The 222,539-nt window shown below is 40.9% G+C and overlaps 3 protein-coding genes and 1 long non-coding RNA gene across 6 annotated transcripts; 2 read left to right on the plus strand and 2 right to left on the minus strand.

Annotated features, from left to right (window-relative positions):
- The first annotated feature begins 19,261 nt into the window (after positions 1-19,261).
- Positions 19,262-104,080, plus strand: TAB2 (TGF-beta activated kinase 1 (MAP3K7) binding protein 2). Of its 2 annotated transcripts, XM_090279956.1 has the most exons (8): positions 19,262-19,637; positions 45,351-45,499; positions 62,909-63,099; positions 69,873-71,373; positions 97,121-97,281; positions 97,477-97,570; positions 98,834-98,914; positions 102,110-104,080. In XM_090279956.1, exons 3-8 carry the CDS (start codon positions 62,998-63,000, stop codon positions 102,250-102,252), a joined length of 2,082 nt encoding a protein of 693 aa, XP_090136082.1. In that variant the 5' UTR covers positions 19,262-19,637; positions 45,351-45,499; positions 62,909-62,997; the 3' UTR covers positions 102,253-104,080. The 2 variants fall into 2 exon arrangements, with proteins under 2 accessions (XP_090136082.1, XP_090136083.1); XM_090279957.1 differs by lacking the exon at positions 45,351-45,499.
- Positions 104,081-109,033: 4,953 nt separating this feature from the next.
- On the plus strand, positions 109,034-113,087 carry LOC150007915 (uncharacterized). The gene is made up of 3 exons (XR_016511859.1): positions 109,034-109,313; positions 109,590-109,783; positions 112,866-113,087. It is a non-coding gene; the product is annotated as an uncharacterized LOC150007915 (long non-coding RNA).
- Positions 113,088-143,001: 29,914 nt separating this feature from the next.
- ZC3H12D (zinc finger CCCH-type containing 12D) lies at positions 143,002-169,897 on the minus strand. Of its 2 annotated transcripts, none has more exons than XM_090279958.1 (6): positions 169,746-169,897; positions 161,472-161,849; positions 152,593-152,732; positions 149,303-149,537; positions 146,268-146,374; positions 143,002-145,269 (listed from the first exon to the last, which is right to left on the minus strand). In XM_090279958.1, the coding sequence occupies exons 2-6, from the start codon at positions 161,777-161,779 to the stop codon at positions 144,470-144,472; spliced, it is 1,590 nt and encodes a 529-aa protein (XP_090136084.1). In that variant the 5' UTR covers positions 161,780-161,849; positions 169,746-169,897; the 3' UTR covers positions 143,002-144,469. The 2 variants fall into 2 exon arrangements, with proteins under 2 accessions (XP_090136084.1, XP_090136085.1); XM_090279959.1 differs by lacking the exon at positions 169,746-169,897 and adding an exon at positions 165,223-165,440.
- A 15,906-nt stretch (positions 169,898-185,803) lies between these two features.
- Positions 185,804-215,210, minus strand: PPIL4 (peptidylprolyl isomerase like 4). Its single transcript, XM_090279960.1, has 13 exons — positions 215,064-215,210; positions 211,819-211,886; positions 211,666-211,730; positions 210,761-210,878; positions 209,942-210,084; positions 209,369-209,465; positions 208,468-208,584; positions 204,587-204,711; positions 203,263-203,329; positions 200,839-200,950; positions 197,725-197,821; positions 193,251-193,395; positions 185,804-186,249 (listed from the first exon to the last, which is right to left on the minus strand). Exons 1-13 carry the CDS (start codon positions 215,131-215,133, stop codon positions 185,998-186,000), a joined length of 1,476 nt encoding a protein of 491 aa, XP_090136086.1. The 5' UTR covers positions 215,134-215,210; the 3' UTR covers positions 185,804-185,997.
- Between the last annotated feature and the right edge of the window lie 7,329 nt (positions 215,211-222,539).

Here is a 222,539-nt window from a genome sequence, read left to right on the forward strand (position 1 = left end):
AAAACAAAGGTGTTGCCCCTAAGGTCCCCACCCTAGGTTATGTTTTGGAGTCTATCTTTCCAGACTTTTTTTCTATACATTTCCACATGCAGACACACACCCATTGTTCTAAATGTGATTAGAGTGTTTTTTATCATCTGTCATGCAATCTACCTTCTTCATTTAATATAGTATTGTGGCATCTTTTCGTGTCAGTATATGACATTTATAATACATTATCCTTTTAAATCATTGCCTCACATTGTATTATATCAATGCATTGTAACTGAGCTCATTACTTATTATACTCAGGTTGTTTTCTATTTTTCTATTTTATTTCTATTATACAAAAAATTGAAGTAAATATCCTTGAACATACACCTTCAAATATATGTCCAATTATTTCTTCCTAGGAATGGACTTGCTAAGTCAGACAGTTTGCATATTTAAAATCACAAAACATGTTGTTAAATAGCCTTGTGGGATGCTGACACTTACTCTGCTCCCATCGCAGGACCTAAGAGGGCCTCTGTCTCCACAGTGCCAACATTGAGGCTTTCTTTGCTTTATTTTAATTTCTACCATTAATAAATTCAAAAATTAAATTTCATTGTATTTTGAGTGAAATTGACTATTGAGAATGAATTTTTTCCCTATGTTTATTGACTATTAACAATACTTTTTAAAACCTGTTTATGTCTTTTGTCCATGTCCTGTTAGCCTGTGGGATTTTTTTAAAGTATATTTTATTGATTATGCTATTAGAGTTGTCCTCGTTTTCTCCCGTTTTGTCCCCCTCCACCCAGCACCCCCCACTCCCTCAGGCAATCCCCCACCATTGTTCATGTCCATGGGTCATGCGTATAAGTTCATTGGCTACTCCATTTCCTATACTGCACTTTACACCCCATGGCTGTTCTTAACTACCTATTTGTACTTCTTAGTGACCTCACCTTGTCACCATTCCCCAACACCCCCCTCCAATCTGGCAACCATCAAAACACTCTCTGATTCCATGATTCTGTCTCTGTTCTTCTTGTTTGCTTACTTTGTTTTTTAGATTCAGTTGCTAATAGATACGTATTTTTTGCCATTTTATTGTTCATAATTTTTATCTTTTTCTAAATAAGCCCCTTTAACATTTCATATAAAAATGGTTGGGATGATGAACTCCTTTATTTTTTTCTTGTCTGGAAAGCTCTTTATCTTCCTCTTGATTCTAAGTGATAGCTTTGCTAGGTAGAGCAATCTTGGCTGTTAAGTCCCTGCTTTTCATGACTTTGAATATTTCTTATCAGTCCCTTCTAGCCTGCAAAGTTTCCTTTGAGAAATCAGCTGACAGTCTTATGGGAACTACCCTGTAGGTAACTAACTTCTTTTCTCTTGGTGCTTTTAAGATTCTCTCTTTAACCTTTGATATTTTATAATAATTATGATGTGTCTCGGAGTGGGTCTCTTTGCATCCATCTTGTTTGGGACTCTCTGTGCTTCCTGGACTTGCATGTATATTTCCTGCACAAAATTAGGGAAACTTTCTTTTATTATTTTTTCTAATAGAGTTCCAATTTCTTGTTCTTTCTCTTCTCCTTCTACCACTCCTATGACACAAATGTTGGATCTCTTGAAGTTGTACCAGAGGCTGCTTATACTAGCCTCATTTTTTTTTTATTATTATTATTCTTTTTGCTTCTTGTTGCTCTGATTGGTTGTCTTCTGGTTCCTTAATGTTTCAAATGATTTATTTGATTTTCAACTTCATTCACTCTTCTGTTGTTTCCATGTGAATTGTTCTTTATTTCAATTAGTATATGCTTTGTTTCTGACTGGATCTTTTTCATGCTGCTGAGGTCCTCACTAAGTTTCTTGAGCATCCTTATAACCAGTGTTTTGAACTCTATATCTGATAGATTGCTTATCTCCATTTTATTTAGCTTTTTTTCTGGAGTTTTGATCTGTTCTTTCATGTGGGCCATATTTCTTTGTCTCCTCATTTTGGCAGCCTCCTTGTGTTTGTTTCTATGTATTAGGTAGAGTTGTTTTGACTCTATGTCTAGGTAGCTTGGCCTAATATAGTAGGTGTCTTATAGGGTCCAGTGGCACAGCCTCCCCTACCACCCAAGCTGGGTACTCATGTGAGCTGAATACACCCTCTTGTAGTTGAGCCTTGGTTGCGGTTGGCAGATCAATGGGAGGGATTTACCTCAGTCAGTTAGCTGCAAGGACTGGCTGTGACCACTTAACACCAACCTCCGCCCTCCATGGAGGATCAGCTGTGCAGGGGGCTGGGTGGTGGTGCTCCGACATGGTCTGTAACTGTCCACTGGGTGCGCTGGCCCTGGGGTTTCCCAGATGATGCAGGCCAAGGTCAGCCCCTACCTGTGCTTTGCCCAGGGACACCGTGCCTGAGCTATAAAGCCATCTGAAATGGCTACCACTTGTGCTAGTCTAGGAGATTCCCAGGCAAACAAAGCTGTGAATCTAAGAAGGCTGCTGCTAGTGCCAGAGCTGGGACTCACTGAAGCCAACTATTGCTTTTTTGACAGGATTTAGGAAGTCGTGAAGCATGAGCCAAGACCAGCCATTCATATGTTAAAGCAGCTTGGGTGGGCCCATAAGTTGGGTGGGACGGAGTCTCTGGGGATCACCAGGTGGCTCAAACAGTGTTAGTCAGGCTGATGGAGTCTCAGACATGGTGCCAGCTTGCCGGCTCTGCGGGGGGAGGGTTTAGGAAGGAGACAATAGCCTCTGCTGGCCTTGATGCCAGACACTTCAGTTTCTCCCTGTGTGCCACTGGTGCCTTTCAAGCTGGTACCTTGGTGCTGGAGCTCAGAGGGATTGAGTCTGAGTAGGCGAGCCTGTGTGTGGGTTCTTTAAGGGGAACTGCTTGGGGCTCTAGCAGTTTCTTCCACCAACTCAATCCCTGCTGGTTCTTGCACCAGAAGTTATAGGGACTTAGCTTCCTGGCACTAGAACCCTGAGTTGGGGGGTCGGGTGTAGGGCTGGGACTCCTCACTCCGGAGATATCACTCCTGAATTTTTATCCACTACACGGGGGTGAGGAACCAGCACATTCCACGTACACACACCTCCTACCAGTCTGGATGGATGTGGTTTCTTTAATTCTATAGTTGTCAGATTTACATTCAACTCAATTTCTGACAGTTCTGAGTGACGGCTGTTCCATATTTTACTCATAATTTTGATGTCATTGAGCAAAGAGGCATGCCATGTTTACCTATACCACCATCTTGACCTTCTAGAAGTAGCCGGTGGGATTTTAATCTTATAATTTTTAATAACCCTTTGTATCTTAGGGATAATAATATTAGTCCACATGGACTACAAACTCCATAAAAGCCAAGACCATCTTCTTCAGCAATTTCTAAACTTTCTCATTTCATGGCACACAGAAACTATTATAATTACCAAAATTCTGCAGCACACACACAAAAAAATTTACTTTTGCCAATCTGACCAAAAAAAAAAAAAAAAGGTATAATTTTGATTCATTCACACTGGACAGCTATTGTGTTGACTTTCATCATTTTTCTATTTGAAGATCTAAGGAAAAAGAGGTCACTGCGCTTGACTAATTAGTCAAGTATTGCATGTTTTAAAAACTCTTGTGGCACACTGGCTGAAAATCGCTGCTTTAGTGTAATGTCTGATCCAGGGCAGATACTCAAAAAATATTTGTGGTATGACTGACGTTGCACATCATACATGTGGTAAGTATATTTTTCCAGTTTATATTTCTCTTAATATTTTTTATTTATTATCCACTATCCAAAAGTTCTTAAATGTCATGTAGTAATGATCTATCAATGTATTCCTTTATGATATTCTAATCATGCAGTTCCCATATCAAGAATATAAAAATAATAACAGCATTTACATATATATTGTATGTGCCATGAACCACTGCAAACACTTGACATATGTTCCTTCATTTAATCCTTGTAACAAGCCTTACATCTAATAGGGTATATTGCCCCCAAATGCCCCATCGCCCTTTTAAAAAACTATTCTAGCCATTCTTCTCAATTTCATTAATTTAAATATGTAATGCTTTCACATTTTCTAAATCAGAAGTAGGAGAATGAATAAAGTGAGATGTCTCACGTCTTCTCCTTATCTCAGCTGTCCCCTGTTTTTCTCCCATGTGTGTGTGATTCTCTCCCATTTGATACAAATTGTAGCATGCCTGCACACACTGTTCTGCAGGCTGCTTATATGATTCATTTAACAAAATATCCGGATGCTCTTTAACATCACTCTGTCAACTTTTGATTGTGACTGAGTTAAATGTATATATGTGTGGGCAATTTCATCTTTAAAATATTGTCTTTCCACTCAAAAAATATTATTTCTATTTTTTCTAGTTTTCTTTTGTGTCATTCAGTAGGCTTTTTAGATTTCTTCTTATAAATCCTATATATTTCTTAAATTTATTTCTGAATAGTTAGTCTTTTCAGTCTTTATTTTATAGGCTGGAAAAAATCTCCTTTTTTTAAAACTTCTATTTACATTATTACCAATGAGGTAATTCATTTTCATATACTTATTGACCATGCGTATTCTCTGCAAGTTCAGCTTCTCATCTTAAACGTTTGAATGACAGAGAAGGTTTGAGAAGGTTCCAGGACAACTAAAATCATTTTTCAACACTTTAAAAATCTAATTCATCATTCCCACCAAAAGCAGTTTCTTAACCTTACTCCTTAGTTTCTTTTAATCAGATAACGATTCTAGATCATTCAGGCTCAAAAATCACAGTGTCTTTGAAAACTGTTTTTTCCCTCACTCCCTACTTTAAATCACGACAGTGATTTTTTTTTTTTTTAAATCTTCCATCAAATTTTTCTCTTGCTCTGATTTTTTCTTTTTATTGCCACAACTTTGTTCAGGTTCTCTATACCTTTGCCTAGTGAGAGTCAGTTTTATGGTCTCCCCACCTCCTCTCTCTTCCTTCTCTCCCTAAACCAAGATTAAATGAAATACAAATGCAATTATATTCTATTGTTCATAAAACTTGAGTAGTACACCACTGCCTACCAAATTTAGTTCACCTTGCTTGCTTTTTCTGTCTATCACAACTATCCTACATTCTCCCTATAGCTCAGCAAAACCAAAATATGCTCTATGCTTTTCTTACTCGTTTTACGTCTTTGCTCCTGTATCACAGGCACCTGGAATGCTCTCTCTTTTTATTAACTTTATTTTATTTCTATTTTTTTGGCCTCTTGCAATCCCATCCCTTCTTCAAGGCTCATCTGAAATATCATCTCCAAGAAACTTTTCCTGTGATCTCCTCCTCCTCTGAACTCCCAGGGTATATGTCTTTCTCTTAAACTGCCTACCCTCTTATTATCACCATTGTAAATTGTTTAAGCAAAGAGAGTTAAGTCTTTCATGATGGTGAAAAGGACCTGGCATATGGGGTCAGAGAATCTGTTCAAAGGCCCATTGTTCACTTACTAAAGTTTTTAGATTGGGTAATTTAACCTCTTAAATGTTAGTATCTTTTGTTATGAACTGGTGGTAGTAATAATGTATATAACAAAAGAACTTGTACAGAACAAAGTAGACAATGTATGTGAAAAAACACCTCCTCTTGTACCCCCCAGAGGTAACCACTGTTCTGACTTGTGTCTCCATAAATTAGTTTTGCCTGTTCTTGAATATCACATATATGGAATCATACAATGTGTATTCTTTTGTGTCGGACTTTTTCTTTCTCCTTTCAGAATGTCCATGAGATTCATCTATTCTGTTAAGTGTATCTGTAACTCATTCTTTTAAAATATGTAACAGCTTTATTAAAATATAATTTATATACCATAAAATTCAAACTTCAACATGCAAAATTCAGTGGTTTTTAGTATATTCAAAGCTATGAAACCATCACCAATATACAACTTTAGAGCATTTTAATTATTGTAAAAAAAATCCCTGTACCAATTAAAAGTCACTCCATATTCCTCCTGCCCTTGGCAACCACTAATCTATTTTCTGTCTCTATGGATTTGTCTATCCAGGACAGTTCATATACATGGAATTACACAATATATGGTCTTTGTGACTTGCTTCTTTCAGTTAGTATAATATGTTCAAGGTTCATGCATGTTGTAGCATGTATCAGCACTTCATTCCTTTCTATTGCTGAATAGTATTTCATTTTATGGATATACCACTTTTGCTTACCAGTTATCAGTTGATGGATATTTGGGTTGTTTCTACTTTTTGGCTATTATGAATAATGTGGACATATGTTCTCATCTCCTTTAGTTGTTACTTAAGCTTTTAATTTAGATGAGGTCCAGTTTATCTATCTTTTCTTTTGTTGCTTATGCTTTTGATATATCTAAGAAACCACTACCCAATACAAGGTCATGAAGATTTATTCCTGTATGTTCTCCTAAGACTTTTAAAGTTTTAGCATTTAGATTTATGGTTCATTTCGAGTTAGTTTATATACATGGTGTGAGGTGTAGTTTCAACTTCACACTTTCGCATATGGATATACATTTGTCTTAGGACCATTTGTTGAAACAACTATTCTCTCTCCCTCTTGAATTGTCTTGGCATTCTCACTGAAAATTAATTGACCATAAATAAATGGGGTAGTTCATTATTTTTTATTAAGTAATACTCCATAGTATAAATATACTACAATTTATTCATCCTTCTCTTGATAGACATTTGGGTTGTTGCCAGTTCAGGCTATTAAGAATAAAGTTATTGTGAGCCCTGGCTAGTGTGGCTCAGTGGGTTGAGTATGGGCCTGGGAACCAAAGGGTCACTGGTTCAATTCCCAGTCAGGGCACATGCCTGGGTTGCTGGCCAGGTCCCCAGGTGAGGGTGCACAAGAACCAATCCCTTCCCCTATTTCTAAAAATAAATAAAATCTTTTAAAAAGAAAAAGAAAAAGAATAAAGCTATTGTGAATAAATGGGCTATTATGAATAAATATGATATATGATATGACTATTCATGTATATGCTTTTTGATTATCATACGCACTTATTTCTTCTGGGTATATACCCAGGAGTGAAATTGTTGCTGTATTAGTCAGAGTTCACTAGGGAAACAGAACCAATAGGGTAGGTAGATGATAGGTAGGTAATAGATAGATAGATAATAAGGACTTGGGTCATGTGATTATGGAGGCTGACGGGTTCAAAATTTACAGAATGAGTGCTGGCAGGCTGGAGAACCAGGGAGAGCCAATGTCATAATTTCAGCTCAGAAGCCATCAGACTGGAGAACCAGGAAGAACTGATATTCCAAGTCAAGTCAGAAAGTCATCTACTGGAGAAATTCTTTTACTTGGAGAAAGTTGCTCTTGGTCAAGTCAAACCTTTGACGATTGGATGAGGCCCACCCACATTATGAAGGGCAAACTGCTTTATTTAAAGTCTACCAATTTAAATATTAACATACAAAACACTCTCACAGAAATACCCCAAATATTGTTTGATCAATTGTCTGGGCACTATAACCCAGCCAAGATGACACATAAAATAAAACAACGGGTAAGCATATATTTAGTTTATTTGGATACTGACAAATTGATTTCCAATGTGGTCTAATCAATTTCCATTCCCATCTCCAGTGCATGAGAATTCAGGTTGCTCTAAATCTTTCTTTGTCAATACTTGGCACTGTCAGACTTTTAAATTTTAGTCATTTTGGTGGGTAGATAGAGATATGCCATTGTGTTTGCAATTTGCATTTCCATGATATAAAATTATGTTGAACACTTTTCCATGAACTTATTGGCTATTTGGAAATCAACTTTGTCGAGTACCTCTTCAAGAGTTTCCTCCATTCTGAGGACTTCTAGCCAAGATGGAGGCCTAGACAGACATGCTGAGTCTCTCTCCAGAACTAAGAAGGAATACAACTACCACAAAACTAGAGACAACCAGAAGTTCCAGAAAATCAAGCTGCATGAAAGTCCAACAAACAAAGATATAAAGAAGAAATACTCATCCAGACAAGTAGGAGGGGCGGAGCTGGGACAGAAAGGACGCAGTGTGGTGGCGGCAGCAGTGGTGGCAGTGGTGGCAGCAGCAGGCCGGCGGAAAGTGCAGTCACACGTTTTAAAAATTTGGGAGGGACACCTGGGAAGCGCTCCCAGCACGAGACCAGACCGCACAGGTCATGGTTCCAGTTCCAGGGAAAATAAAGCCTCATTGCTTCTGACTGTGCAAACTAGTGGGGGTTGGGGCAGAGGAAGGAACTGCCAGTCTCTCAGAAGAGTCCGCTTCTTTAAAGAGCTAGAACATCCGCAGAACTACCCACTCTGGGAACAACGGCCAAGGCAACAGCTAGGGAGGTGCCAATCCCATACAGAAGTGGGACAAGTGCCTAGAAAGGGGCGAGTGCTAAGCAAGTAGATTGTTCCCTCTCAGACCCCTCCCCCACATACAGCACCACAACATGGTGAAACGGGTCGCCCTGTACTGACAGTATCTAGGGCTCCCCCCCTGACAATGTAACAGGTGAGACAGCTCTACCTAAGACACAGAGGCAAACAAACACAGGAGCCTGTCAAGATAAGGAGACTGAGAAGTATGACCCAAAAGAGGGAATGGATCAAGGTTCCAGTGGGAGAACTAAGCAATGAGGAGATAGCCAACCTAACAAATAAAGAGATAGCCAACCTAACAGATAAAAGAGTTCAAAAACACTGATGATAAAGATGCTCACAGACTTGATAGATATACTTAAGTATGGCAAATACATAAGGGAAGAAGTGAAGGCTATGCTAAATGAAACGAAGGAAAATCCACACAAAACCAATGGTGAAGAGAAAGAGACCGGCATTCAAATCTATGGCTTGGAACATAAGGAAGAAAAAAACAGTCAACCAGAACAGAATGAGGAAACAAGAACTGAAGAAAACAAGGAGAGGCTTAGGAAATCTAGGACAACTTTAAACACGCCAACATCCGAATCATAGGGGTGCCAGAAGGAGAAGAGAAAGGGAAAGAAATTAAAAGCTTATGTGAAAAAATAATGAAGGAAAACTCCCCAAATTTGGCAAAGAAAATAGACATACAAATTCAGGAAGCACAGAGAGTCCCAAACAAGCTAGACCAAGAGGACCACGCTAAGGCACAGGATCTTAAAAGCAGCAAGAGAAAAGCAGACAGTTGCCTACAAAGGGGTGACTATAAGACACTAAGCTGAGTTCTCAAAAGAAACTTTATAGACAAGAAGGTACTGGCAAGAAGTATTCGATGTGATGAAAAGCAAGGACCTACAACCAAAATTACTCTCTCCAGCAAAGGTATCATTTAGTATGGAAGTGCTTCCCAGACAAGGTAAAGTTAAAAGAGTTCATCATCACCAAGCCATTATTATATGAAATGTTAAAGGGACTTATTTAAGAAAAAAAAAAGATCCAAACTATGAACATTAAAATAACAGCAAACTCACAGCTATCAACAACTGAATCTAAAAAATGAAAACAAAATCCAACTAAGCAAACCAGAATAGGAACAGAATCACAGGTATAGGGATCATTTGGAGGGTTATCAGCTGGGAGGGGGAAGGGGGAGAAATGAGGAAATGGTGCAGGGGTTAAGAAGCATAATTGGTAGGTACAAAATAGACAGGAGGAAGTTAAGAATGATATAGGAAAGGGTGAAGCCAAAGACCTTATCTGCATGATCCATGGACATGGCCTTAGAGGAGTGGGATTGCTGGAGGGAAGGGAGGTACTGGACGGAGGGGAGCAAGGGACAAAAAAAAAAAAAAAAAAATGGGACTACTGTAACAACATCATCAATAAAATACTCTTTAAAAAGAAAATGAAGTTTCTTCCATTCTAAAAATTGGGTTGTTTGGTTTTTCTTATTGATTTAGAGTTCATTGTCAGCTATATGTATTGAAGTACATTCTTTCTACCCTACCCATGCTCATGATAGTGTCTTTTGATTAATAGAAGTGTTGTTTTATTAACTTCTCATTTAGTTCTGTGATCCATCTTGAATTAATTTTTTTGTGTATGTTATGAAGCAGTCAAGTGTCTTTTTTCTGCACGAGTAGCCAACTGCTCCAGCACCATTTATTGAAAATATTATCCTTTCCTCACTGAATTGCAGCAATCCCTTTGTCATAAATCAAGTTCTATTTCTGGATTCTCTATTATGTTCCTCTGGGGTATTCATCCATCCTTGTGCCAGTACCACACTGTCTTAATTACTGAGGCTTTTAATAAGTCTTTCAATTTTATTCTTCTTCAAAATGGTCTGAATTATTCTATAAACTTATATTTCCACATAAACTTCAGAATCAACTTTCAATTTGTACACACACAAACACACAGGCATACACAAATATTTTGGGATTTTCCCTCGTTCTTGTTTATTTTTGTCTCAGAAAATGTGCTTTCCCCTAAAAAGTTAAATGCTTCTTTCACGTCCTCATTGGTATTCCCATATGCTTCTCTTGGATGCTCCAGAGCCATCACCTCATTCTGGCAGAGTTGATCTTTCACACTACTTTAAATTTTCACCTAAGCCTATAAACATGGCCAAATATCTCATTTCCTGACAAATCAAAACAAATAAAAGCAAATATTTTTCAACCTTATAGTGCTCTCATATTACCATCCCCTTGCCTTTGCCATTTAATATTTTAAATATGTGCATATACATTTTAATTATAAACTTTCTAAAACATTACAGATACTTTGGAAAAGAAAGAGAAAATACCCTATGGTGCAACAACTCCAAGGCAATTATAATGATTTTATATATTTTTCTACTATCTTTATATTCATATATATATACTTCTTGGTGCTGTAATCCATGTGTTTGATTTTTTTAAGTTTTTTTTTTCTATCGTCCTTCATTTAAAATTATAAAATTGTCTCCATACTGCATAATCTTAATCATTAGCTTAAATGACCACATCACATACAATTCAGTATACAAACCCAAATTTTTAAATATATATATATATATATATATTATTGATTATGCTGTTAGTTATCCCAATTTTCCCCCTTTGCCCTCCTCTGCCTGGTACCTCCATTTCCTCCAGCAATCCCCCCTCTCCTTAGTTCATGTCCATGGGTTGTGTTGTGCATATAAGTTCTTTGGCTTCTCCATTTCCTATTCTTGACATCTCCCTGTCTATCTTGCAGCTACCCATTATGCTTCTTAATCACTGTACCTTTTCCCCCATTCTCCCTCTTCCTTTTCGCAGCTGACAACCCTCCAACTGATCTCCATATCTATTATTCTGTTCCTTTTCTGGTTGTTTGCTTAGTTTGATTTTTTAGATTCAATTGTTGATAGTCGCCATTTTAATGTCCATACTTTTGATCCTCTTTTTTTTAAATAAGTCCTTTTAACATTTCATATAATAATAGGTTGGTGATGATGAACTCCTTTTGCTTTACCTTGTCTGAGAAGTACTTTATCTGCCCTTCCATTCTAAATGATACCTTTGCTGGAGAGAGTAATCTAGGTTGTAGGTCCTTGCTTTTCATCACCTTGACTACTTCTGGCCAGTCCGTTCTTGTTTGCAAAGTTTCTTTTGAGAAATCAGCTGACATTCTTATGGGAACTCTTTTGTAGGTAACTCTCTTCTTTTCTCTTGCTGCTTTTAAGATCCTCTCTTTCTCCTGAACCTTTGTCATTTTAATGATGATGTGTCTTGGTGTGGTCCTCTTTGCATCTAGCTTGTTTGGGACTCTCTGTGCTTCCTGGACTTGTATGTCTACTTCCGTCACCAAATTTGGGGAGTTTTCCTTCATTATTTTTTTACATAAGCTTTCAATTTCTTCCTCTTCCTCTTCCTCCTTCTGGCACCCCTATGGTTCATATGGTGGTATGTTTAAAGTTGTCCCAAAGGTTCCTAAGCTTATCTTTGTTTTTTTGAATTTTTTTTCCTGCTGTTCTGATTCAATGCTTTTTTCTTTCTATGTTCCAAACAGTGTTTTTGATTCTCAGCTTCATCCTCTCCACTGTTGGTGCTCTGTATATTTTTCTTTATTTCACTTAGTGCAAACTTCTTTTCTTTCCTTATGTTTTTGCCATATTCAGTGAGTTCTTTGAGCATCCTGATCACCAGTGTTTTGAACTCTGCATCTGGTAGGTTGGCTATCTCCATTTCATTTAGTTCTTTTTCTGGAGTTTTGTTCTGTTCTTTCATTTGGGACATATTTCTTTGCCTCCTCAATTAGGTAGCTTCCCTATGTTTGTTTCTGTGTATTAGGTAGAGCTGCTTTTACTCCCTGTCTCAGAAAAGGCACCTGTAAATTGTGTGGGGTGGAGCCCTAGGTACTTGCCAGGGTGGAGCAACTGGCTTCATTGCTTTGTGGCTCTTTGTGGGGGGAGGGCTCAATGTCGCTGCCTGGCTTCTGGAGGTTTGCGTGGCACTTGCCTCTTTTCCAGTCACTTCACCCATTTCCCATATGTGACTGGCACCCTTCCAGTTGTTGCCCTAGTTATGAATCTCAGAGTGGGTGGGTCTGCATGTGTTCTAAGTCCATGCAGGTTCTTTAAAAAGACTCTCCTCAAAATCCAGCAGTTTTTGGCCCTGGTTGCTGTGGTTCAGTGGATTGAGTGTTGGCCTGCGAGCCAAGTGTCACTGGTTCGATTCTCAGTCAGGGCACATGACTAGGTTGCACATCAGGTCCCCAGTTGGAGACGTGAGTGAGAGGCAACCACACAGTGATGTTTCTCTCCCTCTCTCTCTCCTTTCCCCTCTCTCTAAAAATAAATACATAAACAAATAAATAAATAAATAAATAATTTTTTAAAAAAAATCCAGCCGTTTCTTCTGCCACCCAAACCTCCACTGGTTTTTACAACCAGAAGTTATGGGGCTTTATTTTCCACGTGATGGAACCCTGGGCTATGTGGTCTGGTCTGGGGCTGAGGTCGCTCACTCCTAAGGTCGTCAGCGTCGGCAGCCGTCCGTCTCGAGAGACGATGGTGTAGCTTCTTAAGAGTCTATCTGCACCGCCGAGAATGGCTGTGCAGTCCAACTCGGGAGTGACACGGTATCTGTCTCCTCCCGTGTTGAATCAACATCTTGCGATGACGCTGGAGTGTCCTCTCCAGTGAAGCTGAAGCTACAGAGCCTGGGCAGGGTGATATGGAGGGTCTGCTGTTGCCCATGCAGCAGACCCCCCCTCTCTTCGCAGCTGAAGGGTCCAAGGGAAAGACGGAGTCAATACAGCTTGGCTTCAGGTGCGCCGCAGGAGTTGCCGGTGTTGACTACAACATCAAACCGCCTTAGGGACTCCGGCTCCGGATTTTCTGTCGGGGTTTACTCCCTTAGCCTTTCCCCTGAAGAGGTATGCCGCAAGGCAGCGGAGGTTTTTTGGAGTCAGAGTTTTCCTTCTCTGATGTGCCCTGACTGGAAGATCGAACCAGCGACACTTAGCTCGCAGGCCGACGCTCAATCCACTGAGCCAAACCAGCCAGGGTATCTCCTAAGGTATCCCTTCTGATTTTTATCCACTATACGTGGATATGAGACTGTCCATTCCACCGCCTCGGCCATCACCTTTCCATGCCACACCATGTTTCTGTGCCTTAGTGCCTGTCTCTCTTACTCTTCTGAATGAATGTGGCTTTTTAAATACTTGGTTGTCAGACTTTCATACAGCTCTATTTTCTGATGATTTTGGTTATTTGTTTTGAGATATAGTTGCAATTCTCTTGGTGATTCTGCAAGGAAGCAAAGTGTGTCTACCTACACCTCCATCTTGACCAGAAATCCCTGAAGCAACTCCCTTAAAGGTCACTGTGACCTTTCAGTTGACAACCCAATATCTCTAAATCAACATGATTTTGAATCTCTGCATAGCACTGTTGACCTTGAAACTCCACCCATTTTTCTTAATTTCTGTGCAATATATGGCCTAGGTTCACCTATTTCTCTGACCACATTTTCCCTGCTTCCACCTCATACTCCAGAGTTGTGTTGTAGACACCCTGCCTCTACTTTGGCTTTATTTATTTTCTCTCTGCAGATGACATCCAATGTACAGTCCCATCTTTGATACTTCATTCTAAACTCTAGTCCCATGTTTTTGCACATTGATTATCTCCACCTAGAGATCTCTTAGGCATCTCAAATTAGGACTATCACAACAATCATATTTTTTTTGAAAACTTCTGCTCTTCCTATGTACTGTAGTGATTTAGGCTTAACCCCCAGAGTCATCTTAAACTCTCACCTCTCTGTCTTTGACTGTTCAACATTTGTTCCATCGTATGAACCAGGGACTACTTTATGAATGGGGATGTGATTTAAGCATGGCCTAAGAGATGGGAGGGAAGTCAGCTAAGGAGTGAGACAAGTGATTCTTTGAAACATTTTCCCTCTCCTAAAAGGATCTCTCTTCTTCTCTGGACATTATGACTTTGAGACAAGATACCTATAACTGCCATTACCATCATTACCATCTTGTTGTTAGCCAGAAAATGATGCCAACACCCAAGACATCAGAGCAGAGATGGAAAGAACCTGGTCTTTGATGATAGTATTAAGCTTCTGTTCTAAATCTTTCAAACCTGAAGTCTACTATACCTTGTAAATTTGTGAAATATAAATTTCCTTATTGCTTAAGCCATTTTAAATTTGGATTTGTTATATGCAGTTGAAAACATCCTTAATGATAGACCACTTTATCAATTCCTCATTCTCTCTCACTCGGGCTCTTGTAATGCTATGTGGTCTTTACGACTTCAAACCCAATCTATTTCATACATATGCTGTTGAATTATCTTTCCCAAAGAAATATTTAATCATGTCTCTTATCTTGATCATTAGTAACTTCCTATGCCTAGAGAATAGTCCAGGCTCAGCAGCTTAGCATTTGTTTTTATACAAATCTACCCTTTTTTATGTACCCTGTATTATAGACATACAGAATTAAATTCTAGCTCTTGAATATGCCTCTCATTTTTTCTGCCTAGCTCATGTTTTCTCGACCTGGAATACTCTTGCTCCACTTCCTCCTTTCCATATGCAATCTTCTCCTTGAAACTGTCCCTGACATTTCCTCTACTTCCATATCCTGCAAAGTAACCTCTCCTTCCTTTAAGCTTCTATAGTATTTATTACAGTCTACTTGTACTGCTGTTATTTATATAGTATAATCTCTTCTACTACCTGTGATGTTCAATAGAACTTTCTGTGAAGATGGTTAATGAGCACTTGAAATGTGGCTGGTGCAACCAATGCCTGAATTTTTCATTTTGTTTAATTAATTTAAATATGTAAGTATTGGGTTAGCCAAAAAGTCCGTATGGTTTTTCCATACAATAAACGACACATTTTTTCATTTTCACGAATAACTTTATTGATTTGAATATTTTGAGTATTTTCTCAATTAATGTCTCAGCTATCAACTTCAACTCATCTACCTGACCACGGAGCATCATCCAACAAGAAATCTCCAGCACAGAGCTTCACAAATCACTTTTGACATGTTGGATCAGCCACAGCACCTTCTCCATACATTGCACAAATCTTTTTATGTGTTTCAGTTACGTTTTTACCTTCCTTGAAATGATAAAGCATAATATGCTGAAAATGTTGCATATTTTCTCTCGTTTTCAATATTAAAATGGCTACACATTCACCAATTTTGATTTTCTTAAAATTTTGTTTGAATAAAGTTAAAGATGACTAAGCACTACTATAGCCATCTTATGGAAAAAAACAAATGAGAATTTTGGCCAACCCAATAGTGACAGGACGCTAGTGGCCACTATCTTAGAGGACACAGTACAAGACTAAGAGGATCCCGAATGTAGTACAGGGGTTATATCTTACTTCTGTAATCACTGCAGAGAGTACCTAAAGGCACAGACTGCTTTTATTTCCACCTATTTTCTCCACGTAACCTTATTGATAATAGACACTGAATATTTATTGGATCATTAAATGTGGAAATCACATTTACCAAATATAGAAGGGTTCTTTTTTTTGTTCTAAATTCAACTAAATAGGGAAGAATGACCAAAATTCCCATCTGTTACTGAGAAACAGATGGCCAGTTCCACTGTAAAAGGATCTCTCTCTTTTTCTCTCTCTTTCTCTCTCTCTCTCTCCCCCTGCCCCCCTCACCTGCCTATCTCACATTCTTTCTTAGTCAAGTAGAGAAACTTCTTTGCAGTTCAAAGTTCTTTGTTTTTTAAAACTTTCAATTGTGCAATAATTTCAAACTTGGTGAAAAATTGCAGGAATAGTACAGAAATTTCTATATTAACTAAGGTTTTAAAATACATACTTAAACATTTCTTAGAATTTAAAAATACCATGTGGTTGCCATGGGCTGGGGAGAGGGAATTAGTATTTAATGGGTATAGAGTTTCTATGTCACAAGCTGACACAATAATTTGAATATAATTAACACTACTGAACTCTACATTTAAAATGATTAAGATGGTAAATTTAATGTTATGTTATTTCACCACAATAAAAAAAAGAACATACCATCATCTTTAAGCATGAGAACAGTTAATCCATCTTTGAAAAGTAAGCTATAATTTTATCATAGATTCCAGAAAAAGCAATTATCTTTTGTCCCATTAATTATTCTTCTAGGAACCAATCTATTCTTGTATTTTGGAAACCTCATTTTTTGGACATTTCTTCTAATAGCTGATGTTTAATTCCTTATTTTATAACTCCTTTGCATCATATTCCTCCCTCAATGGAAATAAAATTGATTCTTCAATAGAAACAATAATATATTCACCAATTTTTAGATTTTGTTAATTTTTCTCTTTCTGTATGGGGGACTAAGAGGTTTTTTTTTAATTTATTTATTTTTAGAGAGAAGGTAAGGGAGAAAGGGAGAGAAACATCGATCGGTTGATTCGCCTACACACCCTGACTGATCGAACCCACAACCCAAGCAGTACCCTGATGGGGAATCCAACAGGCGACCTTTCGTTTCGCAGTATGACACCCAATTAACTGAACCACAGAGGTCAGGGTGAGGGATTTTTTTTATGTGTGTGTAATTTCTCTGATCCACTTGAGAGAAAATTGTATGGATTTTCATATGAATATGATATTCTCGTACATAACATATTCTGGAAATTTAACACTTATACAGTACTTTATAGTCCATATTCCAACTGCATCAATTATCCCAATGATGTCCTTTATAGCATTTTTGTCCTCCACTAAAGGATCCAGTTCAGGGTCACATATTGCATTTCGTTTCCTTTAATCTGCAGTTTTGTTTGGTCTTTTATGACATTCACAGTGTTTTAAGGACACAGACTCATTGCTTTATAGTTTTCCTAGATTTGGGTTTGTCTGATGCTTCCTCATGATGAGACCCGGGTTAAAGCTATTCAGTGTAGGTGCAAGGATGTATTGTTACACATATTTTCTCTGCCACCCACTGGTTCTTAGACTTGACCTATTCACACTGATCATATTCCTAATTTTAGAAAGCATTGCATCTCTATTAAAATATGTACATATACATTTCATTAAATACATTTATTTTTGTATAAAATACAAAATTCTACCATTTCAAAAGCAATTGTTGGCTCTGTGCTTATAATAGGTTCAAAGACAAGTGAAATTTATTTAATAAGGCGTTCAGTTTCTCTAACTCTTTTCATCAATTATTTTAACATTGAATGTGGAAATAATTCCTCAAAGAGTACTACTGTAAAGTATTAAAGTTTAGTGATTTCTTACTAGTCCCAGTGAATAAATTAAAACCATAGTCTTTCCATTTTTAAAATCCTAATTTACTTTTACATCTCTTAGTGAAATCGACAACACAGAAAAGACAAATTCTGATTTACAAGTAATAAATACTTTGGGCTTTCGAAATAGTAAAGGTTTTGAATTGGTATTATATCTCAAGATTTCAGGTGTTTTTAAAGGTGAGGGGAAAAGAACTGGGAAAAGTCCCTTTAGAGAAGCTTGGACTTAAAAGGTGTTTAAAAAAAAAAAAAAGCTGTCACTGCAGCTATAGCGCTCACACTGGAAACAATAAAAATGGTTCTTGATGATTTTTCTGGAGAGTAAGAAAGAATTGTTTCAAACAAACTGGCAGAGATATGGAAATTTTGGACAGGGGTAGAAAAAAAATGCTGTAGTGTTTTGGACACCATGAAAGCGCTAGAACGTTTAAATAAGTATTTTACATTGTGAGAAATGTCTTGAGTATTTTTCTAGAGGAAATTAAATATTTCTTTAAGAGGATAGAAAGTTTCCCCTTGTCCCCCAAGTTAAAGTGTGTTTGGCTCTGCTTCTAGGACTTCTAGGAACGTGCAATTAAAATAAAATCGAAACAACAAAACGCTTGCAGCATTTAGTTGGTTGTGTTTTTTGTTTGTTTTTCCCAAGCGCTCAAAAACACTCAAACACTGGGACACTTTTTTCGAGTGTAGAAGCCGGGAGTTCCAGGACTTTTAGGACGCCTCCCGCACCCTCTCGGATGACTCTGGTCTCCAGCACCGGTCACCTCCGGTAGCCCGCGGCTTCCGCTCCCCGGGGCTCCAAGGGGGTGTGTCCCCGCCCCGCCGCGGCCGGACGCCAGCCTCCGCCGTGGGCCCACCTGCCGCGGCCGGCGGCCGGGGCCCAGAGGAGGCGCCAGGCAGCTGCGGAGCAGCGGTGCCGGGCCCGCCTCCCCTGCCCACCGCCCGGAGCGCGAGCCCCCGGCCCCGCACCGTGCCACCGACCGCTCCCCAAGGGCCCCAGCAGACGGGAGCTGGAGTGCCTTTCTCCTTTCGGTCCAAATTGCTGTCGGCCTCCGCGAGGGGGAAGCCCTGCATTTTCTCCCCACACATACCACCCCCCCAAAAAAGTATGTGCGGCCGGGACCGAAAAAAACAAAAAACAAACCAAAAAACCGAGAGAGAGAGAGAAAGGATCCCGGGCCCTTCCCGGGCCATTAGCGCCGGCGCCTTCTCTCGCACGGCCCCGGCCGCAACCCGCTGCATCCCGCGAGGCTGGGCAGCGACCTCCCTCCAGCCTCCGCAAGACGGGCGTGGAGTCTGCGAGCGTCGGGGGAGGGGTGCAGGGCGGAGAAAGAGCATCCCCGCGCCGCAGCCGCCAGCCGCTCCCCCGCCGCCCGGCTGGGGGAGGCCTCGTCACAGCCGCCGCCTCAGCAGCGGCCGCAGATCTCGCGGTGTTTGCCGGCGGCTTTGCCGCCATATTGTGTGACAGTATTTTGATTTGCACTGGGCTGGCAGAGCCGCGGCGAGAGCGAGCGAGAGCTGGGGGGGGTGGGGGGAGGGCAGCGAGCGCGAGGGGGGTGGGGGCAGCGGGAGGTAGGGAGGCCGAGCGAGCCCGAGCCGAGGAACGGGGAGCCCCGACGCCACCCAGCCACCGTTTTTGATCTGCAGCAGCCGCCGGCGGGGCGACCCAGCCCGACCCCCTCCCCTCCCCCTCAGCCACGAGCGGCGGCGGCGGCGGCGGCGGCGGCGGCCGGAGGGAGTTGGCGGCGGCGGCCGATCGGAGGGGCTGAGCGGGGAGGGAGGGAGGGCTGAGGTGTCCCCCCTGCCGGGTGGAATCGGAGGCGGCGGCGGCGCTGGCGGCGGCCGTGGTGGTGGAGGCGGCAGCGGCGACGGTGGAGACGGCTGCCCTAGTGGGAGAGGCGGCGGCGGCGGCCGAGGAGGAGGGGGAAGCGGCGGCGAAGGGTAAGCGGACAGCGCTGCCGGGCCTCGGCGGGATCCCCAGTCTCGGCTCTCCCCTCAGCTCCCCGCACCCCCCTCCATCTGGAAGGGGCTCTGCGGATTCGCAAGGCCCCCGCGGGGCGCCCGCTTCTTCCTCTCACTCTTCCTCCCTCCGCCTCCTTCCTTCCCCCAGTGGTGAGGCAGAGAGGGAGCCCCCCCCCAAGTCCTCCAGACTGGGTGGGGGTGGGGAGCCTCGGGCCGGGCCTGGGCTCCGGGGAGTCTGTGTGTAGGGGGAGGGGGAGATTCATCGGAGTCGGTCGCCGGGGAGAGCCCGGGTGGGGGAGGGTGCCGGGGTGGGGACGGCCCCTGCCCGCACCGGTGTCCCCGGCCCGCCCCTCAGGCGACAGTGAGGTGGGAGTGAGGGACGGAAAGCTGCTTTGGGGGGGAGCCTTGGTCCGGAGGAAGATGACCTGCGGGCGAGGTGTTGGGGGCGAGACCGAGAGAGCTTGGGGGTCTGGGGGAGAATGTGGTTCCCTCCGCAGCGTCGGTTCTCTGCAGCCTCCTTGCAGTGGGGAGCAAGCCCCGCCGTGATGATGTGGCCCCCTGGGTGTCCCAAGATAACTGTCGCGTCCTGCCCGCCCAGCTGCAGCCCCGAGTGCGCGGGGGCGGCGGGGCGGCCGAAGGGCCCGGGCGGTGCGGCGCAGGTGACAGGTGTACGTTTCGGTGCGGATGCCGTGGTGTGGCTCGGGCAGGGCTGCGCACCGAGTCTCAGGGGCCGTGTGAGTGTGTGTGTGTGTGTGTGGCCATGTTTCACTCCATATATAGTCCATTGGAGATGTCAGGTCCCCGTTTTTCAAGTCGGCTTCATCGTTGGGGAGAAATTCTTCACGTGTTTGCGACGAGAGGGGCTTCCAGGAGAGCGGAGGGAGCGTGCAGCTTCTCGGGGCTTTCTGCGGGGCATGAAATCGGGGTCCCCGGGGCCAGGCGGTCCGCGGTGCCTTCATCCGCCGAGGTTGCATGCGAGGCAGCGGGGAGGCGGGTTCCTTTTGCATCCATTTTGTCTGTTTTAGGCAAGTTGGGCAGGGGTCGGGTGTCCGGGTCAGGGCGGTTCGCACGTCGTGAAAGGCGTGAGTTGGAGCGGCCGCCGGCGCTCGTTCTGCAGTTTCAGGGCGGCCGGGAGCTTTGCGGGGCACGGAGCGGATTTTTGCTTTCAGTTTTCACGCTGCCGCTGCTGGCCACACGCTTCATACGGTAGCAGGGGATTGACACGCTTACCTTTAAAAACGCGCCTTTCAGCTTTTTGCAACAGTGAAGTCGGGACTGATTTTCCGTGCCGACAGCCCGAGACGTTAGGGCTCGAAACCCAGCACTCTCGACTGGAGGAAGCTAAGCGCTTCGTCTTACTGTGCGCCTTGGCGGAGCCCATAAAGGAGAAAACAATGGGAGGAATTGTCAGATCAATGAGCTGCGACTTAAACGAGGGCCAAGTTAGTGTTTCAAGGATCCTACAGCCTTTAAAACGCGTGAATGGGACCGAATGTACTGCAGGAATGTACTGTCACTGTGTTAACAGGAAATAGAACAAAAATTCCAGTGATTCAGAACTTCTGCTGGGGTTTTTACCCCCTTAAAATCTACTCAGGTTTTAATAGGGGGTGCTTAAGATTTAAATCTTTAAAGGATCAACTGAAAGCTGACTGTGTTGATTAGATGAGTAAGTCATCCCCTGAATATACTCCATTATTTCATTTTTCTCTTGGGCGCACAGAATACCTTTTCCTGGGTTTAAAACTTTTCTCAAAGGACACTGATGGAACGTAGCCTTTCAGCCCTCTTTAGTGAACTGTCACCTGTAGAAACTGTGCTTTTGTAGCTTATTAAGAAGTGCGAAATGACCGCAATCTCATATATTACAGATTCCCTGAAAAATAAATTTTAACTTGGATCCAGCCCATTTGATTGAGATAGTACCTGTACTTGGTCCTCTCATCAGTGGACAGAAGTACCTTCCTTCAGCTAAGGATATTGTTTATAACTTGCATACCAATTATTACACTCAATGAAATGAGGTTTTTAAACTCTCAGAATTGGGAAGGTGCTACCCAGAGGCCCAATTATGTCATTACTGGGATCGCTTCTGTAGTCTTAGTAACACATCACGCTTGGGAACTGTCTTAACGTGATTGGTCTTGTGTGCCTTAACAGAAAGAAACGTGTATCGTGCTCCTGTCGTTTTCCCCGTAAGGAAAATTCTTAAAATACTGTTGAGGATGAAACGTACGTGCGTATCTATGAACATACTGCATTTTCCAAAATAGGCGTAATGTAGACTATTTACATGAAACTCATATGAGTTTCATGCCAAAAAAATCTGTGAGGAATGTCTGAATTTTCTAAAACAGCATTTTTTTAAAGTTACATGAACTGATTGAGACTACAAGTTTGTTTTTTTTTTAAATGATCAACGTACTCCATTGGGGAATTTTTGCCTTGTTATAGACGTTTTGGAAAAAAGTCCCTGATAATCTTTATAACATGTAAAGTTCATAAATAAAACTGTGTTTCAGAAAGGCTTGAATTCCATTATTTCGCTGCTTGATGAGGCTCCGGGGACCCAGAGGAGAACAGTAGCAGCACTTTTCCCTTGTTTCGCTTATGTCACCTTTATTTGACCCACCAAAAATGGGGACTCTCTAAACAGAGGAATAATGAGGTAATAACAGGGACAAATGTGAAAATTAGGGCAGAACAGTAATGAGAAGAAGACCAGGGATAAGGCAGTCGAGAGGATTAGGTGAACAGTTTTAGGCAGCTGGCAATTTGGAGACTCAGGTTGTGGTGGCGGCCAAGCATAGGAAAGGGGGCGCGCTGCCCTCTCCTGTGGCAATTCCCTCTGGATCCTCTCATGGACTCGCACAGTCCACATGTGTCATCTTATGTTAAACCCTCTGCATTAAGATGGTAAGGACTTGGAGACACTGAAATTGTATGAAATTTGAATACATTTACCTCTGGCTCATATTTCCAAAATATTTACTGTATTTTAACATTTCATCTTATGATTCTGTTCCTTAAAAAATCAAAAACACTTGCTTAATCAGCTACTCTTAGGGGTAGCTCGTACTGTACTTTTTACATTTTCTTTAATTAACCGCTAAACTTGACTGTCTTGATAGAGTTAGATTAAGAATGACTTTTCTTTGTTTTCTAAGAATTCCAGCCCTCAAAACACTGTTTAGTTCTAAGTCATGCTTACTACTTTTAGCCAGCTATATTAAAGTTATGCATTTCACTTAGACTTTTCGTTTGGGTTTTTATTGACTCATATTTCAGGATATGCTTAGTTTATTAATACTCAGAAAAAGATTGCTAACAAGTTGCTATTGCAGAAGGAGATCAAGTCAGTATTTCCACAAAGTAAAATCGTGGGGATGTATGCCAATAAAATATCTCTATGAAAATTAACTCAAGTTTTGGCACTTAAAAGTACATTCATTTGAAATTTATTTATGTAGACCCTCTTATCTCTTGATGATGCTTGATAAATGAGGCTTTGCTGAATGTGTCTTTCTGATTTCCCTATTATTCTTAATGTAAAACTTGAATAAGAAATTCTATATTTCTGATTATTTCAATTCAACATTTGGTATCAAGTGAGTGGTAAATCTCTTTTGACCTTTCATATCTTAATGTTAGCCTTAAAAAGTGCTTCCTACATAGTAAAGGAAAGAAAAAGAAACTAATATTTACTGAATGCCTATTGGGTACCCAACTTTCATTTATTTCACAAATATTTATTGAGTACTTACTATGTGCCAGGGACCTTCGAGATGCTACAGATGCAGCAGTGAATAACATAGACAAAATTTAGTCAACATATAGTTTACATTTTAGTAGTGGAAGACATAAATAAGTAAAATATAGCATGTCTTGGAGAAAAAAGGACTGTAGAGAAAAATAAAACAGAAAAGGATTTTGGGGAATGAACATAGTCTGTTCTTTTAATAGCTGTAATGGATATTATCCTTGCTTTCAGAAATCAAAACTCTTATACATAATTTTTTTCCTTCTATTAAGAATACACATTATAACTCGGGAACACAATTATGTTTGTTCTTAAGAATTACAGGTTTCAGTTAATAGCAATTTTCTATTGTTAATACTTGGGAAAGCTGCTTTGTGGCTCAGTAGGAAATTGGGAGTTTACTGTCCTGGTGGCCACCTATTCCTTTGTAATTAGGGGCCAGTTACCGTGTTTTAGCTTCCCAGAGCTGTGTTCTTTTCTGTAAGATGAGTTGTAATATCTGTAAAGTTACTGTGATAATAAATTATACACTTTATGTAAATTATCTGATATGGAAGGGGCTCAGTAAATTACAACTTTTTGTTTACTGCCTATCTGGAGTTCTGTAAAACATAGTTGAAGTTGGTGATCCTTCCACGAAGTTTCATAGCCCCTGTGTGGGACGTAGTTTCATGTGCATTTGAACAACTAACACAGTCTTGTCTGGTAGCGTAAGGTTAATTAAAATGCAGTTGTAACGTACAGTCACTAGTACTTTCTGGGGAGTTTGTACATGTTATCTAGTCAACATGGTATCAGTAAACATGCTCTTTTCCTTTTTCTGGAACATTGTGATACATCTTGTCTTACAGGTTGATGAGCTGGGTCGCTGGCATTTTGACAAGTAGATACAAGTATTGTGTAAGATTCCAATTGATGAAAATACTTGTAAAACATATAGTACAGTGCCTGGCATACTGTAAATACTCAATGAGTGTTTGCTGTTGCCATTATTTATTGTTCCTTCACTGTGTGAAGAGAGGTTAATTCAGAGAATTTACTGTTAAGGAAAACTTTTACAAAGATAAAATAATGCAAATGTGAATGTGTTTTTTTGAGGAAAGAGTGGATTAGCCAATCAGATTGCAATTGGTTTCCATTTTTTGATCGGGAGATCACTAAATTGAGTCTCTCAAGGACAAATTATGCCTTATTGTCCCTTCAGTCTTACTTCACTGTATCTTCAGTGCCTGGCCTGTAGTTACAGGCTGAAGAAATACTGTGTGTTAAATGTTGAATGGTTCATATTGATAGTTTTTCTGTGTATCACAACTCTTTGGTAGTAAGCATTTTCTGAGTCTGAAAAGGGGCTGCACTACATATCTTTGAATCTCTAATTTTAAGCATAGACTAAGATGTCATGCAATGTATTCTGAATGCCATTTTTAAATCTAGCCAAAGATTTGAAAAATATCCCAGAAATTGAAAGGAAGAAAAACCAGTTATTTGCAGCTAGATTAGTATTCATTAACCCATTCTCTGTGAGTTGTTGAAATTCAGTGCATAGCAGTTTTAAAAAGCAGAGTAGAAAAAGTAATTCATGCATAATTATATGCTCTTAGTTGCTAAAAGACAACTTAATCTTATCTCTTCAAGGCAGTTTCAGTGAAACTGTAGGTTCATACTGGCTTTATGAATTTAGTAGCTCAAGCACTTTCTTAAATTCCTATGATATGGGGAAGATTGGTGTTTTCAGGGAAAAGGGAAAACATCCCAACCCACCTTACTTAGCCATTTTTTAGCTGTTTAAATCTTAGTACCAGTCAGCTTTTTCCTGTTCTGTGGCAGTTATACTCTGCCCAATGATAATATTTTAGCTTTTCTAAAACTTAGTACTTCTCAAGTTCTAAGACCTTTAGTCATTTACAAAAAATATTTCTTGGCTTTAAAAGAAATCCCCACAAACATGCATAGAACAAATTGTTTTATATTCAAATCTGATATGACACAATACTATTTTAGAAATGATAGAAATACATACAATTTAACATTTTGATGCTCTTGTGGCTTGTTTGCTTATATTGAACTGTAAAAGCTTCCCACTGGAAAAAGATGCTACTGCTGAGTACTAGTTTGAGTGGCTTCAGAAAGTCTGGTTTATCCACAACCAGGTACAACAGACAAGGGTATTTTAAGAATTTGTAGTATTTTAATTGTCTTGTTAAAGAAAATGGCATTCTTGTTTCACTTAAGAAGAAAAACGAAAACAGTCCTCATACAAATCACAGAAGCCAAATAATAAAATAGGAAAGTCCTGTAAAGAGAGATGGGAGAAGCAGGAGTAAGATATGTAGAATCTCTGGAGATTTTGGTGGAAATATATGAATGCTGATTGCTACTAGTAGAATTATTCAAAAGAACTAATCTGTTAAAAAAAGTGTGTGATCCCCACAACCAGTCCCCTACCCTCAACCTTGCCAAAGCAGTAAGTCAAAAGCAGTGCCACATTCCTGGACATTATTGCAGAGATTAATGCTGCCATCAAAGACTTGAAAGTTCTGGAGGGTAATTTTGGCCATTTAACTTGCCTGTTTGGCTGGTGCAAAAGGCAGGTTCTGGGAGAGTGAATTACTGCAAAAAGAAAAGAAAGAAAGAAAAGTGTGAAAGTCATTTTCATTTACTAAATTTTACTTATTCCCAGGTTTAATAACTATATTTTCATCTGGATTATTAAATAATACTGTTATTTTGAGTTTTAGCTTAAAGTTTGACATTTATATTAAAGAAAATTTCTCTTGACCTTTAATATCTTGCTAACCTTTTTAGTATTAGCATAATTAAGCACATCACAAGTTTCCTGTCAGTTTGCCAGCCAGCCAGGCCAAGGATATGCTTGTTTAATCAGTAGAGAGCCAATAGTAATTGAGTGGAAAGATTTTCCATTTCCTATCAATGAGAGAAAATACTTGGCGATATAAACAAAAACTTGAAATCAGCATCTCAACCTTGCAAAATGTAGTTCTCACACAGGCAAGTGTTGTTTAGTCAGAGAACTAAACACGAACAGTAATTATGATATGAACTGGAGAGAGAGGAGTAGAAGGGAGCTTACCTGGTTCTAATTGTCTCAGCAACTTAAGAAAATAGTACTTTTGAGTTGGTCTCTGTCAGTTTGTTGACCTCCACCCCTTTAAATATCTTAATTTTATCATGTTGGGAGTCAGTGAGGTGTAATAAGAAAAGACCTGGGCTTTAAGTCAGATGAACCCACGTTCACATATGAGTTCTATTGCTAACTATAGCTATGTGGTCTTAGGCTAATCACTCACACTCTTAGAGCCTAGGACTTTTCTATAGAAAAATACATATGTATAGTGACACCTACTCTGCCTGGTAGTTTTAACTACATTGTCTGTATCCCTTTTTTTTTTTTTTTTTTAAATGTGTATTATTTAAAAGATTTTGTATATTTTTAGAGAGAAGGGAAGGGAGGGAGACAGAGGGAGAGAAACATCAATGTGTGGTTGCCTGTCACATACCCCAGCTGGGACCTGGCCCACAACCCAGGCATGTGCCCTGACTGGGAATTGAAGTGGGAACCAAAGGACCGGCACTCAATCCACTGAGCCACACCAGCCAGGGCCATTACCTGTATTTCTTATGTTAGCTGTCTTAGTATCTTTCTGGAACCTAGTAGGCATCAGTAACTACTAGAGAAAATGTAAAATGTATCCTATGATACCCTGTGCTGCAGCTTTTCTTCCCTGTAACTTATATTAGCTTCATTTTGAGCACTTTCTATTTAGTAAATTAATTTTTAGAAGTATTAATCTTTCAAATAGAATAAGGTGAATTCTTGTTCTAGTTACATTAGAAATATGTAGCTTAAATAATGGGAAGTAATTTGATTGGAATTTTTCTTTGTTAGACAGGTTTTCCTTCAGGGTACTTGTTCAATTCATTTTTCCTCAACAGAATGAAAAAGAAATAATTTCTATACTGTTTAATTTGCTGTAACTCTTTAGACTAAGGATGAAATAAACAAAATATTACTTATTTTTTAAATAAAAAACACGCAAATTGTTAATAATTCCTTGTAATTTTCTTAAATATTCCTATGAAAAAGCCCACATTTTCAATTTGAAAGCAGTCTGCAACCCATAATTTAATTCTTTTATATGACAAGCACTAGAAAATTGGCATGGGGCAAGTTTTGAAAACACCTCAAATAGGACTTTAGTATACTTTCCAAATTGTACACTTTATCTGTATAAAATAATCTTTGTACTTTTCCTGTTTTAAGATGCTAGTTATATTTTTTTCTGTTATTTCAACAATATTCTTTTCTGTGTCCATGTTTATATTCAAAAGAGATACAGTGCTAAATTTTTCAATGTTTGTTACTGGATTAACTGATTTTTTTCTTCAAGTTTTTTTATTTTCCCTAAAATTTTTTATCTTAATACATTGAGTAACTGGTGTGATTGTTGTAGAATGTTTTTCTCTACTCATTAATAATAAATGCTATTTGTATACATATTTAACATGTTAATAACTAATATTACCATTTGTTTATTGATTATTCAATAAACTGCAGAACTCTTTCTGTTAGTATCATAATATAGATAGCTTATTACTGAAATGTAAATTAACTGCTACGCTTACTGTTGAAGCAGTTTTTCTTTTTTTTTTTTAATGCTTGCATTTTAATAAGTACGTTTAGAACATTTCATAGTGTATATGTGGAAGCTCTAATTCTATAGGTAATAAGTACTCTTTAATCTTCCACATGTTGCTGTTTTTGTGCAGTCTTTAGAATAAATCCAGAAGCACAAATAGTGATGAAGATCCAACCATTAATCATCAGATAAATGACTTAATGATTGCAGGAAAAAAGGTGAGATAGAAATTCGTCTTTCAGTCTTGTTTTCATTGCTAAATAGTTTTGCTGTTAGCAAAGTCAACATGTTGTATGAAGGATTATTTATATGTATATATACAAAAGTTTCATTTTTGTTTTCATCAAATGTCATTATTTTGAAACATTTTTAAATTCTTTCAAATGGGTCACTTCATACCAGTAATAATTAGATCAGCAAGTTAATTTTGCTTTTTTGCCATTTGCAACAGTTTGTCTTATATGTAGCAGATAAACCAATAATCAGTTGCATAAAAATTTAAATTGAAGAAACCTCCCTTTGAAAATTAATATTCGGCCTTGGCTGGGTGGCTCAGTTTGTTGGAGCATCATTCCATAACTGAAAGGTTGTGGGTTTGATTTCCAATCAGGGCACATGCCTAGGCTGCAGGTTCGATCCCTGTCTTGGGAGCTTGGGAGGCAACTAAACAATGTTTCTGATGTTTCTCTCTCTGCCTTCTCCTCCCCAACTTTCTTAAAGGAATGAAAAAATGTCCTTGGGTGAGGTTTTTTATTGTTTGTTTTTAATTTATATTCTCCCTCTTCCTCCGTACTGTCTAAAGAGGTGCAACCATCTCTTAGCACCATGGCTACCCTCAGACCCCTCATGAAACCCAAGATAGTCAAGGAGAGGACCAAGAAGTTCATCCGGCACCAGTCAGACTGATATGTCATAATTAAACAGAACTGGCAGAAACCCAGAGGTACTGACAATAGTGTGCACAGAAGATTCAAGGGCCAGATCTTGATGCCCAGCATTGGTTATGGGAGCAACAAGAAAAAGCACATGTTGCCCAGTGGCATTCAGAAGTTCCTGGTCCATAATGTCAAGGAGCTTGAAGTGCTCCTGATGTGCAACAAATCTTACTGTGCTGAGGTTGCTCAGAACGCCTCTTCAAAGAGCTGCAGAGCCATTGGGGAAAGAACAGTCCATTTAGCCATCAGAGTCACCAAATCCCAATGTCAGGCTGCGCAGCGGAGAAAATGAATAGACAGTTATGTGCACATTTATTTGTGTTGATAAAACCATAAAATTCTGCCAAAAAAAATTAATATTCACATTGACATTCAGTGGACTATTCTTTTATGCTTTCCTTTTTTTTCATACTAGCATTTCTGATCATAGGTTTTTATTGGTGCTAAGTCATCACTAGGAAATAGTTAATAGAAAACTTAAAAGTATAGGCAAGAAAACTTGCTTTTTTTAAAAAAGGAATTCAAGCCCTGGAGGTGTGGTTCAGTTTGTTGGAGCATCATCCCGTAGCCAAAAGGTTATGGTTGGACTCCCGGTTAGGGTGCATGCCTGGGTTGCAGGTCTGATCTCCATCTAGGCCATAGGATCCCCAGTCCAGTGGGAGGCAACCAATTGATGCTTCTCATTGGCATTAATGTTTCTCTCTCTCCCTTCCCCTCACTCTAAAAGCAACTAAAAAATGTCTTCCAGTGAGTATTAAAAAAATAAAAGGAATTCAAAACAGAACGTGTATTCCATTTTAATCCCATTGAGCACAAATTATGGTATAGTTGCTTAGTTAATTTTTAAAAAGCCGTTAGAGGCCTGATAAACATGGGTGTTTACTCTTAGGAACTTAAACATGAATGTGGGCATCACAGGTAAGTAGTTGCTAGAATTGAAAAGAAAAAGTACTCAAGGAGGTACCTAAGAGATTATTGTCAAAGATGGTGAAATACAGGTATTGCGTGTTGGCATTGAACGAAACTTGCAGTTTACCTTTTGACTAGCATGTCCCTGAACTGTACTGGGCTACGTACTGTTTGTCACTTTATGGTGATCTTCTAAAGAAAGAGAAAAATAAACTCATGAAAATGGAGGTTTAAAAAAATTCCCATTTCTGCATAGGTGATTCTCCTTTTTTACATATAAAAATGTATTGACATGTATTGGTTTAGCTTACTTTTTCTTTCAGGTTTTTTTCTCTTTTGAGATTTTTCTAGCAGAGGTGGTTGGTTGGCCTGAGTGAGACATCTCATTCTCTGCATGAGTTTCCCTTCATGAACAGTGGTATGGATTTGCAGGATGACTGGTCAGAGCAGTTGCTATAGCTCTGCAAGTGAAACAAGTACTTTGGGGGGAAGGTAACTGGTTCATGGGAAAATGGAACTGGTGACTTTAGCCAAACAAAGCCACAGGACTAGTACTTCAACTTTTATAGGGTATCATATGATTAAAAGAATAGCCAAAAAGTCCATGGAGTTTATTTCTGATATTTCTGTAATACACCTGTGCAAAATGGCTGACTAATCCAAGAAATCTTGCCTGACTCATTCTTCTACTACGTCTTATCTCTGCATTTTTTGTTAGTCTGTCTAATTGACTTATCCAGTAGTTTTGAGTTCCTACTATGTGTCAGGTACTTTGCTACATGACAGGGATGGAGAGATGAGCAGGGGAAAAGAGAGACTATCTCAGTCAGAACGACATGTGCAAAGGATGGAAGAGGTGGAACAGTTTACATGCATTCAGTAACTGTGAGTAGGTCCACAGCGCATTAGGCACCAGCGCTGGGTGAATAGGAAGTGATGTAGAAAATGAGAAGACAGAGTATGAAGATACTTACATGCTTTGTAAAGTAGATTTGACCTCATCCTATAAATGATGAAAGGCAAGTGCTTAAATTCACATTTTAGAAAGGTCTCTGCATTGTAGAGAATATTTTTAGGAAAGAGCCAGGCTTGGGGGAGAGAGGCAGGTGTGTGAAAGTTGATAAGGAACCAAAACAGGGCTGTGATATGCATAGTGTAGTGTCTGCCACTCACCAATACAAGAACATACCAGGGGGCAGTAACAGATGAGGAAGATATTTGAATTCTCTTTGCTAATTTTAAGGTTTCTATGGAGAGAAAAGGGGGAAGAAGACATCACGTTATATGGGGATGGGGAAAACAGGGAAAACTCTGATTAGATGACCTTTGAGCAGGTACTTGACTGAAGTGATCAAGAGAAAGCTTTCCAAATGAAGGCAATAACAAATGCAAAGGCCCTTTAGTTGGGAGCATGCTTGCACTGTCAAGAGTAAGAAGGCCAGTGTAAGTGGAGTTCAGACAGCGAGAGAAGGGGAGATGAGACCTGGGGATGTGCTTTTCATGTAGCATCTTAAGATTGCAATAGGGACTTTAGATTTTATTAGGGATGAGATAGGAAGCCATTGAAGGATTTTAAGACATAATCTATTTTTTCCCCTCACTTATAACACGATTTTTTTTTTTTTTTTTTTTTTGGTAATTGTATATGTATAGTTCTATATCACTCATCATGTATATAGGTTCATGTAACCATTGTTAAATTGAACAATGGTAAGTCAGGGACCATCTGTAGATAGTCTTACCTTTCCCTCACCTATAAGCCCTGGCAACCACTGATCTGTTCCTTGTCACTATAATTTTGGTACTTGGAGAGTGTTATATAAATGGAATTATACATTATATTATCGTTGGCTTTTTTCCCTCAGCATTATATCCTTGAAATCCATCCAATTTGTTGCGTGTATCAATAGTTCCTTCTATTTTAATGCTAAGAAATATATCATTGTATGGTTGTACTACAATTTGTTTAACCATTAACTGACTGACGGACTTTGGGGTTTCTGGTTTGAGATTATAAAAATAAAACTGCTGTGAAGAGTTTTGTATAGGTTTTTATGAGAAAATACATTTTTATTTTTCTACAATAAATCCCCCAGGGTACAATTGCTGCTACTTTTCCAGAGTGACTGCACCATTTTACATTCCGACCAGCAATATATGCAAGATTCAGTTTTCCCACATCCTTGCCAGCATTAGGTATCATCATTAATTTTTATTTTAGCAATTTTAATAGGTGTGTAGTGACATCTTATTGTAGCATTAATTTGCATTTCCCTAATGGCTAATGATGTTGAATGTATTTTTATGTGCTTCTTTGCAGTCTATATATCCTCTATGTTAAAGTATCTGTTCAAGTCTTTTGCTCATATTCTAATGGGATTATTTCTTCTTATTGAGTTTACTGAGTTCTTTACATATTCTGGATACAAGGCCTTTTGAGTATATGATTTGTAAATATTTTCTCGTGGTCTTCACTTATCTTTTCATCCTTAACAGGGACTTTTACAGAGCAGAAAAAAAATAAATTTTGATGAAGTCTAATTTACCTTTTTTTTTTTTTTTAAATAGGTTGTGCATTTGTTGTTCAGTCTAAGAATACTTGGCTTATCCTTAGGTCCCAAAGATTTATTCCTGTTTTCTAAAAGCTTTATACCTTACATGTATAAATCTAGAATCAATTTCACTTAATTTTTATATAAAAGTATGAAAAAATTATCCTTTCTCATTGAACTGCATTTGCTCCCTTGTCAAAATCAAATCGCTGTACTTGTGAGAATCTATTTCTGAATTCTCTCTTCTGTTCCATTGATCTTTGTGGCTATCCTTCCACCAGTAAGTACTGTCTTGATTACTGTAGCTGTATAGTAAGTCTTAAGATCAGGTAGTGAAATTCCTCTAACTTAATTTTCCTTTGTCAAAACTATTTTAGCTATTTAAGCTCCTTAACATGTAAGATTTGGAATCTACAAACCCTGCTTGGATTTTGGTAGGAACTACATTAAAACCATAGATCAATTGGGAAATAGACATTTTTATTTTGTTATGTTTTAATTCATGAATACAGTATATTTCTCCTTATATGTAGGTAGTCTTTCATTTCTTTCATCAGCATTTTGTAGTTTTCAACACAAACCCTAAACATGGTTTTTGGTGTCTGTTTGGTTTTTTTTTTTTTTTTTAGATTCATACTTAGATACATTTTTGGAGCAATCGTGAGTGCTACTGTGTTTTTTATTTTGATTTTCAATTATTCATTTCCAGTTTATAGCAATATGGTTAATTTCTATGAGCTGACCTTGCTAAGCTAAACAATTCTCAGAGCTTTTTTTGTAGATTCTGTGAGTTTTCTAATGTGTCTGTGAATAGAGACAGTTTTACTTTTTCCTTTTCCATCTAGGCATCTTTTATATCCTTTTCTTGCCTTACTGCTCCAGCTAGTGTTTTCAGTACTATGTGTAATAGGAGCAGGGAAATCAGACAAGCTTGTCTTTCTGATCTCTGGGGAATGCATTCATTCTTTTACCATTAAGTAAATGTTAGTCCCAGGGTTTGTTTGGTTTTTACAAATGCTGCTTATTAGGTTGACAAACTATTCCCAGTTTAAGAGTTTTTATCATGACTGGGCACTGAATTTTGTCAAATGATTTTTCTGCTTTAACTGATATGATCATATGGCTTTTCTTTTTTAAACTGTTAACTGATGGTAACTTTTCTTTTTAAAGATTCATCCTGGCTGCTCTGTATGGAGCAAACTGGGAGTGAGGCAAAGATGTAAGAAGGGAAACCATATTGGGAATTATTGCAATAATCCAAAAGAGATGATAGTGGCTTAGCCCAGGGTAGTAGCAAGAAAAGGTGAGAAGAGGTCAGATTTTGGATTTGTTTCCAGTCCTGTGTGGGCAGGAATTGCTGAGGCATAAAAGAGAAGTCAAGGATGACTCCAAGATTTTTGGCCAAGGCAATTGGAAATAGAGTGATACCTTGATGCTCGTTAACTCATTCTGGAACTTATGATGAGTGCCGAAACGGATGAGTACCAAGCAAGCAACGAGTAGTGAAACTCTGTCTTGTGGGGTGGCTTCGTGACTCATACAAGTTCACAGGAGTCCTCGTCAAAAGGCAATGAGTACTGAGGTGTAACTGCATGGAGTTGGTGTTGATTGAATTGGGAAAGACAGTAAAGTAGCAAGTTTGGGTTGGGTTTTCAAGAAAATTGGGACAACTGTAATAGAACAGCAATAAAAATTTTTGAAGAAGCCAAACAGACAAAAACCCATAGTCACAGACAACAGTATGGTGGTTACTAGAGAGAGGGGGGAGGGTAAGGAGAGGTAGTAAAGGGTAAAGGGGATCAAATACTCGTTCTCAGAAGGAGACTTGACTTTGAGTAGTAAACACAATGCAGTATACATATGATGTATTACAGAAATGAATACTTGAAAGCTGTATAATTTTATTAGCCAATGGAACCCCAATAAATTTAATGACAATTTTAAAAAGCAAAACAAGAATTTTTTTAGACATGTTAACTTTGAAAGGCTTGTTAGACATATAACTACAGATATCAAGTAGGCGGTAATGTACAAAATAGAATTGTGGCAAGTGATTCAGTGTAGAAGTAGAACTTTTTGAGAGTCATCAATTAAGTTGATGGATGAGAAATCATAGGATATTTATTAAAAACTACCTATTACTTTTTCCTTTTAATTGTACTGTGATTTAAGGTTTATTAGTAAAACTCCATATTCTCCTAGCATGTGAAAATTAGGATTGGTTTTGTTTATTATCAGACTGTTGTATATCTCACATTAAGTACACCAGAAGTTATGTTATTGAAAGACCATTTGGGGAGATATGTATTTGTTATAATTATATTTAACCATACTTGTTTGGTAGGTAGATGGCTATAATAATACTATAGATAGATACATGTCCCTTACTAATTTCAGAGCTTTGTTCTAAATCTTTATAAAATGAAGTAACTGTGTACATTGTGAAAAGCATGTGTTACTATTATGAGGTGCTTGGATGGCATTCTATAGTAGCATTTCTTTTGTATAGAGCAGCCAGATAGATCAAAACCAAAATTAAAAACAGGAATGCAAAATAGCTACAAGAAGAGACTTAGATTTCTTAGAGCCAGAAATAAGAAAAGAGAGAGGGTGAGCCTCAGTTTACAGAATTAGTAAAAATACAGATCTTCTGAGTTCCATTCATATATGTTTACCTTATTAAGGTATTCTGGAAAATATTTTTTAAATGCCATGAACTTTTCTGTTGTAACTGGTTAACTTGGTTGACTTCTAATGATATTTTTTTATTGATAATTTATATATCTCTACTTCCTTGTTTTATTTCATAGGATTCACCATATTGCAGTATAATAACTATTCTCTTTACTTTTTAGTTTCTCCCACTAAATGTAACTTTTTACAGCATTAGTACAATGCCTTGGTACTTAAGTCCTCTATAAAATATTTGTGAATGGATGAATGAACCCACATACAAGCTAAAGTTTAAAGCTAGTGAACATGCTTGCTTTTTAAAGTGAAGGAGTTTTTTGAGATTCCAAAGTATGGATTATGGTCAAATGTTTTTTCTGCATAGTACTTATGCTTTCAAACAGACATTTCTCTCATACGAAATGTACCCCTACATAGCAACATTACCAACCCAAGGTCAGTGAAGCACACATTCTGCCCGTTATTTGTTCTTTTTTTCCTCGTGGTAATGGCTTTATGCAAACCATCTAAACTTTGTCCCAGACTTCTTGTAAATAGTAGATTGAACTTAGAATTTAGTCCATAGTAATATGTCTCCTCGGATATTTCCTGTGCACATTTTAAAAGAAAGTAACATTCATCTGTCTGCCTTCTATCTAAATGCTTCACCCTGTTTCCAGGTAGAGAGTAACAGTTTTCTCTCCAGTGATAATTATACTTTAAAAGGTATTTTAATACACCTTTTATCCTTTAAGCTTTACTAGACAAAAATATCCTGAGCCTTTACTGTCCCAATGCAGATTTAAGCACCAGGAAGTTATTTTTTTTGAAAGCCACAGTACTTTATTTCCAGAGCCACAGTGTGTGTTGTATGTGCACATAACTATATGTATATTGCATTAGTCCATGACAAATTAATAAAATTTATAGGAATAATGACTTTTTGGTATTCTTGACACCAGCATAGTAAGAATATAAATTGTTGAGTGCTCTGTTTTAAGCATTATGAGGGAAATAAGGCCGTTGGTTGCGGGGGTGGGGGGGCTGTATAAAATAATCCTTACTCCTCTTTGGGAAAGAACAATGTATAGTAAACTGAGTCTGATCTAGAGGTAATACCTCACATGATTATTGGGAACATTATAAATCACTTGACCCAGTGCCTAGCACATAATAAATCCTCTTTTAAAAAAAAAAAATCCGCACCTAAGGACACACTTACTGATTTTAGAATGAGGGGAAGGGAGAGAGAGAGAAAGAGGAGAGAAATAGCCATTGGTTGCTTCTAGTACCCACCCCAACCAGGGACCGAACTTGCAATCTAGGCACGTGCCCTGAACAGGAATCGAACACAAGGCCTTTTGGTTTACAGGACGACATTCAAACCAACTGAGCCACACCAGCCAGGGCTAAATTCTTAATAAATATTAGATATTTATAGAAAACTTTTTGCCATTGAAAAGAACTTGAAAATTTATGATAATTATTGTTACGCCTTTTTTCATTTGGCTCTCTTGATCCCATTTTTTCTGCATTTTATCTAACTCCACTGACCCCGTTTTAATAAGTTCTTGGTCTTCAAGTCTTCTCTCTTCCTGCCTAGCCTCTTTTCCATTACTCCCAAGTCAGTATTGTCATTTTCTATTCTCTTAACTTCTCTGAGGGGAAAAGATCCAGCTACAGTTTTAGGAGCTATAAAGTTTGTTACCACTGTGAAATACAGCTTAGAAAGGCCTAGGAGTAGAGTAAGTCATCAGATAAGAGATTGTTGTGTTATTGTGATTGTCCATGTAACAGATATTTGAAGAACAAGGGTGTTGTGGGATTAGAGAAAGGGATGGATGGAAGAAATATTGGGGAGTAATCAGTGGAATTTTGCTGTTGATTGTATATGGAGGAAAAGAAGAATTGAAGACCCTGAGATTTCTAGCTTCAGAATTTTGCTCAATTATTAATAATTAACATAGAGATACATTATTGGGTGGCAGGAATTGAGTTTTGGACAAGATGACTTTAGGTTGCTATCATGACATTATAAGGCTATAAGTTTATTTGTTTGAGCCCTACCCCGACTCCTTAACTTATTAATTTTCCTTTAGGAAAAGTAATTTCTTTTTGATCTCATAATCAGCGGTAGAGAGTGAAATGTGTCGCCAGCAGTTTCTTCTTTCCTACCCACATTTGAATTCTCCTCCTCTTTTGTATCCTTTCCTCCAATGAAAAAGATTAGATTATTGCCCTGGCTGGTGTGGTTCAGTGGATTGAATGCTGGCCTGTGAACCAGGGGGTCACCGGTTCGATTCCCAGTCATGGCACATGCCTGGGCTGTGGGCCAGGTTCCCAGTTGGGGGCATGAGACAACCACATGTTCATGTTTCTTTCTTCGTCCCTTTCCCACTCTCTAAAAATAAATAAACAAATTTTTTTCAATAAAAGAAAAAGATTAGATTATTTAGAGTAATATTTACCACCATCACTACTGCCACCCACCTTACCTCTGGGATATTGGTAGATAGATTTTATATTTTTATATGAAATAAATGAAATAACTTGGCAGAACTCTTTATGAAGTGTTTGTGATTAAAATATTGATCAATAAATGCATAAGGAACACCTCATTCATCTACTATCATTTGGTCATAAATATTCTACATAAGATAATTGAAACATCCCCAAACGTGTATCTTTATAGATTTTATATAGCCTGATTTTTATGTTTTTATATATACTGTGTAGATTTATATATACATATTTTAATAGCTCTAAATTATTTCTTTTATAATTTATTACCTTCTGAAATGGAGAATGTTCTGCCTGCCCTGTACTTAACTTTTTGAAAGACAGAAATGGGTTTTTGTTTCAGAGCTTTAGAATGAAAGTCAGGAGCCCCAGGTTCTAGTCTAAGGTCTAACAGAAAATTCCTGTGTGAGATGTTTTGTTTTTTTTACTCCTGAATCTGTGGAATCTGGAATAGTGCCTGGCATGTAGTAGGTGCTTAGCAAATATTTTTGAAATAAATCATTGTTTTATGCCTAGTTTAGTACTCCTTTCCTGATTTATTATTTAAAATTTATTACTGCCTAATAAATAAGCTTCTGAGTGTTTAATATAGTAGGAATATTTAGGTTCTTATTGACGGTGACCTATAAAGCTTAATTTATAACATATATTTTAACTGCTTAGTGAAATTTTTGGCCTTTTCTATATGTATTTTCTGCTAGTTAAAGTTGCCAAACAAATCAAATGATATCTAATATTTGATTTATTGAGAATAGTTTATTGCATACATTCTGTATGCCTATATTATATATAGTCAGTGTTATATATACAATATGTAGCTCGTATCCCCGGGGATCTTCTGCCTTAGATGAAGAGACAGAAGGAGAGCAGTAAGAAAATAATTAAATGTTGGATCATGAAGCCTTGACCCAGAGGTATATTAAGAATTCTAGGAATAGCCCTGGCCATTGTGGTTCAGTAGGTTGGGCGTCATCCCATAAAGCAAAAGGTCACCTGTTTGATTCCTGGTCAGGGCACGTGCCTGCGTTGCAGGTTCCATCCTCAGTCAGGGCGCGGACAAGAGGCAACCGATTGATGTTTCTCTCTCACATCGATGTTTATCTCCTTCCCTTCCCCTCTCCCTTAGAACTAGAGAGGTTCATGGGGGCTGAAGCAGTAGAATAAGGATTCAAGAAGATGAAACTTGAATGTTTTGAAGGGGTAGTTAAGATTTTGATAAGCATCAAAGTGGAGAAATGACATTCTAAGCAGTCAGGAAAGAAAGCATAGACGAACACGCTCAGACAAGCCTGACTGGATTCCTATGGGTGCAAGAGGTAGTAGGAAATGGAAGTAGGTGGGTGTAATGTAAGGAGTTTACTCTAGTCTCTAGGACCCCCAAAGGGGGTCTGGGGATGGAATTTAGAGGAATCCAAGTGATTAGATGAGGAAAAAAATTGTTAATATTTTCACTAACACTAACCTCAACTGAATTTAGCACTCCTTCTATTCTCATTTTAATCAACAGCAACAGTAGTATTTGCAGAGCCTTTGACTTTATTACTAATAGAAAAAGCACCGATATTTTCATATGAATTTACAGTTGTGGATATCTCTGAATATAATTTATGCACGTTACTACTTCAAAATTATGGTTGTTGTTAAACCCTGTTAGATTTTAATGTGTTGAGTGTTAATAAAGAAGCATATATGTTAATATATCACAAATACAAATTTTAAAAACACTTGGTAAATTTCTATATATAACTGGTTTTCTTTGTAATAATTTTATGCATTTAAAACCCTTCGTATTTTTAAAATTAACTATATTTCACTAAAACTGACTTCCTTTGTAATCCTATGTAGTCTATATCATACATTTAAAACCACCCCGGGTGGGAGTCTATGGCTTTCTCCAGACTGCCTAAGGGGCCCGTGACACCAGGTCTGGTGGAACCAAACTGTGGAGGCATTGAAAACTACATCACCAAACTTCAGTTGAAGTGATATGCAGGCAAGGAGCCTAGTAAATTTTTTATTTGTTTGTTTAAATTACAGAATAAATGTAGGTTAATTTAGAAATTTTCAAAATTTTATTAAGTTTTTAAAAAGAGGGAAGACCTCTTTTTAGCTCACAGCTAGATAAACTAAGGTTTCACAGGTGTCTGTTCCAGTTAATTAATTTCTTGTTCACAGAAGTAAAATATTTAAAGTGGTTATGCAGGAACATTTCTTAATCTACTAGACTGTACTTGGTAGGTGAAGTGGGAAGACCTTGGTGGCAGGGAGGTAAGCTATAGGTCTGGTCATTCAGGTGTTGGACAATTGAGGGGTAGTGTGGTAACAGTGGGGGTGCAGTAGAATTGACAGTTCCAAGAGGTGTTTGGAAAGGGATTTACACTGTAAGGCCTCTTACAGGACTGAGTGGGAAATAGTGGGGCTGACATGCATGGAGTGGTGTAAGGGAAAGAATCAGAAAGAAAGGAGTAGGGTGCCTAAATTAGGGTTCTTGGGATAATATTATACATGTCCACAATACCTTATCTGATACCCAGAGGCCAGCTCTGTTTTGGAATTCAAAATTTTTTGAGCTTTTGAAAGGTAGCGTGTATATATAGTATATATTATGTAACAGCCCCAGCATGGTGTGAGGCATCACTCAGTAGTTGAACACTAATATTTCTGCAGTGAAGCATGGAAATACTCACAGTAAGTAAGCCAAATAAAGCCTATAAATAGCCTCATATCAGTTCAAAGCAGATTTTTGCCACTACCAGATGAGTTTTGACATGAAGGTTCATGAAAAAAATCTTTTCAGTACTTTTTAGATTTCAGTGCTGTAGAAGTGATTAGACTATGTATTGACAGTAACACCCAATGAGGAGAGGCTTAGGAACTGTATAAGGAGTGATAATAATTAAATGGGTCAGATTTAAAGGAGTCAAGAAAGGCAAAAGAAGAGCTTAGGTATTTTTAGTTTTCAGACTAAAAAAATAATTGCTACTTCTGATAAAAATGAGAAGTGGGGGATGGAAGCTAGTTTAGGGAACAGTTTAAATTTAAACTTGCTTCACATGAGATTCCCTTTTATTTTTCATGTATTTCATATCGTGGGTAAATTGAAACTTCCAATGTATTGTGAGTACAAAGTTTCCTTTTAAAATAAGCTCTTAATTTTCAGAGTCTCGGGCTTGCAGGTTGGGAGTGGTTGAAAAGGTGTTCCTGGGTAACTCCGAACTGGGGCCCTGCTTGCCTTGGACGCACGTAGACGGACAGGTGTGGAGTGACGTACTTGTCCCCTCACAGTGTTCTTTTCTGTACAGTTGGATCATTAATATGGCCATATTTGTACGATATGAATATATTCAGAAGGAGTCATTGTTGCAGCAGCAGTGGTAGCTGACATGTTTATTCAGTGAATGCTTACGTTGGGCCCCGCACGACCTAAGTCCTTTACAGTAAGCAGTCTAATGGTGCCTGTTCCTACCCTGAGACTGGGCCCTATCAGCCTACGTGGGAAGCATTACCGTAGGTAGTGGTGGGATTTTGATATCCCAGCTCACTTAAAAAATCTGAAATATAGATAATGCATGAATATATAGAATTGAGGAGCTTTTAACTGCATTGCCGTTCTGACATTTCTAAAAATCTACTTTGATAAATGAACTAAATATGTTAATACTGTCATAATAAATAAAATCTCTTAAAAATAGGGACTAGTGTTTCTTTAACAAAAATGAAGTAAGGTCCAGTAATTACACTTAAAATTAGTTTAATGACTTTCTATTTATTGTGTATAAAGGTATGCATTACTTTTGTGGTTCGTAAGTTTTAAAAGGCAAATTTTGTATTAAACTTTTATATGATTTGAACTTTCCTTTCTATTAAATAAGGATGTTGGGCTAGATAATCTATATGGCTTCTTTCAGTATCAAGTTCTGTGGTTCTGGGTATTTAAGTTCATCAAGTAGAATGGAAAACTTAACTGCAGTTCAAAGGAGACTCTCCTTCGATCGTGCTCTCCGTGTAAACGAGATGCCGGAGGAAGAAATAGAGAGTGAATGTCATCATTTTACACCAACATTCTTTTGACCAACGTTAAATACCAACATAGAAACAAGGACCCTGGGAAACTAGAAGAACATGCAGTTAAAGTATTTAAGAGAATGATCAGTAATCAAGTTAGTAATCAATCAAGTTAAAACAATATAGAAGGAACCCTGGACCTGGAATTAGAAAGCCACAAATACATTTCTGGCCCTAACTCTGCCGCCTGTTGGAGTTTTGATCATCAGTAAATTAATTTTGTGAACCTTGCAAAGGGAGAGTAATAACTACCTAACCTTCCTGAGTGGTTTTCATAAAACATTTTTATGACCTTAAAGTTATTGCAAAAAAGTGGATGAGGGTCCTTAAGAGGTTGGATTTAGTGATTATAATAAAGCTACTTTCAAGGGAGGAAACCTAAAGGCAGATTAAAACAAAGTTGAGGCCATAGTATAAGTATTCAATAGGTAAGGTTGGCAAGGCACGAAAGGTCAGAGATACGTGGACTGGCATAGCATGTTCATTCCTTACATTGCTATTGCAGTTTTCTGCTTGCATGTTTATATTTCTTACTGGATTAGGCGTCGGTAGAGGGCAGGAATTGCAGCTCGTTTTCTGTTTCCTCAGTGTCTTGAATAAAGTAGCAATTTTAATACATAGCTTTGTGAATTAATACTTGCTAAACAAGACATAAACATGTTCATAGGTGGAGGGGAGAGATTGAAAAGGGAAATGTGAAGAAAGAGGGTAAGATCTGGAGCCACAGGTGAAAAATGTTAGTCTTACTAGTAAGACTTTTCCCCTGAAAAAGCACCAGACGTAGAAGGTTTTATCATTGAATTCCTTAAAACATCAAGCACCATGTAACTATTTTAGAACATAGAGGAAAAAAATGGTAAGCTTCCCAGTTCTTTTTACAAAGACAGTGTAACGTGATAAAATATGAGTATGAAAGACTGCACACACAAATCTCACAAAAGTCAGTGTAAAAAAAAAAGCTTAATAAAGCTATAAAATGGAATCTATCATTACATTAACAGAATAATACTGTAATCTGCATTCACTCTAGGAATATAAGGATAAATCAAATTTATATTAGGTGAGAAGAGATTATGACTAAAGGATACCAAAAAGGGAAAAAAAACAATATTTCTGGTAAGAACCCTTAGTGAAACAAGAATAAATTAATATACCTAAAATTTTATATATCTCAGACCGTAAGTCAGCATTTTTTATGGTTGAATTCCTATTTTAGTATTTAATGAAATACGAAATTTCTTTTAAAAAGCCATGAATCAGAAAAGGTGTGGCCAGCCTTACTGTTATATAACATTGTCTTGAGAATGATGACCAATATAATTAGACAAAAAAATAGGAGGGGGAATTATTTGAAAGGAAGTAGGCAAATTCATTATTTATAGATGACTTTGTGGAAAAGCCAGAAGAATGAACTGAAATACTACTATGAATAAACAGATTTCAGTATGATAGGAAGTTAATCTAAAGTGAGTTTTTTGTTTGTCTGTGTTGTTTGTTTGTTTGTTTGGGTTTTTTTTATGTTCTTTAAACTGAAAACTTACTCATATGGGTTAATGAATGGGAATCCTCGTTCTTAAAATACTTTTTGTTGGTTTTTGGGTTGTTTTTTTTTTTTTATTTGTTTGTTTTTGTTTTTTTGCCTTTAGCGGAATGCAACAGATTATTTACATTGCTAAGTAAATTGCAGCCTATTTTGAATAAGACACTTTTTGTGTTAACTTTTAAAAACTACTTTGGAATAAAGTTGCAGCAGTAAATACATTTAGAATGACTTTAAGGGAAAAAAATTTTTTTTTAATTCCTGTAGTTGTGATACTTGCTCTATTACTTGGTAATGCCGGAGAAGGTGTAATCTGATCTTTGAGCCATATTTGGTAAATAATAATTTTCTGTGGAACCCACTGTTCTATCAGCAAGGAAAATTATTGCACAAATGTAAGGCTTTTCTTTGCCCTTAAAGCATTTCCTGACTTGAAGACTCAAGTTATATCCTGTGTTGATTCTTTTGGTTTTTAAAAAGCACTTTGTTCCAGATCTATAACCTTAACAAGAGGTGTGTTGACAAAAGTATTTTCTACTCTACTTGGAAAGGAATTACATGTGTTCTTATTTGCCACTAAATGTAAACTGTTATATTTGTATTCATCATTAGCTCTCAGAATTGAGTTCTCTCACAATTTACTTTGTAGTTGTTCTGCAATCAATGATGATAAATTGGTTATATCTCTTAGAATGTGATGCAAATGAGTTATTTAAAGTTAAAGCTTGTTGCACAGCTGTTGCTTTAGCTTGTATGAAAGTGAAAACTGAAGTACACCTATGTTTAGAACAAAAAAATATGTTTTATTCTTTAGTAATGCAGAAAATGTATTGAATACGTGCTATATGCCAGGTTGTTAGTGCTTTATGTACTTCAGCTAATCCTCATGACAATCCAGTGAGGTGGGCGGTGGTGTCCCATTTAACAGAAAGGAAACCTCTACAGAGTTTTAGTCCAAGGCCATACATACTGAAACCAGGATTGAACCGAGATCTGTCTCTCCCAGATTTTTTTCACTAACAATATGCCACCACAAAAGAAAATTTACATTTTCCTTAAAAACTACTTACTTCTATTTTCCTTTGTTGTATTTCTAGTTACTAAAAATGCAGGGAGTTGAGTTATTTGAATCCTTGTCTTCAATTTTTTTTTTTTTTTTTTTTTGTCCTGTTATAATTCTCACAATCACTCATCATTTGGCAGTAGCAGGAGAGTCAATTTATTTTGACTACTGTGGGGATTGGTTTCTTGGAGAAACTCCTTAGGGTGCCAGATCACCAAGCATAAGGACATTGTTTCCAGGCCCTGGTGATATCAGTAGGACAAGTCTACCTACCACTTGTCATATCCTGTCATTTCTGTAACTTTTGTAGTTGTAAGGTTTTTTTGTTGTTTTTTTCTTTGTTTGTTTGTTTTTCAATATGGACCTAACCAAAAAAAAATTTTTTTTAAATTATTGAATCTGTGTTGATGATGGAATAACAAATCTCCATTGTGGTTAAGAACTACATCTTATGAGCTGTTCTTTTGTCTCCCTCTTTAAGAATTACCAAGTTTTTTCTTTTTTTTTATTGGAACTTAAAATTTAATTCATTGTTTGGATGTATCTAAAGCACTTTGTAAAGAAACCTCAGAGAATTGGTTTAAGAAATTAGGGGAGCAGTTAGAAGACGATTATGAATAGGATAGCAAAAGAGAAAAGCAAAATGACCTGAAAATGAGGACTTTGGAAAGTTTTACCATTGAAAATAGGTTTATTGTTTTTCTCTTTCCTTTATACTCTGTGCTCTGATATTGGACAGTCTATTGCTAAAAGCCACTAGAGATCTTATAAAGACTACTGTTTAGATTTCTAGGTTTGGGAGTTTAGAATAGAGTTGGGTAGATTAAAATAATGACCTAACTAACGTAAGTAGCATCTCCTGGTAACTTACAATTTAAAAGAACCTCTTTCCACCTGGGAATATTTTATCTGAGAGACATTGGGGACTGCCTAACTGCTATTAGATCTCATAATGTTATCTGGTCACGTTTCTTGTTCTGCCTACCTCTAGTTTACTCTAGTTTCTCTTCTACTTTCAAGGCTCCAGACCCAGTTCCTGGACCTGCCCTGGAAAAGAAGTATCCAGTAGAGATGAGCTCACTGCAGTTACTTAATTAAAAATTTGTAAGCTACAGAAATGGCAATGGGCCAACCAAGAACAGCTACAATTTGAATTTTTCTATTTCCAGGTATGCTAAAGTGGATGGCACCAGTCAAGCTTAGCCTATGTGATTGCCTGATAATGAAATCTTAAATAACCAAAACTTTTAAAATTTGTGGTCCTCTTGCTTTAAAGTATAGTAGCATCCCTAACATCTAGGTAACTTGTGGCTAGTATTGACTTTAACATACCTTTTGCCTGAATATTTCTAATTTAACTTGTTTGCTAGTAGTAGCAAACTAATCCAGAAACAATTTAAGAAAAATAAATTTGAAATGCTATTGAGTTAAGCCCTGTAAATGTACAAAAAGTAATTGGTCTTCAATGAAAAGTAAACATTAACCACAATAGAACTGTCTTCCTTTAAGAGTTTCACATATAGAGCTAGTAATGTAGGGAATTAAATAAATGAAACTAGTTCTCCATCCTAAGTTCCTCAACCATTCTATACTACAAGTGCCTTCAAATAAAGAGTTAATATATTCTTCAGTAATTGGAAATCGTAAGTAAGATTTCTGGATACGAACAAATAATGTATTATATAGAACTGTTACCTGAAGAATTTAATTGTATTTTAATATAAGTATATAACTAATATTTACTATATTATTATTTGATTGCTCAAAATAAAACTACACTAGAAAGTTATAAGTATTTAGAATTATAAAAACAAAACTAAAAACTGAGGTTTCCTACTGCCTTAGACTTTAACCAAGAGAAAACTAACCTATGAATGGTTTGAGGATTAAAGTCAAGTTAGCTTTTAAGGACATTTATTGCTTTTGCCGATTTGTATAGATTTAGAAACACAAAATCCATAAAAAGTGATTTTTATTTACTATAAAACATAACCATACACATATCTTTTTGTTCTAAAGATTTTATTTATTTTAGAGAGAGGGGAAGGGAGGGAGAGAAACATTGATCTCTGTTTTGCCTCTCCTGCACCATCAACCTGGGACCTGGCCCACAACCCAGGCATGTGCCCTGACTGGGAATTGAACCAGCAACCTTTTAGTTCACAGACCAGCACTTAATCCACTTAGCTGCACCAGCCAGGACCATGTCTTTGGATTTTAAAGTTCAATTCAGATAGGTTAGAGATTACCTAATATCGAACAGAGGAACTTTACATTCCAGTTGTGATTTTAAGAGATGATTCTAATATTCTAGTTTGTGCTTTATATTCCTCCCTCCATTGTTAATGCATAACAAATTTAATATCAGCCAATCTAGTCAGCATTAGGTCACTGATTATGTGCCACATTATTTGTTTGGTATTGAAAAAATTTTATCTGAGTGTTGAATTAGGACTGGAAAGGGAGCTACTACTAGGATTATAGGAACATTGCTACAGTTAAGTGAATTAAAGGAGAGATTGAAGACAGAATTGCATTGATTTTCAAGTTTTATTAGTTATCACTGGGCTATTAGTAATGGTAAAAATATATCCTTAATATTAAATGCAAATAGTGTTCAAAGCACCGAGCTAGGCACAGTGAGAATGTCAGAAAAAATAAACCATACTTTCAGTGAGCTTACAGTCAAGTAATTTTTTAAAAAGTGTCATAATAAAGGTGCAAACAATATAGTTGAAGGTACCACAGAGAATCAATTTGGGGGGTGGTGGAGGTAATGTTTCTACTGAGCCTTGAAGGATAGAAGAATGTGTTAGGGAGCATAACAAGAGTATTTCTAAGTTATAGAAATGAAAGTATGTAATGTATTCTAGAACTTGTGAGCAGTCCAGTGTGCCTAGAAGATAGTAGGGTACAGGATGGTGGGAGATGGAGCTATGCCATATATACTTTTGAACGTCAAGGGAAGGAGTTTGACTTAATTGAGTAAATAATGGGGATACATTGAAGATTTCTTAGCCCTGGTACACTTACATCAGTGAGTCTTTTGAAAAGATGAATGTATGAATGCATCAGAGTGAGAATTGCTTGGTAAAGTTATAGGTTAGGCAGCAGTAATACCTAATAAAGGACAACATTTATTATTATATGTGAGGCATTATGTATAAAGAGTCTTACCTTCAATTTCTCATTTAATTTTTACTACAGAAATGTTGTGAGAAGTAACTGAAATAATACTTGTCAATCATTTAGCACGGGCCTTGGCCCATAGTAAGTGCTACACCGTAGTGATTATACTGTAAGTTCAGAAAAGTGTTCTTGTCCATCTTTATGTGTGATACATTTCTATAACAGTGTTGCATTTATTGCGAGACTCTTAAGCTTAAAATAGTAACAATAAACTTTTTTCTACTACCCCTTACTTTTTCTTTTAAACATTTAAACCATCTCATTAGTGGATGAATACTGCTTACTCAGTTTAAGAGCTGCATATTATTAGTTCATGTTGAGGTAAAGAGAGGCCCTTCTTTTTTTTTTTTTTTTTTTTTAAGTAGTGGATTATAAATTACGAGGCTAGGCATAGAGATAATCATGAATAAATTAAATTAAAACGTAACTGTAGATCTTATCTGTCAGGCATCCTGAAAATTGATAATTGCTGCAACTGTTATCTATATCAGTAACAATTTCAACATAGATGACATAGTCTTTAGGTATTAAAAGTACATATAGTTGGCTAAGTACAAGTACTTTCAAATAACTCATTCCATTCTACTATTACTCCTACCCACATATCAGAATACAGGTAATGTTATGTGGAAATATATAGGAAATGATTTTATAAGGAAAATATTCTGTTCTATTTATCTCCGTTGTTTATGACTAATTATATAGGTAATGCATGCATATATATTCTTATAGAAATGAATATATAATAGAGATGACTAAACCTCCTTGGACCATCTTCCATCAGGGTCCCTTTCCCCAGCCACCTCTTCAAAACAATTAGTGATCTCTTTATATCTTTATATATATTTCTATATATCTTTTTGGTATCCTTATTTTAAAAAAAACAAATCGGTTATACATGGGTTTTGCATCCATTTTCATTTGGCAATGTTTTATAGATCTTTCATATAATTATTTGGATATCTTATTCCAGTTTATAAAAAGAAAAAAAGGTTGCATGGTATTCCTTAGTATTGCTATACAATTATTTACTTACTCATTCCTCAGTGGACATATAGGTGGCTTTAGGAATACACACTGAGGTGATTATCCTTGTATGCTCCTCTTGGAATGCATATGTTTTGTCCCTAGATTAGACGCTTTAATTAATTTATGTAGACATAGAGAGAGAGATAGAACTCTGGTACCTTATTACTGGTAACTAATTTCATTCAACCCATCTCACAACTGATTGCAGTAGGTGATGGCACCAAAGTTGTGACCTACTGGCTTAGAATACTGATATGCTACTGAGTTAGCTGAAAATGGATGTGTCTCTTAATATGTCTCTCCATGATTCTCTTCAGTTAAAAAAAATGGCATCATCACTGTCTTCTCTGCGTCATGTGTGGGGAGGGTAAAATTGAGATAACAAATATGTACTACAAGAAGTCCTATGTAAATCTGAATTCTACTAGATTATAATCTTCTCATCTTTGCAATATTTTAGAGCACATTGTGTAGCATATAGTGGGCATTGTTTATGGAGTGGGTACCAGAAATGGTGGACCAAAAAGTGGGTCATATCTATGAGAAAGTTTCAGACCAGTCAGATTTTCTTATATGTATATTTTACATTATCTGAAATGTGTGTATTTTTCACTGAAAATTTCCCACCTTTTCAACCTCATCTCTCTTCCCAGCTGCATTAGAGCCATGATTGATTAAATTTATCATGTTCTTTCATGGCCTTTCCCCCAACACAGTTTTCATTGATATGCTGCAAAACTTTTATTATTCATCTCTCATGGTCAGGCTCAAGCACTATATTCTTTGTGAAGTTTCTCCTGCCTGTCCCTAATTCCTGAGTTTAGGCATTTCTTTCTTGTAACCTCCATTGCAGCTTATGCACCTCTGCATGGCACAGAGTAATGTTGCTGAATGAATGCATGCCCGCCTCTGGGACTTGCTGGGATACCACAGAACCAGGCAGGGCCTGGAACTTCAGAGATCAATTATCTGAACCGAGAAAGTGGGAGGCATGTTGTTTTTGCTGACTTGTGGGATGTGGTATACGTGGTGCAAAGGAGGTCATTTAGATCTTCTATGATGTAACCCTATCTATCCCATTTCCTCAGCCTTATCTTTCATCCCAATTTCTCCTTGTTAGTTTTATTGCCTGCACCCACCATTAGCCAGCTACTTGGGGTGTCCCAAACTTGCCATTCTGTTTTACTCCTTTGAGTCTTTTTCCAGGTGCAACTACTTATGTCTGAGATATTCTTTTCCTCTCACCTATCCACCTAGTAAACATGTTTTCATGTTCCAAGGCCCAGCTTAGTTGTCACCTTTAATGAATCCTTTTTAAAAAATTTTCCCCTTGTATCAGAATTGACTGGTCACTCCTTTTCCCTTGTATACTACACATTATATCTCTAATGACTCAGTTATTACACTTTGTTGATGTGTTTGTCTTCTACTAAAATGAAAAATTTTTTGAATATAAACAACTGTGCTTTTAATAATTTTAGTCTTTCAGCACCCATTATAGTATTAAGTAGTAGTCACTCAACAAGTTTATTAAGATATTTATACACACACACACAATACATATAAAAATAAATGAAAATAATACATTAGAAAATGTTACTTTATAAAGATGTTAATTAGATGATCACTTTCATATAGTTTACAGTTCAAAGTTCATATTTCCTGAGGGAAGTCCTTCTAGATTTATGGATAAATATTATAGGATGAGATTCTGATTCCTTTTTATTCAGTTGTACAATTTAAAATATTAAATTGAATATTCTCTAAGGGTATCTATAATTGGAGAAATGTGAAACAGATGTATAATAAATCTGCTGAGATAGGCGTTTTCTATAGAGTTCTGAGGTTATTCTTGACTATCTTAACAAAAAATTCATTCATTATAAATATAATAAGAGTAATAGCCATCTATACAATCAAGTGTTAGATTTGAAAGACTGACACATACTTAAAATTACTGCATTGTATATATTATATTTTAGAGACAATTCAGTGGTAGTATTTTTTTACTTTTTATTGTCTTCATTGGGGTGACAATATTGTTTTATCAGTTTTAACTTTACTCATCTTGAATTCTCTTTCATTTCTTTTTAAGATTCTGAGTACTATTATGATAATGAAATCTTTTGTTTAAATGTTTTCCTTTGCACATAGATTTTGTTTTTGTTAGCAGGCTTAGCAGTCTCATGCTTTGCCACAGTTGTCAAATTGCCAATCAAGTGTATGTGTATAATTTAAGAATTGCTGAGTTAGCTTTTTGTTAGTTATTAAAGGTTTTATTTAAGAGATCAGTACTAACTATCCATTTACATTAAATCTAACTCATGTACTTAATTGTCAAACTCCCAGTGCCATAACACACACCTAGCAGCTGGCCAGCAGTCCGGTCTGGGGAGAACCCAGCTGAGCGCCACGACAAGATAAGGAAGGAGGGCAGTGTTAGGAGGAAAACAGGGAAGCCATAGGGCCAAGAAGGGGCTGAAACTGCAGAGGTGGTGAAACGTCTCATAACTTTCTCTTAATCTTCGTGGTAAAATGCCACTTTAGATTGATATTTTAACCAAATTATTATAATTTCCCCATGTCATTGAATTCATTGGTTCATTACAAATATTTATGGTAGATGTGAAATGAAAATGGGTTATTTCAAGTGCTTTCATTATCTTTCTCCTTTTTTCTCCCTTTTACCCATAAATAGGAACTTATTGTCATTTAACATTTATAGTATCTTTTTTTTAAAGATAGTATTTATGCACAGGACGAATTATCCAAAAATTAAGTAAAAATGAGGCCATAGAACAGTAACTCTTGCTTTTATCTTAAAGCCCTAATGTATTGGAAAATAGAGATATGAATTGGAAGATATACAAAAAGGTAGTTATATAATATGTTTTGATGAATTATAGCCATTCTATCTTAGATTTATTGCACTTTTCTTGATCCTTAGAAAATGGTAGCGCTCACCACAAAACCACAGTACATAAATTGCAAAGTGTAGCTGACTTGCACATTCCTTTTAGAAGAACTTATTATTGGTAAGCCTTTAACCATAAGAAATGGTCAACATTCACAGACTTGAGGCAGTGTATTAAATGAGAAAATTGGGAAGTTTTCTTTTTAAGAAGAGGTAGTATGGATCATTATATTACTTCAACTATTAATGTTTATTATTTTTATTTTATGAACTATTAATGTTTATAATGTTTATTATACAGTTATAAAGTTGAGAAATCCATTGTTTGGTAACGTAATTCTTTACTCCCTTCAAGCTTGTAAATAACAGTACCTCAGACATAATAGTTGTAAATAACATTTAGATGACTAATTTGGTATATTCCTGTTATTTTATTTTTGCAAATAGCTGGTTAATTATGTAAAATGATCATATATGACAGCTATTTTATGCTAAAGATGCATTATAATTATCTTGTTTTTAATCTTAAATGGTGTTCCTATTTGAATTTCAGATTTTTAGTTCCATAACTATAATTCTCATACTTGAACTTGTAGGAAAATAACTTGATATTGTAGATTTGGGGGAAAGTTTGCTTTGCCGTCATAAAGTTGTAACACCATGCTCCAAGAAATAGAACTCTAATAATTTGCTGTTTAAAAGACTTTGAAATTTTTCATGTTTAACATTTGTAAATTCTTTTAAAGTTAAAAATGTGAAGTGCATCAACTATTAGCTAAATGGCATTTGATGACATATTTATATAATACATCAATAATGTAAAAGGTGGTTAAAATAACGTATATAATTAGGCAGGAAATATGATTTTTTTCTGGCTTAATCCTAAAATCTTCCTTTAGCCAAAATGTTTCAAAACTTGCTTTAACTTTAATTTTAAAAATTATAGCATCATTCGGCTATTTTTACTACCTATCAGTTTTTCTTTATATGGTGAAAATATTATTTGAAGAATAACTCAGCTGCAGTATGGGAATGTCAGGCAATCCACAGAAGAGACACCTTATAGTTAGTGATAAGAAACTGTTAACATCATATTGACAACCAAGGAGATAAGTTGAAAGATTCTGCCTTCCCGTTAGACGTCCTGGGGAAGTTAGTGTTAATAGTTGCTGATGTCAGAGGGTCTTTGCAGTACAGACATTTCTGTTAAAATCTGACATAGATACTATATTTCTAAAAACTACCATGATTTGAAAATTGTGCAAAAAAAATTCACAGGATTTATGGGGGGAAAAATGGAATTCTGGCTACAACACTCAAAACTTCATCAGTGAACATTAAAAAAAGATAGATCCTTTAAAAAACATGGTAGCATAAATGTTAAATGGTTTAAAAATATGTAAAGATTTATACAGTATTTATACAATAAATGTTGTTCTTTGCTTTGAAAAAGCCTAAAGTTTGCGTATGGGAGTGAGCGTAGATGTGGCAGCTTGTTATTGTGAAGTGGTCAGAGAAGGGTTTTCTGAAGGCAGAAGAAAGCTAGAAACACAAGACGTGGGTGGATGTGACAGACTGACTGCATGCAGGGACTCTGAGCTGAGGGAGCTGGCAGGTATTGGAGGTGTGTTCATGTTTATGTTTTGTGTATTCAGACACAGCTAGTTTCAGGTAAGTATGGGTTCTGCATTCACCTAGTGATTCTCACACACAAAATCGCAGCAAAATTTACTTAACTTTTTTTCCGTCACCATTTATCCCTCCATACCTCTTCTCCCTCCCCCCACCTCAGCCCCGCATTGACTGTTGCCCATGCCCGTGACAGCAAAATCTATGTGATGCTCAAATTGTTCCCTAATATAGCAATTGCTTTGGAACAAATTTGCAGTTTCAAAACATATTATAGCGGCACTGACTTACAGCTGAGGGTAAGGAAAACACTTTAGTTTGGAGAGCTAGATTCCACTTTTTATAGTAGCCTTTAAATCTAGATGTATTCTGATGTGTACTTATAGAGATTTATTGCAACAAATATTTACTGTGCATCTACTAGTTGCCATGCACTTTATAAGTATTTGGGATACAGGAGTGAACGTGTTACTTTCTTTACTTTGAAACTAACATTAGTATAAAGAATTTGTTGGCAAGGCTTGGTTTTAAGAGGTAAACTTGGACAGATGTTTAAAAGAAAAATCTTGCAAGGAGTCTATTGGGCAACAAGGCCTTTCCTCTTAAATTACATACTTTTACAAGGTAATTTCCTAGGGTCCTTTGTAACTCAAGATTCCAATATTCACAGAAAAGATGATTATCTCTGACGGTTACTATAAAAATCATAATTAAATTTTAAGATGATATATATGTTAAGGTGGAAAGACCTCCTTAAAATGGAAGGCCTCCTTACATTCTTCATAAGCTAAAGGAGAATCCTAATGCAGTTGAGAAGTGGATTTTAGTACATCCTATTTCTCCTTGATATTCAGCATGAACTATATTTTTCTGTTAAAATAATTGTGTTCCGGTAAAACTCAAGTCATGTAAGAACGGGGCAAAGATAAAATGATTTGTATATAGTCACATGATACTAAGACTTCAGCATTAGAGTATATGAAATCCTTCTATAGTAAGGCCACTATGCCCCTGCAGCCATTCCTAGCCCTTCTCAGCTCCCCTGTAACTTCTTCCTACCATGAACTCCTTTGTCATAATCCCTTTCTTTCTGTCCTTTGTTTTAGCCAGACAGATGACTGACTCACGATCTCCAGAACCTGCCTAGTATTTGGTTGCCTTGCTTCATATTTTAACCTTCTTATTTAACTACCCATCATTCAAGACCATCCTCCACTCCCTCCCTCAGCCCAGACCATCCTTTAAGCACCTATAGAGAACAGTTTAAACCACTTATCTAGCACTTAATGTACAACCTGGTGTATTCGGTTTTTCAGGCAGCTCTGTCCAGGTTTCCCAGTTGCACAAGTTATTTGTCCATATATATGGGAAAGGAAAGCCTCAACTGTTCAATCAACTCCTTTAACATTCTGCAGCCAAAGTAGCACAGCCCTCTTTGCTAGGGTTATTTTCCGTTTGCTTTGTGGAAATTCATGAGATTTAGAATAATTATTACTTTCAGTGTTTGTATTTTTTGCTACAAGCTAGACAGGGGCACAATTAACTTTTACTGTGTTATCACTAATTCTTGAAATTCTCTGAGTTTTTTCCATTTTACAAAGAAATAACAGTATTACTGGCTAACATTTATGTAAGCTATTTTATTTCATGCATTCCTGCTATGTACTCATTTTTATTATCTTACATATATTTCTGATTTAATTCTTATAATCATATGAGGTAGCTACTCTGTCATCACCATTTTATAGATGAGAAAACTGAGGCATTGAGAAGGTAAATGATTTGTCCAAGCAAGTGACAGGTTAAATTTCATAAATGAACGAACACAAATTTATAGAATCCTAGAATTAATGCTTAACCAGCCATCATTATGTTTCGAATACTGTACACTTTATATATATTACTTCATTTAATTGCCTTATCTTATTGAGACAGTTACAATGCTCACTAATATAGAGGTTGAAATATTTAGGGATCTTAGGTTTTCTGTTTTTAACTATTAACAAGTTCTTTTGCCAGAAAATTTTACAAACAAATGGCTAAAGTGGAATATTGTTGTTGTTTTATTCTACTTTAGGAAATTCTGCTCTTTAGAAAAATGTTAAGCCTGTCTCATGACATTTAATATTCATTAAATTTTTTGATAAGATTTTAATAGTAAAGACCAATACTTTTACTGTCCAACTTAAATTATAAATCTAAGTAGTTTATATAAGGTTCATTACCAGTTACTACTTTTATTTTAAAAGTTGCTTCCCTGGGAATTTAGCTGTACTACATAATTTACTTTGTATGGTACCTCCTGGTCAGGGGCACTTAACCTCAGTCTTTGACATACTTCTCAATATCTCTCTACTCATTGTTTGAGGTTTTCTTGTTTTTTGTTTTTTTAATATCTTATTTAAGGCAGTTTGTTTGCTAGAAAGTAATAGCATCATCTAAATCTGTAACTTGAGTAGTAGAATAGTAGTGTTTTCCCCTTACCCGATCTCCCTTTTCTCCCCACTTCCCCTGGGGTTAGAATTGCAAGAGCTTTGCTGTTTTATTGGACTTCATGGAAAACCAGCTTTTGGTCACATATGATTAATATTCTACAGGATTTTTTGTTTGTTTGTTAGTTTGTTTTCATAAAGAACACACAGTTTTCCTTTCAAAATGCTGGTATGGCAGAAGACCTTGGAGATACAGTCCATCCCTCACAATAGACTAAGTGGGTTGGCAAACAGAATTTACAGGGGGAAAAGGAATATAAACACTGAATATGGATTTAAGCAAAACTTGTGAAATAAGTAATTGGGCATAGGAGTGAAGAAGCATGGTGCAGAGATGAGATGCCAGCTGGGTTATAAAGCTCCATCACCATTTTCCACAGTAGGAAATCCGGAGCTAATGTGTAAAACTGGGAGGAAAAAAATCAAGAAATAACCCTCTAATCGTCGTGTTTAGGAATGTGGAACAACAGCTCCGTGGTTACCTCTGCAGAATGGGGCGGGGCATGGGGCAAGGATTTTGCTGGTTTCCCTGATCCACTCTGTAGTACTATTTGACTTTTTAAACCATGTACATGTTTTCTTCTTTAATTTTATTTAAATTTTTTATAGTAGGGTATGTCATGTTAACATTTTCTGGACAAAAAAAAATAAGTTACTTGAAAATCAACTTTTGTATATATACTGTTTTGTTGTTTGAGCTTTGGGGAGGGGGGGCTAAAATATATTAATACTTTTCCTCCCACCCTCAGTTCTTCTGGCTGGGGCTAATAATTGAATTCGCAGAGAGATTAACAGGAGAAAATCAAAGTTTTGATACATGTGCATGGGGAATTCACAAAGGAATGAAAATTTCCACGGAAGGTCCAAAGACAGTAAGACAACGTTTGGTATATAAGGCATTTCTGGATAAAGGAAAAGGGGCGGGGCATTAGATTTCAAAAGTGAGAATGGCCATTACAGTTAGTTGAGGAAGAGGAGAACACATATGGCAGGAAAATTCTTGCTAGGCCACTCAAACAATGGGACATGGGGTAGTTAGGCTAACGGGCACAACCTACAATCTTCATGAAGCAGATTTCTCTGTCTTGAGTCCCTTGAACAAGAAAGGGGGGAGGATCAAAAGTCTTCTCTTAAGTCTTGATTTTTAATAAACAACTTAAAATCAATATTCCCAAAATCAGCTTCAGGATGGCAGAACTCTTGTCCCTTTAGGCTGGAAGGAATGTTGGCCTATAGGAGAAAAATTAATAATGACTGTATAATGTTTTATAGAGTATATAATCAAGAATATTTTCAAGTGGTTTTAAATTATATGGTAGGATTTTCTCATCTACATACAAGTTTTGATAAACACAGACACCAAAGATGCCTTTCATATGTTTATCTGTAGCCCAGACCTCTCCTGAGCTCCAGACCCATATATTCCAACTTCTTCTTGTGATATCTGTATTTTAATGTTTTAAAGGTCCATGTGTAGGGAATATAATTAATAATATTATAATAACTGTATGGTGTCAAATGGATACCAGACTTATTAGGGAGATCACTTTATAAGTTATATAACTGTCTGATCACTATATTGTACACCTGAACCTAAAATAATGTTGTATGTCAACTATAGTTGAAAAATAATCAGCCAAAAACAAATAAATGAATGAATGATCTCTAGACTCGACATGTTCAAAACCAAACCTATAATCTACCCCTTAGTTTACAGTCTTAGGCGTTTTCCATTGTTCCCTAGTTTATTCATGGAACTGCTGCCATACAATGGAGCAAATCAGAAATCAACCTTGACATTTCCTTCACCCCAATGTCTAGTTCGTCACCAAGTTCTATTAATTTTTATTCCTAAATTTATCTTTTAAGTTTCTCCTTCCACTCAGTCTCCATTGCTGTCTCTGCAATTACAAGCTATTACCATTTCCTGGTTAGACTACAGCGGTAGTTTTCTAATTGGGCTTCTCACATATTCTTTTGCCTTTTTTTCTCCATGCTATTGCCATTTTCCATTTACAAGGTATGTCCAGAAAAAGTCCAGCCATTGTTAATATAATGAGAATAGTTTGCACTAAACTGTTTTCACATATTCTTTTGCCTTTTTCTCCATACTGTTGCCATTTTCCACTTACGGGTCTGTCCAGAAAAAGTTCAGCCATTGTTAATATAACGAGAACAGTTTGTGCAACATCAATAAAACCTGGCAGCCAAGGAGAGTGGACCAGAATGTGTATGGGTGAACAATGATGACTTCTCTGTACTAGTCAGTGAGGGCAGTAGATGCCCTTGAGTGAGCATGTGTACCATGTGGCTGTCACATTCTAAATGAGTAAGCAGAGCAACGAATCTGCATCAGATTTTGCATTAAGCTTGAACATTCCTCTGCGGAAACTATTCGGATGATTCAGAAGGCCGTAGCCATGGACAACTGGTGATTGGCAGCTTCATCACAACACCACCACCACTCATACATCATGTCTCATGCATAACTTTTTAGCGAAACATCAAATCACCCAGGTGACACAGCCCTCCTACGGCCCAGATTTGGCACCCTGCAACTTCTGGCTTTTCCCAAAACTAAAATCACCTTTGAAAGGGAAGAGACTTTAGGCCATCGATGATAGTCAAGAAAATATGACAGGGCAGCTGATGACAGTTGTGAGAACTGTGTGGGGTCCCAAGGTACATACTTTGCAGGGGACTGAGGAGTCATTGTCCTGTGTACAATGTTTCTTGTATCTGATATCATCTTCAATAAATGTCTCTTATTTTCCATATTACATGGTTGGATACCTCCTGGACAGACCTCTTACACATAATTTCATGTCACCTTCCCTGCTTCTGAGTTTAAATCCTTAGTAGGTGGCTTCCATTATTCTAAAGGTAAAACCTCCAAATTTTAATGGCCTATAAAGGCACTTCATGCTTTGGGCCTTACCTTTTCCCTGCTGTGTTCTCTACCATTTTTCCTAATATACCATATCCCATTTGAATCTCTGTTTTTGAATAATACAAAAGAAATGAAAAAATGACTGGTAGCAGCAACAAGATAAACTGAGATGACAGACATCAGATCTGGTATCAGAAGGAGACAGACAGATAAACTAGTGGGGAAGTTAAAGTTATCTAAGTTATGAACTTGTACGGATGTGCCTTTACTCCAGGAGTTTCTGTGACCTGGAGAGCAAGGACATTATGAAGGACAGATTGTAGAGACTGAATTCTATTGTGTGTCCCCAGTGAGTATTGATGTTTGGTTGGTGGTGTGCTTGCTTACTCTCTTGTCTCTTCTGGTTAATATGGCTAAACTCAAATTATAGACTGAAATCTCAGTGTTATTGTTTTAGCCTTAGCCTGGCTGCTTGGGATCACTCTCATATGTGTAGTTTTGGGATCAGAGATATGTATAGATAAATAGAAGACATAGAATTTGGTGCTTCTATTTTATTTCTGTGATTTACTCGCTAGGTTTTCAGCTGTTGTGGTTATGTCAAAGTCTGTCCTTTGGTTCATTAATGAAGTGACTAAAACTGCTGGTTTTCTATCTAGGTGTTACCTGCTTGAACCAACTGGGGCCTGCTTTCTGGCTGAAAGCCATTAAAAAATGGAAAGTCACCCATTCTATCTTCTAAGTACTGACTCCCTTCTGTTCCCTACCCCTAGCACCACCACCACCCTGCATTGCTGTTTCTGCCTTCTGCCTTCTGCCTTCAAGTAGTTGTTTTTTTAATACTTTGTCTATTGTTTCTAGTTGTTCTTGGTGAGGATTGGTCTAGTAGGAGCTACTTAGCCATTATAGGAAGTGGAGTCCGCAAAACATTTCTACATTTGAACAGTTTCCTCATTTGTATACTTGATAGTCTTGATTAGAAAAGCAAGCAAGTGTGGTGAGTTTTTCAAAGAATTTTAGAAATTTCTGTATATGTTTTAATAATGGGATAAGTTGAAATTTATTTTCATGACTCATTGTCTTTTAAATGATAAAGGTGGTCCTGAATTAGACTGAAAATGTATTTGCTTCTCCCTCAAATTGTGTATACAGTATTCCCTCACTTATTGCGAGTATTACATTCCAGACACACACACCCCGCAAAGTAGGAACCTTACCTACGTTTATTCTGCACACTTAAACCTATGTAACTCTAACAACATACATATACAGTACCGCAAAATTCTGCGATATAGCGAAAAATCCGCGATAAATAATTAAATAGAATACTTTTTAAAATCCCACGATACAGTGAGGCCGCGATAAAGTGAAGAAACCATACAGTAAAACCTTCCATTTCATCAAAATCTTTGACCTAGATCCTGAGGAGACAGCAATAAACTTCAAAATTCTTGATCCTGTGGAGCTAACATTGTGGGTAGCTAGATAGATAATAAATAAAATACTGTGAAGAAAAAGCAGAGTATAAGAATGTGATGGGGGTAGACAAGTGTGGCATTATTTTAGATTGGTCAGGGAAGCTGTCTCTGAGGAAGTGACATTTGGTCAGAGATCTTAGTGAAGTAAGAGAAGGGGCTGTGCAATTAATCTGAGGGGAAGGTGTTCCAGCACAAGGAAGAGCGAGTCCAAAAGCCCTGATGGAATGAGATTAGATTGGCTTCTTTGAGAAGTCAGAGAACCGAAGGCTCAGTTGGGAGCAAGGAGGGTGGGAGGAGATGAAGTTCAAGGGGAAGCAGTGTTGTAGGGTTTTGAGCAGGGGGAATGATTGCTCTTATTTTCACAAAGATCACTCTGCTCAACAGAGTAGGGGTGCAGGGGGAGCAAAAAGTGAAGGCAGTGGGGAGACCACTCTTAGGAGGCCCTTGTGGGAATTATGATGGTGGTTTGGACAAAAAGCGGAATTTTTTTGCAGATGACTTGATGATAGATTAGGTATGGGACTTTAGAGAAGGAGCAATTGGATGAATGATGTAGGTACTATTTGCTGAGAAAAGGACTGGGTAAGGATTGGTTTGGATGGGGGAAGGGTAAGAGTGTTGTATATCCAGAGGGAGATGTCAGGCAGGCAGCAGGCTGTATTAGTCTGGAACTCAAGGGAGAGAGCTCCCTTGGAGTTGGAAATACAAATTTGCGAAGCCTCCGTTTAAAGCAGTGTGTTTGTATGAGACTACCTTGAAAAGAAACCCTAGGTCTGAACTCCATGGTCCACCAATATTTAGATGTCCAGAAGCAAGAGAATCTGACAAAACTGAGAAGGAGCTGCTTGTGGGTGGGCGGAAACCCAGAAGAGTATATATCTCAGAAGCCAAGTGAAGAAATTGTTTTAAAAAGGAGGGAGTGACCCTGGCCAGTGTAGCCATTGGAGTGTTGTCCCATGGGTTAAATCCCAGGTCTGGGCACACCCTGGTTTGTGGGTTTGGTCCCAGTCGGGGTGCATATAGGATGCAATCAATCAATGTTTCTCTCACAGCATTGTTTCTTTCCTTCTCTCTCTCTCTCTCTGTCTCTGTCTCTCTGTCTCTCTGTCTCTGTCTCTCATCTAAATAAGTAAATAAAAATTTTAAAAATAATGAGGGAGTGACTGAGGAGAGGTTTGGTAAGATGAGGACTGAGGACTGACCTTTGGGTTTGACAAAACTATGAAGCCTGGTTGGGGAATGTTTAAAAGCAATTAGGAGGAAGGAAATGAAGATATTACGTATTAACAACCCTTTCCAGCAGCTTTAGCCCAAAGTGAGAAGGGACAGAGAACTGATAGCTTGAGTGAAGTCAAGGGCAGCTTTCTCAAAATGAGCAGTACCGCTTAAATCATGTTTAAGTATTATTTACTGCCCTGGCCAGTATTGCTCAGTTGGTTGGGTACCATCCTGCAGAGTGAAAGGTCGCTGGTTCGATTCCCTGTCAGGGCATGTGACTGGGTTGCGGATTTGCTCCCCAGCTGGGGCATGTACGAGAGGCAGCCAGTTGATGTTTCTCTCTTATGTCAATGTTTCTCTCCCTCTCTTTATCCCTCCCTTCCCCTCTCTAAAAAAAATATTTTTAATATCATTTACTAATTTTCAGTATTTCTCTTTTTTTCTGCAGCTCTATTGTAGAAAGACTTGAAGTGCGAAATTGTGTGTGTGTTTACCATAGAAATAGATTTGGGAAATCTATAATGCAGATAACTTGGTTTAGCAGTGCTTTCACCTGATATGTGAAAGTCATGTAGAATTAAGTGAAATTTAATCAAATGATAATAAAAAGCTGAACAGCTTTACTATGCATGCCATCTAAATGAGTTTTTATTCTGTTGAGGACTCAGGAGTTCTGTCATAACTAATTTACTCAAAAATATTTTAACGTCCACTGTTATGCTGAAAACTGCCAACAGAGTGCTAGATATACAATAATGGATCAGAGAGACTCAGTTCTTATATTCATGGAGTTTACAGACTTCTTTTTATTTTAAGATTATGTTAACATGGTTAAAGAAATATTATAGATAAGAAATTTGTTTTAAAGAGGTTGTCTTTGTTAAATTTATCCTAAAATGAAATGTATTTTAATTATTAAGTAAATACAATGATTTTAAATATTTTAATATACTATTTAGGTTTAATATATATTACTTATATCCCAAAAAGGCTTTCAGGTATCAACATGGTTTACATTAGAAATATTAGAAATAAAAATAAGGTAGATAGTTTTCAACTTCGGCCACACATTAGAATCACTTAAGGAACTTTTAAAAATGTATATGTCCAGGCTCCTCCCCAGCCAATTAAATCAGAACCTCTGGGGGGTGGCAAGCATTAATATCCTTTAGATACTGGTTTAATAGAAACATGGAATAAAATGCTACTAAGCCCCTGAGAATGAGTAATTACACATTTAAGGATTAAGTATATCTAAAAATTAAGAGACTAGCAAATTTATTGTGTTATAGATCATTTTTAAACAAAGCAGGCAAAGTTACTTGTAGAAACAAACTTTTTTAGGATCTTAATTGTGTGTAGAGTAAGTGAGAATTACTCTCCTCAGGCTGTCCTCTAATTGTTAAGAAAAAAAATCAGTAAAGTTATTTACTTTCCCCTTTTAAAAGAATGAGGAATGACCCCCTTGACTGTAATTTCTTATTTAAATCCTTTGGCACAGCCATTATAAAGCATAAAAATATGTAGGAATTAGACAATTAAAGTTTGCCATCAGGAGTTATAAACTGAAAATATCGTATAACTGTATAGAAAGTATTATCGGACTAAGTAATATTTTTATAGTTTATATTAAATGTTAGGTACTGGAGCACAATACCTTTTGTATTGAAGTATTAAATCCAAAACAACATTCATTCTGTAATCAGTTCTCATTAAAATTTTCTTTCTTTCTTTCACAGAAAATGCTTGGACAGAAGAGATGAGTACTATTTCCACTAAGGCCTAGAATTGCCTACTGTACAAATAGTCCTGATCTGGCAATATACGAATGGCCCAAGGAAGCCACCAAATTGATTTTCAGGTTTTACATGACCTGCGACAAAAATTCCCTGAAGTACCTGAAGTTGTTGTATCCAGGTGCATGTTACAGGTCAGTGTCAATGATTTCTGAATTTATTAATACAAACCTGGTATTTTTTTAAACATTGGAAGAAAAATTTTTATCTTCTTACTGGCTTTAATGTGCTATGATGGAAAGAGATGAGCTTTGGTATCTGATAGTCATATGGCCTTTAACAAGTTATTTAGTCTCTGTACCCCACCTGTAGTATGGACAATATCTACCTTGTAAAGTAAATGTGAAAATTAAATGAGATCCAATATAAAACATTGATACATGGTTTATATTTCCTATGAGCTTGCTTTACTTTTACCCCTCCTATTTTGCCAGGAGAATACCAGATCTTCATGTGAAAGTGAGACAAATCATTAAATAGGAGTCAAGACTTTTGGGTTCTAATCCTAAATAGGCATCTCAAGCATATTTGGCAAGTACTATGCCTTCTTTGTACTTGAGTTTTCTTATCTGTAAGAATAAAGGAAATTGACTAGACAAAGCCTAAGGTCTGAATTCTAAAGAAAAAAGTTCATTTTTATATTTTTAAATTAAATATGTAAGTTTTCCAATTAATATTACTAAACAACTAATAAATTTTTATAATTTTCTTTGTACAATTTTAGAAATCCATAATCCTAATATTTAGTGATAGTTATACCTTCTTTGATTAAACTGGAAGTCTTTCTATCAAAAACTAATTTTCAGTTTATTAAAATAGAGATATAAAAAAGTAATTTGGACTCAGACATATTTGCTTTTAACAAATTAAAGTGTGAAATTGTATGAAAATTTTAAAGACTCAATATTTATTCTTACTATTAAGTGATTACCTTTTGTTAACACCCTTACTACCTTTTATCTGTACATTTAACTGGTGTGAACCTGCCTTTACTCTAACCTAGTTTTGGTCTTTCCAATCCATCCTCCTCACTTCTGCCAAAGTGTCTTTCTAAATGCAGATTTTAGCATATATTTACCTGCATAAACCTTGTTATTGTTCTCCATACCTTCAGAACGAAGTTCATATCTTGACTAGGTCTGTGATCTGGAATCCTGCTTTTTTCTGCAGCCTGATCACTTGCTCATTCCTTCTTCCTCACACCCTATACTCTAGTCATCCTCAGCTGATTGGAATTCTCCCAGCATGCCTGGCTCTTTATATAATATAGTGTTGAAAATGTTTTGAGTTGAAATACTCTATTGCTGAAAGAATAGATCATTAGTGTTCTCACCACCAAGAAAAAAAACATGTTGACTCTATGAAGTAACAGATAGGTTAATTAACTTGGTTGTTTAATTTCACAATATATACATATATGAAATCACTGCACTATATAGCTCAAAAAGAAAACATTGTATAGCCTGAATATACACAATCTTTATTTGTCAATTATACCCCAGTAAAGCTGGGAGGAAATAAATAATATTAAAATTTAAAAATAATAAATAGCCTATGTTTTGGTGATAAACAATCTTGAGTTCAGGATTTGACAGTTACTAGCAGTATTAATTTCTCTGATCCTCATTTTTCTCAGCTGTACAATGGGAATAAAAACCTCACAGAGAATTAAATATGATAATGCAGGTAAAGCAGGATACCTAATTCATAACAAATGCTCAATAAATGTTAGCAGCCTGTACTAATAGCAGTAATAATAGTAGAAGACCCATAATAAATATTTGGTGAATGAATCAACAGTCCACATTTGTCAATATAGCATGTGAAAGAAAAAAAATAAAAGAGGGGGGAAAGTAATAACAATGGACTCAGAAGTTAAAGGAAGTTTGGGGAAGAGCAGAGATAGTGGGAAGAAGGTATCTCCCCTAGGTCCCAGGTACCTCTTTCTAACTTTTCACATAGAATTTTTTGATAAAATAAGACTATGCTGAGAGTGTTCCATAAGTCATAGAAAAATACTATATGTTCTTCAATAAAATTTTATAAGCCTTAATATTGAAGGAACTGTCCAGAGCAATTTCCTGGTAGCACAGCTATAGAGATTTTGAAGTATCGTAACTGGGACTAAAACACAGCCTTTTGTAGAACTATTTAAAATATTTTGTCTTTATTTTTTTTAATTTTCAATTACAGTTGACATTTTGTTTAAAATATTTTTTAAAATAAAAAACTCTCTGTATTCTTACAGTATAATCTTCAGGAAAATGTATTAAGAAAGCAGCCCTGGCTGGTGTGGCTCAGTGGGTTTAGTGCCAGCCTGCAAACTGAAAGGTCAATGGTTCAATTCCCAGTCAGGGCATGTGCCTGGGTTGCAGGCCAGGTCCCCAGTTGAGGGCATGCAAGAGGCAACCAATCGATGTATTTCTTGCACATTGATGTTTCTCTCCCTCTATTTTTCCTCCCCTTCCCCTCTCTAAAAATAAATGAATAAAATCTTTAAAAAAGAAAAAGGAAATAAAACACACATCAGTATATATAGGTGAGAACATAGATGCTTTTGACTTTCCTTCAGGCACTCAGTAATATCACCATTACTATGTTAATCTGTTTTTGCAAAACCAAACCCCTAATGATTACTAAAATGATCCCTGTTTTGCTTGCCCGGTTACCCATGAAGCAGACCATACTCATTGAGTTAATCATTCTGAGCATCCAAGTAATGTGCTTTTTAGCTAATATAATAAGAAGTGCACCCCTTTTTCTGGAATTACCCACATGCATTTCCTTGTGCTATGGATTCTCTTAAGATAGCTATATTATCATCAGTTGTAATTCATATTTTTAAAATATATTGATATTCAGTGATTAAATCTTAGAATAGTGTAAAAATATAGCATAGTCAGTACTTTGGGATTTTTTAACTGAATTTTTCACTGATTTTTTTAATATGATTGAATCCGTAAGTTTAGAATTGCTATTTCTTTTCAAAGTAATACATTAAATAGTGTTCATTCAGTATTTGTAAAATTTAGTATCATATCCTTAGTTGATACCTTCTCAGATGACCTCCACCTGCCATCTTTATCCACATTTCTGTTCGAACACCTACCATTCTGTAGTATATTTGTGTATACATTGATCTCTTCCACTGGCCTGTATTAAGAGCAGTGACTGTATTACCTTCTACTTGCCTAGTGGGTTGAAGGAGTGAGTGAGTGAGTAAGAGTTTGAGAAGGACGATCATAATATGTACTTTGATTACTATTTGTAATCTCCATGTTTGTACAAGAAACTTGGGGAAGAATGAAAGAGGAACTGGAATTACGATTCAGGTTCTTTTGTAGCTTTGAAGAGAATGTAGATTTCTATATATACAAAAAAGCAATGATTCTCAACCTTTTAAAAATTCATCCCACCTGTTCTGATATACTTAAAAGGAATTCTCTACAGTTCCCCAGTAAAAGCAGTCAGGACTTATTTGAGAAATAGCTGATTCCAGCTCTGGGGTAGGGAGTGTACAAGGTGATCTGGACATGCCGTCATATCAGAAAGCAAGGACAGTATGAAAGACTACTGGGTTCATGGCATATGTACACAGGAACCAACTTGGAAGGTATCCCCACTAGCCTAAACATAGGATGGAAAGACTAGGCAGTTGACACCTATCAACATGTTAAAGATATAGGAGTTTATAATGATACAAAAAATAAGTCTTAGTCACGTTTGGAAGTTGCTAGGCCAGTTAAGAGAAAAAAATGTATTTATCCTGCCTCTTCTGTGCAAAGACTAACCAGATAGTTGAAGAAAGCAAGTTCTTTGAGGAAGAATTGGAGCTAAAATATGAAGAAGGGATCTTATAATTGGGATATCACCAATAAATATCACCATTTTGCAACCCCTAATAAAGTTAAGTTTCTAAACAGTGATCATCAGTACCTGTTAAAAGTCATTAGCTAGATCAAGCTGACATAGGAATCCACCAATCAGCTTCAAGATCACAAAAAGGCAGGCAGACATTGTTGTGCTTCCTTGAGTGATGCAAAAAGAAATAGACCCTGTAAAGGCTCTTGGCAAAAATTCGTACAAAACCTGCTCACACCTATAGAGTTATAACTGCTAATTTACAATGAAATACAGGGGATATTGACTTCACAGGATGCAGTTAGCCAATCCAAATGGTCAAGTTTTTCAACACATGGCTAAAAAAAAAAAGTATAACGAAGCATAAGAGGTATATCAGCCAAATAATTGGACCTTGCTTAGGTCCCGATTTAAACTAAAAAGACGTTTATGAGACAATCAGAAGACTATAATACTCTTTGGATATTAGGTGATATTAGTATTAATTATTTTAAGGTATGATAATGGCATTGTGGTTGTTTGGTGTTTTTTGTTTTTTTTTTTTAAGTCCTGATTATTTAAAGATACATACTGACGTATTTACAGATTAAAACAAATCACCTAAGACTTAGGCTAACTTGGGGAGAGTAGCTGGGGCATACACATTGGATTAAAAAAGAGTTGCCGAGTTGCCCTATATCAATATTGTTAAAGATGATAGATGATGGATTTAGGGGAATTTATTATATATACGCTATTCTATTGTAGCCTTATAAAATCCTTGTAACTTCCTTTATGTTTTGCTGAGAAGAAAGTAATGTGAGTTATGGCATATCTGGGACTAGAACATAATATATAATCAGAGATTATAAAGGACTGAAGGGATTTTTGAGAGCTCAAGAGAATTAGAGAGGAAGACTTTGTAAAGATGAGTGCCAGCCTTTAGAAAGCAAGTTTGGGATTGGATTTGGTTTGGAATGTACACTTTAATTTGGAAATGTTGGCAAAGAGATGAGAAGATGGAGTCTTTGTGAGCTTTCTCTTAGAAGTGAGAAGAATTTACTAAGAATAGCAATAAAGTTAACTTGAAGCAAAAAGCACCAATTGGGTTTGGCTAAAGGTAAGGTCTAATTATAATCAGGAGTAATGAGTTGATAAGATTGTGATGAATTTTTAAATTAATTTGAAAAACTAACATCAGAGGTAGGAGTCCGATAAAAGGATTTTTATAGCATGAGAGATTTGAACTTTGGTTTGGGATGGGGAAGAAAATCAAATCACCTTTTCCTTTGCATTATTATTCAAACTGGACTGTCCTTTCTTAAACAAGACTTCAAAATGCCCTTTTAGTTCAATTTTCTATAATAAGATTATATCTCATATCAAAACACCTGTAGACATTTTAAATTGGTTATTCATCTTTTTTGTATCTAAAATTGCCTCCTTTCTGTCAGGCTTCTAATTCTCAAGTTTTCTTTGAATTCTCTTTCTCTCTTGTAGCTAAATTTTGTTGACTGTTTACTTGTAATTTTCATAATTTGTTTCTACTACGTCATACCTTCTAACTGGTCTTCTTGTATTAATAGGCTTGTCTTCCCAAAACCCCCTTGTGTCTTCACGTCTCTGTTCATTTCTATTTAGTGGGTCTCCTCATTGCCTCCATTCAAGGCCAAACGCCAGTGTGAGTCATTTTTCAACCTCCTCAATTATTCCATCCCAGTCTGCTTTTCTAACAGCTTATTCTTTAAAATATCCAATACAAGCCTTCCACTTCAGCCAAATATGTTACAATCACCTTGTTTCAAACATGCTTTTATTTACTATAATATTTATGTCTTTCTTTACTCGTGCCATTTTTTTCACCAAAATTTTTTTTCTAGCCAATTCCTACATATCCTGTGAAATCCATCAAGCCATACCTCCTTCATTAACAGAGTTCCTTCTGCAGTGTCTTACAAAATTTACTCTCTGTTGAACTTCAATACCACTTATTATTTAGCAAATATTCAACATTTTAATAATGTTACCTTTTCAAAAGCCCATGGTTCATCTCTCTAATCAAGTTGTAAGCTCTTCTAGGGAAAAGTTTGGTTTTGTATGTCATTGGGTCTTATACAGTTTCAGGGAGCTGTGCATATTCTGCTTGTTCAGTAAATATTTTCATATTCTATTTTTTAAAGATTTTATTTATTTTTAGAGAAAAGAGAAGGGAGGGAGAAGGAGAGGGAGAGAAACATTGATTTCTTGCCTCTTGCAAAACCCCAACCAGGACCTGGCCAGCAGCCCAGGCATGTGCCCTGACCAGGAATCGAACCAGTGACCTTACGGTTTGTGGAACACCAACCTGCTGAGCCACACCAGTCAGAGTTGTTCAGTAAATATTTTTATGGATGATTTGTGAATAGTGGTTAGTCTCTTTTAAGGATTTAGAAACAATCTGGTTGGGGTTTTTTTGTTTTATTTTTTATTTCTGAAGTAGATTTTTATATGGTGCTGCTATCTATTCTAAAGATAGATATGATTCAGTTACTCAAGAGGCTACTTTGAGCTTACATTTCATTTATATATGTGTGTTTGTTCTGTTTTCTTTTTGTAAGGAATTAAAATGACTTTGTTATGAATTTTTAGAATTTTTAAAATTGAAATACCACGAATATAACTTCCACAATGTTATTTTAAAAGGATTTATATAGTACTTGAATGTATAAAATATTTAATCATACAGTATAATATGCCTAAGTTGAATGTTCAGCACTCTAATTTCACTTTTAATTAGGTTGTAATTTTATTGTATTTGCATGAATTCATTTTATTATAAAATAGCTTCAAAACCAGAATGATCACTGGGTTCACTTAGCTATTGCTAGTTAGAGAACTTTTTCATTATATTAGTAATAAGGATTTTTAATACAATGTGCATAAAAAGTAGTTCTTCTCAAATAAGTTTTAAATATATCTTATAATTTTATTAACTAATTATTTGTTAATTATGTGATATTTAAGTAGTGATAAGTATAAGCATTAGCTTTTGGTCTTAACATCAAGCTGTTTTTATTTTGTTTCATAGAATAATAATAACCTGGATGCTTGCTGTGCAGTTCTCTCTCAGGAGAGTACAAGATATCTTTATGGTGAAGGAGACTTGAATTTTTCGGATGATTCTGGAATTTCTGGTCTGCGCAATCACATGACTTCTCTCAACTTGGACCTGCAGTCACAGAATGTTTACCACCATGGAAGAGAAGGACATAGAATGAATGGAAGTAGGACTCTGACGCACAGCATCAGTGATGGGCAACTTCAAGGTGGTCAGTCCAATAATGAACTATTTCAGCAGGAGCCACAGACAGCACCAGCTCAAGTTCCTCAAGGCTTCAATGTTTTTGGAATATCCAGTACGTCTGGTGCTTCAAATTCAGCACCGCACCTTGGATTTCACTTAGGCAGCAAAGGAACATCTAACCTTTCTCAGCACGCTCCCAGATTTAATCCCATCATGGTAACGTTAGCCCCAAATATCCAGACTGGTCGGAATACTCCTACATCCTTGCATATACATGGTGTACCTCCACCTGTACTTAACAGTCCACAGGGAAATTCTATCTATATTAGGCCTTACATTACGACTCCTAGTGGTACAACTCGACAGACACCACAGCATTCTGGCTGGGTATCTCAGTTTAATCCCATGAACTCTCAGCAAGTCTATCAACCTTCACAGCCTGGCCCCTGGACTACTTATCCTGCATCTAATCCTCTGTCACATACCTCAGCCCAGCAGCCAAATCAGCAAGGCCACCAGACCTCTCACGTCTACATGCCCATCAGTTCACCTACTACCCCACAACCACCAACGATCCATTCATCTGGTAGCTCACAGTCTTCTGCCCATAGCCAATATAACATTCAGAATATTTCAACAGGATCTCGAAAAAACCAGATTGAAATCAAACTTGAACCTCCGCAAAGAAACAATTCTTCAAAATTGCGTTCTTCTGGACCTCGAACCTCTAGCAGTTCCTCTTCTGTCAACAGCCAGACCTTAAATAGAAATCAGCCCACTGTTTACATTGCTGCCAGTCCCCCAAATACTGATGAGGTGATGTCCCGTAGTCAGCCTAAGGTCTACATTTCAGCTAATGCCACCACGGGAGATGAGCAGGTCATCCGGAATCAGCCCACCCTCTTCATATCCACAAACTCCGGAGCATCTGCCGCCGCCAGGAATATGTCTGGGCAAGTGAGCATGGGCCCTGCCTTCATTCACCACCACCCTCCCAAAAGTCGAGCGATAGGCAATAACTCTGCAACTTCTCCTCGAGTGGTGGTCACTCAGCCCAATACAAAATATACTTTCAAAATTACAGTTTCTCCCAATAAACCCCCTGCCGTTTCACCAGGGGTTGTGTCCCCTACCTTTGAACTTACAAATCTCCTAAATCATCCTGATCATTATGTAGAAACAGAGAATATTCAACACCTCACGGACCCTACTTTAGCACATGTGGATAGAATAAGTGAAGCACGGAAGTTGAGTATGGGATCTGATGATGCTGCCTACACACAAGGTAATGATCATTCTGAAGGGGAACCATTTTCCATACTGTGCTTACTGCCATACATATGATTTCACTGCAGAGACGGCTATCAGCATTATTAGTTCATCTTTTAAATGTTGCCCTAAATAATGCTATTTTTAAGAAGCTTTGCCAGTATTTATATAAATTTTAAATTTCAATTTTATTATGTTACAACCTGAAGTTTGAATAATAGAATCATCACATGTTCAGAATAATCAACTTCTTTGTTCTCTTAATGTTTATAACACGCTCTTTTCGGTTACTGTCTTACCTATGGTGATGCTTACTTTCCCTTTAAAATTTCTACAAGTAAAAATTTATAAAAACACACATTTTAATGAGTTAGTGAACTAATACAGTATATCTGCCTCCTTTGACCAGTAGAATTTTCTTCATTTCTCTAATACCATGTTGTTAGTCTTATTTTATATCAAAGTATATCACTACAAGTCCTAAAATAATTTAAAGAAAAATTTGAATCCTATCCTAATATTTGTCTCAGCCATACTGCCTTAAAAAATAAGATAATGCACCCTTTCCTCTTATTTGGAATTATCAATAAGAATGTTTTAAATCTATCTCACTTGAGTATTCTTTTCTGTAATGGACTAGTTGATATTGGCATAATTCTAAATTTTTACTGTTAATTCAAGTACAGATAATTTCTATCATATCATATTTTATCTGACCCCTTAAGTTGCTCAGTCTTCAGTAGGGAACTTAAATTCATTCAAATAAGAAAGTGGAGGATAAGTGTTTGTTTTCTTGAATATTGATGCAGCTTTGAAGATTAGCTGTGAGTCCTTTAGAGTAACAACATATCTTAGTCATCTTTGTATCCCAGTAAATTGTTCCAGGCCGTGGACTATATCCCCACCCCCTTGCAGCATGCAGCCCCTACTACTGCTAGTACTGCTGGTCATTTTAAAATGTCGAAAAATAGTGATTTTACTGCTGAGTTTCTTAGAGGAAGCTGAGCTTATTTTATGTTTTAAACAATTATATTCTAGTGAGTCTCAACCCAACCTGAGCTTTCAGATTTCATAATCACCTATGGAACTTCTAAAAAAATTTAAATGCCCAGAGCTCAGCCCAAAATGCTCAGTTCGAATCTGTGAATGGTGAAGCCTAAGCGTGCGTGAGCTTACAGGCCTGTGTGTTTTAAAGGTACATGGATGATTCTGATTCCACAAGAAATTATGCTGAAACTTTTTCCCTCGTAAGTCTCTTAACTAAACTGGAACCATATTTTTTAGTTCAGCAGAATGTGATTTTTAATATACCATTATTTGTTCCAATGATTTAATTCCCATTTTTCTCCCAAAGTCCTTTTTCTTCTCCTGCTCTCCGTTCATCAAAATAGCAGATTTCCTGTGTGTATAATTGCTGATCCTTAAAAGGAGAGTAAAATTTTTTAAGATAATTTGATAAAGGTAATTTTGTATTAAACTAGATAGGTATAAGATATTCATATTCAACTGTCATGTGAAGATAAAGTTGCTTAAGCTTGCTATTCCCAACTTCTCTCCCATTCTGTCTTGAATCTACTCTAGTCAGGATTTTTTCTACTAGTCAACCAAAAATGCTCTTGTCGTTGTCAAAAATGCTTGCTGTCACCGGTGACAGCGTTGTTACTAAATTCAGTGGTGGCTTCAGCCCTCTCATCTTCCTTGATCTTTTTATCAACAGCATTTGCCACACTTGGGCACTCCCTTCTCTGTGAAGCATTTTACTCATTTGACCTCTAGGATTCTACACTAGGCTTTCCAGCTTCTTCTTTGCTGGTTTTTCTGCATCTCTCTGACCTCTCATGTACTGTTCTTTAAGAAGTGAGGCCAGCGCTGGCTGGTGTGACTCAGTGGATTGAGCGTCGGCCTGCGAGCCGAGTGTCGCTGGTTCGATTCCCAGTCAGGGCACATGACTAGGTTGCACGTCAGGCCCCCAGTTGGGGGTTCAAGTGAGAGGCAACCACACAGTGATGTTTCTTTCCCTCTCTTTCTCCTTTCCCCTCTCTCTAAAAATAAACGAATAAATAAATAAATTATTTAAAAAAAAAAAAAAAAGGAGTGAGGCCAGAGCCTCAAAGCTCAATCTTTGGGCCTCTCTTTCTTGTCTGTACTATTTTCTAGATGATCCCATTCAGTCTCATGACTTTAAATATGTCATGCACCACATTACAACATTTAAGTCAACACTGGGCCACATATATGTGGTCCCATAAGATTAAAATGGATTATAAGCAAATAGATTTGTTTGCTATGTTGAAAGAAGAGGCGAAGTATGATGAAGGTGTTGAATTTACTGCTAGCTTTGTGTGGTTTAAATAAATTAAGTTACCAGCACGTCCATCTGCGCCCTACTGGGTCTGGGGTCCAGAGTTGGTGAAGGAGCCTGAGAAACCTGGGGAGCAGGGCAGTCCAGAAGCCCACACATGCCCACCTCTGTGCGCACACACACAGGCACACACTCGCTCTCCCGCACGCATGCTCACTTCCCTTCCTTCCATTTCACTTTCTCTCTCTTCCCAGTCCTGGCTCTCTCCCTCTGTTTCCCCTCTTTTTGTTTTATTATTTCTAGTCTCAAGCTTTTATCTCTCTTGAGTTTCTTTCTCTTGCCTTCTCTTCCTTCCCTCTCTCCTTGCTCCCTCCGTCCTCCTGAAATCTGTCCCACAGATGGTACCTCCCTACCCAGCCCTCACCACCCTGACCCCAGTCCCCACAGTGTAGCATGTACTTTATCTTTTATACTTTATGTTTACTGAACATTTTCTATGTTGATATCTTTAGATACACAAATACTTACCACTGTGTTATAGTTGCCTGTCATATTCACTACAGTAACATGCTGTACAGGTTTCTGGCTTAGGAGCAATAGGCTGTTCATATAGCCTAGGTATGTAGTGGTCTGTGCCATCTCCATCTGTGCACTCTGATGTCTGCGCGACAGTGAGACTACCTAACAGCACCTTTCTCGGAACACAACCCCATCAAGTAACCCTGAGTGTATTAGTGTATGTTAATGACTCCCAAATGTATAACCCTTATTCCTTGAATTTCAATCTAGTTAACATCTCCATCTGAACGTTTTCAAGGCATCTCAAGTTTACTGAGTCTGAAACAGCTTCCCACATTCCCCCCTCCAGCTTTCTCTTTCTATCGTAGTTAATGGCGACTTAATTTTTATTTAACAGTTAAGCCAGAAACTTCAAAATTTCACATCTAATTTAACAATAGATCCTATCAACTCTAATTTTCAAGATGTGTCAAGAATTCTGTCTTTTCTTGTCACCTCCATTGTCACCACTCTGGTCCTAGCCACCTTTCATCTCTCAGCTGGATTATTGCAGTAGCCTACCTATTTTCACCCCTTCCTCCTTATGGTCTTCTTTCTACCCAGCAGGCATGGTTAAAAACATAAATCAGATCACATCACTCCTCTGCACACTACTGACTGTTGCAATTCAGAGTAAAAGCTACAGAGCCTTACATGACCCACTGTCCCTGCCCCATTCTCTTTTTCCTTTACTCACCACCACACTCGCTCTATACCAGCCCAACTGGGCTTCTTACTGGTCTTTAAACAAAGGAGGTATTCGTTAGCGCCCTTGCAGCTCCTTTTTCATTCCTCCTGTCTGAAATCCTCTTCTCCCAGAATCCACAGTTAACCCCCTGACTTCCTTCAGGTCTTTATTCAAAAGTCACCTTTTCGGTGCGGTTGTCCTTGGGTCTCCCTATCCAGATACACACACCAACATTTCCTATCTTTCCATTCTGGCTCAAGGGGGAAAAATGATTAATCTACTTTTAAGCTGAATAATAACTAATACCAGCTGTATGCTAGGCACTGTTCTGAATGCCCATTTCTCAAAACCACCTATAAAGTAGGCACTAGTATTATTTCTCTTTTCAGAAAAAAATCCATAGGAACTGATAGTTTAAGTACCTTGCCAGAGGATGAGTGGCAGAGTCAAGATTCTAACCCAGAAAGCGACAGAGCCCACACTCTTAACCCGACACTATAATGGCTTTACAGATTTTCAAAATAAACCTTCTGGAAAGATGCTTCAGGTTTACTGTAGCTGCATATAACACGCCCCATCCTGGTGCTCACGTGTGCCTCAATTTGAGAATCGTGAAGCTGAAAGATCACTCCATCAAAAACAAAAACAAAAACAAAAAACTGGCAGCTAGAAAAAGAAATCACATTATATAGATATAATTAGAAATAAAGCAATGAAGTACGGCCCTGGATAGCTGTGGAGAGCACCTTCTAAAAGCACCTAAAGGTTAAAAAAATGCTGAAGAGTGAAGGCTCTGGTTGGAGAGATCAGAGCCTCCCCCAGAAAGCAGGGTTCCCCAGAATCTGCCACTCAAATTACCTCTCTGCTAACAATATTCATGTGGCTCTCCACCTGTGTGTTATCTGTGTATGGGCACGTGTTCTGAGGTGGGAGCTGTTCTGCAACCTTCCATCTCGTTTGTTTCTGTTTACTGTGGAACCGGTCTTGACAAAATCTTGATCTAGTGTTTCTTTGACTTCATTCTAGTGAAATCAAAGGATTGCTCATTTCTGAAAAGATGCTTTTTTGTGATGTTAACCTGTGTGTGATGCTTTACAGTTTACACAGCACTCACTATAGTACTAAGTAGGGTGAAGTGAATAATACTGATCTTTAAGCAAGGATCTTTTCTGAACTCTAATTTGTGTGGTATGGGTAATAAGGAGAAAAGAAATATCTCTGCCTTGTGTGCAGTCAAATTGATCTTTCTAAAGCTCCTGGAACATTACTTTTTCAGAATGGAAAAATAAGTTGAGCCAGGTACTAAAATCATAGGAAAATATTTTCTGAAATCGAAGAGGGAACATTAATAAATTTGGTAACCAAATGCATTATTTTGCATTTATATTTCATTTAACATTTGAAATCTAAAAATGCTATGATAAAAATTTCAAAAACAAGAATTTATGTTCATTAGAGATATATTGTTTGATATGCCCTCTGCTATAGAATGAGCAGAAGACAAACAAGTAAATTAATGAAGCTTCTACCAGCACTCTATTCATCTCATCACCACGTCTACCACCATCACCACCACCACCACCACCACCACCACCACCAATCCAAAGGAATTAAAGTACTACAGGAATCAGAGACAAAAATGAGCACCAAATAGGAAAAAACAAATGGAGGTTAGAGAGAAATTTTAACTTAAAAATCTATAGATATGAAGAAGAGTGTTAATTTACCTACTAAAAACAAATATTGAAATGCAATTGCTCACCAGTAGTAAGGATACATTTTTCCCTTTTAGTCATACCACCTGACTACCTAGTTCCTGGAAAGTACCAATAAATACTTAATCATTCACTATATTCTAAGACTTTCTGGTGTTTTCTCCCATTTTTAGAACTGTGCTTTTTGTAATACTGACAACTCATTCAAACCAATTTTCTTGGGCGGAGAGGAAGGCCTGCTTCCTGTGTTTTGTTATAATAGAGGCTCTTGGAAAACTAACATTGTGGCCAAAACTGATTTCTCATTCTCTGTTATCTCTGCAGACATCCATCTGTGGTATTGATCTAATTGGTAAACTGCAATTCTTTTTAAGTATATCTTATTGATTATATTGTTACAATAGTTCCAATTTTTTTCCCCTTTGCTCCCCTCTGCCCAGTACCCTCCTTCCTCCAGCAATCCCACGCCCCTTAGTTCATGTCCATGGGTCGTGCATACAAGTTCTGTGGCTTCACCCTTTCCTATATTATTCTCTTTAAAAAATAATTAATTTTTTATAACAATCCCCCCCTCACAGACTTAAGACCCTTTATAATCTTACAAAGGACAATGGGCAAAGGTCTCTTGCTCCTCTAGCTGCTTCAAGCTGGGCATGGTCATCGTCCTACTTACCCTTGGGTCCAGAAATTCCTAATAAGAGTGGGGGTGTGGAGGGGAGGGTGGCCTTCCCACATAGGGAAGGATCTTGCAGACTCCAGATCAGTTGGCTGTCCCCGGACAACGGCGTGCTTGGTTTAAGAGACTGGCATCTTTGTTGTATTCCAACCACTTAGTTCAACCAAACCGTAGAGTCTCAGGAGGTAGCGATACAGACAGGATTAAGTGAGGCCTATACGTACAGTCACTCAGGTAATGAGATCACAGGCTTATGCCCTCTTTCTATTTTGCTCGTTTGTTTGTGTTATTCATTAGTTTCCTTTATTAGGTGATACCATATGGTATTTGTCTTTCATCGCCTGGCTCATTTCACTAAGCATAATTCTCTCTAGTTCCATCCATGTTCTTGCAAATGGCAGGAGTTCCTTCTTTCCTTCTGCTGCATAGTACTCCATTGTGTAAATGTACCGCAGTGTTTGATCCACTCATCTACAGACGGGCACTTAGGCTGTTTCCAGCACTTGGCTGTTGTAAATAGTGCTGCTGTGAACATAGGGATGCATAGGTTCTTCTGAATTGGTGTTTCAGGATTTTTCGGATATAATCCTAGCAATGAAATTGCTGGTTCAAAGGCAATTCCATTTTTAGTTTTTTGAGGAAATTCCATACTGTTTTCCACAGTGGCTGCACCAGTCTGCATTCCCACCAGCAGGGCACTAGGGTTCCCTTTTCTCTACATCCTCACCAGCACTTGTTTGTTGATTTGTTGATTTGTTCATGATGGCCATTCTGACCGGTGTGAGGTGGTATTTCATTGTGGTTTTTATTTGCATCTCCCTGATGGCTAATGATGTTGAGCATTTTTTCATATGTCTATGAACCCTCTGTATGTCCTCTTTGGAGAAGTGTTTGTTCAGGTCTTTTACCCACTTTTTAATTGGGTTGTCTGTCTTCTTGGTGTTGAGACTTATAAGTTCTTTATATATTTTGGAAATTAATCCCTTGTCTGAGGTATCATTGGCAAATATACTTTCCCATATCGTTGGTTCCCTTTTCTTCTTCCTCATGTTTTCTTTTGCTTAGCAGAAACTTTAGTTTGATGTAGTCCCGTTTGTTCATTCTTTCCTTTATTTCTCTTGCCTTAGAAGATAGATCAGTGAAAATACTGCTATGTGGGATATCTGAAATTTTCCTGCCTATATTTCCTCTAGGACTTTTATGGTGTCACAGCTTACATTTAAGTCTTTGATCCATCTTGAGTTTATTCTGGTGTATGGTGTAAGTTGGTGGTCTAGTTTCTTTTTTTTTTTTTTGCATGTCCCAGTCCAGTTCTCCCAACACCATTTGTTGAAGAGGCTCTTCTCACTCCATTTTATGTTCCTTCCTCCTTTATCAAGTATTAGTTGATTGTAGATACCTGGATTTATTTCTGGGCTCTCTATTCTGTTCCACTGATCTATAAGTCTGTTCTTGTGCCAGTACCAACTGTTTTGATCACAGTAGCCTTGTATTATAGTCTGGTATCAGGTATTGCGATTCCTCCTACTTTGTTCTTCTTCCTCAAGATTGCTGTAGCTATTCGGGATCTTTTTTGGTTCCATATAAATTTTTGAAATATTTGTTCTAGGTCTGTGAAATATGTCATTGGTATTTTAATAGGGATTGTATTGAATCTATAAATTGCTTTGGGTAGTATGGACATTTTAATGATTCTGATTCTTCCCATCCATGAACATTGTATATGCTTCCATTTGTTTGTATCTTCCTTAATTTCTTTCTTCAGTGTTCTGTAGTTTTCTGAGTACAGGTCTTTTACCTCCTTGGTTAAGTTTATTCCTAAGTACTTTATTTTTCTTGTTGCTATAGTAAATGGGATTTTTTTTTCTAGTTTCTATCTCTGATATTTTATTGTTGGTGTACAGAAATGCCTTAGATTTACGAATATTGATTTTGTACCCTGCTGTTTTGCCAAATTCACTTATTAGGTCAAGTAGTTTTTTGGTGGAACCTATAGGGTTTTCTGTGTACACTGTCATGTCATCTGCAAATAATGACAGTTTTAATTCTGCTTTTCCAATTTGGATGCCTTTTATTTCTCTTTCTTGTCTGGTTGCTATGGCTAGAACTTCCAAGACTATGTTGAATAGGAGTGGGGAGAGTGGACAACCTTGTCTTGTTTCTGACCTCAGGGGGAATGCTTTCAATTTTTGCCCATTGAGTATGATGTTGGCTTCAGGTTTCTCATATATGGCCTTTATTATGTTGATGTATGCTCCCTCTATTCCCATTTTGCTGAGTTTTTTCATCATAAATGGGTGTTGTACTTTATCAGATGCTTTTTCAGCGCCTATTGATATGATCATGTGGTTTTTGTCTTTCATTTTGTTTATGTGGTGTATTATGTTTATTGATTTGCGGATATTAAACCATCCTTGCATCCCTGGGATGAATCCCACTTGATTGTGCTGTATGATCTTTCTAATATGTTGCTGGATCCAGTTTGCCAATATTTTGTTGAGGATTTTAGCATCTATGTTCATTAGGATATTGGTCTGTAGTTTTCTTTCTTTATTGTGTCTTGACCTGGTTTTGGAATTAGAGTAATACTGGCTTCATAGAGAGAGTTTGGGAGTCTTCTCTCTTACTGGATTTTTTGGAATAGTTTGAGAAGGATAGGAATTAGTTCTTTTCTATATGTTTTGTAAAATTCAGCTTTGAAGCCATCCGGTCTAGCACTTTTGTGTGCCGGGAGTTTTTTGATTACTGTTTCAATTTCACTGGTTGTTATTGGTTTGTTCAGGCTTTCTGCTTCTTCTTGATTCAGTTTTGGAAGATTATGTTTCCAGAAATTTGTGGTTGTCAAATTTCTTGTGATTCAGTTGTTCGTAATAATTTCTCACAACCCTTTGTATTTCTGTGGTATCGGTTGTGATTTCTCCTCTTTCATTTCTGATTTTATTTATTTGGGTCCTCTCTCTTTTTTTCTTGATGAGCCTGGTTAAAGGCTTGTCAATTTTGTTTATCTTTTCAAAGAACCAGCTTTTATTGATCTTTTGAAGTGTTTGTTTAGTCTCTATGTCATTTAATTCTGCCCTGATCTTGATGATTTCCTTCCTTCTATTTGCTCTGGGCTTTGTTGTTGTTTCTCTAGTTCTTGTAGCTGTAGGGTTGGGTTCTTTATTAGAGATTCTTCTATCCTTTTTAGGTAGGCCTGTATTGCTATGAACTTTCCTCTCAGAACTGCTTTCGCTGTATATCCCATAGGTTTTGGGTTGTTGTGTGTTCATTATCATTTGTTTCCAGAAACTTTGATTTCTTCTTGATGTCATTGTTAACCCATTCATTGTTTAATAGCATGTTATTCATTCTCCATGAGTTTGAATGTTTTTGAGTTTTTTCCTTGAGGTTGATTTCCAGTTTCAAGCAAACATTGTGATTTGAGAAGATGCTTGATATAATTTTAATGTTCTTAAATTTATTGAGGCTTGTTTTGTGTCCTACCATGTGGTCTATCTTTGAAAATGTTCCATGTGCACTTGAAAAGAATGTATATTTTGCTTCTTTGGAGTGAAAAGTTCTATATATATCGACTAAGTCCATTTGACCTAGAGTGTTGTTCAGTGCCTCAATATCCTTGGTGTTTCTTTGCTTCGAAGATCTGTCCATTGTTGACAATGGGGTGTTAAATAAAGTCCCCTACTATGAGTGTGTTGCTGTCTATATCCTTCCTGAAGTCTTTCAAAATTTTCCTTACATATTTGGGTGTTCCTATGTTGGGTGCATATATGTTTACAAGGGTTATATCTTCTTGGTGGATTTTTCCCTTAAGTATTATGAAATGTCCTTCTTTGTCTCTTTTTATGGCCTTTGCTGTGAAATCTGTTTTGTCTGATATAAGTATTGCTACCCCAGCTTTTTTTTCATGTCCATTTGCTTGAAATATTTTTTTCCATCCCTTCACTTTCAGTCTGTGTAGATCTTTTGTTCTGAGGTGGGTCTCTTGTAGACAGCATATATGTGGGTCATGCTTTCTAATCCACTCAGCTACCCTATGTCTTTTGATTGGAGCATTTAATCCATTTACATTTCAGGTTATTATCAATCGGTACTTATTCATTGTCATTTTCCCCCTTTGTACTTGTGTTTCTCTCTGTCTCTCTCTGTTTCTTCATCTTCTTAAAGCAGACCCTGTAGCATCTCTTGCAATGCTGGTTTGGTGGAGATGTATTCTTTTAGCCTTCTTTTGTCTGGGAAACTCCTTATTTCACCTTCCATTTTTAATGAGAGTCTTGCTGGGTAAAGTATTCTTAGTTGCAGGCCTTTGTTTTTCATTGCTTGGAATATTTTCTGCCATTCCCTTCTGGCTTGTAGTGTTTCTGTTGAGAAATCTGATGATAGCCTTATTGGAGCTCCCTGGTATGTTATTAGCTGTTTCTCTCTTGCTGCTTTTAGGATTCTCTCTTTGTCTTTGAATGTTGCCATTTTAATTATGATGTGTCTTGAAGTGGGTCTGTTGGGGTTCATCATCATTGGGACCCTCTGTGTTCCTGGACTTGTGTGACTTTTTCTCTCTTCAAGTTAGGGAAGTTTTCTGTCATTAGTTTTTCAAACAGGTTTTCTATCCCTTGCTCCTCCTCTTCTCCTTTTGGTATTCCTGTGATACGGATATTATTACGTTTCATATTGTCCTGCAGCTGTCTTAAAACCTCTTCATTCTTTTTCAGTCTTTTTTCATTTTGTTTCACTATCTGGGGATTTTTTCTACATTTGTTGTCCTCCAGCTTACTGATCCGATCTTCTGCTTCCTCTGGCCTGCTTTTAATTCCCTCTACTGTGTTTTTCAATTCAGAAATTGTATTCTTCATTTCCTCCTGGCTCTTATTGATAGCTTCTATGTCCTTTTTCATGCTAATGTAATTCTCAGTGAGTTCCTTGTAGTTTCCCTGGAGTTCTTTGTAGTTTTCTTTGAGCTCGCTGAACTCATTGAGCTCTATAATCCATGTTTTGAATTCCATGTCTGATAGTTTGCTTACCTCTATTTCACTTAACATTTTTTCTGAGGATTCCTCCTTTCCTTTCAATGGGGTGTTGTTTCTCTGTCTCCGCATTTTTGTGACTCTTCTTGTTTGTTGCTGCTTCTTAGATTGATCTGCACTTCCTGTATCTGCCCCTGGTGGCATCAGATCGTGTACCAGTGTGGGCCTAGGCAGCCTGATGGAGACTACCAGAGATCTACTGCCTTTGTCTGTCTCCTTTAGTTGTTAATATATTCAATCTGTGATCAGCCATCAGGCCTAAGCACCGAGGGTGGGGCAGATTAATTCCTGTGGGCAGGGCTTTTGCTTCCCTTCAGGCTGACGCCACTTGGAGGGGAATGGTCCGCCTGCAGGACAGGAAATGAGTCAGCACTGGGACCCAGCCGGCTGCCCCTTCAGTTCTCTCAAAGCCAGCACCCCAAACTCTCCCCAAGTGTCTCCAGTCCTCTCTGTCCTCCCTCTGCTTGAGCCCAGGGTAAGTGGGTGCCAAAATATTTTCCTATGTGATCCACTTAAGAGCTCTTTTTTCTCCAGCTGTTTCTCTCAGGCTAGCAAAAAACCCTGTGGCTTTTCGCTTTTCACAGCTGGGTACTATTTTACTTTCCACTCTGTTGCTGTAGACTGGGAAGCCCAGCTGGGGGTTTAGACCCTGCCCTTCTCAGAGGGAACCCCCAGCTGCTGAGCTGTTTCTCAGTCTCTTTAGCTGCCACCCGTGGGAGCCCAGCCAGCCCTTCCGCGTCTCTGCACTTCCTACTAGTCACATTGTGATGAAGTGGCCTTCTGTGTCTCTCTGTGGTTATGACTTCTCCTTTTTAAAAATTACTTATATAATAAGTTATAAACCCTTTTAATGATACTTTAATACTATTGTTCTTTAATTTCTTCTTTGATCTGTGTGTCTATCCTTATGCCAGTACTATACTCTTGATTATTGTTATTTACTTTGTAAGTTTTGTGATTGGGACATGTAAATTGTACTTCGTTCTTTTTCAAAATTATTTTGGCTGTTTGGGGATCTCTGGCTATTCCATATAAATTTTAGAATTGTCAATTTTTAATTTTATTACACTCAAATATTTTTTTTAATTAAGTATATGTAGGAACAAAAGGGTGTATAATGAAAAGTTCCACTCACCAGAGACAACCAATAGCTACTCACAGTTCATTTTGTATTTTTCTGGAAATTGAAATTATGTATGAAGCATATATATATTTACATTTCTTTATGTAAATGGAACATAGTATTTTGCTCTGATTTTCTTTTTTTGGCGTATCTTTAAGTATTCCGGGTCAACAAGTGTAGAACTGACGTTTTTTAAAAATGGCTGCCTGTTATTTTGTACATAATCTCTAACCAGTCCTTTCTTGATAGACCTTTAAAGTCTTGCTTTGACAAGCTGCTACAGTAAAATTTTGTATACATATTTGTGTCCATGTCTAAGTATGTTGGCAGAAAAGATTACTAGGAGTAGAACTGCAGTGTCACAGGATATGTGTGTTTTTAATTTTAATAGATGTATCATTCATTTAGGCGTGGTTATGCTACCGTGACAAACTGTGGCTTTAAAACAAAAGATTTATTTCTAGTTCACTTGCCATAGACTAGCTGGTGGGCTCTGTTATATACCATCCCCACTCAGGGACCCAGGCTGAGGGAATCTCAGTCTCTTGTTTCCATGATTGTTCAGATAAGACAAAGGAAATACAGGAAATCAGCACTGACTCTTTAAGCCTCTCCTCCAACACATACTACTCTTTATCTAAGGCAAGTCATGTAGCCACACCTAATTCAGACAGATTGGAGAGGCTCAGTTCTACAATATACAGTAGCGCCCTGTTATCCATGGGGAGTATGTTCCAAGACCCCCAATGAATGCCTGAAACCACAGATAGTACCAAATGCTATATGTATACTGTGTTTTTTCCTATACATATGTATCTGTGATAAAATTAAATTTATGTTAGGCAGAGTAAGAGGTTAACAATAATAAAATGAGTAATTATAACAATATACTGTAATGAAAATTGTGTGAATGTTGTCTCCCTCTCTCTCATTTACTGTCCTCATCTTTTCACTTAAAAGAAGCACTTTACAGCTTCTCTTTGGCATGTCTGAATGGCCAGCATCACCACTCTTGTCTTATGGCCCATTAGTAAGCAAAATGAGGCTCACGTGAACACGGATGCTGAAATACTACAGTTTATCTGATAACCAGGAAGTGATTAGCAAGGATAGGAGGGAGGCCATGTCATGGAGATGCTGGACAAGGATAGTTCACCTCCTAAGCAGAACAGTGCAAGATTTCATCATGCTGCTCAGAATAGTGGGCAACTTAAAACTTATAAATTGGTCGCTGGTTCAAATCCCAGTCAGGGAATATGCCTGGGTTGCAGGCCAGGTCCCCAGTTGGGGGGCATGTGAGAGGCAACCACACAGTGATGTTTCTCTCCCTCTCTTTCTCCTTTCCCCTCTCTCTAAAAACTAATAAATAAAATCTTAAAAAAACAAACAGACTTATAAATTGTTTACTTGTGGAATTTTCCATTTAATATTTTCAGGCCGTGGTTGACCAAGGGTAACTGAAACCATGGAAAGTGAAACTATGGCTAAGGTGAAACTACTGTGCCCAGGAGACAGAGCATCAGAGCTGTTTGGTGAAGGGCACCACTAACACAATCCATGTTGCCACTTCTAATTTTGAGACTCTCTAAAGACATTCTTCTACCAGAGTATAAACTGGTACAATATTTATTTTTTCCATATTTATAAATGGGGAACATTTTGGCAACATTTTTATGAAGGTTCTTTTCTTCCTTTCCCTCCCACCCATCATTATGTAGGTGATTAAAAATAATACATTTTTGTCATTCTCTAGATAAAAATGTCTTGTTTTGGTATTTTTTAACTTACATCTTTAAATATGAGTAAGATTGAACATGTTTTCAAATATTAATTTTTCAGCCATTTGTATTTATTTTGTGAACTTGGCCTTTTTTATAGAATGCCTAGTCTGTTTATTCTAATGTTACTTTAACTTGGTCAATAGAAGTATTTTTTTGTTTTTTACTTATATATATTCATACTTATCAGTCTTTTTCCTCTAGTTTCTGGGCTTAGTTTTATGTCTTATTTACAAAGCTCTTCTCCATTCCAAGATTTTGAAAAAAGAACAGAAATCTTATGCATATCTTTTCTTTAATTATAATACTCCTTCAAAACTATACCAACTGGCCTTATTTCTCTTTCATATGGCATTCCTTCAAAAACTTAAAATTAGCTACCATATTTCCTTTTACAGTATAAACCTTTCTAAACTATAAACATACCAGTTCCTGTAATAGTTCACCCAGTTCATCTTTGAGACTCCTTTGGTGGGTCTAGGCCCCAGTTTTCTTTTTCTCTAAAACAAAAGTTTTAGACAATGTCTGTATCTTAAAGCTATAGGATTGTATGCAGCATCTTAATTATATACAAATAAATGCCAACAAAATATTGTCAAGCAGAGGCCCTATGTTTACCTAGTAATACTAATGTATAAATAATTTAAATTTCTTTAAGTTAATTACAGAGGTTAAGCATCATTTCTCATAGTTTTCTTGTTATATTTGTTGCCCAGATTATGGGCCCAGTTGCAGAACTGTTGCAGGATTTCATTTCAGACCTTTAAAATGGCAAAATAAATGAAACATCAGAATGCTTTATTTTAGGATAATTGCCATCTCTAAATCTTTTGTGACTCAATCATCAAATAAGTGACTGTAATTATACAGTGGTGTATAAAACAGATCTTCCTGCTGTCAACAGTTACAATCTAGAAAAGTCTTGATTTATTTTAGAAGCTGACATTGTACCTTCTTAGGTAGATTGACTTAGGCATGTACAGGCAAAAACTTAAAAGAAGTAAGTACCTATTACATTCCAATGGCAATTTTTTAATAATCCTAAGATCTTTGTATCCATAAACAGCTGGTACATTTTCCAATGGCCAAAGGTATTTTTTTTTAATATGTGCATTCCATTCTCTATCTTTTTTAACTTCTGGAGAACTTAAACATTATTTACGCTATGGAATGCCTAAAATTAGTAAAGCTTATACCATCTGGAGCTTCAGACATGTTTTTCTAGTTATAAATAAAGTTAAATAAAAAATTGTCTTCATTGTTCATCAGAAGCTGATAAAAGCTGAGTCAAGGCCACACTTTCTGAAATTGTTGTACAAAACATCTAGTATATTTACAGAGTGCTGTAAGATCCCAAGTTTTTTAATTAACTAATGGTTGTTTTAACAACCACAAGAGGGAGTTGCGTACTTAAATTATCTTTATCCATTAAATTTTAATTTTGACTGAAAAATGGTTTAAAAGGTACTAAATATTTTTTCTACCTGTTATTTCTTCTTTTTTGTCTGTTTTGGAAGACAAAGTAGATAGTTAAGTTTAGAAAACTAAAGAAGTCAATGTATGACCAAGATGTCAAATACTTCACTTATTCCCTTGTTAGAATAAGCATATAAAAAAGCCACGTTCCTGCAATGTCAGCAACCTAGAAGTCTTGTCATATTTCAAAACATATTAAATCTTACTAAGTGAAAAATATTAAAACTACACATGAAGGAGACTTAAAAATTCTCAATGTTTTGTTCTATCAATGTTTCTAGTCCTTGGACTTAGAATTTTACTCTGCTATCCATTAAAAGTCAAATTGTTGTCATTATTTTACATATAATAGATTTTTATCAAGTGCCTAGGATTTTCAAGGTTTAATACCACATACCAGGTGGTATAAAACTGAATTCAGCATTAACCCTCAAGGAACTTGAGGCTTAATTAAGAGATACACTTGATAATGAAAAATCGAATATGCTGAATGTTCCCAAGTGTGAAATGAAACGAACTTGCCTCTTAGCATGATAACGACATATAAATACAAAGTAATAATAGGTAGCTCTTGAAATAGTGGTTCAGTGCAAATAACCACAAGTGAAACTGCAACAGTCTTTACCCAGACCTTATTATGGTTTAAATACTTGTATTACAGTTCATTATTATTTTAATTTTACCATCATATACATATTTGTATACATACATTTATGTATGTTCTGTATGCACAGTATATAATTGCTTCTATATAGGTACAGTGATAATGTCTGGTATAGGTCTTTTTTAAATATCCTTGTTTCACCTCAGTGAACTCCGCCGGTCTAATAGCTTGTGTCTCCCTTCAGCCATGGAAATCTCATTCTGACTCCCAGTTTCTCCATTGTCTCTTTCTAGAAGTTCTCTTATTCAGCCATTCTGGACCAACTTTTTATTTATTTTGCATTGTCCTGTCCTCAGTATATTCCACCGCCTTCTCTTTCCATGGTACAATTAACTTTTGTTCCAACCTGTATATGAAATTTTCATTTCAGCAGTGATGTTTTTTAATTTCTGAGACCTAGTTCTCTGGTTCTTTTATTATAGCAGATTATTGTTTTATGGGTGCATTACTGTCTCAAATCTGTTAACTGATGTTTATTATAATTGAAGTTTTTGGTTCTCTCCTGAATTCTCTTCACTTAATCTGGATTTAGCCTTCCTGTTTGTTTATCTATATCTTCTTCTTGTCAGGTGTTCCTCAGATGTGTGGTGATCCTTGTCTGTTGGTTCATATTTGAGAATGAAGAACTCTGAACCTAATTGAAAATCCTGTATAAGAAAATGAAATGTGTTACTTGGCAGACGGCTTTGTGTTGAGCAAGTCAGAAGCCAGCTGCTACAGGAGAACACTCCACCATCACCACCTGGCATTCCTCGTGTATAGGGGCCCGCTTGAGAAATGTGTTTGGGCGCCTTACAGTAAACATAGTTACTTGCCCTTCTGCGGGATAGGGAGAGGTTGACTATAAACAGACATCCCATTAATTAAGCCCCTGACTTCCGGCCCATTCCTCACTTCTGCCTCCTGTAGTTACCTGCATTCATGAAAGTCTGGAGCCTCTTTAGGTTTCTGCTGGGCAAGTGCTGCCTTTGTGTCAAGTGCTCTCCTTGTGTATGAGACTAGCTTTCTTCACCCTCCTTCATTTCATTCAGTCTTCCAGAAACTGGCTGAAACCTCTTGCCCATTAATTGACTTCTTTCTTTTGTCTCATTGGATTGTACCATTTTTATTCCTTCCTCTCATAAAAATTTAGGCACATAGAAGAAAGAATTGCTGAGAAATAGCGATGGTATCTCTTTCCTACTGTTTCAGAGAATATCTTTAGCTTGTTTATAATTAACAGACATATTTAAGAGATCCTGAATAATCTACAAAGTAGGTTTGCCATTTCTAACTAATATCGTCATTATAACTCCTAAGATTTTGTTTTCATAAGAAAGAAATACCTCTTAAATTCTAAGACAGTGGATTTATAGTACTTTGCTTTAGAGCTTCAGTTTAATCATAGGAGATACCTTGCCTTAACTCTGAAAGGCAATCTACATCTTTAGCCATTGCAAAGAGTCCTTTCTTTGTGAATTCCCAAGGATGTAATATTTTTTCTGTCTCAGAACTATTTTTAAGAATTCACTCTGTAACTTCAAAACATCCCTACAGCATATCTTCAACAACTGCAGCTCCATCATTTCTCCCACATCTTTTTTGAATCAAATTTCTGCCTCTTGCTAAAGGTTTACTCTTCTATTTTGATAGAAACATTAAGAAATACTGTATTGAAGATTACTAATGAAGCTGTTTGTGACTAGGAGGATGTTTAACCCTTGTCCTGGAATGTATGTTCTGAAATATGCGTTAGTTGGAAAATAAATCAGAATATCCTTTCATGGTTTTCCATACAGCATGAGAGTTGTATGCTAGCAAATTTTCCCTTTTATCATTAAGTGAGGAATGTCTTTTATCTCAACATATTATGCCCTAAAGTGCATTTTTTTATTAAATGAATATTGCTACTTTGGCTTTATTTTATTTTTATATTTGCCTGGTATACAAATTTCAATATTTCTCTAGCTGCCTTCAGGATTTACTACATGTCTTTGGTTTTCAGCAGTTTGATTCTGATGTGTCTAGGTTTTGCTTTATTTTGTTATTTTAATTATTTTTATTTTTATTTTCATTATTTTCATTTTGTTTTGTTTTAATAGTACTTGGAGATCTCTGGGCTCCCTGAATCTGTGGCTTATTATCTTTTATTAATTTTGGAAACTATTTGGCCATTATCCCCTCCAGTATTTCTTCTGCCTTGTTTTTTCTTCTCCTTCACCGATTGCTTGTATTGGATTAATATTGTCCCACAGCTTTTGGATACTTTGTTCTTTTTTTCCACCTTTTTTCCTTTGTGTTCTAATTTGTGTAATTTCTGTCTCTAAGCTCAGTGATTCTTCTCTATCCACTGAGTTGGTAAGCCTGTTGAAGCCTGCATGTTGTCTATCTTTTTAAATAGATTTTTTTTAACGTACTGATGATAGTTTTAAATTCCCTGTCAGGTCATTCCAGCATCAGGGACACCTTGGAGTATTGTTCTATTGATTGCTTCCTCTCTCTCTTTTATTTTTTTCTTTTTTTAGTGTTGTAGTAAATTTGTCCCATTTTTCCCTCATTACTCTCCCCTGCCCTGCCCACCTCCCCCATCTCCCACAGTCGAGCCCCACCCTGTTGTCCACGTCCATGGGTCATTCATACTAGTTCCTTGACTAGACCCTTCCCCTTCTTTTACCCCCTTCTCCCCCTCCCCTCTCCCCTCTGGTCACTGTCAGTCTGTTCCTTGATTCCATGCCTCTGGTTCTATTTTGCTCATTTGTTTGTTTTGTTCATTAGGTTCCTATATTAGGTGAGATCATATGGTATTTGTCTTTTACCACCTGGCTCATTTCACTAAGCATAATACTCTCCAGTTCCATCCATGTTGTTGCAAAAGGTAGGAGTTCCTTCTTTCCTTCTGCTACACAGTACTCCATTGTGTAAATGTACCGCAGTGTTTGATCCACTCATCTACAGACGGGCACTTAGGTTGTTTCCAGCACTTAGCTATTGTAAATAGCGCTGCTATGAACATAGGGGTGCACAGGTTTTTTTGAATTGAGGTTTCAGGATTCTGTGGGTATAATCCTAGCAGTGGAATGGCTGGATGAAAAGGCAGTTCCATTTTTAGTTTTTTGAGGAAATTCCATACTGTTTTCCATAGTGGCTGCACCCGTCTGCATTCCCACCAACAGTGCACTAGGGTTCCCTTTTCTCCACATCCTCATAAGCACATGTCATTTGTTTCTTTGCTAATGATGGCCATTCTGACTGGTGTGAGGTGGTATCTCATTGTGGTTTTTATTTGCATCTCTCTGGTGGCTACTGATGTTAACATTCTTTCATATGCCTATGGGCCCTCTGTATTACCTCCTTGGAGAAATGTCTGTTCAGGTCCTTTGCCCAGTTTTTAATTGGGTTGTTTGTCTTCTTGGTGTTGAGTCATGTAAGTTCCTTATATATTTTGGAGAGCATACCCTTATCCAAGGTATCATTGGCAAATATGTTTTCCCATACGGTTGGTTCCCTTTTCATCTTGCTGATGTTTTCTTTCACTGAGCAGAAACTTTCTAGTTTGGTGAAGTCCCATTTGTTTATTCTTTCCTTTATTTCCCTTGCCCTAGAAGATATATTGGCAAAAATATTGCAAAGTGAGATATCTGAAATTTTACTGCCCACCTTTCATCTAGGACTTTTATGGTGTCACAGCTTACATTTAAGTCCTTTATCCATCTTGAGTTTATTCTGGTGTGTGGTGTAAGTTGGTGGTCTAGTTTCATTTTTTTTGGATGTCCCTGTCCAGTTCTCTCAACACCATTTATTGAAGAGGCTATTTTTACTCCATTTGACCATAGAGACCTGGGCTTATTTCTGGGCTCTCTGTTGTGTTCCATTGATCTATATATCTGTTCTTGTGCCAGTACCAGACTGTTTTGATTACTGTGGCCCTGTAATATATAGTTTTATGTCAGGTATTGTGATTCCTTCTACTTTGTTCTTCTTTCTCAATATTGCTGAGGCTATTCAGGATTGCTTTTGGTTCCATGTAATTTTTTGAAGTGTTTGTTCTACGTCTGTGAAATATGTCATTGGTATTTTAATAGGGATTGCATTGAATCTATAAATTGCTTTGGTTAGTTATGGACATTTTAATGATGTTAATTCTTCCCATCTATGAACATGGTATGTGCTTCCATTTATTTGTATCTTTCTTAATTTCTTTCTTCAGTGTTCTGTAGTTTCCCAAGTACAGGTCTTTTACCTCCTTGGTTAAGTTTATTCCTAAGTACTTTATTTTTCTTGTTGCTATAGTAACAAGAGATTGCTTCTATCTCTGATATTTTATTGTTGGTGTACAGAAATGCCTTAGATTTCCAAATATTGACTTTGTACCCTGCTATTTTTCCAAATTCACTTATTAGGTCAAGTAGTTTTTTGGTGGAGTCTATAGGGTTTTCTGAGTACAGTATAATGTCGTCTGCAAATAATGACAATTTTGTTTCCTCACTTCCCCCTTTCCAATTTGGATGCCTTTGATTTCTCTTTCTTGTCTGATCGCTGTGGCTAGATCTTCTAGAACTATGTTGAATAGAAGTGGAGAGAGTGGACATCCTCGTCTTGTTCCTGATCTTAGAGGGAAAACTTTCAGTTTTTGCCCATTGAATATGATTGCTTCCTCTCTTGATGATAAGCTGAATTTTTCTCTTGTTTTTCTCTGTGTCTCATAATTTCTATTGAATGTCATACTGTGTGGAAAAGAAAAAAGAGAGAGAGAAGAGACTCAGATAAAGTGTATTTACACCCAGAAATGAGAACACCTTTCTTTCTGTCAGGTTATTAGTATGAGGGGCAAGTCACTTTGGTCAGGAATGGAGCTGGGTTTGGTTTTATTGCATTTTTGGTACACCACAGTCGTTAACTACCTCCAGCAATTGGCTGCTCTTACTTTGTGTCACAGTGGTGCCTTAAGTGCAAAATATAAATTTTACTTTAGTCCTTTTACTCTGTCCCTTTCTGTGCTGTGATGAATCCCCATTTACTCATAGTCCTTAATATGATCAACAAGTCTCACCACATGATCTGATAAAGGGCCAGATAGTAAATTATGTAGGATTTTGCTAGCCATTTTTGTCACAGCTTTTCAACTCTGCCATCGTAACAGGAAAATAACTATAGACAATAAGCAAACAAGTCACCATGACTGTGTTCCATGCAGTGGGGTACATTTGGCCATAGGTTGGTAACCCCTTGTTTAGAGCCTTGTTCTTGTACCAACCCTAACCCCTACCTCTGTAATATCAGCTATAGCAGGGCAGTGATGTTTGCCTGTTTTGTTGATTGATTTCCCAAGTGCCTATGGCAGTGCCTGATGCAAAGTAGATTCTCATTATATTAAAGAGTAGAGTAGTGGATTGTGTTTTAAGTGTGTTTCTTATGAACAACATATAGCTAAATTTTAAAAATTCAGTCTGCTGATATGATGTATCTTAAAAGATTCATTTAATTAGATTGTAGTTATTTTGAATACTGATATATTTGGAATTATTCCTGTCATTTTTTTGTTTGCTTTTTTATTCTTTCCGTTTTTTTTCCTTCCTCTGTGCCACCTAAGTTTAATCAAATTTTATTGATTTTCCTCTTGGTCTGTCCTTTAATTTAGAAACTGCATTCTATTTAGCATTCTCTAAATTAGCACCCCTAAATTTTTAACATGTATATTTGGTTTAACAACATTTGTGAGTGTTCTTCCTAAACACTTTCAGGACCTCAGAATGCCTCTCCTTTGATCTTCATATTTACAATTTCTTTGTTATTCTTTTCTAATATTTTTGGTTTACTTTGTTTTCAACAATCCGTGCCACCCCACCCCCTGCCATGGTCTTTTTCCTTTGTTTCATAGTTAGAACTTAAGATTTCTTCATCTTATTTTTTCCTTTGGTATTAATTTCCTTTTTATTAAAAAAAAGAAAACATCTTCAGTAGTTCTTTCAGCAGTAGTCCGTTACTGGTAAAGTCCCCCAAACTTTATCTGGAAATGTCTTTAATCATCCGTTCCTCACTAATTTAGTTAGGTGGACAAATTATTCTCTTATCTTCTGGACTTCTGGAATATATTATTTCTTTTTTCTTCAGTTTTGGAAATTTTTCAGCAAGTTTCTTTTCCCATTTTACCTTTCTTCCATTCTTTCTGTTTTCTTTCTGGAATTCCTTTTTAGATTTGTATGAGATGTTATATCTCCTCTTTCATGTTTGCTATCACTTTATCTTTGTATGCTTTGGGTAATAATCTTAGATCTGTCTTCCAGGTCACTAACTGCATTTATGACTCCATTCAATCTACTTTTTTTTATCTATCTGACTTTTTCATTCCAATGACTTTTTCGTTTGACAAGGTTGTTTATGGTACTTCTCCAAATCTGTCTGTTGTATTACTCAGTGTCGTGTTTTGGGTTATATTTTTGTTTCTTCTGTTATTACTGTAATCATTTTAAACAGATTTTTCCATAGCTTCTTGCAGACTTTTATATAATCTTTAAGTCTGGGCGGCTCCTTTGAGCCATTGACTCTCGTGGTAGGTCAGTCTCATGTTCGGTCATTCTTTTTCTCTTGAGCCCTTTTCATTGAGTATTTTTTCTTTATGGGTCCTGTACTAGTGAGCTCCCCTGGTAGGGGAAGTAGATTGCCGAGCAGTTTGCATTTGCTTCTTCCAAGTGCCCGAAGGAAATCACCAGACCGGGGCTAATTATTATAAAAATTCAAAACCCTGAAGTCTCACTCTGCCCTATGGTATAAATTGTGAGCACTCAACTCTGGTATAAATTGGATTTTAGTTTCTCAGGAAATCTGTTCTTATTGCCTCTCCATGTAAAATATTGCATGATATCACAAATATATATCTTATTTTCTAATTTCTGCATAAACCATCTTTAGGCATTAGAATCACTAAGTAAATGTGTGATTATTTTCTCACAAATCTTCAGCATTTTAAAAAGTGCTACTTTTAAATAATCATTAATTTGAACAAGTTTCTAATTAATGTCGCTTGAGACATTTTGGTAAGTGGTTGGAGTTCAGAAATGGCGGAAAGGATATACTCCTAGTTTGCCTTTGCCTTGCTCTTCATTCCACTTCCTGCCTCCATCTGTTCTTCTCTTATTGTTTCACTCAAAAAATAAAACCCACATCCTCATCTTCTCTTAGGACAATAAATAAACCCTAATGCAGTTCAAGTAAAATAAACCAAATTAATAGAAGCTTGACAAAGCAAGCTTAGGAAGGTATGGATGTACAAAGATATATGGCAAGTTTTCAACCAGGGACATGTGTATCTTCAAAACACCTCCCTGCATTATAGAATATATATTAAAAAGGCAGACAGTGTACCGGGACTTTATAGTGTTTATCAGAATTAGCCATGGTGTTTAAAACTTGAAACATAATGCGCTCGTATTTGTTTCTTCCAATAAATAAGAAAGAAAGAAAGAAAGATTACACAAGGAAACATCTGTGGATTATATTAGTGTCAGATTTTTGTTGGGAAAAATAATCAACTGAAGTTGGTTTTGAAGCCCTGGAGCCTAATATGTTTCCTCACCCCACACACTAATTCTGGTTCTAGAATATACTACTAGCTTAAATGGCCCAAATGTACATTAAAGTGCCATAGCCTTCTCCTTATTTTTTAGATTCAAAGACGTGTCAGTTTAGTTGAAGATCACTGTTCAGCATTAATCTAATTGGTTTAATCTGCTTGATGTTTTATTTTAATTATTTTTCTTTTTTTTTTTATATAGTATATGTCCTGATTTTTATTTAATTTTTAAAGTATATGTTATTGATTATGTTGTTACATTAGTCCCAATTTCTTTTCCCTTTGCTCCCCTCTTCCAGTACCCACCTTCCCTCCAGCAGTCCCACCCCACTTAGTTCATGTCCATGGGTCATGCATATAAATTCTTTGGCTTCACCTTTTCCTATATTATTCTTAACTTCCTCTTGTCTATTTTGCACCAACCAATTATGCTTCTTAACCCCTGCACCATTTCCCCATTTCTCCCCCTTCCCCCTCCCAGCTGATAACCCTCCAAATGCTCCCCATACCTATGATTCTGTTTCTAGTCTGGTTGTTTGCTGGTTTGTTTTTGTTTTTATATTTTTAGGTTCTGTTGTTGATAGTTGTGAGTTTGTTGTCATTTTAATGTTCATAGTTTTGATCCTCTTTCTTAAATAAGGCCCTTTAACATTTCATATAATAAGGGCTTGGTGATGATGAACTCCTTTAGCTTTACCTTGTTTGGGAAGCGCTTCATCTGCCCTTCCATTCTAAATGATGGCTTTGCTGGATAGAATAGTCTTGATTGTATGTCCTTGCCTTTCATCATTTTGAATACTTCTTGCCAGTCCCTTCTTGCCTGCAAAGTTTCTTTTGAGAAATCAGCTGATAGTCTTATAGGAACCCCTTGTAGGTAACTCTGCTTTTCTCTTGCTGCTTTTAAGATTCTTTCTCTTTAACCTTTGGCATTTTAATGATGATGTGTCCTGGTGTGGTCCTTTTTGGGTCTAGCTTGTTTGGGACTCTCTGTACTTCCTGGACTTGTATGTCTGTTTCCTTCACCAAATTTGAGTTTTCCTTCATTATTTTTCCACATAAGTTTTCAATTTCTTGCTCTTCTTCTCTTTCTTCTGTCACCCCTGTGATTAGGATGTTGGCACATTTAAAGTTGTCCCAGAGGTTCCTAAGCCTCTCCTCCTTTTTTTCAATTCTTGTTTCTTCATTCTGTACTGGTTGACTGTTTTTTTCTTTCTTATGTTCCAAATCATTGATTTGAACCCTGGTTTCCTTCCCTTCACCATTGGTTTTGTGTGGATTTTCCTTCGCTTCACTTAGCATAGCCTTCACTTCTTCTCTTATGCATTTGCCATACTCAAGCTAATTATTATTTTTCATTTTTAAAGATTATTTATTGTACTTTTCTAATGAGATCTGCTTGTTTTCTCATGGTAGAATAATCCCAAGCTGCCTTCTTATAGAAGTAGATCCAGGTGTCCTCACTTTCAGTTCAGTATCCTAAAAAATGAGACTGACATTGTCCAGGGACGGATCCCAAGAACATGTGTCGGTTTTTACAGCTTGGTAGGTTTCCCAAGCAGTTCATCATTCAAGCTACAAGACTGATTACTTATTTTCTTTTTTAAAAATCATAGGAAAATATTTTCACAAAATGTAATTGGCATATAAGAAAATGTATGTTTGATTTCTCTAAATAGTATAGTTTTCAACAACTTAATGTTAACTTTCATGTGGATTCAAATCAGTCTGTTTTATTTGTTGCATACGTCAAAATAGATGTAATCTAACCCACATTCTCTTCTAAAGTATCTATAAAATTTTACTTTAGAATACCTCATGCATTGTCCAAGCGTATTAGACTTTTTGGAGTAGAAGGGCTTATACTTTCAGAAGGTCGGATACGAATTAAATAGTAGTAAGTAGGTTAATTTAGTAGACTAGAGCCTTTAGAGAAGTAATAGTATAAAAATGCTATCTTTGGCCATAAAGTGGGTTTATCCAAACCGTAAAAATAATTAGTGAGTGACATTTGTCCACTTCAATAATAAAGATTATTTTCAAGTTAAAATTTTTGAAATTTCAAGTGTTTAAATTCACAGTATTTTGTTTTAATGTATCTTTGGGATTCTTGGCAAACTCTTGTTATAGAAATACCCATTTGTTTCCTCAAAGCTGCTTAAAGGTTAATTGACTGATATGGGTGAGTGAGTCCTCATGTTTACTAATATGTATTGCAGCTCTGTTGGTACACCAGAAGGCCAGAATGGAACGACTTCAAAGAGAACTTGAGATTCAAAAGAAAAAGCTGGATAAACTAAAATCTGAGGTCAATGAAATGGAAAATAATCTAACTCGAAGGCGCCTGAAAAGATCAAATTCCATATCCCAAATACCTTCAGTAAGTCTTCCTATTAACTGTTGTGCCCTCTCTCCTTGAACATGTAAATAAGCAATCTTATCAGAAGTGTAAGTTTAAAGCTCTTAATTCTTACTTGTTTTTCTGTTCTTACCTTCCCCTGCCAAACTTTCTTTTTTCTTAACTAATGACATGAGAATTCAATGTAGATCCATCTCACATGGAATTATCTTTCAGCTGGAAGAAATGCAGCAGTTGAGAAGTTGTAATAGACAACTCCAGATTGACATTGACTGCTTAACCAAAGAAATTGATCTTTTTCAAGCCCGAGGTAAAGTTCAGTGCCTACTCAGCAGAAATTCGTTGTATAAATATACCAGCTCTTTTCCTGTAGCTCAAAACAGATTTATCAGTCATAATCTTATTGTCTCAGATTTGACTTTGGAGCAAGATAGTGCTAAAGAACTGTTGGGTTTTTATTTTTGCTCTCCCCCCAAAAATATATTATGTGTTTAGTTGAGGAGTAATTTGGTACATTTTATATCCTTCAAATCTTCTTTAGTAATGTGCTAAAGGAAGACAGGGATTAGTATCTTTAGCTGCATTGTCAAAAATGTGCTATTACATATTAGTAAAATGCGTTACAATAATATTTATTAAAATTAAAGTGTATGTATTCATACATCTTTTTTTCCCTTTTACTTTTAAAGAATTATGCTTTTCAACACATAATTTAAAAGGCACCCTCACCCTAATGGCACTATCTTAATTGACAAATAGAGAACAAAATAAAAATATGGCTTATACATTTTTAGAGCAATGATAATTTATTATACTTGAGCTATTATTGACAAGTTATCATTGCTTATTATAGTAAAAAAAAAAAAGAGTTTGTAATTTAATTCAGTTCCACAGACAATTAAAAAGAAATTTTATAACTTAAACCTAACTCTGAAGTTGGAGAAATACTAGAAATATATAAAATGGAAAAGATAGGGAAGGAGAGAGAAACCAACAAGAGAGAAGTCCTTAATCACACTTTTGAGTGTGTGCCAGAATCCATTAAACTGACAGATGATTCATTTTATTTTCTTTTAAAACGTTAGTAAGCTGTTTATCTTGAAACATTCGTAGAAAATGCCATAATTTAACTTTGGCAAGAAAAAAAAAATTAGGGCGAGGCTAGAAACTATAATTCTGAACTTGTTCCTTTTGTTTAAAACGTGAACTATTGTATTACATCATTGCAAGGTTTTTATACTTGAGGCCAAGCTGTTTAGTTGCTTAAGGCCGTGTTTGGTCATTTAAAATTATAAATTTTTTCTATACAACTGGGGTCTGCTTCCAATTATATCATTGTCGTACTAGCATTACTTTGACTTCTCCCCCAATTCACCACTTAGACCTCTGTTATGAGTACTGTTATACCTACTGCAGGTGTTCTGAAATCCTTACATATAATTTGAGATTAGAGGTTACAAAATAATTGAAAAGCATTTCTGTGATTATTATTAGAGATAAAATATTTGCTTTTTAAAAAATAAAATATTTTTGAGCTATAAACATTGATATATTTACGTTTTATATATTTCAGGACCACATTTTAATCCCAGCGCTATTCATAACTTTTATGACAATATTGGATTTGTAGGTCCTGTGCCACCAAAACCCAAAGGTTAGTGTATCCATCAAGTGTGAAAACTGTTACCTTTTGAAAAGCAATATTTTAGAACATTGTATTTTTAGCAACCTTCCACTCTAGAAGTGCTTCAAATTTAGACATTCTTGGATGGATTCATTAGGAATACATTTGTTGATTTTTTTTTTTTTTTTTTTTTTACTTACATGCTGGGGTTGGGGAGAATGCAAAAGCTCTTAAAAAGTAAGAGATGTCCTTAGGATTCATTATACACCCCCAAAGATAGCAAGCTGGTTAAAAAAAAACATATCTGGTGAAAATTTTGTATTCTTTAAAATTTTAGACAAATGAGGAGGAGACCATAGGGAAGTGTATTTTTCATGGGTAGCCTGTTTAATTTTTGCATAATTCTGAATAATCAAATACTCTGAATTCCAAATGAGTGATTTTTGAAAACGATTTCCTACTATCATTTGACATCATTGATATTCATAGAGTATATGCTCTCCAAACTAGGAAATGTCAAAACATGTGTGTGCATTTTTTACTCCAGGCATTAAAAATAGGGGAATAAGACTATGTTACTGGTTCTTTGGTTTGTTACAAGAATTTTAATATTTTCATTCAGGAACCTATTCGCTTCCTCATTTTTGTTGAAGTATAATTTAATTAGGCTTAGCTAATCTTGATATATTTTTACTTGAATGTTTTTAAACATAGCTGGAATGTAATGAACTGTTACTACAGAGGAGCAGAGGTGAGGCCAGGGCATTTGGCACGGTTAGTGAGTATTCGGACACCGGGTGCTAATGGGTGCTAACCAAATCAGGAGACCAAGAAAACTGTGGCATAACCTAGCCCCTTGACGTAAGCAAAGTAGGTACTTCAGACTCAGACTGGGTTGCCTCTACATAATCATTTTATTCTTTCAAAAACTAGAATTTTTCTCATAAAAATTTCTTGTTTTGTTTCAACATAATCTAGTACTTGTGTTGAGGGTAGGGGAGAGGTGGAATATGGACAAAATAAGATTGGTCTTAACAGTAATGGAAGCAGGAATATGAGGGTTTATTTGTTATTCTCTCTACTTTTGTGCATATGTTTGAAATTTTCTATGGTAAAAAAGAAAAAAAGTCATTTCTTGAAAGCGTTTTTACAAGATATGGTAGCTTGTATGCTGGCTATTTTTGGAAAAATAACAAATCAATCATTTTTGCCTTAAGGCTAAAATGAGGAGTTACTAGTTTCATTAAGGAGGTTTATTTAGTTCTTAAAATCAGATTTGTTTCACAATGCGGTTTTTTTTTAACAGCTGAAATTACAAATCCTCTCTCACAATGGAACTTCCGCGTTTTTCAATTCTGATGGTGTAGTTTCCAAATACCTCTACTGAAAAGATTCATAGCTCGATAAGTACCAAATGAAATTGTGCAGATGTAAGAAAACCATTGGAGATTTTTTAATTTTTTTTAAAAAGTGTCCTCTATTAATTACCTTAGATATTAAATGATTAAGAAGATGCCAGTGTTTAAATAGATTGAAGTGTTATTATACATTAAGTGGTCCCTCCTACTTAAAAAACCTTCATAGTTAAACAAAAAGGATAGACTGTTTTACTAAAAATGAGCCAGGTGAGAATGTTTTCTAACATCTGAGTGAGACCAGGTTTCTAGTAAGCAGCAGGATGGTACTCCAGATTAGATCATTCTGTAATGTGTTGCCCAAGTATGGAGTATGAAACAAATTCAGATGTAACTATTTATTTTAATGTGTTTTTTTAAGATTTTATTTATTTTTAGAGAGAGGGCAAAGGAGGGAGGAAAGAGAGGGAGAGAAACATCAATGTGTGTTTGCCTCTCGTATGCCCCCAACTGGGGACCTGGCCCGCAACCCAGGCATGTGCCCTGACTAGGAACTGAACCGGCGACCCTTTGGTTCACAGGCCGGTGCTCAATCCACTGAGCCACACCAGCCAGGGCTGCTTTTAAAATATTTTCAGGTTGCTCCTACATGTGGCAAAAATTGTGAGGATGCCTAAAAATTGTGACCAATGCCTAAAGTTGGGAATTTTGCAATAAAATACCCTTGAAGACTAATCAGTAAATAAGCTACTGCTAAATAGGTGCAGAGTACCCAACAGCACTTAAATATCTTAAATTTGTATAAAAGCTTCCTATATTTTCATCTAATAGTCTTTTAAAACAGCAGAAAATATATCATTCAGTTACCATCTCAGTAACTGAATGATAGTAGATGGAATTTGCAAATTAATATACATTGTTTCAATGGTTTGAATCATTAAATTATAAACCTTGACAGAAGACATGTTCCCAAAAATAATTTGTAGAATACTATTATAAATTTATAATGGAATTTCTTCCCATAAAAGTTCCATAAATGTAATTTTGTTTAGCCACAACCTTGAAGAAGTGTAATTATTCCTCATATTTAAGATACCTCTATACATTCAAACACTCTAGAATGCTGGCCTCTTAAAGCTACAGTGACTTTATCAGTAGAAAGATTAGACATAGAGGATATGTGATTTATCTAAGATCACAGAGCAAAGAAATCAGGAGATGGTTGCAGAGCCAGGTGCAGAACTCCATTCTCACACCTCTCGATCTGGTGTTCTTTCTACTGTTTAAAATGAAAAATAAAATATGGTAAAGTTTTTACCCTGATTAACTTCTCCAAGGGTCTTTTGATAGTTAAATAAGATTATAGAAATTAGTTCATCTTTATACTTTGTGTTATGACTTACATTTTCAGCAGATAGAGAACATTTAACAAAAATGTTAATACCTGATATAGAAAACAGAAATACAAATACTACCTCAGTGAAACTCTAATGAGATATGAATTCACTATCAGTATTGTATTGGGACACCTTTTCACAATCTTAGGTGACATAATAAGAATATTTGCTATCAGTTACCATATGAATTGCTTTCCCTTTTCTCCTGCCATAAATTGGGGGAAATGATGCTCTTTTCTCCTTTAAGAAGATACTGAGGCAACTCCATCATGTCCATGTTTCCATTCCCCAGCGGAGAAGGACCCGCGGGATGGAAGTGGGTGAGGACCAAGCGTGTGTGTCAGTTTCAGTTAGGTGCTTCCCTTGGTTAGCCACTGGCTTTGTGCTCTGCAGTACAAATAGTGTTTAAAGTTGTCAGCAGTTTATGACTTTGTGATTTTGGCTTCTAAAGCAATTCTTTTGCTTCCTTACAGATCAAAGGTCCACCATCAAAACACCAAAGACTCAAGATACAGAAGATGATGAGGGGGCTCAGTGGAATTGTACTGCCTGTACTTTTTTGAACCATCCAGCCTTAATCCGCTGTGAACAGTGTGAGATGCCGAGACATTTCTGAGCCAAAAGGCCTTCTGTCTTCTCCAGAACCATATCTGAAGTTCAAGAAACAAGTGTGTCATCAGGGGAAAGTTTCACTGCTACATAGGATTTTGTCAAATTGATGGTGTGACAAGATGGTGTTGTGCTAATGTTAAGTGTCAGCCCACGGAGCTAATAATACCTCAGTCTAATGTCATGGGCAGTTGAAATCCATCACGTGAAAGGTAATCTGCTGAAAGACTTGGTTGCCCGCTGCCTAACCATGTTCAGTGTTACCAGTAGCCCATCGCGGATAATTCTCACTATGTTAATGCCTAGGTGTTCCCAATACCTTGTCCCCTCATGTCACTACTGAATTTTGACAGGAGGAAGGAAGAATATGATGGCTTTTTTTTTTTTTTTTAAGCTTTCAGTGAAACACTACAAACATGAAGAAAAGGAACAAGGTTTAACTATTTAAAAACTGTTTGCTGCCGCATAGTGCCAACGGATAGGGGAAGAACTTCACAAATCTGTGGTACTCTTGGCCTTGTCTTTGTCTTCCCTGAAAACGTCTCCACTCTGAAGCCAGCATCTAGGGTCTAAAGATGAAAAGGAAAGCAGCATGCATTGTCTGTACAAACATGCAGTGAATATCCCAAAGCTTTTCCTACTGTACAGATCTCTCAAGTCTGCTTTAAGCAATTTCTTTTCTCCTTTATTATTTTCTTATATTTCTATATGTATAGTGTAATAGTCTTTTGTTAACTAATTTTCTTTTTTCCTTTTAGTGATTAAGCACGATCATGTCCCGTTTTAAGCCTTACCCAAAAGAAACAATGCCTTAAAATAAAAAAGCATTAATGAAATGAAACTATGCACAAAATAACTTTCCTCTACTTATTCTGTACTTTGCCCTCATGAGTGCCGATATCCTGTGAAGACATACAGATGCTGCACAGTGAATTGCAGAAAATATCACAAGACTTCTGTCAATAGGTCACACTATATACTGACTTTAGCGGTGGGTGATGCAACACAGTGTTTTATCTTCCCCAGGGAAGCTTAAAACAAGAGATTTTTAACCCACTGACAGAGCAACAAGGTTAAACTTGCCTCATCGGCCCGGTGTCCCGCAGATCTTTCCCAAGAGTTACTATTGGGAAAGCACAGTTTCAGAACCAGCAACAGCAGCAGCACCTACAATGCCCGCCCCCCTTGTTTTGAGAGAGAGAGAGCGAAGTTTAAATGCTTTACTGTTGGGGCAATTCACTTCTACACCTGACTTGGTGGCAGTATCATGTGTATTTATAAAACAAGGCTAGTCATGTTTAGGACAACTGAAGAAAAGCTGGAAAAAAGAAAAACAAGCAAACTTGAACACTGAAGCAACCTCAAGCATCTCTTTATTTTGATGATATATTTTTATAAGGAAAATAAGTATTCAGATGATCAGGAATGTATATAACTAAATAAAATCAAGAAAAAATAACAGTATGCCTTTAAAAAGACAGAATTATGAAATTATATATCAGTGCTTAGAATGGGGCTAACAAGTGCTGAAATGTAGCAGAAGGTAGGAGATGTAGACTGTCACCCACTGTAAATGTTTGCAAATGAATATTTTTAAATAAACAGGATTATTACAGGTGATCTGTATGAAGGCCAGAGCCTCGACTTCCAGGCTTTGCGTTATGTATATGGGGAGAGATACGACAATCCTAGTGAATTAGACAGTAGACCCAAAGCCCTTACATTTGGTGCATTTTGCTTTAAAAATAGGCCTTGTTTTTCAGCTTCATCTGCAGTTCTATGTGAAGATTGATAAATCAGTTTTTACCTGTTTTATTAATAAAACGTAATTTGGATATCTTGAGTTGATGGTTTTGTGATTTAGCTGGGTAAACTATCTTTGTAACAGATAAGTTATTTATAAAAATTAAAAAACTTATATTCTAATGTGAATTCTGTGACTTGTTTTTAAGGTTTGTGGGACAGGAGATAATTTATGTTAATTGAAACCAGAGAAAACTCATTCTCTAGAGTCTTCTCATGACATCATGGCATTCAACTGCATTTCTTGAATTATTTGTATGAATCTCCCTAGGCTTTTTAACTGATGAAAGAAACCGTGTTTCAGCTGAGCAAGAAAAATGAATATACCTTCTTTTATCATAATTTGTTATTGCTTTTCCTTTCCTTTCTTTTGGGACTTTTAAAGTTTACCCTATTGTTGAAAACGTGATTTCTTGGGTCGTTTAGCCTGAGTAGTCATTTAGTTAATATTCACTCTTGCATAACGTATAGGTGCTGAGGAAGGTGGTATTTCTTTTGAAGAGAACCTTTATATTGAGTGTTAAAAGAATTAGGAATCAGTTTTTCTGAGCTTGATAAAAACAAAGTAGCACTTACTGATTTTTAAGACATCACTGCAGAAAACCCTGCCTTGCCTTAACTAGTCTTTTGAACCGAGTGGGACAGAAATACTCTTTACTGGGGAATACGAGGCCTGGACATGTTGGTGGACTGGGAACCACCTTTAAGGAATTACTGCACTAAAATACAATGACAAGTACTAAGGACTTCAGCTGGGAAGATGACTTCTGTTCCTAGTCACTGTCTTTGGGTGCTGACGTTCTCTGTATTTTAAGGGAAGGTAGATAGTTAGCAAGCAGTTCATGTAAACTGGACTTCTCAGGAGAGGTTTTATGTTAGCAAACTGTCGACCAGTATCTACTCTCGTAACTAATACGTTTTACAAAGGTGCATGTGATATGGCAGATTTTTGTGGAAAAAAATGAAAAAAAAATTTTCTTAATCATTTTTTAAAATATCCTGGATTCATCTACAGTCTACTTATATTAATAGACTTTGTTTTGGAGAAATGAAGTTATGCGGAAAACCATAGATAGTGCTAAACTATTCTGGCTGTTAACTTTAAACTTATATTTTAACCAAAATATTTATAAATAGCAAAGTTAACTGACATTTCAAAGTTTTCTCCTCCCCAGTTTAATGTTGATGGGAAATTCTAGCGCGTAATAATAGGTTTAAGAACTGAACAGTGTAAGATAGACTATTCATTCCACGAGTAATTGAAGTAGACTGTGTTGCCTCAGAAAATATTAAATCTGTAGTGGCACGGAAGGCCATTCCAGATGTAATATCTGCATGCTGGGTTTCGGCATTAGCTTCCCATGTAATATCACAAAATACTTCTATTTCCCTATGACAAGTGAGCGTATTCGGGCTCCAGTTTTCAAAAGCTACAATTATATTCATTTCACTTGAAGATAAAATGGCTCCACGCTGTGTTTTAATTTTCATTGCTTCCATCTGAAAATATAATTAGGCAACTGAGAAAAGAAAGGACTTTTTCCAAAGAAAACACACTGTTGTAGCTTTGTATTTGTTGAGTTGGGTTTTTCCCCTCTACGTAGCAAGCTGTTTGGATTTCCTTTTTGTAATGGAGTGTAGTTAATCATATAAAAATGCTTGGGCCCTAGCTGGTGTGGTTCAGTTGGGTAGAGCATTGTCTGATGATCAAAAGATTGCGGGTTCAATTCCCAGTCAGAGCACATACCTGGGTTAAGGGTTCAATCCTCCATCTGGGCGTGTGCAACCCTTGGTATTAGCACGCACAGTCCCAGGTCTGTGCGCATGTGGGAGGCAATTGATCAGTGTGTTTCTCTCCCTTCCTTTCTAAAAAGCGATGGAAACAAGTGTCCTCAGGTGAGAATGGAAAAAGAAAAGCTTGGTAATGCATTGTATTTGTAACTATAAATTTCATCCTGTATTACTGGTTCAAAAATAGAATTCCATGTTCTAGTACAATAGTTTATTGATTTATCTAGTTGCTTGCAAAGGTTAAGAAAGCAATTGCATTTTTAGCACTGTGGCATGTTGTACCCCAGATAGACCCCACAAATCTCAAGAGTCAGGACAACTGAAGTTCACATGTATCTGCTCTGTAACCCTGGTATACTTTCTTGTATTTTGTTTCTCTGCATGGTAAGCATGCAGGGTGTTCGGGGACTAATGTGAAAGTACCTGGGCCAACCCTTCCCTCACTAGGAACTGGATTGTCTTAAGACAGCAGCCCATGTTCTTGCATAAAGGGGTCGTAAGGCTTTTTTCTCAGCAGTGTTAATCAACAAATGGTTAAGTTTGCTCTTTCTCTGAATTGGTCTAGGGATATCTGAATAGATCATAATTTAGTATTTCAGATACTATAATTGAATTCTCTACCTTATCAGAAGGCTGCTTGCTTTGCAAAGATAAAATTACACTGACCGAAAGATCTGTTACATGTCCAACTACCTCAAGAAGGTATATTTTATGGTGGAGCATAACAAATTATTTCTCCAGGAAAATAACCACCTTCTTCAAACAACTTCAGTGTTTGCACAACTGCACATTTGTTTGAAGCCTAAAACTGACCCAAGGTACACTTCATTCTAGCCTCTTGTCTTTCCAGGCCTTCTTTATCTCCTTTTTCTTCCTTTTCAGAGGGCAGGAGTACATTCTTCCTCTGACCTCAGCTACGTAACAGAGCCATTACAACTCACTGGTCTGCATTCCAGAAATGTTTATTGCACAGTGAACAAATACTGCCGTATCTTCACTATGGAAATGCTTTCCAGTGATGTGAAAAAGAGAAGGACTTTGACTCCCACCCAAGAGCCCACTCATCAGTTCTCAGTAGGCTTAGTGCCTTTTCACATTCTGATGTAATGGGGTCTCCTCCCTCCAGCTTACTCATACCTTGGCGCCCTGCAGCTGGAAGGAAGAGGTAACACCAAGTCCACACTCTCCTGCTTAGAAATCTAACGACTGGGCGAACTCGTAAGACTAGTCTGATCCTTACCTACCTCTTCAGGATAGTTCATTGCTTTCCAACAGAATACTCTTTAACACTAAATTGGCCTAATCACTTCCATTCATCTTGCACATTGCCATTAACATACTTTTGTCCATCCCCTTCCCCATCTCTCTACTTCAGTTTAACCTTCAAGGATCAGGCCAGGGGGCAAGCTTATGAGACATTTCCAAACTGCATCTTCTTGTAGCACTTGTATTTTCTGCCCACTTGGCATTCATTGCTACTTTGACCCACCCATTGACATGATGTGATAGGTGTTATGACACCCTTTGTGTCCCCCACGGTAAAGACCCTTATGCATAGTAAGAGGTCAGTAAGTATTGACAGTGATAATGATTCTTGAGGGCGGAGTTTATTTCTAACATTTAATTCCAAGTTAATCAGTGGTACAGCCATTTTGAACTTGGTGTATATTTCCCCATTGAACCAATATTATAGGTTTCCAGGCCAACCCACTAAGGAACTGGAATGCTTTGCATATGAAACACGGAAATAAGGTACAGTACTATTGGGATATGTTACTGTAACAGTGAGCTGAGAATATATCTGTTATCTTCCGTGTGGTTCTGGTAGAGAGTGAAAGAGGAGAGACCTTTGTAGATATTCTGGAAAGTTCAGAAATTGGCATTGGAGATTGAGGTTCCTGATTCTGTTAACACCCGATTTTACTTCAAAGCTTAAACAACAAGGATCAATTTCTTTTCTTTTTTCTTACCTTTTTTTGTTTTTTCAAAATTAAAGCAGAGAGAGATGGGGATTATTTTTCCTGAGAAAACTGGTCATGAAAAAAGGAAAGAAAGGAGAAAATTGAATGATAAGTGTGTGTTAACCCTCTCCTCTTTCCCAAGAAAGATGTGCAAAGTCAGGCTTCTGGCTGAAGGAGCAGTAGAAAGCAGGGACTATGTATATCTGTGAATTGGGTATGTGTAACCAAGACTCTGTATGACAGCTACCATGAGACCAGTCTACATTTTATTGTGTGAATTAGCTTCAAGTCTTAATTACTACCTTTTGGGGTTTTAATAGCATGATCTCACAAACCCTTTTGCTGAAGTGCCAGATTCTTTTCAAAATAGGACAGTCCACACGTTTAAGAACACTAACTTACCCAGGCGACCAAGCTCTGCTAAGCTACTAAAATGAGAAGCAGTTTTATTTCAGTGAATGTTAATAGGTGATTTTTGTTAATATTGGGAAGTTTCCCAAAGCACAACTGCTTAAATGACAAAAAGAGCAAAGTTTTTAAAAACTGCCACCTGTATTCCTCCTTATTAACCACAAACTTCTTTTTCTTCTGTTCCTGACAGTTAAGATGCTACGGTCGGATGCAATAGCTTCACATTACATGAAACAAACGGCCCCCACATTCTAAGACAAGTGAAACAAAAAAAAACGAGGAGAACTCACTGAAACCTTAAACTCATTCTTTTCCTCTGAGCTTACGTGCTTGGCATCTACATTTGCTACAGTGCAGAGACCTTGAGACACACCTCCCCTTAGAGCTGTATAAAGCTTTCATTTTCATAGCATTTTGACACAACCATCTGTCCACATATAAAAGGACTTATTGCTGTAATGAGTTACATTGAGTGTTTTCCCAGTTTTCTACAGGCATGATACTGAGGGAAAACATTCCCTGTCATTCTTAGTGCGTGTAATTAACCCTTCCGCTTTCTCTTTTCAGAATTGAATAACTATCTTTACAGTCTTTCTTCATACAATCTATTTTCCTTCCCTTGGGGACCAGCTTCCTCTTCTGTGTTTTATGAATTATGATTGGACATTGGACCTTTGGCCTCCTGATTCGTTCAGTAAACGGGCTGAATGCTTGCTCTCTGGTTCTTGCACGTCGTGTGCTTTTGGTTAGGCGTTAGGGGCAGATTGGAGGTTTCCCAGTGGGGCGTCGCCCGTCCCAGCCGACTTTAGGATTGTGCAACCCAGTCCCTCCCTCTGGTTTTCGCCTTCGTTGTGTGCGCTTTTTTTAATCCACCAGTGATTTTACTTCGTGGCTATTGGCTTAATGCTATTTTTATAGAATTATTTTTTCTAATGTAGGTTATTTAAACTTTTAGTTTCTTCTTGATTGTTAACAGTTCATTCTAAGTTAATCCTTCTCTACATAGCCGAGCAGTTTCTCAGGAGGTCTGTATGTCACTCACCAAGAAACAGCAGAATGGCCGCGGTGACGCTTAGCCGAGGACCAGGCCTTCGGTCCTGCGGTAAGTGTCAGACCATCTCTACATAGCACATCCCGACATGAGACTGTTCACCTAAGTGGGCAAGACCGTGCTTCCCTAGCCCGGTCATGCGCATGGCAAGCAGAAAGCCGCTGCCTCACATTCCACTTAACCTCTTTCTCTCAAAGGGAATCAAGTTGATTTGACAAGATTTTGTATATGATCTTTAAAAATACGATTAACACATGCTTATTACTCTGCTAGGCACTGTTCTAAATGCTTTACAAATACTCTCTTATAATCCTCCTAACAACCCAGAGGTGGATTGTACGCTGTCCCCATGTGACAGAAGAGGAATGGAGGCGAAGAGAGGCTGAGGAACTCACCGCAGGTGACACAGAATTCAAGGTGGAGCAATGTGACCACTCCAGTGTGCTTTCAGCCACTACGATGCATTGCCTTCAGCCTCTCCTGGGGACTGCAGATTGATTTTTATTTCTCTTTATTCCAAGGTAGCTAACATGTTATCACCTCCCAGTCTCTAACGTCATCTACATTTCAAGTTTTGCTACTTCCTCCTTTTCCTAGTCTTCCTCATTGTATTCTTATGTGTGTTAGACAACATAGGAGATAAATAACTACCTTAGAGAGCTTACAAAAGGGAAATCAGGATCCGTGTGTCAGCAGTCTATTCTCGGATCCCATAGTTTGTGAATTTGCCTCACTGTAGTCATTCGTGGACGGGCCTAAAATGGTGAAAATTTTGAGCTGCCTCACACGTCCCCACCGAGGTCAAAGAGGCTGACAATACTCTGCATTCTTTTTTCAAAAGCTCCTGCTGTATACAAGTGCCCTTTAAGGTCTATAGTGCCACATTTGTGTGTTTGTTTGTTTTGGAGGGGGTTTGGTTTACATCTTCTTGCTTTTTGTTGGTGGTTTTGCTGTTTAAAATAGCCTAAGGCGTAGTGCTGAAGGGCTGGCTAGTGTTGTGAAGCTCAGGAAGTCTGTGACAGGCATTCAGAGAAAATGGGCAGGCAAGATCAGCTTCATTCCGTTGTGAGTCACAGCGCAGCCTGAGAGTTCAGTGTTTGTGAACCAACAATATATGTTAAATAAGGCATCTAGAAACAGAAACACAGAAAAACAAGGTTATGTATTGATTGGTTAATGAAAATGTGACCAGAGGGTTGTGGGAACCTAACCCTGTATTTTCCTAAGAGTCATAAATAGTTTAGTATTGGCTAACTCAGTGTCTGTGCAAATTTTATAGACTGTCGGCAGCCGTCCGTCTCGAGAGGATGGTGTAGCTTCTTAAGAGTCTATCTGCACCGCCAAGAATGGTTGTGCAGTCCGACTCGGGAGTGACACGGTATCTGTCTCCTCCCGTGTTGAATCGACATCTTGCGATGATGCTGGAGTGTCCTCTCCAGTGAAGCTGAAGCTACAGAGCCTGGGCAGGGTGATATGGAGGGTCTGCTGTTGCCCATGCAGCAGACCCCCCCTCTCTTCGCAGCTGAAGGGTCCAAGGGAAAGACGGAGTCAATACAGCTTGGTTTCAGGTGCGCCGCAGGAGTTGCCGGTGTTGACTACAACGTCAAACCGCCTTAGGGACTCCGGCTCCGGATTTTCTGTCGGGGTTTACTCCCTTAGCCTTTCCCCTGAAGAGGTATGCCGCAAGGCAGTGGAGGTTTTTTGGAGTCAGAGTTTTCCTTCTCTGATGTGCCCTGACTGGAAGATCGAACCAGCGACACTTAGCTCACAGGCCGACGCTCAATCCACTGAGCCAAACCAGCCAGGGGGGTTTATAGACCATAACTACTATAAATAACGAGAATCAGCTGAAATTACAGCATAAGGCAAGTGCTGTACAGAGACACAAAGTTCAGGCAAGGAAGAGATGACTTCCAATGGTTGAGTCAGGGACAATGTATGCAAGGGAGGCTTTTGCGATGGGGCTCAGTGACAGGTGAGAATTGACAGGTGTGGGAAGCTATTTCAAATGCAGAGAACAAGGAGCCACAGTGGAGCCTAGAAACTATGGGGCACTTCAGAGATTTGCAGGTAACTTGCTTGACTGAAAAGTGAGTACAGGTTAAGAAGATAAGCAGGGAAGGTAATTTGAATCATTTTGTGGAGGGACAATTAAGAGTATACTTAATTTGATAGGCAAATATGAGCCATATTTGCTCGAGAGAAATGAAAAAAATGTAAGTACATAAAGACTTGAACATGACTGTTGAAAGCAGCTGTAGTCAAAGTAGCAAAAAAACTGGAACAACCTAAATGTCCATCAGTCGGTGAAACGATAGCTTGTGGTCTGTCTATACATTGGAATGCTACCCAGCATTTTAGTGGAATAAATGCAATATAGATGGATCTCAAATGCATTATGCTGAATGACAGAAACCAGATACAGGAGTACATTCTCTATGAATATTTCGTTTGTATGAAATTATAGAAAGGGAAAAACAAGTCGATAGTGACAGAAAGCAGAGTGGTGGGATAGGATTTACTAGAAAGGACACAAGGGAGCTTTTGGGGTGATGGATATATCACATATTGATTGTGGCAGTTATGTAGGCATATCCATTTGTCAAAACTCATTTTAAAATGGGTGCATTTTGCATTTAAAAATGATACAACTAGGAATGTACTTGATATAAATTAAACAATAAATTTGTTTTAAAAGAAGGTTCAGGAGAGGAAACATCTGATATGATTCAATACATATCCTGATCCTGATGAACAAACACGCGTGAAAAAGGTAAATAAAGAGAAAAGCAGAAAGAAAACAGGTTACCAACTAGATGTGTAGTAATGATCAGGAATAAGGTACAACCTGTCTTATCCAAAGCTAAACACTCACAGACATCATTCCATTTGAGGACATCCATTGTCTCTACTGTTGCTAACTTGTATTTTATTTACAATTTCATATTAGCAGTATGTATACTGATCCCTCTATAATATATCACCACTTTATATCCGGTGACCAATGTATCTGGTCAGCGTTCTTCCCAAACCATAACCCTACTGAATGAATGCCAAGAAGGGTAACTGGATGCGGTCACCCTGTGCTTAGGAGCATCATGTTGTCCTCTCTTCTAGGAAGCACAGTGTGGGATGGGTACATATTAGTACACATGAAGTGGCCGAGTGAGCTGTGCCGGGTGTCCACCAAGACCACACTGTCGTAGCACTCTGGTTCTTCTGCTCCTCCCAAGGGATCGTGCTTTCCTAGGATGCAAGGAGCTGCCCTGTTCTCATGTGCTCACACCCCCATGCAGCCACCGTCTGATGCTCCATAGAGGGTCCCCTGCGTCAGGAGTGGACACCCCATGGGCACCACCTCTCGCCTTCCCGAACCTCGAATTCTGACCAGGGGAGCTACCTATCTTTAGTTTTCCCAGTTTTGAGTGCCTTTTCATCAAAATTTGTGTTTAATTATAGGAATTCTCTTGTATATAATATAAATACCTGATTACAGTCTTTATGTAACATCTTATGCGGTCTGACAAATCCCAAACAACTATCAGATGTTTCTACTTTCTAGACTGAAACCTTCATTTAGAAATTTCATTTCTTTTTGCCAAGTGTTCTTCTGGATTCTGGGGCTACAACAGTGAGGACCCGGCTGAACCCTGTGCTCATCTGTCCCCTGGGATCTCATGGCGCTGGACTGTCATACTATTCACCTTGTCATGTTCCTTCCCTTTGTGTTGCCTGATGGTTTTGAGAGTGGTCTAGTCATTCAGTATCTTGGTTTCAGACTCTGATGCTGAAATTCAAAGGAATAAATTTCTAAGTGTGAGCAAATGATGCTTCTCTGACTCCTGCTTTTCTGATACATACAGTCCAGAGGTGTTGCTAAATGCACAAAAAATTAGCCCTTCATCCCTTCAGAACTGACATGAGTCGTGAAGCTGTCGGGGTGGGGTGGAAAGGGAGATGGGCAAGCAAACAGGTTTGGGGTTACCACTCCCTAACGCCTGGCAACCTTTGCTCTAGACGCCGCCCCAGGTGCACCTCGCACTTGGGTTGTGCTTAGCAGCATCGGATTTTAAGTTGGGTGGATTTCTAAGTCTGACATTTTTGGTTTCTTTCTCGCCATCTTTCCTTAAATGTTCTCTTTAATAAGGAAGACAGCTTATCTCAAAAAGATGATTCCTTTCTGCTTTAAACGCTGTGGTGGAGAGGGAACAGCGCATGTGTGGTTTCTTTTCTTGGGCTCCACTTTCTTGCTTTCTAAGCACATCATGAGAACGTCTTTCCTCAGCTGAGCCCTGTGAGGCTCACCACCTAACTGCTGAATCAACAGAATGGCCGTCAAGCAAAAGAAAAGCACAAACACACAGATAGGCATAATTACAAGGGACGTTTTTAAGTTGAAAACATTGCTCGCCTGGAAAATACTTTACGGAGAACAGTTTAAGCTGTTTCCAGTTTTCTCATCAGAAACCTTTTCTTACAGAGTTCATATTTACATAGTTCAAAAGAAATGCTTCAAGCAGAGGATGAAAGTTTGATTGATTTCAAAAGATAGCACAACGTGGTCTGGCAGGCTTTAAAGCACCTGATATTGATGGTAGGGAATGAATACCAAGCAGAGGAAGCAACGGGCCACAGGGAGGTCTGGTCTAGAGGGGGCAGTCAGCATCCAGACCCCCCCCACACACACACACTCACCACCCAACTCCATCTCGGAAAGGACAGGAAATGCATGTGAAGCCACTACCTCTACTTCGTGAGAGGGAAGATCTTCCTACAATGGGCCATATTAGCTGTGTTAGGGAATTAAACGAGTAAGGAACCCCACCCACCCACCCGCCCATCTTCACAAAGCACTAATGGGAAAAACACATGGAAACCGTTGAGATGTCTGCATAAGCTTCGTGCACAGATCTCAAGGAGGATGGAGGAGCCCAGCCGTGCAGAGGATACCAGGCGAGCCCAGCAGGGTGACTTCTATGCCTGTGGTCCCCAAATGCCAAGCTTCAAAGTCATCTCAGTTCATAACTGAGTTTTTCAGTGATATAACAAAAAAGAGAAAGGAATGAGAACAATGTGCTCAATTTTCATAAAGCAAAATTGATTTTGTTTTAGAGGCTGCCTTTTAGTCTATATTTTAAACTTCTTGTAGACCGTCACCCCGTTGAGAAATTGCCTTAACATCCAAAGAGCATCTCTGTAAGTTCGCACCTTCTAGCACTGAAGAGGCAGGAGGTGAGCGGGAGCGTGGGGGAGGAAGCGGGGAGAGCCTGCAGAATGCGCAGCAGCTCTGACCCTGGGAAGGTGGGCGAGGAAGAATCGGGGGGCCTATCTCAGACTTCAGCACAGATCTAAGGAGGTTGCAGCCAGGGCAGTGGGTAGTCAGAGCCAAGCTGTTGGAGGAGCCCTGTGTCTTCGTGGGATGAGCCTGAATTAGCACCCAGCTTGGTGTCACTGGCTGTAAGGGGTGAGAGGCCTGCAGGAAATCCTCAGTACAAATGTCATGGGCCCATAGGGATCTCAGATGGGGCCAACTACACTCCCCACAGCAGGACACAGGGCAGGACACATGGCTGTCACATTCCCTCCAGAACTCCTCTAGCCACGTAGGTCTAGGAGCAACATCATGGTTCCCATAGGCATCTTCCTGAGGAAGGGGGTTGGTAGGACAAACTATAGCTCCTGCCATGGCAGGTGGCCTCCTGGCCACCACTGGTACTCCCGCTCTCCCTCCACTCTCCGTTCTGAGCTCCCCTCAGCCTCAGCTGTCACCTCAGCAGGGCTCCAGGGGTCCTCGGCAACAGCAGCCCTCTCGGCCCAGGGGCTGCAAATGTCTATGAACAATTACAACGAGGTACAAGGGTCACCTGGACTCCACCCATATTCCTCCCTGGCCCCATGTCTAGAAAGCAGCCCTGCCTCTTGGTCCTTGCAGGACAGAATGGGCCAAGAGTAGCTGACATGCTCCCAAGGGGCTGATTGTTGTCCCTGAGGAAGAGGACCAAATCAGGGGCTCAGCAGTGGCCTTGTGCAGATGGGTTGGAAAGCCAGAGGCAGTAAGTAGCTAGATTGGCCTTGGTAAGTGAGGGCCCAGGCCAGGCCTGTGCATAGCCTCCATCCCTGCCACCATGGCTGCTCCATTCATAAGCCCATTGTGCCAGTTCCAGGGGGTCAGTAACCAAATCTGACCGATGTCAACTGGCTAAGTCATTTAGTTGGTCGCTCAGTGCCCTGTGCATAGTGATGCTTTCTGGTGGAACAGTGTGTGCTACAAAAATCTTATTTCATGCCCACTCCCTCCAATAGGTCCATCTGGTGCCTCTACCCCAGCCCCCCTTCTCTCCCATCTTCCAGTCCTTTTCTTCTTAAGCCCCTGACCAGACAGCCAGGCCACTGCCTACTGCCTACAGGTCAGTGGATGGTCTCCTAGACCACTTGTCCCACCCAAGGGGGATGGCTGGGTGCACTGCCCACAGTTCCACACAAAGGGAAGATCCTCCCTCTCACCTTTCAAGGTGACCCCTGAGTGTAGATGTAAGGTAACCACCACACATGTTCAACTTGCACACACACTCCACGCTGACCCATCCAAAAACCAAGCATGGGCTTTTCCCTCCTCTTGCACTGATCTCATAGGATCTCGCTTAAGGCCGTAAGTGTGAGCTGGGGGAGGGGCCCTGGTGCGGACAGAGGGCCCTGGCTGCCTTCTCACGTAGCCCACTTGTACCCTCTGGTCCTGCTTGCCTTGATTCTGGATGTATCATTTACATCTTAAAGTGGACCGATGGTGGATCCATTCGGTTTTATGATTCGATGAGTCTGAGAGAACGCAGCTCATAATGGACAGTGCTGGGTGCATCGCCGGGTGGTGCCCCGTGACCAAGGCTCAGGAACATACCAGGAGCTGTTTCTTATAATGTAGTTCTCTGCTGTGGCTAGCACGGCCTTGCTCCAAAATCCGGGGGTCTGGGTTGTGAGTCTTCCACTGGGACTTGTCATAAGGCCTTCCCTGCATCTTGCTCCACCATCGGGTCCGATGCCCCCGTGTACCAAGGACTCTCAGTGCCTCACACACCACTCAGAACGGCGCCCTATCCGCCCTCTGGGAAATGAGCCAGCCAGTTCCCAGCCCCATCTCACCTCCTGGGGCCTCTGCTGGTGCTGGCTGTGTCCGTTCAGGTCGTCTGTGAAATGAACACTAATATGGATTAGACGTGAGGGCGACGTGCCGGGGGAACGTTGTGAAGGTCAGCGGAGGCAGAAGCAGGAGTAGGCAGAGAGAGCCTTCCTCCCACAGCGCAGACAGACGGAGAGAGGAGAGAGAGGGGAGTTGCGTAGGGAGAGTCTCAGACTGCCCGTCATTCTAGGGGAGTTTGGGCCAGGCCCCCGGGAGTCCTAGAAGGACGGCTGTCTGACCGAGGAGACCTGCCCCTCTCAGGAAGGGGTCTGAGTGAGCACTGCCACCACAATGGCATCAACGGGTGTAGCTCCCGCAGCAAGTGGCCTCGGCACAGACAGCGGCGCGTCTGAGGGGCACTTCTATGGCTGTCCGAGCAAATGCCCTTCCCTTCTCCACCATTAGCTACAGGGACCGTTGACCCTCTGGGAAGGGCAGCTTCAGAGAGACAGGGTGCTCTTCCTGGCCTGGGGCGAGCCAGGTAACTCATTCCAGAGCAGGTCCAGGTGAGATAAATCAAAGATGGGCAGATACTGTGTGATCTCATTTACATGTTGAACTAAAAAATAGCAAAACTCAGAAACAGAGTGGAATGGTCATAGAAGGGTCATGGCCGTGGATGGGGGTGGGGGAAACAGGGAGATGTTGGTCAAAGCACACAAACTTCCAGTTATGAGATGAATGAGTTCTGGGAGCTAATGCACAGCATGGTGACAGTAATGTCACTAGGTTGTATACTTGAAAGTTGCTAAAAGAGTAGATCTTAAATGTTCTCACACCAGACACACACACAGGTAAACATGGGAGGTGATGGAGGTGTTAACTTTACCCTATTTAATCCCACTGTACACCTTAAACTTACACAATGTTATAATAGCTCAATAAAACTGGGGGGAGGTGGGTATGGAATCTGAGTCAGTCAGCAAAGCCACATTTCCACAGGCCCTCTTGGTCCAGCATTAATCAGGCAGCTTCGGGATTTGGTTTTTACTATTGTGGAGCCACAGAGTGTGTATGAGATTGGCTCACATTCTCAGAAAGGCCGTCGATAGCCTCAAAGAAGTATGGCTTGTATGACAGTGTACAGGAGGGCAGAGCCTCAGACAGCTTCTGTACAAACGTTCATCATTGCACGTATTTTTAAATCTCATAACAGCTCGCAGCCTTGACATAGTTAGACACTGTTTCTTTTTCTCCCAAGTCTCATCCATTTTTATGCAGCAAGGACTAGAAGGTATGGGGCAGATGTGGCTTGAGTATACTGAGGGGCAGTGGGGGTGGAGAGATCTAGCACTGGGACGCGTCCAGGTGACATTGGAGACATCTCGGCTCATGGGGTCAGTAAGAGGACACTCATCAGCCCTGTGCCTCAGTCTGGGTGATTTGGTCATGGTTTTAACTGCAACTATGTCTGCATAGTCTGAGTATTCCATAAATTGCATTCTGCCTGGGAAGGAAAAATGGGCTTCCTAAGAAGCGCAATATAGTGATGGTTGGATGAGTGTTCATGGGAACATTCTAGATCTAAAGAAAGCTGTGGAGGTAACAAACGGAGAGGGTTTTGAGAAAGTCATTTAACCCCAGTCTACCTTAGTTTTATAGCGAAGATGTAGTGATAACATAGAGAAAGTGTGGCCCGGTGTCTGGGATGTACGGACCATCTAGCAACAGAAGCAAATGCCAGCCTCTTTGCTCATTTTCTGTGGCGTGGTCACTAAGAGGTTCTCTCCCCGATTTTCTACCATTCTGACCCTCCCTGTTGTCAGCTGAAACTGCACTCCACTCTTCCTTACTCCTGATCTGCCTGTGCTCTGCTGGCAGCCCCAAGGCAAAGGAACCTTCCAGAATCTGTGAGCCCCCACCGTGCACAATGGAGACACCCACCTCCACGCCAGGCTACTTGACAGACAGGCAGGCCATCAGGACACAGACTCTGGGGAGACCCTGCCTCTCTGTCAAGTGCGTCACTGATAGAAGTTTGTCATGGGTGGTAGGAGGGACTTCCGACTAAGATGGAGACTTAGACAGACACGCTGCATCTCCCTCCACAACAAAGAAGGAATACAACTACCTCAAAACTAGAGACAACCAGAAGTTCCAGGAAATCAAGCTCCTTAGAAGTCCAACAAACAAAGATATAAAGAAGAAATACTCATCCAGACAGGTGGGAGGGGCGGAGCGGGGGTGGAGAGGATGCAATGTGGTGGCAGCAGCAGTTGTGGCAGTGACAGGCCAGTGGAAAGTGCAGTCACGCATTTTAAAAAGTCAGGAGGGACATCTGGGAAGTGCTCCCAGCACCAGCCCAGACCGCACAGCTCATGGTCCCAGAGCCCGGGATAATAAAGCCTCATTGCTTTTGACTGTCCAAACCAGTGGGATTGGGGTGGAGGAAGAAACTGCAGGTCTTTCAGCAGAGTCCACTTGTTTAAAGGGCCCCCATGGTCCTAGAATGTCCGCAGACCCACCCACTTCGGGAACGATGGCCAGGGCAATAGCTAGAGAGGCTCCAGTCCCATACGGAAGTGGGAGAGGTGACTGGAAAGGGGGCGAGTGTTGAGCAAGCAGCGTTGTTCCCTCTCAGACCCCTCCCCAACAAACAGCACCACAGTGTGGTGAAATAGGTCACTCTGTACTGACGAATACCTAAGGCTCCGCCCCTTACAACATAACATGAGTGACAGCTCTACCTAAGACACAGAGGCAAACAAACAAAGGAGCCTGTCAAGATGAGGAGACAGAGAAGGGGAAACAAATCAAGGTTCCAGTGGGAGAACTAAGCGACGAGGAGATAGCCAACCGAACAAATGAGGAGATAGCCAACCTAACATATGTAGAGTTCAAAACACTTGTGATAAAGATGTTCACAGGCTTGACAGATATATTTAAATAGAGCAAATGCATAAGGGAAGAAGTAAAGGCTATGCTAAATGAAACAAAGGAAAATCCACACAAAACCAATGGTGAAGGAAAGGAAACCTGGGTTCAAATCAATGATTTGTAACATAAGGAAGAAAAAAAAGTCAACCAGTACAGAATGAGGAAACAATAGTTGAAAAAAATGAGGAGAGGCTTAGAAACCTCTGGGACAACTTTAAACATGCCAACATCCAAATCATAAGGGTGCCAGAGGGAGAAGAGAAAGAGCAAGAAATTGAAAACGTGTGAGAAAATAATGAAGGAAAACTCTCCAAATCTGGTGAGGGAAATAGACATACAAGTTCAGGAAGCACAGAGAGTCCCAAACAAGCTAGACCCAAAAAGGACCACACCAAGACACATCACAATTAAAATACCAAAGGTTTAAGACAAAGAGAGAATCTTAAAAGCAGCAAGAGAGAAACAGAGCATTTTCTACGAAGAGGTCCCTATAAGACCATCAGCTGACTTCTCAAAAGGAACTTTGCAGACAAGAAGGGACTGGCAAGAAATATTCAAGGTGATGAAAAGTAAGGACTTACAACTAAGATTACTTTATCCTGCAAAGCTATCATTTAGAATGGAAGGGCTTATAAAGTGCTTTCCAGACAAGGTAAAGCTAAAGGAGTTCATCATCACCAAGCTATTATTATATGAAATGTCAAAGGTACTTACTTAAGAAAAAGATCAAAATTATGAACATTAAAATGATAACAAACTCACAACTGAATCTAAGAAATAGAGACAAAATCCAACTAAGCAAACCAGAATAGGAACAGAATAATAGATATGGGGTCATTTGGAGGGTCATCAGCTGGGAGGGGGAAAAGTGAGAAATGGGGAAATGGTGCAGGGATTAAGAAGCATAATTGGTAGGTACAAAATAGACAGGGGGAAGTTAAAAATAATATAGGTAAGGGTGAAGGCGAAGAACTTATATGCATGATCCATGGACATGAACTAAGGGGGGTGGGATTGCCTGAGGGAAGGGGAGTACTGGGCAGAGGGGAACAAAGGAAAAAAAATTGGGACTATTGTAACAACAATCAATAAAATATACTTAAAAAAAAAAAAAAGAAGTTTGTCGTGAACAGGAAGGGAACTGGTGGCCAGTGTGGCCCCTTACAGGACTTTCCTTTACATTTTTAGCAACTGAACTTTTTCCAAACAAAATTTACAAAACCCCCAACATATACAGCAGATACAAAGTAGATTTGCTGCAGCTGAAGTGAGGGTGGGGGGCTGCTCCTCACTCCCTAACCCAGGAAACCCCCGCCCCCACATGGAAGGGTAAGGACCCTTTATTCACAAACTAGCTATATCGTACGATAAGGCAGGCAGTCGTGTGGCCTTATGCAGGTCACTTACATGCTCTGAGCCTCAGTTTCTTCCCCAGTTGACATTCATGCCTCAGATAGTGCCAGGCTCTGTAGACGCAGCCAAAAACAAGAGAGGCAGGGCCCAGGAACTCCAGGGGGGCCGTGTGGCTCTGAGAAAGAGAGACTGCTGGCAGCGCACCAGCTGGGCTCAAGGGGCTCCCTGCTGAAGGGACCCTGAAGTGCCATCCTGCTCTGGACTTGGAGAATTTCAGGAATTGAGAGAGGAAATGGGGCAGGGATACCTGAGACTCAAAGCCCCTACCACAGAAGAGAGCCTGGAAAACCTGAGGAAGTAACAACAGCAAAAAGAAGTCCAGGCAGCTGGAGTCCAGGGAGATGAAGGCCATGTGGCCTGAAAGGGGTCGGGGCGAGGCGGGGCAGGCAGCCCTGGGAGGTAACCGCCCCGGAAGGTGCAAGGCTCAGACCACTTGGGAATCAGGGGCTTTCAGCAGCCAGCGGAGTTAAACAGACCGAGTGCCTGGTCGGAGCTGCCTCTCCCAGAAGCTCCCTTTGGCAACAAGTGTAGAGAATGAATTAGAGGGAGCAACAGGCAGGTCACAATAGAGGAAACGCAACAGCCAGCGCACAAGGGCGAAGACGCCCAGCTTCACTGGTAAACAGGAAAGTGCCAACTAAAACCACAGTGCAGCGCGATTCACACCCATCGAAGTAGCAACAGTGGAAACGCTGTCAGTGCCTTTTCGGTGAGAATGTGGGGAAACAAGCTCAGAAACCCTGCGGGAGGACAGGTTAGCAGAACCTAATGAAGCTGAGGGTGGTGTCTACACAGCAATTCTGCTTCTAGGAAGGGGTCCCGTGGATACCCATCCACGTGCGGGAGAAGACCGGTATCTATTGGCATGGTTTGTAACGCAGAAAAGGGGTGATAACCTAAATGTCCTCCCCCGGTAGGGGGCTAGATGTGGGAGTTGGGATACGTTCGTACCGTGGAACCTCTACAGCAATTAAAATAAACTGGGGCCGCCTGTGCTAACAGAGCTCCATCCCAAAATATAAAGGGAATAAAGCACATTGCAGGCAGAAGCGTCCCATGGCATTTGGCGCCACTTAGGTAACATATCAAAGGCAAAGCAGTCTGTATTTTCAGACTCCCAGGGACGCGGTAGAAGGCTAAAAGGCGGAGGGTTGTCACTGGGGAGAGAAGGCACGTGCTGGCACTTCGAGAGTCAGAAAGGAGCTCAACATCCTCTGAAAATGTTGCCGCGCTTAATGGCTCATTAGCACCTATGAAGGCAGAGTCGCACAGGAGATGCGTAGGTAGGTCATAACGTTTTCTGCACTTTTGCGTGTTTACATGTTTTATTAGGAGAGCTTGGCCCTGACCGGTGGGGCTCGGTGGGGCACCGGCCGCGAGGCGAGGCGTGACTGGTTTGGTTCCCAGGTGGGGCACATGCCTGGGTTTCGATTTGGTCCCCGGGTCCAGGCACCTGGGTTTTCGGGTTCTGTCCCCAATCAGGACGCGGGCACGTGTGAGAGGCAACGCACGCGACCGATCTGTTTCTCTCCCTCGTCCTCCTTTTCTTCCCTTCTCTCTAAAAATAAAAAGCATTTTTTAAGGAAAAAGACATTTGAGGGGGAGATGATCCAATAATCAATCGAGGAGAGAATTCCTCGGTGGGGGTGAAGGAAGGGCAGGGCAGGAGCAGAATGAACTGGACGTTTGATCTCGTCAAGTGGAGCAGGGGGCCGGTCGGGGTGTCCCCCAGCTTCCAGCAGGGGCCGCCAGCGCGACGGCGGACACAGGGTGCGGTCAGAGGGGACCCAGGGGAACATCGGGTTTGAGCGCGCCGAGTCCCAGGCACCAGTGAGTCACCCAAACAGAGCTGTCACGGGGGGGGTGGAACCCTGGGGGCTGTTCCAGGCTGGGAGGCAGGTTGCTGCCAGGACTGACGCGGGCCCTGGGAAGGGAAAGAGGGAGGAAGGCGCGCGGGGCCAGCGCTCCTGCGCTTCACGGTCCGGCAGAGCCCAAGAGAGGAGCGAAAAAGGAGGCTGCAGTATCTGAGGAGCAAAACAGCCTAATTTTATACAGCAAACAGAGGGAACTGTTCCCAACAAATAAAAAAGGCCGAAGAATACTCTTTTCAGCATGGGTATTGTTCTTCCAATGAATAAAGAGCACTCAGACCTTGCTAACCAAGTAGATAAAATGCTTGCACAATTAATTCACCAAAGAAGAATCGAACGTGTTCACAAACACATGGGAAAAATGTTCTTCAGAGATGTGGAAGTTTCAACTGCTCTGCTGTCAAATTGCTGGTGTGGCGCTGCTGATGGTGGTTTGGGGCTTTGTTTTAAATAAATTCTTGCTGGTGGGGAGGTGAGAAAGTGCAGGGCCTCACGCGTTACTTCTGAGGGTATAAATTTAAATGCCTTTTTGGGAAACAATTTGGCAATGGGCTTCGGAGGCCCTAAAATATCAGTTACTTTGCTTGCATCTGGTGATTCCACTTTGCGTAAATTCTGAAATGGTGCAAAAGCTTTAGGCCAAAGATAGTTATATTTATAATAATAGCAATAAATAAATGTTGTTCAATAAATTAAATACACTGTAGCTCTTCTGTGTGAAAAATATTACACAGTTTCAACAGATGTTAACAAAGTCTGTAATAGGATGAGAAAATGCTCATGTTATAATATAATTTTTTAAATGAAATTTTTAATTATATCTGGAGAATGATTTCAACCACACATCTGCAAACCAACAACAACAAAAATTATATATTGAAAGCATATCAGAAGAAATACACCAAAAATATTAAGTGGTTGATTTTTTTCCCTGTCATTTTTCTGTATCTCTTGTGTTTTTGTTTTTTTAATATATTTTATGGATTATGCTATTACAGTTATTCCAATTTTCCCTCTTTGCCCCCCTCCACATGGCACCCCCACTCCCTCCAGTAATCCCCCACCCCCTTGGCTTATATCCATGGGCTGTACATATAAGTTCTTTGGCTGCTCCATTTCCTATACTGTTCTTAACATCCCCCTGTCTATTTTGTACCAACCAATTATGCTTCCTAGTCCCTGCACCTTTTCCCCCGTTTTCCCTTTTCTCCCTCCCAGCTGATAATCCTCCAAATAGTCTCCATAGCTATGATTCTGGGTTTTTTGCTTAATTTGTTTTTTAGATTCACTTGTTGATAATTGTGCATTTGTTGTCATTTTCCTGTTCATAGTGTGATCTTTTTCTTAAATAAGTCCCTTTAATATTTCATGTAATAATGGTTTGGTGATGATGAACTCCTTTGGTTTTACCATGTCTGGGAAGCACTTTATCTGCCCTTCCATTCTAAACGATAGCTTTGCTAGGTAGAGTAATCTTGGTTGTAGGTCCTTGCCTTTCATCACTTTGAATACTGCTTGCCAGTCCCTTCTTGCCTGAAAAGTTTCTTTTGAAAAATCAGCTGATAGCCTTATGGGAACTCCTTTGTAGGTAAATCTCAGCTCTTCTCTCACTTCTTTTAAGATTCTCTCTCTATCTTTAACCTTTGACATTTTAATTATTATGTGCCCTGGGTCCAACTTCTTATGATGTGCTTTGGGTATAACTTGTTTGGGACTCTCTGTGCTTTTGTATGTCTATTTCCTTTACCAAATTAAAGAAGTTTCCTTTTATTATTTTTTCAAATAAGTTTTCAATTTCTTGCTTTTTCTTCTTCTTTTTTTTCACTGTGTGGTTGCCTCTTACTTGCACCCCCAATTGGGGACCTGATGTGCAACCTAGTAATGTACCCTGACTGGGATCTTGCTTTTTCTTCTACTCCTTCTGGCACCCCTATGATTCAGATATTGGTACATTTGGAGAAGTCCTAAAGACTTCTTAGACTATCTTCATTTTCTTGTATTCCTTTTTCTTCTTGCTGTTCTGATTGAATACTTTTTTCTTCCCCGTATTCCAAATTGTTGATTTGAATCTTGGCTTCATCTCCTCCACTGTTGGTTCCCTATAGATTATTCTTTATTTCACTTAGTGTAACTTTCTGCCTATGTCTTTTTTATGCTCTTGTCATAATCAATTAGTTTTTTGAGCATCCTGATAACCAGTGTTTTGAACTCTGCATCTGATAGGTTGGTTATCTCTATTTTGTTTGGTTCTTTTCCTGGAGTTTTGTTCTGTTCTTTCATTTGGGCCATATTTCATTGCCTTCCCAATCTGGCAACCTCACTGTGTTTGTTTGTATATTAGGTAGAGCTGCTTTGACTTCCTGTCCTGGTAGCATGGCCTGTTGTAGAAAATGCACCTATAATTTTTGTGGGGAAGAGACTTAGGTAATTGCCTGGGTAGGGCAACCTGTTTTACCGCTTTGTGGCTCTGTGTAGGGGGAGGGCTCAGAGAGGGGAGAGTGCCAATGCCTGGCTTCTGGAGGTTTGCCCAGGTGGAAGCTACCTCCTGGCACTTGCCCTGTTTCCAGTCACTTCACTTTCTCCCCATATGCCACTTGTGCCCTTCCAGCTGTTGCCCTGGCACTGAATCCCAGAGGGGATGGGTCTGCGTAAGTCCTAAGACCATGCAGGCCCTTTAAGAGGAGTCTCCTGAAAATCTGGCAGTTTCTTCCACCACTTCACCCCCACTGGTTTTTACAACCAGATTTTATGGGGATTTATCTCCCTGGCTCTGGAACTCTGGGCTGTGTGGTCTGGCCTGGGGCTGGATCCCTCACTCCCAAGATACTCCTCCCAATTTTTATCCACCACACAAGAATGTGGGACCACCATTCCACTGTCTCTCCATGCCACATTGCATCTCCACCCCTCCCACCCACCTGGATGAATGTAGCTTCTTTAAGTCTTTGGTTGTTGAACTTCTGTACAGCTCAGTTTTCTGACAGTTCTGGGTGATATTTGTTCTGTGGTCTAGTTGTTATTTTTTCTGTGTGAGGAGGTGAAGCATGTTTACCTATACCTCCATCTTGACTGGATGACTCTCTTGTGTTTTCTGTAATGGTTATTATTTGTTTAATAATGGAATACATCACACACAAAAAGTAATGAAGATCTGAAGTGAAATGTAAAACTTTAAACCTTTTAACAGAAGATATAGAGGAATATCTTTGTGACACTGAGCTGAGGAAATATTTCTTGTAAGACAAAAAAATCACAAACCATTAAGAAATTGTTGATTACTTGACTACATAAAAATTTACAACTTCTGTTGAACAGAAGTCCCTAGAGTTTAAATAAACCACAGACTGGGCAAAGATATTTCCAAGGCATGTAACTGGAAAAAAATTATTATGCAGTATGTAGTGACTACTACAAATCAATAGGAAAAGGACAATGCATTAGAAGATGAGCAAATGTTGAACCAGAGGCATGTAAACAAGGAACAGGCTAACAGTTACCGGGGCGGGGAGTGGGGGGGAGATGGGGAGTAAGTAGGGGAAGGGTTTAGTAAAGGAACTAGTATAAATGACCCATGGACATGGACAACGGGGTGGGGACTGACTGTGGGAGAAGAAGTCGCTGGGTGGGGGGGGGAGCAATGGGGGAAAAAGTGGGACAACTGTAATAGAAAAATAATAAGTAAATCAAAAAAATTTTTAATAAAAAATAAGATGAGCAAATGATATACATAGATAGTTCACAGAAGAGGACACTCAGACAGGCAGTAAACACCAAAAGACAGAAGTTAGAAAAATTCAAATTAAAACAATAATAGAATTACACAAATCAGATTGGCAAGGAAAAGAACAAAATTAAAGAAAAGGACAAAGGAAATATGTCAATAATGTGGCCAAAGAAGTCTACAGACTGCTGGTAAAATGTGAGAATTGAAATGTGTGTGCTCATGGCCTTCAAAATTTCACTATTAGATAGAGAGGGAAACGCTCGCATAGAGACCCACGTAAGAGCAGTCATTGCCCAGAGGCAGATTAGTCGTTGTCTGGGCTGGGCTGGGATTATATTGTAAGTGGGCACCAGATCTCATTGAAGTGAGAGAAATCGTTATAACCCGATTTGCTAATGGTTCCCTAACTTGGTATATTTACTGAATTGTATATAAAGTGGGTGAACTATATATACAGGGTGTCCAAAAAAATGTATACACACTTTAAATAATTACAAAGTCGATGTTTATTAAAATACATTTTATTTTCAAAATGTAATAGACTCTACAGACATTATTTAATTGTTTTGTCAATGCCTGTTTTCAAACTGACGTCCGTTCTGGTCCAGGCACTGCTGACAACGTGAAGCAATGGAATCGCCAACATCACGAAACATTTCGTTTGGTATTTGTGTGCATTCTTGTTCAATGGCAGCTCTCAAGTCAGCGACTGTTGCAGATTTCATAGAGTAGACTTTGTCTTTTCAATATTCCCATAAAAAAGTCTAGTGGTGTGAGGTCTGGTGAACGCACAGAGTATTCTATGAAACCCCTTCGTCCAATCACCTGTTTGGCAAGATCTCATCAAGGCAGGATCTAACATCGTGACGGTAGTGGGGGGGGGGGTCCATCTTGCTGTTTAGTGATGTTTGCGATGCCATTGTTTCGCCTTGTCAGCAGTGCCTGGACCAGAATGGACGTCAGTTTGAAAACAGGTGTTGACAAAACAATTAAATAATGTCTGTAGATTCTATTACATTTTGAAAGTGAAATGTATTTTAATAAACACCGACTTTATAATTATTTAAAGTGTGTGTACATTTTTTTGGACACCTTGTAGATGCTAGGTAAGTTATAACTATTTTAAAATTGTCTTTGCAGCTTTATCTGCAATGATAAAAAATTATAAACAGCAAATAATTTTATAAATTAATGGTTTTAGAGATTCAATTGAATACAATACAGCTGTTCAAATAAATAAACTGAGCTACATATATCAACAAGAATAAACCGTCAGAATGAAAAATAACAGCTGAGTTAGTAGAAGCAACTTGCAAAATAGTATATATAACATAAATGACATTTAAATAAAATTTGAAAACATACAGAGCAATGCTATATACTGTTTATTACATATAAACATAGTGATGGTGTACAAATACACACAGGAGTGATAAACACCCAATTCAAGGTAGTGATTGTCTCTGGAGAGCGAGGAATGGAGATAAATTATTATTGCAGTGTTTCATATCTTTAAAATAAGACACTGAAGCAAACATGGCAAGTTGTTAAAATTCAACTCAAGTGTTTGTTATAATGTTCTTCATAAGTGTCTGTAGGTTTGAAATAGAATTTGAAAATACAACATAAAATTATCTTTTTTACTTGGCTTTCCAGTTGCAAGTGATGCCCCCAGCTTTAACATCTTCCATCACGAAGAGCTGGAACTACCAAGTGCAAGAATACGTGAGTTTTACAAGACCTATATTTTATAATCATCTTCAACTGTTTACTGATTACAGGCCTCAAGCTAGACACTGCTAAACTTATGGGAACCCCACAATGATGCAGAAAGTCAAGGGCAGATAAACTTGGGAGAGCGGTCAACTGTCTGCAGCCCAGGTCCATACATGTTATGTACAACAGTGACACCTAATGGTCAGTATAGGCACTTACATGCGCTCCTGGGTCTGAAGGGCTGGGGAGCAGAGCGGAACACTTCCCATTGTGCCCATTCCAACCTCAGTTCTTAGGTGAGAGACAACGATCCTGGCCTGGAGTGGGTTATAGTTGATGAGCTCCCTTCTCAGTTTAGCTGAAGCAGATGAACGCTCCCCCAGAAGACCTAAGTTAGTTCTGAGAATTCCAGAAGTCAAGTGAGCCTAGCTTTGCGTCCGAATTTTTCTCCTAGCACCCTCCACAAGACCAAGAAGTGTCTGAAACCCTGTAAAAATAATGCTTCAAACCCACATGTGAAGTGAGGTTTCAGGAGGAAAATATTTTTTAAATAAATTTTATTATGTTGCTACAATAGTTCCCATTTTTTCCCTTTGCTCCCCTCCGCCCAGTACGCCCTTCCCTCCAGCAATCCCATCCCCCTTAGTTCATGTCCATGGGTCGTGCATATAAGTTCCTTAGCTTCATCCTTTCCTATACTATTATTTTCTTTAAAACAATTAATTGATTCACTTTTTATAACAATAAAAATAATTTCCCCTTCTCAGACTTAAGAGCCTTTATAATCTTATAAAGGACAATGGGCGAAGGTCTCGTGTTCCTCTAGCTGCTTCAAGCTGGACATGGTAATTGTCCTACCTACCCTTGGGTCCAGAAATCTCTAATAAGAGCGGGGGTGTAGAGGGGAGGGTGGCCTTCCCACAGGAGGAAAAATATTTATGTAGTTGAGTAGGTAAGACTGCATACACGTCTTTCCATGTCAAAGCAAGGTGATTAGTGATGCTACATAAATGTTGGGGATGGGGGGCAAAAACCATAGAATATGAGGACCCTAGTGTTTATATTGCCACACGCATTTGGTGCCTTGAAGTGTCTGAGAATGTACATGCAACTTAGAACAACAATGACTCGATAACCCTGGTATTTCTAGCACAATGCAAAGGACAAGTAAAATGAGTAAGCATTTCACACCAGGAGGTGAGCGGGCCTGTCTCCTTCCGCAGCTGTTTATAAATTCTGCACAATAATAAGCTGCTAACAGAACTGCCCACTTGCTTCCACGTGGAAATCATCACCAGCCTGGGCCTTTCCAAATTACAGAGAATCAACATCTTCATTTGAAGGACGTGAAGCAAGTCAAGTACAGGAAGAGAGCACAGTTCATTTAGACTCTTCAGAAAGTATCCAGCCATGTACTATGACAAATAGAGACATTTACTGAAGAAGAGACAAGATACAAGAAACACTGTACATGGGACAATGACACCTATCTCCTTCAAAGTATGTACCTTGGGAACTCACACAGTTCCTCAGCATCTCTTCTACTGTTCAAAACACTCTGCAAATTCCTTTGTTGAAATTGCCATCAGCTGCCCCATTGTATTTTCCTGAATCACATCAATGGTCTGAAATCTCTTCTCTTTCAAAGGTGATTTTAGTTTTGGGAAAAGCCAGAAGTCACAGGGCACCAAATCTGGGTTTTGTGGGAGTTGAGTCACTTGTGTGATATGTTTTGCCAGAAAAGTCTGCAGGAGATGTGACACATGAGTGGGCATGTTGTAATGATAAAGCTGCCAGTCACCAGTTGCCCATAGCTGCGGCCTTCTGAACCATCTGAATAGTTTCTGTAGAAGAATGTTCAAGCTTAATACTAAACTTGATGCAGATTCGTTGCTCTGCTCACTCCGTCATTTTGAATGCAACAACCACACAGTACACATGCTCACTCAACAGTATCTACTGCCCCCACTGACTGGTACAGTGAGGTCATCATTGTTTATGCATGCACATTCCAGTCCACTCTCCTTGGCTGCGACGTTACATGTATGTCATACAAACCATTCTCATTGTATTAACAATGGCTGGGCTTTTTCCAGACAGACCTCCTATTAGGGTTCTCCAGAGAAACAGAACCAATGAGAGAAAGAGAGAGAGAGAGAGAAATATTGTACAGCACTAACTGTCACAATTACGGGGTTGAGAACCTCAAAATCTGCAGTATGAGTCAGCAAGATGGAGACCCAGGAGAGCTGATGGTTTAATTCCTGTCCAAGGACAAGGCAGGCTTGACATCTAGGAAGGACTGGTACTTTCATTTGAAAGACATCAGTCAGGAAGAACTTTAACTGACAGGGTCAGGTTTGGGTGTCTATTCAGGCCACACTGGGGAGAGCGATCTGCTTTACTCAGCCTACCAATCCACACATTAATCATCCACAAACATTATCACAGACACCCCAGAATAATATTTGACCAAATATCTGGGCACCCTGGGGCCCAGTCAAGTTGACACATAAAATTAAACATCACAATGAGGGACAGTTAACCTCCTTGAGGACGAGGGTAGGTGCTGAGGAAGGCAAGTGCGCACTGAGCCCCCAAGATGAACTCTGTGCTGTGGACCCCTCCCCAAGACCTTGAAGCGGCCACACTGCCCTAGCCCGATTCCCTACAGTCTGGCTTCTTGTTTTCTGTGCCTGGAAAATGAGTTGCCAGGCTTACAGGAAGACCCTTTTTCCTCCCTTCTCCAGGGGATGTTCTAGTCGCTGTAGATATCAGAGCAGAAGGCAGGTGGACACCAGTTCTTATAGCCTTTCAGCAGCCTGTCAGCCCGGCCATCTGCTTTCAGGGATTTCTGAGGAACTAGGGTGGCCAGCTGTCTAGTTTGCCCAGGACTGAAGGGTTTCCTATAGAGGTGGGACTTTCAGTGCTCTCTCTGGGACAGTCCTGGGCAACTCAGGTGACTGTCATCCAAGGATCCCTGCCCTGCCTGAGGGGCTTCAAGTGGCTCCAGTTCCTTCGCCTCCCTCCACTTAGATACCGGGTCAGCCCTGGACTTACAAGTGGCCCACAGTCTCACGGGTGAACGGCTCTGAGGCCAGGGTCTGCTGCAACTTTGGAATCCGAAGGTTTTTCTCAGTGGTGCAGCCACGGCCACGATGGATTTGGGCAGCTGCTTTTATGTGGTAATGGCACTGTTGGGGGCATAACTCCCACAGCCTGCAGCCAGGCTCAGATTGTGGCCAACAAGGGGCCCTCTCCCGGGCGAGGCCAGGCTGTACCCTAACTTATCCCAGAAAGCCAAGCACAGTCAGGTCCCCAACCACTGGCTCCCCACCTGCCTCTCACCCACGGTGCAGCTTTAACAAGAGACCTGAGCTGTTACAGCGGGAAGGGGCCAGGGAGCCAAGCGCTTCCAAGCATGGCCCTTGCCCCACTGGGAGTCGTGGGGACGATTCAGTTTTCTTTCTTTTCTTTTTCTTTTTGATTTTGTAATAGCTTTATTGTCACACGATTCACCCATTTAAAGTGTATGATTTAGTGGTTTTTATACATTCACAGAGTTGTAAAACCAATACCATGATCAAATTTAGAACATTCCCTTCTCTCCAAAAAGAAACCCCGCATGCTTTAGTTATCATTTCTTTTCTTCTCTCAGCAAGCGCCACCCCGCCCCCAGCCCTTGGAAACTACTATCTACTTTGTCTTTTTAGAAATAGCTTTTGTTTCTTAGGTATTTTAATGTATACTGGGGAAAATAGAGCTAACATATGTGGCCAGGACGTCACAGATAGGTTGATGCAAAAATAATGTCCAATTTCAAGGTCTATTTTAAAAATGAAAAAGCCCATGATTATGAAAATATTTATTCGTTAACATAACCTCCTTTGCTTTCTAGAACCTCATTCCATCTGTCAACTAGCTTATAATGCCACGCTTGTAAAAATCTTTAGGTTTGGAAGCAAAATATGAATCCAACTCATTTTCAACCTCTTCTCTTGATGTCAACCTAAGACCATCAAAATGGTTCTGTAGTCCCCGAAACAAGTGATAATCAGAAGGAGCAAGGTCAGGAGAATGTGGAGGATGAAGCAGTATTTCCCAAACAAGCTCTTTCAAGAAATTTTTGGTGAGTCGAGCTGTGTGAGGATGAGCATTATCGTGATGGAAGATGGCAGACACCCTTTCTGTTGACTAAGGAGGGTCACTTTTGGTTCAAAGCTGCTTTCAAATGATGAAGTTGTTCACAGTAAAAATTAGCAGTAATGGTTTGATTGTTGTCTAACAGTCGGTAATGGACAATTCCTTCCATGTCCCACCACACACTCAACATGATCTTCTCTGGATGAAGCCCTCCTCTTGGTTGTTGAACTCTCCTTCCTCCTCGACTGATCCACGATCGGTGGCGTTAATGTTATGGCAAAGGATCCACTTCTCAGCGCCTGTAACAAGCCAACCTAAAAATGGTGCCTGAAGGTGTCGCGAAAGCAATGATTCACAATAAGCAACATGCTGTTGCAGATTCTCTGGTGACAGTTCGTGTGGGACCCATTTTCCAAATACTACAACCTTTCCGATCCTCTTCAGTTGGCATAGCACGGTTGTATGGGCTCGTTACATTGTTCAGCAAGTTCCCTAGAGGTAGTGGTGGGGTTTTCTGTGACAACAGCTTCCAACACTTCGGAATCAAGTTTTTTTGGACGACCCTCTTTTGGCTCGTTTTTCAAACTGAAATCCCCACTTCGGAAATGGGAAGACAATCTCCTGTAATTTCTTTCAGTTACTGCATCGTCCCCATAAGAGCTCTGAATAGACTTTGCTGCTGTACTTGCATTGGCACCTTTATGGAACTCATAGAGGAAAGCATTTTTAATGTGGTCTTTAGATGGGACGAACATGGGTGCAAATATTGCGGACGATTATGAACAATACTTCGATAATCTGAAAAAAGGTATAAATTAGTCACTGTGACATCAAAAAATTATAAGAAGAGGCACCAATTTAATAAATACTATCTAAAACTTTCTTTTAAAAAGTTGGACATTACTTTTGCATCAACCTACTTGGAAAATGCGAGGTAAAAAGTGGTAAGTATAAAATCACTTAGGGAGAAATGCCAAGTAAAGCCTAGGAGGACCATCGGGCCGCCTTCCGCACAGCCCACAGCCAGGCAGAGAAGCTGGTGTTTTTTTTCCTTGTGCTTTCCCTTTGCCCCTCCTCCACCCCATCTTCCCGCGGTTCCTGTGTTTCCTCCTTTCTCCCTTAAACCTCCTCCAGGGGCTTTTGGGAGCTGAGAGTAAAGTGAAAGGGGCCGGCACCCTCTGGGGTTCCCCACACCCCCTGGGTGCCTGTGATGGGGCAGGGATGAAGGCCCCCCGCCTGACCACAGGGCAGGGCCTGGGTGTGGTCAGCAGCCCAGCAGGCTTTAGTTAGGTCTCAAGAAGTGAGACCCCGAAACAGCCAGCGGGGCCCAGTGGTGTCGCCACAGACCTCCCCTCACCTACCCCTGAGGCTGAGATGGGCCCACCCCACACTAGGGCAGCACATTCGATGGGGACAGATGGGGCAGGGACCCCTACTGCTGGGCTTGGTACAGGACAGAGAGGTGTCAGGGAGGAGCTGCGACTGAGCTCACAAGACTCCTAGTGAAAACGGGTCCACATCAAGCCCTCCGAGTGGCTTGTTCTGGGAACACACTTTTCATGCCGGATTTTTTTCTTTCTGCTTCTTCTGAAGAGCTTCACTAAGGCATAACTGACCACTATAAACTGCGTGTAGTTAAAATGTACAAGCGATGAGTTTCCACATCTGCATACACCGTGAAACCACCACGATAATCCGGCCGATGACATATTTATCACCCCAAGCTTCCTCATGCCCCTTGGAAACCTCCTCCTGCCCCTCCCCACTTCCTTCCCTCCAGGCGGCCTTTCATCTGCTCCCGGGCACTAGAGTTTTCTATCACCGGAATCACACAGTCAGTGCTTTGGGTTGGCTGGCTTCTTTGACTCGGCATCATTATTTCGAGATTCACTCGTGTTGCACATACAGCGGTTCCTCCCTTTATATCGCAGGCCCTGGCTGCGCTCGGACTCTGCAAAGAGCCAACCCATCAAAGTCAGTGTTAATAACGGGCTGTCTCGGCCTCCTGCCGCCCCGCCCCTGCAAGAGGCGAAGCCCAGAGAGAAGCAGACAGCCGTCAAGGAGACAGACCCGCCTGGGAAATCTCCCTGGGGGCTTCTCCGAAAGGTTGCAAGCCAGAGAATGTGAGTGACATGGCCCAGGGCATCCAAGGGATAACTGCCACTCTGGGTGAAATATGACGCTGAGTCCCACCAGGGTGTGAGCCCTGAGGGCAGGGGCCCCAAGGTCAGGTTCTGGGGCGGAAGGGATAGGGAAACCTTCTTGGCCCTGCCGCTCCTAAATCACTCTGGGTAAACAAGCAAAGGGAAACCTCCCCAGGGCCAGGCAGGGCTTTGCCAAGCAACCAAAAGGCAGCAGAGCCATAAATCAATTGCCTTTGCACCCAACAGATCATGAAGAGTTATTTTGAATATGACTTGACAAGGAAAAAAAAAGAAAATTCCTGGAGCTGAATCAACTTCAGAACATACACAGAGAATACACATAGCCTTATCGCTCTCCTGAGCGATAAGGCTGTGAGGCCCCAGGGCTGGGGTGTCCCCAGGGAGGGCTGCCTCCTTTCCCCTGCCAGAAGGTGATGAGTCTTCCACAGAACAGCCACTGCTGCCGGCAGACATGGATCTTTGGTGGTGGGAGGGTGGCCTCCCAGGATCCTCCAACCTGCCCAGGACCCAGGGCTTGCACGGGACTCCTTTCTGGCACTGGAACCGTCGTGGTGCTCACGTGGACTGTGAGGCCCCTGAGTCGGCCCTGGCCAGCGAGGGCTCTCCTCCAGTGAAATATGCGTGCATCGAAGCAAAGAGGTCTTGAAGGGCCTGCACTTGGATATTATCAGATGTCAATTCAAGGGGCCTGAGTTTTCTGAGTCTTATAATGCATACATATTTTACAATTTTTAAAAGCCAGCATTGTTTAGCATGGAATTTTTTTTTTATTGTTACCAAAGTTATTAACTATAGAAGATTTATAAAAATAGAGAGACCAAAAGGGGAAGAAGGTCACTTATAATTCTAATCCCTCCACCCAGATATATTCTGTTGATCTTTTTTTTTTTTTAAGTATATTTTATTGATTATATTGTTACAATAGTTCCAATTTTTTTTTCCCCTTTGCTCCCCTCCGCCCAGCACCCCCCTTCCCCAACAATCCCCTCTCCAAGTCCATGCCATGGGTCGTACATACAAGCTCTCCCGCCTCACCCTTTCATATATTCTTCTTCTTCTTTTTTTAAAATTAATTAATTAATTAGTTAAATATTTTAACAATAAAAAATAACAATTCCTCCCTCTCAGACTTAAGACCCTTTACAATCTTATAAAGGACAATGGATGAAGGTCTCGAGCTCCTCTAGCTGCTTCAAGCTGGACATGGTCGTCGTCCTACCTACCCGTGGGTCAAGAAATCCCTAATAAGAGTGGGGATGTGGAGGGGAGGGTGGCCTTCCCACAAGGGGAAGGATCGTGCAGACTCCAGGTTGGTTGGCTGTCTCTGGACAACGGCATGCTTGGTTTGACAGGCTGGCATCCTTGTTGTATTCTGGGGGCAACAGGGTTAAAGGACATCATTTAATCCGTAACCACTAGATGACAAAAGACAGGTATTAATTTTTCAATGTCCCACATTAGGGAAAAGAAGGGCTTCTTTGGAGGAAGGTGTGCCAGGTACATCTCACCTGTCCAAAACCCTTTTGCCCATTATACTTATTTTGGACTGAGGGAAATATTTTAGGTTTCCCCCATCTCAGGCCTCTGGGCTTTTTCTGTCCAAGCCATTAGGATAGAAAAGAGAAACCAGTTTTAAAGTGAAGCCCACAGACCACCCCGTTCTTCACCAACCCAGCCACTTAGTTCAGCCAAACCATTGAGTCTCAGGAGGCAGCAATGCAGACAGGATTAAGTGAGGCCTATGCATACAGATAATCACTCAGGTAATGAGATTGTAGGCTTATGCCCTTTGAAAACAGAAAACACATGTTAATTTATGTAACATAACCCACATACAAGTCTCTAAATCTGTAGGACTGTCTTATCGGAAGGAAAATCCTTGTCCTTCTAATATTCACTGAACTTGCATTTCTATTCTTTATATTTTTATTCCCCCCCCCACTAAAAAATTTTCTGTTTGTTTGTTTTTCCACTACAGTTGTCTCACTTTTTTTCCCCCTCTTGCTTCCCTGCACCCTGCCCCCCCCCACAGTCAGTCCCCACCCAGTTGTCCATGTCCATGGGTCATTCATACATGTTCTTTGACTAGACCCTTCCCCTTCTTACCCCTTCTCTCCCTCCCATCTCCCCCTTTGTTACTGTTAGTTTATTCCTTGTTTACATACCTCTGGTTCAATTTTGCTCATTTGTTTGTGTTGTTCATTAGTTTCCTGTAACAGGTGACAGCATAAGGTAATTTTCTTTTGTTGCCTGGCTTATTTCGCTAAGCATAATTCTCTCTAGTTCCAATCATGTTGTTGCAAATGGTAGAAGTTCCTTCTTTCTTTCAGTACTTATTCATTGTCATTTTCCCCCTTTGTACTCGTGTTCCTCTCTGTCTCTCTGTTTCTTCATCTTCTTAAAGCAGACCCTTTAGCATCTCTTGCAATGCTGGTTTGGTGGAGATGTATTCTTTTAGCCTTCTTTTGTCTTGGAAACTCCTTATTTCACCTTCCATTTTGAATGAAAGCCTTGCTGGGTAGAGTATTCTTGGTTGTAGGCCTTTGTTTTTCATTGCTTGGAATATTTTTTGCCATTCCCTTCTGGCTTGTAGTGTTTCTGCTGAGAAATCTGATGATAGCCTTATTGGAGCTCCCTTGTATGTTATTAGTTGTTTCTCTCTTGCTGCTTTTAGGATTCTCTCTTTGTCTTTGAATGTTGGCATTTTAATTATGATGTGTCTTGAAGTGGGCCTGTTGGGGTTCATCTTCATTGGGACCCTCTGTGCTTCCTGGACTTGCGTGACTCTTTCTCTCGTCATGTTAGGAAAGTTTTCTGTCATTAGTTTTTCAAAGAGGTTTTCTATCCCTTGCTCTTCTTCTTCTCCTTCTGGAATTCCTATGATACGGATATTATTACGTTTCGTGTTGTCCTGCAGCTGTCTTAGAACCTCTTCAGTCTTGTTCAGTCTTTTTTCATTTTGTTGCATTGTCTGGGAGTTTTTGTGTAGGTTGTCCTCCAGCTCGCTGATCCGATCTTCTGCTTCCTCTAGCCTGCTTTTAATTCCTTCTACTGTGTTCTTCAATTCAGAGATCGTATTTTTCATTTCCTCCTGGCTCTTATTGATAGCTTCTATGTCCTTTTTCATGCTCACGTAATTTTCTGTGAGTTCCTTGTAGTTTTTCTGGAGTTCTTTGAAGTTTCCGCTGAGCTCATTCAGCTTCTCCATAATCCATGTTTTGAATTCCATATCTGATAGTTCGCTCCCCTCTATTTCATTTAGCACTCTTTCTGGGGATTCTACCTTTCCTTTTGATGGGAGGTTGTTTCTCTGTCTCCCCATTTTTTTGACTCCTATTGTTTGTTGGTGCTTCTTGGAATGATCTGCACTTCCTGGATCTGCCTCTGGTGGCGTCAGATCATGTACCAGTCTGGCCCTAGGCAGCCTGTTGGAGACTTCCAGGGATCTACTGCTGTTGTCTGTCTTCTTTGATTGTTAATCTATTCAATCTGTGATTAGCTGTCAGGCTTAAGGACTGTGGGTGTGGCAGCTTAATTCCTGTAGGCAGGGCTTTTGCTTCCCCTCAGGCTGACGCCACTTGGAGGGGAATGGTCTACCCGCAGTACTGGGGATGAGTCAGCACTGGGACCCAGTCAGCTGCTCCTCCAGTTCTCCCCTCAAAGCCACCGTGCCAAATTCTCCCCAAGTGTCTCCAGTCCTCTCTGCCTTCCCTCTGCTTGAGCCCAGGGTAAGTGGTGGCCAAAATATTTTCGTATGTGATCCACTTAAGAGCTCTTTTTCTCCTGCTGTTTCTCTCCGGCTAGCAAGAAAGCCTGTGGCTTTTCGCTTTTCACAGCTGATACTATTTTACTTTCCACTCTGTCGCTGTAGGCTGGGAAGCCCAGCTGGGGGTTTAGACCCTGCCCTTCTCAGGGGGAATCCCCGGCTGCTGAGCTGTTTCTCAGCCCCTTCAGCTGCCACCCGTGGGAGCCCAGCCAGCCCTTCCACGTCTCCGCACTCCCTACCGGTCACGTTGTGATGTAGCGGCCTTTTCTGTCTCTCCGTGGTTATAAGACTTCTCTCCAGCTGGTGTTCGGTTCGTTATTCCAGATGATTTCTCCAAAATTACATTGTAAATCCAGACTAGTTCTAGGAGGAAGTTAGTGTAGCTTCCACTTACTCCTCCGCCATCTTGTTTCTCCTCTGTTGATCTTTTAAAGAATTTCCTTTGGTTATATTTTATAAGTATAAAATGCATTTTTTAACACAAAAGAGATTGTATGGTGCATTCTATTCTATAATCTACTTTTATACTTCATAATATATGTTCAACATTTGTATGTCATTAACATCCTCCTGCAATATCATTGTAACAGCTTACAGTATTCCATTAAGTGGATGTACCATGCTTCATTTAACTCATTCCCTCCTTCAAGTTTTTCAATCAATAAATATCTCTCTCTAGTCCACCACAGATGGGTTATCATACTGCCATTCTCCCAATATGCCGCCCTGTGCAGACACACAATAGGACTGCATTTTCTTGCCCCTGAGCAGTTAGGTAGCATTGTGTCTCTTGTTTTGGCCAATGGCATGTGAGCACTCATGATACCCACACAAAAGCTTTAAGAGCCAATGACATTTGAGAATGTTCTCTTTTCCTGCTTCAGCCCTCTGGGGAGCTGGAGAAAGAGCCCTCTCAGCCTGCTCTCTGCAAGCACAGCCCCAGACAACCTACAATGGGCATGGAGCACAGTGGGGCAGCCAACTCTGGTCTTAGCCGGTGGGATTGGGGACTGTTTGGTTTCTGTGCCATAACCTCACCAGTCCTGATGGAATGACTTCAGGGCTAATGGGGAGACAAGGTTAAAGGGTCCCAACTATGTGTGGAATCTGATGAACAAAATAAACTAACAAAACAGAATCAGACTCAGAGAGAGAGAGCAAATTGACAGCTGTCAGAGGGGAGGGGGTAGAGGGGCTGGGTGAGAACGGTGAAGGGATTAAGAAAAAAAAAATCATAAACACAGACAACAGTGTGGTGATTACCAGAGGGAAAGGGGGGTGGGGGAGGTAGGAGAGGGTGAAAGGGGGGTAAATGGTGATGGAAGGAAACTGGACTTGGGGAGCTGAACACAATACAATATACAGATGATATATTCTAGGATTGCACACCTGAAATCTATATAATTTTATTAACCGATGTCACCCTAATAAATTCAGTTTAAAAAAAGAGTCCCAACCCTCCAAGTGTAAGTGGTCTTAAATCCAATCCCAAATACAAGAGAGGAGTCCAATACGGTGCAGCAAATAGCCATTCAGAGCAGAGCTACTTCCAGGGCGCACGGAGCAGTCAGACACACTCGGCCCTGACAGGACAGCCTTGAGGACAGGCTGAGCAGGATGGCTCACAGGCGCCCGAATGGCCTGGGCAGACTTCATGGAGGACTGAACAGGCAGGTGGTCTTTTAAGGTTGGGGACATTTGAGGGCAGGGGTGGCAACAAGAGATCCAGGAGGGTAGGAGAGCAAAGGCCTTAGGCTCAAGGAAACCATGGAGCCCAGGGGACTGCTAAGCAGGTGATTTTGTGCAGAGCAGGGGTTTGGAGAGACTGAAATCAAGAGACAGGCTCGGAGGAGAGAAAGCTGCCAGGCTGGGAGAAATCCCTGAAGCAAGGAGAGGAACCTCCGCTCCACCCCGGGCTCCCCATCCTTCCTGTGGGGGGTGCGCCTCTGGAAACGGCCTCCTCCCACACTGAAACTGCCTCGGGAGGCTGAATGGGTCCTTGTATTCATGTGATGCTATTTTCAAGAGTAGGTCTGACTTCAGATAAAGTCAAAACTGGTGCGGTTTGCTAATCCTACTTGAGGAGTCACTCCCAGCAGCTACAGGTGTAGGCCATCCTTGCAACCTTGTCAGTCCTCCAGTCAGTGTCGTTCAGTCTGCCAGGCACTGTCAGTCACTCAGTCAGTCAGGGCCTGCCAGCCAGTTAGCCACTCAATAGGTGCGGCATTAAGCTGGATCCTGAGCTCTGTGCCCAGAGCATGTGTTTTCCCAGCACGTTCCCTGGATCTGCGCTGAGACAGGTGTGTCATTACCGCATGAGGACAGACAGGTGGTGGTGTTGCCTCAGGAACTCAGAACAAAGCGATGGCTCAGCTGGGTCAGGCCTTGGCCCTCCTTTCAGCTACACTGTCAGCTGCTGGGCTGGGCTGCTGTGATCTGGGAGCTTCTGAGCTCTAGAGGACATTGGTTCAGAAGTGAGTCCAAGGAAACATGGTCGCCTTTGGACTCAGGAAGCGTGCCGCACCCCAGGGGGTGTTGTCAGTCCCCCACTTAAGTGCCTATCTGGGCACAGTCTCAGCATCGACAGCAGGCCCTTCCAACTTCCTCCCATGGAAAGCTCCGCTGTCTTTGCAACGGCAGGTTTTTCCTAAGAGAAAAAGAGAATAAACACAGCAGCTCCTTCCTCAGGTAGGACCAGGGTTGGGGGGGAGGTGGGTGGGGCCATGCTAAACCCTGGAGCGTCCCCAGATTGGAACATTATTGTGGGCGTTTGTTTTGTCTGCCTGGACACTGCCCCCACGTCTTTGAGGAAACTGCTCACCATCCTCATCAACCCTGGAACCCCCACCAATGCTGCGGCTCAGGTGGGAGCTGACGATCACAGCACGTACCCTCATCTGGCCCGAGGCCTGGGCATGAGGCCCCACTGGACCAATGGCAGTACCTCACAGTGATTGGTCCAGGAGTGGGCACATGGCAGCCCATCAGAATTCTCCCCAGGATTTTTCTACCACTGCTTCTTGAGTTCCTTAGCTAGAAGGACCTGTGCTTAGGCCTGCCAACCTTTGAAAGAGGAAGTAGTCCCACACGCAGCAGAAAACAGATGAGAGGGTCCCGACAGAGTTCAAGCCCCTAATTCCTACCAGCCTCCCCCCTGACCTCTGGCCATTTGGTCTGTAACCTAAGCGCCTTGCCCAACGCAAACAGTGCACTTGCTGCTTGGTTAGAGCTACCCCTATCGCCCTGGGAAGCGACCGATGTAGCATGTGGTTAACCCAAAGCCCCTCGACTTCTCCTTTTTAGCTTCTTGCATCAGACATGGGCAGGAAAAAACAGGGAGGCCCACTCAGTCCTCAGCAGATGTTGTGGGCCAGCACCTGCCCTCCGTAAAGTGTATGTGGCTCACTTTGGGCTCTGACTCCCTTCGCTCAGTGTCTTGTGACGAACGTACTCAGTATGGAGTGTGTTCTCGCTTGTCTGGTAGGTCACTGCACACAGGGTGGCTCCATGGGCTGTGACCTGGGCAGTCACACAGGACCCTGCCATAGAAGGACCTCACAGCTGGCTGAAGGCTCTGCTGTCACCATCTTGAAATTCTTGATCACTTTTGAACAAGGGGCTTTCTGTTTAATTTTGCACGGTGCCCACGTGTTCTGTAGGTTCTGGCTGCATGCATTCTCTCATGGGGGGTTTGTGACTCCAGTGAATTGCTCCATTTCCCAGAGTCCCTTCCCCATCCCCTACTCCTTAATGCCTCCTTCCCCTGGCCCCAAAACACCGCTTCTTCCCCACAGGGGACTTTTCTCCCAGAGGCAGGGAGCCCGGTGGCAGTTAGCTCCCTGCTCCCGTTCTGGGTTCCCTGTAAAGTCCTCAGAGCTGGGATTCATTTTATCTGGAACAATGCCCACATGAGTGGCTTCTCTTGTTTCTACCCCCAACCCCCACCATTCTGCAGTTCTGCCTGAAACCACCTTCTCGAGGCTCTGGGAGAGTGGCACTGGTGTAAATGTGGCATGGCACCAGGCTCTTCAGATCTGAGCAGCCAGGGACCCTGCAGCAGGATCGCACAAGAGGAGCAGCTTTTAGGAGACCGCTTCGTTGTTCTGTAATGAAGACTTTAAAAATCTAGCAAGCAGTGTCCTTGGGAACAGCCTGCGGAACAGCCAGCAAAGGCACGTCCTTGCCTCGGGGCCTCACTGCTTCTCCAGCCTCCTCCCCCTCCTCCCAAGGGTGGAATAACACTGAATAAAGCAGCCATAAAATAACCTCAGTCTTCACAGCCGCAACTTGGACACAAAAATCCAGCCCAGGGGGAAGAGCTGACCTGAGAGGAACTGGTACACAGTTTGGCAGCGAGAGTCCAGGTGTGGGTGAAAGTGATTTATTTTCCGAGCCTGGGAACAGCTATGCAACTGAGAACATTTCATTCACCCGTCCCACCCATGCTTTGTGTCACAGAGACATACTGAGACTTTGGAAAAAACTCCAAAGGGGATTACATTGAGATGTGCTGTTTCTTCACTTGTTTTTGTGCTTGTCTTAATCACAGCGAACCAAAAAAAGAAAACATAGCTTTACAGCTTACTAAAACTCAAACTTGTCCTCCAAGGAAGCAGTTTAAACGTTTCCACCTGTAAATCAGCAATGCAATGATTCCACATCAGGAGGCAAACGCAGCTCTAAAATAAAGCCTGTCTTGTCAAGAGGAAAAAAAAACTAAAAAGAAACACCCAAAATAATAAAATAAAATTAAAAAACCATTGCCATAAAAAAAAGAAAGAAAAAAAGAAACACCAAGCAGGCAATCCAATTTATCTACAGAGAGTGGGCCCTCTTCAGGACTGAGACCCCCAAATAATAAGGTACAATTGTGGCTGCCATGTCCTTTTGGGGGAAAAGAAAAAGAGGCTAGGTACAGATCTGTCAGAAGCCACACTCAGGATCTGGTTTAAAAGGATGAATGGGATCACAGGCGGACATATTGACACCATATCTCCAGGGGCAGCATTGACCATGAATTAGAGGGCCAGGAGTGGATTCTCCCAGGTGCACCCTGGGCTATACCAACAATGCAGCCAAGTAACGCACCAAGAAGAGTTTCCCCTATTCTTGACATTCTGCAGTTTGCAGGGGTTGGAAGCTGGTTTTCCATTGGGAGGTGCCTTACAGTCTCTGCCATAGCCAAGCTACCAAGTTCCTTCATGAACAAACCAGCCGAGACCTGTAGGACTGGACTCGGAAGCCAGAATGAATGGGTGGACTCTGCTCAGAGATGTCTGAGAACGCAGGGGCCATGCTCTGGCAGCATCATTTGCAATGGTAATTTCTTGTCCATTGCAAATGTGCGGATCACTTCTCCCCAAAACTCAAAGCAGTAGGGAAAAACAATAATGGTGCAAGGTGGCAATAAGCCTCCAAGACTGAGACTCATCCCAGCTCACCTTTAACCAGCCTTGAGGTTTCTGAGCAAAAGGGCCTGGTCTGTGAGGTGAGGGGTGGTTTAGAAGCCTCAGCCAAGAGAGGGCCTGGGCTGGACCACTTACCCCTGAGTCACACGGTGTGTCTGTGTGTGCATGCATCTGTGTGTGTATGCTGTGTGAAGGCGGTGAAAGCCCCGTAGGCAGGACCTCAGGACAACGTACCCCTGCCACGCCTCCACAAACCAGCACAGACACATCAGAGTGACAAGTGGAGCCCACACATCAAGGCTGGAACTCTGTGCTGCCCTCATGATGTTGCAAGAGAAACAGCTCATATAAAAACCTACAAATGCCAAAACTTCCACTGCCCAACTGACTACATGTTTCAAACATGATTTGATGCAATGAAATTCAAGGTCATTTACCAGGATTTCTCAAACTTTTGCCCATGAACACATTAAATTTACATGGGTACACAGGCACACACATGTAACTAACAAATGAGAGTTTCATATATACGTAACCTGATTATGTGGTGCGTGCTCCGAGACTTCCTATTCCACTCCATTTCTGGTGTGACCTACTACATCGATCTTGTGACCCATTTGTGGATCCCAACTGCAACGTGACAAACACAGCCCTGGCATGGTCCAGATGAACCCTGGGAGCCTAGTGGGACTTGTAGTCTTGCAGGCAGAGAAATTACTCCCTCCACAGAACTAGCCAACTTTCCTCTACAGGCCACAGAACTCTAGCAGCAGCCCTACGTCGACAGTGAGTCACCAAGTACCACCATGAGCACGGCTGGGGGTGAAGAAGCCGGCTTCCCTGACCATCCTTAAAGAAAAGGCCGCCCCGCACAAGGGTGACGACCAAGGTATAAGCGGGCAAGCACCGGCAAAGTTAACATATCACTGGTGGTGGCTTGGACTCACTCCTTAGGGGTTTTCCATGGGCGCACCAGACCGTTGGAATCTCTGGATGAGGACCATGAGCCTGGTGACGTCGGAGAGAGCGGGGAACAGGGCCATGACGCTGTCCACTTGGTGGTGCGGGAAGATGCTGCAGAGCGCTGTGCGCGCACGGATGCGTGCGTCCTGCTCCCTGGCTGTGGACCCTGACGCGGACCCCAAAGGCCCCCACAAGGCACCTTCGCCCCAGCCCAACTCCTCCCAGGCCGAACGTCCTGGGAACCCGGTGGCCCTATGTGGGAGGGCCCATGGGTCAGTAGGTGGCCTTCGCTGGGGTAGCAGGTCATTTTGCGGGTCCTCGGGGCGGTCCCCAGCCCGCGCCTGGACCCGCGGGCCCGACTTGCTCTGGAGGTTCTGGAGGCCGGGCAGGGATGGTAGGGACAGCGAAGCCCCAGGGTCCATCCAGTCGGGACAGCGACACCCGGGCGCGAGGCCACAGTCGGGGCCGGGAGAGGACGCCCCGAGGATTCCCGGGTCATCGCTGAAGGCAAGACGCGAGAGGCTGTCCTCGAGGCCCGCCACGTCGGCCGCTCGCCAGGCCGCAGGTAGGCTGTGCGTTCCGGGCTCCCGGGGGCCGGGCCAGGCGGCGATGGGGACGCCCCGGGGGCCGCCCTGCTCCGTCCGGCCCTTCGCCCGCTCCTCGTTAGATCCCGAACCCCGCCAGGTCCGAGTTTGGGCGCGAAGCTCGTCGGCCACTGCCAGCTGCGCGTGGTGCGGCCTCTCGGGGTGGTAGAACTTGCACTTGATGCCGTAGGTGCATTTCTTGCCTGGAAGGGGCAAGAGAGAGAGAGAGAGGGCGCTGGGTGACACCTCACGCGGGAGAGGCTGTGCGGCCAGGCGCAATGGGCAATGCGGGCCCCGCGGCCTTTCTTCTCAGAGATTGTGCACTGTAAAGCGCCCAGGCCCGAGAGTTATCGGGATGGGGGGGGGGGGGGGGAGGACGAGATGCCGAGAACTGGGCTGGGCGCTGGTGGGATGCACGAGGGGGCAGCGCCCGCCTCTTGTGGTGCAGGGCTCTGCGCACAGTAACTCCGGGGTCAGGCAGGTGAGTGTCAATCTGGGACTGAGACCAATGTCTCCACCCAATGACCGCTGCCTCCACTTTCCCGGGGAACCTGGACAGGCCTGCGGGTGGAGGCGGGAGTGGGCAGTGGGTACTTATGGCATAGGATGGCGCTCCCAGGGCTGCCTCACTTCCCACTATTTGTCCACATCGCGGTGCTGACCATCGCCTGTCTTAACAGGTGATCAAATAATTTATCATCACAACCTGGGCGCCTTTGAGAGTGAAAGGGAGCAGGATGCGTCGACCTGAAAGTATGTCACCTTAATTCTAACGTGTAATGACTCTACCTATCACAGAAACCAAGGCCTGGGGACATCACATAACTTGCCAGAGCAAGTTATTGAGAGCTGCCTGGAAGGTTGGTTCCCTGCAGGGCTCCAGATAAAATCCTTAACTCTTAACAGAAAGCATTGACCAAAGTCCACAAGGGTGCGGGGGGGCAGGGGAGGAGGGGCTGGATGGAACACCATGCCAGGGTGCTAGGTGAAGGGACTGAGATGAGGGAGCTTGGGGAGCGCAAAGCCTCCCTGCTTCCGGACAGGCTTTGCCCTATGTGTGACCCCTATATCCAGCCCCCCAAAATATATCCATGCAACAGGTGTCGCGGATGTCAGTTCATCCTTACAATAGCCCTGCCAGGAAACTGCCATTGAGATGTAAGGCCCTGACAGGGTCCATGAGGCACAGGGTGTCACCCACCATACGGGCAGTGCTGCCAGGATGGCTCTGGGGGCTTTGGCGTCCTGCTCAGGAAGTTGCTCAAGGTGGGACCGCGGCGGCCCAGGGGGTCGTCAGGAGGCATGAACCTGGAACACAAGCACAGGGGAACCACTGCAAGACCAGCAGGGACTCAGAATTCCAGCTGCGTGGCAAGCACCCCGCAAGGGCCTGGCAGCACCGGGCATGACCTCAGGCGGGCCCCCCTGCGGGGGCTCTTCTCACACCCAGAGGTGTCACAGTGCCTTAAAGCGGCACAGCCCTTCCTGTCACTGAACGCGCGAGGAGACCTCAGGAGAGCAGCCCTTGGGCTCTTCGAAGTTTCTCCTTTGCAAATGCAGGTCCCTGGCTTCCTACCAGACCCGCTTAATCAGCACCACCAGCTTTCAGGAATCTGCATTTTAACAGTGCCTATGTAATTTTTACCTACTCAACTCGAAGCATAATCGCTGTTGGTCCCCCTGGGTCTTAATCTGAAAGCGACTCTGAGCTGCTTTGTCCTCAGCAGAGCAAGTCAGAGTCCTCCGTAGAGGCTGCTGACAGCCCTCATCCTCTGAGCTCCGAGGGGCCCGAATCCCACTTCTGCAGCATCACCCCCACAGTTCTGGGCACATACAGGGTGGGGATTAATATGAACAGAACTTGGAACACCCGTTCGCGAGTCAGCAGCGCTGTGAATCCCAGCCTCCGTGCAGAGCCCACCCCCCTCTGCAAAGCCGGGGCTCTGGGCGGGTTAGGTCTCAGCTCCCGGGGCTGCCTGACCCTGGCCTGGTTCCCTGACCCACCCTGCCCCCGCCTGCCCCTTCCCCTCCCCTTGGCATGAAGTCTAACAGGGAAGGGAGTGCATCTTCAAGGGGCTCACAGCTCAAAGGGGAAAACAACATTCCTGAGGAAAACTCCCCTGGCTTAGCGTCTCCACTTTTTATATGAATTCTTTTGTCCCCAGGAGACACGCCCAGGTCACAAACAGGCTCCGCTGGAGGGGTTGTGGATTATAAATGGAGGGCCTGTGTTTACAAGTTCGTGTCCCCCTAAGAGTCAGCGGTCATGCTGAGGTCCCACCCTGCAGACCACATCCACCAGGCTGGCCCGGAGCTGGGCGCGATCCCGGGCAGCCTCCGCAGCCGGACCCCAGCTGCACAGCTGGCTTCCCGAGTTGGGCCCTGACCAAGAATCCAGGGAGCGCCCACTGCGGTTATTAAAAGTTCCCAAAGGCTTCACCTCCTGCTCTCTCCCGGCCTCGCAGCTGCTAGCGGGGCCAAGAGGGCCCTGTGGACCTGCCCAGGGCACCGGGGTGGGCATCCTCCCCCACAGGCAGGCGGGCAGACTCTGCCTCTGGCAGCCAGATGACCTTCTGGCAGACCCTTAGCAGTGGCCTGTGCATCAAAAAAACTTGGCCTGGGCCCCAGGCTGTCACCAGGCCAGAGGCAGCCATGATCCCTCAGACCTCACTGAGGGTTTTCTGGAACCCACAGTTACCAGACTTGCCAGATTCCTCCAGGCCTGAGCAGGGTAGAGGGAGCCGCTGGCCTTGTGCATGTGGAAGTGACCACAGGGGCTACTGCAGGGCAGCTGCTGTGAGCGTCCGCCCTGGGGCTCAGGAGGGTCCTCCACCTCTCCGGCTATGGACCACATGGTTGTGGGGGCCACAGTGTTCCCTGGAGGCCTGTGTCCTGGCCTGGCATGTCCTAGCCTGAGAAGTCTCTCTTGTCCTCACAACCATCTCAGACATAAGTATAATTAATCCGAGTATGATTAATTCAACATAAGGAACGTTTAGGTCAGAGAGGTTGAGTGATTTCCCCATGACACACAGCCAGTAAACACAGAGATTCATTTTGAAACCTCACCTCCTGTCTCCCAAAGTCCCAGCCCTTTCCGCCACACCATACTGCCTCCCAGGCTTCAGAGTCAGGAGCTGGTCTTCCTGGTGCAAGTGGCCCGACCCAGCTGACGTGTAGCCTCCGCTCGCCCCACTCTCCCTTCCCCAGGCTGCAGCCACTCACTCACTCATCTGCAACTATTTACTGAGTGCCTGTGAGGTGCCAGGCCTGTGGGGGCCATGGCGCATAAGATACAGCGGCTGCCCTCACAGAGTCGGGGAGCTTGTCCCAAACCACATCCCTCCGAGAGCCCAGAATGAGGACTGAGCCCTCAGCGCCTGGAGCAGAAACGGGGGTGAGAGTGAGGCCCTGGCTCACTTTGCCCACCCCACGCCGTCCCACGCGGTGCTGGTCTCAGACCCGCGCCCACCTTGCAGGCCCCTGGCCTGTGCCCTCAGCAGGCCTGAGCAGGTTTGCTTCCTCTGCAGCTGAGCTCAGTCTAGGGGCCCTTGCCCAGCACCTGCTACGCACTTGTGCCTCGTGACTCTCGTGTAGCTGGTGAGTCCAGGGTGGACTTGACCCAGGGGAACCAACCTAGGAGTTGGATGAACCAAGCAGATTCTCTTGAAAATTTCAACCAAGAGGGATTGAGACAGAGTCAGTTCCAAGATCTTGACAGCCCCAAAGATGATGCTGCCTACTGCCCTATGAAGTTCAAAACTTAAAAAATTAAACAAAGGAAGATAAAAACAGGAGAAAAAAAAATACAACGAAGTTCAGATTTTCCCCCAATGACTATTCCAGTGCTCTTATTTGACGTATGAGGTTCTTTAAAGGTAAAAACAAACAGTTTATGGTGCCCCCAAGCCCATGGTTGGCCCACCTGCTGGGCACCTCTATGCCGGGCCAGCTACATGTGGACATGGGAACAGAAAGGCCATGGGCAGTTGGGGCAAAAGAGCCCTGTTGGAGAAAACGAGTCACAAAAGAGAGGAGACCCAGAAACACAGAGACTGTGCGGCCTAGGGGAGTGGGCGACCAGCTGTCTCCGGGGCTGGGCATCCTTTGCTCCTGGCAAGGTGTGCCTGCGACTGTTAGCCCTGCCAGGCCTGAGCTAGCTGAAGTGGTGTTCTTCCCATGACGCCTAACCCCCCCCCCCCCCCCCCGTGCCAGGCCCCCTTGGCCACCACGTACCGGTCGTTGACGAAGGAGAACATGAGCAGCCTCTGTTCAATGAACCACTTCCACTCAGGGTTCTCACTCTGCAGGTCACGGTAGTTGTCATTGGAGACGATGATGCCGTCCCGCTCGTAGGCCACCTTCACGATATAGCGGTCGTCGTAGCAGACCACGCGCTTGCCATTCACCTTGCGAGACGGCGTGTACACAAGCACTGCCTGCTTCTCCAGCAACTCCAGCACATGCTGCTCTGGGGGCCACAGGGCGTGGGACGGCATGTAGTGGCTTTCTCAGAGGGCTCCCCACCCCTAAGGACTGTGGTAAGATCACGGGGCACATCTGGCAACTCAGGGGTCCCCTCTGAGCCAGCTCCCACCTCCCCCACCCCCTCACCCCGCACATCAGAAGAGTGGGGAGGTCTTGAGCAGAATAAGCCAGCTACCCCAGGTCAAGACTGCTGTTAGCTTCTCTCTGCCTAAGTCATTTCACACTGTGTTGGCGAGGTATGTGATATGGTCACTGCTGTCTGCTTTGCCATAAGTCCCTGGGTGCAGAAATACAAGAGTTTCTCTAGGGTGTATCTCTGGGAGTAATATGGCTGAGTTAGAGGGAAAGGCACTTTGCAAGGTAATGCCAACTTGTTTTTCAAAGTGGTTATATCAAGTTACTACCCAGCCACCCAACAACACAGCATCAAAACAACTTTGTCAACACTAGGCATTTTCAGGGTTTTGAATTTTTGCCAATTTGGAGGGTGTAAAGTGGCCTCTTGTGGTTTTATTTTGCATTTCTGTCGTTACCAGTGAGATTGAGCATCTTTTCACTCTTAATGACCAATCTGTGTTTTCTGGGAACAACCTGTTCATGCATTTTGCTCATCTTCCTATCGGTGCTTTGTCTTTGTCTTTTTAATTTGGAGACATTCTCTGTCAATTCTGGACAGAAATCCTTCATCAGGAATGTGTGATAGATAGCATCTCCAGTTTGGGGCTTGTCTTTTCATTTTATTGTTCTTGTGGTAACCATTAATGAAGAGAGTCTTTTACTTTAATGTAGTCAAATGTATGAATCTTTCTCCCACAAATTTGCACTTCTTGTGGCTTGTTTAAAACTTCCTTTCCTTCCTCAAAATGCTTTCCCTACTCTTTACTCATACTGGATTTAAATATTACACAGCTGTTGAAAGCCAGTTGTGTAATATTTAACCATAAAGAATATTCAGACTATAAAGAATAACTTGGGGTAACCAGTTCATGATGGAGAACTGGACACAGCTACTCATGCCCCTGCTTCTCATAATCCCACTGAAATGGCAGTAAAGAAATAAAATGAGAGGGGATCCCAATTCATATTAAAAATGGGTTGTGGAGCCCTGACTGGTGTGGCTCAGTCAGTTGGGCCTCATTTCACAAAGAAAAAGATCACCAGTTCGATTCCTGGTCAAGGCATATGCGTAGGTTGCTGGTTCAGTCCTCGTATGGGACATGTGAGAACGGCAACCAATCAATGCTTCTCTCTTTCTCCCTCTTTTCCACTCTCTCTAAAAACACATAAATAAAAAATTTTTTTTTTGAATGGGCTCAGGGACAGAGGCAAACCCAGGATTTTGACACATTTTAGGAAGACAGAAAGCAGAGAGAATCACATTGATCCTGCAGCAGAGAGGGAACCACAGATCAGAATGTGTGCAGAGGGCTGAAGAGAAGCTGGAGCCATTTTCTCTGGAAAGTTCCAGAGCTCCAGGCACATGGAGAGGGAGCGGAGTTGGCAGAAGCCAGTTTGGCTCTCTGAAGGGCTCCCCATGGGACAGCTGCACCCACCCTTTCCTGATGCCTAAGGCAAAGGAAAGCGGAGCTCTAACTTGGAAAATGAGGTTCCCACGTGGCCTTGGACCACCTAGAGCAGTGAATTTCAACCAGGGGCTGCAAGAATTTTTAAAACCTGTGTGTGCCGCAGCACATTGGCTGACTACTGAGCGTCAGGCATTGCATGTTTTAAAAATTCTTGCGGCACGCCTGTTGAAAATCGCTATCTTGGAGTAAAGCCATCATCACTGTGGCCCTGGATGGGGCAGTGGCTAGAGGTGCCCAGCTGTCTGCCTGCTCATGCAGGGTATGCTGGAGAAAACTGCCCACCACCACCAGTAGTCAGCCCCACCACGCAGGGAAAGAGCCACATTCTAAGAGAGAAGGCCCATGGCAATTGCATACATATTTATATAAAGAGGTAGTTATTGAACCAATCTGATATTTGATTCACAAATAAAAACTGGCAACCAAAAGATCACCAGGTTTTTGAGAAGAAGACCTAACCACACAAAAAAAGAGAGAAGTAGAAGTAGAGGTGAACAAAGAAATCTGACCAGAGGAAAAATATATGTATAATTTGTGGAACTTAAAAAAATTCATGAAAGTCTATAGAAATAGTGCAAAAGATATTGCATCCATAAGACAAGAATGGCATTTTATTAAAAAAAAAAAAATAGAGAATACAAAGGAGAAGGAGAAGCAATTGGGAACCATTGATGGTTTTAAAAACAAACAGTTTTGGTAAAAAGGCTGGAAGACAAAGTCAAAGAAATCTCCCACCACCCTTACCCTCGTTGATTTGGCTGAAACAAGGGAATGGCTGAGCATCTTCTTATTATATAGTATAAAATATTCCTATCTGATATAAGAATTAAAAGTAAAGAATTCACCCTGGCTGGGTATTTCAGTAGATTAGAGCATCATCCCAATATGCCAAGGTTGTGGGTTCAATCCCCAGTCAGGGCACATATAAGAATCAACCAATGAATGCATCAGTAAGTGGAACAACAAGTTGATCCCTCTCTCTGTCTCTCTCTCTCAAATCAATAAATTAAAAAAAAAATTTTTTTTTAAGTAAAGAATTCCCTGGATCTCCATCTCCTTTTTTTTTTTTTTATATGAAGAGCCTGGACTATGGATTCCATAAATAAATATAATATTCAGATCCTATATTCTGTGAGGGGTGGATGCAGATCCAATCTTTCTGCAGAGTGTGTAAAGTTGTAAAACAATTATTCTTGGAACTTAACCACTCACACTAAAAGATGACGTAATTTGTTCATCCATCTCTTCAACAACTCTATATTGAGCACCTACTCAGTACCAGGGCTTGCGCTGGGGGGCAGGGCTAAGGCAGTGAGCACATGTAGTCAGCGCCTTAACGGAGCTCATAGTCCAGTGAGGAAGACAGACATCAGCAAACAGAAAGCTACTGTCAGAAGCACTCCTGAGGAAAGGTGGAAGGTACCCTGTGAGCATGCATCTGCCCCCACATACCTCTAATAGGGGTATCAGCTCTTGGTGGTTCTTTCCTCCAGGATGGGACGAAAACTTTGATGTAGGTGTGTCCTCTTTCCCTGAACCAGTCCACAGCCAGCTGGATTCCCCGGCAAGAGAAGGCTTCTTTATTTCCATGGCTACAAGGGGAAAACAAAGAATCTGTAAAGACACAGAAAGTATTTCTAAAGTGATTTTCCTGGGGAATATCTTAGATCATGGTCTCATAATCGATGGGAATCAGACAAAGCTACATTTTAAAAAAGAGTTCATTCTTTGCATAAAGTATATTTCTTAACTGGAACCATATTGCTTCTCATAGTTTGTAGAGGGTCTCGCGCTCCAGGGCAAGTGCATTCCAAGGACTAATAGGCCAGATTATCTTATTAACTGAGACGATAAGAATCAACACAAAATGGACGTGAGTAGCCATCTTCAGAATACGCTCACCCTAAGAGAGGGTTTGTAATTATGTTATTGGGCTCCCCAAGTCCAGGCAAGGAAACCAACACGCCCCATAAATTCCACCAAACACATCAATGGTGGCAGGAAGGAGAGAGGGATGACCAGGCGGAGCCTTGTGAGCCTTACTGAAGATTTTGCTTGCTCTTAAGAGGAATAAGAAGTCATAGAAGGGTTTTAAGATTGGGGGGTACATGTGATGAGATACAATGTGACCCAATGTATGTTTCAGGAAGTTCCACCTGGCAGCACAGAAGACGATAAATCGGAAGGGAGCAAGAGAGGGTGTGGGTACCAGTTAAGCTGTTGTGCTCATCAAGGCAAAAACGGATGGTGACTTGGGCCGTGCAGGTGTTGATGCATAAGGGAGAAGAGTGGGTGAATTTGAAAGGTATTTAGAAGGTAAAATCTCCAGGATGTGGAGGTTGGATATAGACATCTGGCTGTGTTACTAGACGGTGGGCTTTTCTCTGAGACAGGGAATTCTGGAGGAGGACAGGGTTTAGAGGAAAAGATCCCCGAGTTTGGTCGTGGACACATATTGAGTTGGAGGTGCCTTTGTGACCTTGAAGTGGAAATGTTAAGTAATTCGCTCGGGTCCAGAAGTGAGGCCTGGGTGGTAAAATGGGTGGGTCATCTGGGTTCAGGCAGCAGCGGAAGCCACCACGGGGAGAGAATTGCCTGGGGAGAGAGCGAGAGACCTGGAACTGGCCCTGGAGGAACTCCGGAACTCAGCGGCTGGTGACAGGTGGAGGAGGGCACTTGCAGAAAGCGAGAAAGGGCGTGAACCAGAAGCATGCGGCATTGCGGAAGCCACGGGAAGGAGGCAGCAAACGCTGCTGCAAAGGACCGACGAGGCCTGAAAACCACCCTCGGACTTAGTGGAGGTCAGTGGGGAGGTCAGTGATGTTTTGCTGAATCGATTTGAGAGACTGAGAACACAGAATCAACGGGCCTTCGCTGTGGATGGGACACCGCCTGGCCTCCAGGTGAGCCCACTGTGCTCACTGCCTCCAGCCCAGCCACCTGTGCCTCCTCCACGCCCCCCACAGAGCCCCCAGGCCATCCCGCTCCTCCCTCGGGTCTCAGGTTTATGTCCGCTTCCTCAGGAAAGCATCCCCTGACCCCTGAACCCCTAAATCCCATCAGATTCCCTATTATGAGCCCTCCCAGCCCCAGACTTCTCCTTCCTGGCGCTTATCACAGTGAACGGTCACACTCACCACAGGAGGTCGGGTCTTGCCCTCTCTAAGCCACACGTTCTTCCAGGTCCCCATTGAATCCCCAGCGCCTAGCACAGCGCCTGGCAGTCAGTAAGGACTGAATAAAAACGTGTTGAATAAATAAATGACTGAGAAGCAGCCAATCTTATGAGCAGCTGGAGGAGCAGCTGGCTGGAACGGAAGAGCTGGTCAAGGGAAGAGCTGGCTGCAAAGATCCTGATGCAAGAAAGACTTGGCACATTTAGGGACTGGAGCCGGTAGAGCGAACAAAAGGGACAGTCATAGGAGGTGGGATGAGAGAGGCAGGACTGGGTTCTTGGAGTACCATGGTCACCATGACACTCACGCCCACCCCACCCCACCCCACCCCAAGAGGCCTGGCCTGCAGAAATGGCCCATGTCCAGACGAGGATGACGCTTCAGATTTCCATTTCTGTGCCTTCTCTCCTCCGTCCGTGGCCTCTCCTGCTGTTTTCTCAGCGGGAGTAGGAGAGCCGCAGGTTTGCAAAGAGGAAAAGGGAGTGTTTGGGAAGGTGAATCACCAGTACGGGAAGGCAGGCTGGACGGAGATACGGAACTCCAAGTTCCTTCAGCGCCAGCAGATAAGGAACCTGGCCTCACCACCTAGATCTGTCACACCTTCCAGTTTAGAGAAAACAGCCCTTTGGCCACTGCAGCCGAGCTGTGAAGCGTATGCAAACAGTCAGGAGAAAATATCAGTGGCGCTGTCTCAGGCATTAAAAATAATAAGATAAAAAGAGGAAGTGGAAAGCAAGCCCCTTTCCTCCCCAGTGGAAGTTGAAAAGAAAGGAGATGGAGGGAGAACGAGGAGGGGTCATTCACTGGGTCCTTAGCCCTGCACCGCCCAGGCCTGCTCCCCCGACTGAGCCATAACGGGAGGGGAGATGGCACAACATCAGGATGGGTGAGAAGGGGAGGCCGCAGGCTCGGGCCTCTGCCCGGCTGGGCCGGCCGCGAGCCTCTCAGGGGTCGTGGTCTCAGCAGGCAGGCACCTCCCAGGGCCGCAGGCTGCCTTGGAGGGCAGTGGCTGACAGGTGGGGTGTCTGAGGCCCGGGGATGAACAAAGAGGCCCCTGAGAGGGACAGCACTTTAAGCCAGCGTGACTTCACAGCCAAATGGGACCAACGACCTTCTATGCTGACCCTTCTGGAAGCCAAGCCAGCCCTGCCACTGTGCAACAGAGCCTAGGGAGGCTCTGCAGACCCCTTCTCCCAGCCTACACCAGGTCTCAAAGCCCCCAGATGCCATGCAGGAGAGGACAGGGGCGGGGAGAGGAAACCCAAGGCCTGAATCTTCCAGAAGGCAGAGATGCGAGGCATCACAAACTGGCAAGTTTCAAGTGTGCCCCTCCCCACTGCCTAAAACATGGAGAAGAGATGGTATCTATCATGGAAAATGAGATCTATTACCTGAGCACATGGAAGCAGAATGTGAAAAACTGATGGCACCCCCACCGCGCCCTCAAACACATGCATCTCCGACTGCAGAGAAGTCTATCCTCAGTCGCTTCTGAAGTAAACATGTCATTGTCGCAATTTCCTTTAAAAATTGGTCCTCGATTGTTCTCTGTTCTGTGACTACACATCTGCCTTGACCATTAAAAAGCCCACGTACCTTCCCCAGTTATTTTTGGGGGGTGCAGATGGGGGCATGAGAGAAACCAAACCCAACCCCTGTGAGGGGGCAGAGGTGACCCCGGTCAGGACCACAGCCGGCCGTGGCCCCCACTGGGGGCTTGCGCAGGGGAGGGGTTCTTAGGTTCAGGATCAAGAGTTCGGGGAGAGTTGCCCTCACAGCCTTGTGCTCTCTCTGACAAGGACTCCAAGATGCGGCCCCTCAGCCAAGAGTCTCCAAAGGGCAGATGAGTCACACTAAGCCCAGGGGAAGCCCATAACACGTCACAGCCCATTCCTTCCCTCTCCCCCTAAGATGCGCCCTCCCTTCCAGCTTTGATTCCAGGCACAGGGAAGTCTGAGCTGAACCGCAGGCCACGGAAAGCTCTGGGCAATCGCAGGATTGATGCCCTAAGCAGGAGCTAGCTCCCCACCGCATGGGGGTGGGGGTGTCTGTCTCTAAGAGGAGCAAAGCAATAAAGCTCATGATCACCCCAGGAGCCCACTCCCTGCCAGCTAGAGAAATACCTAATCCAGAGGCCCCCCTCCGTGTGAACTTCCGCCATTCACTCAAAATCCGTTTATGAACATCAACCTCGGCGTGGCTCTGTGCTGGGCGCTCAGAGGGCAGTGATCGAGACAGAGCTCCCCCCTGCTTCCTGGGGCTCATTCCTAATAGTCTCAGGGAGCCCTGGGTACCAGGCCCCTCTGCACCGGAACCTCGTTCAATCACAACAACAAGCCCTTGAGGAAGTGACCTTCGTCCAGTTTTACCCTTGGGGAAACTAAAGCAGAGCAACGTGAACAGCTCGCTGATCTGGCAGATCTCAGGCCTCATTTCTGGAGCTGCAAACGCTTCCTCCCCAGTCTGCTTGTATTCCATTGGTCCCTGCCCTCGGCCGTCTCTGCCCCCCAGGCCCAGACAGCAGCGTCTAGGGAGCCTGGGTTAGTGGCTGCTAAAAAGCCTGCCCTTGTGGGGGGCCCCTCGTGCTTGTTCTTAGTCGCTGGGAACCAGTGTATCAGGCAACAGTCTGTGAGCCGGGCCCTGGGAAAAGGAAACAGGAGTGGCAGGTTTTGAATAAAGGGAGGGTGGTAAGGGGAAGTGGGCTGGTGCCTGAGGCAGATTTTGCCTACACAGCAGTTGTGCGTGGGCAGCCACAGTCAGAGTGTAGCCCCTTACAGTAACGAGACAATCTAATCAGGACACCACTGTAACCTCAACTATTGGCAAGAGGTCTCTGCACAAGTTAGCGGCTCACGGACCAGGACCTTCAAGGTGTGACCTGGAAGCGACACTGCTGTCTGACTGTCTCCTACTTGGGGTCCAGATGGAAGCGCTCTGAACCTGGATTATAGTCCTTCTCACCAACAGAGCTCCCCCTAGCTCAGGCCAGAAGGAAGAGAGAGAGCAGGGTTTGGGGTGTTGCTCTGAGCATCCTCATCTTACAAACAGAGGGATGGGTGCAGACTTAGGTCGGAGCCCAAGGCCAGCGTTGGTCAGGGGGAGCAGGCCCCCAGCCCAGCAGCACAGCTGCCACCAGGAACCCACTGAGAGAGGCCTGACCAAGACCTCCCGCTGTGGGCCAAGCCCTCTTCCTGAACAGTCCTCCCTCCAAAAGAAGCCAGGTTCTGCTGAGGATACAAACATAAACAACAGCAGCCCCAACAAAAAAAACCCTGTACCCCAAAATGAGGACACATTCAAATGAAACCCTTGCCCAGGGCAGTAAGAGGATATGAAATTATCAGGTGGATTTCCCCCAAGTTGAAATCCTTCAAGTCACGCCTCTCCTAAATTTGCCTACAGAATGTGCAACACTTGTGAGCCTGCCTGCTCCAGGCAAGGAAATGCTGGTGACACTTGTCACGTGAGAGACCCAATGCTCTTCTCAATCGCCGTGATGCAGCTTCTTCTAATCTGCTTTCAATGAAAGCCACCTTCTTTTTAAAACCTGCTGGACATGTTTTCTGAAGGCCAGGTATACAGACTCAGGTATTCAGCTCACACCCCCGTCTCTCACACAGACACACACATGCACATGCGCACCCTGAAGTTTTGGGGATTGTATTTGGAACTCAGCCTCTGTGGTGTTAGCTGATCAGAGCCACCACGAAATGCACCTTGATGCCCTGAGGGTGCCCAGAAGGCTGGCAGTGGCAGGAGAGGCGTCCTGAGTACCAGTCCTGCAGAAAGCACCTGGGCCGCTGGTGTGGGATGGGAGGACTTAGCACATCCTCTCTGCAGCGGGCAAGGGCAAGTCCACGGCTCACGCAGGCAGGCTCTGGCTCCAGGACAAAAGCCTGTGGGGTCAGGCTCTCCCACCTGGAGACCCTTTCCAGGGCTGGACATGGGCAAAGCCAGAGGGACACGGTCCTGCAGGAGATATAGGACTCTGGATGAGTACAGAATCCAGAGCCTGCACTGTGACCTTGGGCCAGTTACCTACTCTCTCTGAACCTCTGTCAAAGAAGAAAAATGCGTTCATTTCTATCAAGCCATGCATAAGGTTATCACCTTAAATCCTAGAATGTTAGAGATGAAAGACCTTTTAAGATTATTATTATTTAGTCTAACCTCATAATCATATCTACAGGGCTCAGAAAAGGTGAGTCGCACCACAGTCACGTGGCTAGCAAGCGGAAAGGTTACAACTGCACAGTAGGGACTCCCCACATGAGGCTACTTGTGCTTAATTTCAAATTAATTTAAAAAATTAAAATTCAGCTATTCAGTCACACCAGCTACACTGCAGGTGCCAAGGAGTCACAAGCAGCAAGTGGCCACTGTAACAGGCCTCTCAGGTATAGAGCTTTCTTTCCATCATTACAAGGAGTTTCACTGGGCAGCCCCTCCACGCGTGGGGTCGGAACTCAGATCCACACACTCTCAGCCCTGGGCTCCACTCCCTGCCTCTGACCTGGTTTTCTATGTGAACAAGAGATTCATCAAAACTATGGGGCAGGCATAAGGTCTGGCTTCCCACGACCCTGTCTTATGCACTCCCAACATTGCAGCTTAGAATTCTCATTGAAGTGAACTCATCGTTTAAGAAATGACAATTGAAGCCATCAGTCCTGTTCTTCAGAGCCAAACGGACTGCCTTTGTTGTTACAATGAGGAGATGGATTTAGATTGGTGGTATGGTTCTATCTAAATGACTTGAGGACAGTATATGTTTCATAAAACAGGCCCATTCATGCGCTCCAAGCAAATATATTCCCACTTCTTTTAAAAATCTCTTTGCCAGTGACCCAGCTGCCTCAGGCTACACATTCTGAAGCTCTGAGGAGAGAAGCCAGTGGAAACTTCTACATAGGATGGGATGGTTGGAGCACAGGAAAGGAGGCCAGGATCTGACGGAGCCAGTGTTGACCTTGACCAAGCCTGTCTAGTTCCTTCCTGAGCTTCTTCCTTGCTCAGCCGAGAAGGTCAGATGTCCAAACTCTAACATTCTCTGTGCCAATGGAGGACTCAGGGCTTAGCACCTCCCATAAAGCATGACATTACCTGTAATTTCTCACTCTACATCAGTGGCTCTTTACATGTGGGAGACCACAAACCCTTTAAGTACCTATGGAAAGCTGTGGATCTTTTCCCCAGAGAAATACATATATAAACACACATGCCACATTTGTGTATCATTTCCAGACACTGCTGGCTTTGGAGATAAAAGGGGCCATGAGCCAAGGAATGCAGACAGCCTCTAGAAGCTGGAAAAGGCAGGAAAACATAGTATCCCCTGGAGCTTCCAGAGGGAGCACAGCGCTTGGTTTCGGCCCAACGAGACCTACGGTAGACTTCTGAGAGCACACACAAATGCATGTGTTCTGGTTAGCTGAGGGGATTTTCAGGCAGCAAGTGTGTGACATATTTTAATAATATCCTGAGTGAGGACTGTCATTTGTAACTGGCAGGGATTAAACGGATTACAGTTGTGGGAGGTGTGAGAGTGGGACCCAATGGATGTAACCAGGACACATCATGGCCATGTGCAAATTGAGGATGTGGTTTCAATTTGAATTCCAAGCAGCAACAGAGACTTCCATCAAAAGAAAACCATTCACCACCACCTTATCATAACAATTCCTAAAAAATGTCTGGTCTCCAAGGAGAGAATGTCTACACTTTCCTGTAGCACCTGAAGGAGTCTTTTCATCCTACAGCCAATTTGCTACTTGATTTGGAATCACAGAGCTCATAAAAATTCTGGCCTGGAAGGATCTTCAATTTCAGCAATATCATCTTGAATTTCGATTGATGCCCAGAGGGAGCGGTGCCAGATCAGACAGAGGCCAGGGTCCTTTCTCATAACCCCTTAGACTTTCTTTCTAGGACCTTCAAATCCCTTAACTCCTCCAGAAATCTTGAATTAAACAAGACCTAACAGGCTCACTAAGAGCCTATGACTGAATGTTTGGGAGATTCCTGGGGACCAGCTTCTAAGCCCTGGAGAAAGAAGGGCTCATTCCCCCCTGATCTAATCAAGCCCAGGGAACCCTGGTGGGCTGAAGCTGACCCCACACACACCATGCAGGGCATGTAGGAGCAGCCCTTGAGGCTGAGTCATCTTGGAATGAGCCATTCCAAACTTGGGTCCTGCCGTGGCAAATACTCAACGAGACCAAGTCCCCAGGGAAAGCCACTTAGCCTGTCGGCCAAGGAATGCCCTCTTGGCACATTCAGTGCTGCTGATAACAGAGTTTTTCTCAATTCCCACCCACAGCTCAGCTTTTGAAAAGGGAAGCATATCTATTTGCAACTGTGAGTGACCAATTTCCTATGGCTCTGCCCTTTGCCCCGCTGTCACTAAGCCAAGTAGTAAAATAATGCACTTGTTTGGGCAATGCTTCCTCCTTGCCTGGGCAGGAGTGTGGGGGAGGCTGCAGAGAGTCTCTCACAGCTGAACTTGGCCTCACCAGGAAAGACAGCAAAGCGGGGCAGGATGCTCTCGCCACCAAAACACAGATACTACCTACTCTGTCTGCAGCCTTGGGGGCAAGAACTCACCTCTTAAACTTAGCTAGGGAACCACACCACCACCCCCGTTCCCCATAACCCCAGCAGAGGGCTTCCAACGAAGTTCAAGTACATTTTCTCATTTGATTCTCACACCCTCGAGGGAAGCAGAAGTGCTATCTATTGGCCTGTGTCGCAGAACAGGAAACTTAAGAAACACAACTTTCCCAGAATCACACAGCTGGTTAGAGACAGAATCCAGACAAGAAGCCGCTCCTTCCCAGCTACCCACTGCCTTCCTCACAGAAGGGCCTCTCTCCTGGGGCTAATATGATCATAGCTACCCCTTGTTGAACCCTCAGTGTGTGTCCGGTACAGTCCTAGGCATGATGGGCAGCTCCCTGCTAGGGAGGTTTTATGCCAACATTACAGATGGACAAAGTGAGGCTCAGACAGGTTAAGTGACTTACTTAAGGCCACACCGCTACGAAGAGAAGGAACAGGGATTCCAAGCCCCATCCATTGGCCCCAGGCTGCTTGGACCAAACCACTGAAAAGAGGGACAGGCCTCCCACCCCTCCGCTAAGGGATAAAGAAAGCTACCTCATTGCCACGTTGCTGCCGTCGATCACGATGGGGCGCAAGGAACTGGCTGGGTCTCCATGGTCCTCCTCGGGGTCAGGCCCCTGTCCCCGCGAGGCTGAGTCCGGTGTCCCGCAGGAGCCCCTGGGGACCAGCAGGGGTGCAGGGCTGGCCTGGTGGGCCCCGGGGCGGCTGCCCGTCTGGATCAGCTCCTGCAGCACGTCGTTGACCAGGGCGTCCTCGCCCAGTTTGTCCAGCACCCTGACCACGTCCTCGCGGTTGTAGCCGAGCTTCTGGAAAAACTCCATCTTGCTTGAGAGCTCCTCCATGCTGTGCCAGCGGGCCCCTGGCGAGAGTCCTGCCGCCGGCTTCCTCCCCGCAGAGCCCCGTCGGCATGAGCTAAAGACAGAAAGCCTCCATCAGGTGTTTTCTGGGCAGCCCGGCTGTCAGGTCACCGAGAGCAATCGATCTATGCTCCCTCCGCACCTTATCTGTGAGGAAATCATGTCGAGGACGCCTGGTCCCCTTGGGGATTTTCAGTTGCTCAGTGTGGTTGCGGAGCCACAGATGCAATCACGCCGCTTTTACTAGCGCGCGCTCTCCCAGGCCGCCACCCCCGCACCCCCCTGCCAGGGGCGCCACGGGCCTCTGACAAGGCCACCCCAGAGCTCGGGGCTCTTGTGCGCAGGCCGAAGAAATGTTTCTAAGGCGCTGCTCTGGGGTGACTTGTGTGCACCCCAATTCATAACTTGAAGCCTAACCCTCAGTGCCTGAGAATGTGACTCTGTTTGGAGATAGTGTTTTCAAAGAGATAAGTTAGAATGAGGTCATTGGGTGGGCTCGGATCCCTCATGACTGGTGTCCTTGTAAGAAGAGATGCGGACGCAGCGGGGCACAGAGGGAAGGCCCTGTGAAGACACAGGAGGAGGCGGCCAGCTACAAGCTAAGGAGGAAGACCTCAGAAGAAATAACCTGTGCAACCTTGATCTCTGCCTTCCAGCCTCCAGAACTGTGACACAACTATAATAATAAACAAAATATTGTTATATAATAAATAATATTATATAATAGAATATATTATTATATATAATATTTATGCAATAGTATATGTTATAAATAATTATATAAAATAATAGTCTATATTATTATATAGACTAATATTTTATATTATTACATAAAATAAAAACAGTATGTATTATATAAAATAATACATTATTATACAAAATATATTTTATTACATAAACTACAATATGTGTAAATATATATAAATAAAATTATGTAGATAGCCAAGTCTGCAGTATTCTTTTATGGCAGCCCTGGGAAACTAATATAGCTCCTCAGCTTCAATAGGGAAAAATACCCTCTAGCAAATTCTATTCCCAGTAAATGTACCCAAATTCAGCTTTGTGTACTGGCTCAGCTTTCCCTAGCTGATTCAGACCGTACTGAACCTCTGAAATGAAAGGCCCTGACCCAAACGTGACCGTTTCCTCCAGGCATCACTGCCTGGCCTACACTTCTGTGGGGAGCGGAGGGGGTAGGAGAGGGGTGGGGGTGGGCAGGCAGGGCCTGCAGCCAGGTGTTTACCAAAAGGTGATTAAACCAACAGGAACACTCTGGACACACTGGGTCCCTGTCTCATCTACGCACCAAGATCTACATCTTTCAAAAAACATTTTAAAAGGACAGAAATAACCATGAAAAAAAATGTGCTGTGAAAGCTTGAAACAACGCAGACATATAAGAAAAGAGAGAGGAAATGTCCCTTCATAGGCGCCTCAAGTCCCACCTGCCTCTCCTGCTGAGGGTTTGTTTGCACCCTCCCTGCATTTTTTCTCTGCATTTACTTGCATACATAATAGATACACACATCTATTGTTTAGGGGGCTTTTTAAACATAAATAGTGCCCTACAGTACCGCAGCCCCGCCCCCAGCACTTAGGTCAGGGGCCTGGCACACCTGAACTTCAGTGCCTTTGCTGGATGGATGGGAGGATGGATGGATGGATGGTGTTTGACTCTACGCCCAATGATGAAAATTTAGTTGTCTTCCATTCTTCCCAGTTACAGATCGTGCTCGATGGAGCATTCATGACCATCGATCTTGGCCTTGACCTTCAGTTCCTAGTCTCCCACGGGAGCCCCCTACAGATCTGTATTCACATGTCTCTTCTAGGTTCCCAACTGAGATTCCCGTTCTCAGACTGGGCTTCTCCCTACAGTGCTAGCACCCAAACAGAACCAACAGTGATAGGGTCTGGCGGGTGAAGAACATTTCTCAGCCAGCCTCCTAGACAGACAGGCCTCTGCTGCCCCCATTTGTCACCCCCCACTCTGCCTGGGCCTACGGACTGCCAGAACACTCAAACCGCCACCGCGGTCACCAGCGGCCTCACCGCCGACTCCAACAGAAGCTTCACGTTCCTCACCTGCTGTAACCTCTCTGCTGCTTTGACACTGTGGACCGTTCCCCAAACTTGTTAGTTTACATCAAAAACTTTTGGAAAACCTCCTTCTTGAAACCCTTCTCTTCTCCCTTAGGTTGTACAATTTGTCCTGAGTCTCTTCCTAAATCTTTCCAGCTCTTTCCTTGGCCTCTGCTCACTTGTTCAATGATGAGGTTCAGCCCAGGGCCTCCCCTCTTTCCCCTCATGCCCTCCACCAGCCCCGATGCAGATAAGCCCACGACTGCTCTTCCAGCTCAGGCCCCTTGCTAAGGACCAGGCACACACGGTTATAAGTCTGTGAAATAAGTGCCGCACATGCTATTTGAATAAAGTGCTGTGGGGACTCGAAACACTGTCATTCACCAGACGTTTGCTTGGTCTACTTAAGTGTGATTCTCAAAGTGTGGTCCAGGGAAATTTGGGGGGACCCAAGACCCTTTCAGAGAATCTGCAAAGTTAAAAACTATGTTCATAATAATCCTCTCATGAGGGTACCTTGCAGTATTCCAGAGACTATACATCGTGTGGCATTGCAACAGTCTGATGCAGAAGCAGATATGAGATTCCAGCTGTCTTCTACCAGGCCAGATATTAAAGAGGTTTGCGAAAACATAAATTGGTACCAGTCTTCCTACAAAGATTTTGATTTTGGAAAATAGAGTTATCTTTCATAAGAATATGTCATTTATATTGTGATTGGTTTATTATTTTAAAATGAATGAATATTTTTAATTTCTTAGTTTTAGTTTCTAATAAGGGATGGATAGATAGGTAGATGAACCCACATAAACAAAAACTCTTTGGGGTCCTTAAATAGTTTTAAGAGTGAAAAACTGACTGAAAACTAAACATATTTTTCTTAACTCCAGAGTTTTCCAATAAGTCTTTCCACACAGATGGGTCCATGTGGGTGGCCTAAAGACATGTCACCCAGGGCCCCAGGACAGAGGCCGAGTGTCTCTCCCTCCCCGGGTCTGGCCTCTGTCACACTCCTGTCCTGCTGTCCAACTGCCCCATCCAAGCCTCAGTCTCACCTTCGTCATCCCACACCGCACACCTGGCAGCCGCCTGCAAGGGTTCTCTTCCGCAATAGCCAGCATTGGTATTTCTAGGACAAGTCTGACCATGTCACCCCCTGCTTAGAAATACCCTCGGACCCCATGCTGACTACGGGAAAGGCACTGGCTTCTGGGCAGGCTGCAGAGCTGCCACAACGCAGTGCTGGTTCCCGCCCACCTCACCGCCCACCACGGGCCCACCTGGCTCTTTCTCTAGAGCCACACTGAATCCCTCCCTGCTGCCCAAGTATTCCAGAACATTCTCACCACTGTGCTTCTGGTTATGCCTTCCTCTCCGCCCGAATGCTCTCTGGTCTGGCAAACTTCAGGATTCAGCTCAAATGCGACTCAAACCAGTCATTTCTAACTCCACAGACAGACTGCGTCACCCACAGCTCCACCGCGCACTCTGCTCACCCGTTACGACACTTTGAATCGTTGTTTATCTAAATATTTCTCAAGGACCTGTGAACTTCATCCTGACCTATTTGCCTCAGAATCACCTATACCTGGCACAGAGCCTAGTCTACCTGAAGAGTTTAATAGATTTTTCTTAAATAAATGTTCAAAGCTGAAATTATCTTCTCTCCTCGTGTATTTTTTTTTGCTTGGGTTCTGAATCTCAATGAATGGCATTTCCCAGAGGCCCAGAGAAAAAATCTCAGTCACCTTTGACTCTTTCTTTCTCTCTCTTCTACATCCAACTGGCTATTAATTCTACTTCCTGGACATTTTCTATTACCTTCCTCTCCTTTACACTCACAGCCACCACCATCCTTGTTCATTTGTTCATTCAGTTGTTCACTCACTCATTCATTTATTCATTCATGTAACAAACACTGATCACCCACCAGCCACCCAGCACTGTGCTGCAACCCAGTTCTATAAAAACAAAACAACACACAGTTACATTTCAATTCACTTACAACCTATTTGGGAAAACAAACAGAGAATGTAAACAATAAGCCATAAGTTATGATGCTAAGCACAACAGTTCTGATAGAAAAATGTGTTTTCAAAACACAGGTGAGGAACAACTTATCTTCCTTTGAGAGCAAGGAGAGACCAGAAGGGCCCTCACAGACCCGGACAGCAAAGGAGGAAATGGCCTTCCCCAGTCAGAGCAGCGCCACATCCCCACCCAGGGCTCCGGGAGGGCCCCCTCACCGAACAGTCACCTGCAACTCCAATCAAGTTAGTGCACTGATCAAAGACATCTATATCTTCTCCAAAATGCCCACATGCTGCCATCCTCTGCAGAGCAAAGGTCAACACTAGGCAGCATGAAAGAAAGACCCTTTACCAACGGGCCACGCTCGCTTTCCAGTCTCCTTGGTCACATACTTCTAGCTCAGCCTCTCCTTCTCCTCTTGACTAGTGACCAGTCCCCTCTAAGAACGCTGCTCCCTAGGGCTCAGGTCCAGCTGGGGTCCAATCTCCATGGAGGAAGAGGACATTCCCCCAATCTGGCAGCCCAGCCTCACACCAAGGGCTGCTCACTATCCCTGAAAGGCCTGTGGTCTCTCTCAGGCTTGCTGGCCTTCGCCTGGGCTCTTCCCTCTGCTTGGAGCACCGGCCCTCCTCCACTCAGCCCAACCTCACCACCCTGTCTTCCAAGGACCTTCCCAGTCTCAAGAGGTCCAGCTCCGGTCCCGCCCCAGCCACTAACGCATGCACTGGAGCACTTATTTTGGTTTGGAAGAGTGAGAGAGAAGGGAAGAGAGAGGAGGACTGGGAGAAAGAAAGAAAGAAAGAAAGAAAGAAAGAAAGAAAGAAAGAAAGAAAGAAAGAAAGAAAGAAAGAAGGAAGGAAGGAAGGAAGGAAGGAAGGAAGGAAGGAAGGAAGGAAGGAAGGAAGAAAAGAAAGGGGCAACGTGAACAGAACAGTTCATTTTCACATGGTTCCTCATTGTTTCCACATCACTTTCCTGTAGCGACTCCTGCTTGAACTTTCCACGGTCTCTGGTGGGTGAAGAAACTGAGGCTCAGAGTGGTACAGGGCAGAGGTCCTATAGCTAGTCAATGGCAAAGACGACCATAAGCAGATGCAGAAAACAATGTGTGGCTTTGAGTTGTGTTCGGGACGCAGGCAACATCTTGCTATTGCAGAAGTGGGAAAACCAAACTATGACTGGGTCAGGTGACTTCTCTTTGGTCACAGAGTACAAGCCACGAGGAGAGTTTATGTTAGTTGCGTCTGGTAGGACAGAAACATGAACATTCCCAAAATTATAAAACCTGGGGCATTCACCTGGGGTTGGGGGGTGGCACGTGGCCACAGGAGACCCCGTCCCCAGCAGCTCGCCACAGAGCATTCAGGTTCCAGGGGAGCTGCTTTGCTGAAGAGAATTAACTGAAAAAAAAAAAAAAAATTCTCCCACTTCAGAGGCTTTTTCTCCCTTTGAGTCATTAAAATTAATTTCTTTTTTTTTTTTTTTTCAAACTTTTTCTAAATAAGGGAAGCCTGGGGCCATTCTTGGGAGCCTGCCCAGCCCTCAGGTCCAACACCCCCCACCTTGGGACGTAACCGTCTTTGAGCTGCAGCCCCACCAGCAGCTTCTTTTTCCTTCCTATTTTTAAGACCTGAAAGTATGAACAAGTTCATTTTCGTTTTCTTCCCCAACCTTGACTGGAAGTTACAAACAGCACCGATGATTGGTGACACGTTCAGGATCTTTAGAGCCTCCTCTGGGGTTCCTACCACGGTCAGCATCGCGACCCTTGCCTCGGGTCCACCGTCCTGGCGACCATGGCGGTGTGCTCAGCCGGAAGCCAAAGCTAGAGGCGACCCAACAAAACAGGTGGAAGGAAGGGAGGGATGGAGAGGGAGGAGAGTGGAGCCCCACAGGTGGAACAATGGGTCAGATCAGATCTGCTCCTTCTAGAACCAACCAATCCAGTCTGCAAACACTGACTGAGAGCCCCTGAGGAACAGAATAAGAGAGAAGCAGAAGGAGGAGGAAGTGACAGAGTGAGACCTGACCTGCAGAGGACCAGTAACCCACATGTGCACAGCATTTCCTAGTTACAAGGTGCTTCCTTATATGTGACCTTTGGAAATCCTAACATCCCTGTGACGGAGAAAGAGCCACCTCATTACTCACACTGCAGGGGAGAAGACTGAAGAAAAGAGAGAGGTTTCGCTGACTTAGCCAGGATCCCACAGCTAATAAAGGGCAGAGACTAGACTCCCAAGAGCAGTGATTCCTACCATCTCCCAGGTCAGAGGGCGCTACCCAGGGCTGCTCAGGGCCACAGGGTAGGGTGAACCCCGACATCAGCCCCAGAATGAGTGCGCCCAGCACACTGCCCTGGACCCCCAAGTCCATCCCTGGCCCCCTCTGCCAGCTCCAGAGAAAATAAATCCCCCACATACGGCTTTCTGAGGTCACCCACCGTGATGGGGAGAAAGTTCTGAATGGAGTCCAGGCAGAAGATGGGCAGTTCAGCTCAGCTCTGGAGCAGCTCAATAAACTCAGTTAGATTTTGGAGAAGTCACAGACAGGCAAAGACTTCAGCCCATGCCTGGGCTTTTATTTTATTTTTTTAAAGGGAATTCACCATTTTTTAAAAAATTGTGGTCAGATGTACGTAACATAAAATTTAGCATTTGAACTGATTTTAAGGGTGCAGTTCAGCCGTGTTAAGCAACCATCAGCCCTCTGGAACTGTTTCATTTCCCCCAGTGGGAACTCTACACAAATTAAACACGAGTTCTCTGTCCCCTCTCCCTCAGTCCCTGGCAACCGCCACTCTCTGTCTCTCATGGATTCACACAGTACTTGTCCTTCTGTGACCGGCTTATTTTACTCAGCACGGTGTCTTCAAGACCCACCTTTGTGGCAGTGTGTGTCAGAATTTCCTTCCATGTAAATGGTGACTAATATTCCATTGTGTGTGCTGTATATACCACACTTTGTTTTCCCATTGGCCACCTCTGGGCTGTTGTGAATAATGCGGCTCTGAGCGTGGCTGGCCTGGCCTGGCCTTTTGGTTCCTCCTTGAACTTGCCCCCTGCTCTCCTGCGCTGCTATAGGCTACTCTGGGTGCTCACGGGGGTGTTTACAGTCACAATCCGCAGCCCCAAGGAACTCCAAACCAAAGTTTAAAAAACAAAAAGTCTGCTATGTTCTACTCCCAATCTATTTATTCTTCTGTCGTGGGTGGGCACCCCCGAGTTGCATCACCGGGCCTTGGAGAGAAGTATATAACCTGGGGGTGGGGGGCAAGGCGGAGGTTTCCAATGGCAGCAGAGAACTAGCCACCATGGTCCTCACTGCCAGCAGATGGAGGTTCCTTTCAGTGAGTTTGTGTGCCTTCTCGACGCCTAACGGGCTGTCCCCCAGAGGAGACGGTGCCTGGAGCTGCTGCCCTGTGTTCCTGGTCTGCCAGGAGACTGGACACCCCCACATCAACCTCTAGCTTAGAAGATGTTTTCAGGAGCCTTCTGATTTCATAAAATTCAAATCCTTTCAAAGACTCTAGCAGGAGTTTTTACTTAAACCGAGGAGCTTCCTCTGATTAATCTTTTTCCCACAAAACCCATCTTGAAATTAAAGATGAGTTTGCTGAAATGAACAAAGATTTCACCTAAAGGAAGTTTCAAGTGCTTACCTATTTTTTTTTTTTTTTCATCTGAGGACTTACAGTGATTTAAGGTGCAGGTAATCAGATTCCTTATCCAAGAACAGCTCTCCAACCTGCACCCGCCCCTCCCCCATGTCCCGCCTCTGTCCACACAAGTCTGCACAGTGTTTGTGACAGACTGCCAGTCAGGGGACATGCACTCACCGGCAGCTCCGGTGTGCCGCTCCGGTCCTCACAGCGGAGTGGCTCCGGTGTTCCCTCTACTTGCCCCGCTGCCACCAGCTGCCGCACTGCCCCTCTCTGCCCAGCTGGCCAGGTGTCACCAAAGCCAGGGGAGCACCCAGCTGGGCCACGTGTCCGCTAAGAGACACTTTATGTCGCAGCACCACTTCCTGGATGCCAGGGGCACATTCAGCTGCAAAGGTACTTTTGCTTTGGGTTGAAAAAAAAAAAAAAGGAAAAGGAAGAAAGCAATCAAATGAGGGAGGGACGCTTCAAGCCTGAGCCCCAGCATGAGTCACTGAATCAAAGTTTAACAACCACATGCAAAAGGAACTCTTGGCGAGGGCACCGGCTGGCTGCACAGCAAAACCACGGGGGGCTCACAGACCAATAGGCACAAACAGCGAGCAGTCTGAGGGTGGAAACTTTGGTTCCAAGTTCCCGCTCAGGCCTCTGGCTAAGAGCCACTGACCCTCATGCTCCCAAGTGGGTTCAGGGCTCACAACTTCATAAAGAAAAATACAGCTTGCAGGAGTGAAGAGAGAGAGAGAGAGAGAGAGAGAGAGAGAGAGAGAGAGAGAGAGAGAGAGACCAGAAATGGCTGTGTAGACAAACATGCAGAGTCCCGAGAAAGTCACCAAGTCCTTTGGGCTGGTGGGGCCAGGGCACTTGCCTCTGTCAGGGATATGACCCTGGGCTCCCCTCCCTGCTGCCCTGCATGGGGTGGGTGGCTGCGCCTCTGTCACTGTGCCCGAGGAGCCTGACCCCAGACCCACCTGACCACAGCATGCTGCAGCCCGGCTTGCAGCCAGCCTCAGTGCATATGGACAACAGACCCCGAACCCTGTGTTCATTTCCTGCACGTGGGGATGCCCATCAGGGGTCAGAATAAGACAAAGAACACAATCAAATCACATAGCAGCCCACCTCCCAACAAATGACAGTATCTCCGAAGTGACTGCTGGGAAAATTCCCCAGGGCCCGGGACCAAAGCAAGGGGCTACCCATCCCATCAGTGCATCAAGGGTTTGTCAAGGGAACTTAACGAGGCTCATCTTGGCAAGATGAGATAATAGCCTCCTCGCCTCATGGCAGGTACTGAAGAATAATAGAGAACGGAGCCAGTGGATAGGAGTCCTGGGCATGACCCGCCCTCGTTATGGGGGAAACACCTGACATACTTGCCCAGGTAGGGGAATGGGCAGTTCCAGGGATCTGGGGACCAGCATGTCTTGGGGTGCATGAGCCGTTGACCAGCCAGCTTCCAGGGTATTTATAGGAAGCAGTCTCTGTATTGGTCTCAATCTGGCTAACGGTCCAGCAGCGGTCACAGCATGGGACTGTCTCCTCCACAGCGACTAGTCCAAGGACACGGGTCAGCCAGTTGGTCGGGCTGAGTTTAGAACCTGGGAACTGGTGCTGAGGAAATAAGAATGGCACATGTGGACTGGATTTTGCCACTCTTCTTTATTTATTCCCTGTCAGTCTCCCACAGAAGAGTTGAGGCCCTCTGGAATGTTAGAACACAGACAGAATGGGATTGTTGACATAAAAATTAACAGTACAATCTGAAATCATTAGGGAAAAAAAAAGAGAGAGAGCTTCCAGTCCCAGGCGGGAGCCGTGAGCTTTGGTGCAGATAAGACCAAGTCTAAGGACCACACCAAGCATAACCAGCCCCCAGAATGGCACAGAAACGTCATCAAGAAACCCTGATCACAAAGATATGAATCTCTTAAGGGGGTAGACCTGAAGTTCTGAGGAACGTGCGCTTTGCCAAGAAGCACAACAAGAAGGGCCTGAAGAAGAAGCAGGCCACCAACACCAAGGCCATGAGCGCACGTGCTGAGGCTACCAAGGCCCTAGTAAAGCCCAAGGAGGTCAAGCCCAAGATCCCAAAGGGTGGTGACCACACAAACTCAGTTGACTTGCCTACATCCTCCCCCCAAGCCTGGGAAACATGCCTGTGCCCACATCGCCAAGAGGCTCAGGTTCTGCCGGACAAAGGCCAAGGCCAAGGCCAAGTACAAGGCTCAAACAAAGCCCCAGGCTGCAGACGCGGCTGCAGCTTAGGCTGCAGCTCAGGCTCAGGCTCCCAGAGGAGCCCAGACCCCTGCGAAGGTCCCACAGTAGAGGCCTCTGTCTGCTGACGTGAGGACAGGACTGGTGTGCCCCCTCCGCTGCTCTCTGCATGGTACCGGTGTCCTCCTACAGAGTTTGTGTAAATAAACCTGAGGCAGGATCTGTAGGAAGGGAAGAAGGAAGAAAGGAAGGGAAGGAGGGAGGGAGGGAGGAAGGACGAGAACCTACATTAAAATAGTCACTTTGTTTGAGCACTCATTTGAACATTGATGGATTTGCTAATAACAGCTACCATTTGTTAGCACCTCCAGTATGCTCGGTACTTTGCATCAAAGTGTGCTAATCCCCACTGCAGCATAGAAATTATGATTTCCATGTTTGAGATGAGGTCATGGAGGTTGAGAGAGGGTAACTAAACTGCCCAAGTTCACTCCAAGTCAGGATTGAAACCCAGGACCACCACTAGGCTTCAAAATATATTCTTTAGCGGCCCAGGGCCTCTCAGCTTCCAAAACCCCTAATAAAGCACGTGGGGTTTTTAAGAGAAATAAATATTTTCCTGGTATTAAGCTTTAGTAGAAGTCTACAACTGAGTAACATATCAGACGATATCTTCAGCTCCAGTCCTATACATGATGGTGGGGGAGGGGGGTGTCTTCAAATGCCCTTTCTTCACAAGAAGCCTTGGTAAAAGCTGGGTTGTTACGACTCAGGGAAGATGTTTCTTGGATTAGAACATAGTCCAAGAGCCTTATTCTCTTATCATTTAGCCGATAAAACAAAAGAACCTAGAGACATGTATTGCTAATGGGTACCTTGCATGATCTCTTCCAGATGCTACATGGCTTAGTCACATAATTTTTAGTCCTAGGCTAGCAAGGAAGGAGTTCTGAGGAGAGTGTCAAGTGCCACCATGCGGTGAACTCAATAAAAGATGGACCTGGGCAACGGAACTTAAGAATCCTGATTTACATTCAACCCCAGCTGAATGGCACCTCTGTACAGGACAGACACCACCGTGGCCAGCACCGAACTGCTTCGCAAAAGGCACATGTGAACCCACTCAACTATCACACAAGTATTTGGAAGAGGCCCTGGAATTCTGTGTCTGGAATCTTGGAGACGCTATATAGAACAGAAAAATTGTTACTCGGCTGTCCACACAAGAAAAGAATCAACACGTGCTGACTTTACAGTATGTGATTTAGAGAAACCGCATCTTGATTTGGCTCCGAAAGCTATCAGAGTGTGGCCAGGAGAATGGGACAGCACTCTTCTGCTCTGTTTGAGGACAGGCCTTGAATCTGCCCCTAGGCTGTTTCTGCCCTCTCAGGCCCTTGGGCTGAGGCAGAGTTCTGAGCTCTCAGGGAAGTGCCCTGGAGGTGTCGAGACAGTGAAATCCTGAATGCCAGTGTTCAGACTTTCCCCTCTCCCGGGAGGAATACACAGACTCACAGGAAGATGGCACATGATGCCTTTTCAGTGGCTCATGGGGCCCGGGAAGCCCATAGATGGCCCCAGGTCAGGACCCCTGGAGGGGCTGCCTCCCCTGCGTTTAAAGCACCAGGGAGCACCAGGAACAGCCTCTTACTGTATAATTCACTTCCTCAGTGAGCTAAACAGACCGAAGGCATCACCCAGCTGCTCTCCACTGACTCTTCTTCCCCAGCAGCGCGGGGGGCTTGCTGTTCCTCTACCTCCTCGCCAACACTTGGGAGTGGGAGATACTCTGCTTTTTGCCAATCTGTTGTGTAAGAAATGGTACATGACTGCCCATGGTTATTTTAACTTTTACTTCCTGATTACTAGTGAACTTGAGGATCATTTCATATGTTGATTGGTCAGGCAATTTTCCTCTTTTTTTTTCCTCCTCTACTCATTTTCCTATTGTGTAGTCTTCTTTTTTTTTTTTTTCTTTATTGGTTAATATTGATCTTTATACCTCTTTCATACTAATCCTTTATCTTTTGTACATGCCAGAACTATCTGCTCCAAGTCTAATACTTCTCTCTCAGCTTATTTATGATGTTCTGGGCCTGCGGGTGGTTTTACTTTTGTATACTCAAAACTATTAGATTTTCCCCATCGATAGACAAGTGGATAAAAAAGTTGTGGTACATATATGTAACGGAATAGTACTTGGCTATAAAAAGAATGAAATCTTACCATTTATGACAACATGCATGGACCCAGAGGATATCATGCTAAGTGAAATAAATCAGCTAGAGAAAGACAAAGACCATATGATTTCACATGTATGTGGAATCTAAAGAACAAAATAAACAAACAAATAAAATAGAAAAAAATATATTGGATTTTCCTTTATCAGTTAATGCTGTTTGAATCTTGTTTAAGAAATTCTTCCCTATCTTAAGATTGTGAAGATCGTTTCCTATATTTTCTGTGAAGTTGTAAGTTTATATTTTTTATAGTCAGATTTTTAATCACGATCTGAAATTTATTTTGGTGAATCATATGAGAAAGGATTTTCAGGTAAAAAGGGAAATTCTTAGTTCTTGTTGGCTGGTCTAACAATTAAATTGACACAAGACAATAATAGGAGAAAAACAAACAAACTTAATTCATACACACAGAGGTCTCATAAAAATTGGAGCCCCGAAGTGACTAAAGCAGGCTGTTTACACACCATTTTTAGAGAAAGAAACTGTTATTTGTGAAGATGGGACAGAACAAATGGGCTTCCTGGTGTGGGGGGAGTAAACTAATGAGGAAGCAGCAAAGTTTGTTCATACAGCTTTCTCAGCCTTCAGTTCCCTAACTCTGGGGACAAGAATGCCTTCTGTCCTGCGGGTGCAGGGAGGATACTTTCACAGGGAAGATTTACTTCCTGCTTTTGGGGGGAAAGGTGGGGGAGGGGGGATGGTAGGTGAGTCTCCCCGCCCCCTCGCTGTTTCTCAGGTAACTTTAATTCAAAATAATCAATATGCCATGGTGGCATCTTTTGGGGTGGCCTGACCTGAACCCGAAGAGGATCTAAGCTTATAATGACAGGCAGTTTGGTGTCATAAACGCAGTCAGCCTGCCTTGTCACTTACTAGCTGTAAAACTTTGAGCAGATTATTTAACCTCTCTGTACCTTGGTTTCCTCATACGTAAAATGGGAATAATAATCAGATCTATCTCATAGGATATTGTGAGAATTAAATTAATTAGTGCATATAAAGTGCTTAGAACAGAGCTTGGCATGTATTAAGTGTTCAACAGACGGCTATTATTATTATTATAAGCACACGCTTTTATGAAGATAGGATTATTAGAACTTCTTATGGCCAGAGGGCTACAACAGCAAGTAAAACTGCCCTCTCGGTCATCAACAGGAATGTGTGCGCCCACAATACAATACACATAGAAAAACAAGGACAGACGCAGTTTTCATTGCTACAGTGGCTTAGCCAATAACCCAGTTGCAGTTGTTATTGGCTTGGATCAATAATCTAATTTAGACCACTTTTAGTTTATTAAATCAAATCGATGTGTCACTTCCTCTGAGTTCCACCTGAGATGTTCTCTTAAACACCTGCAGGGGTCCCACTAATGAAAACTCTGTTGGGCACATTCAAGTTCATGTCACACCCTGTACCGGGCCGAGAATGTAGTACCAACTGGAGAAGTTTCTGCCCGGAGCGAGCTAAGACATGGTTGTAAACCAAGAGCTACAGTCACATAGTAAATGTTAGGCAAAAGCAAGGTTTCTCCACCTCGGCCCTGGTGACGTTTGGGCTAGATGACACTTTGCCGTGGGGACTATCCCGGGCATTGTAGGCTGTTCAGCAGCATCACTGGCCTCTATCAGCTGGATACCAGTAGCACAAGCCCCTGTCATGGCGGCAACTAAGAACGTTCCCAGACATTGTCATGTCTGGGGGGAAAATCGCCCCTGATTGAGAACGGCTGGACTAGAGGTTCCATCAAAGAGGAAATACTAACCTGTGTGAGGGGGCAGAGGAGGCCTTATGGAGGATGTGAAGGCGAGGCTGGCTTTCAAGGACTGGTTCCAGGAGATGTCGGGGGCTCGGGGACATTCTGGGTAGAGGGAGAAGCGGGGCACAGGCTCAGAGGCACAAGGAAGCACGACATGGTCCTTACGTCTCGGACTCAGCAAGGTTCCAGGTGAAATCACTCAGCTGAGGAACAACTTAAAAAGCTTTCTTTTTACAGAAACTTTTTTCATTTATAAATACGATTAATTGAGTTATGAATGAATATGTTCCTACACACACGGGCTGTGAAGTTTTTTAGACAAAATGATTTCTGATTCTGGGCCGTCACGAAGCTGCCAGGTCGGGGACACGGACTGCCCCAGGGTGCGCAAGGCTGATAGACGGGCCCTGCTGGAGGGAAGGGCCTGGCCACCTCCAGCCTTTCTAACCCTTGAAGGGTCTCAGGCAAGTCATGATTCTTCAGGGCGCTCTCACACTTACTCGATTCTTCCTCAGCCTTGGCTGCTGAATTCATTGCCCCGCTGTAAGTATCTGACCTGCTGAACTTGCTGACTCCAGGCCCAGCTGCCACTGTGCTCGGTCCTGGAGACACACCTACTGAGGCAGTGAGTGTGTGTCTGTATAACCTAAAGAAGTTGGCGTTTTGTAAGCTCTCCCTGAAACCGTGGCCGCACACAGCTCCTAGGAATTAAAGTCAACTCTGGGGAACTGATATTTTCTGGAGTTTTCTCACCAAAAGCCCCAAAGGAGGTGTGAGAAGGTCTAATACTCTACCCACCGCCAGGAAGGCGGACTAGGAATCCAAAGGCATGAGGTCCCTGGGACACAGGGAGAGGAGAGGCACCCAGGGTGCGTTGCGGGCATAGCATGAGTGCTGAGACAGTGTTAAGATAAAGCACCCACTCCTGGGCGAACGACAGTGGATTGTAGGTGGTCACATTGGAGCATTTGCAACCTCCCGTGTCTGGAAACATGGGCTCTGAGGCTCAGCTCAGTCCTCTCGGCTGGCCTCTGGCCGAAGTGCTGCAGGGGCTTTTCCGAAACTTCGCAAACACCTCACCCCTTGAGGTGCCCTGAATTGTATCCCAGCAAAAGATATGTTCAAGTCCTAACGTCCAACCTCTGTGAAGATAGCTTTCTTTGGACTTTGGGTCACTGCAGATGTAACCAAGCTACCTGCTGCCCTACTGGAATTAGGGTGGACCCTCAATCCACTGCCTGGTGTCTATAAGAGAAAGGAGACAGGGGTTTGGGGACAGAGATCCAGAAGGGCCACAGGGAAGAAGGCCAGGTAAATAGAGGCAGAAAGCAAAGCAATGCAGCCGTGAGGCAGGGGACATCTCCAGGAGCTGGGAAGAGGCAGGAGTCTTCCCTGAAGTCTTCAGAGGGCACACGGCCCTGCCCACACATTGATATGGGACCTCCAGCCTCCAGACCGTAAGAATAAATTTCTGTCGTTTTAACCCACTCGGTCTGTGGTGATTTGTGATGGCAGCCAAAGGAAACTAAGATGCCCCTCAACTCCCAAAACACCTTTCCTCGGAGCTCTTAGCCGTGGTAACCACTTCCTCAGCTGAGCACGCTGCTGCTGCGTGATGGGAAACCAGGAACAGAGGCGCTAGAGTGAGTCCTCGCGGCCCCTGGGCCGGCTGGCAGGCGAGGAGCCCCTGCTGACAGGAGCTGGGGATGGCAGCAGGGCACGCAGGGGAGACTGGGGACAAAGCAGATTTGATGGTGAGGCCTGCCACGCGCTTTCCCATAAGCACATGCGAGGGGAAAAGGCCACGCATGTGTATCTTTCTTTGGTTTGTTTTCAGAGAACGAGTAGTAGATAGTTATCAATGTCATAATGAAACACAACTTATAATGTTAAAAATGCATCACTGCCGTCTGCTGAGATTGCAGAATTTGCGAGACCAGTTTCCCACTTGGGAGGCAAAGATGAGGCAGAGGAGGGGCCTGTTCTCAGGACGATTCCAGGCCAGCCCTCTGCCACCACCCCACCCTTGCAGGGCAAGGGGGGCACCCAGCCACAAGCTGGTCTCTCCATCCTGACCCTACACCATGTCAGTGTTTTATGAAAAGCATGTGCATCCATGACCAGTCCAAAGACATCTGCATTACTTTCTATAATGTCAGCTGAGTGATTATGCAGCAAAGATGGTGTGACTTTAAACGTTTTTCTTACTGTCATGGCATCCATTCCACCTCCTAGCTCTGCAGCAACCTGGCTACAAATGCACAAGGTTTCAGCTTATCCAGTGTCTCTTTCTGGGAAGCCTACTCGGATGTCAATGTGGGTTGGAGACCACATGCGCAATAGATATTGAATGAACCGTAGGCCAGGCCATCCGAGGACAGGGGCCCAACCCTTGGTGAAGATCCTGTATGCAGCCCCGGAGTAGCCTCTCTCAGCTACCCCAGAGCCACATCTTCCATTAGGAACATGTTCCACTTTCCCGCTGCGTGGCAACTCTGATCCACGCTTCTCGGCTCTGCCTTCCCTGCGGTCCCTCCAAAACATTGTTCTTCCCTCTACGTCTTGCCCTTGCTCTTGACTCAAGTTTTCTGACTCAGAATGCCAGGCTCTCTCCACCAGACCGAGCTGCCCTTGGAGGAAACAAAACAAACAAAACTGTTCTCTTTTTCAGGAACCAAGGGTGAGTGTGGTCTTCTTCTTGATTCACGACAACAAAGCCACACTTCCCTAACTTCTCTTTTTACACAAGCTCTCTGGCTAGTGTGTTGCCCTATTGGCAATCCTTTCGGTGTCTTCAGCTTCCTAGTGTCCTAGGCAAAATAAATAATCGCAAGACAACTTTTTCCTTGCACACGAAACACCTCTCAAAAACCCTGCCCCTATGCCCATCCAATACACAAGATCAGTGAGAGGAGGCAAACAAAAAATGAACCCTAGTTAGCAGCCTTATGTGGGTAAGATATTTTAAGAATAAAGATTGTCCCAGTAGCAAGAATTGAGATTATTTGCTTAAAAATTTTCTTTTGAAAATGAAGGGGATCTCCATAGTCTATCATTTAATAACAGGAAGCACAAGCTTCTCTAAAATTTCCCATCAAAACAGTTTCATAGCAACAACCACTGAAAGGTACGGCCTCTGTTATTTCGATTTTACTCTCTGTTATGCAGTCTTTGTGACTCAATCTAGGTGGGTAATAAATGTCAAACTTGAGATTAAAATTTTTTATGATGTGTAGAAAACAGATATGAAATATACCTTTCAGACACTAAAAAGCAAGCAATTTATTAAAAGGCATTTGTGTAAGAATAAACCTATTTTAAGTTTTTCTACTTTGAGTCTTCAATAGTTCTGATCAAAATCTTTCAGAATTCAACTGGTAAAGGAGATGAACCCGAAACTTCACGGTAAAGTTATAATGAGTGAGCAATTCCAATCTTAAAATAACAAGGTCACTTTAACTAGATTCTAATAGTAGTAACACAGTCCCAGGATTGCCCTGTCTCTGGTCAAGGGCACCTGAAGGACACTGTGCTCAGAGGTAATCGCCATTAAAGTCCCTTCCTGATGATTAGAACTTTGTTTCCATACATACAACCTTTGTTAAAACTACATACCTAAAATATCAGCTTTTGTAATTAAGGACATTTTTACTAATGTTATTCCACTGAACCTGTTGAATTCAAGTTTCAGAAATCAGAGGTTATTTCTTCTCACTACTTTTAGCACATCCAACCACTCTTGCTCATTCTTTCAGGCCACATTTTAGAATCTTCTGTATGGACAATATTTATCTTTCTCTATTCTATGTAACATCATTACAAGTTTTTTCTATTAGATGGCTGAGAATTATGCACGATGCAGAGCGTGGGGACTGGAGGCCTCGGGCCAACAAAGAGGGATGCCAATGAAGACTAGGCTTTGGACCTGAGAGAGCTGGGAAGCTGCTTCCGAAATCTTCGCACGAAGCCAGAAGACTAGAGGAGCTCACCCTCAGTGAAAGACTAGGCTAGAAAAAACATCCTCCGATATCTTCCCAGCTCTACAATGATTAAGGTCAGTGAAGACCTTAATGTGAGACTGGTTTTCCGGATTATTTTCACACTCTGTACGCACATGGAAACCACAAGCCAAGAAATCAAAGTGGCCCTTACCTGGAGCCTGAAAGGCAAATATAAATCCTCTTAGGAAAAAATTATCCTCCATTTAGGTACCATAGGAGTCCCAAATTATATATTTCCAATTAAAAAAAAATTAAAGCACACAAGAAGCTTCTATGCAGGAGAATTAGTGGAAAGAAAAACTAAAGATTTAAATTCTCAAGAAATTAAAATACTGGAATTGTCAAAAACACAATATAAAGTAACCATGCAAATAAATGAAAGTGCAGAAATAAATGAGCAAGGAATAACAAAAAATTTTTAAATAACCACACAAACTTGAAAAATAAACAGAATTTCTAAAAATGAATCACTGCAATTAAAAATTCTGTGGGTGGGTTAAATAGTGGATTGGACTTAAAAGAGGGGAAGATCCAGTGACCTGTTATACTGACCTGCAGAAATTATTCAGAATGTACCGTATGGGAAATATGAGTTAAGACACAAAGAACAGAATGAGGAAGCCTAGCATAAAATCGATTGGGGGTGCAAAAGGAAGAATAGAATGAATAAGCAAGAGGAAATATTGGAAGAGAAAATGGCAGAGAAGTTTCCAGAACAAGTATCACCTCTTACTCAAAAATTAACTCAACATGAATTGCAGACTTATATGTAAAACTATAAAATTTTTAGGGAAAAAAAAAATGGAAGAAAAACCTCAGGTTCCAGAGCTAGGCAAAGAGTTCTTACTCTTAATACCAAAAGCATAGTCCATAAAAGGAGAAACTGATACAGTAAACTTTAATAAAATTAAAATATTTTGCTCTGCAAAGGACCTGTTAAGAAGATGAAAGACCAGCTATACACTGTGAGAAAATATTTGCAAACAACATAGCCAACAAAGAACTAGTATCTAAAATAAAGAACTCCCAACACTCATAAGTTAAAAAAAAAAAAAAGACAAACAGGCAAAAACCATGAAGAGACATTTCAACCAAACAGAATATGATAATGGCAAAATGACTACATGACAAGATGTTCAAACATCACTGGCAGCTGGCAGAATGGAAATTAAAACCACACTGAGATACCACCATACGTCTATAAGAATGGTTAAAATAAACAGTAGTGAAAACACAAACTGCTGGCCAGGATGTGGAGAACCGGATCCCTCATGTATCGCTGGTGGGAATCTAAACATGCGATTACCATCGGGCCCAGCAATTGCATTCCCAGGTATCTATCTAAAAGAAATGAAGACACGTTCACGCAAAACTCAGCCGCAGCTTTGGTAATTCTACACACTATATAATTTCACTTATATAAAATTCTTGAAATGACAAAATCATAGAAATGGAGAACAGATGAGCAGCTGCTAAGGTTAGAGAGGGAACAGAAGGCAGGGGAGTGGGAGTGGCCATGAAAGGGCAACATGAAGGGTCCTTGTGGTAACGGGAATGTTCTGCCACTTCCCTGAGTCAATGTCAAAACCCTTGCTGTGACAGCGTACTTAAAAGATGTTACAACTGTATGTGGCTCTAAAATTATCCCTGCACAGGATGTTATGCAAAGTTTTCTTTTTGCAACACTTCTGTAAATCTAAAATTAACTCGAAGTAAAAGCTGAAAAAGTATATGTAATTACTTAGGCCAGAAAACAAAAAAATAGTATTTTTAAGATACTACTTATAATAGAACATTAGGATAAGGAAACCAGGAATGAATATAACAAAAAGAAGTTCCAAAGCTTTATAAGGAAAATTCTAAGAACTTAAATAGAGGGATATGCTACATTTATGAATAGGAAAATTCAATATCATGATTTTTGCCCCCACAAAATGATTTACCATTTGAATGCAAAGGCAGTTCAAGTCCCAACAGAATTCTTTGAAAAACCTGACAAGTTGGTTTCAAAACTGCACAGAGCAAAGAGTGAAGAAGTCCCCAGTGAAACAGATGGGGGGACGTGCTTAAATACTTTCTCTAAAGCTACAGAAATGTAGATGCCTGGTATTGATGGTAGGGTAAACAATAAACCAATGGAACACAGAGCCCATGAAACAAAACCTACGCACATATAGACACTTATGTGACAGAAATGGAACTGTAGGTCAAGGAGGAATAGATGAACCATTCATCAATGGGTTTTAGATAAACATATGCATACGTTAAAAAAAAAAAGTGATTTTGGATCCCAATATCACACCATATACATGCTGTAGAGTAACAATTTAAATGTAAAAAACAAATCTTTATTTATAACTTTTAGAATATAGACTATATTAACAATTTCTTAAGTAAAATACAAAAGACATAAAACACAGAAAGGCTAATAAATTTGACATTAAAACTAGAACTTTCTACTTAAAATACAAAACCTAATTATAATCAAACACCTAGTCCTAACTTCCAGTTTACAGAAAACAGAGGTTACAGGACAACATGATACCATCAAATAATTCCAGAATGTGGAACATTCTATAAAACAACTGGCCTGAACTCTCCAAAAAGTCAATGTCATTAAAAAAAAAAAGAGGTAGAGCCAGATGGATGCATAAGAAACTCTTCTAGATTAAGAGAATAAACTGATAAGAACAAGCAATGCATGAACCTTGATAAGAGTTTGGATTTAAAAACAAACCAACCCCTAAAAGTGACATTCTTGATACAATCAGGGATATAGACTATATATTATGGGATTACTGTTAATTTTCTTATTGTGGCTCTTGCTTTTTAAGAAATGAGTGGTAAAATACTGAAAGGTAAAATGTCTTTGTATTTTCAATTTATTTTCAAATTGTTCAACAACAATGTTATTAACTGATAAATCCCAAAGGGATATAGATGTTTATGTTTCATGTGTATTACTATAAATGTATGAAAATTTGATACTAAGAAGTTGAGCAGAAATTTAAAGTGTGCCTTTCCAAAGGCATCAATAGAAAGGTGAAAAAATAAGCTACAAACTGAAAGATGATTGCAACATCTAATGGTAAATATCCACAATCTATATATTTTCAAAAAATAAAGTCCCTAAAGACATCTATAAGACAGCAACTTAACATAAAATGGGCAAAAGTCATGAAAAAGCTTTTCACAAGAGCAATCAGGAATGAATGTAATATATATGAAAAGATGCTCAACCTAATTAGCATTGAGGAAGTACAAATTCAAACAATATTTCCTCTCTAGTCAAAATGGATTAACAGGGACAGGATTTACCTTCCCCAACTGAAAACCTGTACAATATGCAGACAACGAAGTTTTTCAGACATTGGACAACAGCGAGTGCAAGACAGTGACTCTTCAAAGGAAAGACAAGTGCTACCATTGCCCGAACTTACTGCATGGAGTTTCCAGTATGTCGCCCTAGGATAAGCACAGGCATTCACAGAGCCTGGGAGCCTCCACGGTAGAGTTTAGAAGAGCCAAGTCCAATTTTGTAGGGCACAGTGCTCAAGAGAGGAGGTAGCTCCAGAAGGAGTTCAGGATCTACAGAGGGTTCCCCTGAGTCTTCAGCTGAATACTAGTCAGTGTGAGCACCTGAGGGCACTACCCAAGGGTAGGAGAGAACCACCAGGTAAGAGCAGGTGGTACAGTTAAGGAGCGATGCAGGGCTTAGAACAGTTTTCATTCCCAATAGCCAGAGGGAAGAAATCTCATAAGAGACCAGGCACAGGAAAGATTATCAGAAGGGTATTACCTAAACAGTGGGCCAAATTAGTCCTAACTAAAGACTATTCTAGTCATTGAGCTTAAAAGAAAGCTATGTAAGCATCAAACTGCTTCCAAGTAACGTATTTAAAGGAATATATATATTTTTAAAAATCCAGCACTCGAGAATGTAAAAATCAAAATTACCAGGCATGCAAAAAGAAGGAAATTAAAGTTCAATGAGAGAGGTTGGCGAGGGGGCTGGGAATCAACCAACAGAGACCAGATGACACAGATGACAGGATGGTCAAGAACATTAAAACAGCTATTATAAATACACTCCAGATGTTCAAAAAAAAATGGAAAAATGCAGGAGCATGTTAAGGAAAGACATGGAAGATATAAAATACCAAAGTGAAATTTCTGAAGATAAAAAATATAATGTCTGAGGTCAAAAATACACTGAATGGAATTAACAGGAGGTTAGATACTTCAGGAGAAAAGATTAATGAACTTGATTATATAACAATGGAAACTGTCCAATTTTACATACAAAGGGAAAAAAATGACTAAAAATAACGAAAACAGACTGCGAGACAATTTAACGTGGCCTAACATACAACTGGAGTCCCTGAAGGGAAGGTGAGGAGAAAAGAGACAAAAATAATAATAATTGAAGAAACAACAGCCAAAAATTTTCTAAATTTGATGAAAACCGTAAAACCACAAGTAAACAGCCTCAGCAGAAGAAATATGAAAAGAACTACACCAAGCATGCCATAATCAAATTGCTTAAAATTCAAAAACTTAAAAGCAGCCAGAGAAAAAGAACACATTACATATAGAAGAACAAATATAATAGTTTTCTTGCTGGAAACCATCATAACATACCCCTTAACATTCACTAGATTGGCAAAATTAAAAAGTCTAAAATAAAAAGTATTAAAGAGATAGTGTGAAACAAAGGTAACACAGTGCTGGTAGAGTATAAACTGGTACAGCCACTGCAGAATATAACTTGGCATTATCTTATAAAATGAAGATGTCCACACCACGTGACCAAGCAGTAGCACTCCTAGATACGCAATGTTCATAGCAGCATTGTTTGCACTATCAAAACGAACCAACCCCAAATGCTCATCCACAGAAGAACAGATAAACTGTGGTCTAGTCATACGAGGTCTGTCCAGAAGGTATCCAGCCGTGAAACAAGGAAAATAAAGATACTGAAGAAGATACAAAATACAAGAAACACTGTACACAGGACAATGACGTCTCAGTCCCCTTCAAAGTAGGCACCTTGGGACCTCACACAGTTCTCTCAATTGCCATCAGCTGCTCCGCCATATTTTCCTGAATCTCATCGACAGTCTGAAATCTCCTCTCTTTCAAAGGTGGTTTTAGTTTTGAGAAAAGCCAGAAGTCACAGGGCACCAAATCTGGGCTGTAGGGGGGCTGAGGCACCTGGGTAATGTTTCCCCGCGAAACTCTGGGCAAGACATGATGCACGAGTGAGCACATTGTCATGATGAAGCTGCCAGGCACCAGTTGCCCACAGCTGCGGCCTTCTCCATGGAGGAATGTTCAAGCTGAACACAAAATCTGATGCAGAGTTGTTACTCTACTTGGTCAGTCATTTTGAATGTGATGGCCACGCAGTACACCAGTACACATGCCCGCTCAATGGTGTTTACCACCCCCATGACTAGCACAGGGCAGTCATCACTGTTCACACATGCGCATTCCAGTCCACTCTCCTTGGCTGCCAGGTTACATCGATGTCACGCAAACCGTTCTTGTTACATTAACAATGGCTGGATTTTTTCTGGACAGACCTTGTAAAACTGTATAGCAATAAAAGGGAGTGACTCTCAAAAAGTACTGTACTTAGTTGAAAAAAGCAAGTCACAGAAGTGAGCATATATTATACCATTTATATAAAGTTCAAAAACATACAAAACTTAACATGTCATTTAGGGATACATATGTTGTGAAACTGTAACAAGCAAGAGAATAACAAACACAAAATTCATGAGAATTATTGCTTGAGAAGGAGAGGGCACATAAGGGACTTCTAAAATGCAGGTAATATTCATTTCCTAAAGCTGGCTGATGGATACACAGATATTTAATTTCTTTTTACCTTATATAGATAGGTGTGTGTTTCTATAGGTATGAAATATTCCTTTTCAAAGATGGAAAATGGAAAAGACTTGAAAAATGAAGACTATTTATGTATAACAATAAAATTAGTGTAAAAAAGTATACAAAGAAAATTTAAATTCTTTATTGTCATTCTGTGCCCTACGCAATCAGTATTAATCTCAAAGAAGCACAACTCCTCGAAAGTGGGAAGAAAACAAGCAGAGTCTTTAACTGCTTTGACACATGACCCGAACATCTATTACTCTGAGTAAGATGAGTAAATACTTCAGCCACTCCTGTCTGATTCTTCATTTTCATCTGTACTTAGACTTTTCTTTATCTTTGGATTTCTTGGGACTCCTGCTTCGGTCTCTCTTTTTACTTCTTTCTCTCTCGTAGGGATCTGTTTGGTATTTGAATTTGTGATTATTACTATGGTGGCCATCTCTTTCTCGAGATCGGCTGCGGCTTCGGTTTTGAGGTCGGTCTTTCTTTTCACTCTTTTGTTTTTCCCAACAGCTTTCTTCTTCTCCATAGTGACCAAACCCCATTTCTCTGTATATATCCTGTCAAAGGAATAGAGAGAGAATTACAAGTAAGTCCATAAAATTTCTATCAATTAATAAAACTCAGACAAGTCCACCATTAGCAGGTAGTCATAATGGTTCAAATTTTAACACTATCACTAAAGCCAGAAATCTTACAAATTAAAAAGCAAAAATAATTCAGAAAAAGATTCTACCATTTTTCTTAATAATCTCATTGCTTTATATCTACTATTTCAGCTGCACTAAAGGGTCAGATCAAAAAAACAAGGAACTGGAACCGCCCAACTGAAATTAGGACAGGTCTTTAGAGCAAAATTGTAACACCAAAAGTCCTGGCTGTGTGCAGTCACCTTTCTACCTCCCTCTCCTCCAACTACCCCCAAATGTGGACTCATCATTGATCTGCAAAAAATTCCCACAAGAGCCCCTATACAGACTTCCGGTCAAGATGGGGGCGTAGGTAAACGTGCTTCGCCTCTGCGCACAACTAGACTTCAAAACAAGTATCGCCCAGATTCGTCAGAAAATCAAGCTGTATGGAAGTCCAACAACCAAGGATGTAAAGAAGCACATTCATCCAGACGGGTGCCTTTTCTAAAATAGGCCATGCTATTAAGGGAATCAAAGTAGCTCTGCCTAATACACAGAAACAAGCAGGAAGGCTGCCCAATTGAGGAGACAATGAAAGAAAAGAACAAAACTCCAGGAAAAGAACTTAATGGAGATAAGCAACCTATCAGATGCAGAGCTAGAAACAGTGGTTATCAAGATGCTCAAATTAATCATTGGGTACTGCAACAGCATAAAAGAGACCCAGGTAGAAATGAAGGTTCCATTAAGTGAAATAAAGAAAAAGCTGCAGAGAACCAACTCAGAAGAAAAAAGCATTCAATCAGAACAAGAAGAAGAAAAAGAATTTTTAAAAAATGAGGACAGAATAAGAAACCTCTGGGACATCTCCAAATGTACCAACATCCAAATCATACAGATGCCCGAAGGAGAGAGGAAGAGCAAGAATTTGAAAGCATATTTGAAGAAATAATGAAAGAAATTGTCCCTAGTTTGGTAAAGGCAACAGACATACAAGTCCAGGAAGCACAAAGAGCCCTAACAAGTTGCACCCAAAAAGGACCACACCAAGACACATCATAATTAAAATGCTAAAGGTTAAAGATAGAGAATCTTAAAAGCAGCAAGAGAAAAGAAGAGAGTTACCTACAAAGGGGTCCCTATAAGACCATCAGCTGATTTCTCAAAAGAAACTGCAGGCAAGAAGGGACTGGTGAGAAGTATTCAAAGTGATGAAAAGCAAGGACCTACAACCAAGATTGCTCTACCCAGCAAAGCTATCATTTAGAATGGAAGGGCAGATAAAGTGCTTCCTAGACAAGGTAAAGCTAAAGGAATACATCATCACCAAACCATTATTATATGAAATGTTAAAGGGACTTATTTAAGAAAAAGAAGATCAAAACTATGAACATTAAAATGACAACAAACTCACAACTATCAACAACAGAATCTAAAAAATAAAAACTAAGCAAACAATAAAAATAGGATCAGAATAATAGGTATGGGGATCATTTGCAGGGTTATCACCTGGGGAGTAAGAGGGAGAAATGGGGAAAATGATGCAGGGACTAAGAAGCATAATTGGTAGGTACAATATAGACAGGGGGAAGTTAATAATACAGGAAAGGGTGAAGCCGAAGAACTTATATGCATGACTCATGGACATGAACTAAGGGGGGTGGAATAGCTGCAGGGAAGGGGGAACCAGGCAGAGAGGGGCAAAGAGTGAAAAATTGGGACAACTGTAGTAGCATAATCAATAAAATGTTTTTAAAAAACACATAAAACCAACCAATAAAAACACTTAATTTTTTTTTAAACCTATAAAGAAGACATCAGTTAACTAACAGAGCCAGAAGAGGTTTCAGACAAGTCAGTCTAAAAAGAGAAGAAAATACATACTGCATTCTTTCGTCGGAGTGATTAATTTTAGATGTTTATAAGAAATCCTCTCCAAATCTTCAAAAAAAATTTTCTTGTTTAGACTAGGCTAATATGTTTTTATCAAAGTCATTATTTTTTTAATCCTCACCTGAAGTCACTTTAATTTTTCATCGTTTTTAGAGAGAGGAAGGGGGAGAGAGACAGAGAAACATCAAATGGTTGCCTTCTCATATGTGCCCTGACTGGGGATCGAACCCACAACCTGTCTATGTGCCCTAACTGGGAATAAAACCCATGATCCTTCAATCTACGGGAGACCCTCCAACAGAGCCACACCAACCAGGCAATCAAAATCATTATTTACATATTTCTTAAAAATGAGTTAAACCACTGAAATGAATAATCCATTGCCTCAAAGACAATAAAGTGGGTACATTTAATTCTATTCTTAATGCTACATAGCAGTAGTAATATTCCCAGAGGAGAGGGATAATTACAATTCTATTTCTGCTTGTATTCTATTGCTAATTAAAATGAGTTATCTCACTCAGCAAGTGGCTGAAATCTAAAAAGACCAGAGCCAATGCTTTTTCAAGATATAGTTTGTAAAATTCAACTTTCTTAAAAGACTTCTCAGAGGAAAGGTAAACTCCTAAGGACTGAACTCCCAAGGGGCCCAACTCTATAACCATAGACATTACTATAGTAGATGTAAATGTCAAGGTTCAAAATCTAGAGTGATAGATACCTATGGTTAAAGACAGGGTTTTAAAAAAATGATTCATTATTATTCCACAGACCATTTAGACTGTCTGTTATGCCTGGGATGAAGGTTGCAGTATGTGAATAGAGATCTCGCATGATCACTATAATCAGTGTTTGTGAGACACAACATTATAAACTCGTTCACGATTTTCCACACGAACCCAACAGTTCTTATCATTCTGTAACAGTCCCAGAGGCAGCAAAATGAATCAGTATTTGGTTTAACCCTTTACCAATTGTTTTCTAGCAAAATATAATATTCTTAGATAAAGTAACTTTTTTGTGTTTCTTGCAACATATGCAAAATGTAGCCATGTGCAATTTTGTCTATACACCTAATTTCTGAATTGGTTGAGACAATAAACTTCTAAAATAAAGAGATGGTTAGCTGATGTATAATATAACTCTATAAAATCTCCAGCACATTATTACATATATGGGCACTTAAATTTTTTAAACATTTAAAATGAGAGAGAGAAGGAGATTATGCAGTATTTAATTCTTTGAAAAAATTAAACCTGAAAATCTGATACGGACTGAAACCTTAAAACCTATCCAACGTGGAGTAGTTTCAAAGTTATGCAAGCTTTGAAGTCGGCAGCTCTGGGTTTCAATAGTTTTTGCCATTTATGTGTCCAACAAGAATAGTCGTGAGGGTAGATTCACCAGGGAAGGTTTCATAGAGAAATTAGGACTTGAGATGAGCCTCGGAGAATGAGAGGGTTTGGGTTGGGACCGGTGGTAAGAAGACTAATAGCAGCAGTGCAGGTGAAAACTAAGAACCAAGGAAGCAGCAGCACCGTGAGCATGAAGGAGAGTTCCGGTGCCATGTTAGAACAGATCTTGTGAGTATTGGCTAGCACAGTGCTAAGTGCTTTGGGAGTACAGTATCATCCTCATTCAAGAAACAGGGAAACTGAGACCTGACATCTATACACACTGAAAGTGATTATTTAGTTGATCAATAATTTGATATATGAAATTGAAACAGGGTGATACAGAATAATAAAAACAAAAATTCCCACAACTGACGGAATCAAAATAAGCACTAGAGTTCCAGCTCTCCCACTAAACTATGAAGGTCCCTGGGCCTGTGAGGTCAGGCTCTTCATAGCTAAGGTGAAGGAAATTAATCAGATGAGCTCTAAGTCCTTTCCAGTATAGACTTTAAAAAACTCTATCATTTTACACATTTAAGACATAAGATGAGATGATTAAACTAGCATGTGGCTTAAAAAGAAAGAAAAAAATACCATAAAATGGCCAATGTAAAGCAACCAACGTAACCTAGGCAATGATTTCATGTAAAGCAGTAAAAAAGAAGTCTAATCTAACTAAGCTATCCTTGCTCTGGTCTCTGGGATGAAATCAAACACTTAGTTAAATCTAAATCACTAAAATAACATTAAAGGATTAAAATGACAGCAAAACTAAAGAGTCCCAAGTTATAAGAATACTAAGCACCTATGAAAACCACAGAGGAGGACTCACAGCCAGTATGAATACACCTCAGCCAGGCAGCCCACAGCAGAGGACTCATTTCCTGTAACCCCAGAAAACTCAAACCTCAACAACACGGAAACCATCTTTGGAATTAAGACATGAGGTGGAAAAATTAAACAGAGACGTTTTCAAATTGAACAGTAAGGCTGTCACTCAATAAAAAACAAAGAGCTTGAAGAAATAAGTAAAAACATTCTTAGGAAACTAGGCTCACCGAACAAAATGCCAACAAATCGAAAAATCTGAGCGATACCTGAAAATTACCTAGTACTGAGAAGTCACTTTAATGATTATATTTTTGAGACTGAAATCAAAAGGATAAAAATCAGAATAAGAGAAAAAAATTGGGGCCCACTGAAATCTTAAATACGGATGCTGTTTTATTAGAGAGAAAATTAGTTTAGCTATATTAGTAAATAAAAGTACAAAACCAAAAAATGTGCTCTAACTCACAGACACAGACAACAGACTGGGGGTTACCCGATGGGAAAGGGGGGGGGGCAACATGGGTGAATGGGGTCAAATGTACGATGACAAATTGAAACTAGACTTTGGATGACAAACTCACTGTATATACACAGCTATCAAATCATAATGTTGAACACCCGAAACTTACAGAATGTTATTACCCAATGTTACCTCAATAGGAAAGAAACATTTGCTTTAATACACTTTGAGGGGAGAAATAAGGTTAGGAGATTATTATTTTGAATTTAACAATTTTATAAGTTGCCAACTACCTTAAAATTCTCTTAAAAATACTAACATTATTCTGCCAAAATATCATCTGATGCTTTTTACCATGTGCCAAACTAGAATATTTCCTAAGGTTTTAAGTAAGCAAACAATAGGATAAAAAAGATTTGTAAAAAGGGAGAGGAAAACAGACTCAAATGCAGCCATCCTTTGATCTTATCTGAGACGCACCGATGCGTACCTCGGGCCGGGGCTCACCAGCGACGCCACGTACAAGCGTGGACTGTGAGCTGTAGCCAGAGGCCACGCACGTGGGGTCGGGGCGAGAATTAAGGGTTTGCAGCGGAAAACATTAATATCCATAGAAATGGGATATAGCCACCATTAAAAAAAAAAGCTAAGTGCAGAACAGAGTACAGACATTAGGAGGAAGACACTCCTCCTAAATCACACTGGAATGTTATACTACAGGACAAATTATATTAGGTCAACAAAAGGTTTTAAAAAAGAAAACTAACGAATATATTCCAGGTAAGAAGAGCAGCGGCAGAGTCGTCAGTACAAGTCTGAGTTTAAGCTGGGCCTCCACTACTGGGTAGCCGTGTAAACCCTGGGCGAGCTGCCTCATCTCCTCTGTGTTCACTTTCTCCGCTGTGAAATGGGGACAAGAGTGTCCGCCTCACTGTAAAGACCCTGGAGATGTCAGCTTTTGCTGACTCTTGTGCCGATGACCTGAAGGACTGACACGAGGAGCAACCTGGAAACGGGTGTCGGCATGAACGATGGCGAGCGTGGAACTGCCCAAGGGCTGTGCAGAGGGGAGAGGTTATACCTCCGGCCGGACAACAAAAAGGAGCAGGAATCCGCGCTCTCCAGAACATGGGGGCGAAGAACGCGTGTCTCTATTAGACATACCTGCTGAGATTTTGTTTAAAATAAACACTAAATCATAAAACACATACGATGGCTAGCTACAGGGGAGAAAGGAGGAGGGGAAGAGGACAGGGGTAGAAGCTCGTTCTCTGTAATGTACCATTTTAAGGATTTTACTTTGGAACCATATAAATGAAATGATCTTTAAAACTACAAAACCAAAAAATTTTAAAGCAACCCTTAAACACCAGAAATTAAATAAAATATAAATCCAAATAAAAAGTACTCCAACTGGTTTAAAACACAGTAATTTGACTGTAACAGTAAAAGCTATAACAAAAGCTAGTGTAGAAAACGATTGCACACATTTCTTTTTCTCACTTAATTTGAACAGCACGCCTGTGAAGTAAGTATTATCTCAGTTTCACAGAGGAGGAAACTGTGGCTCTGAAAGTTAACCTGTTGAGGCCACATCAATGACTAACAGTGTGGAAACTTAAACCCAGCTTCTCTGACAGCAGATCCTGCCCTTTGCCGGCTATACCGCATCTCTCCCTGCGCGTCTCTGCTCGATCGACATCCTCACCGTCTTGAGTTCCTGCTCGGCGGTGCCTGGTGCCACCCTCCCATCCAGCAGCGCCCGGCCCACGTGTCTTCGGGCGGCGAAATGAAAGGAACGAGCTGTCACGTAATCTGTTTCTCATTTAGCTGAGAGCCAACACGCGGGCTGGAAGTGCTTTCCTCTCTTTATAATCAACTTCCTTTCAGGAATTTTTACTGTTATCATCTTTGAAAATGTATTGCTCAAAAAAGCTTTTGCGATCATCAGGTTAACTATGAGTGCTTTCATTTCATACACACACTACAAAAGGGGGTGAGTGTTCTCTGCAGGCCCTAAACCCTCACGAGCTGGAAGTGCTGTACGTAACCCTGGCGGTAACATAAGCGAGAACCCTCCAGCACAACCACACGCGTTTTATAACGGGAACAAATGCGTGTCCACAGGTGGCATGGAAACCACTTGCTTCACAACATAAAACTATATATTAAGTTAATGGAAAAACAATCTTCAATCATTTGTGATATATATTCTTGAAAATGAAAGTTCATCACCCCAGTGAAACCATTCTACACTTTAGACTTAGAACACGCCCATCTCTAAGATGTAACTTACAAAGGAATAAAATATTTATTTCTCCACAGCTGGGGGTGGGCATCAGAAGTACCTGATTAGCATTTCTGACCGGTTGGCCCTCATCTTCTTTTTCTTCAGAGCAGTGACGGGTTTTCTTCTTGTGTTTTTTGCTTGTGTGGGAGTGACTTGACTTTGAGTCTTCTGCCTGCTCGTCCAGTATAAGATCATATTTGGCACTGCAGTAGCTAGTTAAGGACCAACGTCTGAGAACTGACATGGGTAATACACCAAAACCTAAGAATCTGGTGAGCAAGGGAGACCAAGATGTTAATGGTAACTTTTTCAAGCAAAAGCATCGTACAAACATAGTTTATTTCTAAAACAAAACAAACTCATAGTTTTTCATTACCTAGTGAGAAAAAAATGGAAAGAACCCTCATTGCATATAGGCAGCTAACAATTAGTGGACAGAAAGTACGGGGGAGAAAAAAACTGTATATCCACAAGTGAAATATAAGTAGCTAAAAAATAAGGAAACATTTGTTAATAATGGAAAAACTTAAACTTAGAAAATGAGGCACATTTAACTTCTAAAAAAATTAAGATAATACAAACTTCAATGCTGGAAAAGATATATAAAAGGTACATTCATGTGACTCTTCTTCTAAAGAGTAAATTAGTTCCATCCTATAGAAGGAAATTTAGCAATGCATATCAATAGTCAACTTGCTTAGATTCAAATAAGAATTTATAAAAAATAATCAAATAACAAGTTAAATGGACGAAGGTGTACATAATAGGATTATTTTCTATAAAAAATTGGGAACAAAAAGCCTAGTAATAAAAGTATATTTAATTATATTGTAGTACTTCAATATGATATATTACTTTATAAAGGAAGTTATTAACAATGATAAATGCTGTGAAAAAACCTAGGAAGGAGTTTATAAAAAATTAAAAGCGAAAAAGGCTTGAAGCAAAAACCATATATACCATATGGTGATTTTAACTTTGCAAAACTTTATAAAAGATCAAGTCTTGACAAGAACAAGGAGAAATAAATATCAGTTGTCTAGATGGTAGAATGATAAATGAATTTTTAAAATTTCACATAAATGTGTAATAAAATTTGTGATAATGTTTTAATTCAGAGATAAGTATTTTCTCTAATATAAGCAAAACTAAACCATGTCTTATTAGAGTAAGAGGAAATGTAAAACTACAACCTCGGCTAAAAATAATCCCAATTTCTAAAATACATTTTGGGGAAGGCTAGAATAGTGGTTTTCAAAAGAAAGCTTATGAGGAAGCCAGCACGCAGGGCTCTTTGGTGGCATGTGGGACTAGCGGACTGACAGACACACTTCCCTCCAGGCCCGTTTCGTGTCTGTGTCACACGCCACAGTCTACGGTTTCCTTGGGGGGAGTCACGTCTACCTAAGACTAACCAGGAAACATGCACCTTTCCGCTTTTCCTAAGACGGCCAGTCAGCCTGTACCATCCTATGATTGCTGAATGAGCTTGAACTTTTCTCCTTTATCCCCTGTCACACTGTTTCCATAGTAGCTTCTGGATCTTCTCTTCCTCAGATACAAATTCAACGGCCCTTGCCTGTGACTTCACCTTAGTGTGTTGCTTTTCACATGCTTCTCTCTCTGCGCAAAAGGCTTTAGAGAGGTGTTTCTCAAAATTCCGATAATAACCCATCAATGGAGTGCCAAATCCATTAGTGGGTCACAGCCAGCATGTTTTCAGTAACATAGACTAGGAAACAGTGCATGGCATCTAAGAAAAATATGGGTGTGTGTGAATGATTATACTTGGGTTGTGCTGGGTCAGGACATAAACTATTTCTTAAGTGACGTAGCAGTTTGGTAGCACTCCACCTCAGCCCTCCTCTCCCCCATATTCAAGTTGTAGCTTTAATGTCACTCCTTGTAGTGTTATTTAGGGTCTTCTCTTACCCTCACCTGTATTAAAAATCCCATATCCCATGAATTACTTCTTTGCAACACTTGATAGATTTATTTAATTCATGGTAATTATATAACGTCTGTTCTCCCCACCGGCACCCAACTGCAGCAATAAAACATAAGGTCTGGGCACATTCTACTGGCTGAGGGTGCACCCGACTCTGCAGACTAGTGAATAAATGCCTCGCTTTGCTGCTAAAAAAAAACACAAAAAACAAAAAACATAAGGTCTGCCCTGCACGTGGCTCAGTTGGTTGGAGCATCATCCAGTACACCAAGAGGCTGTGGGTTCAATCCCCAGTTAGGGCACATACCTAGGTTGTGGTTTCAATCCCAGGTTGGAGAGCATACAGGAGGCAACTGATTGATGTTTCTCTCTCACATCAATGTTTCTCTCCCTCTCTAAAATCAATAATCCTCAGGTGAGGATTAAAAAAATAAAGGTCTGTGTAAGCAGGGGCTTTGTTTCACTGCTAATCTGAGTATGTAACCGATGCCAAATAAACATTTGCTGATTACGTTATGACACCAAGACACTTGTTATAGCTCTTCTTCCTCACTTATCCACTGTCTTCTACTCACCACTACAATCAGCACTTCTGGAAGATGTCAAATCTCTACAAAATCATTTGAATGAAATTTGTGATCTCTCTGACTTCTTCCCCCCAATTTCTTCCCTGAGATCTAGTCTGGCCAAGTTAAACTTGCCTCTACTTCTATTTCTTAATCTTCTTATTAGCAGTCTATATTTACAGCAATTTTGCTTTCCCTCAAGATCCATAAAGTATGCCTTTTTAACTGACTTATGACAACTTATCTGCCCATTAGATTATCCTCTGAATCCCCTTTCCTTGCCCTAGTAACAAAGAAACAATATATAATGTGGAAAATATATATTTATCTTACATGTCACAAACATGTTTTATCTCTCTATTATTATTACCGAGATTAGAAATGCCTCACTAAAATGAAACCTATCAATTACCCAGAACATAAAGACTGTCCTGCTGGGTCAGACTCATGAATTTCCTTTTTCTCGTTCAATATTCTGATGGTGAATAATTAACAGGGGTTTACACCAGAACAGATCCGTCTTTTCCATCAACTTCAAAACACTAAAGCAGGCACTGTTCAATATTAGCTACCTGTGATTGTCAAAGGTGAAATTAATTAAAATTAAACAATTTTAAATTCAGTTCCTCAGCCCATCTCATATGCCCCAAGCCACATGGGTCAGCAGTTACAGGAGGCAGTGGGGATAGAGTGTGTTTCCAACGGCGCAGGAAGTCCTACTGGACAGTACCGGGCTAGAGCTTTATTCTCAGTCACGCCGCGTTTCCTTTCTTCATTCTTAGTAACCTATCATCTTGAACATAAAACACTATATACTAGGCACTCTTTTTTCTCAACTTGAACTACTTCTATAGGGGAAACGATGCCTCCTTCTACTTTATACTCGACACTTGTATTTCCTTTGGTTTGTCCTATACACTCCCCTTCTTCCATTGCAGTTACTATTGGTTATCCTAAATGTAATTTCAAAGATTTGATAAACAAATCTCAAGTGTATTCTGTCCACACCTCTTATGATTTTAAGATTTCAATCATATCCCCTCTAATGTTCATCTTTTCAGACTAAATCTCGGCCTATCGTCTGGTCTGTTTGGAAGAGAAAGCCTTCCCCACACTGATTGCATCAGTATACTGGAGATTTTACCCAGCTCTAACACCTTACACTGCTTTATGTACTGCAGACAATCAACACATTTTTAAAAATGCGTATATAACAGTTCAGCCCAACACTCATCTTTCCTTGATGACTACCTAAAAAAAGAGAATCCCTAAAACACCAACAGATGATGGAAAACAAAGAAACCATTTACAGAAAGAATCACAAGAGAAATAAGCTTTGCAATGTGTGGAGTGACAGATTTATAATGAGACTATCCATGACAAAAATTAAAGTTATATAATATGAGCAGCATGTTTCCTTGCTTCTTACTTTCTCAACCTAAAACTTGGAAGAACCTGAATAAAAGGGCCAAGTCAGTGGATTTCTTTAACCCTGTAAAAGCCAACTCTTGCACACAACAGGGACCCAACAAGTATCTGTTGCTAGTCTGACAATGTACTAAGCAGAAAGAAGCAACCTAATCATGTAAAAGAACAGAACTGTGTTGTCTATATATTCCCCATCTCCAAAGTTAAGCATACGACGGTTTAGCATAATGGATTTAGCTTAGCTATAACAAAGAAATTTCTGACTATGAGGAATTTAAAACATTACAATTATATAGAGAAAATAGGAATCTCACCTGTGTTAACTTTAACCTAAGAGTAGAGAGAGAAAAGAGGTAGACCAAAGATTCATTTCCGCCCTAACCTTCTCCATATGACAGAGAATATACAGAAAAACCAAAGTATATATAAGACAGTGAAAAGAGATAAACAGAAACTAAATGAGTCCTTCACAAACCATGTGGATTCAGGAACTTCTATAGCCTTTGTGACTTTTTATAACATATCACACAGTACTTTACACAGAGTGGATGGCTGACACATATTGACTAGCTGCTTCTTGTGAAGGATACTCCTGTTTGGGCTTTGCTTTATCTTTTAGAACCAAATTAGATGTTTTATTTTGTTCCTTTTCATACTCCTTGAAATCACTCTTGGTATATTTCCCACCTGTTTATTTAAAATAAAGAAAAAATAAGTTAACAAGAGAAATCGCCTAATTAACCAAGAACAAAAATTACTTGAGGTATAATAAGTAAGACCATGGGTATCAGGGGATAGAAAAAGGATGAAGACAAAAGTCACGGTAATTCGTTCTTCATTACTACTTTAACTGGTGGCCAGATGCTGCCACCTACTGAACCACGTGAATATTACACCGCCACACTTGCCAGTCCTAAATGCCACCTTCACTGGGAAATAATGCGGTACTTGAGTGGGGCCATTACGTCCATGAGAACCTGAGGTCCAAAGGAGGCTAATGATTTCGGCTTCAGTCCGAGATCTGAGAGGCTTACAGGTGGGGAAGAAGCGAGGCTTTAAAGACCTGTGATCTGTCCGAAGAGACACTGTCCCCAATCCTGTACAGAGCGAGGGGCAACAGGGGCGGCAGGATGTGCGCCCAAGCTGGCTAGGAGATGCGAGGTGGGAGGGCCGGCGAGAGCACCGGAGACAAACTGTCTCGCTTAAAACTCTTCCTAAGAGCACCTTTATTCCTCCTGAGTGCCCAAAATAAAATCAACACCACCCCTGCAGAGAAAGGGGAGCTGCGGTTAAATCCCGCCCGGCCTCCAGTGGCCGGGCCAGGAAAGGAGAGCATCCCATGCGGCCTCTCGACTCTCCAGCCTCGCCTCCTACCAGATGAGGATTCAGCTCCCACCCGTGTCCCAGACCAGCTGATGGCCCAGACCAGCTGACTCCCCAGCCCGTCCTGTCTCCCCAGCTACCGTGAGGAAATACTTCTCGTGGGAAGTCCGAGGCTGAATGTGCAAGTAACCTGGAGGTACATAGAGAGGCGTTTAGACTGTAAAGCCTACATACATCTTAACTGTTGTCAGGATCTTTAAACAAAGGAGAAAATAGAAATTAAAAGGGGTGGGGGGTGAGAATGAAAGACAGGATTGGTCCTGAAACAGAAATGGCCAGGAGAGGGTGTTTCGTATAAATGTGAAGTACTGTAGCAATAACTAACAAGCAGGTATCATTTCATCACTGAGAAGAGATTTGCTGCGTCAGGAGTTTCACTTTGGGTGAGGAAGTTAAGGTGTAATCAACAAAGCGATGGGTTAAAAAGCACCGTTCTACATTCATATCCTGACTGTAGTGACAGGTCCTCGGTAAGACACTTCAGTTCTCTGAAACTCATTCTCTCCGTTTATAAACCGAAAACAGCCCTGGCTGGTGTGGCTCCGTGGGTTGAGCACCAGCCTGTAAGCCAAAGGGTTGCCAGTTCAATTCCCAGTCAGGGCACATGCCTGGATTGTGGGCTGGGTCCCCAGCTCGGGGCACACGAGAGGCAACCACACATGGATATTCCTCTCTCTCTTTCTCCCTCCCTTCCCCTCTCTCTAAAAGTAAGTAAATAAAATCTTTTAAAAAATAAACCAAAAATAACACCGACATGTCACAGAGCTTTTAGAATCATTAAATAAGACGATAAGGGAAATTACTTAGCACTGTGAACAGTACACATAGTATAAATTTATTAAATGTAAATCCTTAATATATGATTATCTCAAAATTAACTGGGATTAACAAGAAACTACATGTTAATGATGGCATATGTAAAACTGAAGCATCTGTCTCCTATGTGATATTTTACTTTAGAAAAAAACATGAAGAAATTCACTTGAAAGTCATCTTGTTAATAAACGACATTGAAACTACTTAGGAAGGTAGAATCATTTCTTCAGTGGGTGGACAGGTTAGGAAGAGATTTTTAAAAACCTAGATTTAGGGTCTGTTTAAGTCATCAGTTTATATGACTCTGGATAAGTCACGTCACAAGGTTATACCTCAAATTTCTTTTCTGTAATGAGGAACTGTAATAACGTTTCATATATATCTTCTAAGTGATAAAATTAAGTTAGCTCTCTGGAGGAAAAGCCATGCAGATGACCGACTTGGCAGCACTAGTGGACCTGAATATACTGGATTAGGCCAGCAGCTCATCTGTGGCTCCTGAATATACTTACTTACCTGATTCTTTCATTCACATAGCTGCATTTATCACACGCAAAAAACACACCATCTTTGTGCCTCAATTTAGTTTTCACAAATCACTCAAAGTAGATACAAGTGTCAAAATCTAGTCATGTATTCTAGCAGGAGGAAGGCTTCATGGAAGAAACTAATAGTGCAGGGAACTTTAGTCCAGGTCACTTCCTCCCACGGAGCGCATGGCTTCCACTGCACCTGCCTTGCCTATGCCAGTCACTAATAATCTCACCTTTCTCGAACTCACATAGGTAATACAACTACAATTCAGCACCTCACTCCTAAGTAGTGCTCTCTATTTCTTTATTATTAAAAAAAAAATTAAAATCATTGGAAATAAAAAGAAAAGTGTTATACAAAAGAACGTGACCCTAGAATTCCTAGTAAAATGTAGCATTACATGGTAAATAACTGCCAGAGTGAAGTCTTCTATATGTACCATAACTTTTTTATCCACTCGTTGAAGTGAAATATTTAAAAACACTGCATCAAAAACCAAAACCCCATGTCATTTCAGCATACCACAGACTCAACCTTAAGTCTGACATGCCAAATTTATTTGACATAAATAGATACAGACATAGATATACATGGAATGTCATATAAATAGCTCTGGCCAATGTGGCTCAGTTGGTTGGTGCATCACCCTGTACACCAAAAGGCTATGGGCTCAGTTCCCAGGCAGGATGAGGGTTCAATCCCTAGTCAGGGTATGTACAAGAAGGCAGCCCATCGATGTTTCTCTCTCTTCCCCTCCCACCCTCCCTCTCTTCCTCTCTCTCAACTGCAATGAAAAAATACCCTCGGGTGAGGATTAAACCATAAATGGCAGAAATTATACCAAAAAGCATTTCTCCTAATTAACAACACTAGATCAAAGGAGACACACACACACACACACACACACACACACACACACACACACACACATGGAAAGCAAAACAGAAGCAAACAAAAAGAAACCAACATACCTTTTCCTTTCCATTTAACCTTTGCAACAGACTGGCTGAAATCCACATGTATTCTTCTGTCATCTATAAGTACATTGTCCATTTTGAAGAATGCTTTCTCACAATCTTCTTCCTGACAATAGTTGTAAAAAACTTAAGTATAAAGCTTTATGAAAAAGATTTCTGTAGCTAGGAGAAATAATGAAAATACAAAATATCTGTTGTTACTAAAAGATTTAAATGCTTATCACACACCAAATGCTGTTAAATGTTTGCATCTACTACCTCAATTAACTCTGAAAACAACTCTATGAGGTACTATTATTGTCTTATGTTTTCTCAAAGAGAAAAGAGAAGTTCAGAAGGTACAGAAATTGCCAAAGGTCACACAGTTGGCAAGGGTGAGGCCAAGATTTGAACCAAGGCCATCTGATTACAGTGGACATACATATGCTCACCAACTGTCTTTTACAGGTCCACAATCCCTTTTAGTCAAAACACATAAATATCCTGACAACTAAAAGATGTTTTTATAAATTTGGTCTTAAAATCCAGTTGACAGCAAAACCTGGCCTAATGGAAGGCCATGGCCTTAAGTTATCCCACTTTGTATGACTATTCATTTGTTTCAATGAAGAAATATTTTTGTGATTGATTACGGAATGCTGACCAGGGAAGTATCATATAACATATGTGTGCACACATACACACACACACACAGAATCATTACAATGAAATATCATATGTCAATAAAAATTAACAAAGGACAAGTTAACAAGAGCTACATACAATAACATGTATAAATCTTACAAATATAACACTGAGCTAATGAAGTTAGAAACAAGAAAATATAAATGTGTTTACATTTATGTTAAGTTTAAAACTAGATAAAACCAATCTATGATGTCAGAAGTAGCAGCGATGGGGAAATTATCTGAAGGGGACACAAGAAGGGCTTCTGGGATCATGATAATTTTTTTCTGCTAACGTTTTGTGTTGACCTGGGTGATGGTTTGCATGGGTGTATTAACTGTGGTGACTCATCAAGCTGCTTATACTCATGAGCTACACATTTTCTGTATGTATTTTACTCTTCAGTTTAAAAAACTTTTGGATCAGATTATCCAAAACATACAGAACTTGCCGCACATGCAAAAAATACAGGCTAAATGATGAGCGCTTACAAAGAGGCTACTGGCCATGAGAATTATGAAGCAGAATGATGTAGCTTAACCTGATTTTCAACAAATCATAAAGGTTACAAAAGATCCACCTCAGAAACTAAAATGCTGAGTCATGATAAAGAACTCATAGATTCCATAAAGTTGAATTAAACTACATATTCATGGAAAATGGTACACTGCAGAAGACTAAGAAATATAGGCAGTCAATAGTCTATGTGCGATAAAAGAAATAAAATTATATTTGTGAGCAGATAAATAACCTATGGTGTCAACAATGGGATGACATTGTCAGGTCTACAAGAAGTATTCATAGCAAGGCAAAGAAAGAGATTTCCTTTCTGCTAGCATCAATGCACCTTGCAGATACCATTCCTGGTACACCTGACAGTATTTACGTAAATTGTTAAGTGTCTGTCCTCCCAACCCTCCTTTATACATCCTGTAGTCCTAGGACTTATCACATTGAAATATCAAAGGTGTTCAATAAATGCTTTAGAATAACTATAACTTATAAACCAAGCTACTATTGGACACACATCAGTCCAAAGCTGCATAAAGAAACAGCATATGCCTACCATAGCGGCAAAAAGCAATGTGAACTGAGTCAGACATATTTAAGTTCAAATCCCAGCTAAATAAGTCACATCACCGCTATGTGTTTCAGTTTACTTACTTGGAAAAAGTACCTATCTCATAGATTAAATGCATGATAGGTTGCATAATGCCTGGCTTAAAGAAAGTTGTTTGAGTAACATAAGCTATCATTATTATTGTAGACCTAGAAGGTACCACCTAATCCAACTCTCAAATTTTATTTATAAGAAAGTTAACACCTGGAAAGAAGAGTTCTACTGCCAAATGTCATATAATTGCTGGTCAGTGACAAAGCTTGGATTAATATCTAGAACTTAACAGCTGCTCCAATTCTCTTTCTTTACTCGATTATATATATTTATCTACATAGTATTGAAAAATCATTTAAAGAAGGTGAAGGACTTTACCTAAAACCTTAAAAGTTTTAAAAATACATGAATGCAGATTGCACCTGAACCTAATGTAAAGGTACATATATTAATATTAACAGATGTTAAATTTATTCCCTGTTTGAATATAATAAAGTTATTTTTCTCTGGTGCCTAAAGAAAGGGCATAGTAATTTTCTAATCTTGGAGACTAGAAAAAGCTCTGTAACCTTTCACATTTTAAAACCATGTAAGAACAAAAACAATATCAAACTTAATAGATCTATATTATGACCTACCTTCTCAAATTCAATAAAAGCATAACAGAGGGATTCTCCAGTCTTCCAATCTCGAATAACTTCACAACTGAAATTTGCAAAAAGTGACTTAAAAAAAAAAAGGCATACTCTCTCACTCTTTAAAAGTAAAGAAAAAAAAATAAGGCCATTATTAAAAGACAAAGCTAAATTCACAGAAATATTTTTTCAAATTTCTTCAATAACAATTAAAAAAAGAGCAAAAGTTCACCAATCTAGTAATTACAGATATAATTCGACTCTAAATGCCCTATGTAGACCTACAATTCTAAATTCCCGAAGAAATGAAGGAAGAATAAGATAAAAATACTTAATTTTCCTGTGGCAAAAATAAACTACTGCTAAAAATGTTTATAAATCATAATTTACTTCTAGTCCCCAAATGTAGATAAATTATAGACTATAATGTTCCTGTTAGAATAATATATGCACACTCAAACACATATACATGGTTAGTAAGTTTATGCTTTGGAGTTTTTGAATTTTGATATAAACCAAGCTCAGATTTAACCCCAGGAGCACAGCTATCCTACAGAACTAATCCATCTGAACAAGAAAGTGGAAGAAACAGAAAGGTGGAGTTGAAACCAGCTGGCTTGTCCCCTTCCTTACATATCCTAAAGTCTCATTTTACATTAAATAAAACAGGGAAAACAACCATTGTGAGAAAAAGGAAAAGTAATCACGTTCCAGCATGTGGTTCAGCTGTTACAATATTTACACATATATTAAGATGTAAATATTGAGCAATGACCTAACCAGAATTATGACAACCAAAGTAGCAGGAGGAAAGAATGAACATGGGGGTTAGTATCAAGGTAGAATCCTCTCCTTCCCTAGCAGGCAGGCAGCATATAAGGTCTCAAATTGAAGCATAAAAAGTAGCAGTATAGAAAAAATTTTAATAAATATGATATATTATAAATGGATGAAGAAATAAAATTGGGTAGTTGTTTACAGAAAGATTTTTCTTTCAACAAGGAGAATGCAAGAATGGCTTCATGGGAAAAAAGAAAAAAAGACATGAAATGAAAGGAAATTCTAGACTTAAACTGTTCCATTCATCTCCTCTGAAAATGTGTTGGAAGTGGGAGACCACTTCAATTATATATGTGTATGCATATTATACACGTGTACGCACATATCTTTATACACACTTGCACACATATACATGCGTATTTTTCTTCCCTAATGTCACCAGTACAAAACCCACCTAGAGTTCATGGATTCATCAGAAACGTGTCATTAGAAAATCACAAATTAATATCTAGTTTTCCTAAAATATTTTACTAATTCTAGAGATTACCTTCTTATTGGCCCAAATCTTGAGAATATTATCTCCAGATCCTCATCTGTGGTCACTGGATTCAATTTACACACAAACAGCACATTTTCTGGAGGTTTAATATCCGCATCGGGCAGGTCTCCCACCTAAATTATAAACAAACAAAAATATAAATCAATTCCTTTATTTAGTTTCCATTCTAAATATCCTATCCAAGTCCAAAATGCTGATTTCCCTACAACATCTAAATTTGCATTATAAGCTGCAGCCTCAGGAAAAGAAATCTAATTAAGGCCTCAAAATTCATTATCGACAATTCTTGAAACAACATTTAAAACAATAATCCACTTTGTGAAAGTGAAATTCTAAAAGGTTAAACAACTAACTTGCCCAAAGCCACACAGTAATAAGCAACTGAGTTGGGATTTGAACCCAAGTTTATCTGGGTTTCTGTCTTCCTTTTTTCTTTTTTTCCTGTTTGATATACAAAAAACAGAATTTATATAAAGTACATATAAGTTATGAAGCATAACGACAAAAACCAGCAGTGATGATAACCAGCTTAAGAACTAGTGTCCCCTAATCCCATGATCCCTATGGCTCTCTCATCAGAAATAACAAATACCCTGCTTCTTCTTGGTTTTCCTTTTTGGCCATTGCCTTGCATATCTTTATAGAGTTTTCTCAGATAGGTGTGTTTTCCTAAGCAATATATTATTTAGTTGTGCTTGCTTTTAAACTTTTTAAAAATATTATCTTACTGAACTTAGCCTTCTGAGATTAGTAATGACCAATTCTTTCCACATTATTGTTCAACATGGAACAGCAACAATTTCTGGATAGGGTTCCTAGCTTTTACTCTCGTCCTCACTGTCACCTTCTACACTCGTAAGTCAGCTTCATGGTCAAGCACTGCACTGAGCAGAGCACACAACGTCCCTCTTAAGAAAACCTGAAGGTAACAGTGAGAGAAAACCATGATGGTGTTAGTTTCATGCGGGAAAGCTATCTTTCCCCTTTAGATGGGGAAAACAATCCTTATACATATATTCAAAAACTCTCAGAGATGATTTCTGATAAGATTATCACGCAAGTATCTCCTCTTCAATGAACACGCTAAAACAAAAAGAAATCTTGAAAATCAGAAACAGTAAGAAGAAACGATGCCAGTAAGATCTGCTCAGTGTCTCTGAAGCCCATCAAAAGACAATAAAAACCTATGTCTAATAAGAAGTACCACAGCAAACGGGGGGAAGAGCAAATCAGTAAAATCCCCATAAGCACCTAGAATGGCAGAAATTCCACATCTCAAGAAAGCATAAAAGAGAGAAAAAGTTAGAGAAGAACTCACTATACTATTTACCCAAGATAACAAGGAAATTTAAAATACTCTCAACAGCTATGATGTTCAAAATGGTAGTTGCTAATGCAAAGCACTAGTTGAATTATCATTATATTACGCAAAAGAAAGGAAGAGGAACTGATGTTCTTAAAAAAGAGAAGACGAAACCTGTTAACAGTGAGGACCAAAAAGGACACAGAATCATCTATTAGAACAGTTAAAATTGAGAACGCTGACAATATCAGGTGCTGGAGAGGATGGAGAGTAGTGGAAACTGTCATTGCTGGTGGAATGCAAAATGGTACACCGCTTCAGAAGACAATCTGGCAGTTTCTTACAAAGCTAAATGATACAGTCCAGCAGTTATACTCCTAGGCATTTACCCAAACGAGTAAAAAACTTATGTCCACGAAAAAATCTACACACAAATGTTTACAGCAACTTTATTCATACTTGCCAAACCTTAGAAGCAACCAGTATTTTAATATGTGAACGGATAAACAAACTGTGGTACATTATCTAACCATCAAAGGATACGAGTTATCAAGCCACCCAAAGACATGGAGGAACCTTAAACGCATGTTGCTAAATGAAAGAGCCAGCCTGAAAGGCTACACACTGTATGATTCTCATTATATGACATTCTGCAAAAGGCAAAAACTATGCAGACAGTAAAAAAAAGATGGTTGGGTGTCAAGCGTCGCGGGGAGACAGAAACGAAGAGGTGGAGCACAGAAGATTCGGGAGGCAATGAAACTATTCTGTGACACGGTAATGGCAGATGCGTGGCACCTGTCAAAATCCACAGGATGTACAATACAGTTAATCCTCATGTAAATTCTGGGCTTCAGTTCATAATAATGGTTATACTCTAAGTCCCACAATGGCAACTCTTTGTTTCATCACTGATGTAGCCCATGAAACACAAAGATATGCATCATCCTTCTTGGCTTCACAGGTTTGGACTGGGGGCAGGGAGCTCTGAAGGACATTATGGAAATAACTGACAAAACTGGAGCATGAACTGCAATTTCTTTTGTTTTCTTAAATCCTTACCCGATGATGGTTATTGATTTTAGAGAGAAAGGAAGGGGGAGAGAGGGAAGGAGGAAGGGAAAGAGGGTGGCAGAGTCAGAGGGAGACGGGGAGAAACCTCCATCGGCTGCCTCCCACACATGCGCTGATGGAAATGGAAATTGAACCCGAAAGCTAGGCATGTGCCCTGACCAGGAATTGAACCTGCAACGATTTTTGGTGTATGAAACAAAGCTCCAACCACCCGAGCCACCTGGCCAGGGCTCAATTTCAATTTTTATTGATTTTTAATTTCCTGACATTAATAACTATACAGTGTTGTTGATCTTAGGAAATACATGATTGTGTAGGAGGTAAAAAAGAATGATGTTTGCAATTTAATTTTAAATTGGTCCATTAAAATAATATGTGCGTGTACACGTATAGAGACAGAGAGAGGGAGGAGAGAGGGAAAGACAGAGAAGAGAGAGAAGAGGAAGAAGAGAGACAATGAATCATCACGCAGATGCGGCCAAGTTAAAAAAATTGGTTAAGTCTGGGTATAAGGTCTATAGAAGTTCCTTACACTATTTTTTTAAGTTTTCCATAAGTTTTGAATTATCTGCAAATGAAAACTTTAAAAAATACATTAACTCATTTTCTCCAGACATAAACTTCTTATACTTTTGCAGTTGAAAACTCTGATGATAATCTAATATTCTTTCCCTCATACGTCACTTACTCCTGTTGCCCAGTTGTTGCTCAGAGAAGTTTTCTTAGAACTTGTCTTGGTGCTGGTTGTTCTGGGTCCATGTTCTCTGATACATAGTGTGCTCATAAAATGTGTGCTTTCAATTTTTTTAAATTCAGTAAAGTATTCCTGAAGTATAGCCTTCAATATTTACTCCTTCAGACTGATGGTGCTAATACAAATTTTAAAAGATTATAAATCTGAAAGCTCTACTATATAAAATAATAATACCCTAGTTATCATCCATCCATTCAAGTCTTTATTGATGATCTACTATGTAAAAGGTATACCTGGTGCACAAAAATAAGAAATGGGAAAAATGCCCAGTAGGTCAACTAATCATCTACTGAGTAACTGTTCCCCAAATGACTTAATAGTATTAGGAATATAGAGAAGGAGTATGTTTTAGAGTTCTCAATTCTACACAGGTTTATTTTATCCTATAAGTACTATTCTACTATTCAATTTCAATATTTGAGTTGTACAAAAAATTACTCATTGATATACATAAAATTTCTTTCAAGAAACATACTTTTAAAATGATGAGTATAGCAATAAATCCATTTAATATTTGTAAGTTGGATATCTACTTTCCATTTTTTAAAAAAGGCACTGGCACTATATTAATAGTACATTCAAATTTATTTATCATACTTTCACATGTGTTACTATGTCATACAATATTTAATCCAGAAAAAACTCTCAGCTAAATGTTTATATTTTAAGACTATCAAAAGCCAGAAATAGATAAACAGTAAGTCTGAATAACTATTTGAACAAAGGTAATTATCTTACCATTTCTAATAGAATAGCTTGAGTTTTGGCCTCTTTCTCTGCCTTTATCTCTTCTATTTCTTCAGCTGATCTTCCTTTGAAATCATCAATTTCTTCATCTGCTCCTATTCGACCACTCTGTAAGGCAGAAGTTACTCAGATATATATTTAAAGAATAGAAAAATCTAAAAAAAAAAAGGGACATTATGCTTTATTTTTAGTTCCATCAAATGTGTTAGAATAGAATAATTTTATGTATTTCACATATGTGAAATTTACAAACCTTTCAAAATTAAATTAATTCTACATCAGACAGGCTAGTCTTCTAATTTACTGTTAAATCAAAATAAATATTTATACAGAAACTATCTGGTATCAAACTGAGTGCTGAATGCATAAGATAAATGATCTTAGAAATTAAGCACAAAATCCAATTATAAAGATAAATTTAGCTTTAAGGAAGTCTCATAACCAGAAATTTATACTTTAAAACATCTGAGGAAATAGTCTGCAGTATTCCACAGAAATTTCTGGGGTCCAGCTTGGCTTCAGAGTATCTCCCAGGAGAAAAATTCCCTTAAGAGATGATAGTTTAATTTAGCCTAAAAGCTATTTTTAAACATTCCTATTTAGAGTTAGGAGATAAGCAAAACATATTCCCAAAGTGTTCATATGAGCTTCCAGAGGCAGGTCTCTTCTGGTAGAATAGAAATTAAAGAAAGGGTATTTATAACGAGAACTAAAAAGATAGCTAGAAAAACTAACATATCCATAGAAAAGGCAAAGAACTCTAAACTTATCCTAGAACAATTGATCAAGCAAGATACTCATTCTGAAGGTACAAGTTGTAATTGGCTGAAAGGAAAAGCTACACAAAGCATCAACAGGCACGTACACTCAAACACAAGAGGACTCGACTTACATCTAGTTGTTCCTTAGTGGGTTCTGGTGACCGATCAGGAATTAATAAATCCGGAGGGTCATCAAATGGATCATCTAAAATCACTGTATGATTAATCCTTACAAAATAAATCCATGTCAAATGTTACATTTACATTACTGTAACAAATGTATCTCTAAAGACAAAAAACCATAAGTTCCTAAATTTTATTGCACAAGGATGTTACTAGAGTCCACTGTCACAATTAGTGTTACTGTTTTTGATTGTTTGATATTATATTTATTACTCTGCATTACTCTAAAATAACATAATGGCTAAATCTTAGCACTTTTGCCACATCTCTCAATAATCTGCATTTTTATAAAAATTAAGTTAAAGGCTTAATAATTCCTCCCAACCTAAGCAATTATAAATAATTAGTACAAGTTTAAAAACATAAAAATTCTCTTTTATTATAAAGATTCTTATAGTCTTGTATTAATTCACATTTTGGAGTTATCAAAAAAAAAGGCTTACATATGCCATCACCACTAGCATGTCGAACATGACAGTATTAAAATATCCTAATAGTCAGATAGTAAATTGTAAGCACACCTGATATCTTGATAGGGTACAAAATCCTTGTCAACAAAGGTCTCATTAATTTTCTTAATTATGTCCATGCCTTCTGTCACCTCTCCAAACACTGTATGAACACCATCCAAGTAATCTAGATTATCTCCTGTTGTAATAAGAAACTATAGAGGAAAATGAAGAACACAAATACACGTGTATATATAAAATTCAAACTAAAATTAGTTACAAACTGACAAAAAAATACACAAAATGAAGACTCAGTGCATGGATTTTTACCCACTTGTTACTAGCCCAATACTCAGTAAAAAGTACGAAGCTAACACATAAAATGTGAACACCGATGTTCCCTGATAGTTAAAAATACTTGGGCAAAGCAAGGCTCCGTTTCTTCACGCGTAAACTGTGCAAAAGGATAACCATGTACCCCAATGAGGTTCCCATGAGCATTAAACAAGACAATGAATGAAAAGTGCTCAATGTGGCCTGTGATGAAATAAGGAAAAAATACAAAAAGGAAAAGGGGCACAATGTGAACAGTGATGATCCATGAATGGTGGGATTGGGGGCATGTTATTTTCTTCTTCTTTGTACTTATGGGTGTTTTCTAAATTTCTCATAATGGACATGACTGACATTTAAAATAACAAAATAATTTTTTTCTTTTTTTTTTTGTGATGTCATGTAATTTTTGTTATATTGAAACAAGAGTGTAATTTTTTCTTCCAGAACAACCTTTAATTGAAAATTTCCCCTTAATGGATAATTTTAAAAGATAACTTTGTGGGATCATTACAGTCCTTCCCGGTAAGCAAACTCATCTTCGCATCCACTTCCTACCTGCGATCCATGCTGGTCGCTGCCATTGTTCACCATGGACACAGTGCCCTTCTTCTTGTGCTTAATTCTTGGCACTTTTTCTGCATCAAAAAACCTTGCTTGATCACCATACAGCTGACTGAAAATACATACAATAAGGTAATAAAATATAAGTATTCTCTACATGAAATACAGAAGTACTAGTAACACATAGGGTTACCATTTCTTTATAGAAATACCAGTATGATCAAAATATTCCTCTATTATGCTATAGACATTGAGGGAACTGGGAAAAAATCTAATCTGAACCATATTTTAAAATGTAGATTGAACCCTGGCCCAATCTGTCTCCCCCTTCCTCTCTCTCTCTAAAATCAATAAAAAATATATCCTTGGGTGATGATTTTAATGTAGGCTGAAATATGCTAGTTAACACTATAAAGAGGCAATTCTGTTTATACTCATTTAAAAATACAAGAACAAGAGGAGGGGGGTAAGTAGGGGAAGGGTTTAGTCAAGGAACTAGTATAAATGAGCCATGGACACGGACAACGGGGTGGGGATTGACTGTGGGAGAGGGGGTGGGCTGGGTGGCGGGTAGCAATGAGGGAAAAAGTGGGACAATTGTAATAGAAAAACAATAAAAATAAAATTTAAAAAGAAAAATAATAAAATAAAAATAAAAATATAAGAACAGCCCTGGCTGGTGTGGCTCAGTGGAATGAGCGCTGGCCTGCAAACCAAAAGGTTGCCAGTTCGATTCCCAGTCAGGGCACATGCCTGGGTTGCGGGCCAGGTCCCCAGTGGGGGGCGTGCGAGAGGCAGCCACACATTGATGTTTCCCTCCTTCTCTTTTTCCCTCCCTTCCCCTCTCTCTAAAAATAAATAAATACAATTTTTTAAAAAATAAAAATATAACAACTTACCCAAAAACAGACTCTCCTCCACGGCCAGTCCCTGTAGGATCACCAGTTTGTATGATAAAATCCCTCTATAATATATAGGATTATTTATCAATTTACTGAATTTGCTAGATGGTTCCAATAACAAAGGACAATGACTAATATCCACCAACTCACCTGTACATTGTGAATAAGGCAATAATTGTAATATTTTATTTTGCATAACTTCAGGAAATTCAAGCAAGCTGAAAGAAAATAAATAATAAATTTATCGCAGTAGTTCACAAATACATTTTTAAGCAAGTAAAAGCAGTTAGTATAATTTAATTTCTAAATTACCATACAAAACCTCCCCAAAGTGGTTAAATGTCTAAAGCCATAAAAAAGGCAGTAAGCTTTAAAAAAAGGCAATATATTTTAAATTATCTTTTTATTCTCTTTTTCTTAGGATTTCTTGGGCATTTGAGCTAACGGAGAAAACTGACACCTGAGATAAGCAATCATTCAACGATTGATTGGTTTTTTAAAAGATTTTATTTATTGACTTTTAGAGAGAGAGGGAGGGAGGGAAAAAGAGGGAGAGAAACACCAATGTGCAAGAAATGGGGACCTGGCCTGCAGTCCAAGCATGTGCCCTGACTGGGGATTGAATTGGTGACTTTTTGGTTTACAGGCCGGCACTCAATCTGCTGAGCCACACCAGCCAGGCATCATTGATTTTTTAAGAGAAAAAAAGGAAAATTAGTCACGATACTGGTCATGTCTGAAAATATTATTTCTGCCCCTTAAATAGTAAATTGGTAAAATGTGGGTTAAAAGAATGCCACAAGAGTTCAGAAAAGATTATTTCTGATTGGAGAAACTGGATTGGCAGAGAATAGCAAAGGTACAACATGTATCAATATAATACTACATGGTACAAATACCACAGATAAATGTACACAAGATGTACAACTCTGGTGGGAATACTGACAATCAGTGGAAGCTGTACATGTGTGGGGGTAATGAACATATGAGGAATCTCTATCTTCCTCTCAGTTTTGCTATAAACCTTACACTACTCTACAAAAGTAAAGTCTTAATTTTTAAAAAGAGGGGGGGAACCTGTATATTAAGAAATTTAAGAGATTTATCAACCAACATAATACTATATGGTCTTTATTTGGATCCTAATTTAAATGACCAAATATTTTTTAAATGTTTACAAGACATAAGGAAAATATAAATTATACTAAGGAAATTTGCTAATTTTTCCAGGTATGATGCTAATTTGTGGTTATGCAGTCTTTTTTTTTTTTAAGCATCTTTTAAGATACAAAATGAATTACAGATTAAATAAATCCCATGTTAAGGGTTTATTACAAAAATATCCAGTGGAGGTGGGAATATAAATGAAACAATATTGTTAAATGAAGCTGGTCATCGGCACAAAACGGTTCATTTACATGACGCTACTTCCATAAAAGTCTTAAGTTTTCTATAAAAAAAAATTAAAAATGAAAGAAAGAGAAGAAAGAGTGGAAGGGAAAGAGGAAGGAAAATAAATCTGGATATGTTTATTAGGGATTGATAAGTAGTTATACATATAAGATACCCAAACACATGCTTACAAATACATACAACCAGTGGGCTTATGTTTTAGTGTTCCAAGGTATCCTTGCAGAACCCATACTTCTCCATTCTGTCTGTGAAACTAGGTGGGGTAACCCTGTCTCCCCTTTAGTTCCTCACAGCTCTGGGGAAAGAGGCCCACTCATTTGTCAGGTTCTGCTCCATAGAAAGAGTCGCAAACAAACTAAAGGAAAGCAAAACCAAAAGATGAAAAATACAAGTTCCTATAACATCCTTTCAACCCCTGGATCCCGCCATCCTTACAGCCAAGCTTACCCCAGTAACATGAAACAATCAATTATTCTCTTTCAGCCCGTTTGAGTTGAGTTTCTATCACTTGCACAAAATGTCCTAAATACAACGCATACAAATGGACTTCTCAATAAAATAAACCTTCAGTGTGTGCCCTCAAAGTGTCAGGCAATTGTACAAGGTGCTTGGGATACAGCGAGAGATTAAGGCACAGGCTCCCTTCGAACTGATATTCTTGAGAGGAGACAAGACCTGCAAATAATTCCGGGACAACAGATCAATGTTTCAACCAAATATGTGTTGTGTGATTTATAAAGGATCTGAGACAGAGCAGAAAAAACAGATCTAACTCTGCTTAGGGACAACGGAGAGACACAGTAGAGATACCACGCTTGACCCGAGATTTGAATAATAAGCAAGAAGTGTGCCAAAGGGACAGCAGTGGAGAGACATCTGGGGTCGAGGCAATAGCGGGAGAAAGGCACAGGTATGCATGGTTTGGTCTGTTGGTGGGGGTGAGGGAGGTGTGTGTACGAGGAGGCACTGCTGCGAACTCTTCGGTAGATTCTGCATTTCACCGGGGCAGGACTCCAACTGTAACTAATCTCTCTTGGCCTCCAGTTTGTTCCTGTTCTGATGCATTCTCCACAGTGCTACCTGTTATCTTCCTCAAACAAGTGTGCCGATGTTGTTTCTTAAAACCTTCAAAAGCTCTAGTCATCAGTAGGGCACACAAAACTATTCACGATCAGATTCGCAGCTGCCATTCCATGTCATATACCATTCCTTCAAGCCACGCCGAAATACCTGCTGTTTCCAGAAAAATCCCAAGTGAACTCAAAGAAAACCCTCATTTCCACTCATCTTTGAAAGAGCACGAGCTGGTTCAAGTGTTCTGCATTCTTTGCTTGTTTCACTTCTACCCGCCCCCAACCAGGAAGAATTCCGTACTCCCTCTTCTGGTTTCCATAGCAACTTAGACATTCTTCCTCTACAATACGTAAAAAAGTACTACCTGGGTTCCAGCACGGATGGCCCTCAATGATAAATTAGACCCCCAAGGGCAAGGTGCCTGTCCCACGACTCGGCAGTCTTGTATCGAAGGCGATCACCGAGTGTTTGCCAGGACTCCGTGCACATCTCCGGGCAGCCCTCCATCCAGGCGGGGTGCCCACACTCCCGGACCCAAGCCCACCCTCCCTGCTTTCACCGAGACTCATTACACACCAAGGAATACTGGCTGTGCTCCTGTCGCCAGTAACTCGCAGTAAAGCCACTACAGTAAAGTTTTGTAGGGTCCGTACATGCTGCCAGGCATCACACACACGCGCGCCACTGAATGACCACACGCCCCCGCCAACCCGACTGGCCAGCAAGAGATACGGGGGAAGGGCTGATCCTCACAAAAACTTTTCTAACCAAAGCCAGCTCAGAAGAGCCGGGTCGCGGGCACCAGCAGCCCAGACGCTAGAGCCAGTCCACGTAGGGGCCTGGGCGGCGAAAGGAGCGCGGAGAAAAGAGATCGCCACCCGGGCGAGAGGCGACGGGGCGGGCCTCACCGCGCGGCCGCTCCTCGGTGTACAAGTCGATGACGACGTCGCCCAGAGTGGTCTCCAGCAGAACCGCCATGGCGCCCGCTCCGCCTCCACCACGAGCCGGCCCCGGGGCTGACAGGTACAGTCCGTCGTCGTCCACGCCACGCGTCACCGTCGGCGCGACGCCTTATTACGTCATCCCTTCGGCGACACCGTCCCTTTCCGGGCCGCATGATAAGGCCGGATTGGTCGCTGTCATAGGGTTCCCGTGGGTCCCGCCCCCCGCGCGGCTCTTTTGAAAATTCTGATACAGCTTGGGCGGCTGGTGCGGAACACCGTCCTTGAAAAGGGCCTCTGTAAAGAATTTTGTGCCCTGTTTATGCCCGTCTTAAGAACGGGCGGGCCTCCGAGCGACCCGTTCTTTAAGCTCCTCCGGCCGCCTCTGTCGCAGCCGGAGGGCGGCCGCGGGGCCACCCACTCCCGCGTTCCTGTTGGGACTCGTGATTTCCTAATAAAGTGTCACGTTGTTGCCTTGAGGTAAAAGCTTTGAGCCTTAAACGTACAGTTTTCTACCCAGAAAGATGGGTAAACAGGGAGGTCTTTCCTGTCTAGTTGTGTTTACGGCAGAGACTGTACCTGTTACAGCGGCAGATGGTGTCGTCGTCGTCGGCAGCCCTCCATCTCGAGAGACGATGGTGTAGCTTCTTAAGAGTCTGTCTATCTGCACCGCCGAGAATGGCTGTGCAGTCCGACTCGGGAGTGACACGGTATCTGTCTCCTCCCGTGTTGAATCGACATCTTGTGATGACGCTGGAGTGTCCTCTCCAGTGAAGCTGAAGCTACAGAGCCTGGGCAGGGTGATATGGAGGGTCTGCTGTTGCCCATGCAGCAGACCCCCCCCTCTCTTTGCAGCTGAAGTGTCCAAGGGAAAGACGGAGTCAATACAGCTTGGCTTCAGGTGCGCCGCAGGAGTTGCCGGTGTTGACAACAACGTCAAACCACTTTAGGGACTCCGGCTCCGGATTTTCTGTCGGGGTTTACTCCCTTAGCCTTTCCCCTGAAGAGGTATGCCGCAAGGCAGCGGAGGTTTTTTGGAGTCAGAGTTTTCCTTCTCTGATGTGCCCTGACTGGAAGATCGAACCAGCGACACTTAGCTCGCAGGCCGACGCTCAATCCACTGAGCTAAACCAGCCAGGGGTATATACACATATATATGTATGTATATGTATGTATATATATATATATATCTTTTTTCAATTGAGAAGACATTCTACTTTTATGCCATTAAGTTCATTTTCATAGATGATATTTTTTATCACCTCTCAACAAAAATGATGTGTTCCCTTTGAGCATATGTTCTTACTGTACTTGAGACTAAGGACATATATTTTTCAATTAACTACTTGTGCCTTTGTTGTGCCCTGCGACTCTTGCGGCCCACTGAAGCATGTGAACTTCCATTAATAGTTTCTAATCAATGGACTAAACCTAAGCTCATAGCTGAAATCCACAAGGATTTACTCAATTTGTTTAAAATCCTGGACTATCACCCAGATCCTAGTTACATCTCAGCAGCTGTTGGCAGTTGTTCCCAAAGAGAAATGGGAAAAATGCTCAAAGAATCAACACAGATATATCACAAATACTCAAAAAACAGTCCCACGAGAATGGGTACATCACTGAGTGGATTTTGAAGGCATTGATCCCCCCCCCCCAAAAAAGGACCATCATGAAGTAGAGGGCATGTTTCTCTTAGATGTGAAGAACATGCTTCATGGCAGACCTTTATTCCATAGGAAACACAGAAAGAACTTCAAAGTCAGCAGAGCAACATCAGCTCCGCCCAAGAAAACCTCAACAGCTTGTGCCGCAGGTACCATTCGGCCGAGCTGGAGCGTCTGGGTGGCGCGATGACGGGGCTCACTAAGACGCACGAAGCTGTCAGCCAGCTGTGCTCCAGAACGCAGGCCAGCCTTCAGGATTCTCTGGAAAAACGCTTCCACGGTGAGCTCTGACGGGCCTTTGCGTGAACAGTTTGTTTACAAGAAAGAACCCCAAACCGAATGCTGCAGGGAAACTGCCAGCAAACATTTGGAAAACTTGCCAGAAGAGTATCATGTTAAACTCATCTGTGCACCGAGACGTGGGCGGGAGAAGTGGGCTCGCCCCGTAAGCACAGTTCTTCCTCTTTCCCCTGAGAAAGTCTGCCGTTTGGATGATTCTGAATTGCATCTGGATTTCTGACATATAGCTCCTTTTTTGTGTGGAAAATTACTTCCACTGCTACACTGAAGGGACAGTCACCTTGGATATTAAGAGAGAGCATGCAATTCAGGAAAGTGCCGGTCCCATGTGCCTGACTCAGTTTCCCGCATGGCTGTGCCCATGTTCTGAGGTGGACACATAATTCCTCTCAAGTCGCCTTGGTAGAAAAGATGAGCTTCTTCCTTTTGCCACAAAAATGGCTTTAACACTTCTAAACTATTTCTCCCCTTGCCCTCGTCCATATTCAGGGAAATAATTATCTTTCTTTACCAAAAGAAAGAAATATAAAGGGAAATCAGACATTTAAGGAATATAAATTTCTTCACAGTCTTCTCTCTGAGATAATTTCTTGATTCCACCATGAATGGTCGTGGTTGTAACTCATGCTGTGACATATTCTGTATCACTATTTGGACTTTCTTTCTGGAATATGTTGTAAAGCAGGATGGAATGGACCGAAGGGCAGAATTCCTTCATGATAGTAACCCTGGAAGTTCGTTCAATGTTTTGCATGTCTTTCTCATTTTTCTTACTTTCTGAAGAGTCCATGCAGGAATTCCAAGAATGGTTTTCTGGAATAAGAGCAGCAGCAAAGGAATCATCAGCTAAAACTGGTGACAGCAAAGTCCTGGAGGCGAAGCTTCGTGACCTTCAGGTATGAATGTTGGTGGTGCTTTTTCTGCTTCCCCAAACTCATGCAAGTGCCTTTGGGTCAGACCTAACTCAGCTCTTTCCCCAAATCTCTTTATTTTATTCAAAATTTTTATTTTCCTTGTCAGAATTAGATTTCTTGAGTCATAGGAGAGAGACAGTATGAAAAGCAAGTTGGAAAAAATGTTAGAGCTACAGAATTTCTAGATTCCTTCTCCCCTCTCTTTTAGCCTATTGGCCATTCTTTGGAATTCACTCAAAACTAAACCTAATTTTAATTTCTAAAGCAGTAAGTGCATAAATAGTTATATCTGTTTTACATTACTATCATGGAGGAGTTTTAAAAAGATGTCACTGATATCATGTGTGCTTTTTAATAGCCTGTGGTCTAAACTTGGAGCTTAGATATATCGAATGAAAGCAACAGATATTATAGATTGTATAGGTTTCACTGTCTATGAAAAAATGTATGAATTCAGGAAAGAAGAGGCCATTGTGAAGTAGAGTTAAGAAATGTCGACAGAAGATGAGGTTCATACTGAGTTTTGGCTAAGTTTTTTAAGCAGCTGATCTGAGCAAAGCATTGTGTTCAGTACTATAAAAGTAATTTTTAAAAATTTAATGGGAACATGAGGATATTGTGGTCTAATGAGTGATAACAATTATGTAGGTCACTCACTAGTTGTCAGGGTAGGAAGGTCACTGAAGTACCGGGAGCTAGTTTTCCAGGGAGCCGGGGTGGATTCAGATGTGGGACTGTCCCCTTTAAGACTTGAGAGGCAGTGAAACTACAGAGAAAAGTCTGAGTCACAGTTACAAATGTTGAGCTGGAATAAGGGAAGAGGCAGGCCTAGCGTAGCAGTTCCAGGGTTCTATTGCTCTCCCGAAGCCATGCTCGTGCATGTGGTCCCCAAGGAGGAGGTGCACACCAAGAAAAGAAGGGAACCGAAGTCGGGATATGGGGTGCAGGGTGGATCAGAGGAGAAGGAGAGGTGCAGGCAGTTAAGCGGTTAGAAGATATCTAATCATGGGTGGAGGTGGAGCCTGGACTAGGTCCTGATGGTGACAACAGGGAGAGACTGAGAACAAGACCTTGAGAAGAACATCTTGTCCAGGTTGACATGGCTCCCAGTTTCATTCTCAGGGTTCCAGTGACGGGCTGCTTGTCCTCAGTTATGAGCTTGGATTATATCTGACTCTTTACATCATTCTCACTCCGGGCTTGTTAGAAACTTCCCTCCGTTGGCCCGTTTTTCTTCTCTTGCTCTGCTACCTCAGCTCAGAATTGTGATTAATGTTTTCATGCACCAGGGTCTCTGAATCATAGCAAATATTTTATATTACTTTTATTTCATGACACAGAACATTTTGGACTCAGTCAGTGATGGGCAGAGCAAGCTTGATGCTGTGACTCAAGAAGGACAAATTTTGTACGCACATTTGTCTAAACAAATTGTCAGTAGCATTCAGGAACAGATTACAAAGGCTAATGAAGAGTTTCAAGCATTTCTAAAACAATGCCTCAAAGACAAACGTGCTCTTCAAGACTGTGCTTTGGAACTTGAGAGGTAGGTTGTTTCGATATAGGTAGATCTCATCATTTACAGAATATATTTTCAGTAACTTAGAGAAAAAAAGCTATTGTGAATAACAAACCTTTGAAATTGTGAGTTTAAATTTTGAAGCTTTGACTTTAATTATAAATTCATGCCAGGACAATAACTGATTGCTTGAACCATGATGGTATCGTTTGGCTTTATTTTCTATATAAAAAATAAAGAAATTATATTCAGTAGTAACTGTAAATGACATGAATGCATGAATTTTTTAATTTTTTTATTTTATTTTTGTCTGTTTGACCAACTCAAGACATTAGAGCTTTGACATCCAGGTTTTATATTATCCAAGTCTACTTTTGCTGGGTTGGGCTTATGGCAGAAAACACCTATTGAATTTATATGAATCAAGATTCCAATCAGGAAGCTATGTTCAACATGGGTGAATGTAAAATTAGAAAGAGGTAGGGGAAAACCCCTCTTACCAAGGGAAAAAAAAAATGTCAGTGTAATCAATATGCCTTTCTGGTGGTAGAGTAATATGCCTGACTCTTGTCCAGGTTTCTTAGAGAACTTAAACTGTTTTCAGAGTTTAAAATCCTTGTGCTCTTGTGCTATATTCAAATCTTTTAGAAGAGAAAGACACAGAGAAGACTTTCACTTTTTTTCACAGGGCTTCCACAGCCTCACTTACCCATTGGCCCCAATTCTGGACATACGTAGTAACACACAAAAAGTTAAGTGCACGTTGTCCAGGAATGTAACCTTGCTGATAATTACGACCTATGGTTACCAGGTTACCAATTCAGCCAGATAGAGTGATTCAGTTTTGCCTAGATCGCAAGATAAATTTTCATGATTTGCCTTTTTGTTATTGAAATAAGCGATAATTTGAATGGGCTTATTGTTGAGTTTTCTTTTACTTGAAAATTCATGAGATCTTAACTGCCATAGACATTGTGACCTCAGCTATTAGAATCTGTTGTCATGAGAACATAAGAATGTTTCTTTTCTTTAGCTTCGAGGATCAGCACAGAAAACTGAACTTATGGATCCATGAAATGGATGAAAGGTTAAGCTCAGAAAATTTAGGAGAGAGTAAACAGCACCTTTCTGAGAAGAAAAATGAAGTCCATAGACTTGAAATGTTTCTGGGCGAACTACTGGCTGCCAGGTATGGTGCAGAAAGGGAATAGTCCTTTCTCAACTCACAGCTGTGTGTTTGTCTGGTTGGCTGGTTGTTTGGTTTGGTTGTTAGTGGGTGGACTGGTTAGTTGGTGGCTGTGTTTATTTCTATCCCTGAGTGTCTAGAGTAGAAGTGATTGTGCAATGTTTTCTATGGCAGTCCGATCCTCTGGAGAGAGCGGAGGGAGAGAGGTAAAAGCTGATCTGCGTAGTCTTTCCACCTCTCTTCCCTCAACAAATTGGACATGACACTCATTTCCTGTATTTTAAAAATATATACTATTTTATTGTTGTTTGAATATAGTTGTCCCAATTTTTCCCCTCTTGCTCTCCCCTGCGTGACCCACCCATCCCCGCTCCTACAGTCAATCCCCACCCTGTTGTCCATATCCATGGGTCCTCTCTACTTGACACTTCCACTTCTTTCCCTGTTATCCCCCCCCCCCCCCGCCCCTCTGGTCACTGTCAGTCTGTTCCTTATTTCCATGTCTCTGGTTCTATTTTTCTCATTTGTTTGTTTTGTTCATTACGTTCCACTTATAGGTGAGATCATATGGCATTTGACTTCCATCACTGGGTTTATTCCTCTTAGCATAACACTCTCCATTTCCATCCATGTTTTTGCAAAGAGCAGGAGTTCCTTCTTTCTTTCTGCTGTGTAGTACTCCATTGTGTAAATGTACCACAGTTTTTTGATCCACTCATCTACTGATGAGCACTTAGGCTGTTTCCAGCACTTAGCTCTTGTAAATAACACTGCTCTTTAAATTGGGGTGCATAGTCAAGATTTTTAAGGTATAATCCCAGCGGTGGGATCACTGGATCAAAAGACAGTTCCATTTTTCTTGATATTAGCCTTTAAGCATTGTGATGAGGGTGATAATAATAATATTTTCTCTTCTCTGAGGTTATTATAAAGATATAAGATATAAGATTATTAAAAGATACTCTTCACTGACAAAAATAATGCTATGGATCCCAATTTCCATGTTTTCTTCATGCACTTGGCTCTAGTGCCATTTCCAGTCCACTCAGTCCTCACAATATGCTTTGTAAAACAAGGGGTGTGCTCATTAAGTCTGGCTGTCTTGGAAGTCCCTCTTCTCCACCACAGGACTTGTTTCTTCATTGCTTCCAACTGAGCAAATGATTCTGGCTTTATTCCCGGGCCAAGTTCCCTGGCCTGACTTTCAGGACGTTACTCCCTAAATCCGGGCTTCACGCCTGACATTTTCAGTTGCTTCACTGGAGCTCTTCCTTTGGACGGTGGAACCCTTTCCATCAGGGGAGAGCAGTTTGACCCCAAACTTTTTAACTACCCTCTTAAAGAGTAGACACACTCATCAGTGAAGCAGGAGAGGTTAACACCCAGCCCGATTAATCAGACAAATCAGCAACAGGGCTTGATTGAGCAAAAATTGCCCAATTCAGATTTTACTCATCCCCTGTTTCCACGGAGCCTTCTTTTTGGTCAAACATGCAGACTCTTCCTAGTCTTGAAGAACAAACATGAAAACAAGTGCACAGTTTGAACTCATATTGACAACTATTGTTGGTGTGCATCTTTTATGACTATCGTAAAATTTCCCTGCGATGCTCTGGTCCCATCCTTGGGAACCCTTACCATGGGGTAAACACTTTTGTTGGTTCTACATACCCCAACCCCCTACAGTGAGCTCCTCAAGGCCAGGGACTATCAAGCCTTTATTATCTGTATAGTCCCACTGTCTAGTATAATGTCCCCCCCAAAAAAAAAAGAGACAAGAAAATATTTGCTGACTTAACAGAATAGTAGCACCATTCTAATTATATAACTTTCTGAAAGTTACACTTCACTTTTTGC

Source organism: Furipterus horrens, unplaced genomic scaffold, assembly GCF_987537825.1.
Source record: "Furipterus horrens unplaced genomic scaffold, mFurHor1.1.pri manual_scaffold_6, whole genome shotgun sequence".
NCBI classification, from domain to species: domain Eukaryota; kingdom Metazoa; phylum Chordata; class Mammalia; order Chiroptera; family Furipteridae; genus Furipterus; species Furipterus horrens.

Bases quoted from the DNA above. Each gene is read 5' to 3' on its own strand.
- TAB2 (XM_090279956.1), top strand. From the start codon at position 62,998: ATGGCCCAAGGAAGCCACCAAATTGATTTTCAGGTTTTACATGACCTG. The intron at 63,100-69,872 runs GTCAGTGTCAAT...TTTGTTTCATAG, and splicing joins TATCCAGGTGCATGTTACAG to AATAATAATAACCTGGATGC. The intron at 71,374-97,120 runs GTAATGATCATT...TATGTATTGCAG, and splicing joins TGATGCTGCCTACACACAAG to CTCTGTTGGTACACCAGAAG.
- ZC3H12D (XM_090279958.1), bottom strand. From the start codon at position 161,779: ATGGAGGAGCTCTCAAGCAAGATGGAGTTTTTCCAGAAGCTCGGCTAC. The intron at 152,733-161,471 runs GTAGCTTTCTTT...TTCCCCTTGTAG, and splicing joins GGCAGCAACGTGGCAATGAG to CCATGGAAATAAAGAAGCCT. The intron at 146,375-149,302 runs GTACGTGGTGGC...CTTGTGTTCCAG, and splicing joins TTCTCCTTCGTCAACGACCG to GTTCATGCCTCCTGACGACC.
- PPIL4 (XM_090279960.1), bottom strand. From the start codon at position 215,133: ATGGCGGTTCTGCTGGAGACCACTCTGGGCGACGTCGTCATCGACTTG. The intron at 208,585-209,368 runs GTAAGTCGAGTC...TCTGCCTTACAG, and splicing joins CCACTAAGGAACAACTAGAT to AGTGGTCGAATAGGAGCAGA. The intron at 186,250-193,250 runs GTACTTCTGATG...TTCCTTTGACAG, and splicing joins CGGTCAGAAATGCTAATCAG to GATATATACAGAGAAATGGG.